The sequence below is a fragment of the Microcaecilia unicolor genome, chromosome 3 (genome assembly GCF_901765095.1).
Source record: "Microcaecilia unicolor chromosome 3, aMicUni1.1, whole genome shotgun sequence".
NCBI classification, from domain to species: Eukaryota; Metazoa; Chordata; class Amphibia; order Gymnophiona; family Siphonopidae; genus Microcaecilia; species Microcaecilia unicolor.
Genome location: NC_044033.1, coordinates 71,823,347 through 72,111,704, shown reverse-complemented (window position 1 = coordinate 72,111,704; position 288,358 = coordinate 71,823,347). Strand labels below are relative to the sequence as shown.

General features: G+C 46.2%; 1 protein-coding gene across 1 annotated transcript; it reads left to right on the top strand.

Annotated features, from left to right (window-relative positions):
• Positions 1 to 53,549: 53,549 nt before the first annotated feature.
• On the top strand, positions 53,550 to 287,204 carry CENPF (centromere protein F). The gene is made up of 17 exons (XM_030196036.1): positions 53,550 to 53,711; positions 56,331 to 56,527; positions 57,040 to 57,149; positions 71,606 to 71,697; positions 81,014 to 81,287; positions 108,674 to 108,876; positions 120,136 to 120,261; positions 131,299 to 131,427; positions 144,753 to 144,875; positions 171,511 to 171,646; positions 202,180 to 205,331; positions 209,623 to 209,631; positions 227,202 to 229,433; positions 252,720 to 252,897; positions 275,325 to 275,804; positions 275,977 to 276,161; positions 286,925 to 287,204. The coding sequence occupies exons 1-17, from the start codon at positions 53,550 to 53,552 to the stop codon at positions 287,129 to 287,131; spliced, it is 7,995 nt and encodes a 2,664-aa protein (XP_030051896.1). The 3' UTR covers positions 287,132 to 287,204.
• The last annotated feature ends 1,154 nt before the right edge of the window (positions 287,205 to 288,358 follow it).

Genomic DNA, 288,358 nt, shown 5'->3' with positions numbered 1-288,358 from the left:
ATGCATAGGAAATGCCTTTGAAGGACCTCTGATCCAAACCGTAATTGAGGGACCCTGGGCAGTGTAAGGGGGGGGGGGGGGACAGAAAGATCCTCAAAAGTGATTTTCCAGAGCTCTAGAATTCAGGGTTGAAAGTGCCTCCTTATGGAATAATCTGAGCATTTTAGGGTCATCACCCTTCTCCAGTGGGACTTCACTCTCTTCAAGGGGCTCCTGCAAAGAAGCAGCCCCCGGAAACAACTGAAGCCTGATCTGTGGGAACTACAGAGTGAAAAGACCTGTTTAGGTACTGGAGTTTCAGGAGGAAGAGATACTGGAACAGAAGACACTGTGTCAGGAAGCCCCTGCTTCAACAAATATGCTAGATGTATGAGCAATACAAATTCCAGTGAGAACATTGACTGGCAGCCTGCTGCTAGCTCAGACCGAGTGAGAGCACCTAAAATGGTGCCTGCAGAAAGGGCAGGGACAGAAGGAATCACCACCAAGGAGTCAGCCTGAATCCCCATCATTGCTGCCCTTCCCATGTTTTCCTGAGGAGAACCAAGGGCAGTGGGTAAGAGTCTGTTTCCAAGTATTGGAGGCTGCAGAAAGGACCCCAAGATTCCCTCTCCAGCAGTGGCGTAGCCAAGGGTGGGCCCAGGACAACCCACTTTGGGCTCAGGCCCACCCAGTAGGATTCCCAAGCCCCACCAGTTGAAAACTCCCAACAACTGTTCCTCCTGCATACCTTGTAAATAGCAGACCTTCACCTGCAGCAAGCAGTGACTGATATATACTGCTCGCACCAACCCCACAGCCTTCCCTCTGACGTATTCCTGTGTATGTGGAAACAGGAAGTTGCATCAGTGGAAAGGCTGTGGGGCCCACATGAGCGGTGTGTATTAGTTGCTGTTCGCTGCCAGTGAAATTCTGCTATTTAAAAGGTATGTGGGAGAGGGGGGATGTTTGAGAGACCATATGGCATGCAGGTGATCGAAGAAGAGACCAAATCACCTGTGGGACGGGGACGGGCTCTTCTGCCCACCCATCTTGGACCCAGGCCCACCCAAAATTGGGTGTCTGGCTACGCCCCTGCTCTCCAGGACTACTCACGATCTCCAACTGCCTTTGTGAGGGTTTGCATGTGTTGCACAGCCCCAAAGAAGCGCAGCAGGAACACTACTTCACTGTTTTGGTGGGAGCTGCCATGAAGAGGGAGTCCAATACACTAAATGCCACAGCCATAAACAAACACCAGCACTGAAGTAGATGAACCCAGCAGCAGCTTCAGGAACAATGCAGAAAGAACTCCTGAAGTGAGGAGCACGTAGCATTGAAAAGAGAATATTGCCTTCCACAGAAACAGTAAGAAATAGAAATATCAGTGTCCGACTTATCACTGACTTCAACCCCCCAGCTCAGCCCACTCAGCGGTATCCACAGGCACCAGGATGTCATGCTGGGAAAAGCAGCAGGATTCCTTCAAACTTTTTTTTTTCTAGAAGAATGAGAGCTGCTGATGCACAACAGAGAGTGTGTTTGTGGGGGAGGGGGTGAGGTGGAGGGCAGTGACCTAGAGACCTCTCAGTATGACCCTAGCACCCTCTTTCTCAACTGGGAACCAGCTGACCAAGCGGCCCAGGAGCCACCCTCAGAGACTAAACTTGGAGCACATCCATGCCCACCTGCTGGAAATAGAAAAATACTGAATTGTAGGAGCTATAAACAGAACTTGGGAGCCCTGATACGTCGATATCTGAGCACGACTTCTACCATGGCATACCAAAATCTGATTGCATGCAAATTTTATGTGCCGAAAACTTGCAGGTAATGGGGGGATGGGAGGAGAGCGCATGCAAGACACACACAAAGGTTTTATGCTAAATGCAGCTTTTGTGTTCATGTCCTAACAAAAACTGAAAATGCCACGCAAATTAGTGCCTGTTCTTCTGTCCCTAAATACAAGCCTAGCAAAAATTGTTCACGTATAACATTTTTTCACAGCTAATATTTAGGCACAGAAGAACAGGAACCGGTGTGTGCTTTCACTTTTGGTTTTGTTCAGACATGCGCACATGTCTGTTACCTCCCCCGTCTGCCTTTGAACCTTGCAGGGGCTTCCATCTGGTTGCAAAAGGAGACCAAACTGGCATGAAATCCTCTCCATGAACCCTTGTACGCTGCCCCAGAAGTGCTATTCTCGTGGCAACCATGTGTCAAAACTCCCTGTTTACCTCTCTGCATTGCCGTGGAATACTCAATGGCCTCCTTAGCATTCATTTTAATGCAATGTGAAGTCATGTATTCCTTGCTCAATCCCTCTCTGCAATGTTCAGCGCGCATAACCTGTGTTCAACCCACAGTAACTGCACAGTTAGGCCCGTGGTAGCTTTCTGCATTGGTCCTAGGAATTAGAGAATGCAGAATTGTGTTGCGCTCTATCCACCTGCTGGTCAATGGTCATAATCCACACTCGTCCTTCCCTACACCCCTTCCCGTGCACTCCGCTCCATGGATAAATCCTTCTTATCTGTTCCCTTCTCCACTACTGCCAACTCCAGACTTCGCGCCTTCTGTCTCACTGCACCCTACGCCCGGAATAAACCTCCTGAGCCCCTACGTCTTGCCCCATCCCTGGCCACCTTTAAATCTAGACTGAAAGCCCACCTCTTTAACATTGCTTTTGACTCGTAACCACTTGTAACCACTCGCCTCCACCTACCCTCCTCTCTTCCTTCCCGTTCACATTAATTGATTTGATTTGCTTACTTTATTTATTTTTTGTCTATTAGATTGTAAGCTCTTTGAGCAGGGACTGTCTTTCTTCTATGTTTGTGCAGCGCTGCGTACGCCTTGTAGCGCTATAGAAATGCTAAATAGTAGTAGTAGTAGTAGTAGTCTGAAGCATGATAAATAATGTTACTTATCTTGGTGAATGTCAAAAAACACATGTAAATTTATGTCATCATCAGGAATATATCAGTCCACTTAATAAGATCTTCTGTCCCCAGCTTTTGGTTTCACCCAAATTAGGCTTCCTCAGGGAAAATAATGCAGTAGTCAAAAAATGCACACTGAAAAAATATATAGAGTGATAAATGTGTGACATATTTCAAAAATTACAAGCACAGAATTCACAGCTGCAGTCAACATACATGATTCCCAGCACGATGCTCACTCTCCAAGATTTCCATGCGTGCACTCTCACACTATCAGTACTTCTTATAACAGTCAGCACATAAAAATATGAAACATTTCAAGGGCAAGCTACTCAAAACATATGTCATTCAATAGAGGAATTCAAGTCCACTGGAGCCAAAGTCTCCGGACACTTCCCTCAAAAAATAAACATGTTCTCAACAAAGTGAATCCTGCAATAGATCCCGATTTTGGAACATCCGCCTTTGTTCAACAAACAAATACTTCATGTTTTTAATATCATGTGTCATCTGTTGCCAGAGATCCACTAGGGAAGCTTTTTCCTTAACGGCATAAATTGCAGAATAATTTTAAATAATCCAATGTTTCACTGGTTACATAGTTTTACCGATATAAAACACCTTGCATGGAAGAATAGCTTATTCCATTCCTTCAGAACCACAGGCGATAACTTAGAACCTAATTATGGATGTATAAAAGTTGTCAACTCCATTGCATAGAGGCAGAGTATGCAATCTCCATATTTATGTCCCCCACCTTGATCTATTTTTACATTTTTCACATCAGGCTTCATTTTAAAAGCATGGTCATATAGGTATCCTTCTTCAAATCACATTTGTTCTTTCTTTATAAAATTTATTTTTACAGTCATTCATTTTTTACTTTGTGATGTGCGGTGCTAGCCATGTTTTTTCTTTCATGTACAGTGTAAGCCTTGTTTTCAACACAGTGACTGCCCTACCCTAAGGAGGCCGCCAGAGGGCGCTCTCCTACCAAAAGTCTGGAAAATGCCCTGATCTGGTCACTAGAGGGAGCCAAAAGGGGTACACCAGTGTAATGACTGGAAGGGACAGCTAGGGGGTGCTCATGGTATAGGACCTGCCCTTCCCTGAAGAGGCCACCAGGAGGAACTCTCAGAATAGGAGATGGAAAGTTGGAGAGAGTTCTGGGCCTGGACCTTTCCGAAACCAGGAGGCAGGGCATCCTCCAAGAGACAGGAGAGGTGGAGGAGATGGGGGTCTTGAAGCCAGTTGGGGAGAGAGAGAGAAAAAAAACCTGGAATAAATGGAGCTTGAGGTCAGAATGAGAAAGTGAAGGAAGAGACCTGCTAGAGGAGAACACCTGGAAGCAGAGCGCGAGAAGGTTCCCTCAAAAACCCAGGCAGTACTTACCTGACTGGAGAACATGATATTAATGACACTGTATATTATGTGACGTTGACTAACAGCCATGGGGTGGAGGATAGGACTGTAGAGTTAGAGTGGAGAAAGTCCTAGCCAGGGGTGGTGGCTGTTTTATACTGAGACCCAGGTCTCCCAAATAGGTGGGCTCAGTGGAGCAGGAACAAGTTGAAGGATAAGCTTGAAAGAACTTGTTCCCCACAAGACTGGAACTAATAAAGTGGATTTGCATTCAATGTAGAGTGAACCAGGGCTATATTCCCCAAAGGAGTCCAGGGGCCCTGCCGGAGTACCAGAAGTGTGACCGGTTACCAGAGCATATAGCAGGGAAGGATTCACAGAGGCAGTGATAACTGGGGGAGGGGAGGGGGGAAGTCACCCTGAGTGAAGGAGGAGCTCCAGTCCTTGAGGCTAGGTGTACAAGCAGCCATAGAGGAGACCTGTTGGAGTTCTTCTCTGAAAGCCAAGTACTGGTAAGCTCTAGTGGAGAGCATGCGTGTCTGGACTGGCACCACAAAAGGGTCTCAGTACACATGAGAGATCCCTAGGAGTTTACTATATATATATACAGTGGTGGAAATAAGTATTTGATCCCTTGCTGATTTTGTAAGTTTGCCCACTGACAAAGACATGAGCAGCCCATAATTGAAGGGTAGGTTATTGGTAACAGTGAGAGATAGCACATCACAAATTAAATCCGGAAAATCACATTGTGGAAAGTATATGAATTTATTTGCATTCTGCAGAGGGAAATAAGTATTTAATCCCTCTGGCAAACAAGACCTAATACTTGGTGGCAAAACCCTTGTTGGCAAGCACAGCGGTCAGACGTCTTCTGTAGTTGATGATGAGGTTTGCACACATGTCAGGAGGAATTTTGGTCCACTCCTCTTTGCAGATCATCTCTAAATCATTAAGAGTTCTGGGCTGTCGCTTGGCAACTCGCAGCTTCAGCTCCCTCCATAAGTTTTCAATGGGATTAAGGTCTGGTGACTGGCTAGGCCACTCCATGACCCTAATGTGCTTCTTCCTGAGCCACTCCTTTGTTGCCTTGGCTGTATGTTTTGGGTCATTGTCGTGCTGGAAGACCCAGCCACGACCCATTTTTAAGGCCCTGGCGGAGGGAAGGAGGTTGTCACTCAGAATTGTACGGTACATGGCCCCATCCATTCTCCCATTGATGCGGTGAAGTAGTCCTGTGCCCTTAGCAGAGAAACACCCCCAAAACATAACATTTCCACCTCCATGCTTGACAGTGGGGACGGTGTTCTTTGGGTCATAGGCAGCATTTCTCTTCCTCCAAACACGGCGAGTTGAGTTCATGCCAAAGAGCTCAATTTTTGTCTCATCTGACCACAGCACCTTCTCCCAATCACTCTCGGCATCATCCATGTGTTCACTGGCAAACTTCAGACGGGCCGTCACATGTGCCTTCCGGAGCAGGGGGACCTTGCGGGCACTGCAGGATTGCAATCCGTTATGTCGTAATGTGTTACCAATGGTTTTCGTGGTGACAGTGGTCCCAGCTGCCTTGAGATCATTGACAAGTTCCCCCCTTGTAGTTGTAGGCTGATTTCTAACCTTCCTCATGATCAAGGATACCCCACGAGGTGAGATTTTGCGTGGAGCCCCAGATCTTTGTCGATTGACAGTCATTTTGTACTTCTTCCATTTTCTTACTATGGCACCAACAGTTGTCTCCTTCTCGCCCAGCGTCTTACTGATGGTTTTGTAGCCCATTCCAGCCTTGTGCAGGTGTATGATCTTGTCCCTGACATCCTTAGACAGCTCCTTGCTCTTGGCCATTTTGTAGAGGTTAGAGTCTGACTGATTCACTGAGTCTGTGGACAGGTGTCTTTCATACAGGTGACCATTGCCGACAGCTGTCTGTCATGCAGGTAACGAGTTGATTTGGAGCATCTACCTGGTCTGTAGGGGCCAGATCTCTTACTGGTTGGTGGGGGATCAAATACTTATTTCCCTCTGCAGAATGCAAATAAATTCATATACTTTCCACAATGTGATTTTCCGGATTTAATTTGTGATGTGCTATCTCTCACTGTTACCAATAACCTACCCTTCAATTATGGGCTGCTCATGTCTTTGTCAGTGGGCAAACTTACAAAATCAGCAAGGGATCAAATACTTATTTCCACCACTGTATATATTTTTTTTATGCTACCTGATTGTACTTTCGTTACTTATTTTTGCCTTTTGTTGTCATTTTTGTCCCCAAATGTTCAGAAGAACATTTCATTTTTAACTTTTTTTTTCATTTATCTATTTATTTATTAGGACTGGTGTAATTTTGCTTCTTTTCACAATTACATTTTTGGTTATTTTTTTCTGGCATGTACCAATATTATTATTCTGTATCTTATCACATTTTGTATTTTGTCATATTGCCCCACTACTTTGCTGGGAGGTCTGTGTGGCCAGTCTACTAAGAATGATGCCTGCACTCCCACCCCATATATCCCAAGGGCTTATTTTTGTGTGTTGTTCCCTTGGACTTTTTTTCCCCCAAAATACTCCTAAGAGATAGTTGCACTGAGCAATAAAACATCTAGCAGATGGCACTGTCGAAACAAAAAATTGGACTTTTTCTGGTTTGAAAATGGCCATGTTTGCTACAGGATTTTTGGACATTTTTTGCAAAACATTCAAAATCGGATATAGACATCATGTTGAAAATGCCCCTCGTAATATTACAGCAAAACTATCCTTATCTTTTAAGGTCTGTAGAATATAATTTTTTCATAATTAGATTTAGTTGTATCTTCTGCTACCCTTCCTGTAGTTTCTATCATCAGCAACATCAGATCATAAGAACATTAAGTATAGAGTTCCAATAGGAACATGTAATGATGGATATATGAGAAATGAACAGAGAAGATACAATTTTTATTATCTAATTTATCAATATTTAGATAACATTCTTGACTAGCATCCATTACATGATTTTTAGTTTCTTTGGATTTACAAACAGAGTGGAAGGTAGATTTATTTTTGTGTTTTTGAATTTCTCAGACCTTCCAGCCAAGGAATTTGAAGCCCTCATGAGACTCCTCAGTGAGCCATAGACCCAGTTTCAGGTGCCTTCACTAAATCAGGGGAAAGAGAACTCCTTTTTTTGGCCACCATCAAATCTGGCATGGTCCTTTTAAGAGCAATTTCCTTTTAAACACAAGCAAGCACTGAGATTCAACAGCAACTACTACTGCCTTAGGAAGCCTTGGCCCTTTTCAGCTGCACAGTCCACCTTCCTGAGCTCCTAATGCATCAGAAACCCTGTCACTGCAGTCTGCAGTTCTGGCTGCTTCTCATTGCTGTGGCTCTCACTGTGTCCCAATCACTTCTGCTACACCAGCCATGCTCCTCCCCTGTGATTCTAGTTTCATTTTTTTTTCTCATGCTCATGTCCAGCTGGCCTTCTTTTCTTCCTTATCTTTCCTCCCCATTTAGTAATAAAAGTACTTGTGCTGATCAGACAATTCAACAGCAGCTGTTCCCAGAAGAGGGGGCTTTCTTTGACAGGGATCAAGGGGAAACAGGGCTTCCTTACTTCACCACCTGCTTCTGGGACATGCCAGTATTCCAGGTCCCCCTTACCTCCAGCTTTTGCAGGGCCATGCTGACTAGAAAACATGATGTATAACCTTACTCATTGACTTGACAAACTATAAGATAGCCAGAAGCCATTCTGGTCTAGCCTTAGAGAGCAGTAGGTCAGCAGCTATCTTCAGAAACCCATCTCACTGATGCATGTCCATCCAGCTCCAAACATTTCTCTCAAAGGCTCTCAGCCCCTGGGTTCTCCTTTGGTTCCACTATGAAAGGGTGGGAGAGCATAATAGAAGGGTATACGAAGGGGATCTTAACTGGTAATGGCCCCATACAGAAACTAGTACTTGAACTCTTCCTCTTTCCCCCTTCCCTGATGCAACCTGTCCTCTGTAGCCAGAGGCAGAGAGTCTCACTGGCACTTGCTTGCACTAGAAATTTACCACATCTGCAGGACTATGGACTCCAACAGCCAGACCAATACAGCTTCCCTCCAAGACCACCTCCTCACCTAACATTATGGGCTCCTCCCTCGGGTAAGCATTAGTACTGTCCCCTCTGAGCTAATACAAATCAGCAGTTAACATGACCCCCATTTTTATGTTTCTCATTCACCTAAATGAGATGGATGTACCTCCTTTCGTTGCATCATTACCTATGAACTCTTCCAAACCTGGAACATTCCTCATTTCAGTCAATATCAATTTCTTCAGTGGTAGAGTCACTGAAGTCTCAACTCTAATAAACAGACCCCCCCCCCCCCAACAAATTATACCGATAAAAAAAAAATCAAATGTGTGCATAGAAAATAAAGAATGATGTGATGTAGTAGTACGCAACAAGTACATCTGTAAAAAGAAATAGTCTACTTTCTACAATCCAATGAGTTGCAAGATCTGAGGCAAAACAGCTTTATCCAAGGCTATTCCATACCATATGAATTGGATTAATTTCTTTCACTGGGTGACAATAGAACTGGATTGAGGGCACGTGCTGGATGTGGTCTACTTCAGCAAAGCTTTTGATACTGCTCCTCATAGGAGAAACAAACTGAATGGCTTGGGGATGGTAAACTGGTTAACTGATAGGTGGCTGAGGGTAGTGGAATTCATTCAGAGGAAAGAAAGGTGAGTGGTAGAGAGCCTAAGGGATTGGTACTGGGGCCAGTTCTATTCAATATATTTATAAGCAAGATTGTTGAAGGATTAGAAGAAAAGGTAAACATTTGCCTAGTTGCAGATGACAGATCTGCAACAAAGTGGACACTCCAAAGTAGACAACATAAGAAATGATTACAAAAATTAGAAGAATGGTCTCATATTTGGCAGTTAAAAGTTAATGAAAAAAGTGCAGGGTGATGCACTTGGGGTATAAAAATCTAAAGGAGTTGTATGTGATGGGGGACAAAAAGCTGATGTGTATAGAGCAGGAGAGAGGCCTTGGAGTGATAGTGAAGGTGGCAAAACTATGTTAACAAGGCCTTGGCTAAAGGCAAAAGGATGCTAGTCTGCATAAACAGCAGAGCAGATGAAAGGATATGTGGCCGCCCCACTTGGAGTATTGTGTTTAGAGTTTGAGACTGTATCTCGCTAGGGACATAAAAAGATGAAGTTCAGAAGAAGGCGACAAAGTGGAATGGGCTTTGTATGAAAAGATGTATGAGACTTGAAGACCTGAATATGTGTACAGTAGAGGAAAGGAGAGATAGGGAAGATACGATACAGACATTTAAATACTTGAAATGTATTAATATACAAACAAATTGTTTTCAGGGAAGCAGTAGAACTAAATGATATGAACTGACTGAGGTTACAGGATGGTAGACTTCAGAGAGGGTGACGTTTGCCTCGAACACCCTCCTGGTGGAGATGGTGGGGACAAAAACAGCGAAAGAATTAAAAAAAAAACCTGTGGGATAAATACAGAGGATCCCTATACAGAAAGAGGATGGAATCTAAGTAAAAAAAGTTAAGACCGTCACACTTTAAACAGGGCATAGAGGACTGCAACTGCACAGAGTGTCAGATACAGCTCTGGCTGCCTTGTTGGACAGATGGGATGACCATACAGGTCTTTATCAGTTATCATTTTAGAACTGCAGTTACAACACACTGCAAACTGAAAACAAGACTGCAATGTAGTGGTTAGAACACAAAATGATTAGAAGGCTACATATGTTCACCACTGAGGATAAATTGAAGGAACTGGGATCAGTAAGTCTGGAAAAGTGACGATGGAGGGGTGACGAGAGCAATTTTCAGTGCCTGAAAGGCTGTTACAATTAATATGGTGAGATCTGTTATCCCTGTCCATTGAGGACAGGACAAGCAGTAATAGAATTAAACTGTTGGAAAGCAGGTTAGACATAAGGAAAAGGCTTTCTAATTTTCTTTGTATGTTTTCAGTGCAGTCAAAGTACTGTTGTATTTCAGGGGTTATTTTTTTGTAGCACTAAAAAGTTTCTTACATTGGAATGTATAGGGCGCCACTCAGTGGCAGAAAACCAGTTTTCCCTAGACTTGTCTAACCTTTTAGACATTGTTTTAATACCAATGAAAGAACAGCCAAAAAGTTTTTTCAGTCTTGCATTGAATCATTAATTTTATTTACACCTGCTTGCAGGGCTGCCGAGGGGGGGGGGGGGGGCGGGGGGAGATTCCCCAGGCCTGGTCTCCAAGGGGGCCCGGCAGTGGTAAGACTTCCGACTTCTGCTGGCAGGCAGAAGGCAGCTCGGGCTGCATTGGTCTCCTGTTCATCATGTGTGCTGGCTGAGACCTGGGTTATCGCATTAACACGTCTTCTCTGCCGCCATAGGTCCTTCTTCCTGCCTCATCCCGCCTTCTCCCTGTGTGACGTACTTCCTGTTTCCATGGCGGGAGGGGACAAGGCAGAGAACAGTTAACATGTTAATGCAATAACCAAGGTCCTGGCTGGCACACACAAGCACAGAAGACGGACGATCAAATGCTGAGGATTAAGGAGGAAGTGAGGTGTGGGGGCCAGGCTGACTGAACACAGCTAAGGAGCCAACTCCAAAGCTCACAGCACATTTCCCTTGAGCAACAACAGAGCAGAGGCAGCTGTCATCATTGAGTTTGCCCCCAGAGCTGTACCGAGGACTATGTGCCCTTAACATCTCAAGACAAAACTACAACAAGTTAACTTCATTCTTTCCATGCAGGCTAGTAATATATTAAATTATAAATGTTATCAAAGTTTTTACTTTTGACTGATAGTGTGAGGGGGATGTCGATGGTGTGTGAGGACTGAGAAGGGTGCCTAAGGAGGGGGGTGCAGGCAGGGGGATGGGGGGCCCTTAAGATTGTTTGACCTGGGTCCGGCTTTGTCTCTTGGCAGCCCTGCATGCTTCATATACTCCTATTGTACATAGCATTGCCTGGCTAACATAATAATACTAGTAAAAAAAGGCCCGTTTCTGACACAAATGAAAAGGGCGCTAGCAAGGTTTTCCTCGGAGTGTGTATGTTTGAGAGAGTGTGTGTGAGAGTGACTGTATGAGAGAGAGAGAGAGAGAGAGAGAGTGAATATGCGAGTGTATGTGTGTGACAGAGAGAGAGAGAGAGTGAGACTGGGTGCGAGTGTGTCTGTGAGAGAGTGTGTGTAAGAATGAGAGTGTGTGCCATGGGCCCCTCCTCTCTCCCAGTTCCAGTGTCCCCCCTCCCTCCCTCCGAGTTCCAGGGTCACCTCCCTCCCTCCGAGTTCCAGGGTCGTCTGTCCCCTCCCTCCGAGATCCAGGGTCATCCCCTCCCTCCCTCTATCCGAGTTCCAGAGTCGTCCCCCCTCCCTCTCTCCGAGTTCCAGGGTCATCCCCCCTCCCTCCCTCCGAGTTCCAGGTTTGTCCCCTCCCTCCCTCTCTCCCAGTTCCAGGGTCGTCCCCTCCCTCCCTCTGAGTTCCAGGTTTGTCCCCTCCCTCCCTCTGAGTTCCAAAGTCGTCCCCTCCCTCCGAGTTCCAGAGTCGTCCCCTTAATCCCTCCCTCCCTCCCTCCGAGTTCCAGGGTCGTCCCCTCCCTCCCTTCCTCCGAGTTCCAGGTTTGTCCCCTCCCTCCCTCCGAGTTCCAGGGTCCCTCCCTCCGAGTTTCAGGGTTCCCCCTCCCAGTTCCAGGATCCCCCCTCGGAACGCGACGTCACAAGCATGAGGGTGTCGTCGTCCCTCCCTTCCAGTTCCAGGCCCCCTACCTCCAAATTTTAAAAGTCATCTTCACTTACGAAGTCGGGTTTACGGCAGCCGGCAGCAGCGGTAAAAGGCGAGCAGGCTCGGCCCTTCTCTCTCTCTCAGCTCTGGTCCCGCCCTCATTTCCTGTTTCCGGAAGGGCGGGACCAGAGCTGAGAGAGAGAGAGAAGGGTCGAGCCTGCATGCCTGTTACCGCTGCTGCTGTTGGCTGCCGTAAACCCGACTTCGTAAGTGAAGTTGACTTTTAAAATTTGGAGGTAGGGGGCCTGGAACTGGAAGGGAGGGAGGGAGGAAGGGAAGGACGACGACACCCTCATGCATGTGACGTCGCGTTCCGTTGCCTGGCAACTCTGCAGCGTTCCCTTCCAGTGATTGGTCTTTACAAACACGGAAGTACGTGACGTCATTTCAGGAAATGGATACAGCAGGAGCACGAATGCTTCAAGGCTTCACTTTCTTGGAGTCAGCTTCAGAATGTTGGAGGTGCTTTTTATTATATAGGATGTTTATAGTCAGAATAAAATCATAGATAAAAAAGAAAAGGAAATACAGTTACTATCGTGTAATTTCACAGTAAGAAAAATCATGTTTCATTTTAAAGTCTGTTAGAGTATGAGTGAAGCAGGAATTTATTAGATTAGTTTCAATCTTATATGGAATATGACCCCTAGCGGTAGTAGTGCGAGACTACCATTAGAGGTGCCATTTTGAAAGCTCTGAAGGACGAGGCAGGAGCGACTGGCCACCGCTCCTGCCCAAAGAGTTCCCCAACCCCCTCACCCTGGACCACCAATGCAACCTTTCAGGTGGAGGAGGGCTGGAAGTCTGAGCGGGGGACCCTGAGCTAGAGGTCCAGGGGCATCGGGCCGCTGTTTTGCAAGGTGGTTTGCAAGCATCCTTATTCCTCTAAGGCAGGATTCAGCAACCTGTGATAATGTGATCCCACAGATTGCTGAATCCCACGGAAAATCAAAGGTGCGATATGAGGCAAACTTTTACTGCACCATGATGAATCTTCCACTTAATGTTCAGTAAATCAAAACCTTAAATATCTTAAAGTTCTCAAAATACATTTATTTATTTTATTTTTTTACATTTGTACCCCGCGCTTTCCCACTCATGGCAGGCTCAATGCGGCTTACATGGGGCAATGGAGGGTTACGTGACTTGCCCAGAGTCACAAGGAGCTGCCTGTGCCTGAAGTGGGAATTGAACTCATGATATAATAAAATATGTGGATAATGTGTTCAGTGAAAATCAAGCCTCCTAACAAAACAGCATGAAAAGGCGATTTCAGAACCATCATAGCACATTATTGAAACCACACTGGAACCACAAAAAAGAAAAAGGTAGCATTACATAGGTCTTCTATTAATAGTCACCCAAGAAAAATTATAGAAATATCTTATCACTGCTTTTGAGGTTCCATAGTAATGGTGGATGGGATAATATTACCATGATTTAAGCTGCTTCATGAGCTGTATTGAAATGTATTAATTGTCCCTCAACACAGATCTGAGTTTCATCCATGGGCTTCTTCATGGGAAAACACATTTCCTGAAACATAAAACCCATAATAAAGTTAAACACTACAAAGGAAAAGATAAAGTGGATTAATTCATAATGTTTTCTACATATAAAGTTTCTTATCAAAAAGTAAGATGTAATAAATGTTAAGAATTATAAATGTCTGAACAATGTATCTGAAGTATTTTTTGAGGCTATATATTGGAAGAGCACTCCTCTGGAACTCTACCTTAGGAAGCCCTGGTGGTCTAATGGCCTCTTCAGGGGCTGGAATGAACCTCACTTGTTCCTGCCCTGTACCACTGTTCCCATTGCAATAGCTGCCGAGACTGCTGTAGGAAGTCCAAGCAGCCACTGTGTTGGGAACAGCGGAATGGGGCAAGAATGAGTGGGGTTTGTTCCTGCCCCCAAAGTGGCCACTACACCACCAGGGCTTCCTAAGGTAGGCCCAGGCAGGGTCTATGAGTAGTTGGGTGGGATGGGGTGGGGAGGAGAACAGAAGAGGGGCCACCACCGGGGGGGGGAGGGGGTTGGCTCAGGAGGGGGGGCTTTTTATTCGGACCTCCCTATTGCGGCAGCAGTTAAATGATGCCTCAGCCAACCTGGAGCTTATTTTCTGCCATGTTTGTTGCAACTTCCTGTTTACATGTGAGCAGGACCTGCCCAAGAAAAAGCTCTGGGTTAGCCCAGACAGCGTGTAACAGCTACCGCTGCTGTAAGAGTAGTAAAGTTTGAAGAACGAGATGGGGTTGGGATACTGGATTTGTGAGGTGGTGGGAAGCTGAGAGTGCTAGGCTCACCATGGGAGGAGGGAGAGAGATGAGGATGCTGCTGCTAACTTTAGCAAAAAAAAAAAAAACAAGTAGTGACTACATGTCACTAGAGCCGGTGCTTTGCCTGTGTGCAAGCCCTGTGTGATACTTCCTGAAAACTGCTGATATAGATTGATGTTGAACTCATACCATCATTCTCCTGACAGGTACCACAAAATAGCAGTTCAGCTCTTTCATACAAAATTTCACTTACGTAAGTGAATCAGAAAACACTTTTCCAGTTTTTCAGATTAATTCAAATCACTTTGAGCTTATCTTCCCATTCTCTCAAACTGAGCTCTGTCACAGATATTTGCTTTCCTCCACTCACAGCTTTCTCTCCAACTGGCCATGATGATATCATCTTTCCTGCCAGAGACCACTAGAGCCAAAAGCGAAGATACTTACCTGAGGCAGGTATTCTCCTGGGGCAGCAGGCCATTCATTCTCACATGAGGTTGATGTCATCCATGTCACCCGGTGCGGAGCTTAAACAAGCTAATACAACTTTTAGAGCACGCGCAGCCTTCCCACCCGCCATGAGAGTGTGGGACCATCAGTACAATACTACAGCATACAAAAAATCTTACCAAGGGAAGATGGGAGAGTATGTGAGAATGAATGGCCTGCTGTCCTTTGAGAATACCTGCTACAGGTAAGTATCTTCACTTTCTCCGAGGACAAGCAGGCCATATTCTCACACGTGGAAATCCTTAGTTACTAGGTTCACCGAAAGCAATAACCATAGGTCAACTGGACTTCGCAATGGCAAGGACAAAATAGTAATTAACCTGAAACTATATACAACTGTGTGAAAGTGCAGCCTGGAACAGAACAAAATGGGCCTAGGTGGGTGAAGTTGGATTCTAGACCCCAAATAAATTCTGTAGAACTGTCTTTCCAAACTGACTATCACATTGGGTATCCTGCTCAAGGCAGTAGTGAGATATGAATGCATGGACTGAAGACCACATTGCACCCTTGCAAATTTCTGTTATGGAGGCTGACCTCAAGTGGGCTACTGATGCAGCCATGGCTCTGACATTATGAGCCTTGACATGACCCTCATGACGCGAACAACTAGAGGCTGACCAGAGATGGACCTATCCTCTACAGAGCGAAGCTAAGCCCTAATTGCACTAAGGTGAACCCTTACAGAGTTGGTCTTGAGCCTAGACTCAGAAAGGTGTAAAAGGTATTCAAGCAGAGTCTGTGTAGGGCAAGAAATGGGATCTAGGGCCTTGCCCTCACGCCAGACGGCAAACCTCCTCCATTTGAAAGAGTAATATCTCTTAGTGGAATCTTTCTGGCAAGACCTTGCAGACACCCTCAGGAAGATGCAAGAAAGCAAATTTTAAGCTCTCAACATTCAGGCTGTGAGGGCCAGAGACTGGAGGTTGGGATGTAGAAGAGATCCCTCATTCTGCGTGATGAAGGTCACAAAACACTCCAAGCTCCAAGGTTCTTCGGAGAAAAACTCAGAAGAAGAGGGAAACAGATTTGCCTGGGCCAGTATGGGGTGATCAGGATCATGGTCCCTTGGTCTTACTTGAGTTTCAGCAAATTCTTCCCTACAAGCGGTATGGGAGGATGCGCATAAAGACCTGTCCCCCAATGAAGGAAGAAGGCATCTCACTCTAGTCTGTCGTGGGCCTGAAGCCTGTAACAGAACTGAGGGACTTTTTGATTGAGTTGAGTGGCAAAGAGATCCACCGAGCGGGTGCCATACACTCGGAAGATCTCACGGGCAATGCCCATGTTGAGTGACCACTTTTGCAGTTGCATGACTCTGCTCAGTCTATTGGCCAGGCTGTTGGATTTGTCCACCAGGTAAGTGGCCTTCAGGAGCATCCCATGCTGGTCTACCCAATGCCACATCCGGATGGCCTTCTCACACAATGGGCGTGATCTGGTACCCCATGATTGTTGGTGTACATTGCAACCTGTGAATGAGTATAATTTGGTTGGTTGAAGCTGCAGTGTGGACATTTAAAATGAATCGGAGGAAAATTTTCTTCGCTCAACGCGTAGTTAAACTCTGGAATTCGCTGCTGGAAAAGGTGTTTAAGGCGGTTAACTTAGCGAACTTCAAAAAAGGGTTGGACGGCTTCCTGGAGGAAAAAGCCATAGAATGTTATTGAATGGACAAGGGAATAATATAGTATTTTTAGGATGGGTGGGACAAATTGCTTATTCTTTTGGCCGCTGTCGGTGGCAGGGTGCTGGGCTCGCCTCGATGGACCCTTGGTCTGTCCCAGCATGGCGATGCTTATGTACTTATGACAGCCGATCTCTGAAAGCCTTTAGAGCATTCTAGATTGCCCATAGCTCTAATAGGTTGATCTGAAGATCTGTTTCTTGAGCTGACCAAGCACTATAGATGTGAAGCCTATACACATAAGCTCCCCACCCCAGGTGGGATGTATCGGAATTTAAACATCTCTATCATATCCCCTCTCTCTCTCGCCTCTCTTCCAGTGTATATATGTTAAAGTTCCTAAGCCTGTCCCTATATGATTTAGGACAGAGACTGCTTACTAATTTTGTAGCCGTCCTCTGGACCGACTCTATCCTGTTTATATTTTATTTATTTATTTATGCATTCTTGTATCTCACTATTTTTCAAAAACAGGTTTTGGTTCAAAGTGGCTTACAATTTACATATTGGTTGAAAGTTACAGTGACGGTTTGACAGTTACATTCTGGTTGGACTTACAAAGATGGTTTACATTTAGGAAGTGGAAGTGGAAGGACATTTTAAGTTCTGGCTGAATTTACTAAGATGGTTTTCAAGTAGGAAGTGGGGGACATCAATAGCTAAGTTACTGAATTGTAGAATTTTCTGAAAAGATATGTCTTCAGTTCTTTTCTGAACTGTAGATAGCTGGTGATATCTTTCTGTAGGTGCGGTCTCCAGAATTGCACGCAGTACTCTAAATGGGGCCTTACCAGAGACTTATACAAAGGCACTATCAAATCTTTTTGCCTGCTGGTCATCCCTCTCTTTATGCACTCAAACATCTTTCTGGCTTTGGCTGTCGCCTTTTCTACCTGTTTGGCCACCTTAAGGTCATCAGACACAATCACCCCCAAGTCACGCTCTTCTTTCATACACAGAATCACTTCACCCCCTATAATGTACCGTTCCCTTGGATTCTTGTACCCCACGTGCATGATCCTATCTATGTTTTGCACCTATTTGTTTTTTTTTCCTTCCGAAAATGGACCGAAAAAACAAAACTTCTAAAGCACAAAACCTTGTTCGAAACAGTATTTTTGAAAAAAAGATAGATGTTTTTATATTTCGAAATTCTCCTCCTTTCCTATTCGGATTTTGGACGTTTTGTGCAAAAATTCCAAAGTCGGACTTAAACGTCATATTGAAAATGCCCCTCCATGTCATACTTTGTATTGTTATTTGTACTGCTGTAATTGTCTAGTGCTTATGTTTGACTTATTCTTGCTGTACACCACCTTGAATGAATTCCTTTAAAAAGGTGGTAAATAAAGCCTAATAAATAGAACATTGTGTAGAGAAAAATCTTTAAAAACCAACAAATGCAATCAGATAATCTAGAAAATGTAGTGTAAAGATACAGAAATTGATCAAATTGTATTAAGTGCCACCAGCTAGACTTAAAAATAATTTTCAAGCACATCTTGAAATTATACTTCATGAATGCCAAAAGGAAGCTCTTTGGCACAGTGCAAATGTTGAGATGGGCATTAACAATACATTTAAGAGACTGAGATCTCTTCCAAAGTGCCTTGCAAAACTATTTGGAGATATCACCTCAAGTGAAACCTTTAATACAGTGCTCATTAATCTTTTTTTGTGTCAATGACCCCAGATGGTAGCCAAATAAAATTGTGACCCCCCCCCCCCCAAAGTTACAGAATGATGCACCTATGGAGAACCTACCAGATCTTGATCCCATTTAGGATCTCAGCTACAGTTTGAGAAGCTCTGCTTTAATGTATAGGTCTTTTTAGAACTATCTAAATATGGTACTTATCAGAAAGATACTGTGAAAAAACCCCAGTTTGTGTTCCAGGAGATATTTCAATCTGCTAACAGTTCAGATTGAAACTCCAGCTGTTCCTATTACTAACTTAGGTGCACATAATCAAAAGCCCAACACTGTTCCAAACAGTGCTCTAAAAATAGCGTTGGAACAGCACAGGGCTTTATCGTCCCTAAGATAAGAGATAATAGCATGCAAATTTAAGCACTACTACTACTACATGACATTTCTATAGCGCTACTAGGGTTACGCAGCGCTGTACAATTTAATAAAAGAGGGCAGTCCCTGCTCAAAGGAGCTTACAATCTAAAGCACGCTATTATCTCTGATAATAGGGTAAAAGTACGGGAGTAGACCTGTCAAACAAAGGGGCTGGAGGTCTGTGGGACCCCCAGAACCCCCTGCAATGCAAGGCCATGGTGGCCTAGTGTCCCCCCCTGAACCCCCACCCCAAGCCAGCGACATAGGGGCTGGAGGTCTGGTGGACCTCCAGTCCCCCTGACCCAAGTTCATGGGGGGATCTCTAGCCCCCCTAACCCCCCTCACACCCCAATAAAAAAAACCCTGGTGGCCCCATGGGCTACGAACACAAGACCCTCCCAACCTGGTAGTCTAGTGGCCCCCTTCCCCGCCCCCTCTGTACCTGAGTGGCTGAGGAGGACCTGGACATTGTATAGCCTATTCAAGACCTAGAAACTTAGCTGATTATTTAGTACATAATTCTAACAGAATGGATTTTGCTTCCCATTAAATCGGACATCATAGTCCCTCTGGGAATTGCAACATGTGTCAACTTACTTTAGACTGTGTACAATGGATGAATCCTATAACTAGAAAAACATATAGTTTGAAGAGCATAACTACTTGCATTTGTCCTTGTGAGAACATTTATGTGGGTTGCACCATACGTAACATTAAAATGAGACTGCAAGAACATTGCAGCCATTTGAAGAACAGAACCACCAATGCTCCTATGGTTTCCCATTGTCTGAGCACCGCAAAAGTGGAGGACTGTATTCCACTATGTCAACAAAAGTAAAAAAAAAAAGGTAATAGTGGGCCCAGCAGGGCTCTTCTGTAAAGAAACAGCAGAACAAGGAATATAATGAATAAAACCTTTAGGACCTGACACAACACTGGGTTTCAGCATAACGCCTACATCAGGGGTCAGTACACAAAATCACTGAAGAGTATAGACAAATGTAATCACTGGAAAACGGTCTTAATAAAGATGTGATCCAAGTATAGTAGGGTCTATATGCACAAAGACAGTATACGACAAAAAGACGCCGTTGCTTAGGAAAAACTACCAAAGAGACAGTGTCTTTTTGTGAAATTGGTGTTCCATATTGTTTGCATATTAGCAGTCATCTGGAGAATTCTTCTTCAGTTTTGGATAGTTATAGAGTATCTTGGAATTGGGAGCATTTCTTAAAGACCTGTCTGCAATATTCAAACAGAGGTTTGGGACTTTTCATTGACGCCTGATACAGGAGAGTACCGCCGAAACACGGACCGTGTTGGGTCCTTTATGAATAAAGTATTTGTCCCAGTCTTGAAGGCTCTTGTGTGCTGTTGCTAATAATTGGGCTAAAAAATGTCACCATCTGCCATCTCTACCCTTCTCCCACCCTCACTTCTCCATCTCAATATTTCCCGTGACGTTGCTTTCAGGTATATTGGTCCCTAAACAATTGGAATGACTTACTCCTCAACCTCAGGAATCAACCATCACTTGCTAATTTTAAAAGAGCTGTAAAAACTCATCTGTTCTCTTCTGCTTTTCCTAAGTTCCACTAACCCCTCTACTAAAGTCTGCTGCTCCCTATTCTTTTTCCCTGCTCTTAGTTTATTCGATGTTATAAATTGCCTAGACGCCTATGTGCAGGCCTTAAGTGGAATATCAAATGTACCAAAATAAATAAAAGGTTCCACTGGGAAATAGCTGCAATAATCGTCACCAGCCACCTCAGAGACCACGCTCTTAAATATTATAACCACACAAACTTTTCTTTAATCCAGCTTTTAAACATTTTCTTGTATAACTAAGAGCCAAAGATCTTTCAAAAAAAAAATTAAGTTTGCACTTTAAAAAACACAACTTCCACTGCTTCTAAGCAGGACTCTTCTCAACAAGGAGGTTGAAGAAAACAGGAGATGGGGTATTCGTATCTAGTTCATTATAAGAGTTTGTTGGCAGTAAGCGGAGCTTGCCACTGTTTTAGTTCACCCAAAACAATAGCAAATGCTATTGAAAATAATAGCAAAAGATTATTAGAAATAACAGAATGCTTATGCGTGGTCCATCTGTAAAAAGTCTAAACCTGAACCAGTTGGATAGGTAGTGCCTTAGAAGGTGGAGGACAAAAGATTTTTTTAAACTTGACAGCTTTTTAATTTATTTGAAAGCTTCCTACATGTAGGTATAAATATTGTGAAATAAAAATTGAAAATCACTAAAACAGCTTAAAAACTTATTGTAGCTGGTAGAAACAGCAGTTATAAACTCTGTATTTTGTGCTCATTTTCCTACACTGTTCTATACAAATACAGATGGCCAAATTTCCGTGAGAATATCCTGTTTCCTGACTTGTTCATCTTAATTATTGTTGTAATCTGCAATGGAAAACCTTGTGGTATAAAGATGGAATAGACTGCAATTAAATGGAAGTAAAATTAAACTCTCCTTTCATTGGGACACATGGAATCACATCTTCACCTCATCTGTTATGTAGAAGTTCACCTTTTAGATACACAAATAGATTATTCTGTTTTAGGCATTTTTCAAGGACAAGTGGTTTTATAAGCCAAAATAAAAACAAATATTTTGTTTCATGCAGATCCCTTTTGTTTATATATAACTAAATGGGCTATTAGCCCCTAATGCAGTCCATTGGTTTTCTTATATTTTGTTCTTGTGATGACTTATACTGTGCCAAAACTGAAAACTCTCATCTCTTCTACATGAAGAGATTCACCCAAGGTGGTGTACAGCAGGTACAGTTTAACACAAAACTTTTGTTAACAGCATAACAACAGTAAAAAGGTAAAATTATGTATAATCATACCTGATAATTTTCTTTCCATTAATCATAGCTGATCAATCCATAGACTGGTGGGTTGTGTCCATCTACCAGCAGGTGGAGATAGAGAGCAAACTTTTGCCTCCCTATATGTGGTCATGTGCTGCCGGAAACTCCTCAGTATGTCGATATCAAAGCTCCATCCGCAGGACTCAGCACTTAGAGAATTACACCCACGAAGGGACACTCTGCCCAGCTCACCACCGCCGAAACGGGGGAGGGGAATTAACCCAGCTCATCCCCACACAAGTGGGGGAGGGGAATCCGTCCAGCTCATCCCCGCGGAGCGGGGGAGGGACACCACACCCGCCGATGCGGGGGGATCTGGCTTATCCTGCAACCGCAACCGCGGGAGGAGCTGACTGACCCGAACACCGCCGAAGCGGGAGGGGTACAAAACTGCCCTACAGCCGCACGAAGCGGGAGGGAGTGCCGGCAGAATTATAAGTCTCAATCCAGCCCCGTAAAACGGAGGGGAGAGGAATGCAGCAGCTCACTGTAACACAAACTCGTCTTAACTCTTGAAGAATCCAAGTGAAAAAACTTGAACACGAAGTCTTTCTGAAGTAACTGAAGACTAAACTTGAACCTGAAATGCAACCAGAGTAAAACAATACAGATATCTGGGAGGGGCTATGGATTGATCAGCTATGATTAATGGAAAGAAAATTATCAGGTATGATTATACATAATTTTACCTTCCATATCATCAAGCTGATCAATCCATAGACTGGTGGGATGTACCGAAGCAGTACTCACCCAGGGCGGGACATAGAAATCCCTGACCGCAACACTGAAGCTCCAAACCGGGCCTCCGCCCGAGCAGCCACAGTCAAGCGGTAATGCTTGGAGAATGTATGGGCCGAAGCCCAAGTTGCCGCCTTGCATATCTCTTCCAAGGAGACGGAACCGGCCTCTGCCATCGAGGCCGCCTGAGCTCTTGTGGAGTGAGCCTTCAGCTGGATAGGCGGCACCTTCCCCGCGGCCACATAAGCCGCTGCAATGGCTTCCTTGACCCATCTTGCCACTGTAGGCTTAGCAGCCTGCAGACCCCTACGAGGACCTGCAAACAGGACAAACAGATGATCCGATTTCCGGAAATCATTGGTCACTTCCAAGTATCTGATGATGACTCGTCTCACATCCAGATATTTAAGAGCAGAGTACTCCTCTGGGTAGTCCTCCCTACGAAAGGAAGGGAGACAGAGCTGCTGATTCACATGGAAGCGAGAAACAATCTTGGGCAGAAAGGAAGGCACTGTGCGAATAGTCACTCCTGCCTCAGTGAACTGCAGAAAAGGCTCTCGACATGAGAGCGCCTGGAGCTCGGAAACTCTTCTGGCTGAAGTGATAGCCACCAAAAAGACTGCTTTCAACGTCAGGTCTTTCAGAGATGCCCTCGACAAGGGTTCAAACGGCGGCTTCTGCAATGCTCTTAGCACCAGGTTGAGATTCCACGCAGGCACCACTGAGTGCAGAGGAGGGCGCAGGTGATTAACTCCCTTGAGAAAGCGCACCACATCTGGCTGCGAAGCCAGGGAAGCACCCTTCAGGCGGCCCCTGAAGCAAGCCAGAGCCGCTACCTGGACCTTAAGGGAACTGAGCGACAGGCCTTTGTCCAGACCTTCTTGCAGGAACGCCAACACTGAAGAAATTGGAGCAGTGAAGGGAGAAAGTGAGCCTGCTTCACACCACGCTGCAAAGATACGCCAAACCCTGGCGTAAGCAGTAGAAGTAGAGCGTTTCCTCGCTCTCAGCATAGTGGCGATGACCTTGTCTGAGAAGCCCTTCTTCCTCAGACGCTGCCGCTCAATAGCCAGGCCGTAAGACCAAAGGGGGAGGGATCCTCCATCACCACGGGACCCTGATGTAACAGGCCCTGCTCCACTGGCAGCCGCAGAGGATCGTCGACTGAGAGCCTGATCAAGTCCGCATACCAGGGACGTCTGGGCCAATCCGGACCCACCAGGATTATCCTGCCGGGATGCTTTGCCACCCGGTCTAGGACCCTGCCCAACATGGGCCAGGGTGGGAACACATAGAGAAGCTCTTGTGTCGGCCATTGTTGGAGAAGAGCATCTACTCCCAGGGATCGAGGGTCCCGTCCTCTGCTGAAGAAGCGCGGCACTTGGCAATTGGCCGATGACGCCATCAAATCCAGGCTCGGCTGGCCCCAGCGCTTTGTGATGTCCAAGAACGCCTAAGCAGATAGCTGCCACTCTCCGGGCTCCAAGGTATGGCGACTGAGAAAGTCCGCCTTGACATTCATGACTCCGGCAATGTGGGCCGCTGACAGCTGTTCCAGGTTCGCTTCCGCCCACTGGCATAGACTCATAGCCTCCTTGGCTAGAGGGGCGCTCTTGGTACCTCCCTGGCGGTTGACATAGGCCACAGCCGTGGCATTGTCCGACAGTACCCGTACAGGCTTCAGCACCAGTACCGGGATGAACTCCAAAAGCGCCAACCGAATGGCTCTGAGTTCCAGGAGGTTGATAGACCACTTCGCCTCTGCAGGAGACCAGAGCCCCTGCGCTGTCCTTCCCAAGCAGTGGGCTCCCCAGCCCGACAATGAGGCGTCCGTCGTGACGACAATCCACTCTGGGGCCACCAGAGGCATTCCCGCAGACAACTTGTCTGTCTGCATCCACCAGCTCAGCGCCTTGCGCACTGCTGGATCCAAGGGAAGACGCACCGCATAATCCTCCGACATCGGAGTCCAGCGCTGCAGCAGAGAGTGTTGTAGTGGTCTCATATGAGCCCTGGCCCAGGGCACTACTTCCATCGTGGCCGTCATAGAGCCCAACAGCTGCACATAGTCCCAAGCCCGAAGAGGAGAGGCTACCAGGAACTGGTCCACCTGAGCCTGAAGCTTGACAATCCGATTGTCTGGCAGGAACACTCTGCCCACTTGGGTGTCGAATCGAACTCCCAGATACTCCAGGGACTGAGTCGGGCGCAGCTGGCTCTTCTCCCAGTTGATGATCCATCCCAGGGAGCTCAAAAGAGCAACTACCCGGTCCACAGCTTTGCCGCACTCTGCATAAGAGGGGGCTCGGATCAACCAGTCGTCCAGATAAGGATGGACTTGTACTCCTTCCTTTCGCAGGAAGGCCGCTATGACCACCATTACTTTGTAAAAGGTCCGCGGAGCAGTAGCCAACCCGAACGGGAGGGCTCTGAACTGGAAGTGTCGTCCCAGGACTGCAAAACGCAGAAAGCGTTGATGAGGAGGCCAGATGGGAATATGCAGGTACGCTTCCTTGATGTCCAAGGATGCCAGGTACTCCCCTGCCTTCACTGCCGCTATAACAGAGCGGAGAGTCTCCATGCGAAAGTGCCGCACTTTCAAGGCCCGATTGACCCCTTTGAGGTCGAGGATAGGCCGGACAGAACCTCCTTTCTTTGGTACCACAAAGTAAATGGAGTAACGCCCCTTGCCAAGCTGACTTTCTGGCACCGGAACGACCGCACCCAGGCGGATCAGATTGTCCAAAGTCTGTTGCACTGCCACAACTTTGACCGGAGACTTGCAGGGAGAGAGTACAAACCCGTCTCTTAAGGGTCGGCAGAACTCTAGCTTGTAGCCGTCTCTGATGACTTCCAGCACCCAAGCGTCTGAAGTGATTGTGGTCCACTCTCCCAGAAACGAGGACAGCCGTCCTCCAATCTGTACTGGGGCGTGGACCAAGACCCCGTCATTGGGTACGAGACCCTGGGGGAGGACCGGAGGGAGCACCTCCGGGACGGCGGTCTCTGCGAAAGGAATGCTGCTTGGGGGAGAAATTCCTCTTAAAGGAAGAGGGGGCAGAAACACCCGACCTGCCCGGGCGGTACCGACGGGCTTCCTGAAACCGTCCTCTGGAGGTACCGGGACGAGCACTAGCCCGAGCCCTGACCTCCGGTAACTTCTTGCCCTTAGACGTGCCGAGATCGGTCACGATTTTGTCCAGCTCGACCCCAAAGAGCAGCTTGCCTTTAAAAGGCAATTTAGCCAGGCGGGATTTAGAGGCATGGTCAGCAGACCAATGTTTCAGCCAAAGCCACCGCCGCGCAGAGACTGTCTGAGCCATGCCTTTAGCTGAGGCTCTCAAGACATCATACAGCAAGTCTGCCAAATAGGCTAAGCCCGATTCCAGGGCTGGCCAATCAGCCCTCAAGGAATGGTCCGAGGGGGAAGCCCGCTGCACCATAGTCAGGCACGCCCTGGCCACGTAGGAGCCGGAAACTGAGGCCTGCAAACTTAAAGCAGCCGCCTCAAAGGACGACCTTAAGGCCGCCTCCAATCTCCTGTCTTGGGCGTCCTTCAAGGCCGTGCCACCTTCCACCGGCAAAGCCGTTTTCTTAGTCACCGCAGTGATTAAAGAATCCACGGTAGGCCACAGATAGGCCTCACGTTCACTCACAGCCAAAGGATAGAGGCGGGACATAGCCCTAGCCACTTTAAGGCTCGCTTCTGGGACATCCCATTGAGCCGAAATTAAGGTGTGCATGGCATCATGCACGTGGAAGGTTCTAGGCGGGCGCTTAGTCCCCAGCATAATGGCAGAGCCAACAGGGGCTGAGGGAGAGACGTCCTCCGGAGAGGATATCTTCAAAGTGTCCATGGCCTGTAACAACAGGTTGGGCAAATCCTCTGGGCGAAAAAGCCGCGCTGCAGAGGGGTCATCCGCTCCATCCGAGCGGGGATCCGTCTCCTCCAAGGAATCCGCAAAGGACCGTTGGGAGACCTCAGACACGCTGCCCTCATCTACATCGGAGGAGACAAATTCCTCCAAGGCCTGAGAATCAACCCGAGGGCGTTTACCTCTGGGAACCTCAACCTCTTTACCAGACGAGGGAGCGGGGGCAGCGTTGTGCATGAGGAAGGCCTGATGCAACAGCAAAACAAACTCGGGGGAGAAACCCCCCAGACCGTGCACTTCCGCAGCCTGGGCAACAGCCCTAGGCGCGCTCTCAACCGGCGCTCGCAACAGCGGGGGAGAGACATGCTGCGCATCCAAAATGGCGTCCGGCGCGAAACTCCGCGAAGGAGCCGCGCGGGAAGAACGGCTCTTATTTTTTTTAGCCGCTTCTGTGCCGTCGCCCAAATTAAGGGCGTTCATGGCATTAATGTCTCCAACCTCAAGGGCGGCCCAAGAAGAAGCCGGCCGAGCCGCGTGGCCGGCCAAGATGGCGGAGGCGAGGAGCGGGGGATGGGCGTTTATGGCGGGAAAAACCGCCACGCCGGAGGAAGGACCGGAACATTCATCGGTCACGAAACTGTCACCCAAGAAGGGCGAATCAGGCTTTAAGACCCCCGCATCCCCTCTAGAAGTGCTCAAGCGACCCGGGGAGCGACCCTTTGCGCCCTCGCCCTCCGCCGCCATGTGCCACGAGGAGAAGAATCGGGGAACCCCCGCCCGCTATAAAAAGGTAAAATTACCTGCTGTCCGCTCCGAGTTGTAACGACCTGGTGTCTCAGTGAGTAGCTGCAATAGACGCTTAAATAAACGTCGAAATAAACGCCTTTAAGGCCGTTCAAAATTTTTTTTTTTTTTTTTTTTTTTTTTAACGGAGCCAGCGGGAGGGGGGAGAAAAGGAGGGACCTGGCACCACCAGGTTTGCACTTGCTCAAAAGAGCCCTCAACCCCAGGCACTCAACAAAACCTAAAAATTAGGCTTGGAGGCCTAGCCAGAGCTGCTGCTGCTGTGTGTGACCACCACCTGCTGAGATAGAGAACATACTGGGGAGTTTCCGGCAGCACATGACCACATATAGGGAGGCAAAAGTTTGCTCTCTATCTCCACCTGCTGGTAGATGGACACAACCCACCAGTCTATGGATTGATCAGCTTGATGATATGGAATGGCCAAATATAAACATGAACACAATAAATGAGGTAAACTTGAGAGCATCAAATTAAAATCTAATAAAAGGACTATCAAGAAACAGTACCAAAAATATACATATTGAACAGCACTAAAATTCAAATAACAGAGATACAATAGTGTTTAGCCCCTCCCAGTACATTTCAGGATGAACTGGGAAGGAGCTGGGTGGCACCATTTTGTGAAGGGCAGACTCAGAGGCAGGAGGAAGATGTTGTTTATGTCTTCCTGCCTCCAACAACCTGAACACATATAAATAAGTATTTGCAGTTTGTTTTTTCTAGGAAAAAATATGCCGGTACTCAAGTGCCAGGCCACCTTTCAGGGTTGGGGTGATCACTGAGGGACCCACCCCACAATAGCCAAGCCCCCTGCCACCAGTCACAGAATCTATGACAAGGCAGAATTTGTGTGTAGAGCTTAAGCTCTTTCATTTAAAACTTGGGGACCATGGGTCAATTTTAGCAGACAAAGGAAAAGGTGCCGGTACTCAGTACCCCCTCAAAAAAAGCCCTGAGTACATGTTTGTGTCCCTAATCATGCATCCAAAGGTTATATAATTCTTTCATAGTAACATATAACATAGTAACATGATAGCAGAAAAAGACCTGCACGGTCCATCCAGTCATATGTGCTACTTTTTGTGTATACCTTACCTTGATTTGTATCTGCCATTTTCAGGGCACAGACCGTAGAAGTCTTGTCCAGCACTAGCCCCGCCTCCCACCACTGGCTCTGCCACCCAATCTCGGCTAAGCTTCTGAGGATCCATTCCTTCTGAACAGGATTCCTTTATGTTTGTAACCCTAGGGGTTAAAATAATCTTGACTGGGCTCCTCCAGGGAAAAAATACAGGTTATAAAGTGACATCACTCTGGGACAGCAGCTGAGCAACTGGTTGCCTTGGCAATGGCTTGCTGGTCAGTTGGGAGGTAAGATTAATGCTGAGCAGACCTGCAGTTTGAGTCTGTGATCAGCGGTGGCAGTAAATTCGTTGTAAAAGCGAATTTAGAGTTCTATAAGGGATTGTATGAGTGAGAACAGTGTGATTGGGTAAAGTTAATTGTCCCTAATCAGCCTGACGCGGTTTAGAAGGCTTTAAGAGTGTGGTCTGAGCACTGCTTGTCATTTGGTAGATTAGTTTATTACTTTAGCCTGGAATAGTATATTAAGCTGTCTGTATGTGCAGCTGGGGGAATAATTACTTCAAAAATTGTGACTGTGAGGCACATTCTATGTATTGAAAGTAGACCTGCTTCCTGAAAGGCAGTGGAGAGAAGAAAACTATCTTCTGAGGTGCCTATTGAAGTGGTGCACATGTGCACAGTGTCAGATTCAAATATATTTATAATCAATATATAAGTATTTTTTTTTTTACATACACTGAAGTTGGAGTTGCCATATATGTGAGGTACTGAGGGACTTTTAAAGTACTTCATACTCACTGTAATTTGGAATATGGGGACATTTGCGCACACAGTTTCTCTGTATTGTTAAATATGGGAGGGAAAGCATAGGGATTCAAATTATACATTTTTTTTGGGAAGTTAGATAGGAAGTATTGCAGCAGGCATATTTGAGCTGAGATTTTAGATATAATTTAGGGTTTATTGATTTATTAAAGCATAGTGTAGTAGGTACTTATGTTCCTGGTTCCTGCTCCCTGGCCAGAGGTCATCGCATCATCACATCTACTCATGGTACCCATCGTTTGAAGAAGGAAGAAAGAAAAGGGGAAAAAACTAACATAGCAAAGCCTTCCGAAGTATCCTTTCATACTGTTCTATAGTTAAAAGGAAGGGTAATAAAGACTATTACAGAAATATAAATTTCATACTTACCTTGCATTCATCCGAAGAAGATCCTGCAAAAAGAAAAGAACACAAAGAATCAATTCTTGAAGGGGGGCATGTTGCAGGCAGTAATTTTGTGGGTACATGCATGTTTATATGAGGGATTGATGATATACTTATCTGAGCTGTTAATGTACTGAGGAGGAGGGTGGTTGGCTGAAAGTAAAACAAAACATTGTCAGATGTGAAGTAAGGGGATTTTTTTGTCTACTGGTGTTAAACAAATTAACTTATTGCAATTGCAGAATGAAGATGTGGAACTGCTGTTAGTTGCACACTTTATCTGATAAAGGGATCCGGTGCAGAATTAAAGAAACTGTTGTTAAAGATTACATTTGTTAATTTTGAAAAAGTTAAGGGTTATTGGTTGAAGGGAGATGGAAACACAGTATTTTAACTGATTAAGGGTAACATCATTCAGTGAGCCTGTGATAATTTTTCCAATTGTTGGGTTTAAAAATTGTGTTAAATAAAAAAACTTTTAATATAGTCCATCTTCACAGTTTTATTTGTATCCCCTCTCCGCTTCTGGGTGGTGTGTTCGTGCCACCCGGACATGATTACATTTGAAAACTGAACCAGAACACATTGTGCATACAATCTTGACCCAGGAGTGGGGGAGGGGCTTACATGTTTATCCCACGCATGTTTGAATTCCGTTACCGTTTTCATCTCCACCACCTCCCGCGGGAGGGCATTCCAAGTATCCACCACTCTCTCCATGAAAAAATACTTCCTGACATTTTTCTTGCCTTCCTACATGCCGCCCAGAATTTTAAAACTCATCTATCCGTTTTCGCATCCTGTTCAAACTTCTTCTACTAACCTATAAATGTACTCACTCTGCTGCTCCCCAGTATCTCTCCACACTCATCCTTCCCTACACCCCTTCCCGTGCACTCCGCTCCATGGATAAAACCTTCTTATCTGTTCCCTTCTCCACTACTGCCAACTCCAGACTTCGCGCCTTCTGTCTCGCTGCACCCTACGCCTGGAATAAACTTCCTGAGCCCCTACGTCTTGCCCCTTCCTTGGCCACCTTTAAATCTAGACTGAAAGCCCACCTCTTTAACATTGCTTTTGACTCGTAACCACTTGCCTCCACCTACCCTCCTCCTTCCTGTACACAATAATTGATTTGATTACTTTATTTTTTGTCTATTAGATTGTAAGCTCTTTGAGCAGGGACTGTCTTTCTTCTATGTTTGTGCAGTGCTGCGTATGCCTTGTAGCGCTATAGAAATGCTAAATAGTAGTAGTAGTAAATCTTACCTCAGAGTCCCGGCAGCAGCAGTGAAAGGCAGCAGGCTCAGCGCTACAGCTTTCCCTTCTCTCTCAGCTCTGGTCCTGCCCTCGTTTCCTGTTTCCACAAGGATGGGACCAGAGCTGACAGAGAAGGGAAGGCTGAAGCGCCGAGCCTCCTCACCTTTCACCACTGCCGCTGGGAAGGCGAGGGCCGACCGGCGGAGGACTGTTGAGGGAGAAGAGGGCGGGCACTAGGCAGCTCGGGCTGGCTGGGAAGGGAACTTCCAGTAGGTGAAAATATTGGGGATGCTCGAGCACCCACACCACCCACGGAGTCGGTGTCTATTAGTAATACTGGCCCTTGCGGAAAAAGGAAATGAGGGCGGGACCACAGCTGAGAGAGAGAGAGAAGGGCTGAGCCTGCACCCGTTTTACTGCTGCTGCCGGCCGCCGTAACCCTGACTTGGTAAGTGAAGATGACTTTTAAAAATCGGAGGGAGCGGGCCTGGAACTGGAACGGAGGGAGGGACGACGCCACCCTCATGTGTGTGATGTCACGTTCCTTTGCCTGGAGGAGGGGGCCTGGAACTGGATGGGAGGGAGGGATGATGCCACCCTCATGCGTGTGACGTCGCGTTCCTTTGCCTGGCAACTCTGCAGCGTGCCCTTCCCTCTCACTGTTCCGCCCTCGACGTCATCACATTTTGACGCGAGGGCGGGACAGAGAGAAATGGTGACAGACCGAACCTTATGAACGCTTCACTTCAAGTGTGCCACGGTCAGCTTCAGAACATTGGAGGTGCAAATTATTATAGTAGATTATCACATGCATGCACCACAACAGGCATCAATACATAAATTGCAAAAGTAACCAACAACTACAGAGTACATCCAAAATTTTAATTTTATTTTCTCATTTCCATCTTCCAAAATTCCAGACAGCAGATGTAGAGATCAGGAGGAACAAAAGCAGTCCAAAACAAGTAAAAGAAACAAATATCACAGTTTATACTTAATTGTTCAACCATCCTTAGAATTCACCTTTGTGTTTAAAAAGCAAAATGATGTGCAAGTAAGGACTGAATAAACAAATTAAAAGTTTACAGCAAATGCCCTTAATACGTAATACTTGGTATCAATAATGAAATAATGATGGAATATTCACATAGCAAGCAGACTGACTCAACATATTTATGCCTGTGTTTACAAAGGTGCGCTATAGGCGCATTAGAGTTTTTAACGCACATTAAACTCTAACGCATGTCAAACACTAATGCGCCTATAGGAATGTATTGGCCTTAATTCGCCTTAATTTTATAGGCACGTTAAAAACGCTAACGCACCTTAGTAAACATACCCGTTATTTTGCATTGAACATAATTAACCTTGCATGAACTTGGCTGCTAATAGTGTGCTGCCTCTGGACAGAACTTCTGCATAGAGAATGACACGGGGACAGGGACCCGCAGTAATGGCGGGGATGGGGTGGGGATGGCGACAGAGCCCATAGGGACAGGGCAAACTTTGTCCCCGTGTCATTTTCTACTTTGAAGCCTGTTAATGAACTGGACTGTTATTTATGTTTGAGTGATGCAGGTGATATTTTGATTTCTGGAAAAACAAGCAAACATGCTGGCCACAACTTGCAAAATTTGCATGGGGGATCCTGTACATCCTGCTACCAGCACATCTTCTAAGAAGATATCTTCTATTGCAGGAAGGACTGTGGAAGACAGGAGAGCTAGACTGAATCTTGAGATTGTTGATGACTTCTTAGTCATTCACAGAATAAAAAATCGTAACGGTGTACCATAGAGCATATTTCTCCCCTCTAGGGCATACAGAATGGGCTTATTTTGTACCCTTGGACATTTTAACAGGGTGGATTAGGATTCCTTGGGGTAGTAGATATCAGCTATTGTTGGGGTAGGAAGGATAGAGGGTGGTGGTGAGGAGGGTTATTATAGCTGCCCACTGTTATTATTGTTTTCTATTTGTAATTTATACACAATAGTTGCATAGCATATTGTTCCTTTTTATACTTTAATAAAGGTTCGAAGGTTACACCATACTTGCCAATATGCGGGAACCCTGCCTTTGCACCTGGAAGGCTATATTCGGTGTTCCGCAGATGGAAAAGGAAAGGGATAGTATACTTGTTACAAGTACTTACCCGTGAAGGACAGATAAAGCCGTTTTAGGAGCTCTGTGCTGAATACGCCCTGCCGCCCTCCGATGAGTTCTATTATGCACAGCTAAAGCATTATATACGTTCCTTGTCCTGGGAGGCGCTGGCGGAGGATGTCCAGGAAGAGTTGGCAACAGCATTCTCTTTAGAGGCACAGCAAAAAGTGCCCCTCACGTTCCATCACAGGCACATCAGGGACACAGTTACTAAACTGGACTATGCCAAGTTACTGGCTGCCTGGAAATGAGATATCCCCATGGCCCTTACATTGCCTCAGTTCAAGTCCCATGTGCTTACAATGCGCAAAACAATGAACATGACACAGCACTGGGAGCTACATTACAAATTTGCTCTTCGACTCTACATTTCTCCCAGAAGAGCCTTTCACATGGGACTCTCGCCTTGGGGAGAGTGCCTCAAATGCAGGGATCCGGGGGCCACCCTCGGGCACATGTTTTGGTCCTGCAAGGGCATAGTCCGATTTTGGAAGGAGCTAGTACAGTATGTTTCTGAGATGTGGAAGGCGGGCTGGAAGTATGACTCGGCGCTGCTCCTGGGCCATCCTGTTCTCATACACCCTGTCCCATCAGGATTTACCGCTTTTGTATGCAAAGCTATTGTAGTGGCTAAACAAGCAATACTCTCAGAATGGCTTACATACAACTACCCTACAGTATCGCAGTGGCGTGTGCGTATGATAACGTTACTGCGGGTAGAGAGGGTGGGAATTACAGACTTTAAAACGAAGACTGGAGTGCGCCAACTCACTTGGACTCCCTTTTGGAATACTCTGACTCCAACTGCCAGGAGTAGACTGTTAAACTTCTAGATATTGCCCTGTACCCTGCGTTAGTATGTTAATTTGATGCCATAGCAAGGGGAAAAAAAAGGGGTGGGGGTGGGAGGGGAAGGGAATGGGAGGGCAGGTTAAGTCCTATTTGTCGGGGTAGAAGTACTATGTGTTAGTTTAGCCACATGGGGGGAAAATATCAGCCGTTCATACATGATGATGTTAACTTTTCTTCTTAAGTTTTGAATAAAAATGATTGAAACATAAATCATAATTGTTTGAGGCTTCTGCAGATGAGGACAGAACCCATGGGGCCGGGGCTGGGACTAGGACAGAACCTGCACAGACGGTGCAGGGATGGAGGGGCGGGGACGGAAGCAGAACCCATAGTGATGGGGCGGGGATGGGGACAAACTTTGTCCCTGTGTGTCATCATTCTCTACTTCTGCATGAAGTCCTTACCTCATTATTCAATACATGTCTGTGTAACAGCAGTAATTATAATATACCACTGCATTCCGGAAAACAAAAAGAAGCAAGTAGGGGTAGTGCCAGCTTGACGTGCGGAGATTTGGTCCTACCGCTGGGCTCCTGCTGTGCGCCAATTCCAGCGCTAGGAAATATTTTAAAATTTTCTAGCGCCGGGGGTGTGCCCGGTTACTATTGGGCTACTGTCGGAGCCCCTACCCTCCTAATGAGGTGGTAAGGGCTCCCCCAGGAAATTTTTCAAAGGAAAAAAAAGCCTTTTACCGGCAAAAGTCCCATTTCCCTTCCGCCAGCCCCTTAACAAATTAGTAGGTACTCTAACCGGTGAAACCACTTCCTCGTGTGCATCCGTGTACTGCACAAGTCAGTAAGTAAGTTTGAAAAATAAGTGAGGTTAAATAAAAACGCTACCAGCAACAATAAAGAACGACAACGAGCAAGCAAGCAACAGCTCATAGGTTTGCTTGCTTTGTTTTGAGTGTACTAGATGACGACTGCGCGGGGAATGGGAAACAGAGATTAACCAATCTGGCTTCAACTTTTTGACGTCATCCTGTCTCCTGCGTTCTTCAACGTGCTTGCTCCTCAACAGTCGCCTAAAACCCCGCAAACTTCACTTTTTTTCAATCTTTCTACTTTCAATCGTTCAGAATCCCTTGCCCGAAAGGAGGGGGGGGACCTGCACGTGCCATCGTTAACCAATCACAAAGTACTTTGCATTCTCTTTCCCAATATAAAGGTAACTTTACACCCATCTTATAGGCTACTCCAGTACGGTTTGGTCAACACTGTCTTTCTCTGCCCACCCACCTCGCTCTTTCATCTGCTGACCAATGGAAACTTACGTTTTTTTAATTCCCGCCTTCTCCCTGCCTCCAGTCCGTTGTTGTAGGAGGAGCGCCGCGCTGGGTCGGGTTGTTTTTCTTCTGGCGGTGGCGGCAGATTTTGAATTTTGTAATTGAAGCCGTAGTCTGGTGGTGATTTGAGAGTGGGGTTGGAGGTGAGTTTTGCATGGACTGTGTCTTGCTGCTGTTAGGCATGCTGGAGACGCTGTCAGACCTTTGAGACTGGTTTTGTAGAGGGAGAGAAGCTTTCAGTTATAAGGACTGAAGAGAAGAATTTCTCTCTGTCCAAGATACGTTGTTAGGCCAATAAAAAGGTATTGGTTACAACTGGGTTGTTAATCCTCATTTTCCAAATAAACACAGTTGGTCACTCTGCGAGGCGGGTTTCTTTTTTGGTCCCTGGGATAATAAATAGCTAGTGAGAACCCAAATCTCATGTCTCATCAACACACACCCTTTCTGTAGAGGTGGCGACCACGACGAAATAAACGTAAGAAACGATATAAAAATCAGAAGTAAAACAAAAGAAAATTAATAAGGTAAAAGCAAAATAAAACGTGCCTAGAAACTGCTTTGGACTAGCAAGTGAAATGAAGAAACGCCTACATCTTATCAGTTCCGCAGGAGCAAAGTAACAACACCGGGAACTAAAAGCTAGTGATAAAAATGGGCCTGTACATTTTTTCCTAAAATAGAACAGGCTGCACTCTAAGGGTGAGCTATGGGGCACTTTTACAAAAGGGTGGTAGGGGTAGTGCCAGTTTGACGTCCGGAGATTTGGTCCTACCGCTGGGCTCCTGCTGTGCGCCAATTCCAGTGCTAGGAAATATTTTAACATTTTCTAGCGCCGGGGGTGTGCCTAGGGATTAAAGTCACTCAGACTAGAGAATTTATTCCAGGCTAATTACCCCCTTCAATTCAGGTTGACCTCAGGGAATGGAACAGACGTATGTTTGTGCAGCGCTGCGTATGCCTTGTAGTGCTATAGAAATGCTAAATAGTAGTGGTAATATTCATGGCTGGGAAGAATTTCTATTTTGAAAATGAATATACTCCTTACTACATGAGGTGTTGGAAACAGGTTATGAGAGAGTCCCTCAATTAAAAAGGACTTATAAAATATTAACTCGGAAATGGGGGCAGAGGATGTCCCGAGCTAAAATTAAGAAAAGGAAAATTATAAGAGGGTACAGGGAAATCCCCACAATAAAGGAAAAGACTGAAATACATAAGGGGATCCGAGATGTACAGGAAACCAGAGAACAAGTAAGCCTTACCCGAGGGGAGAAGGTCCAGGGGAAGACAACCAAGAGTTTTCAAAGGATAAAATTTAAGGAAGAAATTAAGATAAGGGGAGTAGGGAGGTTTACAAAGCAATCCCTAGATGGGGTGGGATTCCCACCGTGGGATCAAGCCACACCACACGTCAGCACTTGTGCTCCAAAATGCGCGTCTCTCCTGGCAGCCACATCCAGCCTGTAATGTCAGGCAAAAGAGAGCTTCAAAGCCCAAGTAGCTGCACTACATATCTCTTGAAGAGAGAGTGCTCCAGTTTCAGCCCAAGAAGAGGAAATCGCTCTTGTGGAATGTGCCTTAAAGGCTTCAGGCGGAGGCCAGCCAGATAGCAGATATGCTGAAAAGATAGCTTCTTTGAGCCAATGGGCTACTACTATTGGGCTACTGTCGGAGCCCCTACCCTCCTAATGAGGTGGTAAGGGCTCCCCCAGGAAATTTTTCAAAGGAAAAAAGCCTTTTACCGGCAAAGGTAAAAGTGTTCCTATATGCATTCATGGGCAGATGATTGAACGACCCGCGCTGTGCCAAATAGTGCTGGAACAGAGTGGGTTTTACCGCCCTTATGATTAAGAGATAATAGCATGCAAATTTATGTGCGCTATTAGCTCTGATCATTGGGGTACGTCTGCGGGAGCATTTGCCCAAGTCACAATCGTCCTGCTGAAGTTGTTTGACAGGTCCGGGCTGCAAACAGCAGAAGAGGTTTGACAGGTCCGGGATTTTCTCCCAGACCTATCAAACCTAAGCCCCCCTCCACCAACAATATTTGGAGGTCTGGTGGACCTCCAGGCCCCCCACCACCAAAGCACAAAAACCCTGGTCATCCAGTGGGACCACTAGCTTCCACCCACCATCACTGAACAAAAACGTGCTGGTGGTCCAGTGGGACTGCTAGCTTCCTCCCTCATGAACAAAAATGGCCTGATGGTCTAGTGGGACCGCTATCTGCCCCCTGGCAGCCTACCTCGTGGTAGTGGGAGGGACTAGCACTCCCTCCTTCCTCTTTGGGCGTTCTTCCCAAAATGGCGGTGTCCTGCCCGGTGCATCCTGGGATTTGCTGGGTGGGGTTTAACTCCTGCTGAATAACCTCTCTTATTTAGTCTCGCCCGCTCAAGAGCCGTAAGACAAAATCGACCTGGATCCAGATGACATACCGACCCCTGAATTAGCATCCTGGGACGCTCCGACAACCTGAGAGGAGATTCGATGAGAAGATTCTGAAGATCGGCGTACCAGGGTCTGCGACGCCAATCACGATCACCAGGCCCTTGTGCTCCTCTATCGTTTGAATCAGCTGACCTAAGAGAGACCATGGAGGAAAGGCATACAGCAGATCCCCCGGCCATGGCTGGAGAAGCGCATCGATCTCCTGAGCCTTCGCGTCTCTCCGGCACCTGAAGTACCTTGGTACTTTCGCATTGGACACTGAGGTGAACAGATCTATGGTCCGAAGTCCGCAGCGACGCACCACCTGACGAAATGTCTCGTCGCTGAGGGACCACTCCCCTGGATTCAGAGTGGTGCGACTTAGATAATCCGCCTGAACATTTTCCACTCCAGCCACATGAGCCGCTGAAAGAGCTGGAAGATGACCCTCTGCCCAGGACAAAAGCTGGACTGCTTCTCGTTCTAACTGAAGACTTCTTGTTCCTCCTTGGCGATTGACATGTGCTACCGCTGTGGCATTGTCTGACAGGATGCGTACTGAGTGACCCTCCAGCAGAGGGCTGAAAGCTTGAAGTGCCAGACAAATTGCTCTTGTCTCTAAAAGATTGATGGAGCTGGTTGCTTCCTCCTGCGACCATAGACCTTGGGCATACTGACCCAGGCAATGGGCACCCCAGCCCTTCAGACTGGCATCCGTGGTTACCACGATCCATTGGGGAGTATCCAGGGGCATTCCCCTGGTGAGGGCGGATGTCCGAAGCCACCACAGGCGCTGCTTCTCTCCCGCACCGAGAGCGGGAGTCTCTTCCAAAGTGCATCCCTCTGAGAGAACCATCTGGACAACAGGGATCTTTGAAGCAGACTCATATGAGCCCTGGCCCAGGGCACTGTCTCTATCGTCGCCGCCATGGAACCCAGAACCTGCAGGTAGTCCTTTGCTGACTGTGAGGCCGACTGGAGGAACTGACATAAAAGCAACCGGAATTTGAGGATTTGGGCCTCCGTCAAGAACACTCGGCCCTTCCGAGTGTCGAAACGAACCGCCAGGTAATCCAAGACTTGAGAGGGCTGTAGGCGGCTCTTTTGAAAATTGACTTCCCAGCCAAGAGACTGCAGAAAGTGAACTACTCTCTCTGTGACTCTCCGATTCTCAGAGTAGGACTTGGCCCTGATGAGTCAGTCGTCCAAGTAAGGATGAACCAGTATCCCTTCTCTTCTGAGAGCCGCTGCTACCCACCACCATTACCTTGGTAAACGTTTGAGGAGCCGTTGCAAAACCGAAAGGCAACGCTTGAAATTGAAAATGCTGACCTAGAATGGCTAAGCGTAAGAAACGCTGATGGGAAGGACGGATCGGGATATGCAGATAGGCTTATGTTAGATCCAGTACTGTCAAAAACTCTTGGGGTCTGACTGCAACAATGACTGCCTGGAGTTTCTCCATCTGAAAGGAGAGATCCTTGAGAGACCGATTGACCGCCTTGAGATCCAGAATCAGCTGGAACAAGCCTGCCTTCTTGGGAACGACAAAAGAAATTGAGTAGCGTCCCTGATGGAGGTCTGCCGACTGAACAGGACAAATGGCTTGAAGATCCAGAAGCCTTTCCTAAGTACCTCTGACGACGGCCGCTTTGGAGCGAGATCGACAGGGGGACTCCAGAAATGTGTCGGACATGGGACGTGCAAATTCGAAGGCATACCCTTCTTGAATAATATGCTGGTAATCTGGGCCCACTTCTGGTAGACCTGCGCCAACCGTGCTCCCACGGGAACCAGAGGCTGCCCAGTCAAGGTTGACGGAAATCGTGTCCCCGACCATGACCTGAAAAAGGACCCCGACCTGAGGACCTAGGCCGGTCTTCTGGGAGGCACGGGACTTTAGTGTCCCCTAGACTGTGAACCAGCTTGTCCAAATCTTCCCCAAATAACAAGGAGCCTCTAAAAGGAAACTTGCCAAGCTTAGACTTTGACGCAGAATCTGCTGACCAACCTTTCAGCCAAACAGACCTTCTGGCCGCTACACTCAACGCCATAGACTTAGCTGACGCTTGCAACAGATCATACAAGGTGTCCACCAAGAAGGCTGACGCCATTTCCAGCATAGACACCTCCGCATCCAGGGAGGACAAATCGTCAGAGGACCTGTTAAGCACCTTCTCGGACCACCAGAAGCATGCTGTAGCCACCAAAGAGCCACAGATAGCTACCTGCACTGCTAAGGCGGAGACATCAAAACTATTTTTTAGTAATGTGTCCAGGCGACGATCCTGTGCATCCTTGAGCGCCGATTCCCCCATCTACGGGCACTATGTCGCGTCGTGACCGCTGAGACTACAGTTGGTTTTAGCAGTACCTTGTCTGCTTCTGGCACCGGATAGAGATGGACCATGGACTTGGCCGGTCTAAAGGCTGCATCTGGGATATCTCACTGAGTCTGAATTACATCCCTGATATCCTGATGCATAGGGAGGTCTTACCTGGCTTGTGAACACCTTTTAACAAGAGATCCACCTTCCAAGGCTCAGAAGCTGGCAGCTTGTCCTCCTCAAAATGCAGAGTGGAAGATACCAGGGATATTAACTCCTGCAAGTCATCCTTATGAAAAATGCGCAGCACAGAGGGATCTTCCCCAGGGATAGCAACATTCATATCAGCTTCCAAGTGTTCAGAGACCTTCTCCAAAGGATCCCCCTGAGAAAGGTCTTGGTGTGCAAGGCAGAGCATATCTAAATCTGGGTCAGATTCACTGTTTTCTTCCAGATGCCAGGACCTCCTTGGTCGTTTAGCCACAACTGCCTGATTAACCCCCAGTGGAGCAGCAGAAGAGGAAGAAAGGGGAGCTGACTTCTGCATTAAAAACGCCTTATACATTTGTAAGACAAACTCTGGAGGGAACCCCCTTCCCCGAGTTGTCAGATAAGGGAGCTGCACTGTTAGGCTGAGGCTGGACAGCAGGAGCCGGCTGCTCCACAGAGGGAGACAAAATGGCAGCATGTCCCGCCGGAGCATCAGTGTGGACCACAGAGACTGGACCCTCCGAGGTAGTTGAAGGAGCGGCAGAAAGCACTGGTTCTGGAGACTCCAGAACCGTGCAAAACTTGCAGCGACCACTGGCTCTGACGCTGCAACGCTGACAGACTGCGCAGCATTTCAGTTTCTCTGCCATGCTGGCAGTCCAACAGACGCGCGCCCGAGCTCCGTGCTTCCCCTGACGCGCCTTTTTTTTTTGAGCTTCCTAACAGATCAGCCAACAGCCTAAAGGCACCACAAAGGGGAAAAAGAAACGAGTGCTTATACTGAAAACAGCGCAAAAAAGGCGTTTTTTTTTTTAATCAGAAAGGTAATGGCTGCCTCTCCCAGACCCAGAAACTCTTCCCCGAAGAGACTGGGTTGTACAGCCCCAGACCCAGGGCATACACCAAATAAAGGGAGGAATTGGGGGGAGGGACCTGGCCTTCCAGGTGTAACACCCCCGAGGCCCCAAAGAAGCCTCCACGGACCTCTACCTCTCACCAAGGTTCCCAAAATTAGATACACAGACTGGACCCTTAAAAAAAAATGATATTTTAACCAAAAATAGGACAGAAAGCAGAGACTGCTAGGGCTCACCACCTTCCACCTGCTGGAGACTGAGAATTCTGGGTTCTTCTCTCTCTGGCAAGGGCTCTTATTGGCTCACTGGGATGAGTCAGAATTCTCAGTCTCCACCTGCTGGAAGGCGTACACAACCCATCAGTCAAGCTCTGCTTTCCCTCTGACCCATCCCACCCCCTTCTGATGCAACTTCCTGTTTTCAGAAGGGGATGGGGTAGGTCAGAAGGAAAGGCCCTGTGCATGTTGAGACAGCGATTCAATACAACTGCTGCTTCAGGGTGAAGACTTGTTGAAAGAAAAAGGGGAGGGGAGAGAGCCGCTGGCGGTTTGGGAGGGAGAGATGCCGGACCTACCGTGCGGGCGGATGAGGGAATTGAGAGAGAACTGTGGGTGGCGGCGGGGAGGAAGAGTTGCTAGACTGTGCATGGGGGGAGGGGGATATAGGGAGAGATGCCAGTTGAGAGAGAGAGAAGGTTTATTATGATTTTGCTGGCCTAGTGAGGGCCTGAGTAGTTTTTACTTCACTCGGACACTGCCATTACAGCCCTTTCCCTGCCTTTTGGGAATAGACACATTATACAGTTTGATGCGCTTATTTGAGGATATTTTGAGTGGCTGATGTAGTTTCACTGCAGCTGTTACTGGTGATAGCTGCTGTTTATGCTGTAAGAGCAGCTTTTTAAAATTAGTTATATACATCTGTTTGGTTTTACTGTTAAGATTGGAGATAAAAGCTAGTATGTTTTATTCTAACACTCTCCTATTTGAATTTTTTTAGTGCTACCCAGCATCAACTTAGTTAACAGTTTTTTTTTTACAGTCCAGTTTGTGGTATATAAAAGTTTTTGAATCAGTTTTATATTTTTTTGTGCCTCATGTCCATCGACATTTTGATTTTTATGATTTTATTTGCATGATAACTTTTGTATTTTGTTCAATATGGTGTACTTATCTTTCTCCGAGGACAAGCAGGCTGCTTGTTCTCACGACTGGGTGATGTCCGCGGCAGCCCCCACCAACCGGAAAAGGCTTCGCGGGACGGTCGGCACGCAGGGCACGCCCACCGCACATGCGCGGCCGTCTTCCCGCCCGTGCGCGACCGCTCCCGCCAGTTCCTTTTTTTCCGCGTCTGGAGAGAGTCGTGCCTCGCCGCTCTCTCTGTTTCAGCCGCCGGATTTCGATCGCGTTTACGCGGATCGTGCTTTTTCTTTGTTCACTTTGATTAGTTACCGTCCAGTTTCTTTTAAAAAAAAAAAAAAAAGAAGAAACCCTGCGCGTGTGGAGCACGCGCTCCCTTTTTCCCTCGCTTCCAGCGGGGACGCCGCGTTGCGGCCTAGTGGCCGCACGGTCGTTTTCCTTTTCGTGGTGTGATTTCAGCCACCATTGACGACTTTGACTTCGCCGACGCGATTTTTCTGTCGATGTCCTCAAGGGTCCCGAGTGGATTTAAAAAGTGTGGTCGCTGCGGCCGGCCGATCTCGCAGACCGACACCCACGCTTGGTGCCTCCAGTGCCTCGGGCCGGAGCACAATATCAAGTCGTGTTCCCTGTGTCTCGGTCTCCGGAAACGGACTCGGGTTGCGAGGCAAGTTCTGCGGGACCGTCTTTTTGGAACTTGCGCCGGCCCCTCGACGTCGACCTCGACGGCATCGGTATCGACGCCCGGCCCTTCGGTACCGGTATCGATGCCCGAGACATCGGCACCGATGGCATCGACCCCAGGAGAACAGGTCCCGTCGGCCCGCCGGTCCGCTGGCGAGGGTAGAGGTGAGCGGCCGCGTGGGCAGTCGAGCCCGGTCACTCCCTCAGCCCGTGGCCCTCGGGACCGAACCCTGTCTGACCCGGCTCCCCGGGACCGAGGGGGATCGTCCTCCTCCTCCTCCATACCTCCCGGCACCGGTGACGCGCATCGGAAGAAAGACAAGAAGCGTCGTCACCGGTCGCCCTCGGTGCATCCGGACATCGGAGAGGAGGCGGCGCCGAAGCGTCATCGTCGAGAGGAGAGGTCCCCGTCGGTCGTGGAGGTACCGACGCGTCAGGGTTCCGGCACCTCGGTGCCGTCTCCTGGCCCCCATCAGCTTCTGGCACCGACACCCCTACCGGCCCCACCGCCTTTCCCGGCAGCGGGCCTGGACGAGTGCCTCAGAGCCATCCTTCCGGGGATCCTGGAAGGGCTGATGCGCCAGGCTGTGCCGGCGCCGGGGGTGCTTGCGCCCTCGGCGCCGATGTCTGTGGCGCCGGTGAGCTCTAGCCCGGCGCCGGGGCCGTCGACACCGCCGCCGCTTGCGGCGCCGGTCTCGACCGCCACGCAGGTGGAGTCCCCGTCGACGTCGATGGAGGGAGCTCCGTCCCCGCCGGCGCGGGAGTCCACCGCTCGACGACACCGAGACCTCGGTGCCTCGACGTCGAGCCGGGCCCGGTTCAGGACTCAGCTACATGAGCTTATGTCCGATACCGAGGATGAGGACTCGTGGGGGGAAGAGGAGGACCCTAGATATTTCTCCTCAGAGGAGTCTACGGGCCTTCCCTCGGACCCCACGCCTTCACCGGAGAGGAAGCTCTCACCCCCCGAGAGCCTCTCCTTTGCCTCCTTTGTGCGGGATATGTCTATCAGCATTCTCTTCCCCGTGGTCTCTGTGGAAGAGCCGAGGGCCGAGATGCTCGAGGTCCTCGACTATCCATCGCCACCTAGAGAGTCCTCCACGGTGCCGCTGCACAATGTCCTCAAGGAGACACTGCTTCGGAACTGGGTGCGACCGTTAACTAACCCCACCATTCCCAAGAAAGCAGAGTCCCAATACAGGATCCACTCCGACCCAGAGTTAATGCGGCCCCAATTGCCCCATGACTCGGCGGTCGTGGATTCTGCTCTCAAGAGGGCAAGGAGTTCGAGGGATACCGCCTCGGCGCCCCCGGGGCGGGAGTCTCGCACTCTGGACTCGTTTGGGAGGAAGGCCTACCAATCCTCCATGCTCGTGACCCGCATCCAGTCATACCTGCTCTATATGAGCATCCACATGCGGACCTATGTGCAACAACTGGCGGACCTGGTCGAGAAGCTCCCGCCGGAGCAGTCCAGGCCTTATCAGGAGGTGGTCAGGCAGCTGAAGGCGTGCAGAAAGTTCCTGTCCGGGGGTATCTATGACACCTGTGACGTGGCATCTCGTGCTGCGGCCCAAGGTATAGTGATGCGCAGGCTCTCATGGCTGCGTGCCTCTGACCTGGACAACCGCACCCAGCAGAGACTGGCCGACGTCCCTTGCCGGGGGGATAACATTTTTGGTGAGAAGGTCGAGCAGATGGTGGACCAACTGCATCAGCGGGAAACCGCTCTCGACAAGCTCTCCCACCGGGCGCCTTCAGCATCCACCTCAGCAGGTGGACGTTTTTCCCGGGCCCGGCAGGCTGCACCCTATTCTTTTGCAAAGCGTAGGTACAACCAGCCGGCCCGAAGGCCTCGTCAGGCACAGGGACAGCCCCAGCGCGCTCGTTCCCGTCAACAGCGTGCGCCTAAGCAGCCCCCTGCGCCTCCACAGCAAAAGCCGGGGACGGGCTTTTGACTGGATCCACGGGAACATAGCCGCCCTCAAAGTGTCCGTACCGGACGATCTGCCGGTCGGGGGGAGGTTGAAATATTTTCACCAAAGGTGGCCTCTCATAACCTCCGACCAGTGGGTTCTCCAAATAGTGCGGTGCGGATACGCCCTGAATTTGACCTCCCTGCCTCCAAATTGTCCTCCGGGAGCTCAATCCTTCAGCTCCCATCACAAGCAGGTACTTGCAGAGGAACTCTCCGCCCTTCTCAGCGCCAATGCGGTCGAGCCCGTACCACCCGGGCAGGAAGGGCAGGGATTCTATTCCAGGTACTTCCTTGTGGAAAAGAAAACAGGGGGGATGCGTCCCATCCTAGACCTGAGAGGCCTGAACAAATTCCTGGTCAAAGAAAAGTTCAGGATGCTTTCCTTGGGCACCCTTCTGCCAATGATTCAGAAAAACGATTGGCTATGTTCCCTGGATTTAAAGGATGCATATACTCACATCCCGATACTGCCAGCTCACAGACAGTATCTCAGATTCCGCCTGGGCGCACGACACTTTCAGTACTGTGTGCTGCCCTTTGGGCTCGCCTCCGCTCCACGAGTGTTTACAAAGTGCCTCGTGGTGGTGGCGGCGTACCTACGCAGGCTGGGAGTGCACGTGTTCCCATATCTCGACGATTGGCTGGTCAAGAACACCTCGGAGGCAGGAGCCCTCCGGTCCATGCAGTGCACTATTCAACTCCTGGAGCTGCTGGGGTTTGTGATAAATTACCCAAAGTCCCATCTCCAGCCCACCCAGTCTCTGGAATTCATAGGAGCTCTGCTGAATACCCAGACGGCTCAGGCCTTCCTTCCCGAAGCGAGGGCCAACAACCTCCTGTCCCTCGCTTCGCAGACCAGAGCGTCTCAGCAGGTCACAGCTCGGCAGATGTTGAGACTTCTGGGTCATATGGCCTCCACAGTTCATGTGACTCCCATGGCTCGTCTTCACATGAGATCTGCTCAATGGACCCTAGCTTCCCAGTGGTTCCAAGCCACCGGGAATCTAGAAGATGTCATCCGCCTCTCCCCCAGTTGCCGCACTTCACTGCTCTGGTGGACCATCCGGACCAATTTGACCCTGGGACGTCCAATCCAAATTCCGCAGCCCACGAAAGTGCTGACGACGGATGCATCTCGCCTGGGGTGGGGAGCTCATGTCGATGGGCTTCACACCCAGGGCCTGTGGTCCCTCCAGGAAAAGGATCTGCAGATCAACCTCCTGGAGCTCCGAGCGATCTGGAACGCACTGAAGGCTTTCAGAGATCGGCTGTCCTACCAAATTATCCAAATTCGGACAGACAATCAGGTTGCAATGTATTACGTCAACAAGCAGGGGGGCACCGGATCTTGCCCCCTGTGTCAGGAAGCCGTCGGGATGTGGCGTTGGGCGTGCCGGTTTGGCATGCTCCTCCAAGCCACGTACCTGGCAGGCGTAAACAACAGTCTGGCCGACAGACTGAGCAGAGTCATGCAACCGCACGAGTGGTCGCTCCATTCCAGAGTGGTACGCAAGATCTTCCGAGAGTGGGGCACCCCCTCGGTGGATCTTTTCGCCTCTCAGACCAACCACAAGCTGCCTGTGTTCTGTTCCAGACTTCAGACACACGGCAGGCTAGCGTCAGATGCCTTTCTCCTTCATTGGGGGACCGGCCTCCTGTATGCTTATCCTCCCATACCTTTTGGTGGGGAAGACCTTACTGAAGCTCAAGCAAGACCGCGGCACCATGATTCTGATAGCGCCCTTTTGGCCCCGTCAGATCTGGTTCCCTCTTCTTCTGGAGTTGTCCTCAGAAGAACCGTGGAGATTGGAGTGTTTTCCGACTCTCATTTCGCAGAACGACGGAGCGTTGCTGCACCCCAACCTTCAATCCCTGGCTCTCACGGCCTGGATGTTGAGGGCGTAGACTTCGCTGCGTTGGGTCTGTCTGAGGGTGTCTCCCGGGTCTTGCTTGCCTCTAGGAAGAATTCCACTAAAAAGAGTTACTTTTTCAAGTGGAGGAGGTTTGTCGTTTGGTGTGAGAGCAAGGCCCTAGAACCTCGTTCTTGCCCTGCACAGAACCTGCTTGAATACCTTCTGCACTTATCAGAGTCTGGCCTCAAGACCAACTCAGTAAGGAATCACCTTAGTGCGATTAGTGCTTACCATTATCGTGTGGAAGGTAAAGCCATCTCTGGAGAGCCTTTAGTCGTTCGATTCATGAGAGGCTTGCTTTTGTCAAAGCCCCCTATCAAGCCTCCTACAGTGTCATGGGATCTCAACGTTGTCCTCACCCAGCTGATGAAACCTCCTTTTGAGCCACTGAATTCCTGCCATCTGAAGTACTTGACCTGGAAGGTCATTTTCTTGGTGGCAGTTACTTCAGCTCGTAGCGTCAGTGACTTCAAGCCCTGGTAGCTCATGCTCCGTATACCAAATTTCATCACAACAGAGTAGTGCTCCGCACCCACCCAAAGTTCCTGCCGAAGGTGGTGTCGGAGTTCCATCTTAACCAGTCAATTGTCTTGCCAACATTCTTCCCCAGGCCGCATACCCGCCCTGCTGAACGTCAGTTGCACACATTGGACTGCAAGAGAGCATTGGCCTTCTACTTGGAGCGGACACAGCCCCACAGACAGTCCGCCCAATTGTTTGTTTCTTTCGACCCTAACAGGCTAGGGGTCGCTGTCGGGAAACGCACCATCTCCAATTGGCTAGCAGATTGCATTTCCTTCACTTACGCCCAGGCTGGGCTGGCTCTTGAGGGTCATGTCACGGCTCATAGTGTCAGAGCCATGGCAGCGTCAGTGGCCCATTTGAAGTCAGCCACTATTGAAGAGATTTGCAAGGCTGCGACGTGGTCATCTGTCCACACATTCACATCACATTACTGCCTCCAGCAGGATACCCGACGCGACAGTCGGTTCGGGCAGTCGGTGCTGCAGAATCTGTTTGGGGTGTAAATCCAACTCCACCCTCCAGGACCCGAATTTATTCTGGTCAGGCTGCACTCTCAGTTAGTTGTTCTTCGTAGGTCAATTTCTGTTGTACCCTCGCTGTTGCGAGGTTCAATTGACCTGGGTTCTTGTTTTGAGTGAGCCTGAGAGCTAAGGATACCCCAGTCGTGAGAACAAGCAGCCTGCTTGTCCTCGGAGAAAGTGAATGATACATACCTGTAGCAGGTGTTCTCCGAGGACAGCAGGCTGATTGTTCTCACCTACCCTCCCTCCTCCCCTTTGGAGTTGTGTTTCATATTTTATTGCTTGTCATTCAACTGGCGGGAGCGGTCGCGCACGGGCGGGAAGACGGCCGCGCATGCGCGGTGGGCGTGCCCTGCGTGCCGACCGTCCCACGAAGCCTTTTCCGGTTGGTGGGGGCTGCCGCGGACGTCACCCAGTCGTGAGAACAATCAGCCTGCTGTCCTCGGAGAACACCTGCTACAGGTATGTATCATTCACTTTGTTTTGAGTGTACACTAGAGAATGACACAGGGATGGGGACCTGTGATAACAAGAAAGAATTTACTGCGGGTGCTGAAGCAACTTTTACCGCCCTGCAGGAGCGGTAAAAAGCCTTGCTCCAGCGATTACAAACAAACAAACCCACCCACGATTACCCGGGGTACGGCTTCTGCCTGTCTTCCTTCCTTCCTCCCTCCCCTTCCCCTTTGCGTCTCTACCTGATGCAGCTGCAAGGAGTATCCCCACAGGCCTACTCCGGGGCCTTCCCTCTGCCGGCTTCTGCTTTCTGATGTAACTTTCTGTTTTACGAAATGGGGAGGGGGAAATAGTAGTCCTTTTACATATTTTTAAAAAGTAGCTTCTGTAGACGTGGTCTTATGAGCCTGTTGTGATTCCCAGGTGTTGCTTTTGCACAATGATTCAGAGGAAAGTTTTTAATAGATGTCAATGTTTCTCAACCAGTTTGCCAATAGACCTGATCAAATGTGCCACAAAAAAGTCATAACTGCCTATTCCTTGTCATCAATACCAGTCCAGACCAATGGGTTATGTCCATCCACCAGCAGAAGGAGACAGAGAAAATAGTCCTACGTACTTGGCCTCTTAAGGGTATCGTACAGCCTGGAATCAAGTAAATACTGAGCATTCCAGGCTGCATGATACTCTTAAGAGGCAAAGTCTAGCAAATGGTGGACGGATGTTCAGCTCTTCTTCATGATGGTTGACTAGCTCCTGCCTCAGCTTGGCTGGGGACGGTTGGTCAAGAGGTGTGCTAGTAACCTAGATTTGGGTTCCTTTAAGATGATACCCATTGTTGCTGGGTCCCTCATCTTCTGGCTGGGGGATATTTAATGCTGCTGGGTCCCTCCCCTCCCCTTTCTTGCCTGAGGTCTTTGAGACTCGGCAGACTTGAATGTGGCAAAGTGCAAGCTTCTATTTGCTCCTTCTGGACATTTATGGCATTTTCCTTTGGCTTACAATATCAGCTGTGGCATGCTGTTTGTCTTCTGCACTGGTCAGGTAAGCTGCTCTTTTTATTTCTCCCGTTTGAAAAAGAGAGAGAAATATAGCTGTTTCAGTGCCTCAGCTCAGCAGGTTTTTCGTGGTAAATTGCTGGCTTCAGGGGATTCTTTGTTGCTTAAGATGATGTATTTTTTGTTTTCTATTTTGGAGGGCTTTTGCTCTCTCCGGTGGGCCTGCGTTTCACTGTATACTGGTCAGCGGTGCCATTTCGGGCAGCATTTGTTTTTTGGTTTGTGGTACACTTTGTTTATTTCCGTGCCTGCCTGGGGGTGTCTACAGGGTCTGTTTCCCTTTCGCAGGCTGTGTTCTCCTTGGGAATGTTTCTGGCACAGTCTCGGTTAGTCAGGTCTCTGATGGTGCGCCGTTGTTTTCAGCAGTTGTGTGCTGGACGCTGTCTGAATCTCCCACTTGGCTTTGACTTCTCGTAAAGTTAGATGGCTTTTGGCACCATGGGGGATTTTTCTTTATTTATTTTGCCTTCCTGCGATGGACTGTTTAGTCAGCTATTTCTGTTGAGCAGGCAATCTCTTTGGTGTGAATTACATTAGTGTCGGCTCAGCTTTCTAGCTCTTCGCGCTGTAAAAAAACAATACAGTGAACCTCTTTGCTAGAATGTTTGCTACCGGCCTTTGGTTCTTTCTTGGCTGTGTGTAAAGTGTTGCCGGCTTTGTCGAACAGCTGAGGCTTGTTAGCCTAGCAGTATTTCAGTCTTTTTTTCCTTGGACTTAGTGCCTCTTGGGAGTTTCAGTATGATGCCGTTGGTCTTGAGTGCGGGTTGCTGTTTCCTGCATGTTCCTGGCTCATCCTTACAGGGTAGGAGTCCTGCCCTGGTTAGTGTCAATGGTGGCTTTTTTTTGTTCCTCTTTGGCTCATGCAGGACTGGCTTGCTTACTCTCAGTTGGCAATTCTTGTCAGCTGTCAGGGTGTGTATTGCAACTCTTTTGGTCCTTTGCATTTTGCTTAGATGGAACTTGTTCTTACACGTCTCCTTTAACCCTTGCTGGTTCCTGGCTTCCTCTTTCCTCTGTATCCTTTCATAGTCCTCGGAGCTCTTCGCACTTTTCCTCCATAGATCCTTTTTGCAGGTTCATGCATGTGAATTTTCTTAGCTGGTATGGGTCTCACTTCATGGCTAGATTGCCTTGTTGATCACTACAGCATAACGCTTTCTTAGATTCTGCTTCTGATGCTTTACTTCAGGGAGTTGCTTCTGTCTGTCCTGCAAACTGGATTTCCGTTGCTTTGATTCATGCTGAGTGTTCTGAAGCAATGACAGTCTTCTTTTGCTGTGTTCCTCTCCCTTTGTTTTTCATCAGGAACCACTATGTCTTTGTGCAGGGAATTGGCAGGGCATAGATAATGGGAGTCCGTTAGCTTCCAGGACTCGTCCCTGGTTTCTTTGCTTGGCAGCTTTTTTTCTATCCTGGCTAGCATTCTGACTATCTAAGGGACTGTTACTCTGTCTCTTCTCAGGTCGGGTATGTCTCTTAAGGGTTGTCAGCTTTCCCATCCTAGCTTCATCAGGATGCGCTGCCTTCCCGTCACTGAGTTCATGTCCTATTCTTCAGCATGGACATCTTGGGCAGTTCTGCCTTGTCTCCCATAGGGTGGTCATTCTGGCTTTTTCCGGGATTGTCATGTTGCCGCTTACAGTGCTGACATTCTATTTCTTCCAGGATGGCCATTCTATTTTCTGGCATGCTTGCCTTCTTTTGGCTTTGTCCCTGTTGGTCAGAGCTTGTTATGTTGACCTTTACTCCTTTGGAGGTTGAGCCGCCTTCCATCTCTAGCTGTTGAGACTGGCTCCATTCTATTTATTGATTCTTGCTTCATCTTGTCATGTTGAGTCTGGCTCTCTCTGGATATTGAGCTGTGCTCAATCTGGGTATCCAGTCATGCCCCATTTCTTGATGTCTAATCTGGCTTCATCTCTAGCTGTCCCTTTCGCGAGGGATGTTGGGGATGTTGAGCTTTGATCCTTTTCCGGAGGTCTAGCCTTGCTCCAGCTCTGGATGGTGAGTCTGCTTGTTCTGGCTCTGAATGGCGAGCCCTGCTCCATTCCTGACTCTGGAGTTTTACTCCAATTTTGGTTGCTGAGTCTGGATCCAGTTCATGATGTTGAGTCTGGCTCTGTCTCTGGCCACCGGGCCTTGCCGTAGTTCTAGCCGCTGGGCTTTGCTCCATCTCTGGATGTTGAGTTTAGTTCCATCACTACTGGTCAAACCGAGTGCTTTATCAGGACGGTAGCTACTGGGCTTGCTTCGTTCTTTGTGGCGGGTGAGATTAGTACCATTTGCGGTGTGGTGACTGGTACTGTGCTGGAGTTTGTCTAACCACCTCTTTCCTTGTTTGCCAGGCCCTTTCTCTGCGGTCCATGCGTGATTTTCTTGCGGAAAGCTGTCTGGGACCTGCTCATGGCTTCTGCTGAGAGCCCTAGCAGGACTTCATACCTGGACGCATGGCATCTCTTTCTTTTCATTCTCCTTGGGGAGTGTTTTTTCTTGGTTTTCTCCTCTGGTGATAAGGAGTATATTTGTTCCTGGATGTAGTGGCATTGCTGTCAATCTCTCTGGTCAGGGAGCGTGGTTCTGGCTGTCTTTAGGCTGTGAATCCATCTTAGGCTGTGGGGCTGGGCCTGTCTGGCTCTCGAGCATATCTCTATTCTTTTTTATTTGCCTCCTGGAGGGCTTTGCCTCTGTGTTCTCCTGAGACTTCGGAGTATGTATGCCACAGGGTTGCTGTTCAGTTTCCTTTCTTTAGGGGACCTTTGGCTAGTGTGGGGCTTTCCTATGTCTTTGTTGGTGGGACATAGTTCTTTTGGTCCTCTGGTCAGTTCTTGCAGTTCCACTTCGGTGTTCTGGGCCTTTAGTACTTTTTAGGCTACTTCTCGAGCTCTCCTGGCTCTCTGGGTACTAGCTTCCTTCCAGTTGCTTCTACCTCTCTATTATTTCTTGGACTCTGTTTTCTCCTTGTGATCTGGGGAGCCTCTCACTGTTTATACCTGAGGCAGGTCCTTTTGAGGTATTGTTGTTCGGTTCGTAATGTTCTTTTCTGCCCTAATGCTAGGACTGCTTCAGTACATCCCATTGATCTGTACTGGTCTGGTATTGATGACAAGGAAGGAAAAATTATGTTCCTACCTGATAATTTTCTTTCCTTTAATCATAGACCGGCCCAGATGCTCACCCTTGCTATTTTCTTGGTTTGCTTCCTTGTGGTTCCTTCTAGGCATGACTCCCCCTCTATGTCAGTGAGTGGGTCATTTTCGACTTGTGGAAACAGAGGCCATTTAAGGAGGGAAGAATTCATCCTTATTCTCTAAGCCACTTTGTGATGCCAGCTCTTGACAGCTCTCGATTATCCTTCAATGATGAGCCGCTTTTCCTGCAACAGGAGTGCATCTGCATGACAGACCGAATGATTGAGTGGTGCCCCTCCTTCCCTTTCGATGGGTGGTTTGGGCTGCCCTTGGTCGTGCAAGAGCCCAGAAGGTCTGTCACCTGGGCGTTCTTGGATTTCTGGTAAGCTCTGTTTGTTTTTCCTGTTTTCTTGTTTGTAGCAGTTGAAAGCACCATTGCTTGGCTATTTGAAATACTGAGCATTATAGGCTGCATGATATCCTTAAGAGACAAGTACTTGAGACTGTTTTTTCTGTCTCCTTCGCTGGTGGATGGACATAACTCATTGGTCTGGACTGGTCCGGTATGATTAAAGGTAAGAACACTTAATTTTTCCATGCTCAGATCCAGATCAGTACCTGTGCACCTTCCAACTAGAGAATGACATAGGGACAAAGTGTGCCCCATCCCCGCAAAAGTACAAAATCTCATTCCCACAAAAAGCAAGCAATTTGTCTTTTTGAAATTTAAAAAAGTATTTATTAAATATTCAGAGATAACACAAAGACAGATGTCCAATGAAATACATCATCTTGTACACGCATTACAGAACATAATTAAAAATCTCTGAGAAATATCCAAGTACACCTTAAGAACAACTTCTATACTTTGTAATTTAGTTTTATTAAAATACTCCCTAACCCATTCCCCCCCCCCCCTAAAAAAAAACACTGCGGTGGAATTTGAGTCGATGGGGATGGGGTCAAAGCCTGTGGGGATGGGGATAGGGACAAAATTTATCCCTGTGTCATTCTTTACCTCTAACCTCTGTCTTATCCCAGGCTGAGTGAGATGGGAATAAAATTTACTGAGCTATGGTTGTGACACTTTTTGTGTTGAAAGCAGTGACAGGAGATGAGCTCTGTCTGACGAGTGTGACAGACATTGTAAGCAACTGAGCTAGCAGCTTGCAGCACTCTATGACTGCTTCCTTTTTCTGTACTTTAGTATAGAGGGAAGTGGCCTATTGGAAAGGGTTCATGTTTGTCTTTACCCCTTTTCCTTTTTCAATTGAATAAAAGACTGGTGCTTCCCTAGCTCTTCTTTTGGTCATACAAGTTCTTTCCACCTCTGCATTATCTTTTCCATAGAGCTTGGTGTGCCTTGAGTTTGAAAAGTGCATGAAGCTAGGGATGGCAAAATCCTACAACTAAAATCTAATCTTTTTGTGCAAAGAAAACCACTGGTGGTTTTGTAATGTGTTTTTATTTGGTTTCCAGGCCTTGGCATGTTTGTTGACTGAGTCAATAAGATGAGTTGGGCTGCAGAAGCATGGAAACAGGGGCTCCCTACAAAAGCCCTTCAGAAAATTGAAGAGCTCGAGAGCCAACTGGACAAACTGAAAAAAGAAAGACAGCAAAAACAGTTCCAGTTGGAATCTCTAGAGGCGGCTTTTCAAAAGCAAAAACAGAAGGTAATATGTTGAAGTGATACTGGATAGTATTTAGAGTGGTGGTGGTATAGGGTTTATATTCATAACACCTTGTATAATCCATGAAGCAATACCTACACAGCAGGGCACCAAAATGTGCTTTTTGATGCCCACCAGAGGTCTCTTTATCAAAGGAATTTCCACAATATAAAAGGAACAACTTCAATAAAGTGTCAGATTACATACTAACATAATATAATCATTATTATCTGACCAATAGAGCAACTCTCACTATCATAACAATTAAAACTAGAATTAACAAGTTCTACAATTGGATTCTCACAATTCCTTATTCCAAAAGCAGCTGTTATTTCTCAGGCCTCAGGGCAGCTGAGGAGCATCAAGAGGAGCTTAGCTGTCTGTCTTCAATGCCTTGAGAGAGGAGGTCCCCCTGGCCGGCTTGGCCTAATGTGAAAGGGAGTGGCTGAGAGAACAGACTTTGGAGATATGGGGAAGAGAGTTGTGGATGATCAGCTTGATTGAAACAGCATTCTTTCAGCAGGAGGTGTGGACTAACCCAGCCAGGGTTTCAGTATATTTTTTAGGAAGTCCAATAAGCTTCCTCCTGTGTAAGAAGATGTAACACAGGAAACACCCTTAGAAGTTCAACCTAATCTGAGGGTCCAATACCCATCTGAACCTGATCTGTGAGGGACCAGAACCCATGCATCCTGATCAGATAGCAAGGGGATTTTGGGAAATTTTCTGATAAGTTGTTTTGGGAAATTTGGTGTATTCCTTATACCTTTTTAATTTTGGGGGCATTTTGTCTAGAGCATCAGCACAGAAAAGTACTTGCCACATATACTCGACTATAAGCTTATCTGAGTATAAGTTGAGTTAATTATTTTCCCCCCCAAAGGGGGGGGGGGGGAACTTAACTGAAGTATATGCTGGGGGAAGGGGGGTTATATTCAAGTAATAATCTTTCTTCCCTTGTGGTGGCCTGTATCCCTTTTCTCCCTTGGTGCGCAGCATTACTACTACTACTAATCATTTCTATAGCGCTACTAGTCTGAGGACAAGCAGGCTGCTTGTTCTCACGACTGGGTTGACGTCCACGGCGGCCCAGGAACGGAGATTTTCCAAGTAAAATCCAACAAAGCTTTGTGGGAGCTTCTGGTGCATGGGGCATGCCCACCGCGCATGCGTGACCTTCTTTCCGCGCGTGTCCGTTCCCGCTCAGTTTCTTCTTTTCCGCGGAGGAGAGTGGCTGCGTGTCGGTCTCTTTCCCTCAGGCCCAGAGAAACTCTTTGTTGAGTTTGCGCTGTTTCGCGCTTTATTTTTGTTTTCAGTCCCCGCTTTTTCTTTTCTTTTATTTTCCAAGTTAAAAAAAAAATCCTTATTCTTTTAGTTTTGCCCTATTAAGTTTCTTTTTGTCTCAGTTGTGGCCTTCTTAGGACGCGCGTACGCGATTCTCATTTTTTTGCCCTCCTTTTGGCACAATCGAGCCTTTTGATTTCGCCGATGCGATTTTTCCGCCCATGTCATCGAAGACTCCCAGCGGCTTCAAAAAGTGTGCTCGGTGCCAGCGGTTGATCTCGGGTACTGACCCGCACGCGTGGTGCATCCAGTGCCTTGGGCCCAACCATCGCCCAGACGCTTGTAAGTTGTGTCTGAGCTTGAAAAAGTGGACACAGGCATCGAGAAGAGCTCTTTGGGACCGTCTTTTCAGAGCTCTGACTGATTCCTTGGCGTCGATGTTGACATCGGTACCAAGGTCGGCGTTGTTGATATCGGCACCGGGGATGACATCGGGAGCGCAGGTAATGGCTGTCCGGACATCACCATACGCTGGGAGCAGTGAGCCGTCGAGTGGATCTCCACCTGTCTCGAAGGCTCCTGCTGTGCAGGCCCACTGGGACCGGCCACTGTCGGACCCGACCCGACCCCGAGGAAGCATCTGGATTCCACGTCCTCCTCGTCGGTACCGAGGAGTACCGGTGATGTGCTTCAAGCGAAGGCGAAGAAGCATCATCATCAGTCTCCTTCGAGGCACGTTACTGGGAGCTCCGGGGCGTCGAAGGATTTGGCACTCACGAAGCGTCAACGCCGGGAGGAACGCTCACCCTCCATCCAAGAGGTGTCGGTTCGTCGATCTTCGGACAGCCCGGTACCGCCTCCCAGGCCTCCACAGATTCTGATACCGGCTTCTGTATCGACCTCACAGCCTTCCTCGACAGCGACTCTAGAAGAGCGCATCTGAGCCATCCTTCCAGGCCTTCTGGAGGGGCTGCTGCAGCAGTCTGCCCCGGTACCGGGGGTGCTTGTGTCCTCGGTCCTGTCGTTGGAAGCGGCAGTTGCTCTGTGCCTGTGCAGTTGAAATGAGACAAACTTGCAGGGCGTTCGACCCCCCCCCCCCCCCCCCCCCAAAAAAAAAAAAAATTTTCTGTAGCCCCCTTCAGGGTCTGTAAACTCTAACTCCTTGGCAGGTGTATTTTCACAGTTTGCAGGATTCAGAGTGGGTATTTTAGCAATGGCCTTGAAAAGCACTTTGCCTTCTCCAGACCATGGTTGTAAAGGTTGAACTGTCTCCCCAAGGCTCTCTTTACTTGCTCTGTCTTGCTAAACTTCTACAATGAATGTTGTCGTCTTGATCAGGTTGAAAATGAAAAATCTGAGGTGACTGCACTGAAGAGAGAGAACCAGAGCTTGATGGAAATATGTGATAATCTTGAAAAGAATAAACAGAAGATTTCCCATGATCATCAGACGAAGGAATCACAGGTTAATTATCTGGAGGGGCAACTCAGCTCAAGCAAGAAGCTCATTGAAAAACTGGAACTGGAACTGAAAAGGTGAAGTGAGATTATTATTCTATTGTGTAACTTGGGCTGAATGAGGTTATAGAAGACCATAGTATTGTGCTTCTGGATAGGCTATGAGAAATTGAAAGAGCTTCTGAGTGGCAAAATTAAACAGTTGGGGATAGTCAGCTACAGTTAACTAGCTAAATAAAACTGCGACTGAATTTCTGGTTTAGTCTAACTCATACAAAACTTTTGAAGCTAGATTTTAAGTAGTCATTTTTGCAGCTGCACTTACAAATGTAATTGGTTAGCACTTGGTATGGTACAGACCGTCTAAATTTGAAAGCCTTGTATATCATACTGGCCTCTATTTTACACCAGCTAAATCTGTGTACACAATGACTGTGTGAATAGATTTTTAGATGAAGGGTAACTTTTTAACCAGTTAGATTTGTGTTTAAAGCCAGTTTTAAAAAGTATAAATCTTATGAATATGCACCATTAATAAAAAATGAAGATATCTTTAAACTTTTCACTCTTTTTTTCTTTTGGGGAAACAGGTACAACTCTGATCTTGAGAAGAGCCAACAAACGTCAGGGGACCTGTCATCCTGTTGTACACCACAGAAGAGCTTCGTTGTTACTATTTCACCTGCTCAGGCTCTCAATGGTAAATGTTCTATTTTGTAACACCATGACATAATTTTCAGTAAAGTTACCATATTTATTAGGGAAATGGAGTTAACCTACTTGTGCTCTTGGACTTTTATTATTTCAGGAGCTTAATGGAATTAGTGTATGGTTACCCATTTTAGTAAATGTGTGTTATTAGTAAAAGTCCCATTGCATAAAATGGGACATGAGGTAATGCATGTTAGTGCACGGTAACACGGTAGCACCTTTTAGTAAAACTACAATGTACAGATCTTAAATCTATCACGTACTTTCCTTTTAAAGAACAAAAAAAAAACCCATGGGGCAACACAGAAGGAATGGAACTACAGGGATAAGAGCATGCAAGTAGGATTGGTAAAGGGGGGGGGGGGGTGGGGATATTAAGGGAAGGTGGGAGGTTGCTAGGGGCATATATTAAGATTTGCATAGTTCCACTGGATAAAGAGGATAGGTGGTAGCAATGAGAAGTGGGAAAGGGGGGGTGAAAATATAAAAGTTTTGTTGGGGTACTGAGAGTTTTATCTTGGTTAAGTGGTTTGATTATGCATATGTTATGTATGGAATTGATGAAATGTCAGTTGGTTGGTACCTTTAATAAAAATTGTTGAAACATAAAGAACAAAAAAACTTCTGTACCTATCTAGCTCTCTCTGGGTATCACCAAGTTTAGGATTCCACTGCTCCTTTACTGTATGAGGTGAAGGGTTCCAAGTGTGGTTGGCAAAAACTCCAACTAAACCAGATTTCTTTTTATTTTTTATTTATGAGTTTATATTCTTTACAAGCTTACAACTTGAACAGGAAAAAACACAAGCATAATTTTAAGAAATCGTCTAAATAAAAATAATAATTTTACATCTTGTATTAGACCACAAATAATAGGGGGGGAGACCTGTTATAAACTCAGGAGATGAGATGTAAATGGAAATATTTATAAACATAAAGAAAAGGCCTAACACATATATCCACCATAATATACATAGTATTCCTTTACCATAGTTCATGATTGTGCGAGTCCCACAAGACTCATAATTTGTTTTGATCGATAAACTGTCTTAAGTGCTCTGGAAGGAAGAAAACGTATTTTGTTCCCAGAAATTTAATATAAAGCCCAAAAAAAAGGCACAAAACTGCTTGCACAAAAGCATAAACAAACAGAAAAGCAGAATAAGGTCAAAAAGGTTTATTGGAACAATACCCGACGTGGCCACGTTTCGCCCTCAGGCTGCGTCAGGGGTAAAACTATCAAAGGTGTATATAAATATATTATACACACTTATGGTAAAACCAAAAATTGTTCAATAACCAAGTTCCAATCAATACCACCTTCTTACAATGAACTAAAGAAAAGAATTACAATGACAGTTGAAGGCAGAAGGGAATATAAATGCAAAAAGTTAAGCAAATGAGCAGCAAGCAGGTAGGGAAAAGAACACAAAAAGAAAGGAAAGGAAGGAAAAATAGGACAGAATCAGATCTTGACTCGCCGAGACAAAGAAGATCAGATCTTGCGGGAGGCCAAACGATGAAGATTGTCCCGTCATGGCTAGGAACCGTTCTCCAGACGAAGCAGTGAAGGTGGTAGGAAGGAGCTCATCAGCTGTTAGACCGTTGTAGAGGAGGCGGTGGTGGATGAAGGACGAAATGAAGAAGGCTCAACCAATTCGGGACACCAGTCACCAGAGGTGATCGAAAGCCAGGCGGCCCCCTTTAGCTGGGCGACGTCCATACCAGAAGGCAACGCCGATAGTCGGCGGTTGGGCTGCAGGAACGTCGATGAGGTGCAGGGCAGACCAGGCCAGTCAGTGGCTCTGTGATCACTCAGTCCTCCTTCCACACCACCACCCCATGCTCCACTCCCGCTGACAGGATCGCGACTCCGCAGCCACCGGCCTTCCTGCGACGGGACCGTGGCTGACAACCGCACACTAAGCCCCACCGATGAGTTCCACCACGGCGCTTCAGGCCTGGACTCTCCCGGCATCGGCCTCCCCCAGTGCCACCAACGGTTTCAGAAAACAAGCAGGAACCAGCCCAAAGATAATCAGAGCTCCGCGGCGGCCGGCACGGGGCAGTGGTTGAAAAGATCTGGCCAGATCATGGCCATGCAACGGTCAATTGCGGCGATGGCATCAAGAGCCAACGGCTCCTGCGTCTGCTATGTGGCGGACATCTTGTATTCTCCCGGCTTCTCGATCTTATTAAAAAATAAATGAAACAAGTAAAGTTTGTCTCTCGGTTACTGATGTTAAAGATGTTTCCAAAATATCTGAAATATTCAATTCTCCTTGAGCTTGTAAACTCTGTAAATCCTCTTTATTTCTCTTGTTAGGCAAATAGTATATCTTATTTAAAGGTGGAATAGTTTCTGGGGAAAATTTTAAATTCTCAATCAGATATCGTTTAAGTATCTCCAGAGGAGTATATACAGACGTTCGAGGAAAATTCAATAAACGGAGATTTAACCTTCGGTTGTGATTCTCAAGTTGTTCCATTTTACGATGTAACAAAGCATTATCCTTTATCAGCTGTACTGAAGTTTTTTTGATTGTATTCACTTCTATATTCATAAAGCCTATTTTTTCATTACCCTCAGTTTTCGTCGTTGCAAATGCTGTGGACAAGTTTTGAACAGTACTCAAGCGTCTCTATTTGGACTACGGAGTTCATCATGGTCTGATCCAGGTGCTGGAGTTTATCCCAAATGGACTCCAGCGTTATTGCCGCAATTGCGGCCTTAGGTGTTTCTGGTCCCGTCGAGAGAATCAAAGTTCTCTGAACCTCAGCCGAATCGTCGACCTCGGGCCCCCGACGCGGTATACCTCCGTCCTCTTCATGTGCGGAAGTTCCGCCCTGCTGGTCGAGTTCGGCTGGATGCAGCGGTGGGAAAAGAGTCGGGGGAGACAATGTTGTGTCCAGTCCCAGGGACTCAGCTTCTCCTTGAGCCAGGGACACAGCGGGAATCTCTCCAACTTCAGGTACGGTGGATTGCCTTGTGGTGAATCTTTCTATGCTTTGCTGCGTGGGCGATGAAGTTCTGGTTGACGGGGTACCGACCTTCACGGAGCCTTTCCTTTTCGTATGAGGCATAATTATTTGAAGAAAAAAAAGGAGAATATTCACTCAAAACGCAACAAGCTCACAGAGATCATTCACGAGGAACTTAGAGTGCCACCATCTTGCTCGGCCCCCCCCCCCCCCCCCCCCCCCCTAAACCAGATTTCTAAAGTGCAAAAAATGGTGCAGTGAGGCCCAGAATTAAAAAAAAAAAAAAAAAAATTCTCAGGCATTGAAAACAGTATGGAGCCACTCTTGTTTTTTTGTTTTGTGAGCAGTCCAAAATATAGTGCCGTGAAGGCGTATTTTCAAAGCACTTGGAAATAGTTACATAATAACCTATGGAGCTTTATAAGTCTTAAGTGCCTTGAAAATACACCTCAAAGTGAGTTAACTTGTAGTAAGCCATGTAATAAACCTTCTCCCCCTATTAATTGCACTGCACTGGCTTTGTCTCACTGTCAAGGTTGGCAGTTGGTAATGCAAGCAGAACAGCTGCCCTGTGCACTCCTGTCACAGGGAGCCCCAGCTTTCCTGAAACTAAGAGAGAAGCATGCCTGCTGATGGCTTTTGGGCTACCTCCCAGATTTCTCCCCTGGGCTTCAGCATGTATAACGGGCCCCGCTCAGAGTGGGTAAATTTATGTAGCTTCCCACTATTCCAGAACCTGTGGGACAGTTGTCCATCAGTCATCAGGTGGAGACAGAGAACTGAAAACTGAGCTGAGACATATCTCTCTTGGCATCCAGTCCAGCTTCTCAGTATTTTCTATCTCCAGCAGGTGGATGGACATACTTTCCAGCCTTGGTCAGCTGGTCCTCAGTTGAGCTTGTGGGTGGCTTGAGTTTGCAGAGTCATATCTGGAGGGTCTTCAGATCCTGTCTCTTGTGCCTTGTGCTTCTGAAATGCTACCCGTTCCATGGGCAGGGCCCTAGAGACAGGCAGAACTCTGGAGTCTCAATGCGTGGATGAGATGATGGTGCAGGGAGGAGGGTTTTAGATTTGTTAGGAACTGGCAATATTCTGGGGAAGGGGGAGCCTAGTCTGAAAGGATGGGCTTCACCTTAACCAGGGTGGGACCAGGCTGCTGGCATCGGCATTTAAAAAGGAGATAGAGCAGCTTTTAAACTAGAAATGGGGGGGGGGGGGGGGGGGGGGGGGGAAGGCTGACAGTCGCTCAAAAGCGCATGGTTCTGGATAAAGCTATCTTTCAAAGATATCACCAAAACAGGGAAGATAGAGTATCCTGATAGTAGATCAGGTGTCCTTAAATAAAAATAAAAATCAGACAAAAGATTGCAAATTAATACTGAAGTACTAAGCATGATGTAAATAGGAGCAACAAACACAGTTTGAAATGTCTATATGCGAATGTCAGGAGCCTAAGAAATAAGATGGGAGAGTTAGAATATATTGCACTAAATAAAAAATTAGATTTAATAGGCACCTCTGAGACGTGGTGGAAGGAGGCTAACCAGTGGGACAGTGTCATACCAGGGTACAAATTATATCGTAGTGATAGGGTGGATTGAATTGGTGGAGGGGTAACATTGTATGTTAATGAGAGCCTTGAATCAAATAGATTGAAAATTCTGCAGGAAACAAAACACTTCTTGGAATCAATGTGGATTGAAATTCCATGTGTAAAGGGGAAAAGGATAGTGATAGGAGTGTACTACCGTCCGCCTGGCTAGGATGAACAGATGGATATAGAAATGTTAAAGGAAATTAGGGACGCAAACAAACTGGGCAACACAATAATAATGGGTGATTTCAATTACCAATAATGCATGAACAATTCTACCTCATACACAATAGGTTTGAGGGCACTCTGACAGGCACACCATAAAAAAGTGGAGAAAAAAAGACTTCAGAACCTTCGGTTCCACCTCGTTTTTAAAGGACACACCTTAGATATAATGAGGGAACCATATAATGAGGGAACCGTTTACAATCATATGTCTTCACAAAAAAAAACTCCACATAATCTTTCAAAGGAGCACTGTCATGTGCCACCACAAACCTTGTAGGAGAGTTAAATCACTTGTCCAAACTTGGAAATTGTACTTAGCTTAATATGCTGATGTCTTCGCCATTCGATCCAGACCTCAATGCTGTATGTTCTCAAAATTCCTCAAATCCTGACAGGGAAGCCCTGTTTCGCTATTTCCTAGCTGCTTCAGGGGAATATTTTCTTTTTCTCCTCCAAGCATTTTTAATTTCCATCCGTCTCCAAGACGCCCTGGAACAGAAAATGGTCAGCCCACTCATGGCAGGCTCGATGCGGCTTACATATTGTATACAGGTACTTATTTGTACCTGGGGCAATGGAGGGTTAAGTGACTTGCCCAGAGTCACAAGGAGCTGCTTGTGCCTGAAGTGGGAATCGAACTCAGTTCCTCAGGACCAAAGTCCACCACCCTAACCACTAGGCCACTCCTCCACTCCTTCTTCCATTCTCTGAAGGATTTTCTTTGAGCTCTAATAGCTTCCTTCACCTCACTTTTTAACCACGCCGGCTGTCGTTTGGCCTTCCGTCATCCTTTTTTAATATGCGGAATATATTTGGTCTGTGCTGGGCAAAATGGTAGAGACTATTATTAAGAACAAAATTACAGAGCATATTCAAAAGTATGGATTAATGAGACAAAGTCAACATGGATTTAGTGAAGGGGAATCTTGCCTCACCGATCTACTACATTTCTTTGAAGGGGTGAACAAACGTGGATAAAGGTGAGCCGGTTGATATTGTGTATCTGGATTTTCAGAAAGACTCCAGAGGAAATTGGAGAGTCATGGGATAGGAGGTAGTGTTCTATTGTTGATTAAAAATTGGTTAAAAGATAGAAAACAGAGAATAGGGTTAAATGGTCAGTATTCTCAATGGAGAAGGGTAGTTAGTGGGGTTCCCCAGGGGTCTGTGCTGGGACGGCTGCTTTTTAACATATTTATAAATGACCTAGAGATGGGAGTAACTAGTGAGGTAATTAAATTTGCTGATGACACAAAGTTATTCAAAGTCTTTAAATCGCAGGAGGATTGTGAAAAATTACAAGAGGACCTTACGAGACTGGGAGACTGGGCGTCTAAATGGCAGATGACGTTTAATGTGAGCAAGTGTAAAGTGATGCATGTGGGAAAGAGGAACCCGAATTATAGCTACGTCGTGCAAGGTTCCACGTTAGGAGTCACGGACCAAGAAAGGGATCTAGGTGTCGTCATTGATGGTACATTGAAAGCTGCTCATTGTGCTGTTGTGGCTAAGAAAGCAAATAGGTATTATTAGGAAATGAATGGAAAACAAAAATGAGGATGTTATAATTCCTTTGTATCGCTCCATGGTGAGACCGCACCTCGAATATTGTGTTCAATTCTGGTCACTGCATCTCAAAAAAGATATAGTGGAATTAGAAAAGGTGCAGAGAAGGACGACGAAAATGATAAAGGGGATGGGACAACTTACCTATGAAGAAAGGCAAAAGCAGCTAGGGCTCTTCAGCTTGGAGAAAAGGCAGCTGAGGGGAGATATGATAGAGGTCTATAAAATGATGAGTGGAGTTGAACAGGTAGATGTGAAGCGTCTATTTACGCGTTCCAAAAATACTAGGACTAGGGGGCATGCGATGAAGCTACAATGTAGTAAATTTAAAACGAATTGGAGAAAATCTTTCTTCACTCAACGTGTAATTAAACTCTGGAATTTGTTGCCAGAGAATGTGATAAAGGCGGTTAGCTTAGCGGAGTTTAAAAAAGGTTTGGATGGCTTCCTAAAGGAAAAGTCCATAGACCATTAAATGGACTTGGGGAAAATCCACTATTTCTGGGATAAGCAGTATAAAATGTTTTGTAGTTTTTTGGGATATTGCCAGGTATTTGTGACCTGGATTGGCCACTGTTGGAAACAGGATGCTGGTATTGATGGACCTTTGGTCTTTCCCTGTATGGCAATACTTGTGTACTGATGTGAATTTACATCTTCCCTCTCTTCACCTCTCCCCTGTTTGCTGTGGAGATCTCCTTTTCCAGCACCTTTAAAAAAAATATGAAAGGAGAGAGAGGTTTACTGGAGAGCATGGGACAGGACTGTCTGTTCATGTGCAGAGCACAGCTACCATTTTACAGCCTCGGGGCCCGATAGAGCATTCAGCTGCACCAAGATTTTTGTTTACCCCAGAGTTTATATTGCTCTTAGACCAGGCTTATTTACTGAAGCAGGAGCAAGGTGCTTTCCCTATCATCAAGCCGATCAATCCATAGACTGGTGGGTTGTGTCCATCTACCAGCAGGTGGAGATAGAGAGCAATCTTTTGCCTCCCTATATGTGGTCATGTGCTGCCAGAAATTCCCCAGTATGTTCTCTATCTAGCAGGTGTGTGGTCAAACAGCAGCAGCTCTGGCTAGGTCTCCAAGCCTAATTGTTTAGGTCTTGTTGAGTACCTGGGGTTGAGGCCTCTTCGTGAGCAAGTGCAAACCTGGTGGTGCCAGGTCCCTCCTTTTCTCCCCCCTCCTGCTGACTCCGTTTAAAAAAAAACCCCAGAAAAATAGACGTCCTTGAGAGAAAGACGTCCTTGGTTGCAGCTACTCACTGGGACTCCAAATTGTTGCAGCTCGGAGCGAGAAGCAGGTAATTTTACCTTTTCCTAGCGGGCAGGGGGTTCCCCGAACGGTCTACACGTGGCTATGGCGTCGGATGGTAAGGGCGCGAAAAGATGCTCCCTGGACCGCGTGCGCGCGTCTAGCGGGGAAGCGGGGGGTTCAAAGGCAGAGACGCCTTTCTTGGGCGCCTTTTCGGAATCGGGAGAGTTCCCTGGGTTTTCCTCCAGTGCAGCGGTTTTTCCCGCCTTAGGCGCCCATCCCCCGCTGGCCACCTTCCTGGTTGTGGCCGGCCACGCTGCTCGGTCGGCTCCTTCTTGGGCCGCCCTTGAGGTGGGAGACGTTAATGGTATGGTCGCCCTTGACTCTGGTGACGGTATAAAGTCGACAAAATTAAAGCGCCATTCTTCCCGCGCGGCTCCTTCATGGAGTGTCGCGGCGGATACCATTTTAGATGCGCAGCGTGCCTCTCTCCCTGCTCTTGGGAGCGCAGGTTGAGAGTGCCTCTAGGGCCGTGGCCCAGGCTGCAAAAGTGCACAGACTGGGGGGTTTCTTCCCTGAATTTATTTTACTGCTGCATCAGGCTTTCCTTATGCAAAACGCTGCCCCTGCTCCTCTGTCTGATAAGGGTGATGAGGCTTCCATGATCAAGCGCCCTCGGGTGGATCTCCAGGCCCTAGGGGACTCGGTCTCCTCTGATGTGGATGAGGGCAGTGTATCTGAGTTCTCCCAAAGGTCCTTAGGGGATTCTGTGGAGGAGACTGATCCCTGCTTGGATGGAGCGGATGACCCCTCTGCAGCGCGGCTTTTTCGCTCAGAGGATTTGCCCAACCTGTTAGTGCAGGCCATGAGCATTCTGAAAATTTCCTCTCTGGAGGAAGGCCCTCTTTCAGCCTCAGCTGGCTCTGCCATTATGCTGGGAACTAAGCGCCCGCCCAGAACCTTCCACGTTCATGAAGCCATGCAGACTTTAACTTCAGCTCAATGGGATGCCCCTGAAGCGAGCCTTAAGGTAGCCAGAGCCATGTCCTGTCTGTACCCTCTGCCTGAGGGTTAACGGGAGGCCTTTCTCAGGCCTATAGTAGACTCTTTAATCACTGCGGTGACTAAGAAGACGGCTCTGCCGGTGGAAGGTGGCACTGCCCTGAAGGACGCTCAGGACAGAAGATTGGAGGCGTCCTTAAGGTCGGCCTTTGAGGCAGCCGCCCTGAATTTGCAAGCCTCGGTTTGTGGCTCCTATGTGGCCAGGGCATGCCTGACCGTTTTGCAGCGGGCTTCCCCCTCGGACTCTTCCTTGAGGGCGGACTGGCCTGGAGTCGGGCCTGGCCTACTTGGCGGACTTGCTGTATGATGTCTTGAGAGCCTCGGGTAAAGGTATGGCTCAGACAGTTTCTGCCCGGCGGTAGCTGTGGCTCAAGCACTGGTCGGCTGACCATGCCTCAAAATCTCGCCTAGCCAAGTTGCCTTTTAAAGGCAAGCTGCTCTTTGGGGACGAGCTGGACAAGATCGTGACCAAGCTCGGCACATCTAAGGGCAAGAGGTTGCCGGAGGTCAGGACTCGGGCCGGCAGTGCACGCCCTGGTTCTTCCAAGGGCCGATTTCAGGAAGCCCGTCGGTATCGCCCGGGCAAATCGGCCTCCTCTTCCTCCTCATCTTTCAAGCGGAACTTCTCCCCCAAGCAGCATTCCTTTTGCAGGGACCGCCGTCCCGCAGGTTCTTCCACCGGCCCTCCCCCAGGGCCTCGTACCCAATGACGGGGCCCTGGTCCATGCCCCAGAGCAGATCGGAGGACGGCTATCCTCGTTTCTGGGCGAGTGGACCAGGGTAACTTCAGACGCTTGGGTTCTGGAAGTCATCAGAGACGGCTACAAACTAGAGTTCTGCCAGCCCCTAAGAGATGGGTTTGTAAACTCTCCCTGCAAGTCTCCAGTCAAAGCGGCGGCAGTACAGCAGACTTTGGACAACCTGCCCCGCCTGGGCACGGTGGTCCCAGTGCCAGTAGATCAACTTGGCAAGGGACGTTACTCCATTTACTTCGTGGTGCCAAAGAAGGGAGGTGCTGTGCGGCCTATCCTCAACCTCAAAGGAGTCAATCGGGCCTTAAAGATACGGCACTTCCGGATGGAGACTCTCCGCTCCGTAATAGCTGCGGTGAAAAAGGGAGGATTCCTGGCATCCCTGGACATCAAGGAAGCTTACCTACATATTCCCATCTGGCTGCCTCATCAGCGCTTTCTGCGCTTTGCAGTACTGGGCCGACACTTCCAGTTCAGAGCCCTCCCGTTTGGGTTGGCTACGGCTCCGCGGACCTTCTCCAAAGTAATGGTGATCATCGCGACTTACCTCCGCAAAGAGGGAGTGCAAGTCCATCCCTATCTGGACAACTGGCTGATCCTAGCCCCTTCCTATGTGGAGTGCGGGAGAGCTACAGACAGGGTCATTGCTCTTCTGAGCTCCCTGGGATGGATCATCAACTGGGAGAAAAGCCAGCTGCGCCCGACGCAGTCCCTGGAGTATCTGGGAGTTCGATTCGACACCCAAGTGGGCAGAGTGTTCCTGCCGGACAACCGGAGCGTCAAGCTTCGGACCCAGGTGGACCAGTTCTTAGCCTCCTCTACTCTTCGGGCTTGGGACTATGTGCAGCTGTTGGGCTCCATGACGGCCATGATGGAGGTAGTGCCCTGGGCCAGGGCTCATAATAGACCACTACAGCACTCTCTTCTGTGGCGGTGGACTCCAGTCTCGGAGGATTACGCTGTACGCCTTCCTTTGGATCCTGCGGTGTGAAAGGCGCTGAGTTGGTGGCTGAGGCCAGGCAAGCTGTCCGCAGGAATGCCTCTTACGACCCCAGAGTGGGTTGTCGTCACGACGGACGCCTGCTTGACGGTCTGGGGAGCCCACTGCATGGGACGGACAGCGCAGGGGCTCTGGTCTGCTGCAGAGACGAAATGGTCCATCAACCTCCTGGAACTCCGAGCCATTCGGTTGGCGCTTCTAGAGTTTCTCCCGGTACTGCTGCTGAGGCCTGTGCGGGTCCTGTCGGACAATGCCACGGCTGTGGCCTATGTCAATCGCCAGGGAGGTACCAGGAGCGCTCCTCTAGCCAAGGAGGCCATGAAGCTATGCCTGTGGGCGGAAGCGAATCTGGAACAGCTGTTGGCGGCCCACATTGCGGGAGTCATGAATGTCAAGGCGGACTTTCTCAGTCGCCATACCTTGGATACCGGAGAGTGGCAACTGTCTGCTCGGGCGTTCTTGGACATCACGAAGCGCTGGGGCCGGCCGAGCCTGGATCTGATGGCGTCCTCGGCCAATTGCCAAGCACCGCGTTTTTTCAGCAGAGGACGGGACCCTCAATCTCTGGGAGTCGATGCTCTTCTCCAGCAGTGGCTGGCACAGGAGCTTCTACTACTACTACTATTTAGCATTTCTATAGCGCTACAAGGCATACGCAGCGCTGCACAAACATAGAAGAAAGACAGTCCCTGCTCAAAGAGCTTACAATCTAATAGACAAAAAATAAAAAATAAGCAAATCAAATCAATTAATGTGAATGGGAAGGAAGAGAGGAGGGTAGGTGGGGGCGAGTGGTTACAAGTGGTTACGAGTCAAAGGCAATGTTAAAGAGGTGGGCTTTCAGTCTAGATTTAAAGGTGGCCAAGGATGGGGCAAGACGTAGGGGCTCAGGAAGTTTATTCCAGGCGTAGGGTGCAGCGAGACAGAAGGCGCGAAGTCTGGAGTTGGCAGTAGTGGAGAAGGGAACAGATAAGAAGGATTTATCCATGGAGCGGAGTGCACGGGAAGGGGTGTAGGGGTGTAGCTTCTCTACGTGTTCCCGCCCTGGCCCATGATGGGCAGGGTGCTAGGCCGAGTGGCAAAGCATCCGGGCCGGGTGAACCTGGTGGGTCCGAATTGGCCCAGACGTCCCTGGTATGCGGACTTAATCAGACTCTCGGTGGACGGTCCTCTGCGGCTGCCAGCGGAGCGGGGCCTCTTGCATCAGGGTCCCGTGGTGATGGAGGATCCCTCCCCCTTTGGTCTTACGGCCTGGCTCTTGAGCGGAAGCGGCTGAGGAAGAAGGGCTTCTCAGACAAGGTCACTATGCTGAGAGCGAGGAAGCGCTCTACTTCTACCACTTACACCAGGGGTTGGCGTACCTTTGCGTCGTGGTGCGAGGTGGGCTTTGTATCGCCCTTCACTGCTCCAATATCTTCAGTGTTGGCGTTCCTGCAAGGGGGACTGGAGAAAGGCCTGTCGCTCAGTTCGCTGAAAGTCCAGGTGGCGGCTCTAGCTTGCTTCAGGAGTCGTCTGAAGGGGGCTTCCCTGGCTTCACAGCCAGATGTGGTGCGCTTTCTCAAAGGAGTTAATCACCTGCGCCCTCCTCTGCACTCGTTAGTGCCTACGTGGAATCTCAATCTGGTGCTACGGACCTTGCAGAAGCCGCCCTTCGAGCCCTTTCCAAGGGCATCGCTGAAGGACTTGACGTTGAAAGCGGTCTTCCTGGTGGCTATCACCTCAGCCAGAAGAGTTTCCGAGCTCCAGGCACTCTCGTGTAGAGAGCCGTTCCTGCGATTCACTGAGGCAGGAGTGTTGATTCACCCACTGCCTTCCTTCCTGCCCAAGATTGTTTCTCGATTCCATGTGAATCAGCAGCTTTGCCTACCCTCCTTTCATAGGGAGGATTACCCAGAGGAGTACCCTGCGCTCAAATACCTGGATGTTAGACAGGTCATCATCAGATACTTGGAAGTGATCAATGATTTCCGGAAGTCGGATCACCTGTTTGTGCTGTTCACAGGCCCTCGTAAGGGTCTGCAGGCATCTAAGCCTACGGTGGCACATTGGGTCAAGGAGATGATCGCGTCAGCTTATGTGGCGGCGGGGAAGATTCCGCCTATTCAGCTGAAGGCACACTCTACTAGAGCACAAGCAGCCTACTTGCAGCCTACTTGCAGAGCGGCTACTTGGTCGTCGGCTCATACCTTCTCACGACATTACCGCTTGGATGTGGCTGCTCGGGCCGAGGCCCAGTTTGGGGCTTCAGTGTTGCGTTCAGGGATTTCCATGTCCCGCCCTGGGTGAGTACTGCTTCAGTACATCCCACCAGTCTATGGATTGATCGGCTTGATGATAGAGAAGGTAAAATTATGTATCATACCTGATAATTTTCTTTCCCTTAATCATAGCCGATCAATCCATAGCCCCTCCCAGATATCTGTATTGTTTGTGTTCTGGTTATATTTCAGGTTCAAGTTCAGTCTTCAGTTCCTGTTCACGAGGACTTCGTGTTCAAGTTCTTTCAATTGAAGTTTCTTCGAGTTGAGACGATTTTGTGTTACATTGAGATGCTGCTTCCTCTCCCCCCGTTTCGGCGGTGGCTGGATTGATAACTAAATTATGCTGGCGCTCCCTCCCGCTTCGTGCAGCTGTAGGGTAGCTGTGTATCTCTCCCGCTTCGGTGGTGTTAGGGTAAGCCAGCTCCTCCCGTGGTTGCGGTAGCAGGATAAGCCAGTTCTCCCCGTGTTGGCGGGTGTGGTTTCCCACCCACCGCCCCGGCGGTGGTGCGCTGGAATATTTCCCCTCCCCCGCTTCAGCGGTGGTGAGCTGGGTAGAGTGTCCCTTTGTGGGTGTAATTCTCTAAGTGCTGAGTCCTGCGGATGGAGCTTTGATATCGACATACTGGAGAATTTCCGGCAGCACATGACCACATATAGGGAGGCAAAAGATTGCTCTCTATCTCTACCTGCTGGTAGATGGACACAACCCAGCAATCTATGGATTGATCAGCTATGATTAAGGGAAAGAAAATTATCAGGTATGATACATAATTTTACCTTGGTTTCTTGCCTCACCCTCCCTCTGGCTCCTAAGAGATCCCATTTAGACCTCCAGGAGTGGGCAGATGAGACTATCTCTGCTTCTTCCTCATTATCTGATGTGGTCTCGGTCTGGGATGGATCTCGTCCGTTCCCATGGCTTTGTCCACCTTCAGATTTTCTAGTTGTTCATAAACACTTTTTTCCGTAAATGGTGCTATATCCCCTCTGTTCTCGTATATACTTTTGCCAGTCAATCGTGGTCTTTTTCCAGGATTTTCTTCCATGAAAACAGAACAGAAATATTTGTTTAGCATATTTGCTTTTTTTTTCATTGTTCTCCACATAGCAGTCCGCAGCATTTTTTCATTGTCACAACTCCATTTTTAGTCTTTCTCCTTTCACTAATATACCTGAAAAAATTGTCACCCCTCCTTACATTTCTAGCCTTTTGTTCTTCTGCTTGCACTTTGCCAGATGTATATTTCTCTTGGCTTCTTTCAGTTTCATCTGATACTCTTCTCTGTGTGCCTCATTTGCACCTGCTATAGAGCTGGTGTAAATGTATGCATGTTCATTTCATCTGCTATTTATGCAGGATTATGCTAGTATTTTATAAAGACACATAAAAACCTATGTATCTTTATAAAATAGGCTTCAGATAGGCACCTTTTTGCGCTCTCAATTCAGCCGACCAGTTATAAATTTACCATGAGTGAGTCTGTGTACCTATTATTATAAGAGGCCCTCTGCAGCATTCTAGTCCACCACTGGTTGATAGCCGGCGGGTCTTCCAAAATCCAGTGTGCTAATACCGTTTTTCGTGCCAGCATCAGCGCTACACATACAAACCGGACCTGAGATATTAAAGATATTTTCAAAAAAAAAAAAAATTATAAGAGGCCCACTTGAGCTTGTAAAATACTGTTCCCTGCATGTTTAAAATTATCTTCCTAGTGTTTATCTAATTGCAATTTCATTTTAGATTCTAAATTTGAACAGCTACAAGAGAAGTATAACAAGGAAGTTGAAGAAAGAAAAAGACTGGAGGCAGAGATGAAGACCTTACAAGTTAAAGTAAGCTCTGCTCATTTACAGCTGTGGCTGGTGAATGAAGTATTACTTGTATAGTCCTGCCATGTTTGTTATCTAGTTTTTTTATACACTTACTAGTAAAAAAGGCCCATTTCTGACACAAATGAAACGGGCGCTAGCAAGGTTTTCCTCGGAGTGTGTATGTTTGAGAGTGTATGTGAGAGTGACTGTGAGAGAGAGTGAATGTGCGAGTGTTTGTGAGAGAGAGAGTGAGTGAGTCTGGGTGCGAGTGTTTGTGAGAGAGAGAGTGAGTGAGTCTGGGTGCGAGTGTGTCTGTGAGAGTATGTGTGTGAGAATGAAAGTGTGTGCAAGTGCGTATGTGAGACACAGTGTGTGAGAGAGAGAGTGTGTTTCACACAGTGTGTGCAAGAGAGAGAGTGTGTATGAGACACAGACTCTCTGTGAGACTGAGTGTATGAGACCAAGAGTGTGTGAGTGACTGTGTGACACATAGAGCGTGAATGTGATACAGTGTGAGACATAGAGTGTGTGAGAGAGAGAAAGACATTGACTATGAGAGAGTGTGTGTGTGACAGAGATGCCCCCCCCCCCCCTCTTTCTGGTGTCTGAGCGTTACTGTGCAGGACGCTGAGCTCTGGCTGTGCTTCAAGGACTTGACCAATCCTATTTATGAATTTACCTCCAACATTCTGAAGCCGAGAAACCTCGTGTGGTTGGTCACTTCTGCTTGTGACAAACCCGGAAGTACGTGATGTCAATTCAGGAGATGGATACAGAGAGCAGGAATGCCTCAGCCATGCAGTCTGCTTCAGAATGTTGGAGGTGCGTTTTATTATATAGGATTTATCTTGCTTTTTTTTGTGTGCATATGTGTGTAATATGAGGCCAGTTTGCAACTAAGCTGTTACTTATTGTTACTGGATGTGTTTGAGATCTCACCTGTGTGTGCCATGTGCTGTGGCACTGCTCTATGCTGAAGGACATCATGCTATAATAGGCTGCTGGCAGTACTATTAGAGATCACACTTGCATTGAGCTCCTATAGAAACAGTACACATTGAGGGGCATAATCGAACACGAACGCCCATCTCCATGGGCGTTTATCTCTGAGGACGGGTCCGCGAAGGGGCGGGCCAGACCGTATTTTCAAAAAAGATGGGCGTCCATATTTTGTTTCGATAATACGGTTTGTGCCGGGCAAATGCATCGCATTTGGGCGGATTTGAGCTGGGTGGTATCCGTTTTCAGCGATAATGGAAACCGAAGGCGCCCAGCTCAAAAACGAACAAATCCAAGGCATTTGGTCGTGGGAGGGGCCAGGATTCGTAGTGCACTCGTCCCCCTCACATGCCAGGACACCAACCGGGCACCCTAGGGGGCACTTGTAACAATTTAAAAAAAAAAATTTAAAATACCTCCCAAGTTCATAGCTCCCTTACCTTGGGTGCCGAGCCCCCAAATCCCCCCAAAACCCACTGCCCACAACTCTACACCATTACCATAGCACTTATGGTTGAAGGGGGGCACCTAGATGTGGGTACAGTGAGTTTTGGGGGCGGTCTGGAGGGCTCCCATTTACCAGCACAAGTGTAACAGGTAGGGGGGGGATGGGCCTGGGTCCACCTGGCTGAAGTCCACTGCACCAGGGACCTGCATACTGCTGTGATGGAAATGGGTATGATATTTGAGGCTGGCATACAGGCTGGCAAAAAAAGTTTTTAAAGTTCTATTTTTTTGGTGGGAGGGGGTTAGTGGCCACTGGGGGAGTCAGGGGAGGTCATCCCCGATTCCCTCCGGTGGTCATCTGGGCAGTTGGGGCACTTTTTGGGGACTTGTTTGTGAAAAAAAAGGGTCCAAAAAAGTGACCCAAATTCTCGCTTCTGGCACCCTTCTTTTTCCCATTATCGGCCGAGCGCACACATCTCTCCTCGGCCGATAAACACGCCCCAGTCCCGCCTTCACCACGCCTCCCGACACGCCCCCGTCAACTTTGTCCGTTCCCGCGACAGACTGCAGTTGGAGGCGCCTAAAATCGACTTTCGATTATACTGATTTGGGCGCCCATGAGAGAAAGGCGCCCATCTCCCGATTTGGGTCGAAATATGGGCATCTTTCTCTTTTCGAAAATAAGCCTGATTGTGACCGCAAAAGTTTATGGCATTTGCTGGAAGCCAGGTTGAAAGTATCAGTGTAATTTATAGATGATGAATTTGTATTTCTTTCATTGGATTTCCATCAACTAAATTAACATTTAGTTCTGAGGAAAACCTTGTCTCTGAATAATAAGGCTATTTTTTCTAGGCTAATAAAGGCCTGAAATGTGCATTAGCAGGATGATAGTTACGTATTGCGGATATCCTGTGAACTCCAGAAGTAAGTTTTCTTTGGCACAGTGCAAATATTATAGCAAGTGTTGGGAGAAAATTTGAGAGACTGAGATCATGTTTCTCGTACTTTGGCTTATGAGTGAGGTTCATAACTGTGATGGTATGTGCAATAATCTGGAGGTATGCATGGTAGTTGCCTTAGTGGATGTGGATATAATGGCAGAGGCGTTGCTGTGCGATTAGTGCAGAGGGAGTTTCCTGTCCGTTTTACAAACTTGGACTTGTGGAAGAAATTGATAAGAGATCAGCCGTCCCACATGTGGGAAGACCACTGGGAGGGGGAGTAGGTATCCTCTGCTGTTGATAAGGAAAATACACTGGCAGGATTGATGGCCATTTGAGGAGTGCCACATGGTCGTTCTGGCATATCCTATGTTGTCTGACTTTGCTCTTTGAAACTGTACTGTGAGCAGGAAGAGCTGTGGGAGCTGTCTTCCTCCTTTCCAGGAAGGTTTCCCAAACTTTGTTAATTATGCATCAGATTACTGTGCAACACAAAAGCCTCCATGAAAAAGTGGGGCTAAGATGTTTTAGTTTGGAGCTTTTCATAATGTCTCCCCGGTGACAACCTTAGCCCCCAAGGGCCTTATTCTATAACGTTTATGCACTTAAATTTATGCTCCTAAATTATGATTGTAATCTATGCTCCTAAATTCATGCTCCTAATTTAGGGCCTATTATGCTCATAGATTTAGCATACATTTAGGAGTATAAATTACACTCCTAAATTTAAATTACACTCCTAAATTTAGGAGCATAATCCTTGATAGTCTGAATCTGATGGCCCTTCAGGCCCATTTAGTTTCTGCGTTTAATTCCTGTTGCACTTAACCTTAGGTGACTTATTTTCTACTTCTGTATTATTAAAGTTCCTCTGTCTTTCCCCTATGCTGTCTCAAATTCTTTTATTGTTTTTGTATCCACTATGCCACTGGGAGGCTATTCAGTGTATCGACCCCCATTTCTGTGAAGAAATTCTTTCTGAAGTTATTCCTTATTCTACCCACTTTGAGCCTTGTTTTATGACATCTAGTTGTACAATTTCATTTCCACTGAAAAGATTTGTTCCTTGTGTAATATTAATGCCTTTTAGCTATTTGAATATCGCTCATATGCCCCCCCCCCCTCTCTCCTGCCCTGCATATTTAGCAGAATCTGTGCCATTTTGATAGCCTTTCTCACAACTCTTTCCACCAGGAGCAATAAATGTTTTTCTCCGAGGACAAGCAGGCTGCTTGTTCTCACATGTGGGTCGGCGTCCAAGGCGGCCCAGGAAATGGCAAATTTTTCTACAGCAAAATTTTAAGTTTTGCCAGAGCCCTCTAGCGCGCGAACCACACGCACCACGCATGCGCGGACGACTTCACGCTCAGTTTTTTTCTTGTCCTCGGTGAGGTGAAGAGGTTTTTCCCTGTTCGCTTTGCTGGCCCAGAAAAAAGATTCTTGACGATTCTTTTTATATTTTCTTCTTTTCTTATATCATTATTCGTTGTTCTTTAAAAAAAAAAAAAAAAACCCCGGTATTTTTTTCTTAGTTTTTGGCACTTTCTAAGCTTTCTTTTCGACGTGGCCAGGTTTTTCCCCTTTTGCGCCTTTTACTTTTTTGGCACGATCGCGTCATTTAATTTTGCCGTAGCCGTTTTTCCTTCCATGACATCGAAGACACCCAGCGGCTTCAAACGTTGTACTCGGTGCAACCGGACCATCTCGGGTACCGATACCCAAGTTTGGTATATCCAGTGCCTTGCAGACCGTAGCCCAGCTGCTTGCAGTCTGTTTCTTCGTATGAAGAAACGGATGCAAGCGTCTCGAAGCCCAACGAGAGAAGCTTTTTGGGGCTCAGTCCTGTCCTTTGACGTCGACATCGGTACCGAGGTCGGCGGCGTTGACATCGAGGGACGCATCGACGTCGGGAGCGAAGGTAATGGCTGCGGAAGGACCAACTCGTGCTGGGAGCAGTGAGGAATCGAGTGGGTCTCCACCTGTCTCGAGGCCTCCTGTTATGCAGGCCCCCCGGGACCGACCGTCGGACCCAGCCCCGAGGAGATGTGAGGATTCTACGTCTTCCTCATCAGTACCGAGGAGTCTCGATGACGGGCGTCGAGCGAAGACGAAGAAGCACAGTCATCGTTCTCCTTCGACACACGGTGCTGGGAGCTCCAGGGCATCGAGGTATTCGGCATCCGAGAAGCGTCGGCACCGAGAGGATCGCTCTCCCTCTATTCAGGAGGTGCCGATGCGTCGGTCTAGCAGCCCGGTACCTGCTCCCGAACCTCGACAGATTCTACCACCGGCTCCTTTACTGATCCTGCAGCCTTGTCCGACGGCGGCTCTCGACGAGCGCATCAGGACTCTGCATCCAGAGCTTCTGGAAGGGTTGCTGTGCCAGTCTGCTTCGGTGTCGGGGGTGCTTGCACCTTCTGTACCGTCTGCTGCAGCGGCATCTGGCCCTTCGCCTGTGGTGAGGTCCCCAACCTCGGTGCCACCCAGGTCGACTCCCCTTCAACGTCGGTGGAAGAAGCTTCACCGGAGTCCAGGCAGGCGTCGACTTCTCGGCACTGCCATCGAGGATGTCGTTCCTCAGCGTCGAGGCCGGACGACTTGCCGGTTGGAGGGAGGTTGATATTTTTTCACTAAAGGTGGCCTCTCATAACCTCCGACCGGTGGGTTCTTCAAATAGTCCGGTCAAGATACAGCCTCAATCTGGAATCCAAACCTCCAAATTGTCCACCGGGAGTTCATTCTTACAGTTCCCAGCACAAACAGGTACTTGTAGAGGAACTCTCCGCCCTTCTGAAGGCCCAAGCGGTCGAACCCGTTCCACCAGTGGAAGAAGGGCTGGGATTCTATTCCAGATACTTCCTTATGCAAAAGAAAACGGGGGATGCATCCCATCCTAGACCTAAGGGCCCTGAACAAATTTCTTGTCTGAGAAAAGTTCAGGATGGTTTCCCTAGGCACCCTTCTTCCCATGATTTAGGCAAACGATTGGCTATGTTCTCTGGACTTAAAGGATGCTTACACACACATCTCGATATTTCCATCTCACAGGAAGTATCTTCGATTTTGGCTGGGAACACAGCACTTTCAGTACCGTGTACTGCCTTTTGGCCTGGCGTCTGCGCCTTACCAAATGCCTAGCTGTAGTCGCAGCGTCTCTACGCAGACTGGGAGTGCATGTGTTTCCTTATCTCGACAATTGACTGGTGAAGAGCACCTCGAAGGATGGTGCTCTGGAGTCCATGCGAATGACTATTCAGGTGCTAGAGCTACTGGGGTTCGTCATAAATTATCCCAAGTCCCATCTCACCCCAGTCCAAACATTGGAATTCATTGGAGCCCTGTTGAACACTCAGACAGCTCGAGCTTATCTTCCCGAGACAAGGGCGGACAACCTTCTGTCCCTGGTGTCCATGGTTCGAGCGTCTCACCAGGTCATGGCTCGGCAGATGTTGAGACTTCTGGGGCATATGGCCTCCTCAGTTCATGTCACACCCATGGCATGTCTACATATGAGATCAGCTCAATGGACCCTAGCTTCCCAGTGGTTTCAAGCTGCAGGGGATCTAGAGGATGTAATCCAACTGCCCATCGGCTTTCGGAATTCTCTTCACTGGTGGACGATTCGATCCAATTTGTCCATGGGACGACTATTCCAAGTTTCTCAGCCATGAAAAGTGCTGACGACTGATGCATCTCTCCTGGGGTGGGGAACTCATGTAGATGGGCTCCTCACTCAGGGAGCCTGGTCCTTTCAGGAAAGAGGTCTGCAGATCAACCTCCTGGAATTAAGAGCGATCTGGAACGCTCTAAAGGCTTTCAGAGATCGGCTGTCCAACTAAGTAATCTTAATTCAGACAGACAATCAGGTTGCCATGTACTACATCAACAAGCAGGGGGGGGCACCGGATCTCGCCCTCTGTGTCAGGAACCAGATGTGGCTTTGGGCTCACCGTCACTGCATGTTTCTCCAAGCCACTTATCTGGCAGGTGTAAGCAACAGTCTGGCCGACAGGTTGAGCAGGATAATTCAACCTCATGAGTGGTTGCTGAACATGGGTGTAGTCTGCAAGATCTTCCGAGCATGGGGCACCCACTCGGTGGATCTTTTTGCCACTCAGATCAATCACAAGGTCCCTCAGTTCTGTTCCAGACTTCAGGCCCACGACAGACTAGTGTCAGATGACTTTCTCCTACATTGGGGGGCAGCCCTTCTGTAAGCATATCCTCCCATACCTCTAGTAAGGAAGACTATGTAAGCCACTTTGAGCCTGCAAATAGGTGGGATAAGGTGGGATAGAAATGCAATAAATAAATAAAATAAATAGTAAGGAAGACTTTGCTGAAACTCAAGCAAGACTGCGGATCCGTGATCCTGATTGCTCCCTTCTGACCGCGTCAGATCTGGTTCCCTCTTCTTCTGGAGTTGTCCTCCGAAGAACCGTGGAGATTGGACTGTTTTCCAACCCTCATGATTCAGAATGAGGGGTTGCTTCTACATCCCAGCCTCCAGTCTCTGGCTCTCACAGCCTGGATGTTGAGAGCTTAGAATTCTCCTTTGATCTTTCAGAGGGTGTCTCCTGAGTCTTGCTTCCAGAAAAGATTCCACGAAGAAGTGTTACTTTTTCAAATGGAGGAGGTTTGCCGTCTCGTGTGACAGCAAGGCCCTAGATCCTCTTTCTTGTCCTACACAGACCCTGCTTGAATACCTTCTACATTTGTCAGAGTCCGTAAGAGTTCACCTTAGTGCAATTATTATTATTAACATTTGTATAGCGCTACCAGACGCACGCAGCACTGATTATTGCTTATCATTGCCATGTAGAGGGTAAGCCTATTTCTGGACAGCCTTTAGTTATTTGCTTCATGAGAGGTTTGCTTATTTCAAAGCCCCCTGTCAAACCTCCACCAGTGTCATGGGATCTCAACGACATTTTCACCCAGCTGATGAAAGCTCCTTTTGAGCCACTGAATTCCTGCCATCTGAAGTACTTGACTTGGAAGGTCGTTTTCTTGGTGGCTGTTACTTCAGCTCGTAGAGTCAGTGAGCTTCAGGCCTTGGTAGTGCATGCACCTTATATCAAGTTTCATCACAACAGAGTAGTCCTCCGCACTCATCCTAAGTTCCTGCCAAAGGTGGTGTCGGAGTTCCATCTGAACCAGTCAGTTGTCTTGCCAACATTCTTTCCCCGTCCTCATACCCGCCCTGGCGAAAGCAGTTTGCACACTTTGAACTGCAAGAGAGCATTGGCCTTTTACGTGGAGCGGACAAAGCCCTTTAGACAGTCTGCCCAGTTGTTTGTTTCTTTTGATCCCAACAGGAGGGGAGTCACCATCACGCACAATCTCCAATTGGCTAGCAGATTGCATATCCTTCACTTATGCCCAAACTGGGTTGGCTCTAGAGGGCCATGTCACGGCTCACAATGTCAGAGCCATGGCTGCGTCAGTGGCTGACTTAAAGTCAGGCTCCATTGAAGAGATTTGCAAGGCTGCAACGTGGTCATCAGTCCACACATTCACATCTCACTACTGCCTTCAGCAGGACACCCAACACGACAGTCAGTTTGGGCAGTCAGTGCTGCAGAATCTGTTCAGGGTTTAGAATCCAACTCCACCCCCCTAGACCCATTTTTGTTCTGTTCCAGGCTGCACTCTCAGTTTATGGTTTCAGGTCAATCTATGTTATGTCCTCGCTGTTGCGAGGCCCAATTGACCAATGTTCATTGTTTTGAGTGAGCCTGGTTGCTAGGCATACCCCACATGTGAGAACAAGCAGCCTGCTTGTCCTCAGAGAATGCGAAGATACATACCTGTAGCAGGTATTCTCCAAGGACAGCAGGCTGATTGTTCTCACAAACCCGCCCACCTCCCCTTTGGAGTTGTTGGTTGTTATTTGCCTTTTGATTGAACTGAGCGGGAACGCTCACGCGATGGGCGGGAAGTTGTCCGCACATGCGCGGTGCGCACGGTTCGCGTGCTAGAAAGCTCTGGCAATACTTTTAAAATTTTGCTGTAAAAAATTTGCTGTTTCCTGGGCTGCCGTGGACGCCGACCCACATGTGAGAACAATCAGCCTGCTGACCTCGGAGAATGCCTGCTACAGGTATGTATCTTCGCTTTATGCAGGGAAATGCATGTTTACCCCTTGTAACTATGGGGGTCACTTATGCATACTTCTAGATGTGATGGAATTGAGTGGCACTGATGGCAGTGCTGGGGCAGGCATTGGCCTGAAATTTTAAAGGGAAACCCCACAACAAGTTTCAAAATTGTCCTTGCTGTGTCTATATTGTTTTAGAGCTGGAAAAATACATCCTGTACATATATTTATTATCCTTTCCCTTTGCGCCCCATCGTTCTTCAAGCTCTGGCTTGGCACATTGTTTCACTACTTTAAGGTAAATGAAAATGATCATCATCCCTAGTTATCTCCTGCTTACTGCGTATCAGTACCTTGTTTTCTTATCATATGCTACACCCCACATTCATGACTCAGTACTTTTAAATGTAGTAAAACTTAAGCTGTTCTGTTTTTCTTTCACGACAGACCATTGATTTGATATGGGCACATAAACAAGTTGAGTTATTGTCCAGCCCAATAGATGCTGACTTGTCTGTTTGGGCTGTTAAATGGAATATATGATTTCTTCTGAGGTGTAAAACTGATTCAGCATTTGTGAATAATTAGAATTTAGTTTATAGCCTCACTCATTATACTTAACAGTATGTGCCTTTCCTGGTAAAGGAGCTCAGTACTTACCTAATTCTGGATCCTTGGAAGGATGAATGACAGGAGATAGCTATTTCAGCTTGCAGTTGCACTTGTCTTTCAGGTAATTCGCCTTGCATATTCTCTTATAACATACAAGAGTGGTGACACCGTGACAAACAGAGAAGGGATTTGTGCAGAGAGATGTTATCTGGACCTTTTTTTTTTTTTTTTGCAGAAGATGGATACACAGCTTCCTCAGAGTGTGAAGAGTCACCGAGACATTGCCCGGCACCAGGCGTCTTCCTCTGTGTTTTTGTGGCAGTCTGAGCTCACACCAAGGCAGCCATTAGCTGGCAGCCAGGCTACACCTAGCAGGAGAGGCATTGCTGCATCTCATTTTCCTTGGGAGCTTGAAAAGACCCCAAGCAAGCAGGGACTGAAAGATGACAGCTTCCATGAGAATTCCATCAATTCTCAACTGTGTGATCAGCTAAGAACACAAAACCAAGGTAATGAGAGATTTCCATTTTTTATATCCATTTTTAGAGACTTGATTTTTAATAAATATTTTCAAAAATGTTTTGATGTTGAAGTAGCTTTCACATTGGATTTGTTTTGTGTTTTGCTGTAAATGTATGAGTGAAAACTGATCCGATACTAATGTGAAAATATGACTGCATATTAGTGTGCTGTAGGGAGTATTTTAAGGCTTCTATATAATAGTTGTTTGTGCCATTCCAGATTTTGCTCAGTGATTTAAGTAGGCAAACCTGAACAGGTAAAAAATTCAGTTGAATGTGATTAATCTGAGTCACTTCATCTTTTTCCTCTCGCTTCTGTGTAATTGGAACCTCCCTGTACCTCCTTTACCAGAATAATGCAAATGTGTGAGTTAGATCCCCCTGCCAGCAGATGGAGACAGGAAAAAGCAGCCAAACAAATTCTCCTCTACCTGTAATGGTGGTATCTGAGAGCTCTAAGTTAGTATTCTTTGACATTGAGCTGAGGGAGCAGAGAACATGTCTCTACTGATCCCCTGGGAAATAGTCCAGTGAGGTAGATTTTTCCCTGTCCTTCTTCAAAGAAATCCCTTGAGAGTTAATCCCTTGCTTTCCTCAGCGCCGTTAAGAAACAAATACAAAGGTTGGCGCATTTAGCTGACTAGGGATATGTTTTCCAGAGACTTCACTTCTGCTACCTGCATACCAATAAAGTAAAAAACAAAATGCTTTTGTTGTAAGGGGAGTTTTTCTCATTAGCAGAACTCCAAATCGCTCATCTCAACTGGGATAAGTGTTCAGTTGCCCTCCCAGTACTGATTTCTCTAAGATTTGTTAGCATGGGAGAGTGGAGCTTAAACTTTGAGACATGCCAGCCGGGGGCTGGATCAGGCTACATATTTGGAGACTGACGGAGCATTTTGGACACAGAACAGCTACGGTGAATAATAATAATGGCCTAATAACAGGACCTGGTAGCATGAAGGCTGCTATGCATCCTTGACCCTCTTTGGTGGTGACAGGCCCTGGTACAACAACTCTGCCTGCAGACACCATGTTGTGGCCTGGCCACATGGCTGACAGGCCAAACCAATGGGAGCTTTGTGCCACGTGATAAGCCTGTCCACAGTCAGAAGAGGGTTTTGTTTTGTTGTTTTTATTTTTTTTCTTCAAGGGCCAGTGAGATGTTCAGTGCGCCCAGACAGTCAATTTTCTCTCCAGAGTTTTGTCTTGGTAACGTACAAAGCCTTTTGCTCCTTGTAAAAAGTTTGGGTTAGATGATAGGAGTGGAGAGCAAGGCACACTGAGACTGGGGGGGTTGTAGACCCAGTGGTCCAAATAAGCAGTGTACTAGTTGATAAGGGTCATGAGAAGCCCTTCGGTGCCGCTATCCCTAAGATGCCTAGGCCAGCCTCGGTGATCTCTGAAAAGTCTTTCGGCAGCACAGCAAATCTCTTGGGGGAGACCTGAAGGAGGAAGAACTAGAAGAACTTGCACCTGATTTGCAGGAGTCCTCCATCTTGCATCTGTTTTGCAAGGAGGACTTACAGTACCTCTTAATCTCCTAGTGTATTGTATTATATTTTCTTCTCTTTTCTTGACTCCCTATTCCCCAGGGTGGTGCACACAGCCTGGGCAATATAGAATACAATAATCAGAAGGAAACTGCGAGTATGAGAAATCAGCTCTCAAGTTTTATTAATATACTCACCAAAGCAGTTATTACAAGATCATTTGTAAGCACAATCAAAAGACATTCATTTCTCAAAGGGAGTTCAGTCAGTGAATCAAACACTTGTCACACAGTACTGAGATCTCCAAAGACTTTTCAAGCTGACAGTGTTTTTTTTTTTTTTTTGAGATGCTCCAGGAAAACTTTATTAGGACCCTACATGGTCCGTGTTTCGGCTTTTATATATTTAAATCTTTTTATTAATAGTAACAGCGCTAATACAGAGTATGCTATGGAAAGAGACCATTACAAATTATCAATGTCATAACTCCAGTCACTATACAAATTTTTCCATTTTTATCCCTCCCCTCCCCCCTCCTCCCTCCCTCCCCCCACCCACCACTCCCCCCCTAATTACTTTTCAACAAATGTTATCGATGATGTAACAAAGAATACTTCCCCCAAGTTCAATATACAATGGATCGAAAACCTTAAACCAAGCAGACTAAGCAAAAGCTGACATTAACCACATTGATAAACTTTGTGACGTGCAGGAACAGTCCCTCCCCCCTCCCCCTCCCAATACTTTAATAGCTCAAGGAGCACACAGATTATGATCTATAACCTAATTCTCCTGGCCTTATACACTATAAGACCGCATACCCCATATGAGGAATGTAGAACAAATGAGTGGATTTTGTCTTATCACCTCCCATTCTTCTTTGAGCCCCATTTCTAAGCCACGAACCCCCACAAAGATGGAGAGAGAGAAGGAAAAAAAAAAAAAAAAACTAGAAACCATTTAGTACTAAACTTCGTGCCCTTGGAGACAGGGACTGAACATAAGGCCCCCAGACCTCCAAAAAACGTGTTCTTTTCTTTTGCGAGGGTCCCACCGCCCGGCGTTCATGCAGCAGCAAGTCATGAAATCGGTTTCTCCAATGCCAAAAATCTGGTGGGTCTACAGTCATCCACCCATTCAGGATCACCTTCTTCCCTATCAGGCAGGCCTTACGAATCAATTGCCGTTGGCCCCCCGCTGTAAAACAAAGAGTTCATATTTGTCGAATAGAATCCCCAGAGGAGTGCAGCTTATTCTAGATTTTACCAAGCCTTCCAAATACTTTATAATCAATTGCCAATATCTTTGTGTACCCGGGCACTCCCAAAGGCAGTGATACAGTGTACCTTCCCGCTGTTGACACTTAGAACATAATGGATCCGATACCCCTCCCATCTTGAACACCTGTGGTTTAGTCATGTATGCTCTGTGCAGGATACGAAATTGGCATTCCCTAAGATTCGCATGTACAGAGATCCCTGGTATACGGGACACCAGCTTTATATAATCTAAATTCAAACTAGGTCTCTGCATGTCTCGTGCCCAACGGGCTGTGATTACTGCTGTATCTCTCTGGGGTCTCAACTCCCACAGTCGCTTATGCAAACTCGAGATCGAGAGCCATGACCCCGGGATTTCCTTAAAAAATTCCCTTACTTTCCTCCCATGCCCACTATTCAACTGTTCCATATTTAGGGTTCTGACATAGTGGGCTAATTGCTGATGCGCAAACTCATGACTAACATCTATGCCTACCCCCAACGCCCCCAAATTCAGCAGTCCCCCTCTAGTCCCCAATACATGTTCCAATCTTGTTATACCCAAAGATGCCCACCTTCTAAATACCTTATTCTCAGAACCAGGTGTGAACGCAGGGTTACCTTGCAGTGGCAACATATCAGATGTGTCCGCTGCCGATCCCCAGTACCCATTCAAATCCTTCCAAACCGCCCTCATGGGTCCTAATAATAAACTATCCTTAAATTTATGTGGCACCGAGCTCTGCGGGCCATGCAGTAGATAATGTATGTGAAATGGTGCGAAAAAAGCCTGTTCCAGCTCCCTTGAGGTGAAATCCTGCTTATCTAATAACCAGTCTCTCAGGTGTCGTAGCAAACATGCTTGATTGTATTTTTTAATATCTGGGATCCCCATACTCCCCACCCTCCAAGAACCCATTAAGAGTTCCAATGATAGTTTGGGCTTTCCCCCCCCCCCCCCCCCCCCCCAGATAAACTGTCGTAGATGCTTGTGAAATTGCCTAAGATCCTTGTTCCTCAAACGTAATGGTAAAACTTGCAAGACATACAGCCATCTGGGGAATTCCGCCATGCGAAACAGCTGAATTCTTCCATGTAACGAGAGCGGTAATACTGCCCATTTTTGCAACCTATGCCTCATATTGTCCAGCAACTTAGTAAGATTAAGGCTATAGAAGGCCGTAGTTTTCATGGCAACCTGCTTTAATGGGAACCCCTCTCCCCACTCCCCCCGCACTTTATCCGTTGTTGTTAATGCCAAAGATTTTGAGAAGTTGACCTGAAATCCAGCAAAATCCCCATATTCCCTGAATAATTCCAACAAAGTATCTAGAGATTTTCTGGGGTCTGTGATATGTACCAAAATATCGTCCGCAAATGCGGATATCTTAAATCCGACCGTCCCCCATTTTACCCCAGCGATTTCGGGATGGGACTCAATCTCTCTAATCAGGGGATCCAATGTCAATACAAAAAGTAATGGGGAGAGAGGGCATCCCTGTCTCACCCCTCTCCTGATTGAGAACGTCTGCGACCGTTCACCATTGATCCACAAAAACGCTTGAGGGTTCGAGTACAGAGCCTCTACCGCCTTCCTGAAAAAACCGTCTATGCCTACTTTCTGCAAAACTGCGAACATAAACTGCCAAACCACTCGATCAAAAGCCTTCTCTGCATCGAAACTTACTAGCAGAGAAGGCTGTCCTTGTTCCTCCACACGCTCTAACGAGGCTAACAGAGCCCTCACATTACTTACCACTGACCTACCCTTTACAAACCCCACCTGCGGGGATGCTACCAAACCCGGCAGCACCCGTGCCAACCGGTTTGCCAGAATTTTTGCGTAGAGTTTAACATCGCAATTTAATAGGGATATTGGCCTATATGAACCCATATCCTCCGGGTCTTTACCCGGTTTTAGCAACACAATCATTTTGGCCATACTTAAAGTCTCTGGGGTAGACCCGGAGGCCGCCATGGAATTAAAAAGATTTAATAAAGGCGGAGTCACCTGTTCTTGTAGCAATTTATAAAAAGCCATGCTATACCCATCGGGCCCTGGTGCCTTGTGAATATCGCTCTGTTGTAACGCTAAAATCAGCTCCCCTTCTCCAATGGGGGCATCAAGGCTTTGTTTCTGGGAATCTGTCAACAATGGGAGGTCAATATTATCCAAAAACAGTGCACTATCAGGTATTATGTCTGTATTCTCCATATACAGGTTTCCATAGTATTGCCTAAAACTATCTACTATGTCCTGTTCCAGTCTAAGCAGCCTGCCCTCTTGATTCTTCACTTGCAAAATCCTAGATGTACCTCTTTTCCCCTTAGCTAATCGGCCTAGCAAAATACCTGCCTTATTCCCGTACATGAACATCTGATGTTTATAATACAGAATGGATTTCTGTGCCCTCTCCTGTATGAGTTCATTCAATTCCCTCTGGGCCTCCAAATATATTAACTTCTGCTCTTCTGTCTGAGCTGCCCCATATTTCTTCCGGTGCACTCTCACCTCCCGTTCCAACCTCAGTATCTCTTTATCTCTCCGTTTCCTCTTCCATACCCTATATGCGATTATCTCACCTCTTAGGACCGCTTTTGCTGTTTCCCAATACAACCCAGGTTGTTCTATATGCCCTCCATTATGATACTCCTAGCCCCTCCACTTTTCTTGTAAAAGTTCTTGGAATTTTGTGTCCCGATAAAGCTCAAATGGAAATGTCCACCCCCCATGCCCTCTCCTATCTCCTGTGCCTTCTAAAGTCACCCATATGGGGGAGTGGTCCGATATTTCGCTGGGCCCAATCTCTGCCTCCACTGTTTTAGAAAAAAGGGGGTTTGAAACAAAGATGTAATCAATTCGGGATAGGGAAGAGTGAGCCCGAGATAAGTGTGTGTAATCTCTGCACCCTGGATGTAGCACTCTCCACACATCTATCAAATCTAATGTGGAACACAAAAACGGTAGTCCCCTAGAGTAGTGACTGTGGCCCAAGCCCCCCCGACCTGTCTTATCCATTAATGGGTCATACACCATATTAAAATCTCCCCCAAGCACCACATTCCCCCTCTGGTATGGCGTCAACAATGTTATGATTTCTTTGTGAAATTTCTTATCATATACATTTGGTGCATATATATTACAAAAAATGTAGGGCATCCCCCCCATCTCTACTTCTACCAATACGAACCTACCCACTGCACTCCTCTTAACTGACTTTATGACCAGCCGCAGCCCCTTTCGAAACAAAATCAACACACCTGCCTTCTTATTGTGAGCTGGGGCCCCGACTACAGTTTCTACCCACCCCTGCCGGAATTTATTGTGCTCTACTGAAGTCAGGTGTGTTTCTTGAAGAAACACAACGTCCGCTGCATGACGCTGCAAAGCCTGTAAAATTTTCTTCCGCTTTACGGGCGATGAGACCCCTCCCCCCACATTCCACGAAATCAACCTAACCTGCCCCAACACTCCAAAGTAGCATATAACTCAGTGTGATTTCCTTCCTATCGTATGGAGAACGCACCTCCCAGCCCTTAGGTGCCTCCCCTCTTAACCATTGTGTCCTCCATGGGTCCCCTCTAATGTATACAGTCAGCAAGCAAATAATATCAAACACAGCAGATGCATTCCCAAAGAAAAAACCCCAAAACTCCCCCCTCCCCTCCCCCTTCCCTTCCCCTCTCCCCAGACCACCAGATAATGTTCTCATCTGAGAACTGGTCACGTGTCTGCTCTACCCCGTCCCCTCTAACCTTAACTATAAATTATCACGTACAACCCTTTTCAACATGTCTTCGTAAATTGCTTAAACCCTCCTCCCATATTCAAACTAATGTTGTCCCTCTTAGCCTAAAATTCCCTTTCAAACCACAATTTCCTTTTAGATAATTGGTTTGTTAAACTATAAAAACACATTCCAAACTTTTAAATCCCCAAATATGGGACTCTATTGCTGTTGCATGTGAGGTCTTACTCGACCGCATTCTCCAGTTTCTGCTCCAGCTCTGTCAAAGTGGGTCCATTTCTCCTGCGTCTATTCCGACTGATCCCCACCATCCAAACTCCTGTACGGGTATCTCTACTTCTGTCAGCGCGCTGTCTCCTCCGCGTTCTGCTCCATGCCTCCTTTGATCTCCTTGACGAACTGCATCGCCTCCGCTGGGGCAGTAAAAAATCGTGTCTGACCATCATAGTGAACCCTCAGGCGCGCCGGGTACAACAAGGCAAAGCGAACTCGACGTTGATGAAGCTCCGTACAGGGGCCCACAAATTGCTTGCGTTGCGCCGCCACTGCAGCTGAGAAATCCTGGAAACACAACACCCTCTGCTCTTCATAGCATACTTTTCCCAGGGATCGCCAAGCTCTCAAGATCTCCTGTTTATGAGTGTAATTTAAGATTTTGCAAATTACAACTCGTGGACGCATCGCTCCCGATCTCAACTGTCCCAAGCGGTGTGCACGCTCTATCTTTAGGTTATTCTCCAGGGCTTTAACTTGCAAGACCTTTGGCAGCCAGGACTCTAAAACTTCGCGCAGATCCACTTCTCTTACAGCTTCCGGGATCCCCACTAGTCTGAGATTGTTTCTTCTTGCTCTGTTCTCCAAGTCTTCCAATTTCATTTCTAGTTGGGTAATCCTCTTCTGCCAGTCCTTATCACGGCCCTCCTGCTGTGCACTCCGATCTTCTAACTCTGATAGTCTTTGCTGGAATCCCGCCATATCATTCTTTAGTCCTTCTAGCTTGCCATCCATATTATCAAGCTTTTCGGAGATCCTCTGCAATTTAACATCTACTGATGACTCCAGCAGTTGCGAGACCTCCGCCGCAATTTCTGCCGCCCAGATAGAGCTCACAGTTTCTCCCGAGGGGCCCGCGTCCGCCATTTTGCCTTCTCCAGTCCGCCCTCGTGCTCCATCTTTCCGCAGCGATTTGGATGCCATACTATTGATGTTTTCGGCGGATCTTCTCAGCTTTCTCCCTGGTAATGTTCTGCTTCTATTTGTACTCCGTACGGGTTGTTATCTTGTCGATTTCAGCCGTTAGAGGGGTTGATGTTACACCGGGGTCTCGGAGCTCTCCCCTGCGGCGTCCTATCCCTCGCCTAGCATCACGTGACTCCAAGCTGACAGTGTTTTATACCCTTATATTCTAACATCTAAATTACTGGCAATTTCATCTCACAAATTGTAACTCTATTTTGCAATTATTAGTTTCGACCACCATGACATTCTTGTCCCTCAGGTTTCGGCCAGCCCTTTTTTCAGTTCTGTTTTTCTCACACCTGACTAACTGTAAATCTATCTGTTGCAAGATATCTCTGACCGCAGGTTCTCATAATGGCTCTGTCCAGCTGGCATTTCTGCATCAGCTCAGCTAATTTTGCATTCTTGCCAAGTTTCACTTGCCCCCTCAGGCTGTCATAATTCTGTGTTGCTGTAATACCGTGCAATCCTGTGTCAGACACAGTTTTTGCTTTTAGAGGCCTAGTTGACAGCTGCAAGCCTCTTGACCTGTATTTCTAAGAAGACAAGTGAAACCATTTTCTACAGCTCCCTCTTGAAGGGCCTAGGTAGGGCCTTCACATGTAGGACTTCTAGCATGTGGCCATCCATTCCAGAAGGCTCCTAGAGTCCAGTGAGGGGGCATGATACAAAGGGTGGTGTAGGTGGTCTGGCACAGTGAGTGACAAAGCCACAATGAGAATCAACATGCTGGTGCATGGATATATGCAAAACATGAATGTGAGTTGAGAAATCCCTTTACATTAACCAACCCAAGGACCCTAAATAATCTACATCCACCCATCTTGAGCAGAGCGAAACCTGAAGACACCAGAATCCAATTAGATCTATTTAACATCTAATATAATAAAACGCACCGTGAACGTTCTAATGAGGACAACGTTCTGTGAAGCCCTGAAGCCATCTGATGTCACTGAAGCTGTAGGGTTCGTGGATTCGTGGTGTGAAGCCTCCCTTCAAGCCAGCCAGCCAGCCGTCTCTGCCCCGCCCTCGCGACAAAACAAATCCGGAAGCGAAACGTCAGGGAAGGAGGCGGCGCTCCCGACGTCTAGCCTTCCCTTCGCTGTGTTCCGCCTTCAAAATAAGGCGGAACACAGCGAAGGGAAAGCTACACGTCGGGAGCGCCGCCTCCTTCCCTGACGCTTCGCTGCCGGAAACGCCACGGAGGTAAATTGAAAAAGAAGAAAAAAAAAACCAAAACGATGCATGGATGCGAAGGGGGGGAGGAGAAGAGGGCGGGCCAGGCTGGGACATGGGATAGAAAGGAGCATGGATGCGAGGGGGGGGGGTCATGGAAGGGAGAGAGGGGACTTGCTGGAAAAGGATGAATGGAGGCGGCAGGGGACAGAGGAGCATGGATGGGCATGGATTGCGAGGGCAGGGCTCAGGGAGAGAGGGGAATTGCTGGAAATGGATGAATGGAGGGGGCAGGGGACAGAGGAGCATGGATTGGGAGGGCAGGACTCAGGGAGAGAGGGAAATTGCTGGCTAGGGATGAATAGAGGAGACAGATGGGCATGGATGGATATGGATTGCAGGGCAGGCCTCAGGGAGAGAGGGCAATTGCTGGATAGGGATGAATGGAGGGGCCAGGTGACAAAGGAGCATGGATGGGCATGGATTGGAAGGGCAGGACTCAGGGAGAGGGGAAATGCTGGATAGGGATGAATGGAGGGAACAGATGGGCATGGATGGATATGGATTGCAGGGCAGGCCTCAGGCAGAGAGGGAAAATGCTGGATAGGGATGAATGGAGGGGGCAGGTGACAGAGAAACATGGATGGCCATGGATTGGGAGGGCAGGGCTCAGGGAGAGAGGGGAATTGCTGGAAAGGGATGAATGGAGGGGGCAGGGGACAGAGGAGCATGGATGGGCATTGATTGGGAGGGCAGGGCTCAGGGAGAGAGGGGAATTGCTGGAAAAGGATGAATGGAGGGGCCAGGGGACAGATGGCCATGGATTGGGAGGGCACGGCTCACACTCTCTCTCTGATATACAATGTCTTTCTGACTCTCACTCTCACACACTCTGTCTCACACTGTATCACATTCACTCTCTACGTGCCACACAGTCACTCACACACTCGCTTGGTCTCATACACTCACTCAAACAGAGAATCTGTGTCTCACACACACTCTCTCTCTCGCCCACACACACACACTCTCTCTCACACTGTGTCTCACATACACACTTGCACACACTCTCATTCTCACACACACACTCTCTCACAAACACACTCACACCCAGACTCACTCTCTCTCACACACACTCACACTTTCACTCTGACTCTCAAACAGTCACTCTCACATACACTCTCCCAAACATACACACTCCGAGGAAAACCTTGCTAGCGCCCGTTTCATTTGTGTCAGAAACGGGCCTTTTTTACTAGTATACAATAAAATCTACTAGCTAGAGTAAATATAGTTAAAAGCAAATATAAATCAAATAACATAGCTTAATTATAATTAAAAGCTAATATAGGATAAATGATTTGTCTTAACATCAATGAACAAATCAATAACAAGATTCTGGATAACTTGTACAATTCTTAAACCATTGTAGCAGGTCCTTCTATTATGGGGACCGCAGAGCGCATCGAGGGGTGCATAGGAATATAATCTGCATCCTCTATAAGCTTTGTATTAGCCATAAGGTACGCTGAAGAGCCCTGAAAACCGGGGACCACAGAGAGGATAGTGTAGGACATTCCAAGAACAAATAAAGAAAAGAACCTGGAACAGCATTACATTTCAAGCAAGTATTGTCATCCCACAGTCCCATTACCTTGCTCCTTTGTCTTGTGATGTAGTCTCTGTGCAATATTTTATATTTGATACCCTGCAAAGCTGTATTCCTGATAATCTTCAAACACACCCTGCAAGAGTTTCCCAGAGCCCTCCTCCTCCCAATCCCTACCCCAAACCTGAGCCAGGTGTTTCAAGTAAGATGCCTTCCTACTATACCTAGCCAACTGGTACCACTAGGATAATTTATTCAGGATAGATGAGAAATGCAAAAATAAGTGGTCCAACTTTGTGAAACTCAGAGGGAAGCCCAATGGCGCTCCACAGAAAGAAGATCTGGCGGCCAAAAGCACAAACTTGCCTCTGTCAGACCACCCTTACGCAAATGATCCCACTACCAAGGAGCAAAGCAGCATAAGACCAAATTGACATTGTAAGGTATGCTCGAGAGTCCTGAGAACTTGGGGCCACATTGTAGGACATTCCAAGAATGAATGGAGAAAAGATTAGCCCTTCATTATGTCCAGGCCTTCCCCAGAGCACCCAAAAATTAGGTTTTTTTTTTTTTTCTAGATCCTCTAACTTGTGACAAGTGCGAGAATCCAAAGCCAAAAATACATCATACGGAGTATGTCAGTGGGGGCAAAATTAGTTTGTGCCACTTTATAGAGCTGGATGTCCAGTAACCGAACTCCCCCCGGGCTCTGTTATGGGTTACTTTGTACGCAATACAAGGTCGCTTTTGAGTGCCAGATGAAGGAACTGTCAACACTGCGGTATAACCCCTCCTCCCTCTGGGCCATCCACAAGGGAAGCATCTGCAGTGTATAAGGATAAGCATCTTGGTAAGAGCCACCCTCCCTTGAAAATTCACAGGCAGATCATTCCACTGCACGCTTAACTTTTGCACCGCCTCCAGTTTCTCTATCATATCATTCCTATAAAGCCAATGAAAGTCCGCATTCAAATAGACTCCCAGATACTTCACAGTGGGTGAAGATGGCCGACAGGTAAGGAGCTCTGTGACCGAGCTCCCGAGGCGCCCTGACGAGCTGGCCACCTAGGCCACCTGGGCCGTCCTTGAGCAGTCCCTTGCCGGAGCGGAACGGACAGGAAGGGAACTGGACCATGGCCGAGTCCTGCCGATTTGATTGATCGGGTCAGGAGGGCAATCGGCGAGTTCCGGACGAGCTGACCGCGCCACGCGGTCCGTCTGCCCGCTGACAACCGAGGCCTGGAGCGAGCAAGCCTACCAGGTCATCCAGACACCAGCGGACACCCCTGACCGGACTGGAAGAGTCCAGACAGCACCTGAGCTGAGACCCTCGCTCCGAAGTGCCCAGATTCACCGATTCGGGGGGCCCGACCCGGAGGCGGATGCCGGACCTGATCTCCCTGATTTCCCGAGCCGCGACTCGGGAGGCGACCAACGTCGGAGAGACGGCGGGGTGGGTCGCGTCTGGTTTGGCGACCCCGAGCAGCTTCTGGAGAGCGAGGCTGCCGGGCGCAGGACCGCAAGCCCAGACCCACTGGGTCCCAACACGGGCGTAGGAGCCGATTGACCAGCAGCCTTGAGGCCGCGCGGCGCCGACGGCCAGCTGGAACGCAAGACGAGAGGGATCAGAGGATCACCGAGAGCACGCCGAACTCTCCTTCCGGCCAGACACCGAGCCGCGGCGGGGCCCACTAGCCGGCTGGTGAATTGGAGAACGCTGCAGCGGACGATCGCCCCGACCGAGGCACCCACAGATTTCCGAGGCGGCGTGAGGCGCGCTTACCCCCCCCTACACGCCGAGCGCCGCAGAATTAACCGGCTGGGGAACGCCACAACGGACGACTGCCGATTGGAGACACTCACGGAGACTAACTGCCTCTCACAGTAGACGAACCACATGGGAACCCAGGACCACGTGGTAAAGGCAAAAAAAACTACCTAAAAACTACTAAAACTAATTGCTTGCTTTGCCTCACTGCATGCAACGATGTCAGCTAGGATTTACAGCTTATACTCTGCTTGCTAGCACTAAATAGAAGGTAAAGAGCTGCTATGCCACAAAAGCACCACTTTCTGCTATGCCCTTCTTTGCTTGTTTTGTGCAGCGCTGCGAGACCCCGGTGGCGCTCTGGGAATGTTAAGTAGTAGTAGTATTTAATGCAGATGCTTTAATTATCTTAAATATTGTATATAGAAGGCAACTAAACTGCCTAGCCAAATAATACTACCTTCTATGGCGCTCTGGGAATGTTAAGTAATAGTAGTATCTAATGCAGATGCTTTAATTATCTTAAATATTGTATATAGAAGGCAACTAAACTGCCTAGCCAAATAATACTACCTGCTATGGCGCTCTGGGAATGTTAAGTAATAGTAGTATTTAATGCAGATGCTTTAACTATCTTAAATATTGTATATAGAAGGCAACTAAACTGCCTAGCCAAATAATACTACCTTCTATAATTTAATTGCTATTGCCTACCTCGATCTAAATACAAGGCAAGCGAACAGCCTTGTTCAACTGTAAAACAAAGAAAAAAAAAAAAAAATTGTAACTTGCACTGCTACAGCTTTAACCTAGATGTAATTATCTCACTCTGCTTGCTTAAGACCTCCAGACAAATGAGCCACCTTGCACAATGAGATAATTGGATCAACATATATAACGCTCACTGCTATGCTTTAACTGTAAATACAGGCGTGCTTGCTCTGATTAACCAAGCATGATTAGCATGAAATGTTGCCAAGCTTAAATGCAATTACAGGCCTGCTTTGCTTTGAATGTAAACTTGCAGATTGCTTGCTACAGCGCCTTAAACACTGATATGAATACCAGTAAAACACTCCTAACCATTTTCTGCATCACCCTACTTTCTCACGCAAACATTACCTATGACCCAGACAACAATAACACCATAACCCACAAATTGCACAGCACTCACACACACACAATGCCCACCCTGAAGAGCATCGATAACAAGCCAACCACAACACACCAATTCCATGCACAGCCTATGAACAACTTAACAAACCAAAACAACACAGACAACAACAACCCCATTACTCACAAATCATACAACACTCACACAGACACAATGTACGCCCCAAACAGCACCCATAATAACTCACCACCAACTCACCAATCATATGCACAACCTTGTGACAACCCACCAAACCAAAGACACAACAACCAATCAAGAGCAATAGCCTCCGGAAACGAACACAATCGACAAAATGAGGAAAACAATAACAGCAACAAATTCAACCACCGAAGGAACAGACAACTAATAAAAATAAACACGTCAAACCCTCCCTTGGAACCATATCGCTCAATTCATCTAGGATACATCAATGCAAGATCAGCAGTAAGGAACTCAGTAGACATACTAGACTGGATCATCGCAGATAAACTAGACCTCCTATTTATCACAGAAACCTGGCTCCATAGTCCTACAGATCCAGCCATCTTAGAAATATGCCCACCAGAATACAAAATCACCCACTGGACAAGGAACGGAATAAAAAGAGGAGGTGGAATAGCTATAATTTACAAACCCGAATTCACCATCACAATCACGGGTGAATCTACCTCCCCACAACTCGAAATTGCATCGACAAGAATAAACCATCCAAATCTAACAGGCCACCTCAACACAATCCTATTCTACAGACCCCCAGGGAAATGGCAAGACTCCCAAACACAACTCATGGATTTCATCTCAAATTCCTGCGTATCTTCCTCAAACATCCTCATACTAGGAGACATCAACTTACACCTAGAAGATGACACCTCATTAAGCACACGAGAGTTCAAAGAATTCCTAAAACTTTGGGATCTACAAGCACCTTACATGCAAACGACTCACAAAAAAGGACACACACTAGATATCATAACGAACAAATTCGAATCGGATTCAACCATCATGATCACGGACACAAGTTGGACACCTACACTATGGTCAGACCACCATAAAGCAAATGTCACTCTCTGCTGGCGAAAAACACACTTAAACACGACCAATAAACCCGAGCGAACAACATACACAACGAGAGGAAAAATAGACTCCGCGACATTCTGGCAACAGATCTATCAGTACGAGTGGACAACAAACGCTGACACCATCCAATTCCTCCAAGAATGGGATGAGCTATGTACAACAACATTAGACAAAATAGCCCCAACCCAAACTAGAACATCACACAGGAAAAAAACAAACCCATGGTTCACCGAAGAGCTGAAAAAACTTAAAACACAAGTCAGGAAACTAGAACGAGCTTGGAACAAAAAGAAAGACGAACAAACACTAAACGACTGGAAACTACTTCGGAGAAAATACAAATACGCCATAAAACAAACAAAAAGACAACACTACAAAACAATAATAGGACCAAATTACAAAGACACACATAAACTCTTCAGCCTTATGAACAAACTGCTAGATACCACACCAGTTACAAATAACGGTGAAAATATACCAGACGTCGACAACCTTGCGAAGTACTTCAAGGAGAAAATCATACTATTACGACACAAAATACCCGCCAGTCCCATAGAATACGCCACTCTTCTAGACTGTCTGGACCCAGAAGAAGGAGCACACCCAGCAGACAGAACCTGGACCGAGTTCGAACCACTACCAGAAGACCTCATCTCTAAAGCTCTCAAAAAATATGCCAAATCCAACTGCAAACTAGACGCATGCCCAAACAGCCTCATGAAATCAGCCCCTCAACAATTCACAATTGACCTAACGAATCATGTAAATTACATGCTACAAAATGGACTCTTCCCAAAAGAAAAAGGAAAAATCTTACTCACCCCAATTCCAAAAGATACAAAGAAAAACCTGAGCGAAATTACCAACTACAGACCAGTAGCATCCATACCACTAATAACCAAGTTAACCGAAGGGATGGTAACCAAACAACTCACAAACTATCTAAACAAACACTCAATACTACATGATGCCCAATCCGGATTCCGGTCGAACCATAGCACAGAAACAGTACTAGTCACCCTTATGAACAAATTTAAGCAAATAATAGCAACCGGGAACAATATACTCCTCCTACAATTTGACATGTCAAGCGCCTTTGACATGGTCGACCATGAAATCCTACTACACATACTTGAATACTTCGGCATTGGAGGAAATGTCCTAAGCTGGTTCAAGGGGTTCCTAACCCTGCGCTCGTATCAAGTTACATCACACTCAACCACGTCCAAGGCATGGATACCGGAATGTGGAGTTCCACAAGGATCACCCCTCTCACCAACTATTTTCAACCTAATGATGATCCCCCTAGCAAAACTCCTATCAAACCATAACCTCAATCCACATATATACGCTGATGATGTGACAATATATATCCCCTTCAAACATGACATCAAAGAAATCTCCAACGAAATCAATCAAAGCCTACACATCATGAACACATGGGCAGACACATTCCGTCTGAAATTAAATGCAGAAAAAACTCAATGCCTGGTACTCACCTCCCAACACAACACCAACGAATTCAACGCGATAAACACACCAAACCTAAACCTTCCAATCTCAGAAACGCTAAAAATCCTTGGAGTCACTATCGACCGCCACATAACACTGGAAACCCACGCAAACAACACAACTAAGAAGATGTTCTACTGCATGTGGAAACTGAAAAGGATAAGACCACTCTTCCCAAGATTCGTCTTTCGTAACCTAGTGCAATCCCTCGTCCTCAGCCATCTGGATTACTGCAACTCATTATACGCAGGCGGCAAAGAGCAAACACTGAGGAAACTTCAAACAGCCCAGAACACAGCAGCCAGACTCATCTTCGGAAAACCAAAATATGAAAGGGCAACACCACTACGAGAGGAACTACACTGGCTTCCACTGAAGGAACGCATCACCTTCAAGGTATGCACACTAGTCCACAAGATCATCTACGGCGAAGCCCCAGCCTACATGTCCGAGTTGATTGACCTACCACCCAGAAATGCTAGGAGATCTTCCCGAACATACCTCAACCTCCATTTCCCTACTTTCAAGGGCGTGAAATACAAGACGCTACACGCGTCAACCTTTTCTCACACGAGCACGCAGCTTTGGAACTCACTGCCATGCAACTTAAGAGCGATCCACGAACAAGCATCCTTCCGCAGATTACTGAAGACCCACTTGTTTGAGTCAATCTACGGAAAAAACCAAAACACATAGAGTCTACACTCACTTACATCAATGCATCACACATCCACTCAAGATCTCTCATTCCCCCCAATTCCACATTACTCATACATATACTTACAGGAATAGGTAAACCATGTGCCTAAATGTCTTAACACTACCCTTAAACTTCCTATTATCTCCTCCCAAAGTCTCCCTGTTGATGTCCCATTGTGATATTCCTAATGATAATTTGATTATCATAACTTGTACAATGTAACCCATAACCAATTTGTATCAACTGTATTCTCTGTATTCATATCTTATTGTAAGCCACACTGAGCCCGCAAAGAGGTGGGAAAATGTGGGATACAAATGCAAACAAACAATAAATCTCAGTTTTTGCCCAGGAAAGGGGAAAATCATGTATGGACATACATGCACAGGGTTTCGTGATGGGGAGGGCCTCAGATTTCCCAAAGCTTATCCGCAAACCTGCAAAGGCACCAAAATCCTGGATAATCTGCAAAAGAAGCAGAAGCATAGTTGATGCATTATTGATGAGCAATAACATATCAGCAGCAAAAAGAAGTATTTGATATTCCCGGGCACCCACCTGAATGGCCTCCAGGCTCGACTTCGGCCATATCTTTCCTGCCAAGGGTTTCAGTGATAGCACAAACAGGAGCGGGGAAAGGGACAACACTGCCGCTTGCCCCTCCCTAACAAGATAGTGTCTGTGAGGGCATCATTGATAATAAATTGGGCAGTGGGGCTGCTGTAAAGCACTGTTACCCAATCCAGGAAAGCATCTTTAACCCATTAGTGCCCAATGTTCCTATATTGTTCCCAAATTTGGGAACATTGAGCACTAATGGGTTAATACCGAATCATTGAAGGACCCAAAACAAGTACTGCCATACCACTTTATCAAATGCCTTCTCCGCGTCCAGGCTGGCCGGAATCACAGCTTCTGACCTCAATTCATCCTCCTGAAACCCACCTGATTTGGATGGATAAGCTGGGGAGGAATCTGCCCAGCCTGGATGCCAGCACATCCGCCATTATCTTAAGACCCTGGTTCAAAAGGGGAGATAGGTCTAAAAGACCCAACCAACTCCAGGTTCTTACTAGGCTTCAGGAGAACTGTAATATAAACATGTTTCAAAGTTGGATTCCTCAGCGACCCTCCAGACCAGTCAAGACGCTTGGGTTATGCACGCCTACCAGCAGAGGGAGACTGAGAACACAAAAACTTAACCAAGTATAAGCCAGCAGCCAACCCCCAAGCAGCCAGTAAATCTCAGTCTCCAGCAGAGGGTAGACGTGCAGCCTGAGCAGTCAGTCTGGTCTGGTAGGATTAGGATTTCTTTGCTTTTAGCACCCTGTACTTAGATTTTGGTGCTTCGGGGAAGCGGTTCCAGTGGGGCTCCCTTTTCCCTTGGGGGGGGGGGGGTGTTACGCCCGTGTTCGGGTCCCTCCCCCTGCTGTACTTTCTTGAGAAGTCAGCCTTGTGCCTCGGCTCCTGTGGTGGCAGGAACCTTGAGAGCCATAGCCCTTGTTAGCATATAGCAACTGGGCTGTTTGTTGTGTGTGTGTGAAAAAAAAAAAAAAAACAGCATTAGTCTGAATCGGAATGCTTTGCTTCTTTGATTTGGGGGCTGACAAGTAGGCCTGTTGAGTTTTGTGTGAAGGAAGGAGAGCTGGGGCGCTTTTGCCGGTTGGTGTGTGTACCGCTTTAATTTTAGCGATGTCGGCAGGAAAAGCGTCACGTTGCCGCTTCTGTGCATGCCGGGAGTAGACGCACCGGGAACTCCGTGCAGGCTTTGCGGGGAGCCAAAGCAGCCTCTCTTCGGTGTTGTCTGCGGAGGTTTCGGGCGTCGGTAAAGGGTTACCTGTGTCTGACTCTCCCTCCGGTGCTGTAGCGGCGGTCCCGATTTTGGCGGGAACCGCCGCCATCTTGGATTTGGACGGCCCGGCGGTTTCTTCACGGCCTGTGGTAGAGAGTCCGGGGCAGAATATTGGTGGGTCTACTGAAGGTTCGGGGGCCATGGGATTTCCTCCGGAGTTCATTTGGTCGATGTTTCAGGCCTGGCAGTCCGGTTCTGCTCAGACAGATCTGCAGAAGGGGGTAGATCCTTTGGTGGCCAAGTGCCCGCGGCTGGATTGGTCAGAGGACCCAGAATTGTTGTTTTTACCTCCCTCAGAAGATGAGGGTAGTCTGCTGGGGGAAGAGTTTCTGGTAGACAATGGTCCTGAGGAGGAGGGGTCCTTACCAGGTGAGGACCCCTCGGTTGTGCGGATCTTTCCTAAGGATGAGCTTCCGGAGCTGATTGATCAGGTAGTGGCTACGCTTAGATTTGATTCTCCTGAGCCTGTGGTAGTGGAGGTTAAGCAGGTAGATCCCTTAGTCAAGGGCATTTGCTGGGCTTCTTGTTCTTTTCCTATGAATAAGGATCTTAGAGATATGGTCTTGCAGGAGTGGTCCTCCCCAGATTTGGCTTGTAGGGTGGTCAGAGCTATGGTGAGACTTTATCCTATTCCCCAAGAGGATAGGGACTCTTTTAAATCCCCTACAGTGGATGTGGTGGTGACGGCGGTTACCAAGGCTACTGCTGTTCTGGCTGATGGGGGGGCTGCCCTTAGAGATCCGCAAGATAGGAAGCTAGAGTCTTTTATTCGGCGAAGTTTTGATCTCTCGGCCTTGTCGCTCCAAGCCGCGCTGTGTGGAGGTTTAGTAGCCCGGGCTTGTTTCCATTGGGCTGAAAAGCTTCTGGATGGCCCGGCTTTTGACAGATCTTCCTTGGTGCAGGAGTTTGCCAAGCTGGAGATGGGATCTTCTTTCCTGGCAGATGCTAGTTATGACTTGCTGAGGGCTTCAGCTCAGAATATGGCTTTGACTGTTGGAGCTCGTCGGGCTCTTTGGCTTCGTGGCTGGACTGCGGATGCGGCGTCTAAATCCAAGGTATGTTCTCTTCCCTTTAAGGGTGTCATGCTGTTTGGGGAAGAGTTGGATAAATTGGTACGTGGCCTTGGAGATGCTAAGATTCCACGGTTGCCAGAATTGCGGCCTAGAGCAGGGGGTCGAGGCATGTCAGGGCGTGCTCGTTTGAGAGATGCACGGCGTTATAGGCCAGGTAGGTTCAGTGTTGCGCCTAGAGGACGATATTTTCAGCGTACTCAGCCCTTTCGTGGAGGTCGTCGAGGAGGGCGAGAGGCATCTGGAGGGGCTCTTTCCTCCGTGCGTGCCTCACAATAAAGGTGTGCGGATCCAACCTCTGGTGCGGGTAGGTGTTCGACTGAGTCAGTTTTATCAGAGGTGGACCCATATCACGACAGATCAGAGGGTTCTCGAAGTAGTACGAGATGGGTACGCCTTAGAGTTCGAGGGCTTTCTGCCAGATTTCTTTCTAGCCTCCCCGTGTCGCTCTCGTCTCGAGGCCAGAGCAATTCGGCAGACTCTCCATCGTTTGATAGATCTGGGGGCCGTAGTTCCCGTTCCGCACTCAGAAAGGGGGACAGGTTGTTATTCGATTTATTTCATGGTCCCCAAAAAGGAGGGTTCTGTCCAGCCTATTTTAGATCTAAAAAGGGTCCATGGGGTGTTGAAGGTCCCCTACTTTCGCATGGAAACGTTGCGTTCGGTCATAGTGGCGGTGCAGTCGGGAGAGTTCCTCACGTCTCTGGATCTGACGGAAGCCTATCTACATATTCCCATCCGGGTGGTTTTCTCCATTTTGCGGTTCTAGGTTTCAGGTTCTCCGGTTCAGAGCCCGCGGGACTGGGCTCTGGAGCAATCGTGAGCCCTTGGGCTGCTGACGAGGAGCGACAGCAGCAGGCAAAACCCACCAACCAACACTGGGTAAGCACACCGGCAGGGACTGCAGGCACTGCCCAGCGAACCGGAACACCTGGACTGGAATCCCCCGGACTGGAGGACACAGGACTGGAACACTGGACTGCAATCCCCCGGACTGGAACACACACCGGACCGGAACACACTGGACTGGAGCACACCAGACTGGAACACACACCGGACTGGAGCACACTGGACTGGTCCCCCGGATTGGAGGACACAGGACTGGAACACGGGACTGGAGCACGCTGGACTGGTCCGCACAGCTTCACCTGTGCTTAGCTACTAAGCCCCCCAGGAGTTGAGCTTCTGGGTTCGAGTAGCCGACAGGACTTAACTGGATACCGGGTGACATAGGGACCAGGACTGGAAACAGAAGTGCTCCTAACCCTAAACTGATCTACGTGCTCCCAAGCCCTAAACCAGCAGGAGTGTTCCTAACAGTAAACTGACAAAAGGACTTCCTAAGCCCTATACTAAACAGGAGCTCCTAATCCCTGCTCAAGAATGGAACTTCCTAAGCCCTAAACTAACAGAGCAGGGAACTAAACACAAAGCTAACACAGGTGCTACTAAGCACCAAGCTACAAGCAGAGCTTTACACTAATAAGCTGAACACAGAACTAACCAGCTACCTAAGCACTGCTCTAGCAAGCTAGATACAACTAACAAGGTGCTTTCCAAGCACTACTCTGGCAAGCAACCAGAAGAGCTCCTAGCACTAAAAGGGAAGACAGGGGAGCCACAAGGAAAAAGAAGGGAAGCTAACACATAAGCCAAAAGTGATTCTAAATCACCAAACACCAACAGCAAAGACTGCAATGCTCCCAATAGCACAATCCCAGAAGTACTTCTAACAGCAAACTCTGCAGTGTTCCTAACAACACCAAACCCTGAAGTACTTCTATCAACAACAGAGCTTCCAAAGCCCTACACACAGCAATGCTTCCAAAACCAAGAGGGAAAAGCAGGAAAGCTAAACACACAAACACCAGAGCACACTGCACTAACACTAACCTGGCCCTTAGCAAAAGCAAGCAGGGAAACTAGACACAACGTCAGAAGTGCACACTGCACCACCCTACCTACAGCAAACACCACTGTTGCAAAGGCTCTGAAGGAAACAAGACCACTTCCTTATCAAGGCCCTCCCTGATGATGTCACACTCCCTAGACCTAGGCAAAAGCACACTGACCCAGAGAGGCCCAACCCACACCAATGCAAAACCGTGAAACACTTGAAGCCAGTATACCCAAATAGAGTTAGAGCAACTCAGACTACCCACACAGGTGCAGTATAGTGAAACAATTAGAGCCCTGCTGCTGGAAGCTGCCAGCACAGAGAGACAGAGCCAGCTCAGAAAGGACAGAGAAAGAAACAGAAGCCAGCTAAGAAGCTGACTCCCAGGAAAGAGGTAAGTTTGAGAGGGGTTCAGACCCCAATCATAACACTAGGACAGCATTTTCAATTTTGTGCTCTGCCGTTCGGTTTGGCTATGGCGCCTCGTACCTTTTCTAAGGTTATGGTGGTCGTGGCGGCGGCTTTGAGAAAGCAAGGAGTATTAGTTCATCCGTATCTCGACAATTGGCTAATTCGAGCGAAGTCCCAACAGGAGAGTGTGGAGGCAACCGCGAAGGTAGTTTCCTTCTTGGAGTCGCTCGGCTTGGTGGTGAACGTGGTCAAGAGTCATCTAGTTCCGTCTCAATCTCTGGAGTATTTGGGAGTTCGATTTGACACGTTGAAGAGCCGGGTGTTTTTATTGTCAGTTCGGATTGCCAAGATACAGGCGTTAATTCGTCAATTTTGTTCCAAGCGGTTTCCGTCAGCTCACTCTTATCTTCAGATATTGGTGCTCATAGCGGCATCGATAGAGGTGGTGCCTTGGGCCAGGGCTCACATGAGACAGTTACAGTCGGTGCTGTTGGATCGTTGGTCTCCTCAGACTCAGAGCTTGGAAGAAAGACTGTTCTTGCCGGGAGCGGTTCGTCTCAGCCTGTGGTGGTGGCTCCATACGCCGAATCTGGAGAGAGGCATGCCCTTGGATCCTCTGGACTGGATTGTTCTGACCACAGACGCCAGTCTGGCAGGTTGGGAGGCACATTGTCTCAGAAAGGTGGCCCAGGGCCGCTGGTCGTCGTCGGAGGCCTTATGGTCCATCAATCGGCTAGAAACTCGGGCGATCCGGTTAGCTCTACAGGCCCTTCAGTATCTCCTCAACGGCAAGGCAATTTGAGTTCTGTCCGACAACGCCACGGCGGTCGCTTACGTAAATCATCAGGAGGGCACAAAGAGTCGGGAGGTTGCCGAAGAGACGGCGGAGTTAATGCGTTGGGCAGAACTTCATCTGCAGGGTCTCGGCAGGTCATGTGGCCGGAGTGGACAACGTCAGTGCGGACTTTCTGAGCAGGCACACGTTAGATCCAGGAGAGTGGTCGCTACATCGTCCGCTGTTCCATCGCCTAGTGATGGAGTGAGGACTCCCGAAGATAGATCTCATGGCAATATCCACCAATGCTCAAGTGCCCAGGTTTATCAGCCGGCGGCGGGATCCGAGGTCCGAGGGGATCGACGCTCTGGTGCTTCCATGGCCTCCTCATCAACTGTTGTATATGTTTCCTCTTTGGCCCCTAGTAGGGCGGGTAGTTCAAAGAATAGAGCGGTACTTAGGTACGGTGATTCTCGTGGCTCAGAATTGGCCTTGTCATCTGTGGTGCGGCGATCTAGTGCATCTGGCGATAAGAGGTCCCCTGAGGTTGGAAAAGCCGGTGGTGTTAGTGCACGGTCCAATCGTAATGCCCGATCCGTCTCCATTCTCGCTTATGGCCTGGCTGTTGAAAGGGACAGGTTGAAGAAGAAAGGTTTTTCACCTAGAGTAATTGATACTATTTTCGTGTGATTGACAGATTAGTGGTATTAGTATTTCTGTGTTGCTATAGCTGATAGGACTCTGAATTTGGAACTTTGGTGTTTCTGAAGTTCTGTTGTATTTTCCTCTGGATTTCAGAGAAGGACCGCAGCGCTGTGGCGTTCGGTTAGTAGAAGCACGTTTCCATGGTTTGTTTCTGAGTGCAGGGTTTTTTGACCTTTTGGGGTTGTAGTTTATTTTTGGTTTGGTTGTGTTCTGCTTTAAGGATTTACTGGCTGCTTGGGGGCTGGCTGCTGGCTTATACTTGGTTAAGTTTTTGTGTTCTCAGTCTCCCTCTGCTGGTAGGCGTGCATAACCCAAGTGTCTTGACCGGTCTGGAGGGTCTAGAGGAAAGAAAATTAGCAGGTAAGACCTAATTTCACCTTCATGACCTGAGTTTCCCTAATGAGTTACACATATGAATGGAAGGTGGAATAAGAGTATCTTGGAGGATTTTATTTAATTCTGTGCCCTATTATTTGCATTCCGGTGCATTGTCTGTGTATAGATAGCAATGTGTGCTGGGGCTCCCCCCCAATAGTTTGCAGTATCCTGTGATTTATTCCTTGTGAGCTTTCCCTATTTGCTGTTGGCTCAGAGCTAAGGCTGACCCTCCTTCTCTGCCCCTGTGGGCAGTGTGAGAAATCCCAGTCTTGCTAGCATGCTTTTGTGATCAGCAGCTGTTCTATGGGTCGATCTCTCCTTTATCAACTGTAATTCCATCAAGATTTTGTCACCATTTCCCCAAGTCATTCCCCTTTTATTTACCCTGAGTTTCTCCGCCTTATTTCCTTTGAGTGTTACATCTTTTCCTCTCAGTTGGGCTGAGGTTCTGGCCATCTCCTTGCCTCTGGGGTGGCTAAATACAGACTCTATGTGCAGAAGACAACAATTCTCTTCTAAGCAACTGAACTGTAAGTTGGATTTTCTTTGTTCTACAATAAAGAAGATTTGATTAAGAATTGAGAGTCTACCAGTAAAGCTTCTACTTGGAGATGGCTGTTTAAGTTACACTATACATTTGCCTAGAACAGTACACAGGGCCCATCTCCCTGTCTTCCACTTGAATTTTCTTCTGGGATCTTCCTTTTTGCTTTTCTTCAGGGTTCTGGTCCGAGTACCCCAGACTCCTTAGAATGTGATGGTTTTCTTTTTAGATTGTTTGTGGCCTAGTAGTTCCCCCTTTTTCTGTTCCAGGTCAGTTTGAAACAATCATATTTTTCTCCTATTTTAATAGGCCATCTTTGACACTATTTTTAGTTTGGTCAGTGCAGCAACAGCCCTGAGGGCAGGGACCCTCCTTTATGGCAATATTTAGCACTAACATTGAACCACTGGGTTAGCTTGGTGGTTTTCTTTTGATTGAAATTAAATATAATCATCTGTAACTTGTCTACTGATCTTTGCCTCCCTGTATATAAACAGATTAACATGCAACACACTATTTATTTTAATTGTTCAATAAATATTCCTATTTTTTTTTTTTTGTGGTGGGGTGGTCCTAATGAGAGTGCTAACGACATTGCCATCCACGTGAAATCTGATTTTGGAAGCCATGGTTTATCTGTATTCATAGAGATCTCTTTTTTTCTTGGCCCTCTGATTTGGAGCCTCGAGTCAACTATAATGTATGAAAAATTAAAAATTTAATAAAAAAATATTAGATTGCAGTAGCTGCTACATAAGCTGTTAAAAGGCAGGGAAAGTCCCTTTTTTTTTAACCAGCAGTTAATATTGGCATTTAAGGTGCCCATTCTCAAATTGCTTGTATTTCTGTAAAGTTAAAAGGTACTTTTTACCTGTCTGTTTTTGCACAAGTTTTTAAAGGAAAGATTTGTTTGTTCACTTTGAAAATTGCTATGTGCGCAAAGTACTTTTATACATTATGGAGGTAGCTCTGTAAGGAGCCTAGTTTTAGGTAGCAAGGATGCGCATAAATGCTGGGAAAAAACGCGCTGAGTGCTATTCTATAAACTTCGCCTAAAGTTAGGAATGGGCTATAGAATACACATAGCGACCCATCCCTGTGACAAAAATTTAGGCGTGACCATTTACACCAGCTAAAACCTGGTGTAAACACCTGTGCCTAACTTAGGCACAAGTGGCCTAGTGGTTAGGGTGGTGGACTTTGGTCCTGGGGAACTGAGGAACTGAGTTCGATTCCCGGCACAGGCAGCTCCTTGTGACTCTGGGCAAGTCACTTAACCCTCCATTGCCTGCCGCATTGAGCCTGCCATGAGTGGGAAAAAGTGCGGGGTACAAATGTAACAAAAAAAAAAAAGTGCATGTAATTTTTTATTAGACATATTCTATAACAGTTTGTGTAATTTTTAGGAATGCCTGTGACCCTAGCATGACCATATCCCCTTTTGAGATCTGTGTATTAGAATTTACATTCACCACATTACAGAATATGCTTAGAAAGTTGCGCGTGTAAATTCTAATTAGTGCCAATAATTGCTTGTTAGTGGCCAATTATTCGCACTGATAGGCTTGTTAAACAATTGTTGCGTGTGCAAATTGGCTACACAGCCAATTTGCACGTGCAGCTTTAGTCACCATAGAATCTGGGGTTAAAAGTACACATGTTGTGGAATCCTCCCTGTTTAAAGTTTTAACAAGTTTAGTGGTAAGCAATTTTCAGACATATCTTTTACCCAGGTAAATCATTACTTACTTGAGGAAAACTACTTTTGAAAAATTGCCCTCTACAGTTTTCAGTTTGGAACTCAAAAAGCAGAGAGAAAAATACGTGGAGGGGCATAATTGAGTTTTCCTGAGGACGGCCTCGCAGGATGTCCCTGCGAAGGGGTGGGGAAACCCGTATTATCAAAACAAGATGGGCGTCCATCTTTCGTTTCGATAATATGGTCGGGGACGCCCAAATCTCAACATTTAGGTCGACCTTAGAGATGGTCGTCCCCGGTTTTCAGCGATAATGGAAACCGAGGATGCCTATCTCTTTAAGACCAAATGCAAGCCCTTTGGTCGTGGGAGGAGCCAGCATTCGTAGTGCACTGGTCTCCCTGACATGCCAGGACACCAACGGGGCACCCTAGGGGGCACTGCAGTGGACTTCAGAAATTGCTCCCAGGTGCATAGCTCCCTTACCTTGTGTGCTAAGCCCCCCCAACCCCCCCCCCCCCCCAAAAAAAAAAAAAACCTACCCCCCACAACTGTACACACTACCATAGCCCTAAGGGGTGAAGGGGGACACCTACATGTGGGTTTTGGAGGACTCGCTGTTTCCTCCACAAACGTAACAGGTAGGGGGGTATGGGCCTGGGTCGCCAGTCTGACGTTCATTGCAGTACCTACTAAAACTGCTCCAGGGGCCTGTATACTGCTGTCAGGGAGCTGGGTATGACACTTGAGGCTGGCATAGAGGCTGACAAAAAATATTTTTAAAGTTTTTTTTTTTTTTTAGGGTGGGAGGGGGTTAGTGACCACTGGTGGAGTAAGGGGAGGTCATCCCTGATTCCCTCTGGTGGTCATCTGGTCAGTTTGGGCACCTTTTTGAGGCTTGGTTGCAAGACGCCCTTCTTTTTTCCCATTATCGACCGAGGACGCCCATGTGTTAAGCATGCCCCAGTCCCGCCTTTGCTACGCCTCCGACACGCCCCCGTGAACTTTGGTCGTGCCCGTGACGGAAAGCAGTTGAGAACGCCCAAAATCGGCTTTCAATTATGCCGATTTGGGCGACCCTGGGAGAAGGACGCCCATCTCCCATTTGTGTCTAAAGATGGGTGCCCTTCTCTTTTGAAAATAAGCCTGCTAGTGTACCTGAATGTAACTTGCTTTGAGCTCCAACTGAAAAAAGGTATTAGCTAAATCCAAAAGCCCCCCTTTTCAGTTTTTAATTAAAATACTCCATAGGTTTTTTGAAACTAAAAAGTGAGAGCAAAAGTTGAAGACTATTGTGGTTTGTGTTGTTAAAGAATTAAAATCCAGAGTGAATGAGCTTGAACTTTGCCTGCAAGTTCAAGAGAAGGATCTTAAGAATCACTTGAAGAAGATGCAAGAACTACAGCACCTGCTGGAGAAAGCCCAGGTAGAACTGACAGAGAAAGAAAAGGCTCTAACCAAAAGCCGAGAAGAAGTGGTTAGGACAAGTGCACAGTTTGAACAAATTGCCTCCAAGGTAAGGTCTTATACTAGACAAGTTTTATAGGTCATATCTGCACTATTAAAATGGTAAATATTGCAGGAAAGATCACAAGATGTAAGAGATTGATTTAGTATTGTCCTGAATTTCCTAAGTGTATATCCCTATTGGAAAACACAAGCCCACTTTGCTAGAGGAATCCATAGATTGATTGGGTAATTTAAGCTACAAATGGTCTGTTTTGGCCATGTGGGATTGCCTTTTTTCCTGCTTTCTTTCATCATAAAATATCATGTGACCCTTTACATGCTCTATTATTAGCCTCATGTTCATTTTCCACTTATCAGTTCTTGTCGTAACAAGAAAAAGACTTAGAAGGTTAAAGATGAGTGCTAATAGAGTCGTAGATTGAAGAGAGATAGGATAAAAGAAATGGCAGGCTTGAATGACAATTTATCAGTTGAAACATATGATGACAATTCTACAACTTAGCGTCTTGATTTAGGCGTTAGTGTCAGTTCTATAATGGCACTTAGGGGTGCCTAAGTCATTATAGAATACTAGTGCAAACCCCCATTGGTGTGCCAAAACTTAGGCACAACTCCTTACACCATGTCAATGGCAGGTGTTAATGTATATGCCTAAGTGATACTGATGGTATTCTCTAAGTTACACACAACCAATCCAAGGGAGAAAATCCTTCCACAAGCGAATACCAGTCGGACAAAGTCCAAGATAAGCCAAAAGGCTCAGCTTATTCCTTGAGAGCAGTAGGTGTATACACAATGCCAGCTGTGCATGCAGTATACTGGATGCACATGACAACCGATTCACAATACAGGTCATGTTTCTACACTTATGCCTTCATTAGATAACATTGGAACCCCTTTGAGAGGAAAGATACCTTCCCATCCCCATAGGATACATCAATGCACGATCAGTACTAAACAAGCAGAAATCATTAAAGACTGGATTGTGGCTGAAAAACTAGGACTAATCTTTATTACGAAAACGTGGCTATGCTCAAAAGAGAACCCAATCCTAAACGAGTTATGTCCCCCTGGTTACAAAATAATACATCATACCAAAGATAAGAAAAAGGGTGGAAGAATAGCAGTAATATACAAATCCTTTTTCAAAACAGAAACAGTGTCAAAACTTGTAGCTCCACACCTAGAAATAACCACTCTGAAATAACAGATGAATCACTAACGGACGATCTATGCATTATATTATTCTACAGACCACCAGGAGTTCCAACAGGACTTCATAGACTTATCTCAAACACATGCCTGACATTTTCCAATACAGTACTCATAGGGGACACCAACCTACACTTGGACGATAGGGAAAATGAAAACACCAAAGAATGCAAAGAAATACTGAAACTATGGGATTTTACTATTCCTACAGTAACCAAAACTCATGAAAAGGACATGCGATTGACATATTAGCCTACAGATTTAATGCAAATCAAACCTTAAAAATGGAAGACCTCAGCTGGTAAGAAATACCATGGTCTGATCATCACAGATTGAACCTAATAAACTGGAAAGAAACCTTATCACAACCCAAGAAAACAACAACCTAATACGAAACCAGAGGCAAGATCAATGGTGTAGATTTGTGGGAGAAAATCCAATTCAGCACTAAAAACCTATTAAACCATAGTCTTCATCACAACCTGGGATGAACAATGCAAAATTGTGTTAGATTACATTGCCCCATTAAACAAAAAGAAATGCAGAACAAAATCATCTTCGTGGTTCAATGAGGATTTAAAAAAGTGAAAAGTCATTACAGAAAACTAGAACGAAGAAGGCTCAAACACAAAACTGAAGAAGCAAAACTGGAATGGAATAAAGCAAACATAAGACATGCCAAGTGGCACCACTACAGAGAACAATTAGGTACAGACTCCAAGTGGCACCACTACAGAGAACAATTAGGTACAGACTATAGAAACACAAAAACTTCTACAAAATAGCACATAACCTACTTGACACAACTCCTGTGGCATTGCAGATTGAAACAACCCCATCCACGCAAGACCTAGCTAAATACTTTGAGAACAAGATCGCAGACCTAAGGAAGGTGCAAACATGAGACAGAGGAAACCCAGACACATGCATAGAGGAAATGGAGTACAACACGAAGGTAAAGTAGTGTCCAGAATCTGGACATCATTCACTCCTCCCACATTCAACACCATTAATCCATAAAAAAATTCTCAACAGCAGCCTGTGTACTAGACAACTGCCCTACCTACCTGATGAAAGAAGCCCCTGCACATTTCATAGACCAAATCTGGACACACATCATACATGTTTTCCAATGGAGCATTCCCTACAGAAAAGAGCAGGATAGTCCTAACTGATCCCAAAGAACACGGAAAAAAGCAAAACTGAAAAATCAAACTGGAGACCGGCTGCATCCACACCCCTGACGACCAACATCATGGAAGGCATAGTAGCCAAGCAGCTCATGGAATACCTAAACCATTTCTCCATACTCCATGAATCTCAATTTGTTTTCCAGTCAAACCACAGCACAGAAGCAACACTAATAACACTACTAGCCAACTTTAAAAGAGAGATCAGCACAGGCAGGAAGATCTTACTGCTACAGTTTGACCTATCCATTGCTTTTGATATGGTTAATCACAAAATCCTGGTAAGACTTATGGACAAAATCAGTATTGGAGGAGAAGTACTAAAATGTTTCAAGGGATTCTTGACTTCCAGCTCCTACAAAGTAAAGATGGGTACCACATTATCCTTCCTATGGACGGCAGAATGCGGAGTCCCACAAGAATCACCGATATCCCCTATACTCTTCAACATGATAATGACCCCACTAGCCAGCAATCCATTCATCTAAGTGGACGATGTATCGATCTACTTCGCTTTTGACAATGACACAAAAGAAATTGAAACCAAAATAAACCAAGGAGTAAACATTCTAGAATCCTGGGCATCTGCATTCAAACTAAAATTAAGTAAAGAAAAACCCCCAATTCCTAATACTCACATCCACTTACTGCAAGGACACCTTCTCCAGCATCACTGTAAATGGGTTCACCTACCCAATATCTGACAACATGAATGTCCTAGGGATTACTCTTGATAGAAATATATTCTTCGAACAGCAAACAACGAATGTAGTCACGAAAATATTCCAAACAATGTGGAAACTCAAATGCATTAGAGGATATTTCCCAATGCTAGTGCAAACACTAACCTTAGCACACCTAGACTACTGCAACAGAATCTGTGCTGGATGCAAAGAAACGACTCTGTAAAAGCTACAAATGGTACAAAACACTGCCGCTCAGCTGATTTATGGCAAATCCTGCTTCGACAGAGCCACCCCACTAATCCTAGCATTACATTGGCTCCCAGTAAAAGCTCAAATAACATTCAAGCTATGCACACTAGCATACAGAATTATTTTTTGCCTATCCTCGGGTTTCATGACTGACCTACTAACTCTACCAACATGCAACATCAGCAAGGAATCAAGGAACTACCTAACACTCCACTTTCACAACTGCAAGGGTCTACGCTACCTATCAGTTCACTTGTCAAGCTTCACATATATATGCAAGCAGAGCTGGAACTTACTAACAGAGACCCTAAGAAATATAAACAACTACCTGACGTTCTGTGAACAGATCAAAGCCGCCTTCTTCAAAAAAATTCTTCTACGAAGATTCAGGAAATCACCAAAATAGACATATCAACCTTAATGTACCCTGTTAACTTGGTTTCTCACCACTAATTAGAACTCTATCTTCTCCTCTATTTATTTCCCTCCCCTAACTATCATCCCTCCAACTGTCAATCTCGCAAATAAATCAATTCATATCCCTACCTCATCAACAGACAACTTCATCAAATGTAACAACATTTTACTCTGTAAGCCACATTGAAACAATGCAAATTGGAAAATGTGGGATATAAATGCTTATATAACAAAAACAAATCAAGGGATCTCATTAAAAATATGAAAATACAAATTACAAAACGTGCCATAAAAATTAAACCAAATGTATGTAGCAATGAAAAAAGTATAAGAAACAGAGTGGGTGTGATATTGATTAGATGGGAAAGTGCATAAAACAAGAAGTGAAATACGATAAAGTTGAGAAATATGAAAAAATAAGATAAACAATAGAAAACCAAAGTCAGACAAGATCCCTAGCTGAGTGTTAAACAAAATTAAGCCCCTCAATATATATAGAGTGTGTAAAAGCAAATGGACGTGGGATTTATGCCCTGAAATTAACTACCACTCAAACTACATGGTGTGTTATTTAGTTCCTTATATTTCACTTCCTGACGACCGACTGAATTTGCCCCATTACTTCTTATATGCATTCTATGATGTATTCTTTAAATGTAACTCTATTTTATTTCTTTTCTTTTATGTTTATATTGTAAGCCACATTGAATCTGAGTTCCACTTGGGCTAATTTGGGATAGAAATGCTATAAATAAAGACATATCTATGTATATCTATGTGATGAACAAAACTGTGCTGAAAAAACACAACTACCTGTCAGTGCTGCAACCATTAGGACTCACTGCGAGCTGCAAGGACCTCAGGTGACTCAATACAAGGCATCAAAGAGCTTAGCTGTGGTGAGAAACAACAAGAAAAAATAGTGTGAATAGTGATCTAGTACAATCCTAACCAAATCATTGGGTTGCCAAAGTTTAAAGTGTGAAAGTACAGCTAAGCAAAGCGCTATCAAGAAAAGAGAAAATCGGAAACTTTCCCCGATATTAGTTGACTGTCTGTACGGTCAGAAAGTAACATTTCGGAGGCAGAATTTGTATTAAACCCTTGGAACTTAAAAACCATATTACACCTAAATGATGAGTGACGTAGTCAAATTAATGCAAATATTAAATGAGTTGTCCATGTGAGCAAAAGGAAAACATACCCATTCCTCAGCGACCCTCCAGACCGGTCAAGACGCGTGGGTTATGTACTCCTACCAGCAGAGGGAGACTGAGAAAACACTGAGCTTTTGGCTACTGTATATATAACCTGTGCTGTACACCCACTAGCCAGTATTTTCTCAGTCTCAGCAGAGGTAGAAGGACAGCCTGTGCAGCCTTCACTGGTCTGGTGAGGTAGTTTTGCTCATAGGATAGGATAATTGGGGTTTTTTCTTCCATATTTGTCCATTCTGTGTCTCCCTGTACGTGACTACAAAAAGAAAAAAAAAAGTGTGCTTCGGGGTCCTGGGTCCGGTGGGGCCCAGTATTTCCCCTGGGGTGTTACACCTGTGTTGCGGGTCCCTCCCCCTGTGCTGCTCTCCATTTCTGAGTAAGTGGCAGCTCTGTGCCTCGGCTGCTTTCTCTATACTGTAGCCTTGAATGCCTCACAATTTTCAGCTGCCAGAAGTGTTCTGTGTCTTTAAGGACCCTTTATTATTTATTTGGTGCGGAACGGACAGGGAGTTCGGTTCCTTGCACTAGTCAGGAGAGCAGTGAGTTTTTTTTCTTCAAACAGAGAAGTTGGCGCGGAGTCGGGTCAGTGTTTTATTTCATTATGACCGGCAAGCTTCTTCGATGTCGCGCCTGTTCGCGGCAGGGGTTAGAGACGGTGGGCGGTCAGTGTCGACTTTGCGGTGAGCCTAAACAGTCGACTTCAGCTCCCCCCGTGTTGGCTGCGGAAGTTCCGACGGGATCGATGGTCTCTGTGTCAGCAGGAGCGCAGGCAGGCTCGATGTCGGCGGTTTCAGTTTCGGCGGGAACGGCTGCCATTTTGAATCAAGCATGATCCGCAGATTCGCCGATTGTGGGGCCAGCCTCCTCCGTTTTAGTGCAGAAAGTTCCCTCTGAGGTCTCAGGAGGTGTTGGGTTTCCTCCGGAGTTTGTGTGGACCCTGTTCCAAGCCTGGAAGTCGGGCCCTCCCCAATTAGAGGAGGGTGCTGGATCTATACTGCCTAAGAGACCAAGGTTAGAATGGTCAGAAGAGATAGGGGGACGGTGACGTCACGCTGTAAGATGGCGGCGTGAGTGATCAGCTCTGCATGCCCAACGAAAGCGTTATATACAGCGATTTTGGTGATCGAATCTCCCCAAGTTTGATCGATTAAGATATCAGAAGCGCTGGTGAGGAATCATAATGGTGGGGAAAGAGCCTCGCAAATCATTGAAAGCATTCACTTATCAGACGCAGTCGGAGAGAAATAAGATGGCGGCCGGGCCTAGACCTGCACAGACTGAAAGCAGCAGGCGGGAGGCAGAGAGGAGCGAGATGGCGGGAGAAGGCGATCTCTCAGCGAAAGAGAAATGGGAGCAAGATTTAGATAAATCTTTTACAGAGGAGCAATGGGAAGGGTCATTTTAATGTTTGTTTAAAGTATCTGTTGCCAGCAATTTGGTTGAAAATGGCTTTAAGATCTTTTACCGATGGTACTATAAACCAGTGAACCTCCAGAAAATGTTTCTCCTGGATTTGTGCTGAAGACAATGTGGAGAGCGAGGGACATTCATGTATGGTGGACATGCCCAGTTGTACAGTTTTATTGGGCCCTGGTAATGGACAATCTCCAGGAAATCTTGAGGGTCACTTATCCACTCCTAGCAGAACATTGTTTATTGCACCATAAACCAATCACAGTCCCTCATCATAAACTGGCCATATTGTTGTTTACGGCTAGTAAACTGGTTATCGCACAGGCTTGGAAACAGGTTGACCTATCTCCTAGGCCTTGAGTCTTGCAGAAGCTGGACTGTATTTTTCAATTATCTAAGCTTACAGCCTTGTGCCATGGAAAATTGACCAAATTTTATGACATTTGGCAAATTTATGAACAGTGAAAGACAAAATCTCAGTTCCCCTCTTCATAAGAGATACCATTTTTGCTTTGTAAGGCTGGCTCTGGGACATGACATGTACACACCACTGTTGTCAGAGGTGGAAGGAGGCTTATTGGGGGGGGGGGGGGTGGATTCAAGTGAATACATTGTTCTTGTATACTGGCTTTATTTCAATAAAGGAACAATAATTGGAAAAAAAAAAGAATACATGCTGCATCAGGGGCATAAAATACCATTTGGTGCAAATCTAAATACCCCTGAGGCAGGCCTTTGGGCCGAAACACGGCCATGTCGGGTCATTTTTTTATGCGAATAAACAATTTTCTTGGTATCCTCATTCATTCTCCTCACTTTTTTGTCTTATATCGCAAATCTAAATACTCCACCAACATTGATCAGTGTGTATCCTCCTGGGTCTGTTACTATTATTATTATTATTATTATTATTTTTATAAATCATCTTTATTGGAGTTCTCAACAAAGCAATAAAGTTGTAAAAGCAAACACTCTGCCACAACTATGACAACACAGATAACACAAAATATGTAACAATCATAATTCCACCAGTGCGAGCTCTCCAGTAACAATTTTCTATTTTACTCCACCCTCCACCAACCCTCCCACCCACTAAAACCCCCCAACCCCCAGCGAACCCCCTGAGGTATGACAATCTCTAACAGTCCCTCCAGCTCATGCCGAATAAAGATAGCAAAGGAGAACAAAGAAAAAAGAAAGGAGAAGACAGGGCATGGCAATACAGCAGCACAACCCCCCCCCCCCCCCCCCCCAGTACACCATTAAGGCATCGCCATCCCAAAGTGATACCCCTATAAAATTCCTCATGTATTAAGAAGTATGCTACTCTCTTGATGCGAAAGTCGGGTCCAATAAGGTTCCCAGATATCCTAAAAAGATTTCCACTGTCGTTCAGAATCAGCAGACACCATTCTTCGTTCAAAAAGCACTAGATCAAACATCATCGTTTTCCACATAGTTAGTTGTGGTGCTTTCCGCATGCGCCAGTGCACTAAAATTGCCTTTTTCGCTGTCATCAAGGCTTGCCAAGAATATGCGTTGGGCCCCCGACTCTACCTGCAAATGCGCCCCCTCAAGAAACAGGAAATCCCCAGGGTGAGTCCGAATTGGCCTTCCAGTGCAAAGGGATAAGAACCTACCCGTGCCCGAACACATGCCCAAAACATATGCCCCAGAGTGGCTCTGTCTAAGCCACATTTAGGACATCTTCCTGAGTCTGCAAAGCCAGCCCTAAAGGCCCTCCATGGCGCAATATACATTCTCATCAGGAATTTATATTCCTGTTCTCGATGTAATTCGTTTATCGAGGTTTTCACTATGTTATCACGAAATGTTTGGAGCACCTCCTCTGTCACACTGCTTTGCAAATCCTCCATCCACGCCTCAGCCACTCCCTGCAACGATACCAATGACCGAATCTCATAAAGCATGTTAACATAGTGGCTCAATCTGGGATGCCCCTGTGCCTCCAATCGTAAGCTCTCTGTAACTTGCTGGGCAAATACTCCTCCAAGCGACCCCACTGGCAGAGAAGAGACATAATGCCGCATTTGCAAGTACAGAAAGATATCTGAATGCTCGAGGCCCCATCTCTCACACAAGCTCAGAAAAGAAGTCATTTTACCCTCCGCATCAAGCAAATCCCCCACCCTCTTTATAACCTTCCCTCTACCTGCACTCCAAAGCCCTCGTCTTCCCACTCCAGGTTGAAAGTCCAAGTTCCCCTCCAGGGGCAAAAAAGGTGTGACGTTGCTATTTCCCTGAAAGACCTTACATAAAGCTCTCCAAACAGTCCTTATATATCTCCAAACAACATGCTGCTTGTCATCTCCAGCCAGACACGCAGCCCTAGCATGTAACATGTATATTGGCAACACCGGCCACATGCAGCCAACCTCTACATTCAACGGCGTAAATCCTGACACTCCCAACATCCAGTCCCTGATATGCCGCATACCACAACTCAGGTTATATTGCCTCAGATCCATAAGGCCCATACCCCCCTTGGACCTAGGGAGCATGAGAGCAGACAAGGAGATCCTAGCCCTTTTACCTGTCCACAAAAAGAAGCTCAAAGCTTTGTAAAGTATTTTCAAATCGGCCTCTCTCAGCCGTACGGGAGAATTTGTAACATGTAGAGCCATCTTGGCAGTATAATCATATTATACAAGAAAATCCTACCAGTCAAAGCCAGCGGCAAACCTATCCACATGTGTAAACACTCCTCTGATTTCCGGAGTAACGGCCGCACATTTAGCTCATACAGCTGCTTTGTATCTGCCTAGATATGGGCCCTTAGATACTTAAGAGATTCCTCCGCCTCTTTCAAAGGGAACTCAGCCCCCAGATCTGCAATCTTCAGATTAATGGGCAATGCTTCAGACTTAGAGCTGCAACACCCTTGACCAGACTGTAACCGGCTCTGTCACCAATAACATGATGTAATCCGCAAAGGCCAAACATTTCAGTGTCTCACTACAGTGTGGAACTACTATCCCCGGTATGTTCAGCGCTCCTCTAAGCCTTATCAAAAGTGGTTCCAGGAACAAAATGTACAACAACGGCGATAACGGACACCCTTGCCTCGTACCTCTCCCCAACGGAAAATACTGCGATGCAATCCCAGCTATTCCACCACCACAGGCCGCAGCTTCACATCCTCCCATATCAGGGAGACTCCTAACTGTCAGTTTGGAAACCAGCTCTGCAATTGCTTTTTCGCTTCTGCACAAGTCTCAAAAACATACGTCTTCCCCTCCTTGAGCACATGGAGTCTCACTGGATATTGTAGGGTAAAACGCAGCTGCTTCTCCACCAACAGCTTACAGGTCTCAGAGTATCCTCTTCGTAGTTGAGCCACTGCCACTGAATAATCCTGGAACAGCATGGTTCTGGAGTTGCAGATTTTGCATGGCTCTGCATTTTCTCATGATCTGCTCTTTCTTTGCAAAGCTCAAGAATCTTACCACCACCACTCGAGGCCTGGTCGCTTCCTCTATCCAGCGCCCCATGCGGTGCGCCGTTTCGATATGTATTGGCCCCGTTCCAGACTCCGCTCCCACGATCTCTGCAAACCATTTTTCGAGCACATTTTTAAGGTCCCGTTCATTCGGCGATTCAGGCAAGCCCACCAGCCGGATGTTATTCCGCCGAGACCTATTCTCAAGGTCTTCAAGCTTGGCGTTACAGCCTGTGACTTCTTTTTTTTAAGCTTTGTTAGCTCATCAAGAACTTCTTGTAGGCTGTCCTCTGCGGCTCCCACTCTGGTTTCCAGCTCCGACACTCTAATATTGAAATCAGTAACGGCTTGGGTGAGTCCCTGCACACTAGCGTCAATTCCGTCCAGCCGCGTGCTCAAAGCCGTTGTCACTGCCGAAGATAGTTTCTCGATAAGCGCTTCTGAGAGCCCCGCGCTTTCTCTTAAGTCCTCCGCCTTCTTGGCTTCAGTCGCCACTCCCTGGCGCGTCTTTGTACTTTCTTTTTTTGCGCTTTTATTAGCCATGTCTGACCCCGATTTGAACATATATCTGTCCATGCGCTTCAGATCTCTTCGCTGCTACACCGCAGAGGCAAGAAAGAAGAACTGAATCCACTTCAAAGTCTCGTAACAGGGGAAAGGGCCGAGGAGCTCGAGGTAAACGCAACCTCCTAGCTCAAGCGCATCATGTGATCTCCGTTATTATTTTTAAAAGTCACATAGATTCCTTTGCATCTCCCTGTAATAAACTAGAAAGATGCAGCACCTTCTTGCTCTCACAACCTAGTTGATCTGTTATAAAATTACTTCCTTTAACCCTAATCTGACTGACTGGGGTCCCATGGGACCTCCAACATATTTTTATACTATAGCAAATATTCAGGTGGCATTTCAACAATTTGTTGCCTAGTTATCATTCAGTGCAGCAATGTTATTGGAACACATTTTGGTGGAGTATAATTTTATTTCTTTTAGGGTCCCTATATACCCCACATTACTATTTGAATTAAAGCATTTGTTATAACTGGGTTTTACCTATGCTGCTGGCCACTTATTGCACAGTCTTCTTAAGCAATATGGCAAGAAGAGTTAGGTTTAGTGGTGCAGATGCTTTACAATGCATTTTTGAGGAAAGCTTCAGACACTGTCTGTCATTCCTGGTGAATGTTGTGTGTCAAACTGCAGCCCCAACATATGCTTTTGATAGTTTCTGCAAGCACTAAATGTGGGATCCCCAGGTACCCTACCTGATTACTTCTGTATGCAAAGCATGTTGGTCAGATAAGGGCTAATTAGAAACCTGCTGTGCTTGAGCAAGTTTTGTGTGTATTTTCAGACATCTGGTTACTTGGTGTTTGATGGTTGTGGTTTCTAATATGTTTGAAATTGTAAAAAAAAAAAAAACAAACCAAAAACTTGTATTAATTTTATACATCCTATTAGAATGCAACACTGGAGCAAAAACTGAAGAAGGTATCAGAAGAACTGAGCTGTCAGAGACAAAATGCAGAAAGTGCTCGACACAGTGTGGAGCAGAAACTGAAGGAGAAAGAAAAAGAATATCAAGCGGTAAGGGGACAGAAGCGCAGGTTCATATTCAGAATTATAAAAAGAAAATGTACCTATCAAAAAATGTACTACTGTTGTTGAAAAGAAAATCGGAAAACTATAATTAATATTGAAGCAAATGTTCAGGGTTATAGAAATCCATAGCCTGGAAAAGGGATTCTTTAAAAGCTCAAGCTTCTTTACTCTTGGTGTCTTCTTCCTCCTTTCCTATTTTCTCGCCACCTCATTCATTGTGGTTTCCCAGACCTTCTACCAAAAATTTGAGGTTGCTTTCAACTCAATTTAGTAAAAGTAGTTTCCTATCTCCACATCACAGCTAATGTCTTCCATTTTGAAGTGCTACTAGCAATAGTTTTTAGCTGTTTTGTACACTCCAAAGAGAGAAAAGGCAGTATGTTATTTTAAAATAAATTATATTCTTCCTTAATATATTCTTCTTTTCTTCCTAACTCTTCCTTCACCTGTATAGATGATATTAGGACTTGTAAGACAGGCTTTCTTTTTGGACTAGGAGATGCCAAATCATCTTTATGTTTTGGGTTTTTTTTTGCTCTTTAGAGCCTGATTACTAAAGCTTCTCTTCCCTGAAGAGGACAAATTTCAAAGTGATTTATGTGGCTAAAAATTATTTTACCTGTGTTAATCAACTCTCTGTAAATTGCCCTTTCTTATCATCCTATTAGACCAGTTGAGACGAGTGGGTTGTGCTCCCCTGCTAGCAGATGTTGGAGAGACCATTCTGTCTCCAGCAGATGTGTGATTGCTCCAAGGACCACAGTCTGAGGGCTGTCCTCAGTTGAGCTGGATTCCAAAGGCACCAGCTGAGTGTTGCCTCTTCCCTGTTTGAACGAGATCCAAGCTGGTTCCCAGAGTGCAGCTGTCTTGGTTGAAGAATTCTCCTGTGATCTCCCAGAATAGCTGCAGCTCCTTGGTTGAGGGTATTTCAATGTCAGATCCACCTGGGTATTCCTGGGCAGGTCTGGTTCCTAGACTTGCCTCTGCCCCCTCCCCCCCCCCCCCCCCCCCAAGTGGGTTCCTGCATTAAGGGGGGTGTGGGATTTTTGTGTTCTCTTGGCTCCTAGTAAAGTTTAAAAAAAAAGAGTAAAGAGGAGGAATGAGAGAAATTGACTGAGTCTCTCCCATGGAGCAGCAACATGCAGTTGGTAAAGCTGTGGTTAGTGCCAGGGCTGCATTGGAGAGCTGTTCTTGTGACTGGGTATTAGATCAATATCAGAGTGCAGCTGGTGGCTAAGGCACACAACAGATTCTTTATGCCACATGATTGACAGACCAGGTGAGTCTTTGGGGGAAGGCCACAGGAAGCTGACTTCCGTCAGTTTTCCTGGGGCAGGCTATGGACCAAGCAGAATACGTGACTTTTCAAGATATGGCAGGGAGTGTGTCAGTGGGAAAAGCCGCCATATTGAGGGAATGGTCCATCTCCCCAGGACATTCCTGAGTTTTCCCTGCTTGTAATGTCAGGCCCATTGATTCTTCTGCCCGAGCAAGCTGTTCCCTGAGATCCTCCTTAGGAGTTCCAAAGGGTGGGTCCCTTCTGTTGTCAGCTTTCCCCAGAGTTTGTTCTAATTATGAATCAGGCTTTAGACTTCTGAAGCACCAAAGGGTGGAGGGGTGCAGGGTTGGAGTCTGCTGATGGTTCTGAACTTTTGGGGGCCCTGGGACCTCACCTGAACTGGCCCAGATTGATCAGGAGAGGGAAACGTTGGCTGGAGGACCCAGGGTTCCCAATTTCCTCCTCCGGTGAGCTTGAGGAAGACAAGAAAGATTGGCAGCTTGCTGAGTAGTTTCAGCACTAAGGAAGGGAGCGTTATTCTCCATAAAGGAGGAGAATTTGTCGGTCATTAGGCTGTTCCGGTGGGAAGATTTGGGTTTCTTTATTGTACTCATCATTAGTATTTCATGGGTGGCTTCAGAAGAAAAGCTGAATGGGATCTTATTTTGGAAGGGCTCTGACAGAGAGCATTTCCTCTTCACCAATTAGTCTGCCATATGAACTTTCAAGGGGAGAATTTTTTTTTCCAGGCTATACCCCTTTCTACTCAAGGATGTGAACTCCTTGTTTTATTTTTCTCAAGGTGGATGCTTTGTTATGGCTGAAACTTGCTGGAAGATGATCTTTGTGGAGGGACAGACAGCCCTCAGGAACCAGCAGGACTGTAAGATTGAGGTACTCTTAAAGCATGTATTTTTTGCCTGTACCCTGGGGCTTTGGGCCACAGTTTGCAGAGCTATATAGTTAGAGCTCTGTTGAACTGGGTACACCAGCTGGTAGAAAGATCAGAGGTGTCGCATATAGGGTTGGCTGTGGTCTTCCTGGTAGAGATGCGTTCTATGATAAGCTGATGGTGGCAAACTATGGCTCAAGTTGGTTGTGGTTTTCGTCTTGATTAGTGGTAGCAGGTTCAAAGGCATGCCACTCTTGCACTTTAGGGGTAAGCGTTTTTTTGGTGTGAGGATATGGAGATGTTGGTCAACGGTTGGAGGGATTCAAGGCTGCAGAGACTCCTGGAAAATGTGCCTCAAAAGGGACATTCATCATGCTTCTGCTTCAAAGAATCCAGGATGTACTGCTTGGGGAAACAGTCTTTGTCCCTAGCCCAACAAGTGTCAAAGTGAGTCTGAGTCCTTGCTTGGGGCTGGGACGCTCAGAAAGCCCTGGAGTGTGCATTTCCCATCCTTAACATCTTTTTGGTCTCCCTTTGTGCTTCAGTGAGTGGTATTCAGTGCTGTTTGAATCTGGTAGAAAGCTGGATTACTCAGCGACCCTCCAGACCGGTCAAGGCGCTTGGGTTATGCACTCCTACCAGCAGAGGGAGACTGAGAAACACTAATCTTTGAACACTGTATATCTAACCTGTGCAGAACCCTTCTCAGTCTCCAGCCCGGAACTGACCATGTTGTCTGTGGCACGGAGACCTGGTTCGCCTGGCAGAGGCGGATCCGATTCTGTTGAAGGAGGCAGTGCTATTGTGTCATTGCTACAATGTTATGGTCCCGCAAGCGGCCCACTTCTCTAGCGTATGTGCGGGTCTGGAGGATTTTTGATCATTGGTGCCAAGATTGGGCGTATCTCCCTTTTTGGTCTTCAATTGCAGAGGTTTTGGAATTTTTGCAGGATGGTTTGGACAGGGGTCTGGCCCTGTCTGCCTTGAAGGTGCAGGTAGCTGCTTTGTCCTGTTACCGGTGAATGATTCAAGGGAGGCCCTTGGCTTCTGCACCTGATGCGATCTGTTTTCTGCGGGGAGTCAAATTGATTCGTCTACCAAGCGTCGGTTGGTTCCTCCGTAGGACTTGAATCTCATTCTGGATGCACTGGTTTGAGCTCTGTTTGAAACTTTGGAGACGTGCACTTGCAAGGATCTTACCCTGAAGATGGTGTTTTTGGTAGCCATCACTTGGGCATGGAGGATTTTGGAGCTTCACGCTTTGTCTTGTAGGGCTCCTTTTTTGTCTTTTTCCAAAGAAAAGGCTTCGCTAAAGCTAGTACCATCTTTTTTGCCTAAGGTAGGTTACGATTTTCATGTAAATCAGGTGATTTCTCTGCCAGTTCTGGGGGATAAGGCAGGAAATTCAGAGCAGCGTCGTCTGGCTAAACTGGATGTTCGGCAGGTCTTACGTCTCTACCTGAAGAGAACTCAGGAGTTTTGTGCCTCGGATCGGTTGTTTGTTCTGTATGGCGGACCCAAGAAACGTACAGCTGCTTCCAAGGCAACTTTAGCCAGGTGGTTGAAGGAGGCGGTGGTGGGAGGCAGGGCTAGTGGTTGGGAGGCGGGGATAGTGCTGGGCAGACTTGTACGGTCTGTGCCAGAGCCGGTGGTTGGGAGGCGGGGCTGGTGGTTGGGAGGCGGGGATAGTGCTGGGCAGACTTATACGGTCTGTGCCCTGAAGAGCACAGGTACAAATCAAAGTAGGGTATACACAAAAAGTAGCACATATGAGTTGTCTTGTAGGGCAGACTGGATGGACCGTGCAGGTCTTTTTCTGCTGTCATCTACTATGTAATTGCCTCAGCCTGTTTGCTTAAAGGGCCGTGAGGTGCCACTTGCTCTTATGGCTCATTCCACTAGGGGGGTGGCTTCCTCCTGGACGGAGAGTAGTCTGGTCTCTCCGCAGGATATTTGTAGGGCAGCGGTCTGGTCTTCCTTACATTCTTTTGTGAAGCATTATAGGATTGATGTTCAAGCAAAGGAGGAGGCGAGCTTTGATGCAGCAGTTTTGACCTCTAGCTTTCGGCGGTCCTGCCCTTAGACGTTTTCTGCTTTGGAGGCTGATGATTGTTTGTTATGTTCAATCACCAGGTGAAGATTCTGGTACTAGTTTGACGCAGGCCTGGGTGCTGATTGTGTCCAGCCTGGGGAAGCACAGCCTTCTTGGTCTTCAGTTTCCACGTACAGGGTTCTGTGAGGTTGTTTGGTTTACTCTTCTGCTTTATCATCAAAATACTGGCTACTTGGGGTTCTGCACAGGTTAGATATACAGTGTTCAAAGCTCAGTGTTTCTCAGTCTCCCTCTGCTTGTAGGAATGCATAACCCAAGTGTCTTGACTGGTCTGGAGGGTCTAGAGGAAAGAAAATTAGCAAGTAAGGCCTAATTTCACTTTATATCTCACCAGTTTAAATTGAATAGAGTCAAAACTAAATTTTTATGGCTAGGCTTTAGTGACAATCTTCATAGTTGTCAAAGTCTTACTGTTGGTAAGGATAATTTTTCCTTTGGTACTACTTCAAGACTTTTAGAAGTTGAAGTGGATACTTCACTTGCTATGAAAGTCCATGTGAATTCTATAATAAAAAATATTTTTATGACACCTAGAGGCGGAATTAAGATGGCGGCGTAGCTGGTTGCGCTGATAGGCAGCTCTGGGGTCCGTTTGGAGATTTTTTATTTCCTAATTCAAATGCCTCATACTAAACGAAAGGGGGCTACGAGGTTAGTTCCCCCACCTACCTCGACACCCTCGCCGTTTCATTCGGGCCTTGAGCGCTTCTTCGCGCCAATTTCCCACACTAGTGGAGAAGCGGATCCCATTGCGGGGCAACCGAGAGAAGCGGAGACCCTGCCGGGAGAGGAAGTCTCTCTTTCACCTCCATCAACGCTGAACCCCCCATGCCCGGCGTCGGCGGCGTGCCTGGATGGATTGCACCAGTCTACCAGAAGCGTTTTGACTGTTGCTTCCAGTGAGGGTCAGGTAGCACCGCGGAAGACGCCTGGAGTAGAGACAGAGGTCTCTAAGAAAGAACCGGGGATTAACCTCGAGATGATTTGGAAGAAACTGAATGAAATGGATATTACCCTGCAGCAGACATCAGGAGAGGTCAGAGCCTTTAACACTAAATTTCAAGAATTAAATGCTAAAGTGGATGTAATCAATGAAGAAATTGCTGAAAAAATTCAAAATATTCAAACGAATGTTGACTCTTTTCAAGAATTTAAAATATCTGTTGTTAAAGACAATTTTGATATTCGGAAAAGGGTTGAGCAGATAGAAAATTTCAACCGAAGATTAAATTTACGATTGCTAAATTTCCCTAACCTTCCTGGGATTAATCCTTATGACATGTTCAAACGTTATTTACATGAAGTATTGAAGATACCACTTGATGCAATTCCGCCTATAAATAGGATATTTTATATTCCTAATCCCAAAGGTGAGGTGGGGGAAAGACAAGGCCCTCGAGATGCCAATTTGGATTTAAAAAATATCTCAGCAATTTTGGAACAAACGCTAGATGAAAACTCTGAAAGATCCACTTTGGTTGTATCATTTATTTTCGAACAAGACTTAAATAATATAATGAGATTGTACTTTAAAAATTTTAAAACTTGTTTTGGTGGAGTCAAGGTTCATATTTTCCCTGATGTAACGAAATCAACCCAACATAGAAGGAAAGCCTTCCTGGCATTGAAATCACAAACACTGGATATAGGAGGGACTTTCTTTCTAGCATTTCCATGCAAATGTATTGTTAAGTTGGGCCAGGTTAAATATACTTTTTATTTACCAGAACATTTAAAATCCTTTCTTGAGTTGAAGCAGCTGAAATGATATAAGATATTTGTGGAAATAATACGCCCTATGTTGTTTATTATTTGTATTATTTAAGTTTAACTTCTCTAATTCCTACCGCCTCCCTATTTAACGGGGTCTAAGGAAGCAATAATTTTATTTGTTGGACTAAAGTGATGTAACTTTATTTTTATTGTTGGATCAGTTTAAATTTCTAATGTGTTTTTGAATCATGCTGTATTTCAGTAACAAGTGAATTCTTGTTATAAAGTTAAAAATTAATAAATAAAAAAATTTTATTTAAAAACTCAGAATTATTAGAAAATACTTTGAATCAGCTTTCAGACTTATAGTGCAAATATTGATTTTTGTCAAGGGTAGATTGTAACATTGTGTTGATTGGTGCTCTAAAACTTTAAGCAGCTTTGAATAATTTAGAATACAGCAGACAAGTTGATATATTTCCTTCTTAGATTTGATTCCTTAATTCTTCTTTTTTAAAACTACACTGGCTTCTAATAGAAGCTAGAGTTGAAATTAAACTGTGCATGATGATTTAATTGAATAATGAGCCAATTAGTGCCAATTAGGTGCTAATTATTGGCACTAATTGGTCTTTATTGATATTTATGTGCTTGGCTCCGAAAAGGGGATGTGGTCATGGGCAGGTCATGGATGTTTCCAGAATTTATGTGCACTGTTATAGAATTGGGGGATCCACACCTAAGAGTGTGTTATAGAATACGCCTAGCGCCTCTGTAACTAAATTTAGTCACGGGCAGTTACGCCAAGTAAAATTTGGTGTATGTGCCGACACATAAATTAGGCGCAGACCGGGAGTATTCCATAACGTGCATAGATTTTAGAAATGCCCACAACCTGCCCATGGCTGCGCCCCCTTTTCAGCTATGCACCTTATTTTTTACGCACATCAGTTTATAGAATACACTTAGACAATTTGTGCGCATAAATTCTAATGCCAATTAATGTCAGTAATTGCTAATTAACAATTATTGGTGCTGATTGACATGGTAGCTAATTAACCCCGTGTTTACTAAACCGCTCGCTAATGCCAACACAGCAGCCGCTAGCACGGGTTGGTAAATGGGGTAAGTTACATGCGCAACTTAAGTCACACTATATAGAATCCGGGGGGGGGGGTAAGCGTATTCTATAAACAGCGCCTAACTTTTAGCGCTGTTTATAGAATAATGCTTAACTCATTATTTCAGCACTATTTATAGAATTTGGTCCAAAATATGTATAGTTTACGTGATTTGTTATTATGATTGCATTCCTGAAGTAGGCTGTGAAAACTATAAGACTAGCTTTACTGTATGCTTTTAGATTCTTTAATTTGTAATTTTTCAGTTCGTATTTTGTAGTTCTTATCTTTTCATTACTTTTTACTGTTTAATTTTTTTAGGGCTGCATTTTGGTTACGATATGTGATCATAATTAATTGCAGAATTAATGGTACGTTATTTATTTACTTTTGTTTCCACTGCAGCTGTTTGTGACTCTGGGCAATGGAGGGTTAAGCTTATTGCCCAGAGCCACAAGGTGGGAAAAAATCTAAATGAATAACATACCTTTAATAGCCTGATTAATCGCAATTCAAATTTTGATCGAATGAGCCCTAGTTGTTCTTCAGTAAGAACATTCACTTCTATGAGATTGTTGACATCATCACTATCTTATTAACTGTATCTGGTTGGAATTCTCTGCCATCTTCTATTAGAACAATTAGGTCTTATTCAAGTTTTAAAAGCATTCTAAAAACTTTTTTTATTTCATGAATTCTTACTGTGGGAAGATAGTAAGGTTGCCTTAATGAATTTAATCTTAAAGGGGTTTTAAAATTTTTAGTTTGTAAACAGTGGCTCTTTTGATGTTTCCTGAATTAAAGATGATTGTTGATCTTGTTTGTGTAATCCACAGTGAACTAAAGGGGTCTTTTACTAAGGTGCTGTTGCCTTGACTTTCTTTCATCTCAAGCTATTCTTGATCCACTTCAATCTGGCTTTCGCCCCCTTCATTCAACTGAAACAGCGCTTGCTAAAGTCTCCAATGATCTGTTCCTAGCCAGATCCAAAGGTCTCTCTTCTATCCTCATCCTTCTCGATCTATCTGCTGCTTTTGACACTGTTGATCACAGCCTACTCCTTGATACGCTGTCCTCACTTGGATTTCAGGTTTTCCTGGTTTTCTTCTTATCTCTCCCAGCGTACCTTTAGTGTATACTCTAGTGGATTCTCTTCTACTTCTATCCCACTGTCAGTTGGTGTACCTCAGGGATCTGTCCTGAGACCTCTTCTCTTCTCCATCTATACTTCTTCCTTTGGTACTCTGATCTCATCCCATGGTTTTCAGTATCATCTTTACGCTGATGACTCCCAGATCTACCTTTCCACACCAGAAATCTCAGCCGAAATCCAGGCCAAAGTATCAGCCTGCCTGTCTGACATTGCTGCATGGATGTCTCAGCGCCATCTAAAGCTAAACATGACTGAGCTTCTTATCTTTCCCCCTAAACCAACCTCTCCTCCTCCCCCATTATTTCTGTGGATAACACTCTCATCCTTCCTGTCTCATCAGCTCGTAACCTTGGGGTCATCTTCGACTCCTCCCTCTCCTTCTCTGCACATATTCAACAGACTGCTAAAACCTGTCGTTTCTTTCTCTATAATATCAGCAAAATTCGCCCTTTCCTTTCTGAGCACACTACCAGAACCCTCATCCACGCTCTTATTACCTCTCGCTTAGACTATTGCAACTTGCTTCTCACAGGTCTCCCACTTAGCCATCTCTCTCCTCTTCAGTCTGTTCAAAATTCTGCTGCACGACTAATATTCCGCCAGTGTCGTTATGCTCATATTAGCCCTCTCCTCAAGTCACTTCATTGGCTTCCTATCCGTTTCCACATACAGTTCAAACTCCTCTTATTGACCTATAAGTGCATTCACTCTGCAGCTCCGCAGTACCTCTCCACTCTCATCTCTCCCTACATTCCTCCCCAGGAACTCCGTTCACTGGGTAAATCTCTCTTATCTGCACCCTTCTCCTCCACTGCTAAATCCAGACTCCGTTCCTTTTATCTTGCTGCACCATATGCCTGGAATAGACTTCCTGAGCTGGTACATCAAGCTCCATCTCTGACCGTCTTCAAATCTAAGCTAAAAGCCCATCTTTTTGATGCTGCTTTTAACTCCTAACCCTTGTTCACTTGTTCAGAACCCTTATTGTATCATCCTCACTTTAATGTTCCCTTATCTCTTGTTTGTCTGTCCTAATTAGATTGTAAGCTCTGTCGAGCAGGGACTGTCTCTTCATGTTCAAGTGTACAGCGCTGCGTACGTCTAGTAGCGCTATAGAAATGATTAGTAGTAATAGTAAGGTGTGCTAGCATTTTTAGCTCGTGCTAAAAAAAATCAGCTGGTGTCCCTTAGTAAAAGACCCCCCTATAGGAAACTGCGGAATATAAGACTCATATAATGTAGTATAAAAAAGAGGCAATAGAGTCCACTCTTGCAAGATTTCTCCAATTGTAGACCATTATTCCAGTCCCCCTTCCCCCAATGAGCTGGCGATAGGTTGTTACTTCATCTACTTTGTGGTGTCCAGGAAGGGTGGTTCCTTTAGACCAGTTGTCAATCTCAGGGTGGTCAGCAGGTGTCTGCATCTCTCTGTTTCTCATGGAGACTTTGAGATCAGTGATTCTGACTGTTAGGAAGGGAGGGTTTCTCTCTTCACTGGACATTTCTGAAGCATACTTCCCATATTCCCATCAGAGAAGGGTCATCAAGTGTTTCTCTAGTTTGCTAAAGGGCATGCAGGTCCTGGATGGGTTTGCAAGTGCACTCTACTAAGGTGCAGACTTTTTCCTTAGTGGAGTACAGGTTGGTGTCTCTGGAGGATATCAGTAGGGCAGCCACCTGTCTGACAAATTTGTTTGTGAAGCATTACCAATCGGATACACAGACTAAGGTGGATTCGGCTTTTGGGGTGGGTGTCCTGAAGATAGCTGTAGCTTTTGACCACCCTGGGTTTGAGTAAAGCTTGTGTACTTCTGTTTGTCTTGCTGGTCTAGCAGGGTGATATGGAAGGAGAAATTATTTCTTCACCGGTAATTTCTTTTCCTGGAATCCTGCTAGATCAGTCCAAAATCTTCCAAAGGAAGACCACAGCTCTTACTAATGGCCTTTCTTCATGAGAATTGTGTAATGTTCTGGCTCTTCCAAATAAATTAATGGCTCCATCTGGAACAGTCAAGTTTCCCTAGAAAAAGGGGGTACTTCATCCTATGGGGTTATGATTTGGGGGAGAGCTGTAATTCTTATCTTATTTTTTTGGGGTATAAATTAGCAGTGTTCATTTTCGTACTATTTTATTCTTGTGTTGTTAAGTGTTTTAGCCATGGTATTGGAATATTGGCAAGAGGCTTAGCTGTACTACTTATACTAGTGATGATGTCACTACGAAAGTTCTTGTGTTTCCTGTGTCCATTATCTGCTGGTTTAATAGGATTACAAAAAGGAATTTACCAGGTAAGAGCTAATTTCTTCTTATTGTGCCAAAATTCCTCATGTTCTTCCATAACACTGTATTTATAGCTGCAATAAAAGGAAGCATTCCCATAACAGAAAGAAAAATATTCACAATGGTTGCATGTCCTCCTGTAAGGGTGTACTTCTATGGCAAAATGCTGCATACACAAAAAGCAGATATAAGTGACCATTCTCACTTTTTATGTATGAGAAGTGTTCAAAGCAAAAGTACATGCTTGCTTTCGCTTTTTAATTATTTAGTGCAAAGCGTTCGAATAAAAAGCCTGTCTTATCTTTGTTCCATTGTGGTCAGTTTGTTAGTCGCCCACCCTGTATACATGGGGGTGGGGGGTGGAGGGGAACCTAGTCAATCAGGCTTAGTGAGGAATGTATAGTTTAATTTGGGAAAAGCTTTAAGTTATAATAATTTAGCTTGAAAACTGTAAATGTATTATTTTTCAGGACATGTTGCTTCAACAACATTTGCTCCAGAATCTGAACCAACAGTTTAATCAGATGAAAGGCAAACTAAGCCAGGAGTTGCAGCAAGCTAAAAATGACTACAATATGCTTTATTCTGAGCGTGACAAGGTATGATTTCCATTGAAAGATCACAGGAACTTAAGCATACACATAGCATGTTTTTATAGTCCAACCAGGGTACAGTGAGAGAAACTAAAATCTTGTTCGTTTGGCTAAAATCCAAGTGTAGGGTCTGAGCTAAGCAGAGGATGGTCACTTTTTGACCTGTCCACTAAGATTGGAAAGCATGCTCGATATAACCACTTGAACCCCATTGAGTATGCAATGTTATTGCCAATCAGGATGATGACACTTCTTTAAATAATAAATAGATAGAAAAGAGCCCAAAAATCTAACAAATGCATCATGACAAGTTGCCTGTATAATGGAATAGGAATGCTTGATCTTGGACTAAAGCTACTCCACTTGCAGGTAGTTTTCCTCTGGAATAATTTTAATTTAGGATAGTACTTTTGTGATTGGATTGTTTAAACATGTCTCAGATATACACTAATCGGTCAACATTCAGCCAGTGGTGGGTTAGTTTTTTTTAAAACTCAGACTGTCACCTGCTGAATTAGCCCTGGATATTTAGTGCTGGTCATGTGCAATCCCCGGCGTTGAATGTCCAGGCCTAACCAGACTGAAGCTAGCCACCAGAGATTAGTCGTGGCTGAATATTGGCTGGGATCCGCATAAGCAGAGTCCACATATTCCCCTTCCCCCGTCCTGAGCACCCTCTGATTTCCCTCTCCCTCCAGGCTTACCTACGAGCCCTAGTGGGTTAGTGGTCCTTGGGGCAAGAGCTCACCCCTGGTCTTTGCGGTTCCTATGTGAAAATGACTTCTGTGACCTCTAGCAGTAGTCTCGCGGTATTAGACTATTGCTAAAGGCAGCCATTTTTGTTTAAGAATTGTAAGAGGCAGGAATGAGTGGGGTTCACTTTTTGCCCCAAGGACCACTACACCACAAGATGGGTGGGGTGGGGTGAGGTATGGAACTTGTTGGGTCAGGGAGGGGGGTGTTTGAGAATGAGAGGCAAACTTCATGCCACAACTGACAGCTATGTAGGTACTGGCCAATATTTAGTGCCTAAAACAATCACAATGGCTCCTTCTCCAATATATTCACCGTGGGGCTTCAGATATCATCCACTTATATATTGAATCAGCTCCCACTCATTTTTCTTCTATCAATTTACTTCAGACATTCATTTCATTTCTCTATACCTTAGTTACCTCAGTTGTGCACATTACCAAATTTACTGGATGGCAATGGATCCTGCACACCTTTCTTCATCGGTTCACTTTACCAGTATTTTTACTTTTTTATCACTATTCTTCACTTTTTAAAGTTTAGTTAACAAATACTCATCTTAAAGATACGTTGCACCCCAGGGGTTGATGTTACTGCCAGACATGCATGTTTCGCCCTTATCAGGGCTGTTTCAAGGACTGCCCCCTACAAAAAATATATACAGATTACCTTCAACGATACAGTGGCAGAAATATGAAATCAACTACTCCTACCACCCCACTGCTATATACCTCCTCTTACCCTTTGCCGTTTAGCGCCAGCTCTGCTTTAAAGTTAAAGGATCTTCTCCTTGCAAAGATGGCGACGGCGTCCTCCTGACCCCATTTTGTATTCTACTAAACCTGACGTCACCCCTCTTCATCCCAGCTCCTGATAGGACAGAGCTATAGAACTTTACCCAACGCTATATAAGAGATGCCCGTTTCAATTCTGCATTAAGACCCAAAGGCATAACAGACTGTAAGGTAAATATATACCACTGTTCCTTAAAATTTAAAACCTTACTTACTGATCCACCCTCCGCCCTTTCATCTACATGCTCCAGCACCCTCCACTTCATATCCTCCACCCGATGTCCCCTCAGCATCCAATGCTCCCATCAGGGGAGCCTGGACATTATTAGTAGCAATACGTGATTTATGTTCTGTTAGCCTAATTTTAATAGGACGTGAACTTCTACATACATATATCATTTTACAGGGACATTCAGTCACATATACAACATTCTTAGTTTCACAATCACTCATATCTCGGGCACGTATTATCCTGCCATTAGGGGCACACCACTCCGATCCCATCATTGCCAATCGACACAATTGGCATCTTCCACATACATTCTGTTGCCCTCTATCATCTCTTTTTCGTGGCTCACAAAATCTATTAGATGTCAACCACTCCCCTATAGTTTTCCCTGTGGTGTAAGATATCAAAGGGGGCTCCTGGAAACATGGATAAAGCTGCACCACATGCCAGTGCGTTTTTATCACTTGGATCACCTTTTGAGACATTTCTGTATACGGGAGTACACATGTCAAAATTTCTTGGTCATCTATGGTCTTATCCTTCAATAATAATGTTCTCTGAGCAAACCGTGCTCGCAAATATGCTTTTTTTTTACCGCAGACTTGGGGTAGCCTCTTTCTAAGAACCTATTCTTTAACTCTTGGGATTGCCTCTTAAATTCTTGCAAGTCTGAACACAGTCGACGCGCCCGCAAAAACTGACTTACGGGCAGACTGCATTTCAATTTATAAGGGTGACAGCTACCAAACTGTAGCAAAGTATTCCTACTTATAGGTTTTCTATACAAAGTAGTACTCAAATTACATCCATCCTTAACCACCCAAATGTCCAAAAAATCAAGACTTGTTTTGCTGGCTGATTTAGTAAATTTTAAGGAACAGTGGTATATATTTACCTTACAGTCTGTTATGCCTTTGGGTCTTAATGCAGAATTGGAATGGGCATCTCTTATATAGAGTTGGGTAAAGTTCTACAGCTCTGTCCTATCAGGAGCCAGGATGAAGAGGGGTGACGTCAGGTTTAGTAGAATACAAAATGGGGTCAGGAGGACGCCGTCACCATCTTTGCAAGGAGAAGATCCTTTAACTTTAAAGCAGAGCTGGTGCTAAATGGCAAAGGGTGAGTAAGAGGAGGTATATAGCGGTGGGGTGGTAGGAGTAGTTAATTTCATATTTCTGCCACTGTATCGTTGAAGGTAATCTGTATATATTTTTTGTAGGGGGCAGTCCTTGAAACAGCCCTGATGCATGTCGGGCAGTAACATCGACCCCTGGGTCCGATGTGTCTTTAAGATGAGTATTTGTTAACTAAACTTCAAAAAGTGAAGAATAGTGATAAAAAGTATAAATATTGGTAAAGTGAACCGATGAAGAAAGGTGTGCAGGATCCATTGCCATCCAGTAAATTTGGTAATTTGCACAACTGAGGTCACTAAGGTATAGAGAAATGAATGTCTGAAGCATATTGATAGAAGGAAAGTGAGTGGGAGCTGATTCAATATTTAGTGCCGGCATTTACGTAGCTAACTCGGCACAGTTACTTGCCCAGTTAGCTATGTAGGCATCAGCACTGAATATTACTAGCGGCACAGTTACTTGCCCAGTTAGCTATGTAGGCATCAGCACTGAATATTACTAGCAGCACATAACTCTTGGTTCTTACTTAAAAAAAAAAAAAAAAAAGGAAAACAAAAACACAATAGACTGGTTCTATGCTGGTGCCACTGTGAGCCTCAATTGGGAGGGAGACTTTCCAATGCTGGTAGGACCCCACTGGTATATCTAGGATGGGTAAACATGTTGCAAAGTGTGATAGACAAACTGGAGTCTGGGTTTGAATCTGAGCTTCATGCACCTAGAGAGGAGGGTCAAAATGAAACTGTGGCAGATGGAGGCAGTTTCTGTTTGTGGGAAAGTATAAGATGACATCAAATGACATAGTAGGCCTTGGTGTAGAGCAGGAGACAGTAGTGTAGAACATGACTGGAAGCAATGTAGGTGTGGGAAAAGTTGTCATTTTGGGTTCTGGCCACATGGCAACATTGCAAGGCTGTTTTGAAGGTTGCAGTCATGGCTGAGTGGTTAAGGCGATTAACTTGAATTCCATTGGGGTTTTCCTGTGCAGGTTCAAATTCTGCTGACTATGGGGCAGCAAATTTATCTTACTAGAGTTCTTTCCAGTCTTTTGCGTTGAGTGTCATATGTATGATTATCTCCCAGTTGGTGAGAGGGTTATATGTGTGTGCTCGATGCAGAGAGCTCATTGCTGTCAGAGAACGAATCTGTTCTCTTGAGGCTAGAGTTGCAGACTTTGAGGAGCTGAGGGAGATAGAGAGGTACATAGAGGAGGTGTACAGGGGTGTTATAGAGAAGTCCCATCTCCAGGCTGACAGCCCCTGTGCTGCTTTGGAGGAGGGAGGTCTTCTAAAAGGAGACCATCACCCTGGAGAAGTTGGAAGTAATCAGAACCAGTCCACTAGGGGAATGCAATATCCTCACATACCAAGGATATATCTCCAGTAGCGTCTGCTCAGGAGGAAGGGTTAGGATGGTTGTTGTAGCTGGTGGTTCGTTTATTAGGCATGTAAATAACTGGGTGGCTGGTGGACGTGAATATCGCCTTATTACTTGCCTGTCTGTTGCGAAGGTAGTGGACCTCGCACATCACCTAGATAGGATTTTAGATAATGCTGGGGAGGAGCCTGCTATCTTGGACCATGTGGGTACCAATGACATAGGAAAATATGGTGGGGGGGGGGGAGGTTCTGGAAGCCAAATTTAGGCTCCTAGGTAGAAAGCTGAAATCCAGATTCTCTAGGGTAACATGTTAAGAAATGCTCTCCCCGTTGCACGCGCAGGACCCAAGAGGCAGGAAGAGCTCTCACAGTCTCAATGTGTGGTTGAGACGATGGTGCAGGGATGAGGGATTTAGATTTGTTAGTAACTGGGCAACATTCCGGAGTAGGAGGAGTCTGTTCTGTAAGGATGGTCTCCACCTTAACTGGGATGGAACCAGGCTGCTGGCATCAACATTTAAAAGGAAATAGAGCAGCTTTTAAACTAGAAAATTGGGGGAAGGCCGACAGTCACTCAAAAGTGCATGGTTCGGAGCAAGGTATCTTTAAAAGATATCACCAAAACAGGGAAAGTAGGGCATCCTGATAGTGAAGTTGCAATTGAAACCATAGTTGACTAAGCGGGGCATTTTCGATATGTCGTCTAAGTCTGAATTTGGATGTTTTGCAAAAACGTCCAAAATCTGAACAGGAAAGGTTATTTTCAACAAACAAAAACGTCTATCTTTTCCTTTTGAAAATACTGTTTGGAAAAAACGTTTTGTGATTTGGACGTTTTATTTTTTGGTCCATTTTCAAACAAAAAAAACATCCAAAATAGAGGAGGAGGAGTGGAACAAAACAAAACCGTCCAGGACTAAAACTTAGATGTTTTTGAGCTAGACCTGTTTTATAACGAGTAGCTGCAGTGGGAATTGAACCCACTTCCCCAGGATCAAAGTCTGCTGCACCAACCAATAGGCTACTCCTCCACTCCACACAAAAAGGTGCCCCAAATGACCAGATGACCACTGGAGGGAATCAGGAATCATCAGGAATCACCTCCCCTTACTCCCCTAGTGGTCACTAACCCCCTCCCACCCCCCCCCCAAAAATGTGATTAAAAATATTACTTGCCAGCCTCAGATTTTATACACAGGTCCCATCTGAGGCTGGCAAGTAATATTTTTAAGCACATTTTTGGGGGGTGGGAGAGGGTTAGTGACCACTGGGGGAGTAAGAGGAGGTGATCCCTGATTCCCTCCAGTGGTCATTTGGGGCACCTTTTTGTGTGGAGTGGAGGAGTAGTCTAGTGGTTAGTGTAGTGGACCTTGATCCTGGGGTAGTGGGTTCAATTCCCACTGCAGCTATTCGTTATAAAAACAGGTCTAGCTCAAAACGTCTAAATTTTAGTCCTGGATGTTTTTGTTTTGTTCCATTATGGCTGAAAAACGTCTAAGTCTTAGGAACGCCCAAGTCCTGCCTTGAACACGCCCCTGGCACACCCCTTTGAGATTTAGACGCACTTCTGACGGATTGCAGAAAAAAATGTCTAAAAAGAGGTTTTGAAAATATTGCAGACTTATGTCAATTTTTGGATGTTTTTCTCTTTTGAAAATGATCCTGCAGGTGTCTTTAGGTAAAGAGAAGACAGATTTTCAAGATTGCAAATTAACACTGTCAACTGCTGAGCAAGTTGTGAATAGGAACAACAAGCATTGTTTGAAATGTTTATATGCAAATGCCAGAAATCTAAGAAATAAGATAGTTAGAATATACAGTGCAATTCGCTTAAGTGCAAGGATCTGGGACCAAAGAAATGCATGCAGTTAACCGGAGTGTGCACTTAACCATTGTGACCCAAAAAAGCTTGACATCCATGCCTGATGTAAATTTTTGATCTTTGCAGCTGCTCCTGTAAGTTTTTTTTTTTTTTTTTTTACTGTTCTTGTCATTTTATCAAAAAAGTCTGAACTGTTCCCAAATGGTGCAAGTAAACGAAAAGCTGCCTGATCAAATAACATGTACTTCACATCTACAGAAGGGAAAAACGGCCTCAAAGAGCTTGTGGATATAATATATCTAAAGAGCTGAATCGGATCTAAAAGGTCCTGTCTTCATCATTGGCCCGTGAAAAAACCTTCTGGAATGGAGTGCCGGCCACGGAACAAAAAACAATGTGGCACAATTGTATCACTTGATCATCTTTAAATAATCTCCATCTATAGTTAGACTTCAGACTAAGCAATCGTTGAATGTGCTTAAATACAAAAAAGAAAAGGCACTTATCTTATGGTTGGTGCCAACAGGCTTGACATTTGCCTGTGTCTGTTGAACGAATCTGTGTGCAACTGGTGCACTATCTGCTGCAGCGGCAGTTTAAATCTTCATGCCCCAAGCCGACGGTGGCCAGCGTTTCATAGTGCTGCATCAGGGTCTTGGAGGCTAGGATACTGCTCTGCGCTGTCAGACGGCGACCAAGGACAAGTGTTGTACGTTGTCATGGAGGTTATTTAAAGATGATCAATTGTTGCAATTGTGCCACGTTTTTTGTTCCATGGCCGACACTCCATTCCAAAAGGTTTTTTCACGGGCCAATGATGAGAGGATCTTTTAGATCCGATTCAGCTCTTTAGATATATTATATCCACGAGCTCTTTGAGGCCGTTTTTCCTTCTGTAGATGTGAAGTACATGTTATTTGATCAGGCAGCTTTTTGTTTACTTGCATCATTTGGGGACAGTTCAGACTTTTTTGATAAAATGACAAGAACAGTAAAAAAAAAAAACTTACAGGAGCAGCTGCAAAGATCAAAAATTTACATCAGGCATGGATGCTGTTCAAAAGTACCATCCTGGAAGCCCAGACATATTCCATGTATTAAAAAAAGAGGAAGGAAGGGCAAAATTGCAAAAGCTAATAATGTTTAAGCAAGTGTTAAACATCACGATTCTGACTGTTTTTGATGATGGGTTATAGTTTATTTTATTCTTAGCCCACATTTACATACAAGTGGAGTTTTTTATAACCGGTGATGATAACGGAGTCAATGAAATGCTGGCATTGAGTACATTCACTGTTCTATCGCCATGCTATGACTACTGAGGTCTTTTTCTCCACTATAAACATAAGAAAAAAGCCTTCAAACTGATACCACATATCTTCAACACTTAGGGTTGATTTAGCCCCATTCAGCTCTATATTAGTATATTTGCTACGTTTGTTTGCTGAATTTTTGTCTAGCATTATATGTAAAATGTTCAACAGAAGTGAAGGATTTGTCAGACTTTCTCACTTAAGGAGGGTCGTGATGATATGGTAGCACTGTTAGACAGCAGTAAGGAGTGAGGAACACACTTGAGGGTTAATTGTATAAAGTAAGTGCTAACATTGATGCACCACTTACGTATATAATGTAAGCTATCTCCACTTACAATGCCACTCTCTCCTCTGCTCTAGACACCCTTGCACCGTCCATCTCCCGTCCCACAAGGCGTACCAAACCCCAGCCCTGGCTGACCCCTTGCATCCGATACCTTCGCTCCTGCGCCCGTTCGGCTGAACGCCTCTGGAGGAAATCTCGCGCCCATACTTACTTCATTCACTTCAAATTCATGCTATCCTCCTTCCAATCCTCCGTATTCCTCACTAAACAGGACTATTACACCCAACTGACTAATTCCCTCAGCTCTAACCCTCGTCGTCTCTTCGCCACCCTCAACTCCCTCCTCAAAGTGCTCTCCGCTCCCACACCCCCTCACTCTCTCCTCAATCTCTGGCCGACTACTTCCGTGACAAAGTCCAGAAGATCAACCTCGAATTCACCACCAAACCTTCTCCTCCTCTTCATCCTATAACCCACTCTCTCAACCAACCTACCCAGGCCTCCTCCTCCTTTTGTCCTGCTATCACCGAAGAGGAAACCGCCCATCTCCTCTCCTCCTCGAAATCCACCACCTGTTCCTCAGACCCCATCCCCACCAACTTACTCAACACCATCACTCCTACTATCATCCCCACCATCCGTCATATCCTCAACCTCTCTCTCTCCACTGCAACTGTCCCGGACACCTTCAAGCATGCTGTGGTCACACCACTTCTCAAAAAACCATCACTTGACCCTACCTGTCCTTCCAACTACCGCCCCATTTCCCTCCTACCCTTCCTCTCCAAGATACTTGAACGCGCCATTCACAACCGCTGCATTGATTTTCTCTCCTCTCATGCCATCCTCGATCCGTTTCAATCTGACTTTCGCCCCCTACACTCAACAGAAACGGCACTATCTATGGTCTGCAATGACCTGTTCCTCGCCAAATCCAAAGGTCACTACTCCATCCTCATCCTCCTCGACCTATCCGCCGCTTTTGACACTGTCAATCACAACCTACTTCTTGACACACTGTCCTCCTTTGGGTTCCAGGGCTCTGTCCTCTCCTGGTTCTCCTCTTATCTCTCCCATCGTACCTTCAGAGTACACTCTAATGGTTCGTCCTCCTTCCCTATCCCGCTCTCTGTTGGTGTTCCTCAGGGATATGTCCTTGGGCCCCTTCTTTTTTCAATCTACACCTCTTCCTTAGGCTCCCTGATCTCTTCTCATGGTTTCCACTATCATCTTTATGCTGACGACACCCAGCTTTATATCTCCACACTAGAAATCACTGCGGAAACCCAGGCCAAAGTATCAGCCTGCTTATCCGACATTGCTGCCTGGATGTCCAACCGCCACCTGAAACTGAACATGGCCAAGACTGAACTTATTGTTTTCCCACCCAAACCCACTTCTCCTCTCCCTTCACTCTCTATCTCAGTTGATAACACCCTCATCGTCCCCGTCTCATCTGCCTGCAACCTCGGTGTCATCTTCGACTCCTCCCTCTCCTTCTCTGCGCATATCCAGCAGATAGCCAAGACCTGTCGCTTCTTCCTCTATAATATTAGCAAAATTCACCCCTTCCTCTCCGAGCACACCACCCGAACTCTCATCCACTCTCTCATTACCTCTCGCCTTGACTACTGCAACCTACTCCTCACTGGCCTCCCACATAGCCATCTATCCCCCCTTCAGTCCATCCAGAACTCTGCCGCACGTCTTATCTTCCGCCTTAACCGATATACTCATATCACCCCTCTCCTCAAGTCACTTCACTGGCTTCCGATCAGATACCGCATACAGTTCAAGCTTCTCTTACTCACCTACAAATGCACTCGATCTGCAGCCCCTCCTTACCTCTCTACCCTCATCTCCCCTTACCTCCCTACCCGTAACCTCCGCTCTCAAGACAAATCCCTCCTTTCAGTACCCTTCTCCACCACCGCCAACTCTAGGCTTCGCCCTTTCTGTCTCGCCTCACCCCATGCTTGGAACAAACTCCCTGAGCCCATACGCCGTGCCCCCTCCCTACCCATCTTCAAATCCTTGCTCAAAGCCCACCTCTTCAATGTCGCCTTCGGCACCTAATCACTATACCTCTTCTCAGGAAATCTCAACTACCCCAACTTGACATTTCGTCCTTTAGATTGTAAGCTCTTCTGAGCAGGGACCGTCCTTATTTGTTAATTTGTTAATTTGTACAGCGCTGCGTAACCCTAGTAGCGCTCTAGAAATGTTAAGTAGTAGTAGTGTCAGACTTTCTCACTTAAGGAGGGTCGTGATGATATGGTAGCACTGTTAAACAGCAGTAAGGAGTGAGGAACACACTTGAGGGTTAATTGTATAAAGTAAGTGCTAACATTGATGCACCACTTACGTATATAATGTTTAGAATATTAGCATATATGCCTATATTTGCCAATATTTCACCTAAATGTGATTCTGTAACTACATGCACTTTGATACCATATAGTTTATAGGTGGGCATACACATAGGCAGTATCTGGGCAGAGCATAGGCAGAGTACATAGTTACATGTTTAATTTATAGATTATTAGCATCATATCTCCAGCAGATAGGAACAAATGCTTACACTGGCTCTATGAATGGCACAAGTGCTTGCGCTTAAGTGCGCATATGCACATATCTACCCTGTTAAGCTAGTCTGTCTATATAAAATGCACCTCCAACATTCTAATGAAGCCTCACTTTCCCAACGTTCTAAAAGTGAAGTGGCTGAGATCGCTTTTCCTCCATGAGTGTCTGCCCCGCCCACGCGTCAAACGTGATGACGTTGAGGGCGGGTCATAATGACGACAACTACACTGTTAGATTGCAAGCTCTTTGAGCAGAGACTGTCTTTCTTCTATGTTTGTGCAGCACTGCGTACGCCTTGTAGCGCTATAGAAATGCTAAATAGTAGTAAGCAAGGAAGCCCATTGGTTAATCTCTGTTTCCACTCCCCAACGCAGTCATCATTCCCATACACTCAAAACCAAGCAAAATCGCCGCTGGACCCCAGCCCACAGTCCCCCTCACCCACCCTCCCGCAACCGCTCGCTCACAGTTCCGCCGCCCTCCCCGACTCCGGCCATGCTGCAGGACGATTACTACACATGAGTGGAAGTGACCCAATCAACTATACTGTAAGCAAGGAAACCCATTGGTTAATCTCTGTTTCCACTCACCAACACAGCCGTCATTCCCATACACTCAAAACCAAGCACACCTAGGAGCTGCTGATCCACATTGTCGTTTTTTTTTCCTTCTTCCATCTGAAACGCGTCTAAAGCTGTTTCTACTGGATAAACTGTACCTTAACAGGTAAAGCACAAAAGGTTTTTGTTTTTGGATTCTTACTGCACACCTTTTTAATTTATTTGAAAGCTTCCCATCTGTACATATGAATATCATGAAATCTAAATTAAATATCACTAAAACAACTTTAAAAATTATTCTACGTGATAGAAACAGCAATTTTAAACTCTGTATTTTCAGATCATTTGTCAACAATACAAAGTTTATCCAGGTAATTGCCCGTGCCTGCGTCAGCCTCGCCGTTGCCTGTCAATGTGTGCCACTGAAAGAGTATGAGGGAGCTCCAGCTGCCTCTGGGTCAGGACAGGACTTAGCTGGTGGACGCCAGAAGCAGTGTCTCCTTAGGTTGACAGTAAATAGCAACCCACCCACCCCCAAGCACCTTGGAGGGAGGGAGGAAGGGAGTGGACAGGACCGTGGAACTGGGAGGGAGGGTGAGGGACCCTTGAACTGGTAGGGGGACCCTGGAACTGGGAGGGTGGGAGGGGGACTATGGAACTGGGAGGGAGGGAAGGTGACCCTGGAACTGGGAGGGTGGGGACACTGAAACTCTGAGAAAGGGTGGGGGGCACTCTGAAACTGGAAGGGACCCTGGAACTCGGAGGGAGGGGGAGATGACCCTGGTACTCGGAGGGACGGAGGGAGGGGGGATGACCCTGGAACTCGGAGGGAGGGATGGAGGGGGGACTCTGGAACTGGGAGGGAGGAGGGAGGGGGCCCCTGGCACACACTGATTCTCACACACAGACTCTCTCACGGACACACTCGCACCCAGTCTCACGCTCTCTCTGTCACACACACACACTCGCACATTCACTCTCTCTTACACAGTCAATCTCAAACATACACACTCCGAGGAAAACCTACACACACACACACACTCTCTCTCTCTCTCACGGATACACTCGCACCCAGTCTCACGCTCTCTCTGTCACACACACACACTCGCACATTCACTCTCTCTCACACAGTCAATCTCAAACATACACACGCCAAGGAAAACCTTGCTAGCGCCCGTTTCATTTCTGTCAGAAACGGGCCTTTTTCACTAGTATTCTATAAAAGACAGAAAGTGCCTACCTTTTTTTTTTTTTATAGAGTAGGCTCTTTCCAGGTGCCCTCAGGGCTATGGGTGCACAGTTATAGAGTTACATTGTTGCTCTTTTTGATAATCTTTATTAACAGTGATTGGTACCTGTAGACATGAGGATCTCAGACCTTAGGTTAGGTGTGCAGGAAAGGCTTACTGATATGCCTTGAAAAGGAGGTAACCTCTTTTGTGATAAAGCCAAAGAAGTGAATGATAAAATAAAAGACCAGTGTTCTATGTTTCAGGCCCTTTCCCTAGCCACTTTTGACCCAGTCTCCACATCATCAAGGAGGCACTAATATCTTCTGCAGAAGTATTGTTCTTTGCCCCCTCATCCATGTCAAGAGTAGGGACATTGATCTTGCCCCAGACAGCGGAGGGCCCCAGAACCACAAATGACTTGAGGTTTTGACTAGATCTAGGAATGCTTAGCCAGTATTCCGGTGCCAGTTTGGAGAGCCATTCTGTATGGAGAACTGAGATTTTGCATAAACCATTGGTCAAGTGTTACCTCAGACAGTTTGGTCCTTGGTATAGCACAGAATGGGTACAGAATTTGTCTGGAAAACCTGCCATATTACCCATAGAAAGTTGCCTGGTCTCTTAACACATGGCACTCACTACTTAGATCTGTAATGTGGCAAGCAGCTACGTGGAGAAAGGATTCCAGCCATGATAAAGGCCAACTGCTCATTTTTCTTTGATTTTTGCTTGACTGAACTACCAACTGAAATTCATAAAACTTTTTTTTTATAGGATTGTTGATTCAAATATGAACTGTATTGTACACTTCGTACTTAAGACGATAAGATGTGCCAGGCAGGGTCAGACTAACGGTCTATCAAATCTAGTATCCTGTCTTTTGCACTGGCGAGATCCCAGTAAGAATACCCATTCTCCATTACTTGTTTGCAGAATTAAGAGAAGGAGACATCTAAATCTATCTGGTTATTGTTACTAGCTTTGATTACATTCTCTGGCACCAATTTCCATATTTTAATAGTGCATTGACTTAAAGATACTTTGTTAAATGTTGTTTTTAATCTGATTCTAGTTAATGTCTTAGAATTCATTAAGTCTTGTTACTTTGTATTGTGATTTCTAAATACATTCTTACCATTGACAAGGAAGCACTAATGCTTATTTATAATTCTGCCTTAGATGGAAAAGTTTTAGTTAAAAATGATTATAAAACATTTTCAGTTTTTTCCCCCATGTAGATCTCGGCATCAAAAATCATTTTGGAAAAAGAAGTTGATGAACTGAAACGGAGGCTTAGTGGAACAGAACAGGCTTTGCAGGCAAGCCAGACCAGGGAAAATGATTTGAAGAAAAATACTGAGGTAATAAAAATAAAGTGCTAAAAAAAAGCATTTTCTGCACTTAGGGAATTATTGATGTTATCTTCCAACCTGCCAGTTCTGTTATGCTGGAGCTTGCAGAACAAAAGAGTGTCTTCAAGGAACTGTTTGAGTTCATTGATTGTACATAGTAACTTAGTAGATGACGGCAGAGAAAGACCTGCACGGTCCATCCAGTCTGCCCAACAAGATAAACTCATATGTGCTACTTTATGTGTATACCCAGTGGTGTGCTGGAGCCGGCTCGCAAGAGCCAGTTGTTAAATTTATTGGCATCTTGCGAGCCGGTTGTTTACCGAGTGCAAGCCGGCTTCCCTCTCCTCCCCCCACCTCGCGAGCTGCAGGCTCCACAGGTCGTCCATCATCTCCTGTCTGCCCTCAGCTCCCCGATAGCCCTTGTTTCCTTCCTGCTGCCGCCCTGCCTTTAAATATTGTATTTTTCCTCGTGTTGCAGCGCTGGCATTGAAAGCAGCAGGGAAGGCTCGAGCCGAGCCTGCTGCTTTCAATGCTGGTGCTGCGACTCGAGGAAAAATACAATATTTAAAGGCAGGACGGCGGCAGGAAGGAAACAAAGGCTACGTGGGAGCTGAGGGCAGACAGGAGATGATGGACAACCTGGGGAGCGGGGGATTGGGAATGGGGGGGGGGGGGGCTGGAAGAAGGCAGTAAATGTCTGGCGTTGAGTAGGGGAGTGGCTAGAAGGGAGATGGTTGACCTGGGCTGCTGGGGGGGGGGGGCTGGAAGGAGATGGTTAACATGGGTGGATGGATGGGAGGGCAGGGGGAGAAGAGGGTTGCTGGACATGGGTGGATGGAGGGGAGGGTTTGGGAGAGGGGAGTTGCTGGACATGGGAGAGGAGGGCATGGGGGGAGAGGAGGGTGGATGGAGGGAAGGTGAGAGGAGGGTTGCTGGACATGGGTGGATGGAGGGGAGGGTAGGGGGAAGGGGAGGGTTGCTGGACATGGGTGGATGGAGGGGAGGGCAGGGGAGAGGAGGGTTGCTGGACATGGATGGAGGAGAGGGAAGGCAGAAAGAAGAAATGCTGGACATGGATGGAGGGAAGGGAAGAGAGAGGAATGAGATGAGGGAAAAGGAAGAGAGGAGAAAAACTGCACATGGATGAAGAAAATAGGCAGAAGCTGGATCCACTGGACAGTCAAGTCTGCGGAGGACCCAGCTTTTACTTACGGATGTAGGACACGAAATGAAGAAGAAAGGCGGAAAGTAAAGAAATAAATGGAAAGGAAGCCCTGGAAACGGAGTTAAGAGGACAGATAGCAGCAGAATCAGATACTGGGCCAGCATGATCAGAAAAACAAAGTCACCAGACAACAAAGGTAGAAAAAAATCATTTTATTTTCATTTTAGTGTTTGCAATATGTCCACTTTGAGAATCAGGTGCTCAACATTAAAAGTTTATATTTATTTACTTATTTATGGCATTTTATCCCACTTTAAACATGAACTAAATTGGAACCTGGGATCATTTACATTTTTTTTTCTGGAGAGAGTAATGCATTGCCCTCCCCCCCAAGGCTCACTCCCCGGCTATAGCCAGCTCTGCAATTTGGGGGGGGGGGGGGGGCGCAGAAGTGGACCGGGGAGAAAGCCTGTTGTTAAACATTTACCAGCACACCACTGTGTATACCTGACCTTCATTTGTATCTGCCATTTTCAGGGCACAGACCGTAGAAGTCTGCTCAGCACTAGCCCTGCCTCCACCACTGGCTCTGCCACCCAATCTCTGCTAAGCTTCTGAAGATTCATTCCTTCTGAACAGGATTCCTTTATGTTTATCCCACGCATTTTTGAATTCCATTACCGTTTTCATCTCCAATTCCAAGTATCCACCAGTCTCTCCGTGAAAAAATACTTCCTGACATTTTTCTTCAGTCTGCCCCCCTTCAATCTCATTTCATGTCCTCTAGTTCTACTGCCTTCCCATCTACAGAAAAGGTTCATTTGTGGATTAATATCTTTCAAATATTTGAACGTCTGTATCATATCACCCCTGTTTCTCCTTTCCTCCAGGGTATACATGTTCAGGTCAGCAAGTCTCTCCTCATACGTCTTGTAACGCAAATCCCATACCATTCTCGTAGCTTTTCTTTGCACCGCTTCAATTCTTTTTACATCCTTAGCAAGATACGGCCTCCAAAACTGAACACAATACTCCAGGTGGGGGCCTCACCAATGACTTATACAGGGGCATTAAAACCTCTTTTCTTCTGCTGGTCACACCTCTCTCTATACAGCCTAGCAACCTAGTTACGGCCACCGCCTTGTCACACTGTTTCATCGCCTTCAGATCCTCAGATACTATCACCCCAAGATTCCTCTCCTCGTCCGTACCTATCAGACTCTCGCCGCCTAACACAAACGTCTCCCGTGGATTTCTACTCCCCAAGTGCATCACTTTGCATTTCTTCGCATTGAATTTTAATTGCCAAACCTTAGACCATTCTGCTAGCTTCCTGAGATCCTTTTTCATGTTTTCCACTCCCTCCCGAGTGCCCACTCTGTTACAGATCCTAGTATCATCCGCAAATAGGCAAACTTTACCTTCTAACCCTTCGGCAATGTCACTCACAAATATATTGAACAGAATCGGCCCCAGCACCGATCCCTGAGGCACTCCACTACTCACCTTTCCCTCCGAGCGAATTCTATTTACCACCACCCTCTGGCGTCTGTCCGTCAACCAGTTCCTAATCCAGTTCACCACTTTGGGTCCTATCTTTAGCCCGTTCAGTTTATTTAAGAGCCTCCTGTGGAGAACCGTGTCAAAAGCTTTGCTGAAATCTAAGTAGATTACGTCTATTGCTCGTCCCTGATTCAGTTCTCCGGTCACCCAATCAAAGAACTCAATGAGATTCGTTTGACACGATTTCCCTTTAGTAAGCGGTCTTGAATGCAAAAATTATAGGGTCAGGCTTATGAACCTCAACATGTATACGCTGGAAGAGAGGAGGGCAAGAGGAGACATGATAGAAACGTTTAAATATCTCAAGGGCATTTATGTACAGAAAGAGAGCTTTTTCAAATGAAGGAGAGTTCTCGAATGAGGGGGCATATGACAAAGTTAAGAGGGAATAGGCTTAGGAGTAAACCTACAGGGAAAAATGGCTGCCACTGGTATCTTATTTTGCTTCGGTATAGAGATTAGTTCTGAGTTTGATGTATTTTGTGGCCGATGCTTGCTCTATGTCTGTATTTGTATCCTCCAGCCCTCCTCCTTCCTTTTTTTTTTTCCCTTTCTTCTTCTCCACCTCCTCTTTCTTCCCCTTTTTCTTAATGTGATTCTAATTGTGAATAGTTGCTTCTTGAATGTGAGCTCCAGTTTTGCCATGATTTGTAAATGTTGCTTGTTGTACTGTGGTGAGCTCCTGCTTCTATTGTATTGAAATCCAATAAAAGATATTAAACTAAAAAAAAAAAAAATTAAAGGGTGGTGGAGGCGTGGACTGTTCCAGAATTTAAAAAGGCATGGGATAAGCATGTGGGATCGCTTAGGAACAGGAAGAATTAGGGGTTACAGAGGATGGGCAGATTGGATAGGTCATGTGGCCTTTATCTGCCGTCATGTTTCTATGTTTTACCTTTCAGCTTATATTTTTTACTGCTGTTGAGTATTGATACTGTATTAACTGTTGATGATAATGAATAGTATGCACAATGATCACATACTGCATGTCCTTGCATTTATGACAATTGCAGGAGGAGATAATTTTAATAATTCACCCAAATCTTTGCTCCTCTTGTAAGCAAACCAAGGTCTCCTATCAAAGAGATAATATGCCCCCCCAATATTTGGCTATAATTTCAAAAAATATGGTTAAACACAGGTAATGCATTGCTCCTTCTTGTTCTCTCTATATGTAATAACCAGTGTCGGTCGGCATTGTAAGCCCTTTTGAACACTCTTTTCACCACTCTATTAGGGTAATCCCTCTGCTGAAACCTACCCAACATCTGTCTAGCAAGTGTTAGAAATGCCTGTTGATCAGAGCATAATGGTTTAATTCTTAAAAATTGACTACCGGGTATACTATCTCGTAATTTACGGGGATGGAAATTACTGTAATGGAGAATGGCATTTCTGTTTGCTTCTGATACAATTTAGTATCAAAGCCAGTCGGTACCAGTGTAATCAGTATATCCAAAAACTCTACACTGGGTGTCCCCATCTTCTACATGAATTGAATGTTAGGGTCACATTTATTTAAATATTGGCAACATTTATGAAGTATATTTTATTTATTTATTTATTCAGAATATTTATACCCTGCTTTATACCACTTAAAGCAGCCTCAAAGCGGCTTACAATGAACTGAGGAAACAATTACAATGACAGTAGAGAGGGTAGAAGGATCAGAGGAAGAAGGGAAGGGAAAATGCACTGAAAGGCATACAAGTACAATGAAATCAGAAATTGATTAGATAGAAACAAAGAAACAGAGAAAAATAGACAATAAGGAAAGGTGAAAAAAGTCCAAAATGGTCCATAAATATATTGGTAGGAAGGACTTCAGGTGATATATTGAGTCCGAGGTGTAGGCTGAACCTCTTTTTGCTGCCTGTGCCAGTCTCTGATGGTAGAGAAGGTTTTGATTCAGTTGGATTGAACAGTGGCAACCGGCCACACAACCGTGGCAGGATGAGATGAGAGCGACCGAACAGGCCAAGTTGAAAAAGCAGGCTGCAGAAGAAGTTGAAAGCTGCTCCTCAACCGTCCTCTCCAGCTCCTCAGATGATGGATGCAGCTACCAGGCGAAGCAGTTCCAAAAGGCCCAACGGCCCAGTTACAACGATCAACGGATGATGAACAGGCCCGAGGCGAACGGGCGGCAGGCTGAGTGCCTATGGGTGCAACCAAAATGCGACAGCAGTAGTTAGCGGCCTGAAGAGAAGAGGAGGGAACCAGAGGCAAACGGCAGCAGCTGGAGACTGTCATCACTCGGCCGAACAGCTGATTGCACGCAATGAAGGCGGGGCCCAGGATCCCAACGGGCCCGGCGACAACACCGCCAAGGAGTTAGGGACATTAGTACGCCTGGTTCAGAAGCTGCCGTCTTCCACAGTATGTGGAACCGACAAGGCAAGCTGAGACTTCCAGTCACTCACGGAACGAACGGCCCGAGCAGGCGGCCGCTATTGGCCGGCGGCAGGCACACAGAAACGGCGTGAAGTATATGTAATTGAAAGGGCTGTTGATGTGTAAGACTGTTGATGAACTAATTCGCCTTACGTTGGATTCTTAACTAGAATGTATAGCGTTTCATGCTTTAGTATTGTATAGTGTATTGTAAGATTAACTCCAGCTGTGATACATTTCAGGCTATATTTTAATGGAATATTCATTGTGTGTTTTTCAAATAATAAGAATTAAAATGATTGGCACAATAATTGTTAAGTGTAATGAATATGCATGAGATAAATTTGTGCGTACTACCTCCATTGTATGTAAATCTATCATTTATATTTATTGTGGGTATCCTGCAAACCTGACTAACTTGATGTGTACCAAGAACTGGGCTGAGAATAATTCTGTGTCACAATTTTTTTCTTCTACGACAATTGAGATCAGTTAGATTGTTTTTCGATCATGACACTTTTTGTTCTCGTATCTCTTTCTGTAACTTGTATAGATTATTGCAATATTATCTATTTAGGTATTTCAAAAGCGTTACTTTCAAGACTTTCAAACATTACAGAACACGACTATCCATTTACTCTGCCACCTAAGTAAATTTGATTATGTCACTCCTGCTTTGTGTGCTCATCATTGGCTACATATCTTTTACCGAATTAAATTCAAAGCATTGTTGTTAGGTTTCAAGGCCTTTTGTCAAGGCATACCACCCTATCTTCACTAACAATTCGTCATTCTTCTGTGTGGGTCTTGCGAGCATAAACGATCATCGTATGATTTTGACTGGACCGCGTCTTGCACGATTGGAAACAACTCAGGCCCTCCCCCCCTTTTTTTTTTTTCTTTTTTTTGCTGTTCCCCATCTTTGGAACTCCCTACTCGTCTGTGTGTGGTGAACTTAATGAAATTCAAATCTCTACTGAAGCATGGTTTTTTCAAGAAGCTTTTACTGATGAATGAGGGGGTACTTTGGGTTTCTGGTCCCTGAGAGAAACAGCAAATAGATGTTACTCGGGTTAATCGCCTTCGCAACATCCACAAGACCTGTAAGCTGAGACACCAACGCTGAATACTTTTTTACGTATTCAGCATTGGTGCCTCAGCTTACAGGTCTTTGTGGATTTTGCGAGGGCGATTAACCCGAGTCCCTGAGGAAAGTATTGAAACCCGCGGTGTCGGGCGCAACCAGGGGAAGCCCATGTGGACTGTAAACTTCAGAGAAATGGATTAAGATAAGTTATGTTTATTTTTATTGAGCACATTGAATTTGAGCACTCATGTATGTTTGCAATAGCACCTAAATTTCACATCTAAGAGATAGCCCTATGAAGAGATGCTTTGCCACTAGGCAAAATAATCAGTGATATTGCCTTTATTAGTGGGTCTCCTGAGGGTTTCTCTTTAATAGCAGAAAAAAGTTTTACAGACACAAAGAATAAAGAAAGTAAAAGGTACTGCTATTAGCAGGCAACTAGTTATGGTCTTTGGTTTTGTAGATTACCAAAGGGGCACATTAAAATTATAACATGAAATTAAAAAATATTAACAAAGTTTTTGCTTAGAATTTCCAGGGAAAAGTTGCATGCTTACTTGTAGTTTTATCTCAGTTTCTGTATGTAAGATAAAAGCCTTTTACTAAATTAGTAGAGTAAGCCAAGGCAGCAGTCTGTTCATAGTGCACTCCATCTCATTGGAACAGTCACAGCATGCCTGTGGGTTTTGGATTGAGAAATAATGTGACAGTTGGGTGGTGGAAGTTTTCTGTGATCATAATCAGCAATTAGTTTACCAACGATAGGTACTAGAAATGTGGTTTAATTAAGAAATTGGGGATAAAGTTGCCCTGAAGCATTTAATGAGAGTTCTCATTTGGACAAATATCCAAGTCAAGAAAGTTATTGAGCCAACTCTGTGGCTGCAAAGCAGTGAAGCAAGCAGTGAAGCATACTACTGTGCAGTAGGTCCAAATTTGGGTTCAAAAAAGGCAGCTGTGTCTGTTTAATTTTGCTTTCAAATTCATTGTTCTTTTGCAAATCCTGTACAGATAGTCTGTGGAGTTACTGTCTTTTTTTTTTTGTTTTTTTTGCCCTTGGGTTTTTAAGGAAAGAACCTGGCAGCTAATTCCAGATTCAGGCCTCTGTTTATCATACAGGAGACATTTTATAGAGGTATTATGATATTCTTTGATTTATTCTCTACTCCTTTCCTATTCATAATATTCTGTATGCTGTTTGACTGCTGCAACACGTTGATCAGATTTTGGTGTATTGTACACGATGGCACCTAAATCTTTTTTTTTTTTTAGTGGTGACGCTTAATGTGTAACCTAGCATTTAGATATAATTTGGGTTATTCTTCCCAATGTGCATCACTTTGCACATGTCCACGTTAAATTTCAGCTGCCATTTTGATGCCTGGTCTTCCAGCCTCCCAAGGTCCATATACTTTCACAGTTTTGAATAGTTTCAAGCTATTTGCAAATCTGATCACCTCACTCATAGTTCTCTTTTTCAGATCATTTATGAATATGTAATACAGGTCCTTGTGGCACTCCACTATTCACCTTCTTTCATTGAAAGAATTGTTTATTTAACCCTATTCTCTGTTTTATATCTTTAAACCAGTTCCCAGTCCACAAGATAGCATTGCATCCAATCTAGTGGCTTCTATTTTTTCTCAGGAGTCACTCATAAGGGACTTTGTCCAAAGCTTTCTGAAATTCTAGTTACACTACATCAACTGGCTCCCCTTTACCCACGTTGTTTCATGCCTTCAGAAAAATGTAGCAAATTGGTGAAGTAAGACATTCCATGGCGTAATCCATTTCAGTCTATCCTATTAAACCATGTTTGTCTATATGTTCAGTAATTTTCTTCTTTATAATAGTTTCTATCATTTTGCCTAGCACTAATGTCAGGTTTACTGGTCTGTAGTTTCCCAGATCACTGCTGGAACCTTTTTAAATAAATGGGTTGTGGGATAATTTTAATGACAGATTACCAATAAGAGACCAACAGTTTCATTTTTTAGCTTTTTCAGTACCCTCGGGTGTTTACCATCCGGATCAGGATATTTTCTGCTCTTTAACTTGTTGATTGGACAATGCATCTTCAGGTTCACTAAGATTTCTTTTAGTTTTTTCTGTATTGTCACCTTTAAATACCATTTCTGGCTCAGGTTGTTTCCTGAAATCCTCCTAAGTAAAGACAGAAGCAAATAATTCATTTAGCTTCTACTATAGTCTTTTCTTAACTGAGTGCTCTTTTTACACCTTGATGATCCAGTGATACAACTGATTTCTGAAGACGCTTTTTGTATCTAATGTACCTGAAAAAGTTTTTGCAATATATTCTTTTCCCGAAAGCAAGCTTCTTTTTATGTTCTTTTAGCATTTATCAATTCCTTGCATCTAACTTGCCAGTGCTTATGCTACTTCTTGTTTCCTTCATTCAGATCTTTTTTCCATTTTCTAAAAAATGTTCTTTGGTTCTAATAGCTTCCTTCACCTCACGTTTTAACCGTGCTGGCTATTGTTTGGCCTTCCTTCCCTCTTTTTTGATATTTGAATACATTTGGTCTGGGCTTCTAAGATGGTAGTTTTAAACAATGTACTCACAAAAATTTGAAGGAAGTGAGCTACTATACAACCACAAAACATTCATTCAATATCCTCACAAATTTTTACTGACATCAGAGCAACTATTGAAATTCACATGGAGGGAAAAGCCTGAGCAAATTCAGACCAAATGGAACACGGTCTTTAATGGTCTTAGTTGCAATCATGGGCATAAAAAAACCTGCCTTGGCCCTTCAATAGCAATTTACTTCATCTCCAATTACAATTAAAAAAATTTTTTTAAACTTATTTACAGTGAAAATAAACAGCTTCTACAGAAGTGTCCATCTTCACAGCAGCATTACTAGCACAGGCTCCACCACCGATAATGGCCAGCTTGTCAGAAAAACTGCATCAGGGGTTAGCTTAATTTTCTGTGGAGCACCTTTAAAAGACGAATCATATCTGAAATAGGAAACTGAAACTGATGTCAGTACATACATTCTTTGCTCACTCGACTTTACATCGCTGCTTCACAATGGCTGAGTTCTCAAACATGGCGTTCTAAAATTTCAAACAGATGCCAATCTTAAGTAGAGAGGTGTGGTAGCCGTGTTAGTCCACTCTTAAAGGTTATCAACAGAAATCAAACAAAACATGGAAATAAAATGATACCTTTTTTATTGGACATAACTTAATACATTTCTTGATTAGCTTTTGAAGGTTGCCCTTCTTCGTCAGATTGGAAATAAGCAAATGTGTTAGCTGATAGTATATATAAGTGAAACATCCAAGCATTTCAATGACAGTCTAGAAGGGTGGGGATGGGTAGGAGGTATGCATGGGGACATCAAAGCATTTCATTTCATTGATAGTCTAACAGGATGGGTATGGGTAGGTGACACCCAACAGACAGGATTTAACAAGGATCTGGGTTTTCTAGCCCATTATAAACCATAAAGTTGTATTTCTCTGTTTATCACCCTCTTCTCACCTACCCACACCCATCCTGTTAGACTATCAATGAAATGAAATGCTTTGATGTCCCCATGCATACCTCCTACCTACCCCCACCCTGCTAGACTGTCATTGAAATGCTTGGATGTTTCACTTATACTATCAGCTAACACATTTGCTTATTTCCGATCTGACGAAGAAGGGCAACCTTCGAAAGCTAATCAAGAAATGTATTAAGTAAGTTATGTCCAATAAAAAAGGTATCATCTTATTTTCTTTTCCATGTTTTATTTTGTTTGATTTCTATTGATAACCAAACAGACGCCAACTAAGCATCCACCAGTTACAGGCAAAGGCGGGGTTACTACATCAAATCAGAAGAAGTGATGCCGTTGAATTTTCCCATTCACTCCTGCCGGTTCAAGGGCATCTGGTTTAAAGATTCAACATTGTTCTAACTGCAAAAGGCGCTTCCATCTACCTCCTCCTCCCTTGTGTGGCGCTACCCAAGCTAGCAGCATACATTTCAAGGAAAAGAATTCATGATTAAACTGTCTACAATGATTAGTCAAACAGGTGTCTCTTTGAATCACTATTTTGCTCTTATGTTCCAACATCCTCGATTTAAAAGGAAGTGAAGTCTGTTGAATATATAGTTTATTTTAAAATTTGTAGCTGTTCCTTATAGCTTTTTTAAAAACATTTTTCTAATTTTATCATAGTTACCCTTTTGAAAGTTAAATGCTGTTCCCGTTGATTTCTTTAATGTCCTCTCTCCAGTTATAAGCACAAGCCAAAAAAGGGGGTGGAAGCCACCAAAACCACAAGTCCAAAGATAACAGATTCTGTGAATATTCAATTTAGTGTTTATTCATCAATGAAACATACAGGTAAAACCCAACATTGACCGTGTGTTAGTGACATAATCCTTTTACATTTAGAACAGAGACTTTTTTTAAAAATTGTTTTTATTGAAATGTTTTCAATGTAATAGTACAAACAAATGCTGTATAACAATTAATAGCAAACCTTTTATATATGAAATCAAGAACAACCTCCAGTAACCCCCTACCCTTGTACCCTCCCAAACCTCCCATCCCCCTCCATATTCACACCATAGCAAAAAGTTTGGGAACCTACCATATATTCTCATAGAAAAAGTGCGTATGGATTTGTCTCATTGGCCTTCCAAGTAATATACAAGTCCCACACTTTATGAAATCTCAATAATTATCCTGTGCATATTGCTGTTAATTGAGTCATCTGGTAGATATAGTCCAGTGTCAGGTTCTCAGGTTCAGAGCCCGCGGGGCCGGGCTCTGGAGCAAACGTGAGCCCTTGGGCTGCTGACGAGGAGCGACAGCAGCAGGCAAAACCCACCAACCAACACTGGGTAAGCACACCGGCAGGGACTGCAGGCACTGCCCAGCGAACCAGAACACCTGGACTGGAATCCCCCGGACTGGAGGACACAGGACTGGAACACTGGACTGCAATCCCTCGGACTGGAACACACACCGGACCGGAACACACTGGACTGGTCCCCCGGACTGGAGGACACAGGACTGGAACATGGGACTGGAGCACACTGGACTGGTCCACACAGCTTCACCTGCACTTAGCTACTAAGCCCCCCAGAAGTTGAGCTCCTGGGTTCGAGTAGCCGACAGGACTTACTGGATACCGGATGACATAGGGACCAGGACTGGAAACAGAAGTGCTCCTAAACCTAAACTGATCTACGTGCTCCCAAGCCCTAAACCAGCAGGAGTGTTCCTAACAGTAAACTGACAAAAGGACTTCCTAAGCCCTATACTAAACAGGAGCTCCTAAGCCCTGCTCAAGAAAGGGACTTCCTAAGCCCTAAACTAACAGAGCAGGGTACTAAACACAAAGCTAACACAGGTGCTACTAAGCACCAAGCTACAAGCAGAGCTTTACACTAATAAGCTAAACACAGAACTAACCAGCTACCTAAGCACTGCTCTAGCAAGCTAGATACAACTAACAAGGTGCATCCTAAGCACTACTCTGGCAAGCAACCAGAAGAGCTCCTAGCACTAAAAGGGAAGACAGGGGAGCCACAAGGAAAAAGAAGGGAAGCTAATACATAAGCCAAAAGTGATTCTAAATCACCAAACACCAACAGCAAAGACTGCAATGCTCCCAATAGCACAAACACCAGAAGTACTTCTAACAGCAAACTCTGCAGTGTTCCTAACAACACCAAACCCTGAAGTACTTCTATCAGCAACAGAGCTTCCAAAGCCCTACACATAGCAATGCTTCCAATAGCACAAACACCAGAAGTACTTCTAACAGCAAACTCTGCAGTGTTCCTAACAACACCAAACCCTGAAGTACTTCTATCAGCAACAGAGCTTCCAAAGCCCTACACATAGCAATGCTTCCAAAACCAAGAGGGAAAAGCAGGGGAACCATAAGGGAAAAACAGGAAAGCTACACACACAGTCACCAGTGCACACTGCACTAACACTAACCTGGACCTTAGCAAAAGCAAGCAGGGACCCTAGACACAATGTCAGAAGTGCACACTGCACCACCCTACCTAAAGCAAACACAACCGTTGCAAAGGCCCCGAAGGAAACAAGACCACTTCCTTATCAAGGCCCTCCCTGATGATGTCACACTCCCTAGACCTAGGCAAAAGCACACTGACCCAGAGAGGCCCAACCCACACCAATGCAAAACCGTGACACACTTGAAGCCAGTACACCCAAAGAGAGTTAGAGCAACTCAGACTACCCACACAGGTGCAGTATAATGAAACAATTAGAGCCATGCTGCTGGAAGCTGCCAGCACAGAGAGACAGAGCCAGCTCAGAAAAGACAGAGAAAAGAAACAGGAGCCAGCTAAGAAGCTGACTCCCAGGAAAGAGGTAAGTTTGAGAGGGGTTCAGACCCCAATCATAACATCCAGTTTCTGAAAAACTCTGGTCAGTGCTGGCTGCGCAAGTTGCTTCCAGGCTGCTGCAATTTCTGTCTTACTGGCCACAAATATACTGGTTATCAATTTATGTACCTCAAGCTTCACACCATAGGGCTTAAAGTGCAATAATCAGTATTCAGCTTGATATGGATATATACATTTAACTATTTGTTGAAGAATCTTCAGTATCTCTTGCCAGAATAGGCTTATCACTGGGCATGTCCACCATGCATGATACATATCACCCTGAGCTCCACAGTTACACCAGCATTTTGCTGTCCCTTTATGAAGTATCTGAATGAGTCTCTTGGAAGTATAGTACCATTGATAGAATATCTTTTATCCATTTTCCATCAGAGCAACATAAATGGAAACCTTGAAAAGATATTTAAAACATTTCTCCCACTTAGTGAATTTATATTTAGTACCTAGAAGCGCTTCCCATTTTTGTATATAACCCTGAGTGGAAGCCTCCGGGATAAATAATGCATTATAGAGTTTAGAAATACATCCCCACCCACTTCCCCCTTGCATGGTCCGCTCTAGGCCTGTTTCTGCAAGCCTTAGCTCATTCAAGGCCCATCTATATATATAGTCTCTGAGTCGTCGGTATTGAAATATATGATGGGATGGTACCCGATAGTCTTCCTGCAGCTTCTCAAATGAGACAAATTCCCCTTCGTCCCATGATTGATTCAAGAACAGTATTCCCTGCTGTTCCCATAAGTGGTAAAGCAAGTCCATTCTGGGGCGAACCAAATCACTGTTTGCAAAAATAGAGCCGCCCCAGAAAAAATGTTCCTGCCACCCGACTCCAGAGTGCTAATGAGCAATTCAAAATAATGGAACCGTACCCATTAAATTGGTCAAGGCAGGCCTAGGCAACCATAACATGACTCGCAAAGGCGTAGAGACCAGCCATGCCTGTTCCAGAGCCACCCATTGCTTCTGAGTGAGATTTGCCCCATTCTGTGAGGATTCTAAGGTTTGCTGCTTGATAATAGAGAAGAAAATCTGATACTCCCATCCCACCCTTTAGCCGAGTTTGATAAAGCATGGCCCTTTTAACCCTTGGTGGCCGTCGCCAGATAAACAAAAAAGCCTTATGCTGCAGCCTTACAAAAATATTTTTAAGTAGTGGGATTGTTAATTCTATAAATAAATATAACAGTTTTGGCAGTAGCATCATTTTCAGGGCCACTATTCTACCTAACCAAGAGAGCCCAAGGCCCTCCCAATGATCCAGCTCCATGAACAACTCTTGTATTTTAGAAGGATAATTTGCTGCATATAAATCATTAATTGTCTTAGTTATATTGATCCTCAAATAGTGTAATTTGGGTTTGCAGAACTTCCGATTGACCTGGATCTATTATTTTATTTAAGATTTCAGATTTTGCCATATTGACCCCAAATCCCAATAAAGGGCCATACTTATGGAGTTCTCGGGTAAGGCCATTAGTGATCTAGAGGGCTCTGTAAGAGTTAGTAGGATATCATCAGCAAACAACTGAATTTTAGAATGGATGCCCTGCCATTGACCACCTCCCACTGGGCTCAAACTGCACATGCCAGTGGTTCAATATTCAGGGCAAACAACAATGGAGAGAGCACGCAACCTTGGGGTTGTGCCATGTGGTAAATCAAATATCTCAAAGTGCCATTCACTCGCAGTCATGCTCGTGGATTACAGTAGATAAGACGCAGCCATGTGATAAAGCGACCTCGAAAGCCAAACTATCCCAACACTAAAAACATAAAGGAGCACTGGACATGGTCAGACGCCTTCTCTGCATTCAATGATAGAAGCAACATCGGTTGCTGCTCTACCTATGCACGATGAATAAATGTAACGTCTTCTTAATATTGTCAAATGTTTGCCTGCCTCAAAATGAATCCAGCCTGATCTTCGTGGATCAACTACTACTACAAATCATTTCTATAGCTCTACCAGTCGTACGCAGCGCTTCACATGAAGAAAAGACAGTCCCTGCTCAAAAGAGCTTACAGTCTAAATCAGGACAGACAAACAGGACAGATAAGGGTAGGGAAAAGGGACTATTGAAGAGAGGAAGGCAAGATAAAGGTTATGAGCAGGTGACAGGTTAGGAATTAAAAGCAGCATTAAACAGGTAGGCCTTTAGCCCGGATTTGAAGGCGGCCAGGGATGGAGCTTGACGTAATGGCTCAGGAAGTCTATTCCAGGCATAAGGTGTGGCGAGATAAAAGGAACGGAGTCTGGAGTTAGCGATGGAGGAGAAGGGTGCAATTAGGAGAGATTTGCCTAGTGAATGGAGTTCCTGGGAAGGAGTGTAGGGAGAGATGAGGGTGGAGAGGTAGTGAGGGGCAGCAGGGTGAATGTACTTATAGGTTAATAAGAGGAGCTTGAACTGTATACGGAAATGGATAGGGAGCCAGTGAAGTGACTTCAGAAAAGGGCTGATATGGGCATAGCGACTTTGGCGAAATATTAATCGTGCAGCAGAATTTTGAACAGATTGAAGAGGAGCGAGATGGCTGAGTGGAAGACCTGTGAGAAGCAAGTTGCAGTAGTCCAAGCAAGAGGTGATGAGAGTGTGGATGAGGGTTCTGGTAGCGTGCTCAGAAAGGAGAGGGCAAATTTTAGCGATATTATAGAGGAAGAAACAACAGGTTTTAGCAATCTGTTGAATACAGTGGGGGAAATAAGTATTTGATCCCTTGCTGATTTTGTAAGTTTGCCCACTGACAAAGACATGAGCAGCCCATAATTGAAGGGTAGGTTATTGGTAACAGTGAGAGATAGCACATCACAAATTAAATCCGGAAAATCACATTGTGGAAAGTATATGAATTTATTTGCATTCTGCAGAGGGAAATAAGTATTTGATCCCCCACCAACCAGTAAGAGATCTGGCCCCTACAGACCAGGTAGATGCTCCAAATCAACTCGTTACCTGCATGACAGACAGCTGTCGGCAATGGTCACCTGTATGAAAGACACCTGTCCACAGACTCAGTGAATCAGTCAGACTCTAACCTCTACAAAATGGCCAAGAGCAAGGAGCTGTCTAAGGATGTCAGGGACAAGATCATACACCTGCACAAGGCTGGAATGAGCTACAAAACCATCAGTAAGACGCTGGGCGAGAAGGAGACAACTGTTGGTGCCATAGTAAGAAAATGGAAGAAGTACAAAATGACTGTCAATCGACAAAGATCTGGGGCTCCACGCAAAATCTCACCTCGTGGGGTATCCTTGATCATGAGGAAGGTTAGAAATCAGCCTACAACTACAAGGGGGGAACTTGTCAATGATCTCAAGGCAGCTGGGACCACTGTCACCACGAAAACCATTGGTAACACATTACGACATAACGGATTGCAATCCTGCAGTGCCCGCAAGGTCCCCCTGCTCCGGAAGGCACATGTGACGGCCCGTCTGAAGTTTGCCAGTGAACACCTGGATGATGCCGAGAGTGATTGGGAGAAGGTGCTGTGGTCAGATGAGACAAAAATTGAGCTCTTTGGCATGAACTCAACTCGCCGTGTTTGGAGGAAGAGAAATGCTGCCTATGACCCAAAGAACACCGTCCCCACTGTCAAGCATGGAGGTGGAAATGTTATGTTTTGGGGGTGTTTCTCTGCTAAGGGCACAGGACTACTTCACCGCATCAATGGGAGAATGGATGGGGCCATGTACCGTACAATTCTGAGTGACAACCTCCTTCCCTCCACCAGGGCCTTAAAAATGGGTCGTGGCTGGGTCTTCCAGCACGACAATGACCCAAAACATACAGCCAAGGCAACAAAGGAGTGGCTCAGGAAGAAGCACATTAGGGTCATGGAGTGGCCTAGCCAGTCACCAGACCTTAATCCCATTGAAAACTTATGGAGGGAGCTGAAGCTGCGAGTTGCCAAGCGACAGCCCAGAACTCTTAATGATTTAGAGATGATCTGCAAAGAGGAGTGGACCAATATTCCTCCTGACATGTGTGCAAACCTCATCATCAACTACAGAAGACGTCTGACCGCTGTGCTTGCCAACAAGGGTTTTGCCACCAAGTATTAGGTCTTGTTTGCCAGAGGGATTAAATACTTATTTCCCTCTGCAGAATGCAAATAAATTCATATACTTTCCACAATGTGATTTTCCGGATTTAATTTGTGATGTGCTATCTCTCACTGTTACCAATAACCTACCCTTCAATTATGGGCTGCTCATGTCTTTGTCAGTGGGCAAACTTACAAAATCAGCAAGGGATCAAATACTTATTTCCCCCACTGTATGTGCAGAGAAAGAGAGGGAGGAGTCGAAGATGACCCCAAGGTTATGAGCAGATGAGACAGGAAGAATGAGGGTGTTGTCGACAGAAATATCAAGGAAGGTAACACTCGCTGCATGCAAGCCACTAAAATTTTAGTAAACAATTTGTAATCTGTGTTAAGCAATGAAATGGGGCGGTATGAACTGCATAACTGAATATTTTCTCAACTTTAGCAAAAACGTAATTGTTACCAGCCGCCATGTGTTCTGCCACTTCATAGTTGTATCAAAGGAATAGAATAGCCTCACCAATAACGGGGCCAGGATTGCTCCAAAGCTCTTATAAAAAAACTTATTGGTGAAGTTGTCAGGTCCCGGGTACTTGCCATGTGGCAGGTCATCAATGGCCCCTTTAACTTCCTCTAACACTATGGGTTTCGATAAGGCGTCACTAGCCCCTGGCAAGAGCTGTGGTAAAGCCAGTTCAGATAACCCATGTTTCCAGCCACTCCATAGTTGTATCAAAGGAATTGAATAGCCTCACCCATAACGGGGCCAGGATTGCTCGGAAGCTCTTATAAAACTTATTGGTGAAGCCATCGGGTCCCAGGGACTTGCCATTTGGCAGGTCATCAATGGCCCGTTTATCCTCTAACTCTATGGGTTTCGATAAGGTGTTGCTAGCCCCCGGCGAGAGCTGTGGTAAAGCCAGTTCAGATAAGTCAGAATTTCTTCATCTGATGGAGATGAATCTGGTGTGTAAAGCTGACGATAGAATTCTACAAGGAACTGTTGTGTATCCAGTGTTGAACTATGGAACTTCCCCTGCTCATCTGTGACCCCAGCTATATAATTATAGGCCGTTTGCTTTTTTAATTTAAATGCCAGGAGATGACTCGATTTATCACCAAATTCAAAGTATGATTGACGGATCTGCAATAACTGATCAGCTATATTAGATAATTGCAGCTCCTGAAGCTGCATCCTAATTTGATGCCTTTGTTGTTCCCCTCTCACGTTTTGATTGCTAGTCTATTTGCGCCAATTGGGAGTGCAATAAGCATTCCTTTTGCCTTTGTGTTTTGGAAACATGAGCTTGTAGCACAATTAGTTTACCTCTAATCACTACCTTTAACCCCTCCCAGAATATCATTGGGGAAACATCCCCAGTATCATAGAGCTGAATATAGTCCCTTAGATCACGCTTTGAGTTCAGTGTTCAATAGGTATTAATAAAGCATCTGATAGCCTCCAGTAGCGAGTCCCCATCAATTTATTAACTGTACCTAAGCACAGGATAACTGGTGAGTGATCTGACCAATTTTGTGTAGCTATACAATGAGAAGACACCTGTCCTGTTATCGTTGGGGCTCACACCTATTAGTCAGTGTGTGAATAACTATGTTATGTGTTTGGGAATAGTATGTATAATCTCTTTCTATTGGATGTACTGCTCTCCAGAGATCCACTAAGTGTCATCTGGACATAAAGTGATCCAGTACATCCTGATCCCTCTGGGCATACCTAATCTCAGTGGTTGAATTATCTAGTGCTATATTTAAGGTAAGATTGAAATTACCCCCCCCCCCCTCCCCCCCAACAGTGTACCCTCTGCATATTTAAGTAAAACCTGATCTAATTCTTCTATATATGCCTTTTCTCCGAGGACAAGCAGGCTGCTTGTTCTCACGACTGGGTGACATCCACGGCAGCCCCCTCCAACCGGAAAAAACTTCTTGCGGGAAGTCCCGCGCGTGGGGCACGGCCACCGCGCATGCGCAGCCGTCTTCCCGCCCGTGCGCTCCCGCTCAGTTTTTTGTTTTCCGTGCTTGGAGAGAGACTGCTTTGCGTCCCTCTCCGTTGTCAGCCTCGGAAACCGGTTTGTGGCCTAGTCTGCTTTTTTCTTTATTTAGTGGTTGGAGCTTGCGCCGGGGCTTCGACGTCGACAGCATCGGCACCGGCGGCATCGACTTCGGCAGGATCGGCACCGGCGGTGTCGACTTCGGCTCCCGACATGGCATCGACCTCAGGAGCTCAGGTACCACTGGCCCGATGACCATCTTTCGCTGGGAGCAGCGAGCAGCCGAGTGGGCCTTCACCTGCCTCGGCAGTTTCTACTGCGCAGGGCCATCGGGACTGACCCATTTCGGACCCGACCCCGAGGAGGCATGTGGATTCCACGACCTCCTTGTTGGTACCGCGGAGCGCCGATGACGTGCATCGAAAGAAGTTGGCTAAGAAGCACCGTCATTGGTCGCCCCCTTCACACGGTACCGGGAGCTTCGGGGCGTCGAGAGAGTCGGCACCCGAGAAGCATCGACGCCAGGAGGACCGCTCCCCCTCCATCCAAGAGGTGTCAATGAATCAGTCGTGCAGTCCGGTACCGTCTCCTGGCCCCGTGCAGATTCAAGCACTGACTCCTGCACTGGCCCCTCAGCCTTTCCCGACAGAGACTTTGGACGAGCGCCTCCAAGCCATTCTTCCAGGTATCCTGGAAGGGCTGCTGCGCCAGTCTCTTCCGGTGCCGGGGGTGCTTGCGCCCTCGGCACTGTTGATGAAAGCGCCGGCTGGCTCTGGCCCTGTGATGCGGCCGTCGACACCGGTACCGCTTGCGGCACCGGTCTCGGCTGCCACTCAGGTGGAATCGACGTCGATGAGCGGGAGCTTCATCCCCGCCGGCGCGGGAGTCCACCTCTCGACGCTATCATAGAGGACGTGGCTCCTCTGAGTCGAGACGGGCCCGGTTTCAGATGGAAGTCAGAGAACTCATGTCCGACACCGAGGAGGAGGCCTCGTGGGGGGAGGAGGAGGACCCCAGGTATTTCTCCTCCGAGGAGTCCTGTGGTCTTCCCTCTGACCCCACTCCTTCACTGGAGAAGAAGCTCTCACCAACTGAGAGCCTCTCCTTTGCCTCTTTTGTTAAGGACATCTCTGTGAGCATTCCTTTTCCCGTGGTTATGGTGGATGAGCCGAGGGCTGAGATGCTTGAGGTCCTCGACTATCCATCTCCACCTAGAGATTCTTCCACGGTATCGTTGCACAATGTCCTGAAGGAGACGCTGTTTCGGAACTGGGTGAAGCCTTTATCTAATCCCACCATCCCAAAGAAGGCGGAGTCCCAGTATAGAGTCCACACTGACCCGGAGTTGATGAGGACTCAGTTGCCACATGACTCTGCGGTCGTGGATTCTGCTCTCAAGAGAGGCAAGAGTTTGAAGGATACCGTCTCGGCGCCCCCAGGGCGTGAATCTCGCACTCTGGACTCTTTTGGGAGGAAGGCCTATCATTCCTCCATGCTCGTGACCAAGATCCAGTCTTACCAGCTCTAAATGAGCATTCACATGCGGAATAATGTGCGGCAACTGGCGGACCTGGTTGACAAGCTCCTGCTGGAGCAGGCCAGGCCTTTTCAGGAGGTGGTCAGGCAGCTGGAGGCGTGTTACAAATTCCTGTCCAGGGGTATTTATGACACTTGTGATGTTGCATCCAGAGCCGCTGCCCAAGGTATAGTGATGCGCAGACTCTTATGGCTGCGCGCCTCTGACCTGGACAACCGGATCCAGCAGCGGCTGGCGGATGACCCTTGCCGGGGAGGGATAATATTTTTGGTGAGAAGGTCGAGCAGTTGGTCGAACAGCTTCACCATCGGGAAACCGCCCTTGACAACCTCTCCCACCGGGCGCCTTCAGCACCTACCTCTTCAGGTAGGCGATTTTTCAGGAGAAAGAAGACTGCTTCTTACGCTTACACCCAAGCGTAGGTACAATCCTCCTTCCCGACAGCCTTCCCAGGCTCAGCCCCAGCGCACTCATTCGCGTCAACAGCGTGCAACCAAGCAGGCCCCTGCGGCTCCCCAGCAAAAGCAAGGGACGGGCTTTTGACTGGATCCAAGGGAGCATAGCCGCCATACAAGTGCCCGTGCTGGGTGATCTACCGGTCGGGGGGAGGTTAAAATTTTTTCACCAAAGGTGGCCTCTCATAACCTCCAACCAGTGGGTTCTCCAAATAGTGCGGTGCGGGTATGCCCTCAATTTGACCTCCATTCCACCAAATTGCCCGCCGGGAGCTCAGTCCTTCAGCTCCCACCACAGGCAGGTACTTGCAGAGGAACTCTCCGCCCTTCTCAGCGCCAATGCGGTCGAGCCCGTACCACCAGGGCAAGAAGGGCTGGGATTCTATTCCAGGTACTTCCTTGTGGAAAAGAAAACAGGGGGGATTCGTCCCATCCTAGACCTGAGAGGCCTGAACAAATATCTGGTTTGAGAAAAGTTCAGGATGCTTTCCTTGGGCACCCTTCTCCCCATGATTCAGAAAGACGATTGGGTATGCTCCCTGGATTTAAGGGATGCTTATAACCACATCCCGATACTGCCAGCTCACAGGCAGTATCTGCGATTCCGTCTGGGGACACAGCATTTCCAGTATTATGTGCTGCCCTTTGGGCTCGCCTCCGCGCCACGGGTGTTCACAAAGTGCTTACTGGTGGTGGCGGCGGCGCTACGCAAGCTGGGGGTGCATGTGTTTGGCTGGTGAAGAGCACCTTGGAGGCAGGAGCTCTACGGTCCATGCAGAGGACTATCCGACTTCTGGAGCTACTGGGTTTTGTGATAAATTACCCAAAGTCCCATCTACCCCCAGTCCAGTCACTCGAATTCATTGGAGCCCTGCTGAATTCACAGACGGCTCAGGCCTATCTTCCTGAGGCGAGGGCACAGACACTTCTATCCCTCGCCTCCCGGGCCAGAACGTCCCAGCAGATCACAGCTCGGCAGATGTTGAGACTCCTGGGCCATATGGCCTCTACAGTCCATGTGACTCCCATGGCACGTCTTCACATGAGACCAGCTCAATGGACCCTAGCTTCCCAGTGGTACCAGGCTACGGGGAATCTAGAAGATGCAATCCGCCTGCCCGCCAGCTTTCGCACTTCATTCCGCTGGTGGATGATTCGCTCCAATTTGATCTTGGGACGCCCATTCCAAATTCCTCAGCTGCAAAAGGTGCTGACAACGGATGCATCTCTCCTAGGGTGGGGAGCCCATGTTGATGGGCTTCACACTCAAGGACGGTGGTCCCTCCAGGAATCTGGTCTGCAGATCAACCTCCTGGAGTTGAGAGCGCTCTGGAACGCACTCAAGGCTTTCAGAGATCAGTTGTCCTTCCAAGTTATCCAAATTCGGACAGACAACCAGGTTGCAATGTACTATATCAACAAGCAGGGGAGCACCGGATCTTGCCCCCTGTGTCAGGAAACAGTCGGGTTGTGGCGCTGGGCTCGCCAGCATGGCATGCTTTTCCAAGCCATGTACCTGGCAGGTTTCGGGGCTTGCTGTATTAGTTTCCCTGTCTTGCGCTAGTCCCCTGAGAGGGCGTGGCTCCTGGTTCTTTTGTTACTTCCTCTGCCCTATCGCTGGTGTTTAGCACGTGACTGGTATCTTGGGGTCCCGGGGGAGCCCTCTGGGTTCTTTCACCCCTCCCTGTGTGTGTTTGGGTTCCAGTTCGGCCATGAGGCCCGCATGAGTGGCTCTGTGCGCGTGGGTTCTGGTTTGGCTGCGAGGCCCGCCTGTATGCCTATTTCCCTTTCTTCCTGAGGTACTGCGGGGGAGAGTAGCTTAGGGTGTTGTGTAGCTGGAGTGTGTGGTGGTGGGTCGGTCTCCCCTTGCCCTGGGTCGGCACTCTGCTGGCCTCGGCCAGGGCCCAAGGGCTCACGATCAACCCAACGGATTACACTTGGTGGCAGTCACTTCAGCTCGGAGGGTCAGTGAGCTTCAAGCCTTGGTAGCCCATGCTCCCTTTACCAAATTTCATCATAACAGAGTAGACCTCCGCACTCACCCTAAGTTCCTGCCAAAGGTGGTGTCGGAGTTCCATCTGAACCAGTCAGTTGTCTTGCCAACATTTTTTCCCCGTCCACATACCTGCCCTGCTGAATGTCAGTTGCACACATTGGACTGCAAGAGAGCATTGGTCTTCTACCTGGAGCGGACAAGCCCACACAGACAGTCCGCCCAATTGTTTGTTTCTTTTGACCCCAATAGGAAGGGGAATGGCTGTCGGGAAACGCACCATTTCTAATTGGCTAGCAGATTGCATATCCTTCACTTACGCCCAAGCTGGGCTGACTCTTGAGGGTCATGTCACGGCTCATAGTGTTCGAGCCATGGGAGCATCAGTGGCCCACTTGAAGTCAGCCACTATTGAAGAGATTTGCAAGGCTGTGACGTGGTCATCTGTCCACACATTCACCTCTCATTACTGCCTTCAGCAGGATACCCGATGCGAAAGTCGGTTTGGGCAGTCAGTGCTGCAGTCTGTTTGGGGTTTAGAATCCACCCCCCCCCCCCCCCCCCCCCCCGAGGCCCATTTTTTATTCTGTTCCAGGCTGCACTCTCAGTTAATTGTTACTTTTCAGGTCAATCTATGTTATGTCCTCGCCGTTGCGAGGCCCAATTGACCCTGTTTGTTGTTTTGAGTGAGCCTGGGGCTAGGGATACCCACATGTGAGAACAAGCAGCCTGCTTGTCCTCGGAGAAAGCAAGGTTACTTACCTGTAGCAGGTATTCTCCGAGGACAGCAGGCTGATTGTTCTCACCAACCCGCCCATCTCCCCTTTGGAGTTGTGTCTTCCTTGTCTTTGTTATCTGACTGAGGCACGTTTGCGCAACGGGTGGGAAGACGGTCGTGCATGTGTGGTGCATGCGCGAAGGCTCTAGCAAGCTTTGTTGCTAGGAAGATTCCGTTCCTGGGGCTGCCGTCGGACGTCACCCACATGTGAGAACAATCAGCCTGCTGTCCTCGGAGAATACCTGCTACAGGTAAGTAACCTCGCTTTTTCAGAAGCTTATTTAAGCCCCCCAATGTCTAATTCTTTATTGGAAACTCAGCAGTGTCGTCTTGTACCATAATATGTAGTTGTCGCTAAAACTTGATAACAATTCTATCTTCTTCAGTAAGCACCATTTTCATAGTTAGTGTAAACTATGACATCACAGTGACATTTTTGTATGGTAGAAAAAGTAAGCAGCGAGTTCTGGTGGTCAATTATGCAAACTGTTGGTTGATGTTCATTATGGTACAAATTACCCAAATTTGCTTAAATTACGCTGTTAAACAACAAAATCTAAGGGTTGCTTTTTTTTTCCATTCACAATGTTTGATAGAAGGTGTGTCTTTGCCTAATCAGACAGCTGGCTTTCTGCTGCTATCTGTGTTTTATAAAACTATACGAATAAATTGTTGGCTAAACAAGTGACTTTACAGGGTCTGGTGATTTCTGTGCATAAGTTTTCATGCATAAGCAGATGAAAAATCATTGAGACTACTGATCAGATGCATAAGGGAGTGCTACTATATACTATACCATAAAAATTTCCTAAAAGAGAATTTGAAAAATGTTCATAAGAATTATTGTGTCAAAGCTAGCAGTTCAAAATTTATTTGCACCTTATTCTGGTTCTTTTTATTATTGTCATACTGAGAATATAATTTACAGTTTTCTACTTGTTCCCAGGTATTTGCCTGCAAATTTGTTGTCTTTCATCCATTTTCTCTTTTTTACTCATATTTGGCTTTACCCTCCTGGTACCCATCTGCTTGAAACACTAGACTGATAATTGAAGGCTTGGTTCCAACAGAGCCCTTCTAGTGCCATCTGTCATCCAGTAGTGGATAAAGGGGTGTGAAGGGGAGCTTGTTTCTATAACTAACCTACAGTTAACCTTCTGGGCTGTAGATTTTATCCAGCCTTTAAAGGAAGTGAAGTATTTGCTCTTATTTACTGATTGGAAATTATTAACTGCTTTTATGAAAGCGCGGGGTAACATATAGCTTAACATAAAACTTTTGTAGACAATCTAATAATAATGGGATGACTAAATATAATCATAAATACAATCAATGAGGTAAATTTGGAGATAGGCAAGTTGAATCTCATTGGGTGAGACAGCCCTAAACAGGCACAGATAATTTCTGCTTGATAATATTGCACTACAGTATTTTGTAATGTCTGCATGGATTTCTCCAGTAAATACATATTTACCTGTATAGACTGCCCTGGGGATTCCCTCAGCTAAAAGAATGTGGTGGCTTTCATAGCCTGTATACTTTGGTTGGATTACAAAGAGGAGTTACTGGTGAAGAAAACTGTGTGCATATATCTTTATTTTTCAGTGTTCATATGTTAATTTTCTCCAGGTTGCTGCTTGCAGAAATTGCAGGTGTTAAGTACATTGGTATAGATTCTTCTTTGAAAATCAGATACAGCCCAGTTTTCTTTCAAATCTAACCACAGATAGATGCATACTAATGCAGTGCTTCCCAGTTAGTATGCCAGGAAATCTTTTCACTGGCCAGCTGGAGTTACAGGTAAGTACTGGTCAAGTCAGAGCTGCTAAAGGTGCAAAGTTTTCTGTTTTTATCCTCCCCCATGCTCCCTAGGCTGCAGGATTTCCTTCCACTGACAGTGAATCCTTGAGCAGTGCTCTCTTATTTATTTATTTATTTAAGGCATTTATACCCCGCTCTTTCCCACTCGATAGCAGGCTCAGGGCGGCTTACAGGATGTGGTACAGAGTATCATAGAGTTAACACAAAGTAAGGTACAAGGTGTGGTACAAAGTACCACAGAGATAACACAGAGTATGGTATGAAGTATCACAGAGATGATCCAGTTGGAAAGAGTAGGACAATAGGGAGGGATGTGTGGGAGAGGATTGGAGTATGGGTAGTGTGGTTTATTGCTGCTGCCAGAAACATACAAAGCTAACAAGTCTTGCAAGACTACAAGGCCATTTCTGGTTTTGACTGCAGAGGAATGCCAACAGAGGAAGCAGCAGCAGAAAGTATGTGTTGCTCACCAACACTTGCCAGTTGGAGAAAATCACTGGAAGGGGTAGAAGGGCCAAATGAATGTCCCAGAGCAGTGCTTCCCAATCTTTTTGTGCCTGTAACACCATGATTGTGGCCAAATAAAATTGTGTGACCCCCCCCCCCCCCCTGGAATTATAGAATAATGATTCACCTTTTAGAGAAGAATCCACCTAGGTCATGACCCCAAAGGCAGGTTTTACAACCCACATTTTGCAAAGCTCTGCCCTAGAGGCATTTGGTGGAGGTGGGCAGATGATTGTCCCAGAGGGGTGATGATGGGGGGAGGTTAGATGAGATTGTGCTGTGGATAGGAAATGAGTTGATTGTACCAGGCAGGTGGGAAAAGAGGGAAAGGAAGGTGATGGTGTGCTGCAATAGAGTGAACCTGATGTAGGGTTGCCAACTAGATCCAGATTCACCTGACAGGGTTGATCCAGTCCTGGGCCTACCCCAATGCATATAGGGACTTGTAGCCTTGCTTTACTTAGGGAATCCAATGGGGAAATCAGAACCACAAGTCCCTACATGCAGTAGGGTAAGGCCAAGACTGGATCAACCCTGTTGGCTGAATCTGGATCTAGTCGGCAATCCTAACCTGGTGCCAAGTATGCTGTGACATGGGAAAGGTTGGGAAACTAAGAACTTCTGTACTGAATTGTTCATGTACACCTTGCTTGTCCAACAGTGCAGGCTAACTTGCCTCTTGGAAAAAAAAAAAGCTGCTTTAGAACATTGTGGAAGATAGCCTTTTGTTAAAAAGAAAAAAGAAGCCTGTGTTGAAAGTTTTGTGTAGCCGCATGTCCATTTTATTTTTGCTTGATCTACCTCAGTATTTGTTGTGGAAAATGTATTAGTACAGGTTTATGACCGAGGAAATGTTTCTTTTAGGAAATAAAGACTGAAAGAAATTCCCTTAACTGCCAGCATGACCAAAAGTTGAGGGAGATGAATCGACTGGAAGAAGAGCTTAAAAAGACCATCCACATTTTAAAGGAGAACCAGAAGTTTTCAGAAGAAGTGAAAAGTAAATTTGTATTTACATATATTTGTCTTATGATTTTGCTGTTCATCTTTTTCTTCAAAATTGAGCAAGTATAATTTATCTTGAGTAAATCTAAGGCAGAGACCAACATTTATGGTGGTTTCAGACTTATAACCACTTAATTAATTTCTCAAGTTCAATTTGGTACTTTTTGGTTGTGATTTTTAATAATCATGGCTGCTGATGAAAAGCAGAACATTCAGCCAGGGGAAGGGTCTGAAATGGCTAAATAAGCCATTTACAGCTACTTTATGCTTTAATTTTTATCCAGGATTTTCTTATTTTCCTTGTTTTGCCATTTTTTGCTCTTCCTTTTCATCCTTCCTAGTCTTTCTCCCTCTGTTTTTGTACCCTTGGCAACTCAGGTTTGCCTCCAGGCCCTAGTGATGGCTCCTCTATCTGGCGGAGGTCTGACTTCTTAGCTGCTTTGCCCAGGCCTTGTGACAAAAAGCAAAATTGATCTTCTCCCTAAAAATCACACTTAAAAATAGACACACAGTAATAATAAAATGATTAGAAAAGTCATTGGTGTCCAGACTATTGTTATACTAGAAAATATATTCACAGTCTTTAAAATATGTATCACCAATCACATGGTTGAATTAATAACTATGATGTGATGCACCAATATTAATATCAGGCAATCTAGTTAACAAAAGCACGTGTCTGTAATGCAAAATAAACACCTTAGGTGAACATAAATTAAAATACACCATTGAAGTGTGTATCTTAGCCCTAAAGTAAACTCAAAGCACAGAACAATATTTGCAAGGTCAATAAGGTATAATCACAGTTTTGTAGCAAAAACACTATCACTTTTCTCTCAAAATAAGCTGCAGTAACAGATCTGGAAAAGTCTGGCGAGTTGCCCTGTTTTGTGGTGTCTGCATCAAGGACCTCCACCGATTAATGCTGCTTCAAATCTCTACATGGGCATAGTGTGTTCCTGACTCTTTCTTATGGAAGATGGTCTTATTCAGGTGTTCTTGGGGCACCGTCTCCATAGGTTATTGTTTTGCATACTTTGGATAGCATTAGAAGTAAATTTGAGAGACTGAGATCATACGCCACATACCCTGGCTTAGGACTAAAACTCACTGTCAAAGTACTTGTATTGTGCCAAAAAGACTTTCTTCTGAAGTTCATATGATGATACATATGTAGGCAATTTATCCAACTGTGCTTGAACATTCTTTTTAATGAGGCATGTTGCACCCAAAACAAAGGGAAATATTTTGTATCCTTCGTGCCACATTTTCTTGGTCTCACACTGCATTTCCTGATTTTTAAAGATTTTTTTTCTGTCTATGCGATTCACCGAATAATCACTTGGGACTGACACCTCTATAATCAAGGCTATTCTGGTGTTTTTCTCTTTCGCCACAATGTCCAGTTTCCTGGCACTCAATTGTTTTTTCTATCTTTTGGAGTGGGAACATCCCAGATTATCACAACCTCTTCCAAAACTGCTTACCTTTCTCAATTGAGAATATTAACCATTTGACCCTACTTTGTTTTATGTCTTTTAACCAGTTTTTAATTCACAATTGGACACTGCCTCCTATCCCATGACTTTCTAATTTCCTCAGGAGTAATTCATAAGTTACTTTGTCTTTGTCAATTCTGTCTCGCTGCACCCTACGCCTGGAATAAACTTCCTGAGCCCCTACGTCTTGCCCCATCCTTGGCCACCTTTAAATCTAGACTGAAAGCCCACCTCTTCAACATTGCTTTTGACTCGTGACCACTTGTAACCATTCGACTCCACCTACCCTCCTCTCTTCCTTCCCGTCCACATTAATTGATTTGATTTGCTTACTTTATTTTTTGTCTATTAGATTGTAAGCTCTTTGAGCAGGGACTGTCTTTCTTCTATGCTTGTGCAGCGCTGCGTATGCCTTGTAGCGCTATAGAAATGCTAAATAGTAGTAGTAGTAGTAGTGTTCTGAAAATCCTGATACACAGTATAAACCAGCTCATCTTTAGCCATGTGTTTATTCACCCCTTCAAAGAAATGTAGCAGATTGGTGAGACTTTCCTTGACTAAATCCATATTGGCTTTGCCCTATTAATCCATGCCTATGTATATGCTTAGTAAGTTTGTTCTTTATAATAGTGTTTACTAGGGGTGGGCATTTAGTGCAGTATTAATGCGATGACATTTTTTACATTTTAACTAAGATTGAATGTTTTAATCACGTTCAAAATTATTAACGCCTGTGTTTTCCAGTATTGCTTTCTCTCCCCTGCCTATCCTATTTCACTTTGCCATTACATAGCAGAGATACAGCATCGGCATCAGTTGCAAGTAGCATGTGGGAATCGCTGCCAGAGACCCTATGAAGAGCCTGATCAATGTTAAGTGCATGGGGGAGGGGGTGCTGGACCAGTATGCTGGAGGGTCAGCAACATGAGAAGAGAGAAATAGGTGTCTGTGTGTCAGAGATAACAGTTTTAATTGCAGAAGGGGAGACACATGGATGTATGTACAAGGGAAGGATGCTGCAGGAGAGAAGAAAGGTAGATGCCTGTATGGAGGGGAGGGGGAGCAATGTGTTGTGGGAAGGAAATGTAGTTATGCAACTTTTTATTATATTCAGCAGGTTTATTTATCAGCATAGCAGTGGAATTCTATCCCTTATCAAATTTGTATACTAAGGAATTATATACTGTTTTGAAGGTTTTTAAAGTATTTTCTTTTTAAAAAGTTTTTAATAAGTTGAATTGTAGATTGATATTGTAATTCCCAGGTTATGTCTGGCTTCTTATATGAGATCCGCATGGAATGGAGAGGTGGTTGCGGAATACAAGAATGTTTTGTAGTTGTATATTTCCATGGTCTTGCTGGCTTCTAGGAAGGATTCCACTAAGAGATGTGTTAATTTCAAAATACAGGAGGTTTGCTGTATGGTGTGAGGACAAGTCCCTAGACCCTCTATCTTGTCCTACACAAAAACTGCTTGAGTACCTTCTATGCCTCTCTGACTCTGGTTTGAAGACCAACTCTGTTAGGGTTCACCTTTGTGCAATTAGTGCTTACCATCAGTGTGCAGAGGGTGTGCCTTTCTCTGTACAGCCTCTAGTTTGTTTTATGAGGGGTTTGCTTCTGAACCCCCCCCCCCCCCAATCAAACCTCCAACTGTGTCATGGGACCTAAATGTCATCCTAACCTAGCTGATGAAAGCTCCTTTTGAGCCACTTGATTCTTACCATCTGAAGTACCTGACCTGGAAGATCTTATTTTTGATGATGGTCACTTCAGCTTGCAGGGTCAGTGAGCTTCAGGCCCTAGCGGCGGATCTGCCTTACATGAAGTTTCATCATAACAGAGGTGCTGTCTGTACACATCCTAAGTTTCCTGCTAAGGTAGTGTTGGACTTCCATCTTAATCAGTCAGCTGTCCTTCTAATGACTTTCCCCAAAGCTCATGCCCATCCTGGTTAAAGCCCACTGCACACTTTGAACTGCAAGTGAACCTTGGCCTTCTATCTGGAACAAACTAAAGCCCATAGACAATCCACCCAACTTTTTGTTTCTTTTGACCCAAACAGGATGGAGGCAACTATCGGTAAGTGCACCTTATCCAACTGGCAATCAGACTACATCTCCTTCTCTTATGCCCAGGCTGGACTGAATCTTAGAGGGTTATGACATGACTTACATTATCAGAGCCATGGTGGCATCAGTAGCCCAATTGAGATTTGCAGAGCTGCAACATGGTCTTCAGGTCACACATTCATATCCCACTACTACCTTGAGCAGAATTGCCAATGCAACAGCTGGTTTGGTCTGATAGTTTTGCAGAATTTGTTTGTAGTCTTGAATCCAACCCCATCCTCCTAGGCCCATTTGCTTCTGTTACAGGCTGCACCTTCATAACAGGAAGTTTGTAGTTGCTTAGAGTTATTGGTTCTGGTTTTCCTTGCCATTTCAAGTCCCTGTTGATGATTTGTTGTTTTCATTGAGCCTGGTAGCTAGGGATTCCCATTTATGGTAATCAGTTGTCCAGCTTGTTCTTGGAGAAAGTGAAATTGCTCACTTGTAGCAGGTGTTCTCCGAGGACAAGCAGGCTGCTTGTTCTCACGACTGGGTGACGTCCGCGGCAGCCCCCACCAACCGGAAATAAGCTTCGCGGGACGGTCAGCACGCAGGGCACGCCCACCGCGCATGCGCGGCCGTCTTCCCGCCCGTGCGCGACCGCTCCCGCCAGTTACTTTTTTTCCGCGACTGAGAGAGTTGTGTTTTCCCCTCTCTCTCGTTTCAGCCGCCGGATTTTTTCGACCGCGTTTACGCGGATCGTCGCTTTTGGCCTGTTCGGCCTCTTCTTTTTCTTCTTTCTCTTTTATTAAAAAAAAAAAAAAAAAAAAAAAGAATTTTGCGCGTGTGGAGCACGCGCTCCTTCTTTTCCCTCGCTTTCTAGCGGGGACGCCTCGTTGCGGCCTAGTGGCCGCTCGGTCGGTTACAATTTTCGTGGTGTGATTTTAGCCACCATTGCCGACTTTGACTTCGCCGACGCGATTTTTCCGTCGATGTCCTCGAAGGTCCCGAGTGGATTTAAAAAGTGTGGTCGCTGCGGCCGGCCGATCTCGCAGACCGACACCCACGCTTGGTGCCTCCAGTGCCTCGGGCCGGAGCACAATCTCAAGTCGTGCGTTTTGTGTCTCGGTCTCCGGAAACGGACTCAGGTTGCGAGGCAAGTTCTGCGGGACCGTCTTTTTGGAACTTGCGCCGGCCCCTCGACGTCGACCTCGACGGCATCGGTATCGAAGACCGGTTCTTCGGTACCGGTATCGATGCCCGAGACATCGGCACCGATGGCAGCGACCCCAGGAGAACAGGTCCCGTCGGCCCGCCGGTCCGCCGGCGAGAGTGGGGTAGAGAGACCGCGTGGGCAGTCGGCCCCGGTCACTCCCTCAACTCGTGAGCCACGGGACCGAACCCTGTCGGACCCGGTACCCCGAGACCGAGGGGGATCGACCTCCTCCTCCTCCATGCCCTCCGGCACCGGTGACGTGCACCGGAAAAAAAGACAAGAAGCGCCGTCACCGGGAGCCCTCGGTGCACCCTGAAGAGGAGTCGACGCCGAAGCGTCATCGCAGAGAGGAGAGATCTCCGTCGGTGGTGGAGGTACCGACGCGTCGGGGTTCCGGCACCTCGGTGCCATCTCCTGGCCCCCAGCAGCTTCCGGCACCGACACCCTTACCGGCCCCACCGCTTTTCCCGGCAGCGGGCCTGGACGAGTGCCTCAGAGCCATCCTTCCGGGGATCCTGGAAGGGCTGATGCGCCAGGCCAAGCACCCCCGGCGCCGATGACTGTGGCGCCGGCGAGCTCTAGCCCGGCGCCGGGGCAGTCGACACCGCCGCCGCTTGCGGTGCCGGTCTCGACAGCCACGCAGGTGGAGTCCCCGTCGACGTCGATGGAGGGAGCTCCGTCCCCGCCGGCGCGGGAGTCCACCGCTCGATGACACCGAGACCTTGGTGCCTCGACGTCGAGCCGGGCCCGGTACCGGACTCAGCTACATGAGCTAATGTCCGATACCGAGGACGAGGACTCGTGGGGGGAAGAGGAGGACCCGAGATATTTCTCCTCCGAGGAGTCTACAGGCCTTCCCTCGGACCCCACGCCGTCACCGGAGAGGAAGCTCTCACCTCCTGAGAGTCTCTCCTTTGCCTCCTTTGTGCGGGATATGTCTATAAGCATTCCCTTTCCCGTGGTCTCTGTGGAAGAGCCGAGGGCCGAGATGCTCGAGGTCCTCGACTATCCATCACCACCTAGAGAGTCCTCCACGGTACCGCTGCACAATGTCCTGAAGGAGACGCTGCTCCGGAACTGGGTGCGACCACTAACTAATCCCACCATTCCCAAGAAAGCAGAGTCCCAGTACAGGATCCACTCTGACCCAGAGCTCATGCGGCCCCAGTTGCCCCATGACTCAGCGGTCGTGGATTCTGCTCTCAAGAGGGCACGGAGTTCGAGGGATACCGCCTCGGCGCCCCCGGGGCGGGAGTCTCGCACTCTGGACTCATTTGGGAGGAAGGCCTACCAATCCTCCATGCTCGTGACCCGCATCCAATCTTACCTGCTCTATATGAGCATCCACATGCGGACCAATGTGCAACAGCTGGCGGACCTGGTCGATAAGCTCCCGCCGGAGCAGTCCAGGCCTTATCAGGAGGTGGTCAGGCAGCTGAAGGCGTGCAGAAAGTTCCTGTCCAGGGGGATTTTTGACACCTGTGACGTGGCATCTCGTGCTGCGGCCCAAGGTATAGTGATGCGCAGGCTCTCATGGCTGCGTGCCTCTGACCTGGACAACCGCACCCAGCAGAGACTGGCTGACGTCCCTTGCCGGGGGGATAACATTTTCGGTGAGAAGGTCGAGCAGATGGTGGACCAACTGCATCAGCGGGAAACCGCTCTCGACAAGCTCTCCCACCGGGCGCCTTCAGCACCCGCCCCCACGGGTGGGCGTTTTTTCCCGGGCACGGCAGGCTGCACCCTATTCTTTTGCAAAGCGTAGGTACAACCAGCCGGCCCGAAGGCCTCGTCAGGCACAGGGACAGCCCCAGCGCGCTCGTTCTCGTCAACAGCGTGCGCCTAAGCAGCCCCCTGCGCCTCCACAGCAAAAGCCGGGGACGGGCTTTTGACTGGATCCACGGGAACATAGCCGCCCTGCAAGTGTCCGTACCGGACGATCTGCCGGTCGGAGGGAGGTTAAAATTTTTTCACCAAAGGTGGCCTCTCATAACCTCCGACCAGTGGGTTCTCCAAATAGTGCGGTGCGGATACGCCCTGAATTTGGCCTCCCTGCCTCCAAATTGTCCTCCGGGAGCTCAGTCTTTCAGCTCCCATCACAAGCAGGTACTTGCAGAGGAACTCTCCGCCCTTCTCAGCGCCAATGCGGTCGAGCCCGTACCACCCGGGCAGGAAGGGCAGGGATTCTATTCCAGGTACTTCCTTGTGGAAAAGAAAACAGGGGGGATGCGTCCCATCCTAGACCTGAGAGGCCTGAACAAATTCCTGGTCAAAGAAAAGTTCAGGATGCTTTCCTTGGGCACCCTTCTGCCAATGATTCAGAAAAACGATTGGCTATGTTCCCTGGATTTAAAGGACGCATACACTCACATCCCGATACTGCCAGCTCACAGGCAGTATCTCAGATTCCGACTGGGCGCACGGCACTTTCAGTATTGTGTGCTGCCCTTTGGGCTCGCCTCTGCCCCACGAGTGTTTACCAAGTGCCTCGTGGTGGTAGCGGCCTATCTACGCAAGCTGGGAGTGCACGTGTTCCCATATCTCGACGATTGGCTGGTCAAGAACACCTCGGAGGCAGGAGCCCTCCGGTCCATGCAGTGCACTATCCAACTTCTGGAGCTGCTGGGGTTTGTGATAAATTACCCAAAGTCCCATCTCCAGCCAACTCAGTCTCTGGAATTCATAGGAGCGCTGCTGAATTCCCAGACAGCTCAGGCCTACCTTCCCGAAGCGAGGGCCACCAATCTCTTGACCCTGGCTTCGCAGACCAGAGCGTCTCAGCAGATCACAGCTCGGCAGATGTTGAGACTTCTAGGTCATATGGCCTCCACAGTTCATGTGACTCCCATGGCTCGTCTTCACATGAGATCTGCTCAATGGACTCTAGCTTCCCAGTGGTTCCAGGCCACCGGGAATCTAGAAGATGTCATCCGCCTCTCCACCAGTTGCCGCACTTCACTGCTCTGGTGGACCATCCGGACCAATTTGACCCTGGGACGCCCATTCCAAATTCCGCAGCCCACGAAAGTGCTGACGACGGATGCATCTCGCCTGGGGTGGGGAGCCCATGTCGATGGGCTCCACACTCAGGGTCTGTGGTCCCTCCAGGAAAAGGATCTGCAGATCAACCTCCTGGAGCTCCGAGCGATCTGGAACGCACTGAAGGCTTTCAGAGATCGGCTGTCCTGTCAAATTATCCAAATTCGGACAGACAATCAGGTTGCAATGTATTACGTCAACAAGCAGGGGGGCACCGGATCTCGCCCCCTGTGCCAGGAGGCCGTCGGGATGTGGCGTTGGGCGTGTCGGTTCGGCATGCTCCTCCAAGCCACGTACCTGGCAGGCGTAAACAACAGTCTGGCCGACAGACTGAGCAGAGTCATGCAACCGCACGAGTGGTCGCTCCATGCCAGAGTGGTACGCAAGATCTTCCGAGCGTGGGGCACCCCCTCGGTGGACCTTTTCCGCCTCTCAGACCAACCACAAGCTGCCTCTGTTCTGTTCCAGACTTCAGGCACACGGCAGGCTAGCGTCGGATGCCTTTCTCCTCCATTGGGGGACCGGCCTCCTGTATGCTTATCCTCCCATACCTTTGGTGGGGAAGACCTTACTGAAGCTCAAGCAAGACCGCGGCACCATGATTCTGATCGCGCCCCTTTGGCCCCGTCAGATCTGGTTCCCTCTTCTTCTGGAGTTGTCCTCCGAAGAACCGTGGAGATTGGAGTGTTTTCCGACTCTCATTTCGCAGAACGACGGAGCGTTGCTGCACCCCAACCTTCAGTCTCTGGCTCTCACGGCCTGGATGTTGAGGGCGTAGACTTCACTGCGCTGGGTCTGTCTGAGGGTGTCTCCCGGGTCTTGCTTGCCTCTAGAAAGGATTCCACTAAAAAGAGTTACTTTTTCAAGTGGAGGAGGTTTGTCGTGTGGTGTGAGAGCATGGCCCTAGAACCTCGTTCTTGCCCTGCACAGAACCTGCTTGAATACCTTCTGCACTTATCAGAGTCTGGCCTCAAGACCAACTCAGTAAGGAATCACCTTAGTGCGATTAGTGCTTACCATTATCGTGTGGAAGGAAAAGCCATCTCTGGAGAGCCTTTAGTCGTTCGATTCATGAGAGGCTTGCTTTTGTCAAAGCCCCCTATCAAGCCTCCTGCTGTGTCATGGGATCTCAACGTCGTCCTCACCCAGCTGATGAAACCTCCTTTTGAGCCACTGAATACCTGCCATCTGAAGTACTTGACCTGGAAGGTCATTTTCTTGGTGGCAGTTACTTCAGCTCGTAGGGTCAGTGAGCTTCAAGCCCTAGTAGCTCATGCTCCATATACCAAATTTCATCACAACAGAGTAGTGCTCCGCACCCACCCAAAGTTCCTGCCGAAGGTGGTGTCGGAGTTCCATCTTAACCAGTCAATTGTCTTGCCAACATTCTTCCCCAGGCCGCATACCCGCCCTGCTGAACGTCAGTTGCACACATTGGACTGCAAGAGAGCATTGGCCTTCTACTTGGAGCGGACACAGCCCAACAGACAGTCCGCCCAATTGTTTGTTTCTTTCGACCCTAACAGGCTAGGGGTCGCTGTCGGGAAACGCACCATCTCTAATTGGCTAGCAGATTGCATTTCCTTCACTTACGCCCAGGCTGGGCTGACTCTTGAGGGTCATGTCACGGCTCATAGTGTCAGAGCCATGGCAGCGTCAGTGGCCCACTTGAAGTCAGCCACTATTGAAGAGATCTGCAAGGCTGCGACGTGGTCATCTGTCCACACATTCACATCTCATTACTGCCTCCAGCAGGATACCCGACGCGACAGTCGGTTCGGGCAGTCGGTGCTGCAGAATCTGTTTGGGGTGTAAATCCAACTCCACCCTCCAGGACCCGAATTTATTCTGGTCAGGCTGCACTCTCAGTTAGTTGTTCTTTGTAGGTCAATTTCTGTTATACCCTCGCCGTTGCGAGGTTCAATTGACCTGGGTTCTTGTTTTGAGTGAGCCTGAGAGCTAGGGATACCCCAGTCGTGAGAACAAGCAGCCTGCTTGTCCTCGGAGAAAGGGTATGATACATACCTGTAGCAGTTGTTCTCCGAGGACAGCAGGCTGATTGTTCTCACCTTCCCTCCCTCCTCCCCTTTGGAGTTGTGTGTTTCATATTTTTTGCTAGTCATTCAACTGGCGGGAGCGGTCGCGCACGGGCGGGAAGACGGCCGCGCATGCGCGGTGGGCGTGCCCTGCGTGCTGACCGTCCCGCGAAGCTTATTTCCGGTTGGTGGGGGCTGCCGCGGACGTCACCCAGTCGTGAGAACAATCAGCCTGCTGTCCTCGGAGAACAACTGCTACAGGTATGTATCATACCCTTTCTCTGAGGATAGCAGGACACAGATTACCACATCCCACCCATCTTCCCTAGGAGTTGAATTTTCTATGTTTTTTAATACAACTGCTCATGCTGTGCAAGTTGGGCAGACGGTCAGGCCTGTCAAAAGTTTCAGAAATCTTCTGAAAGCTGGGCAGTAGCCATGTCGGGGCTCTATTGGTGACAACTTGCATTCGTGGTAATCTGTGTCCTGCTGTCCTTGGAAAACATCTTCTACAGGAGAATAACTTTACTTTATGGGAATGATTAAAAGAACATGGGTATTATACAGGTGAATAAGAGTTTAAAGATTAAAAGCAGCCTAAAAAGGTGGGCTTTTAGCCTGGATTTGAATAGGGCTAGAGATTGAACATGATGTACCAATTCAGGAAACCTATTTATTTATTTATTAGGATTTATTTACTGCTTTTTTGAAGGAATTCACTCAAGGCGGTGTACAGTAAGAATAGATCAAACATGAGCAATAGGCAATTAGAGCAGTAAAAATATTCAAACAACAATACAAAGTATGGCATGGTATACTACTTACAATGACAACATAACATGTACTAGAACATTATAATTGGTAGTGAAGGGTAAGGCAAAGTTGTAACGTATAGATGACTAAGAAAGTAGGAAGAATTAGAAAGTAAAGTGATTGATTTGAAGAAAGTTGCACGTGAGGTCAGAGAGATGGCTAAATATGATCTCAGCTAGGGTAGGGCTGGATAAACATGTCCTGCTGCAGTATGTGCAGCCCGAGTCAATCTTTGTGTGTGTGAGTGAGACTAATAAGTTAGTTACTTCTTCCATTAAAGGCTTGGTTGAAGAGCCAAGCTTTCACCTGCTTCCTGAAGTAGAGGTAGTCTTGTGTTAAGCAGAGCCTTTCAGGCAATGCATTCCAGAGTGTGGGGGCTACTCCGGAGAAGGCTCGCTTGCGGGTATCACTTTGTGTAATGTCTTTTGGAGAGGGTGTAGTTAGTGAAAGTCCTTGGGGAGGACCTTAGTGTCCTTGGTGGTGTGTGGAGGATCATCCTATTCTTCAGATACTCGGGGCCATTTCCTTTCAGGGCCTTGAAGATCAGACATAGAGTTTTAAATTTAGCCCTGTATTGTACTGGTAGCCAATGAAGTGTTTGCAAAAATGGTGTAATGTGGTCACGTCGCTTGCAACCTTCTATGAGTCTTGCTGCTGCATTCTGAATCAACTGGAGCTGGTGCAGGTCCTTTGTAGTCAGACCATTGTATAGTGCATTGCAGTAATCCAGTCTTGATGTTACCATGGCATGCACAACTGGGATAAGATTTACCTTCTCGATGTAAGGAGAGAGGCAGCTTAGCTGTCGCAAATAGTAGAAGCAGCTCTTGAAGGTTGCTTGGATTTGGGGAATCAGAGTAAATGTTGAATCTAACTGTATTCCAATGTTCCTGACTTGTGATTTGAGGGGGAGTTCATACTTCCCAAAAGGGATTTCCTCAGCAACCCTCCAGACCGGTCAAGACGCTTGGGTTATGTACTCCTACCAGCAGAGGGAGACTGAGAAAACACTGAACTTTGAACACTGCCTATATAACCTGTGCAGTCCTTTTACTAGCCAGTATTTTCTCAGTCTCAGCAGAGGTAGCAGTACATCCTGTGCAGTCTGCAATGGTCTGGTGAGGTAGTGTGATTGATAGAGAAGGGATTTGCTCCGTTTGGGGGCTGATCTTCTTTTATTTTTCAGTTCCCTGTATGTGTGTTTAAAAAAAAAAAAAGAGAACTTTGTGCTTCGGGGCTCTGGGTCCGGTGGGGCTCACTATTCCCCTTGGGGTGTCACACCTGCTAGTCGGGTCCCTCTCCCGGTGCTGCTCTCTTCCTCTCTGAGGCTGGCAGCTTTGTGCCTCGGCTGCTTTCTTAGTACTGCAGCCTTGAGTGCCCTACAATCAGCAGCTGCCATATTGTACTCTGTTTCTATCAGGGTAGTGTTATTTCAGGTCCATGTGCCCGTGGTGAGAGGGAGAGCAGCGCAACCATTGTGTTAATTGTTTGGCTGAAGCAGGTTGTCGTTGGTGCGGCGCTGCGATCTTCGTGTCTCTGTCGAGTGCGCTATGGCGGGCAAGCTCCTCCGTTGCCGTGTGTGTTCCCGACGTGGGATAGAGACACCGGGCGGTCCGTGCCGTCTCTGCGGCGAGCCGAAACAGCTGTCCGCGGAGAGACCAGTGAGCGCCGCTTCTCCTTTGCCTGTGGTTTCGCACAAGGGAGTGTCGGCGGGAACGAGTGCCATGTTGGCTCCGGCGCGGTCAGCAGAAGCGGAGGTTTCGGCGGGAACAGCCGCCATTTTGACTCCGGCGCGATCAGCGGAGGCGGCGGTTTTTGGGCCTGTTTCCCTTTCGTTGGTTCAAAAGGGGACTTCTGAGGGCACAGGAGGAGTTGGTTTTCCCCCTGATTTTGTTTGGACGCTGTATCAAGCTTGGAAATCGGGGCCCCCCCAATTGGAGGACGGGGGTAGCTCCTTGCCCGCTAAAAAACCCCGTGTAGAGTGGGTTGATGAGGGAGATTGTTTTTCTCTTAGGGAGTCTGAAGGGCACCTCAGTGATTTTGGAGAATCTGAGGGTTTTGAGGGCTCTCAGGAGCCGGAATGTTCTGTTCCTGGTGAGGACCCCTCGGTGGTCAGAATTTTTCATAGAGATGAGCTTACGGAGCTCATTGATCAGGTGATTTCCACCCTGAGGTTTGAGCAGTCAGAAGCCCCCTTGGGAGAGGCAGGTCAGGTGGACCCTTTAGTGAAAGGCATTCAGCGCAAAGCGCGGTCCTTCCCTATGAATAAGGATCTGAGGGACATGATTTCTCAGGAGTGAAGTGCCCCAGAAGCTCCTTGTAGGGTGTCTAAGGCAATGGCGAGGCTCTATCCTCTGCCGCAGGAGGATAGAGACTCCTTTAAGGCTCCCACGGTAGATGCAGTGGTTACGGCGGTCACCAAGGCTACGGCTATCCCGGTGGATGGCGGGACCGCGCTTCGGGACCCCCAGGACAGGAGGTTGGAATCTTTCCTTAAGCGTAGCTTTGATTTGTCGGCCCTAGCTCTCCAGGCCTCGGTCTGTGGGGGTTTAGTGGCTCGAGCCTGGTTTCGCTGGGCCGAGAAGCTCCTTGACGATTCAGTAGGTTCTTCGGGGGTTCAGGAATTGGCCAAGTTAGAAATGGGCTCGTCCTTCCTGTCTAATGCCCTGTACGATTTGTTGAGGGCGTCAGCCAAGAATATGGCCCTGGTGGTTGGAGCGCGTAGGGCCCTCTGGTTGCGAGGATGGGTCGCAGATGCAGCTTCTAAGGCCAGATTGTATTCTCTTCTTTTTAAGGGGTCTATGCTCTTTGGCGAAGACTTGGATAAGTTGGTTCGGGGCCTTACTGATGCTAAGGTTCCTCGTCTTCCGGAGTTTCATCACAAAGCCAGTTCCAGAGGTATGTCCGCACGCGGTCGGCTTAAAGAAGCTCAACGGTATAGGCCAGGTAGGATTAGTGGAACTTCTAGAGGTCATTTTTTCCAGCGCACCCAGTCCTTTTGAGGAGGTCGCCGTGGGGGCCGTGACTTTTCGTGCCGTGGCTTCTCCTCGGGGGGGATCGGGTGTGGCCCGTAATTCCCAATGAGGGTGTGCGGGTTCAGCCTCTGGTACGTATAGGGGCTCGGCTGAGCCAGTTTTACCAGAGCTGGACCAAGATCACGTCAGACCAGTGGGTGCTCGAAGTGGTGAGAGACGCTTATGCGCTAGAGTTCGAAAGTGCAGTACCCGAAGTTTTTCTAGAGTCCCCTTGTCGTTCGCGGCCCAAGAAGGCGGCCGTGCGGGAGACTTTGCGGCGTCTCCTCAGTCTGGGAGCAGTTGTTTCGGTTCCTCCAAGTCAGCAACGCTCGGGCTGTTATTCGATCTATTTTGTAGTAAAGAAAAAGGAAGGTTCCTTTTGGCCTATTTTAGATCTCAAGAGGGTCAATGCGGCACTAAAGGTCCCGTCCTTTCGCATGGAGACACTGCGGTCAGTCATTGTTGCGGTTCGGCAGGGAGAGTTCCTGACTTCCTTGGATTTGACAGAGGCTTACCTCCACATTCCCATTCTTCCATCGCATCAGCGTTTTCTTCGATTTGCTGTGTTAGGGAAGCATTTTCAGTTTTGTGCCCTGCCCTTCGGTCTCGCGACAGCCCCTCGCACCTTTTCCAAAGTCATGGTGGTGGTAGCGGCGGCGCTGCGTCGGCAAGGGGTTCTGGTGCATCCGTATTTAGACGACTGGCTGATTCGGGCCAAGTCGAGAGCGGAGAGCGAAGCGGCTACCGCTCGAGTGATGGAGTTGCTGGAATCTCTTGGTTGGGTAGTGAACCTTAGCAAGAGTCATCTAGTTCCGGCTCAGTCTCTGGAATATCTGGGGGTGCGTTTCGAGACAGGCGACGGCCGAGTGTTTTTACCATCTCTTCGGATTCGCAAGCTACAGGATCTGATTCATCATTTTCTTGCGAAATCTCTCCCAACGGCGCGGGACTATCTGCAGGTGCTGGGAATGATGGCGGCGACTATAGAGGTGGTGCCCTGGGCCAGGGCTCACATGCGGCCGTTGCAGACAGCTCTGCTCAGTCGGTGGTCTCCGCAGTCGCAGGAGTTAGAGGTGCGCTTGCCCCTGAGTGCAACCCCCCGTCTCAGCCTCCGCTGGTGGCTGAACACGCGCAACCTGGAGAAAGGAATGCCTTTGGAACCCCCAGAGTGGGTGGTTCTCACCACAGACGCCAGCCTCTCAGGATGGGGGGCTCATTGTCTCGGACAAGTAGCGCAAGGGCGCTGGTCCTCGGAGGAAGCTCAGTGGTCCATCAACCGGTTGGAGACTCGGGCCATTCGCTTGGCTCTTCAGTCCTTCCAGTCTCTGCTCCTAGCCAAAGCGGTCAGGGTGCTATGCGACAATGCCACAGCCGTAGTGTACGTCAACCGGCAGGGAGGCACAAAGAGTCGTGCGGTCGCGGAGGAAGCGACCCAGTTGTGCCAATGGCCAGAAGTCCATCTTCAGGCTCTGTCGGCGGCCCACGTAGCAGGGGTGGACAACGTGGACGCGGACTTTCTGAGCAGAAATACTCTAGATCCTGGCGAATGGTCTCTACATCGATCGGTTTTCAATCGCATTGTGGCGGTATGGGGTCTGCCAGTGATGGATTTCATGGCAACAGCGAGAAATACACAAGTACAGCAGTTCTACAGTCGCAGACGAGATCCTCGGTCGGAAGGAATAGACGCCCTTCTACTACCATGGCCGCAGGGGCTACTGTATGTCTTTCCTCCGTGGCCGTTAGTCGGAAGGATAGTTCAGCGCATCGAACGTCACTCGGGACGGGTAATTCTGATAGCTCCAAATGGACCCGTCGTCCGTGGTTCGGAGATCTGGTGCGTCTGGCAGTAGCAGATCCTCTTCCGCTGACAGAGACCGTATTGTTGTGTCAAGGCCCGATTGTTCTGCCGGACCCGTCTCCATTCTCTCTTATGGCCTGGCTCTTGAAAGGCACAGGTTGAAAAGAAGGGTTTTTCTTCTAGGGTTATTGCTACGATGCTAAGTTCCCGCAAGCAGTCCACTTCCCTGACGTACGTTCGAGTCTGGAGACTTTTTGAGCACTGGTGTCGTGATCAGGGTGTGAGGCCTCTGCGTTCCGGAGGTGTTGGAGTTTTTGCAAGATGGTTTGGACAAGGGTTTGGCTTTGTCTACTCTGAAGGTGCAGGTAGCGGCTTTGTCTTCCTTTCGTGGAAAGGTCCAGGGGAGATCTTTAGCTTCTGCACCGGATGTAGTACGTTTTCTGAAGGGTGTTAAGTTGCTTCGGCCCCCCCGTCGTCGGTTGGTTCCTCCGTGGGATTTGAATCTTGTTTTAGAGGCTTTGGTCAGGCCTAGGTTTGAGCCTCTGGTCTCGGCTACGGTCAAAGATTTGTCCTTCAAAACAGTGTTCTTGGTAGCTATTACGTCAGCGCATAGGGTTTCGGAACTTCATGCTTTGTCTTGTAGGGCTCCTTTCTTATCTTTTTCCAAGGAAAGGGTCTCCTTGAGGCCAGTGCCCTCCTTTTTGCCCAAGGTAGTTTCGGAATTTCATGTGAATCAGACCATTTCTTTGCCAGTTTTAGGGAGTTTGACAGGGGATTCGGAGCAGCGGCGGCTTGCTAAGTTAGATGTGAGGCGAGCTTTGCGTTGTTATCTGTCTAGAACTCGGGAGTTCAGAGCCTCGGATCGGCTGTTCGTGCTTCATGGCGGTCCAAAGAAGGGGGCTGCGGCTTCCAAGGCCACTATAGCTCGGTGGTTGAAGGAGGCGATTGCGTCTGCTTACGTCTTGAGGGGCCGGGCAGTACCTAAAGTCTTTCCACAAGGGGAGTAGCTCATTCCACAAGGGGAGTAGCGGCCTCTTGGGTGGAAAGTAGTATGATTCCCCCGCTAGATATTTGTCAGGCGGCAGTTTGGTCCTCTTTGCATTCGTTTGTCAAGCATTATAGGATTGATGTTCATGCGAAGGAAGAAGCGAGTTTTGGGGCAGCTGTTTTGTCCTCTGGCCTTAGAGGGTCCCGCCCGTAGATCGTTACTGCTTTGGTACATCCCAAGCGTCTTGACCGGTCTGGAGGGTTGCTGAGGAAGGTGAAATTAGATCTTACCTGCTAATTTTCTTTCCTCTAGACCCTCCAGACCGGTCAAGGGCCCGCCCAGTATGTTTTTTCGGCCAGAAGGGGTTCTTTTAGTATAGTGTTGCGTTTGGCAGCTGATGACTGTTGTTCAAGTAATTTCAGACGCCTTGATCCAGCTTCTGTTCTGGTGTGGCTGTGTTCCAGGTGTGGCTTGGTCTGTGGCTGGCCTGTGGAAGCACATGGAAGATATTGGAATTATGTTATGCCCACGTACAGGGTTCTGGTTAGTTTTATTTGTTCTCTGCTTTGTTAGAGTTATACTGGCTAGTGGAAGGACTGCACAGGTTATATAGGCAGTGTTCAAAGTTCAGTGTTTTCTCAGACTCCCTCTGCTGGTAGGAGTACATAACCCAAGCATCTTGACCGGTCTGGAGGGTCTAGAGGAAAGAAAATTAGCAGGTAAGATCTAATTTCACCTTTGATGTCAGATATGTATCCACTTGTGTTAGGGACCCAGAGAAGCTTGGTTTTACATGGGTTCAGGCAAAGTTTGTTGTGTTTAGCCCATTCTTGAATTGATGTTAGACAAGTGATCAGTTTATTCAAGGCTGTAGGTAAGTCAGGTTCAATGGGTATGGATAGCTGCACATCATCCGCATAGATGTAGAACTGAGTGTCCATTGACCAAATCAGCTCAGCTAGTGGCTTGAGGTAGATATTGAACAGAATAGGTGACAGTATTGATCCTTGTGGTTCGCCGCAGGTTAGTGTCCATGGTGGTGATGAGTTGCTGCCAATCATTATGGATTGTTGCCTGTCTGATAGGATCTGAACCAGTCAAGTACTATTCCAGGTGTACAGCATTGCAATATGGAAGGAATGGAGTCTGGAGTTGGCAGTGGAGGAGAAGTGTACAAGTAAGAGTGACTTACCTGATAAATGGTATTCTTGGGGAGGGGTGTAGGGAGAGATTAGAGAGGAGTGTTACTGAGGATGCTCTGATTCCCAGAAAGAAAGGAGAATTGTGCCCTATCCTAGAACTTGGAAACTTCATCCTCCTTTCTCTGCATAGAGAAATTTAGGATGAATTCTCTTCCCTCTATTTTGCCATCCCTAAAGAGGGGAGAAGCTGTGTACACTGGATTTCAATTATTCCTACACAATCTATAATCCATTCTCATTGCAGAAAATATCTCCACTTTCTCCTTCAATTGGACCATTATCAATACAAGGCCGTTCCTTGCAGCCCTTCTTCAACTCGACATAGACCTTGGGCAAGTCACTTAACTCTCTATTGCCCCAGGTACAAAAATCTTAGATTGTGAGATCTCTAGGGACAGAGAAAGTACCTGCATATAAGGTGTACAGCGCTGCGTACGTCTAGTAGCACTATAGAAACGATTAGTAGTAGCAGTAGTAGTCTTTACCAAATGCTTCATGCTCACTGCTCATTTACACAAGTGAGGTCTTCTAGTTTTTCTCTAGCTCAACAACTAGGTCCTGGCAGCTTCCTTGGAAAAATGATTCACTCAAGATCATTTATTGTTAATCAGAAAATCAGGAAAAACACAGCTTCACACTCACTGTGTTATATATTAGGGCCCTCATGATCAAAAGCAAACTCTGGCGCTAGAGGCTGTTAACGCCATACTAGCGCCAGAGTTTGCAGCCGACCCATGATCAGAGCCCTCGAGCGCCTGAAACAGCGCACTCGAGGGCTCTCAGCGCAAGTAGCATGCAAATGCATGCTAAACAGGGCTTCTAGCGCAATTAGCTTGCAAATACATGCTAATTGGCGCTTAACGCATTCATCCATAATGATCAGCGACCAGCGCGCCAAAGATTGGGTCGCTGGCCGCAGCAAAATCAACGCCAGCTCCGAGCTGGCGTTAGATTTTGTGGATCATTGGGGAGGAATGGTGAGCCCTGTCCAGCATGCAGTTGCATGCTGACAGGCCCCCCTTCCCCCCCCCCCCCCCAAGGCAAACGCGAACGGGGGCTGGAGATCCGGTGGGTCTCCAGCCCCCGAAACCCCCAGAAATCGTTGCTCCATCGACGGGGGGGGGGGGGGGGGGCTAGAGGTCCGGTGGACCTCCAGCCCACCCCAAATCCTCCCCCCAGCGTTCTCCTTAAATTCCCTGGTGGTCCGTGGTGTCGTGATTTCTGGGGGTTTCGGGGGCTGGAGACCCACCGGACCTCCAGCCCAACCCCCCCCCCCCCGTAGCTGGGTGGGAGAGGGTTTGACCGGCGGCGGCCACGACATTTTTTTTGGGGGGGGGGGGGGCTTCGTTGTTCGGGCCTCGGGGCAGGCTGTTTGACAGGTTTGGGCTTTTGCAGCCCAGACCTGTCAAACAAGTGCGGGAGGATTGTGCTGAGCGCATGCTCAGGCGCAATTCTCCCGCACTTCAACATGATAATCAAAGATAATAGCGCTGCTTAGATTTGCATGCATTATCTTTGATCATCGATGCAGAAAAGCCCTGCGCTGTCCTGGCGCTATTTTTGGGGCGCTGTTTGGAACAGTGCAGGGCTTTTGATCATGAGGGCCTAAGTGCACGACACGCTTCAACTCTGCAATAGCAGTGTCTAAATTACTTTCTTAAAAGTGAAGAAAAAAAGGCTTCAGTAATCGCCACCCATCCAGCCAGAATAAACTGACTAAAAGGCATAGGTACTGCGCACCATCATATCGCCAAAAACAAGTGGAGTTGTTTTTGGCGATATGATGGTGCGCAGTACCTATGCCTTATAGTCAGTTTATTCTGGCTGGCTGGGTGGCGATTACTGAAGCCTTTTTTGTCCACTTTTAAGAAAATAATTTAGACACTGCTATTGCAGAGTTGAAACGTGTCGTGCACCTAATATATAACACAGTGAGTGTGATCCTGAGCTTCCTTGGAAAGCCTAACTCTGGCTCTAGAGTTTAGTTTGCTTTACCAACTTCCAGAAATCAGTCTTAGATCCTATAAATAGGGTTTTTTTTTTATAGGGGCAGTTTTGAACAGAGTACAAGCTTGAAGTTTTTCTGCCCGCACATTGCAGTGTCTGATGCCTCATGTCCACAACATTCAAACTTTCACAATGGTCATATCTGGGTCTACTTATTAGGCCATATGGCCACTGCCATCCATGTAGGATGGTGTTTTTATTTCTTTTTTGCTCAACTGAAAGTAAGAAGACCTTAATAGGATTTTGAGTTCCATTGGAACAAGCGTACCCAACCTCTTTCCACCATTCTTCATCCCTCAATTCAACTCTGAATCATTCTGCTAAGGTAAACATCTGTGGTCATTTTGTTTGCTGGTATTCCTTTTGCTCTGCTGAAATATATATCTGTCCTAACAAACAGGAGGCACAATATCTTTTCTGCCTCTGTTGTGAGGCAGCAAAGATTTGGTACATTGTCATTGCCAGTCATACCCAAATACTGCCTGTGTACCTCCCCAATATTCAAAGCCAGATAGCCAATAGGCTCAGCATCCTTCTTCAGCCACATGAATGAACCCTAGATTGAAGAACTGTGCTCACAATTCAGTTTTGAGGGACCCCTCAAACTGATCTCTCTCTAACAATAAAAATACAAAGTTGCCACTCCATTGTTTAATACTCCCAACATCTGATCAGTTGGTGAGGGATACCTTAGCAATACCCTGGACTTGGGCTCTACTTTAGTCTTATCCTCTTATCCCACTTATAGCAAAATCCCTGCACAATTTTCAGCAGAGATCTGGCATCATAATTCTCATAGCACTATACTGTTTATTTGTTGACATTTGATATACTGCCTTTCTGTAGTAAAGCAAAGCAGTTATTTTATCTCAATATAGACTTATTTCCATTGTTAATCACTCAAAATTAGGGCTGCTTTCGCCATTCCAATCTCAAATCTGTAGACCTCACAGTATGGAAATTGAGTAGCACTTAATCACCATGCTAGGACTACTAGACATATTCAGAATACATTAGTTGTGGCATCAGAACAGTCTGCTAGATAAGCTTTATAGATCAAGATAAGGCCGTACTTTTCCTATCGCTTAATCTCTCTGCAGCCTTTGACTTAGTGAACCATTGCATTATACCGAACAGGCTTCATAAGAACATAAGAATATCCAAACTGGGTCAGACCAATGGTCCATCTAGCCTAGTATCCTGTTTCCAACAGTGGCTAAGCCAGGCCACAAGTGCCTGGCAGAAACCCAAATAGTGGCAACATTCCATGCTACCAATCCCAGGGCAAGCTGCTGCTTCGCCATGTCTGTCTCAAGGCATAGGGATCACCGATACAGCATGGCATTGGTTCCGCTCTTATCTTTCTGATAGAACATATCATGGCAAGATGTAATTTCAGTACCTTTCTCTTTCTTGCGGAGTACCATAAGGCTCAGTCTTGGTCCCCATTTTGTTTATTTTTCTGGCTCAAATCGCAACATTAATATAGACTTTATAGTTGACTCCATACATCTATGCAGATGACACAAATTTTGGCTTCTCTATATCCTACAGACTCACAAGATCTGGCATCACTCGATACTAAACAGTCTGCTGTAGCAAACTGGCTGAAGGACAATCAGATACAGATTAATAAAATGAAAACCTTGCTATATACTAAAGGACTGTGTAAACCCTCACTGGGCTCGGTTACACTTGTAGACACACCTATTCAATCTGTAGGACTACTAAAATCATAGGTGTCATCGTAGACTGTGACCTGAAATTGTGTCCCCATGTTTACTCTGTAGTGAGGAAATGCCTCTTTAAATTGTGTCAAATCCGTTCCATTACTTGAAACAGAGACCTTAAGAATCCTCACATATTCACTAGTATGTACCCACTTGAACTATTGCAATGAATTGTTTAAGGGACTTGGCACTAGAGAGATTAGGTGACTCAAGTTGATGCAAAATACCATTGTCAAGATGATAACAGGTGCAAAGTAATTTGACCATGTCACCCCACTCCTGAAGGCAGAACACTAGTTGCCCATTGACTACCCTATAATGTATAAGATATTTATATTGGTACATATCATTCATTGCACAGAACTACCTTTCTTCCTATCATCTAATTCTATATTCCACTTTGCATACTGTTGAATCATCACAGCAAAACCTCTTTGCCGTTTCATCTTAGTTTTTCTAGACATTCTAGTATTTTCTGTTCCCCTGAACCCGTTGTGTGGCTCTGCTTTGTCCGGGCTCTGTGCCTGCCCTTGCCTGTGTTACAGTTCCTTAAATCTCACAGTGGTTTTAAGGAGCAGTCAGTGCTCAAGGTAATCTCAGCCACTGACCCTCACAATTGGTGCTTGCTGTGCCTAGGACCTGACCACAACTGTATACTGTGTTCTAAAATGCAGGAAAAAAAAACCCTCAAAAAGTTGCAAGAAACTTTTAGGCGCTTTATAAATTCATTCCATTGGCATTGGTCCCTATGGCTGGCAGTGCTGCATTGGACACTGGGGGTGCACAGACATCGAGGAGATCTCTAGCTGCCTTGATATAGGACACTGGTAGGGCCCTGTTGGGCTGGGTATCAAACTTTTAGGCGCTTATAAATTCATTCCATTGGCATTGGTCCCTAAGGCTGGCAGAGCTGCATTGGACACTGGGGGTGCACAGACATCAAGGAGATCTCTAGCTGTCTTGATATAGGACACTGGTAGGGCCCTGTTGGGGTGGGTATCATTGGACCCAATGTCATTCGGGTTGGCACCAAGGGATAAACAAGGTCATGCTTCAAAGATGGAAGAGCACTGATATCAGACCTCTCAAAGCAAAGTGCCAGAAGCTCCAGGTCATCACTACTGGTACCTGAGAAGCGTCGGCGCCAAGACTGCCCCTCGTCTATGGAGTTGGTGCCCATGTGACAGTCTCCTTGACGCCAGGACCAGCCTTCTGATTTGCTCCATCAGCCCCACCTTTGCTGATGCCTGCCTCTGAGGAGCAGCTCCGGGCCCTCTTGCAGGAAGAGTCGGAGCAGATGTTGGCTTGGCGCGATGCCAAAACCTGAGTGTGTTGATGCTGACTATATCTTTGCCTCAGCCAATCCTGGAGGACCGTGCTCTGTCCGTCAAATCTGGTGCTTTGGAAGCGGCTGTACTCCTCCCCAGCCCATCGGAAGAGGAAGCTCCCATGGTTGCCAGGAAAGGACCTTCTTTTGATGCTGTTGCTCAGAGTCTGGACGTGAGTCCAATAAACTCAGCCTTCTCATGTGGAGTGAGTCCAATAAACTCAGCCTTCTCATGAGGAGTATTTCACCGAGTCTGACTTGGACCATTCTTGGGTGTCTGAGGTTGAACTACAGAGAAGGGGCTCCCTTGATCTTCATTCAGACCCTTCCCCACCTCAAGAAAGGAAACAGTCTCCCCTGGAGGTGCTCTCCTTTGTCAGTTTTGTCAGGGAGATGGTTAGTCATCCCATTTCATTTGGCGGTTGAGAGAGAGCCCAGAGCCGAGGTGTTGGATGTCATTGACAATGAGGACCCCCCCCCCTCCCCACTACAGCTGTGACAGTGTCCATGCATATAATTTTTCGAGCAGAACAGATGAGGAATTAGATGATACCTCTCTTTGTGCTATCTATTTCTAGGAAGGTGGACTCTATGAACAGAATTAAGAAGGCTCCCAGATTCGAGAAGCAGCAGCTCCCTCACCGTTCTATGGTGGTCGAATCCGCTGTCAAGCAGACCAAGAGTTCAAGAACCTACACTTTGGCACCCTGGGGTGAGATGCTAGAACTCTGGAATCTTCTGGGAGGAAAGTTTTTCAGGGCTCTGTTTGTGTCCCGCATTCAGTCCTTCATGAGCATATAAATGCGTAACTTGGTTCGCAGTATAGCAGAGTTTGCAGACACTCTGCTTCTAGAGATGGCCACAGAACTTCTGAGCTAGTAGCCAAGTAGGAGTGTTGAAAGCCATGGCCCCGGGCAGTCTATGATGCTTTTGATATGGCATCCAGAGTCTTCACCTTAGATATTGACATGTGCAGTCTCACCTGGCTGCATGTTTCAGTTCTAGAACTGGCAGTTCAAGAGAAACTGGCAGACGTCCCTTACCGAAATGATAACCTTTTTGAGTATTAATATGAAAACAAATCTTTTCCAGAGAATGGGAAGTGATGGAACTATAGGACATGAATTGAGGTTGCAGGGGGATCTACTTAGGAATAAGAATATAAGCGTTGCCATACTGGGACAGACCAACGGTTGAAGAAGTCCAGTATCCTGTTTCCAACAGTGTCAATTCAGGTCACAAATACCTGGCAAGATCCCAAAACAGTAGAACAGACTGTATGCTGCTTACCATAGAAATTAACCATTGGATTTTCCCATGTCCAGCTTAATAATGGTTTATGGACTTTTCTTTTAGGAAATGATCCAAATCTTTTTTAAACCATGCTAAGATAACTGCTTTTACCACATTCTCTGGCAACGAATTCCAGAGTTTAATTACACATTGCTTGAAGAAATATTTTCTCTGGTTTGCTTTAAATTTACTACTTAGTAGCTTTATTGCATGCTTCCCCTAGTCCTAGTATTTTTTGAAAGAGTAAACAGGAGATTCACGTCTACCCGTTCCACACCGTTTGGTATTTTAGACCTCTGTCATATCTCCCCTCAGCTGTCTTCTCCAAACTGAAGAGCCGTAGCTGCGTTAACTTTTCTTCATAGGGAAGTCATCCCATCCCCTTTATCATTTTCGTCGCCCTTCTCTGTACCTTTTATAATTCCGCTATATCTTTTTTGAGATGGGGTGACCAGAGTGGCACACAATATTCGAGGTGCTGTCACACCATGGAGCAATACAAAGGAACTATAATATTTTCATTTTTGTTTTCCATTTTTTTTCCTAATAATTTGTAATATTATATTTGCTTTTGTAGCCGCTGCTGCACACTGAGCAGAGGGTTTCAACGTATCATCAACGATGACACCTAGATCCTTTTCCTGGGTAGTGACTCCTAATGTGGAAAGTAGCTATTATTTGGGTTCCTCTTTCCCACATGCATCACTTTTTCATTTGCTCACTTGAAACATCATCTGCCGTTAAATCGTGGGAGGATTGTGAAAAATTACAAGCGGACCTTATGAGACTGGGAGACTGGGCATCCTAATGGCAGATGACGTTTAATGTGAGCAAGCGCAAAGTGATGCATGTGGGAAAGAGGAACCCGAATTATAGCTATGTCATGCAAGGTTCCACGTTAGGAATCACCAACCAAGAAAGGGATCTAGGTGTCGTCGTTGATGATACATTGAAACCTTCTGCTCAGTGTGCTGCTGCGGCTAAGAAAGCAAATAGAATGTTAGGTATTATTAGGAAAGGAATGGAAAACAAAAATGAGGATGTTATAATGTCTTTGTATCACTCCATGGTGCGACCACACCTCGAATATTGTGTTCAATTCTGGTCACTGCATCTCAAAAAAGATATAGTGGAATTAGAAAAGGTGCAGAGAAGGGCGACGAAAATGATAAAGGGGATGGGACGACTTCCTTATAAGGAAAGGCTAAAGCGGCTATGGCTCTTCAGCTTGGAGACAAGGCGGCTGAGGGTAGATATGATAGAGGTCTATAAAATAATGAGTGGGGTTGAATGGGTAGATATGAAGCGTCTGTTCACACTTTCCAAAAATACTAGGACTAGGGGGCATACAATGAAGCTACAATGTAGTAAATTTAAAACGAATCAGAGAATTTTTCTTCACTCAACGTGTAATTAAACTCTGGAATTCGTTGCCAGACAATGTAGTAAAGGCGGTTAGCTTAGCAGAGTTTTAAAAAGATTTGGAGGCTTCCTAAATGAAAAATCCATAGACCATTATTAAATGGGCTTGGGGAAAATCCACTATTTCTGGGATAAGCAGTATAAAATGTTTTGTACATTTTGGGGATCTTGCCAGGTATTTATGACCTGGATTGGCCACTGTTGGAAACAGGATGCTGGGCTCGATGGACTGTTGGTCTTTCCCAGTATGGCAATACTTATGTACTTATGATGCCCAGTCTCCCAGTCGCATAATGTCGTCTTGTAATTTTTCACAATCCTCTTGCTATTTAGCTACTTTGAATAACTTTGTGTCAACTGTCATCAGCAAATTTAATTACCGCACTAGTTAATCCCATCTGTAGATCATTTATAAATATGTTAAAAAGCAGCGGTTCCAGCACAGACCCCTGTGGAACCCCATTATCTACTCTTCTCTATTGAGAATACAGACCTTTTAACCCTACTCTTGCTATCTTTTAACCAGTTTTTAATGCACAATTGGATATTATCTTCTATTCCATGACTTTCTAATTTCCTCAGGAGTCTTTCATCATGAGGTACTTTGTCAAATGCCTTTTGAAAATCCACATAACAATATCGATCAGCTCACCTTTATCCATATCCACATGTGTATTCACCCCTTGAAAGAAATGTAGTAAGCTATGTTTATTGGCTCTTTATATACTGCCTTTCAGGGTCTACCAATCAAAGCAGTTTACATAAAATGAAAGGGGAAAGGAATGCCAAATTATTGACAGGAAAGAGAAGAGAGAGGAAAAGTAGATCAAGGCCAAACGAAAGGAAAGTCATAGTTCAAAATGACAAGCAAGAGCTCTGCCCCACTATGTGTCCACAGCACCAAGTCCAATGCCAAAGGCCTGTATAAAAACTTTGATCTTCAGGCCAGAATAGAATTTTTTGTAGGCTGGTGAGAGAAGATTACTATTGACTTAAATCCATGTTGGTTTTGTCTCATTAATCCATTGGTGTTTGTATGCTCTGTCATTTTGTTATTTATAGTAGTCTCTACCATTTGGCCTGGCACTGACGTCTGGGTCACCATTTATAATTTCCCCTATTACCTCCGGAGCCCTTTTTAAAAATTAGCATTTCATTGGCCACCCTCCAATCTTCCGATACCATGCTTGATTTTAAAGATAAGTTGCCTATTACTAACAGTAGCTCAACAAGTTCATTGTTCAGTTCTGTCAGTACTCTGGGATTATACTCTTCAATTTGTCAAATTACTCCATTACATCTTCCAAGTTTACAGACATTTGTTTCAGTTTCTCTGACTCATCAGCATTGAATACCATTTTTGGCACTGGTATCTCTCCCACATCTTCCTCGGTGAAGATTGAAGCAAAGAATTAATTTAATCTCTCCACTGTGTCCTTGTCTTCCCTGACTGCCCCCTTTACCCCTTGGTCATCTATTGGTCCAACTAATTCTTTTACCTATCTCTTGCTTCTAATATACCTAAAGTTTTTAATATGTGTTTTTGCAATCAACACAATCTTCTTTTCAAATTACCTCCCTTATTAGCGCTTTGTATTTGACTGCCATTCCTTTTGCTGTTTCCTATTATTTTCAGTTGGATCCTTCCATTTTCTGAAGGTCTTTGTTTTAGCTCTAAAAGCTTCCTTCACCTCACTTTTTAAACATGCCACAGGAAGTATTTTTTAATAGAGAGGGTGGTGGATGTCTGGAATTCCATCTTGCGGGATGTTATGGAGGCTAAAACAGTAACAGAATTTAAAAATACCTGGTATAAACACACAGGATTCTTATATAGAAAGATTTAAAGCAAAACATAGCGGTGCTTAGACAATAACTCCAGTAATCATGAAATAAAGCCAGTGCTGGCCAGACTTCTACGGTCTGTGCCCCATTTATGGCTAGACACATCTGGATGGGCTGGAGTGGGCTTTGACGGCAAGTCCAGTAGTTTTGGAGTATCTCTAGTGCTGGGCAGATTTCTACTGTCTACTCTGAATATGGCAAGGGCAGATCAAGTTCAAGAATATATATTAGACTGCATCCAATACTTTGAATTTATCTTATTGGGCAGACTGTATGGACCATGCGAGTCTTTATGTATCTTTATCTACTATGTTTCCTCATGAAGAAAAGAACTGATACCATGAAATCCCTCTCAAGGCCCTTTCCTGCATCCTCCACGTCTCTGAGGTTCTCTAGCAGTGATCCTACTTCTCTCAAATGCATAGATATACTCCTCCAGCCCACCCTTCCCAGTAATCCCAGGACTCATGTTCCCATCTTTAGCAGCAGCAGACGCAGAAGGCCCGGGTAGCTCCCTAGTCTAGCATATTTCATCTCCTTTACTTATGCCCAGGCTGGGCTGACGCTGGAGGTTCATCATGGCTGTGTCGGTAGCGCACTTGCGATCAGCCTCCATCCAGGAGATATGCAAAGCTGCAATGTGGTTTTTAGTCCACTCGTTCACATTTTACTACTGTCTTAAGTAGGATTCCCAACACAACAGTTGGTTCTGCAGAGTGTGTTTGGAGCCTAGGCCCATTTTTATTCTGTTCCAGGCTACACCCTTACAACAGAAATGTATATGTGCTCTAGGTTATTTGGTTCCTGTTTGGCCTTGGCTGTTGCAGGTTCCTTTTCTTCGTTGTTTTTGGGGAGCCTGGTAGCTAGGGATATCCATATGTGGTAAGCAATGTCCTGCTTGTCCTCGGAGAAATCGAAGTTATTCACCTGTAGTAGGTGTTCTTCAAAGATAGCAGGATATACAGGGTGAATAAAAAAAAAAAGTATTTTCTAGAGGTTTTTTTTTTTTTTTTGCTATTTTCTCAGCAACTGCATGGAATTTCAAATTGAAAGTTTACAGGTTTATTTGTTGTTACGGTCTATGTTTATTTTCGATTAGAATGAGATTATCTTTAAACACAGAGAAGTTACAGACTTTTTTTATTAGACCACCCTAACTAAGTATGTAAAATTTCTTGTTCAAGTTCAAATCTGAGATAATGGCAAAAAATTCTAGTGGGTTCCTCTTCTTCTTTTTTTTTTTTTTTGCCTCACCCTGTACGTTACCACATACTCTCCCACTTCCCCTAGGAGTTGCATTTCTTAAGCTTTTTTACTAAACTGTTGGTGCTGAGCAATCAAGTTGGGTGGGAAGACACCATGTATCACAGTTTGGTGCCGCCAAAAGTTTCATTAATTTCTAGAATGCTGGGCAGCATTTTGCTGGGGTTCCGTTTGATAATCTCAGTGTCATCCCTATGTGGGAATGTGTGTCCTCTGTCCTCAGAGGACATCTGCTACAAGTGTGTAACTTCCCTTTATGGCTTCGGCATAGTCACTTTCATTATGAATACGCGATTAAATGAACAATCCAACAATATTGCTAATTATCATTTTACTCTCTAATTTTAACTTTAAGATGTTTTCCCCTCCCCCATTGAAATACACCACACACACTCATAGGATATGATATGAATGAGATATGATATACACATACTTGATTGTGATCTGCCTTTTGCTATTTTTGGAACGTACTCTTGCATTTTATAAATAAAAGTAAGTGCCTGCTTTTTCTTTATAAAAATAGGCATGTTTTGCTGCCTTAAACTAGTCACCAAATGATAAAATTACTCCCCACAGGTTTAAGCTATTATGGTGGTTATTTTAGAAGCATCCACGCAACTAAATGGCAGCTTTTAAACGTCTGGAGAGACTCAGACATTTAAATGCAATGTCAAAGCAGGGGCGATTCAGTTGTGTGGAAGCTCATTACATCTAAATGGCAATGGGTGTGGGAAGGGTGAGGAGAGGGAATTGTCTGGGTGGGGAGGGGCAGCAATATAGATATGCTTCCCCTATTTCACATAGCATATCTGCAGTGGGAACCTCAGACGTTTGGATTTAGACCTGCTTTGTAACATTACTAAATGTCTGCAATAGGGGCAGTGCTAAATCCCAGCATCACCAGTTCTGCAAAGATAGGCCACCCCCTCCCCCTTCACAACTCTACCCTGATGCCAGCCTCCACACCCTTTCCCTACACCATCTAACAGCTTTTCCTCCACCATCACATGACCCCCTGACAGGCATCAATCACTTGCTGACAGCTCTCATCACGGTCCAAGCCTCCCCTGGGCCATAGGCCCTCAAAAATAGATGTTGAGCTGTAAGGCCCTCAAGGTTCCCAGCACCCTACTCACCCCTGATGCAGTCCCCAGGCTTACTGGGGTCCTTGGTAGATAGTGGGATGGAAGTAATGCCTACTTGCTCCCACCTCATGGCCACTGAGACCTTTAGCGGTAATATTGCCCATATATTGAAGTCGGATCCCTAGTGGTAATTCTGCAGTATTACTGCTAGAGGTCTCGGCTGCTATATTTGACTTGGGCGACCATGAGAATGAGCAAAAGTGGGTATCCCTCCTGCTCCACTACCCAGGTTCCCTCGGTTAGCCTGGGGACTGCGTTGGATGGGGATGGGGGGGTTTGAAGTGTTGGGGGCCTTGTGGTCCAACATCTGTTTTTGAGAGCCTTAGCTGGGGGGAGGATCCTTGGAGGAGGCCTCTATGTGTAGGGCTCATGCCCACATGTTGGGGCCTCCTGGGTTTGACCGTGGTGATGGCTGTTCAGGGTTAGGTGATGGCAGGAAGAGTGATTGGTGCCTGTCTATGCTCAGGTGATGGCAGAGACATGTGTTGAATGGTGGAGAGAGTAGCATCAAAGTAGGGCTGTACTGGGGGGTGGTGAACCGATGCTGGGATCGAGGAGCGATGATTTTAGAAAGCTGCGCCCATATCTACGTGGAAGGGCTGGGACATGTAGCTCTGCTGTTTCCAAGAGGCTTTTCGTTTGCAGAGCCTCTTGTAAAATAGTATGTGATTTCCATATGGCCTGACTTGGATGTTGGAATCCTCCTCTGCATGTCCTTTTTAAAATAACCTTATATATCTTGATAGCATGGGAGTGGACAAAAGGGATTCATCATTAATAACTGCTACTTTTGTAATAGAATTTGATTTACTGAATATTTTTCTTTAACTTTTACAGATAAGAATATTGCTTTGGAAACAGACTTAAAGGTGGCCCAGGAGAAACTTCAGAAAGATGAAAATGCACGTCTGTTGCAGAATCTAAAATTAATTGTAGCTAATTTGGAAAAGCAAAGAGATTCTGCAGAAGATTTGCTGAAGAAAAGGGAATGTGACATTGAAGAAATATCAAATAAGTTATCCATGACGGAAAAGGAGTCAGAATCCTTAAAGAATATCATTGGATTAAAAGAGAAAGAATGTGAAGAAATTAAAAAAGAGATTGTTTCCTTTTCTCAGTGGCAGCAGGAAAGTGAATACCTTGCAAATCAACAGAGATTTGAAAAGGAAGAGATCTTAAGAAAAGTGAATACCTTGGAAGGATGTCTCAGGACAAATGAAGAGAAGATCAAACTGCAGAAAAATGAAAAGGATACATTGTGCCTACAAATTGAAAACCTCAAAAATTTAGTTGACAGCCAAACTTTAGAATTGGAAACTCAGAAGCAAACCTATGATAAACTGCAACAGAAAGCAGAATGCACCAACAAAAGCTATAAACAGGAAGATGAAAATATGCTATTGAAGATAACCCAACTTACTAAACAGGTTGAAGAGTTAGAGCCGTCCATCTTTAAGGATAAAATCTGTTTCCTTGAGCTTTCACTACAGCAACAAAAGCAAGTGAACTTTTTATTGCAGAATCAATGTGAAGAACTTCAGAAGGATAAGACTGAAATGGAACAACGTCTCACTGAAAAAGAGAAAATGCATGAGAGTTTTGTGACAAACACTAATAGACATGTAAAGACTTTACAAGAGGATGCCTCTTCTCATCTAAATTGTATTGAAACAGCAAAATTAACCCTTGAAGAAAAAGAACAGCAGCTTCAGACTTTGTCAAAAGAATTAGATAATCAACAAGCAGCTATGCAGGCTGTCATAAATAAAAACAAAATACTTGAAAATAAAGTAGAAGAGTTACATCATCTGTTGGAGATGTGGCGCTCTGAAAAAGAAAACATGTCTTTAGTTTTTAGTGTGAACAAACAAGAAGGGGAACAATTTAATACTTTACATTGTGAGAAAAATAATTTATTGGAAGTAGACTTACAGTTTTCCAACTGCATAAAAGAAAATGATAAAAATGACTCAGAACTGTTGGAAAAACATAGAGATGAAAGGAAAGCAATCCTAGATAGATGTGGTGTTTCAGAGAGAGAACTTGCTTCACTCCAGGAACAATACAGGGCTCTAGAGGAAAAGAAAGATAAGTTAGAAATGCTATTAAATGAGCAAACTAACCATTTATTAGAAAGTAAGGTAGAATTAGAACACAGTGAGAGAGAACACCATATTATGATTGAAGAATATAAATCAAAACTTGATATTTCTGAGAAAAATAATAAGGCTCTGAAAGAGAGCTCTGAAAATTTACAGAAGAATATGGAAAATTCACACCTCCAGAATGCAAAAGAACTAGACTACTTAAAACAGGAACTTGCTAATTTTGAGGAAGAACAGAAAAAGAAACAAAGTGAACACGATCAACTGCTTCAAGTTGTTGAACACCTGACCAAGGATATATTGGCAAAGAATGAAAAGCTTAAGGCCTGTGAATTGGCTCTTGAAAATATTCATAATACTGAAGAGTCTTTAAAGGAAAATGAATTGAAAAAAGTTCAAGTTAAAATTGAACTGCTACAGATGGATCTTGAAGACAAACAATCCTCTATCGATTATTATACCGAAAGAGTGTCAAAACAGGAAGATGCACTGAGACAGTTGAAAACAGAACTTGAGGAAAGTGAGAGAGAAAAAAATGTAGCACTTCAAGAATTATATGCTGTTAAAAAAGCATTAATGGAAACTCAAAGCTTTAAAACTGAAGAGGTTTCATCAATTGAACAATTCATTAAATTTAGTGACCATGATGATATTCATGCAAACTATAAAAAAGAAATGGATAAAGAGTGCAATTCATATTTTCATAAACTAACATTGGCCCAAAATAAAAGTGTTTTGTCATCATCTATACACGTGTCCATAAAAACACTAGAAAAGTTGGAAAAAATATGTGATGTGCTTCAGCTAAAAATGTTACAGTTGGCTTCTGTGTCTAAAGAGTCAAAAAGTGAATGCACAGTGATACCTGATAAAATAACAGAAGAGGCAGAGATATTTGTAAAAGAAATTAAACTATTAAAAGATGAAATCCATTCTCTGCATACTGACTTAATCAATTTGAGAGAGGAAAACAATAGAAGGGTTTCTTTTGAAACTGCATCTTGCTGTGAGGGAGATAATCTTGGTAATGATTTAAACGTACCCAGCAAAGAGAAAAAAATACACCTTGCTGAAGTAGAAGAGAAATTTTCATCTTTACAAACTGAGCATAAAATATTACTTGAACAGTGTAATACAATGAAATCAGAAATATTAGAGTTACAGTATTCTACAGAAACACTTAGAACAGAAAAGTTGACCTTGTTGAGCATGCTAAAGGAAATTCATCCCGATTCAATAGAAACACAAGTATCATCTTGCCCGAGAGGTGACAAGTTGAAAACAGGTAAAACTGATACTTGTTCTGCATTAAGAGAAGGAGATGGTTCTTTTTTTATAGAGGCATATAAAATGGAATCCACTTTTGGAAAAAAAGTCTCTGAACTGACAGAATGTAATAGAGCAGTGCAGGATTTTGAGGAAACTGATTTAACAATCAAAATGCACAGTAATTTAGGTGATGATGATGTCAACACTTCTACCACAGACAGCTCTATTAACCATGAATTCTTTCTACCAAGAGTTGCTGACACAAAGACTAAAATTGAAGAACTTGAGGCACTATGTTATACTTATGAACAGTCCATTAAGGAACTTCAAGAACAATGTGAAACGCATGAGAACACTAAGAATGACGAGATACAGACATTGCAACAAATGATAGTATCCAACCAAACAGAACTAGACTGTCTAAAAAAGAAGTATTCATCTGAGAATGAGCAGTGGCAACAAAAGCTAAAAGAGCTTACTGCAGAGATGGAGGCTAAACTAGCAATAGAGAAGCAACAAACAGAATACTTGTCACAAGAATTGGAAACAGCAAGACTTGAATTGCAGTGTCTTGATTTGAGTTCCCGTTCCTTACTATGTGCTGACAACAGAGATGTGAGTATATAGCAATGATAAATGAAAGTGCATTTGTGATTTATGGTCTCTTTTTGTGCCTTTGTTGGTTTGGGCTATAGCATGGCAGTTTTCTTCCTGCTCTTTTTGGGCATCTAGCTCATTCTAAACCACTTTCTACTGGGCAATGGCGCCATACGTGTTAATTTACAACTACCCAGGCTTATTTCCCCCTCTGTTTTATATCTCTTCCCAACTCAGCATATCCATAATAGTGATAGTTCTTGGCCAGGTGTCATCAAGCATTTCTCATTCTAGAAGCTGGCTAATATGGACCTTGAGTTTAGCCACCAAGTATTGCTGTTGAAGTATGACTGAGACTCTCCCTCTGTTCTCAGGGTGATGAATATTGTTTCTATGGCATCTCCAGCTGGCTAAGGAATTGATCCCAGACTGGCCTTTGTACTTGATTATTGCTTAACTTGTGGGAACATACTCCAACAACTTTTGGTTCACTGTACCTGAATGTAACTCACCTTGAGCTGTCGCCAAAAATGTGTGAGCTAAATCCAGATACATACTTATTTTCTACTGACAACTTTTCCTTCTGCTTTGGGTTTACTGTTTTCATCTGATGTTGGATACTCTCTCTTCTTTGCACCTATGTCTTCGTCTTGCATAGCCTACTAAGATGGTGATTATATCTGTTTATTGATTTATTTACTGCCTTTTTGAAGAAATTCACCTAAGGCGGTATACTGCAAGATAAGCCAAACATAGGCAATTACAGTAGGAAACATTAAAATAATACACATTATGGCATAGTATTCTGCTTACAATGTCTACACAGTACACATTAAAATAATCTTAATTGACAGCATAGACTGGAAGCGGAGATGGAACATACAGAGAGATATGATTTGAGTAACAGGAGTTAAATAGAATTAAGGGTGATTTAACAAGGAAAATTGCCTATGAAGTCAGAAAAGATGCAGGAAAATGATTTCAGCTAGAACAGGGGGTGGATAAGCAAGTCCTGCTACAGTATGTGCAACTGGTGTTAGGCCTTGTGTGTGTAACTAGCTAGTTAGTTGCTTCTTCCATTAAAAGCTTGGAAGAACAGCCAAGGTTTTAGCTAGTTTCTGAAGTACAGATAGTATTTGTTAAGCAAAGCCTAACTCTTTGTAGTCACATCAATATAGAATGCATTACAGTAAATCAGCCTTGATATTGTCATGTAATGAATCACTGTGACAAGACCCCGCTTCACGATGTATTCAGAGAGACAGCATAGTTGTCACAAATGATAGAGGTAGCTCCTGAAAGTTGCTTAGATTTGGGGGATATTATAGCTATTTCACTCACCTGCTTGTTAGCTGAGCTTCCAACAACAGAATAACAGCTCCAACAACCCTCATCTCTCTCTTATTGAGCTAGCTTCATCATTTTCCCCATAAAATATCAACTATATTCTCCGAGGACAAGCAGGCTGCTTGTTCTCACTGATGGGTGACGTCCACGGCAGCCCCTCCAATCGGAACACTTTCTAGCAAAGTCCTTTGCTAGTCCTCGCGCGCCGATGCGCACCTCGCATGCGCGGCCGTCTTCCCGCCCGAACCGGCTCGTGCCGGCCAGTCTTCTTTTGTCCGCGCTCGGTACGGTCGTGTTTAGCCGTTCGCGCCCCAAAGTTGACCTCGCGCGTCGTTTATCGACTTCGTTCTAAAAAAAAAAAAGGTGTCGGAAGGAGACCTTTATGGTTTTCTCCCTTCCCGTACTTCTAGTTTTGCCCCGGTAAGTTTTCTTTCATCGTCGGGGTAGGCCCTATTTAGGCCTCGGTCGAAGTTTTTTCTTCCCTTATTTTTGTGGTGCCATTTTCGCCATTTCGAGTTTTGATCTCGCCGGCGCGATTTTTCCGCCCATGACATCGAAGTCTTCCAGCGGCTTCAAGAAGTGCACCCAGTGCGCCCAGGTAATATCGCTCACTGACAGGCACGCGTCGTGTCTTCAGTGTCTGGGGGCTGGGCACCGCCCGCAGGCCTGTAGTCTGTGTTCTCTTTTGCAAAAGCGGACTCAGGTAGCGAGATTAGCCCAGTGGAACATTTTGTTCTCGGGCTCTTCGTCGGCATCGGCACCAGGAGTATCGACTGCTTCGACGTCGTCGGCGCCTGGACCTTCATCTTTGCCCCCGATTGCATCGAGGCATCGGCCCTCTGCATCGGGGCGACATCGGAAGGCTGCGTCGGCGGTATCGAGACCTCCTCGTCTGCTGATGTCGTCGGACGGTGGTGCTTCGTGAGGGCTGTCCATTCCCCTGCTGGTGGCGGTGAGCCTTCGGGTGGGTCTCCCCCCGTCCTGAGGGCTCCTGCGGTACAGCCCCCCCGAGACCGACCTCCTTCGGCCTCGGCCCCGAGGAAGAGACGGCTGGATTCTACGTCCTCCTCGTCGGTGCCGGGAAGCTCCGGTGACATGCTTCGTCCCAAGAAGTCGAAGAAGTGTCGGCACCGAGAGCTCTGGGTCGCCGAGGGAGTCGGCACCCAGTAGGCATCGGCACCGAGAGGACCGCTCGCCCTCTGTTCAAGAGGGGTCGATGCGCTCCCCTTTGGACAGCCCGGAACAGCCTCCACGCCCGGAACAGACTCTGACATCAACGCCTGCATCGGCTTCCATGCCTTTTTCCACAGCCGCTCTGAACGAGAGTCTCCGGGCCGTTCTCCCAGAGATCCTGGGAGAGCTGTTGCGCCCTACCCCTCCGGTACCGGGGGTGCTTGCGCCTCCGGTACCGTCGAGCGAGGCGCCAGCTGGCCCATTGCCCGGGGTGAGATCTCCGACATCGGTGCCGTGTGCGGTACCGACTGCGGTAGCCTCCCAGGAAGGCTCCCCGACTACGTCGGCGGAGGGAGCTTCGCCGGTGCGGGCGAGGGAGTCTACCTCTCGACGCCCCCACCGTGGCCGTGGTTCCACGGAGTCCAGCCGGGCACGGTTGCAGACACAGGTCCGTGAACTTGTGTCTGACACCGATGGTGAGGCCTCGTGGGAAGAGGAAGAAGACATCAGATATTTCTCTGACGAGGAGTCTGAGGGTCTTCCTTCTGATCCCACTCCCTCTCCTGAAAGGCAGCTTTCTCCTCCCAAGAGCCTGTCTTTTGCTTCCTTTGTCCGGGAGATGTCTACGGCCATCCCCTTCCCGGTGGTTGTGGAGGACGAGCCCAGGGCTGAAATGTTTGAGCTCCTGGACTATCCTTCTCCACCTAAGGAAGCGTCCACAGTACCCATGCATCATGTCCTCAAAAAGACTGCTGGCGAACTGGACCAAGCCATTAAGTAATCCCCACATCCCCAAGAAGATTGAGTCCCAGTACCAAATCCATGGGGATCCAGAGCTGATGCGCACTCAGTTGCCTCACGACTCTGGAGTTGTGGATTTGGCCCTAAAGAAGGCCAAGAGTTCTAGGGAGCATGCTTCGGCGCCCCCGGGCAAGGATTCTAGAACCTTGGACTCCTTTGGGAGGAAGGCCTACCATTCTTCTATGCTCGTGGCCAAAATTCAGTCGTACCAGCTCTACACGAGCATACATATGCGGAACAATGTGCGGCAGTTGGCGGGCTTGGTGGACAAGCTCCCCCCTGAGCAAGCCAAGCCATTTCAGGAGGTGGTCAGGCAGCTGAAGGCGTGCAGAAAATTCCTGGCCAGAGGGGTGTATGACACCTTTGATGTTGCGTCCAGGGCCGCTGCTCAAGGTGTGGTGATGCGCAGACTCTCATGGCTGCGTGCCTCCGACCTGGAGAATAGAATCCAGCAGCGGATTGCGGACTCGCCTTGCCGTGCGGATAATATTTTTGGAGAAAAAGTTGAGCAGGTGGTAGAGCAGCTCCACCAGCGGGACACCGCATTCGACAAGTTCTCCGGCCGGCAGCCTTCAACCTCTACCTCTACAGGTAGAAGATTTTTGGGGGGAAGGAAGACTGTTCCCTACTCTTCTGGCAAGCGTAGGTACAATCCTCCTTCTCGACAGCCTGCGGCCCAGGCTAAGCCCCAGCGCGCTCGCTCTCGTCAGCAGCGTGCGACTCAGCAAGGCCCCGTGGCTCCCCAGCAAAAGCAAGGGACGAGCTTTTGACTGGCTCCAGCAGAGCATAGCCGACATCCAAGTGTCAGTGCCGGGCGACCTGCCAGTCAGAGGGAGGTTGACAGCTTTTCACCAAAGGTGGCCTCTCATAACCTCCGATCAGTGGGTTCTCCAAATAGTCTGGCAGGGATACGCCCTCAATTTAGCCTCAAAACCTCCAAATTGTCCACCGGGAGCTCAGTCTTACAGCTTCCAGCACAAGCTTCCAGCACAAGCAGGTACTTGCAGAGGAACTCTCCGCCCTTCTCAGCGCCAATGCTTTCTCTGGGTACTGTTCTCCCCATGATTCAGGAAAACGACTGGCTATGCTTTCTGGACTTGAAGGACGCCTACACGCACATCCCGATACTGCCAGCTCACAGACAGTATCTATGATTTCAGCTGGGCACACGTCACTTCAGTACTGTGTGCTACCCTTTGGGCTCGCCTCTGCGCCCAGAGTGTTCACCAAGTGCTTGGCTGTAGTAGCAGCGGCACTTCGCAGACTGGGGGTACACGTGTTCCCATATCTCGACGATTGGCTGGTGAAGAACACATCCGAGGCAGGAGCCCTGCAGTCCATGCAGATGACTATTCGCCTCCTGGAGCTACTGGGGTTTGTGATAAATTATCCAAAGTCCCACCTTCTCCCAGTGCAGAAACTCGAATTCATAGGAGCTCTGCTGGATTCTCGGTCGGCTCGCGCCGACCTCACAGAGACGAGAGCCAACAACTTGTTGTTCCTCGTCTCGCAGGTGCGGACGTCCCAGCAGATCACAGCTCGGCAGATGTTGAGATTGCTGGGCCACATGGCCTCCACAGTTCATGTGACTCCCATGGCTCGCCTTCACATGAGATCTGCTCAATGGACCCTAGCTTCCCAGTGGTTTCAGGCTGCTGGGGATCTAGAAGACGTGATCCACCTGTCCACGAGTTTTCTCAAATCCCTGTATTGGTGGACGATTTGGTCCAATTTGACTCTGGGACGTCCTTTCCAAATTCCTCAGCCACAAAAAGTGCTGACTACGGATGCGTCTCTCCTGGGGTGGGGAGCGCATGTCGATGGGCTTCACACCCAAGGAAGCTGGTCCCTCCAGGAACGTGATCTGTAGATCAATCTTCTGGAGTTGCGAGCGGTCTGGAACGCTCTGAAGGCTTTCAGAGATCGGCTGTCCCACCAAATTATCCAAATTCAGACAGACAACCAGGTTGCCATGTATTACATCAACAAGCAGGGGGGCACCGGATCTCGCCCCCTGTGTCAGGAAGCCGTCAGCATGTGGCTCTGGGCTCGCCGTCACGGCATGGTGCTCCAAGCCACATATCTGGCAGGCGTAAACAACAGTCTGGCCGACAGGTTGAGCAGGATTATGCAACCTCACGAGTGGTCGCTCAGTTCTCGTGTAGTGCGACAGATCTTCCAGGTGTGGGGCACCCCCTTGGTAGATCTCTTCGCATCTCGAGCCAACCACAAAGTCCCTCAGTTCTGTTCCAGGCTTCAGGCCCACGGCAGACTGGCATCGGATGCCTTCCTCCTGGACTGGGGGGAGGGTCTGCTGTATGCTTATCCTCCCATACCTCTGGTGGGGAAGACTTTGTTGAAACTCAAGCAAGACCGAGGCACCATGATTCTGATTGCTCCTTTTTGGCCGCGTCAGATCTGGTTCCCTCTTCTTCTGGAGTTGTCCTCCAAAGAACCGTGGAGATTGGAGTGTTTTCCGACCCTCATCACACAGGACGAAGGGGCGCTTCTGCATCCCAACCTCCGGTCCCTGGCTCTCACGGCCTGGATGTTGAGAGCGTAGACTTTGCCTCTTTGGGTCTGTCGGAGGGTGTCTCCCGCGTCTTGCTTGCTTCCAGGAAAGATTCCACTAAGAGGAGTTACTTCTTTCTATGGAGGAGGTTTGCCGTCTGGTGTGACAGCAAGGCCCTAGATCCTCGCTCTTGTCCTACACAGACCCTGCTTGAATACCTTCTGCACTTGTCTGAGTCTGGTCTCAAGACCAACTCTGTAAGGGTTCACCTTAGTGCAATCAGTGCATACCATTACCGTGTGGAAGGTAAGCCGATCTCAGGACAGCCTTTAGTTGTTCGCTTCATGAGAGGTTTGCTTTTGTCAAAGCCCCCTGTCAAGCCTCCTACTGTGTCATGGGATCTCAATGTCGTTCTCACCCAGCTGATGAAACCTCCTTTTGAGCCACTGAATTCCTGCCATCTGAAGTACTTGACCTGGAAGGTCATTTTCTTGGTGGCAGTTACTTCAGCTCGTAGAGTCAGTGAGCTTCAGGCCCTGGTAGCCCAGGCCCCTTACACCAAATTTCATCATAACAGAGTAGTCCTCCGCACTCACCCTAAGTTCTTGCCAAAGGTCGTGTCGGAGTTCCATCTGAACCAGTCAATTGTCTTGCCAACATTCTTTCCCCGTCCTCATTCCTGCCCTGCTGAACGTCAGCTGCACACATTGGACTGCAAGAGAGCATTGGCCTTCTATCTGGAGCGGACACAGCCCAACAGACAGTCCGCCCAATTGTTTGTTTCTTTTGATCCCAACAGGAGGGGAGTGGCTGTGGGAAAACGCACCATATCCAATTGGCTAGCAGATTGCATTTCCTTCACTTACGCCCAGGCTGGGCTGGCTCTTGAGGGTCATGTCACGGCTCATAATGTTAGAGCCATGGTAGCGTCGGTAGCCCACTTGAAGTCAGCCACTATTGAAGAGATTTGCAAAGCTGCGACGTGGTCATCTGTCCACACATTCACATCTCATTACTGCCTGCAGCAGGATACCCGACGCGACAGTCGGTTCGGGCAGTCGGTGCTTCAGAATCTGTTCGGGGTTTAGAATCCAACTCCACCCCCCTAGGCCCATGTTTGTTCTGTTCCAGGCTGCACTCTCAGTTAGTTGGTAAATTTTTTAGGTCAATCTCAGTTATGTCCTCGCCGTTGTGAGGCCCAGTTGACCATGGTTGTTGTTTTGAGTGAGCCTGGGGGCTAGGGATACCCTATCAGTGAGAACAAGCGAATGCTACATACCTGTAGAAGGTATTCTCCGAGGACAGCAGGCTGATTGTTCTCACAAACCCGCCCGCCTCCCCTTTGGAGTTGTGTCTTCCCTTCTCTTTGTCTTGCTACATATGGGACTGGCCGGCACGAGCCGGTTCGGGCGGGAAGACGGCCGCGCATGCGCGGTGCGCATCGGCACGCGAGGACTAGCAAAGGACTTTGCTAGAAAGTGTTCCGATTGGAGGGGCTGCCGTGGACGTCACCCATCAGTGAGAACAATCAGCCTGCTGTCCTCGGAGAATACCTTCTACAGGTATGTAGCATTTGCTTTGTAAAGAAATTGGTATTTCTGGTGACTGTTAAGTAACAGGAAAATGCACATTCCTTGTCGTAGCAGACCAGTCCAGACGAATGGGTTCTGTCCATCTACCAGTGAATGGAGACAGAAATAAATAGTTCTTGTGATTCATCCCTTAAGGGTACCATGCAGTCTGGAATGTTCAGTATTTTCTCTGTCTGCAAGCAGATGGTAGATGGCCTGTGTAGATCCTCTGTGGTGCTTTCAGCCAGCTCCTGCCCCAGTTTAAACCAACTGGGTGTCAGTTGCGCAGGGGGTTTCCTCTTCGAGGATTTTAACTGGGAGCTGAGTGACATCCAGTGGTGCCGTTCCCCCCCCCCCCCCCCCCCCCTTTCAAACCTGCTATTCAGTGGTTTCTGTGGAGTTTACTGAGGCAATAAACAACTTGCTCTACTTCTGGAGTGACCTGACTAGCTTTCTGGCAACAGGTATTTGGTTTAGTGACCCTTTCTCAACTGCAAGTGCTGCTTCTAGTGCTCAAGCTAGGTCTGTCTGATTTTTACTTACTCTCCTTTTTCAGTGACTGGATTTCAGCTACTTCCACAGCATGCCATAAGTACATAAGTAATGCCACACTGGGAAAAGACCAAGGGTCCATTGAGCCTAGCATCCTGTCTACGACAGCGGCCAATCCAGGCCAAGGGCACCTGGCGAGCTTCCCAAACGTACAAACATTCTGTACATGTTATTCCCGGAATTGTGGATTTTTCCCAAGTCCATTTAGTAGCGGCTTATGGACTTCTCCTTCTTACCTACAAATGCACTCAGTCTGCAGCCCCTCACTACCTGTCTACCCTCATCGCCCCTTACGTTCCCGCCCGAAACCTCCGCTCACAAGACAAATCCCTTCTCTCAGTACCCTTCTCCACGACCGCCAAATCCAGGCTCCGCCCATTCTGCCTCGCCGCACCCTATGCTTGGAATAAACTTCCTGAGCCCTTACGCCAAGCCCCCTCCCTACCCATCTTCAAATCTTTGCTGAAAGCCCACCTCTTCAATGTCGCCTTTGGCACCTAACCTTTATACCTCTATTCAGGAAATCTAGACTGCCCCATTTTGACTGCCCCTACTTGACTGACTGTACATTTATCCTTTAGATTGTATGCTCTTTGAGCAGGGACTGTCCTTCTATGTTAAATTGTACAGCGCTGCTTAACCCTAGTAGCGCTTTAGAAATGTTAAGTAGTAGTAATAGTAGAAACCGTCTAACCCCCTTTTAAACTCTGCCAACCTAACCGCCTTCACTACATTCTGACTCAATTTCTATCTTCCTCCCGTTCCCCTTGATCGCTCTTCACCTCCTTTGGTCTTATTTTGGGAAGCTTTTTAAGCTCTGGGGGTGTTTTTCTATGGGTCTTTCTGGGCTAGGTCTCCTTCCTTGGGCACTTGTTCTCTTTGGCCCTGCTGGGGTGGCTTCTGACTTCATTCTTGGCTTTGTTTAATTTCAGCATTATTGGGCCTCATTCCCTGTGCAGTTCTCAACTCGTGCTGGCTTTGGCCTGCAGCGCCAGACTTTTCTCCAGGGTGACTACTTTCAGGCTTTTTTATCTGACATTGCTCTGCCTCAGCCATCAAGATTTGTTTTGGATGATGCCCGGAGCAATTTCTAGCTATAACCAGGCTTGGTGTGACCAGCTTATTTCTCCAGCAGGCTGTTGCAATGTTCAGCTAAAGGTATTTCCACAGTAGGTGGTTTCAGATCTATTCTCCATGTCTCTTTGCTGTGACCCCTTTACCCACAAGTTATGGAGGAGAATCTGTTTCTTTCCTGGCTCCTTCGTTATTCTGACTCCAAGCGTCACACTGAATTCCGCTGTCTTGGATGAGCCCTTTGGCCTGCCTTCTGCTGAAGAGATTTTTCCTCAGTGGATTGGCTCTCCTATTTACTTTAAGCTGTTGGCGATTCTTTTTTGCAGACAGCGATTGCAGGTATATCAGCTGCCACCTTTTTTGCTGGGAATATATATATATATATATATATATATATATCTTTGGGCTGTGCCCTTGTTTCTCAGCCTGTTTCTGTGGCACAGTTCATTGATGTCTTGGTCGTGGGAGGCTATGGGAATTACCTGCGTCTTCTTCTGAGTGGCAGTTCTAACATAGTACATGAAGGCAGATAAAGACCAATAAGTCTATCTAAGTCTGCCCAACAAGATAAACTCATTACATATGGTATGTGACTCTTCATATTTATTCCTGGTCTTGATTTATCCTTGCCATTTTCAGGGCATAGACTGTAGAAGTCTGCCCAGCACTGTCCTTGTTCTAGAATTTCTGCAGTTAACGTTGAAGCCCATGAAAAGCTCCACTCCATCCCATCCAAATCTATTCAGTCACGATCAGACCTTAGAAATCTGCCCAGTGCTGGCCTTGTTCTCCAACTTCTGAAGCTGAATCTGTCTAACCACAATCAGAGCACAGTCTGTAGAAGTCTGCCCAGTACTGGCTTTCATTCCCAATTACTGGTTTTGCTTCCTGATCTCTGCTACGCTGCTTTGGATCCATTCTTTCTAAACATGATTCCTTTATGTTTATCCCACGCTTTTTTGAATTCCGTTACTGTTTTCATCTCCACCACCTCCCTATGGGAGGGCATTCCAGATATCTGCTACCTTCTCCGTGAAAAAATACTTCCTGACTTTATTCCTGAGTCTGTCCCCTTTCAGCCTCAATTTATGTCCTCTCGTACTGGCGCCTTCCCGTCGCTGGAAAAGGTTTGTTTACAGATTAATACCTTTCAAATATTTGACCACCTGTATCATATCATCCCTGTTTCCTTTCTTCCAGGTTATACATATTCAGGTCAGTAAGCTCCTGGTCGGTTGGTGTAGTTCGATGCTACCTCAGTCTACAGAGGCAGCTCTGGTTGGCTTTGAGTCGCAGCTCCCTTTTTGCAAATAGGGCACTGCTATAACTCATCTCCCTTTTAAATTTAAAGGCCTACTCCAATTTTGACTGCAGGAGAACTCCATCTCTAGTCAAGCACACACTTCTGTTTCTGAAGTTGCTGTGTGTATTTATTTATGCATGTGCCTCATGGTGACATTGCTGGTTCTGTTGGCGTATGGCTCCATGTTTGTATATTGAGCTCAGTCCAATTTCAGTATGTTCAACTCTACTACTTCTCCGAGTGGGGGCATGGGTCTGTTCAATCTGTGGACCACAGCTCCGTCTCTGAACTTGGACTTTGCTCTTGTTGCTGTTTGTGGAGCATGGCTGTGTCTCTGGCCCACTGTTTATTGGGGCCATGGCACTATCTCTGTCTGTGGAACAAGTCTTCTTCCCTGCGGAGATCAACTCTCTCTTTGCTGCAGGGTACAGCTTCCTTCGCACAGCTGTGTGTTTCTCTATTTCACTCTTTGGATATAGGATATATTCCAGCTTTGGGTGATTCGGTGTCTCTGCTAACCTGTCTCTGTGGACATTATGTGTTCCCAAACCTTGTACAGGTTGGACGCTGGGTATTCCTTCGGGAGCGACAGTACCTGGTACCTGGGTAGCGACAACACATGATGACAGTTGACCATCGTTGGTTCTAGTAGTTACTAGTTTTTCCTGTCATGAAGTGGTAGTATCTCCGTTGTGATGCCTTCATCCTTTTTCCCTGTTGTTCAACCCCAGAGTTGGTATGCTTCTCCAGAGTACTATCCAGCTTATAATCGAAAGAGAAAAACGCCTATATTGCGACCCAAATCGGGAGATGGGCGTCTTTCTCCCGTGGGCGCCCAAATCGGTATAATCGAAAGCCGATTTTGGGCGTTTCCAACTGCAATCCGTTGCGGAAACGGGTAAAGTTGATGGAGGCGTGGTGAAGGCGGAACTGGGGCGTGGTTATCGGCCGAGGAGAGATGGGCGTCTTTAGCTGATCGGAAAAAAAAAAAAGGCGTTTTTACTGTGATTTTGGGTCACTTTTTTTGGACCCTTTTTTTTCACAAACAGGTTCCAAAAAAGTGCCCCAGCTGACCAGATGACCACTGGAGGGAATCGGGGATGACCTCCCCGGACTCCCCCAGTGGTCACTAACCCCCTCCCACCAAAAAAAACCCACTTTACAAACTTTTTTGCCAGCCTCTATGCCAGCCTCAAATGCCGTACCAACCTCCATGACAGCAAAATGTGTTCTATCCTGTGACAGCCTTTCCCTGGTTCTGATGTGGCTCTTGGGTGAGTGTGACACCTTTTCTGTTATGCGCACTGCAGAGTCACATCAGCAATGCATTGTGGTGGGTGTAGGGTATTGGGCTCCGTGATTCCAGTAGCTTGTGGCAAATGCTCACGATGTTGGTAGTTGGTAGGCTCTACTCCCATGGTGCTTTTCCCCCTGCTTACTGGGTCAGAGTGTGCCCTGTTTTGTTTCCGGTAGTTCATGAGGTAGTGGCCTTTTTTGTAAGCCAGTTTTAGATCCCTTTCATGTGTTAGCCACGTTACAGAACTTAGTTCTTCCCTTGAATGTGGCTGAAAGAGGGCATTGTACAGCATTCTGCCAGCTCTGACCTACTGCTCATCTCAGTACCAGGGAGACTCGTTGCCAGTGGGGCACAACCTCTGATCTGCAGTTAACTGTGAGTAAGCGTGCTTATTCCAATAAAGGACGTTTTCGGAGAGATTAGTCTTCAGGTGTCAACTGGTGTGCCAATGTTATATAGCAGCAACAAGTCCTAGAGGCCTGCGTGTATGCAGGTCCCTGGAGCACTTTTAGTGGGTACCACAGTGCACTTCAGCCAGGCGGACCCAGGCCCATCCCCCCCCCCCCCCCACCTGTAACACTTGTGCTGGTAAATGGGAGGTCTGCAAAACCCACTGTACCCACATGTAGGTGCCCCCTTCACCCCTAAGAGCTATGGTAGTGTTGTACATTTGTGTGTAGTGGGTTTTGGAGGAGGGGGGTTTGGGGCTCAGCACCCGTGGTAAGGGAGCTATGCATGTGGGAGCGTTGTCTGAAGTCCACCGCACTGACCTCTAGGGTGCCCAGTTGGTGTCCTGGCATGTCAGGGGGGCGAGTGTACTACGAATCGTGGCCCCTCCCACGACCATATGGCTCTGATTAGGACGTTTTGAGCTGGGCGTTTTTAGTTTCCATTATCGCTAAAAAAAAACAAACGGCCAGCTGAAAAACGTCCCGCCTCTTCACGTACCCGTTTTCGGACATAGACGCCCATGGAGATAGGCGTTCGCGTTCTATTATGCCCCTCCACATCTCCCTGAACCTTAGTACACAGATGATGGCATCTTATTTGTAGTGCCTCCATTCCTAGTGCAGCTTGGAAGTCAATCATTTCTAATTCCAATTCCTGGGCCTCGGGATTGGCACCACCATGGATTGTTATATCTTCCAACCATTGAAGTTACTTATTCTTGTTTTTACCACAGGTGGATCTGTGAGCCCTAAAGTTCTATGTGGTATTTTGATGAAATTCAGCTTCCATTCTCTTGTGGTTCCTCATTCGTACAAAAAAAAAAAAAATTCCCGGGCTTCTGGGATATCTCTTTTCCCTTTTTAGGAACCTGCGTGCATTGCTTTTCCTGTTCTCCTGGATGTTGATTTCCTTTCGACAAATGACTGTTCTCAGGAGGGGATCCCTTACGTTTGTACGATGAGGTTAAGCACACTGTTCTTAATAGTTCTCTTAGGTATGGTAGTATGCCCACACTACAACATCCAGCTCTTTCATTGGTTGTTTGTCCTACACCTCAGAGAGTAGCTAGAGCTGGCTGACATATTTTGGTTTGGGGTTACTTCCAATTGCTCATCTCTCCACTCAAAATTTTCATATGACTGGTTTTGATTCAGGTTGGAGTTTCTTCTTCCGCCTGGGATGTTGGATGCCAGAACATGGGAACAATTCCTGTTTGACCTTTCTAGTTCAGCTTTATTTTTAGCTTACCCAGTTGACTTCAATATTCATTGGATCAGAGTGCTACAGCTTCTCCTTTTCATCCTTCGGTTTCCATTTTGACCACCTTTTTAAATCTCTCTCTGTGGTCCCACTGCTTTGCTACATCCCATTCATCTGGACTGGTCTGGTGTGATGTCAAGGAAGGAAAAATTATGTCTTACCTGATTATTTTCTTTCCTTTAGTCCTACCAAACTCCCACCCTATTTCTTCCATTGGGTTTCTTATGTTAGGTGGTGTTCCTTTCTTGCTGTCTCTTGTTTACACTTGTATTTTATATTTGCAGATTTTTTTTTCAATGCTTACTCCCATGCATTTTCTGGATCAGGGACATGCCTGTATGCCAGTAAAGTATATGCCTCCTTGTCTATTGGACTTGGCTGAATGAGACGAATGGTCTCGAGTTTTCAACAATTACTGACCATATGGTCTGGAGCACCACTGCTTTGCTAATCAAAATACTGAACATTCCAGGCTGCACAATACCCTTAAGGGGAAAATCACAAGAACAATTTTTTCTCTGTCTCCATCTGCTGGTAGATGGACTGGTCTGTTAGAACTAAAAGAGAGAAAATTATCAGGCAAGACATAATTTTTCCATCTAAAGCCTAGATCACTTTTGAAAACTTTTAGGGCTTAAGATGAAGATGGCATGGTGATGAGAAAGATGGTTCTGAATGGAGACATTAATTTTGTTTTAAATTTTTGACCTTTATTGAACACTAGAGAAAAAGGCCCGTTTCTGTTAGCAATGAAACGGGCACTAGCAAGGTTCCATGTCCCCCTACCTGCCTCCCTCCCTGTGCTCAGAGTTCCAGGGCAACCATCCCCCCCTCCTCTTCCTCCCCCCTCCCCTTCGAGTTCCAGGACCCCTCCCCTAGACTTTGTTCTGTTCTCCTAAATCTCTCAAAACAACTTTAAACAGTTACAACAGAATGTCTTACCTAAGTGGGGCACAGACTCATCACTAACCTCTGCTCCTCAGATCTCCCAAGTTATGAAAATTGTATTTATTTTCTGTGCAGATTAAGTTCAATCTGCAGTTTGCTTGATTTTGACTCGCTGTGCTCCTTGTTCTCCGAGGACAAGCAGGCTGCTTGTTCTCACGACTGGGTGACGTCCGCGGCAGCCCCCACCAACCGGAACAAAACTTCGCGGGCGGTCCCGCACGCAGGGCACGCCCACCGCGCATGCGCGGCCGTCTTCCCGCCCGTGCGTGACCGTTCCCGCTCAGTCTTTTTCTTTCCACGCCTGGAGAGAGACATGTAACGGCTCTCTCGTTGTCAGCCCCGGAAACCGGATCGCGTTGTTCGCGAATCATCCTTTTAATTTCATTTATTTTCATTGCCGCGTTTTCTCTTTAGTTTTTCTAAAAAAAAAAAAAAATGCGCTGTACTTGTTTTCCCTCGTCTTTTAGTGGGGGCGTCGCGTTGCGGCTTTGTGGCCGCGCGGCCGATTTCTTTTTGAGGTGTGATTTTATCGCCACCATCGACGACTTTGATTTCGCCAACGCGATTTTTCCGTCGATGTCCTCGAAGGTCCCGAGTGGATTTAAGAAGTGTGGTCGGTGCGGCCGGCCTATCTCGCAGACCGACACTCACGCTTGGTGCCTCCAGTGCCTCGGGCCGGAGCACGATACCAAGTCATGTACTTTGTGTCTTGGTCTCCGGAAACGGACTCAAGTAGCGAGGCAAGTTCTTCGGGACCGTCTTTTTGGAACTTGCGCCGGCCCCTCGACGTCGACCTCGACGGCATCAGTATCAACGGCCGGTTCTTCGGTACCGGTATCGATGTCCGCGAAATCGGCACCGATGGCATCGACCCCAGGAGCACAGGTCCCGTCGGCCCGCTGGTCCTCCGGTGACGGCAGGGGTGAGAGGCCGCGTGGGCAATCGGCCCCGGTCACTCCCTCTACCCAGGGCCCTCGGGACCAAACCCTGTCGGACCCGGTCCCTCGACGCCGGAGAGGAGTTGACGCCGAGAAAGCGTCAGCGTCGAGAGGAGAGGTCCCCCTCTGTAGTAGAGGTACCGCCGCGTCAGGGTCCCAGCACTTTGGTGCAGTCTCCTAGACCCGAGCAGCTTCCGGCACCGACGCCTCTACTGGCCCCCCCCCCCCCCCCCCCCCCCCGTCTTTCCCGGCAGCGGGCCTGGACGAGTGCCTCCGAGCCATCCTTCCTGGGATCCTGGAAGGGCTGATGCGCCAGACTGTGCCGGCGCTGGGGGTGCTTGCGCCCTCGGCGCCGTTGACTGTGGCGCCGGCGAGCTCTAGCCCGGTGCTGAGGCCTTCGACGCCAACGCCGCTTGCGGCGCCGGTCTCGACCGCCACGCAGGTGGAGTCCCCGTCGACGTCGATGGAGGGAGCTTCATCCCCGCCGGCGCGGGAGTCCACCGCTCGACGACACCGAGGCCTCGGTGCCTCGACGTCGAGCCGGGCCCGGTTGAGGACTCAGCTCCACGAGCTTATGTCCGACACCGAGGAAGAGGCCTCGTGGGGGGAAGAGGAGGACCCCAGATATTTCTCCTCAGAGGAGTCTGTGGGCCTTCCCTCCGACCCCACGCCTTCACCAGAGAGAAAGCTCTCGCCTCCTGAGAGCCTCTCCTTTGCCTCCTTTGTCAGGGACATGTCTATATGCATTCCCTTCCCCGTGGTCTCTGTGGATGAGCCGAGGGCTGAGATGCTCGAGGTCCTCGATTATCCATCACCACCTAGAGAGTCCTCCACGGTACCCTTGCACAATGTCCTCAAAGAGACACTGCTTCGGAACTGGGTGAGACCACTATCTAATCCCACCATCCCCAAGAAAGCAGAGTCCCAATACAGAATCCACTCGGACCCAGAGTTAATGCGGCCCCAATTGCCTCATGACTCGGCGGTCGTGGACTCTGCTCTCAAGAGGGCACGGAGTTCGAGGGATACCGCCTCGGCGCACCCGGGGGCGGGAGTCTCGCACTCTGGACTCGTTTGGGAGGAAGGCATACCAATCTTCCATGCTCGTGACCCGCATCCAGTCTTACCAGCTCTACACGAGCATCCACATGCGGAATAATGTGAAGCAACTGGCGGACCTGGTTGACAAGCTCCCGCCGGAGCAGTCCAGGCCTTTTCAGGAGGTGGTCAGGCAGCTGAAGGCGTGCAGAAAGTTCCTGTCCAGGGGTATATATGACACCTGTGACGTGGCATCTCGTGCTGCGGCCCAAGGTATAGTGATGCGCAGGCTCTCATGGCTGCGTGCCTCTGACCTGGACAACCGCACCCAGCAGAGACTGGCCGACGTCCCTTGCCGGGGGGATAATATTTTTGGTGAGAAGGTCGAGCAGCTGGTGGACCAACTGCATCAGCAGGAAACCGCCCTCAACAAGCTATCCCACCGGGCGCCTTCAGCATCCACCTCAACAGGTGGACGTTTTTCCCGGGCCCGGCAGGCTGCGCCCTATGCTTTTCCCAAGCGTAGGTACACCCAGCCGGCCCGAAGGCCTCGTCAGGCACAGGGACAGTCCCAGCGCGCTCGTTCTCGTCAACAGCGTGCGCCTAAGCAGCCCCCTGCGCCTCCACAGCAAAAGCCGGGGACGAGCTTTTGACTGGATCCATGGGAACATAGCCGCCCTCAAAGTGTCCGTACCGGACGATCTGCCGGTCGGAGGGAGGTTAAAATTTTTTCACCAAAGGTGGCCTCTCATAACCTCCGACCAGTGGGTTCTCAAAATAGTGCGGTGCGGATACGCCCTGAATTTGGCCTCCCTGCCACCAAATTGTCCTCCGGGAGCTCAATCCTTCAGCTCCCATCACAAGCAGGTACTTGCAGAGGAACTCTCCGCCCTTCTCAGCGCCAATGCGGTCGAGCCCGTACCACCCGGCAGGAAGGGCAGGGATTCTATTCCAGGTACTTCCTTGTGGAAAAGAAAACAGGGGGGATGCGTCCCATCCTAGACCTAAGAGGCCTGAACAAATTCCTGTCAAAGAAAAGTTCAGGATGCTTTCCTTGGGCACCCTTCTGCCAATGATTCAGAAAAACGATTGGCAATGTTCCCTGGATTTAAAGGACGCATACACTCACATCCCGATACTGCCAGCTCACAGACAGTATCTCAGATTCCGCCTGGGCGCACGGCACTTTCAGTATTGTGTGCTGCCCTTTGGGCTCGCCTCTGCCCCACGGGTGTTTACAAAGTGCCTCGTGGTGGTAGCGGCGTATCTACGCAAGCTGGGAGTGCACGTGTTCCCATATCTCGACGATTGGCTGGTCAAGAACACCTCGGAGGCAGGAGCTCTCCGGTCCATGCAGTGCACTGTTCAACTCCTGGAGCTGCTGGGGTTTGTGATAAATTACCCAAAGTCCCATCTCCAGCCAGCCCAGTCTCTGGAATTCATAGGAGCTCTGCTGAATACCCAGACGGCTCAGGCCTTCCTTCCCGAAGCGAGGGCCAACAACCTCCTGTCCCTGGCTTCACGGACCAGAGCGTCTCAGCAGATCACAGCTCGGCAGATGTTGAGACTTCTGGGTCATATGGCCTCCACAGTTCATGTGACTCCCATGGCTCGTCTTCACATGAGATTTGCTCAATGGACCCTAGCTTCCCAGTGGTTTCAAGCCACCGGGAATCTAGAAGATGTCATCCGCCTCTCCCCCAGTTGCCGCACTTCACTGCACTGGTGGACCATTCGGACCAATTTGACCCTGGGACGTCCATTCCAAATTCCACAGCCCACGAAGGTGCTGACGACGGATGCATCTCGCCTGGGGTGGGGAGCTCATGTCGATGGGCTTCACACCCAGGGTCTGTGGTCCCTCCAGGAAAAGGATCTTCAGATCAACCTCCTGGAGCTCCGAGCGATCTGGAACGCACTGAAGGTTTTCAGAGATCGGCTGTCCTGTCAAATGATCCAAATTCGGACAGACAATCAGGTTGCAATGTATTACGTCAACAAGCAGGGGGGCACCGGATCTCGCCCCCTGTGTCAGGAAGCCGTCGGGATGTGGCGTTGGGCTTGCCAGTTCGGCATGCTCCTCCAAGCCACATACCTGGCAGGCGTAAACAACAGTCTGGCCGACAGACTGAGCAGAGTCATGCAACCGCACGAGTGGTCGCTCCATTCCAGAGTGGTACGCAAGATCTTCCGAGAGTGGGGCACTCCCTCGGTGGACCTTTTCGCCTCTCAGACCAACCACAAGCTGCCTCTGTTCTGTTCCAGACTTCAGACACACGGCAGGCTAGCGTCGGATGCCTTTCTCCTTCATTGGGGGACCGGCCTCCTGTATGCTTATCCTCCCATACCTTTGGTGGGGAAGACTTTGCTGAAGCTCAAGCAAGACCGCGGCACCATGATTCTGATCGCGCCCTTTTGGCCCCATCAGATCTGGTTCCCTCTTCTTCTGGAGTTGTCCTCCGAAGAACCGTGGAGATTGGAGTGTTTTCCGACTCTCATTTCGCAGAACGACGGGGCGTTGCTGCACCCCAACTTTCAGTCCCTGGCTCTCACGGCCTGGATGTTGAGGGCGTAGACTTCGCTGCGTTGGGTCTGTCTGAGGGTGTCTCCTGTGTCTTGCTTGCCTATAGGAAGGATTCCACTAAAAAGAGTTACTTTTTCAAGTGGAGGAGGTTTGTCGTTTGGTGTGAGAGCAAGGCCCTAGAACCTCGTTCTTGCCCTGCACAGAACCTGCTTGAATACCTTCTGCACTTATCAGAGTCTGGCCTCAAGACCAACTCAGTAAGGAATCACCTTAGTGCGATTAGTGCTTACCATTATCGTGTGGAAGGTAAAGCCATCTCTGGAGATCCTTTAGTTGTTCGATTCATGAGAGGCCTGCTTTTGTCAAAGCCCCCTATCAAGCCTCCTACAGTGTCATGGGATCTCAACGTCGTCCTCACCCAGCTGATGAAACCTCCTTTTGAGCCACTGAATACCTGCCATCTGAAGTACTTGACCTGGAAGGTCATTTTCTTGGTGGCAGTTACTTCAGCTCGTAGGGTCAGTGAGCTTCAAGCCCTGGTAGCTCATGCTCCGTATACCAAATTTCATCACAACAGAGTAGTGCTCCGCACTCACCCAAAGTTCCTGCCGAAGGTGGTGTCGGAGTTCCATCTTAACCAGTCAATTGTCTTGCCAACATTCTTTCCCAGACCGCATACCCGCCCTGCTGAACGTCAGTTGCACACATTGGACTGCAAGAGAGCATTGGCCTTCTACTTGGAGCGGACACAGCCCCACAGACAGTCCGCCCAATTGTTTGTTTCTTTCGACCCTAACAGGATAGGGGTCGCTGTCGGGAAACGCACCATCTCCAATTGGCTAGCAGATTGCATTTCCTTCACTTATGCCCAGGCTGGGCTAGCTCTTGAGGGTCATGTCACGGCTCATAGTGTCAGAGCCATGGCAGCATCGGTGGCCCACTTGAAGTCAGCCACTATTGAAGAGATTTGCAAGGCTGCGACGTGGTCATCTGTCCACACATTCACTTCACATTACTACCTCCAGCAGGATACCCGACGCGACAGTCGGTTCGGGCAGTCGGTGCTGCAGAATCTGTTTGGGGTGTAAATCCAACTCCACCCTCCAGGACCCGAATTATTCTGGTCAGGCTGCACTCTGTTAGTTGTTCTTCGTAGGTCAATTTCTGTTATGCCTCGCCGTTGCGAGGTTCAATTGACCTGGGTTCTTGTTTTGAGTGAGCCTGAGAGCTAGGGATACCCCAGTCGTGAGAACAAGCAGCCTGCTTGTCCTCGGAGAAAGTGAATGATACATACCTGTAGCAGGTGTTCTCCGAGGACAGCAGGCTGATTGTTCTCACCTACCCTCCCTCCTCCCCTTTGGAGTTGCGTTTCATCATTTTTGCTTGTCATTCAACTGAGTGGGAATGGTCACGCACGGGCGGGAAGACGGCCGCGCATGCGCAGTGGGCGTGCCCTGCGTGCGGGACCGCCCGCGAAGTTTTGTTCCGGTTGGTGGGGGCTGCCGCGGACGTCACCCAGTCGTGAGAACAATCAGCCTGCTGTCCTCGGAGAACACCTGCTACAGGTATGTATCATTCACTTTCTATGACCCCCTCCCCTTAGAGTTCCAGGACCCCCTCCCCCTGTCGACGACCCTCCTGCCACCAACCCGCCATCGCCTACCTTTGCTGGCGGGGGACCCCAACCTCCGCCAGCCGAAGTCATCTTCCTCATGCAAAAGGCTTCCACCTTCTGTCTCTGATGTCCTACACGTTGTACGTGCAGGAAGTCAGACTCACAGAATGAAGATCAGCTTAGCAAGCCTTCGTTCTTTGAGTCTGACGTCCTGCACGTACAATGTGCAGGACGTCAGAAACAGGAGGAAACCTTTTGAAGGAAGAAGACGACCTTGGCTGGTGGGGGTTGGGGTCCCCCGCCAGCAAAGGTAGGCGACGACGGGTTGGCGTCGGGAGGGTCGTCAGCAGGAGGTGATGCAAAGTTGGCGGTGGCGGGGGAGGGTATCGTGCGAGGGGTGGGGCTGTGGGCGGCTGTATGAGTGGTGCTGAGTGAGGTTACGGACACTACAGGGCTTCAGTGGAACGGAGTGAGCTTCAGAACGTTGGAGTTGCAAATTATGTGAGGGGTGGGCGGGGCTATGATTGGTGCTGAGACCCTACGAACACTTCAGGGGCAGGCTTCAGGGCTTCAGAACATTGGAGGTGGGATTTATTTATATAGATTTTCACTTAGCTTAATCTGGCTAATTCTATCTCTGTCTTTTCATTTATTTCAATTAACCCTTTCTTATGTACATGTTATTTGTCTATTATTGTGGGGACCTTTTACTAAGGTACGCTAAGTCCTAATATGGGCTTAAGCTGCAGAAAAGCTTAATACAGGGCATGCTAAAGAGTCCAGTGTTTCCCTATTCGTGTGAGGTAATCGCACAATATTAATTTTTTTTCTATTTATTTTTAGGCGGGGGGTGTAGCATGGGCAGGGAATGAGTGGAGTGTGGGCATGGTTAATATTTTTGCTGATCCAGTGTGCTAATGGAAAAATTAGTACCAGAATAAAAAAGAGAGGAGTGGCATAGTGGTTAGGGTAGTGGACTGTGGTCCTGAGGAACTGAGTTCGATTCCCACTTCAGGCACAAGCAGATCCTTGTGACTCTGGGCAAGTCACTTAACCCTCCATTGCCCCATGTAAGCTGCATTGAGCCTGCCATGAGTGGGAAAGTGCGGGGTACAAATGTAACAAAAAAAAAAAAGCCCTATTTTACATCCGCAGTAAAAATGGGCTCAGCACACAAGAATGTCCTGCGTTAGGACACACTAAGCCCGTTTCTTACCTCAGCTTAGTAAAAGGGCCTCAACAATAGGGGTAGATAGATCAAAAGGTCTTCTGCTGACCTCGTCTGTATTTTTAATTGATTGGTAGAAATGTTCCATGTTTATTTGTTTCCAGCTGGATATCCCCCTTATGTGACTTTTTGACTATTTGATACCTTTCTTCTGAGTACTCCAGTCAACTTTTATTTTGGAAAATTTGAGTACTGTTATTTTGTAATACACATTCCCTTTTTTCTCTCTCTTTTTTTTTTTGTTGCGTTATCTGCAGACTCCATTTAAACTAGAAAATCATAGCCAACAAGAAGTGCATACTTTGCCTACAGAAAAATCATCCTACAAAACTGATAGTGCCCCAGCAAGTGAATGTATTCTAAATATGATGCACAACAAAGATTCTTCACATGAAGGCATAGATAAGATTGCAAGAGAGAGTTCTACATTAGTGAATCTTGGGAAAATAAATGAAGCAAAAGAAACTATCAATTCAGTGAGCAAACACACATGTTCTGTGCCTCCTGTGGACTTCGAGAAGAACCAATTAACCATAGAAAATATCCAGATGGTGCTTCCGCAGATACCAAGTGAAAATGCACAGTTGCTTAAGTGTGTGGAGGAAAGTAAGAAAAAAATTGGTACTTTGTTGTTGGAAGTTAATCAACTAAGTTTAAATCTAGATGCAACGCAAATAGAGTTAAATGCAAAGACAAGCACAAATAGAGAACTGGAGAGGCATGTGCTGGAACTTGAAACAGAAAATTTAAACTTAGTTAAGGAAATTAAATCAATTTCTTCTGATAAACAGCAGTTAACTTGCAAGTTAAAGGATGTAGAAAAGAATCTTGAGAGCATGACTACAGAGGTAGAAATATACAAGGTCAAATTGTCTAGTGTCACTGAGATGTTTAGTTCTTTAGAAGTAGCTAAGGAAGAATGGACTGAAAAATACCTAGAAGCCGAAAATGAATTGAAGAGAATAAAATCAGAGAAGGCAAACATTGAGAACCATGCCTTGTCAATAGAAACTGATATTGAAGCGCTCCAAACAAAAAGTCAACTTTTAGAAAATGAAAATGAAAATAAACAGAAGTTGATTTACAATCTACAGGAACAGCTTTCTATAATTACAGTTGAAAAAAACCAACTTAATCAGGAATTAAACAGTTTGTCAGAAGACCAGGAGGCATTGCATCAAATTTATGAAAAGTTAAAGGAGAAGGCTGAGGACCTCCAATCAAGTAAAGCTGATTCCATGGAATTCATCAAGACACTAGAGGAAGAAATCAAAATACAAAAAAGCATGCTTCAGACTGCAAAGTCTGACACAGACCAATTCTTCAAGGAAAAAGGCAAACTTCAACAACATCTGCAGGACCTTGAAAAGGATTTAGAGTTGCAGTGTCTACAAAATGATGAGTTGAAAAATCAAGTAAGACAACTAATTCAGGAAAAAGAGCTGCTAGCAAAGGAATCTGAAACTTTACAAACCAAATTAAATGGGTATGAAACCGAAAATTTGAAACTCTCCAAGGCTTTGGAAAGCTCACTCTTTGAAAAGGGTGAAATATCTGCAAGATTGAATTCTGCTCAGGAAGAGATGGCTCAGCTACGAAATGGCATTGAAAAACTGAAAATACGCATAGAATCAGATGAAAAAAAAAAGCATCACATAATTGAAAAGCTAAAAGAGAGTGATCGGAAAAGAGATTCTCTTCTAGATAAAATTGAGAATCTAGAAAGAGATTTACAAATGTCAGAGGAAAATTTAGAAGATATGATTCTTCAAGCTGAGACCACAAAAGAAGAGGCAGAAAAACTAAAAGACTTGATTGAAGAGTTGATGAAGAAACTAGAAACTTTGAAACTGGAGCAAGAGAGTCTGAAATCAAAAAAGGAAGAGTTAGATGAAGACTTAAAACTAAACCAGGAGAAGATTTCCACATTAGAAACTTCCATCTCTACCATTACAAAGTTGCTGGAGAAAAGTGAACACGAAAAGATTCAAATGGAAAAGGAGTCAAAAAATGTTGTCCTTTTGCTGCAAACACAGATAAAAGACTTGAATGAGAAAATAGTATTTTACTGTAGTAAACAGGAAACGTGGGAAGTTAAAGAACAAGGCTTGATTAGTCAAGTTGCTTGCCTGGAATGTGACAAAACACAACTGTTGCAACAAATTCAGGAAGCCCAGATTAAATTTGCAAATCTAGAATCATTGAAAGAACAACTAAGTGAGGAGCTTGAGGAATGTAAACAGAAAGTGGATGAAAAGATGCAAGAAAATGATACCTTGCAGCATCAAGTTAAAGCTGAGAATGAAAGCTGGAAGCAGGAAAAGGAGAGATTGCAAAATGAAAAGGATAAACTGCAAAAGGAGGTACAAGAAATATCCACTAAGAATGGTTCATTCCAAATTACTGTTGATTCTTTGGACATTCTTCAGAAGAAACTTGAAAGAGAGTTGGAGTTTGCGAGATCTGAAAGAACTTCCCTTGTTGAAAAGGTACTACTATTTTGATAAGATCAATTTATATTAACTTTCAATGTAAAATATTGAGAGCATGTGTGTAAGTTTTAAGAAGCGAGGGGCCAATTCAGATTTTAGATAAATGACAGAGGGGACGATATGCAAATGTCACAGTTAATATCCATGTACGTAAATAGTCACTGCTGAACTTAACGAATGTGGAACAGTGATCAATGCTCAAGGAAATCGCATGCAAATGAAATACGCGGAAAGTTTATGTAAAGCCCGGTAGAGACAGCACCTAGCATATACACAGAACGGTCTTGTGATAAGCGTTGATGTTCTGCATATGCCTAAGAAAGAAAACAGAATGGTAGCAAATGCGTCATAGACATGCATTGATGGCACATGTCATAAGTGTGTTTTGTAAAATTATGCCGTAAGGAAGGCACAGAAGTGTATTAATGTTTTGCAGATCCGCTTTAAAAGCTGGTACTTTTAGTAGCATGCCTCTTTGCGGTTCACAATGCCTGTGTAAGCTTTTGTGATGGTGCATGCTTGCAGTTTGTAGAGTAGTTTTTTTTTTTTGGGGGGGGGTGTTACCCTTTTTTCTGTTACTTTCTATTATTTTTGATAAGTATCTAAATATTTAGAGGGTAGGTGAAGTGTTTTTGTTTTGTTTTTCTTTCCTTTGTGTGCAGCATTTGCATCTAACATTTGGTTTTCTTTTCTAACCTGTTAAGAGGCATTAAGGAGGATATACAGTAGAGTCCAGCTCCACATGGAGGAGGACATGCAACCTCAAAGTGCTGAAGCTAAGCAGAAGGGTGCACCAAAATTCAGCAATGATGAGCTGGAGGTCCTGGTGCATCATGCCTCTGCAGAGTTTCTGCGAATTTTAAAAAAGTCTCGGCTATTTTTCGGTCAGAAACTACTAATTTGGAAGGAGATAACAGCGGACATCAGTGCACTGGGTGTTAAAAAGTGCACTGTGGACAATTTCTCTGGGCTTGTAAAATCAAAGGCCTCCAAGATGGCCAAGCACCGCAAGAGTACCTGGGGGGGGGGGGGGGGGGGCTCAGTATAGCTTGACCCTTATTCCCCTGGAGGAGTGTGTAATGGCCACCATACAGCGCAAGACAATGTCAGGGTTGTGCGGTGGGACACATCAGTGGTGCCCACCAACGGAGAGAACGGTGAGTTGCGTGTACCTTGAGGGGGAGACAATCTGGTACTGATAAAACAGCGTTATTACAAACTGTCTTGTGGTTTGTTTGTTGTACTAGATCCGGAGTTGAGCATTTCTGGAGGGGTGTCAGGAGTGGAGGCTTCATATGGCACAGGGGAAGATGAAGAGGATGGTGAGTTTGGGGAGGAGGGGTGCAGTATGTTTTGAAATGGGGTGTGTTAAATAGGGTAGTTGTGGGGTATAATTGCTATTATGTCTTTTCCTTTTCTATTTGAATGGATTTGTAGCGGGGCCAATAACACCCACTGTCCAGAATGCTGCTGAAGCTACTGTGACCCTTACCCTCACCCTGTGGTCCCCTGTATGGGGCCCTGTGGATGAAGGGCACCACAAAATGCCCCAGGGGAATGACCAGCATTGCCCAGAGTGCCACAGCCCGAGCTACGCCAGAATTGGGAACAGCAGAACAAGTGGAATGCTGGCATCCACAGGCTTACTGGCACAGGGTATTGAGGTGGGGTGCAGCTTGCAAGTGAGACGATGTTCTGGCAGTCGCGGCTTGTATCTGGTGGCTTGTGGGTGAGGCAATGCTCCAGGAGACGAGGGAGGCAACATTGCAGAAGCTGCAGGAGTCGAGGAACAAAGCCCAGATGCAGTTACTGGACTTGTGCCAGGAGCTGAGAGAGCTGCAGCATGAACTGTGCGGCTTTTTGACAGATCATACAGGCATCCCTCTTGGTGCAGCAGGTAGGTCACTGCACACATCCTCCTCCATCTACCTGTTCTATGCTGTTTGTCACATGCTATATCCCCCCCCATCCCCTGGTTTTTGTTTTCTCTCCACAGCCAGCCATATTGGTCATCCTCCTGTCTCCCCTGCATCCCCCAAACCCTGTACACCATGGTAAGTATGTTCCACGTCCAATATTTATCCCCCCCCCCCCCTCCTTCCTGCTGATTTAGATGCACCTCTTATTGTTTACTTTCTATGTGCACAGGTCTCTGGGATGGTTTGCCGAGCTGCTTCTTGCCTCGACTGGCAACATACGTTAAGTTTTTCACCCCCCCCCCCCCCATACTTACTTAACACTTGTTGTCTATTACATGTCTCTCTCTCCCCATCCGCCAAATTCTATTTCTGTTTTCCTCCTTACAGGCATCTCCATGACCATTGTACCCGCTTCCACCTGTCCCCGCTCCCCCTCCCTGATACAGGCAGTGTTATGTTCCTCTGTATTGCTCCACCAGCTGTTTGTTACATGCCCCTATAATGGCTTTTATTAACTCACAGTGAACTTTGTGCCAGTCCTACAGTTCCCCCAGCAGGACCACTCACCATGGCCGGAATTGCTTTTCAGCAAGGTAAGTTATAAACCCCCTTCTTCCTTGCCTTTTTTTTTTTTTTACCTCTTTCATTTCCATGTGCCATTATTCGGAATTGTTTATTTTCTTTTTCAGCACTAGCAAACAGACAGCAAGGAAGGCGCTGAAAAGTTCACCAGCTTAAGACTTATCTGCTTTCAGGGCAGTCTCCGCCTGAAGTGTTTAAAGCACCCTCTATGAGGGCAATGTCTTCTTCATGGGCTGAAACGGGTGTCTTTTCAAGAAATCTGTCGTACGGCTACCTGGACTTCTCAGCTCTCTTTTGTGCAGCATTACAGGCTGGATGTGGCAGCGCGGCAGGATGCGCATTTTGGAGCGCAAGTGCTTGCTCGCGGAGTTGCCTGTTCCAACCCTACTTAGAGAGTGCTTTGGTACATCTCATCAGTTAATGGATTTATCTTGTAAACGGGCCCGCTGCTCCAGTATGGGGGAGGAAGCTGCCTCCCATGAATAGCCAGAACTTCACAAAACTGCCACCCGGGAATACTTCAAAACATTCCTTTATTTTTCAGATTAATAAACAAAACTTCACTCCAGAGTAGAGACTTGCTTTTCAGGCAGGGCTGTTCTGCCTTGCCTAGTACATCAGCCAATTACACCAAGAATTTGCCCCCTTCCCTGAGGGGAATGCAATAGTCCTTTGGAAATCCCTGCTTTTTTGGTCCCAGTGAGTAGCAAACAAATAGTACTTGTCCCACAAGCAGGATTTCCCCTCAAGACAAACAGTTAATCACCAAGCAGCCTTTACTTTCAGGAGGTGCAATACTTTTGGGACTTCCTCAAACCCAAGGTATTTCAACCTGCACTGCTCCTCTCCTCCTGAACTGAACAGTACTTTAGGGTCCTCTCTTGCCCAAGGATTTTCAGCCTGCAACTGCTTCTCTCCTCCTGAACTGAACCCCTCTTCCCACCAGGCAGCCCTCCTTCATAAACAAGTCTTCCAACTTCAGAGGTTCTCAAAATAATCAGGTTTCAAAACAGGTTAGTAATTCCCCCAGCAAATTTTCCACCATTCATGGTTTCCCCAAAGCAAACAGGTCTCATAAAAGAAAAACAGGCTTCTCTACTTAAGTAGGGTTGAAACCAAAATAAATTCCAAAACCATGTAGGTTTCCAAACCTTCAGGGGCTGCCTTCCTCAGCTCTCAAGCTCCCATTCCATTCTCCTTTCTTCCCCTGCTCAGGCTGATTAATTCCCTCTTCCATCCAATCCTCCTCCTGCTTCTCAGCCCACCCTATTACAGGTGGGCAGCATGATATACTGATTGCGGGTCCAGGTGAACTGGCTCCTTCATTCACCCTCCCTCTTGTGGTCAGAGACGGTATACGGCCAGCTTGCCTATCCCCTGGGCTCACTGCTAGGACTGGAAATGCCTTCTGGGATATGTAGTTCATGGTTTTGCTGCTTCACTCTATACACAGGGATGTAGCCTTGTCACAATCTGCTGTTGATGACAAGGAAGGGAAAATTAGGTTCTTACCTTGATAATTTTCTTTCCTTTAGTCACAGCAGATGAATCCATGATCCCTCCCTGTCTGACTTTAGTTTTTGTACAGATGTTGCATACAGACATTGTGCCTCATCAGGAGTATTTGAAGACAAGCTATCAGAGTTACTACATGCTGTTTTTATTGCAGGGAGTTGATAACATTCCTCCTTTGTTTGGTTATTGCTCTGGTTCAGGGGCGTTTGTTCTCTGTGAGGAAAGTTTGTTATTTTGCCTTTCTTATTCACTCTGCTTAGGAAATTTCATATACTGAAGGCAGAGGGAGCTGGGCGTCCAGGAATACCATGTGCTTTCTGTGTTTTCTATCGCCACCTGCTTGTAGTGAACTTCATTTCCACTTGGACCAGCCTAGAAAGATACTGGCAGTCTTGCTAGACCTTGCTGCCTCTTTTGATTTGGTTGACCATTACCTCTTACTCTCACATTTATCTTCCTTAGGCATCACTGGAACTGTTTTTTCTTGGTTCACTTTCTTTCTATCTCATTGCACATTTCAGGTCATTCTCTCTGACACATCTGAGAGGAGATAACTACATTGGGGTGTACCCCAAGGGTCTATACTCTCTCCTCCTCTCTTTAATCTCTTCTTGAGTCCCCTCTCTGCTCACATACAATCCTTCGGAATCTCCACTTATCTGTATGTTGATGACATTCTGCTGCTCTTTCCTATAATCTCTTCCTCCCCTTACTCCTTTACAGATCTGTCTTGACTCAGTTACTAGCTAGCTAAGTGATCATCAGTTAGTGCTAAATCCAGATAAAACAGTTGCCTGTTGGTTCTCTGGTTCAATTCTCCCTCCTCCATCCCCCATCACTCTGGCACATCTATTATGCCAGTACCTACCTTTTGTTATTTAGGTATTATTCTTGATTCCTCATTTTCTGTTTTGCAACATATCCCCCACTTGATTAAAACTAGTTTTCCACCAGCTTCGTGCACCATAAACACCCCAGACTATACCCTTCCGGTCTCAGTCTGAAAATTCTGGGAGTCACAATTGACCGAAATCTAACACTCGAAGACCATGCGAAAAATACTGCAAAGAAAATGTTCCACTCAATGTGGAAACTTAAAAGGATCAAACCTTTCTTCCCAAGGGAAATATTCTGTAGCCTGGTACAATCGATGGTGTTAAGCCATCTAGATTACTGCAATGCCATCTATGCCGGATGCAAAGAACAAGTTGTTAAAAAGCTTCAGACAGCTCAAAACACAGCAGCCAGACTCATATTTGGGAAAACGAAATACAAAAGTGCCAAACCCCTAAGAGAAAAACTACACTGGTTCCCTTTAAAAGAACGAATTGCGTTCAGAGTTTGCACCCTGGTCCACAAAATCATTCACGGGGAAGCTCCGACCTATATGTCTTTGAAAAGGCAAGTCTCAAGGTCAGTTTTGAATTGTTTTGGTATGGTTTTAAGTTTCTTTTGTTTTTCGACTCTAGAGGCCCTTTTGTGCCTGAGCTCAGGCCATGTTGCATCGAACCTTTTTCACTATTGAGCTGTTTAAATTTGTCGTTGGCTGTTCAACCCTTCATGTCCCAGAAGGTCCCCAGTGGCTTCAAACGCTGTTCCCAGTGTAACCAGGTTATCTCTCGGACTGATCCCTATTCCTGGTGTTGCTAGTGTTTGGGGCCAGACCATGACACTCATTCCTCAAGCATTGGCCCCCCCCTTGAAGCATGGTATGAAGAGCTCTGGGGCATTGGCAACGTTGGCGTGCTCCCCTTTGAGTGGAGTTGCTGGCGTTGCAGCTGCAATGCAGCCGTGCCCCGACCCTGCCTTTGACGATGCCGACCTCCGACTGGTTCCGGGCCATGCTTAGGGAGAAGCCTATTGGGCTTGCTGCAGTAGCAGAGTGCTTCTGCATCGAGAGCGCGCTTGCACTAGTCACAGTACAGCTTCAGAGCTCGGAGGCCTAGGCTTTGCCAGTGAAGCAGTCACTGAAACCTTTGACTCAACGGGCATTGGGATCAGGACCTATTCATGCGGTGACCGCTCTTCAAGAGAGGACGTTTCCTTAGGATCGGGTGATGGCTTCCTACCTCAGCACACTGAGGCCTGGACATTCTGCCAGTAGACCGAGACAGGTGAGGACTCTCTTCTCCAGAAGAGTATCTTGAGTCTGAGGGAGAGCCAGACTGCTTCTCAGAGGAGAGGTCTTATGGCATCCCTTCAGACACCTCTCCTCCACAGGAGAGAAGGAAGTCTCTACTTGAGGCTCGCACCTTCACTAGCTTTGTCAGGAAGATGGCAGCTGCCGTCCCATTTAAGTTGAGTCCAAGGATGAGCTTAAGGCAGAGTTGCTGATTGTCTTGGATTGTGACTGTTCTCTTAGAGAGGTGGTCACTGTACCCCTCCAATAGGGAGGCTGAACTTTTTTCCAAACAAGGTTGGCCCTCTAAATTGTCTGCCACAGTTACACGCTCCATTGGCCCAGATGAGATCTCAGTTGGATAAACCTTGAAGAAGATAGCGAAAAAAATTTGTATTTTAGATAACTTGCCCATCATATTTGCTGAATAGTATTCCTTCAAATTTAACTTGGTGGCTAGCCAAACCTGGGAATACAGCATCGGGTGAGGGAAATTACCCAAACGAGCTGGCACGAATAGTTTTGACTTTACTCCAAAATTGTTGGAGGCAGACTGAACCAGAAAATTAGACTAATTGCAAGTATCGCTCCATGGTGCGACTGCACCTCGAGTGCTGTGTGCAATTTTGGTCATCGCATATCACAGGGGGTATAGTGGAATTGGAGAGGGTGCAGAGAAGGGCAGCGAGAGTGATAGGAGGGGATGGGATGACTTTCCTGTGAGGAGAGACTAGGATGGTTGGGGCTGTTCAGCTTGGAGAGAGGACGGCTGAGGGGACATATGATAGAGGTCTTTAGAATAATGAGTGGAGTGGAACAGGATGTGAATCGCTTGCTTACTCTTTCCAAGGATGCTGGGACTGGGGGGCACGCAATGAAGCTACAAAGTAGTATAAAATGGAGAAAATACTTCTTCACTCAAACTCTGGAATTTGTTGCCAAAGAGTGTGGTAAAAGCAGCTAGCTTTAGGGTTTAAAAAACGTTTGGCTAGCTTCCTAAGGGAAGGTCCATGGGCCGTTGTTGAAATGGACTTGGGGAAAATCCACTGCTTATTTCTGGGACAAGCAGTGTAAAATGATCTTGCCAGCTACTTGTAATTGACAATTATTTGCGTTTTTGTAAGGCTCTTAAAACTTGTTTGGGCAAGAGAACTAATGTAAAGTTTAGCTTTTCTGTAATTTTCCTCAGTTGTTGAGTACATCTTAAACTGCAATCCACATTGAATCCAATTGGAAAGAAGCGGATTATAAGAACTTAGATAGAATAGAATTGCCTACCGAGAGTGTCTTATTTCAGCTCTCTGCACAAGGTGGTTGGGAGGTGGGGATAGTGCTGGGCAGACTTATACGGTCTGTGCCAGAGCCGGTGGTGGGGGTCGGGGCTGGTGGTTGGGAGGCGGGGATAGTGCTGGGCAGAGTTATACGGTTTGTGCCAGTGCCGGTGGTGGGAGGCGGAGTGGGTGGTTGGGGGGTGGGGATAGTGCTGGGCAGACTTATACGGTCTGTGCCCTGAAAGGGACAGGTACAAATCAAGGTAAGGTATACACAGGAGATGGCACATGTGAGTTTATCTTGTTGGGCAGACTGGATGGACCGTGCAGGTCTTTTTCTGCCGTCATCTACTATATCAGACTTCATAGACTTGCCTACTAGGAATGCAAAAAGATCATCACGAACATTCCTCAATCTCCACTACCCCAGTTGTAAAGGACTAAAATATAAATCCACATACACATCCAGCTTCTCCTACGTATGAACACAACTATGGAACGCATTACTGAAGGCCATAAAATCAACACAAGACCGAACAATCTTCCGTAGACTACTGAAAACGGACCTGTTCAAGAAGGCTTACCACAACGCTCCATCATATATACAAAATAATTAGACTTTATACGAACTAGACAAAACCGAACTCTTGCCGCTTGACTGTTTAACCTCATTGCTATTAAAGAAAGCTATACAATACGCACTACCAATCTATTTCCTAAGTTGAAAATGACATCTCTATAGTCGATGACCTAACTTATGTTAAAACCCACTTGATCACTTAGAAACCTCTATGCAATGCCATAATCATTCCTCTGTACTATGTATGTATGCACCTTAATGCAAAACCATTTGTATGCAATACCACAATGTACTCTTCTTTACCAAGTATGTATGCACCAAAATGTAATACCATTTGAAACCCTGTACCCAGAAATGGCGATCGCCGTCACGGCATAATGTAAGCCACATTGAGCCTGCAAATAGGTGGGAAAATGTGGGATACAAATGCTACAAATAAATTTGTCACTTCACAATTCCATGCACTAATCCTCTTTTGTTTACCACCCGTCTTGGTTATTGTAATGTTGTTTATGTAGGTCTACCTTGTCACACACTAAAGAAACTTCAGTTGCTCCAGAACACAGCCATCAGTGCCCATCGCTATGGTCATACCTCACCGCTGCTGAAACAATATCATTGGCTCCCTGATGAGCAAAGGATCACTTATAAAATTGCCACCCTCACTTTCAAGGCTTTTAGAGTTGTAATCCCTGACTATCTCTCGGAACGCACACATAAATCCCCTCCAGAACCCTCTGTTCATTAAATGATCACCGCTTAGTTCTGCCTTCTCCAAAATGTGCCCACTTGGAATCAGCCTGTCATAGTGCATTCTTCTTTCTGGCTCCTCATACCCGAAACAATCTTTCCCTTTCTCTCCTTAGCAATTCCTCTTTTAAGGATTTTAAAACTGAGCTGAAAACAACTTTTGGTGAAACAGTTTGCTGAAATTACCAGTGTTACCCTTTAACCCTGTCCTTTTGTGCGTTTGCTTTACCCTCTTTTTGCAATGTTTGTCTTTTAACACCCTGCTTTCCTATACAGTAAAGGAGTTGTTTCCTGTTTTTTTAGCCTGTACACTGCTCTGTTCTTCCCATCAGCTAGAGTGGTATAAACATGAATGTAGGGGTTCTAAATTTTATAGCATATCAGGTTGTTTCATGATGTGCACTGGTCTAGGAGGACTGACAAACAGAGCCAGTCCACGGTTTACTTCGGTTACAAAAAGCAGAACTGGCTGTTGTCTGTTTTTAACCTCTAGAGCTCCATGGTACCCGTGGTTGAGATGTGGGCATTGTTGTACTGCTTCTCTGCTTCCATACAGGGTGCTGGGAGCAGGGTCATCAACCATGGCTTGCATCTGTATCCACCATCCCCTATAAGAATACAGCTGTATGAATACAACATATCAATCACTCAAGTTCTTTAAAGGTTGGCACATCCTCCCCCCCCCCCCCCCCCCCCAACTTTCCAGTGGTACTTTTCAATAGAACAGCTGCACACTTGTACACTCCCCTCACCTCCCTGCTGTCTGCTCATCTACTCCCCCCCCCTAGTCTTCCAAACCTCTCCCTCAACATCTCTGAACCCCTTTCCTGCCCCCATATGGTATCTGACAATAACGTTCACCCAGTAGCCATCCATGACCAAATTTACCATCCACAAATTTGTGCCTGAGGGCAGAGTTTTAAGGATATATGAGTCATTTCAGCTCCCAGGGAACTTGGACACAACAACTAGGATCCTCAGCTTAGCATCACAGACCACCTGGATGTTCAAGGAGTACCCAAGCTTGCGGTATACCATTTCGTCATATGGGGGAGGTGAATAGCACATGGGTGTAGTTAATGGCACCCAAGACGTTAGGCATACCAGCAATTTGAAAAACAAAGTTCCTGTTTTAACTCTCACAGTTGAACTTCCTCCTTGGGGAATGCAATATACTGCCTGGCACATATTTCAGGGCTCACAATACCTGGGTTAAATGTCTAGAGACAGTAGACTGGTTCTCACCGCTGGAACTCCCTATCACAGATTGGATGGTTCCCGTGCAAAGCACTGCAGGAGAGTCAGCAGCTAATCCAGCCCAGGTACTGCATGGGACCTAGCTATCGGTGGATCAGTATCAGCTCTGATGTCCTCATATAGCTTAGTTCTGATTAAATGGTAGACATACTCCACTTTTGGTCCAACCTTTCTTCCAAGGACACCCGCGTGCAATACACATGCAGCCAGGGTTGGGCACACAAAAGCCTAACCAGCGTCTACTGTACCACCCTCCTTTCCTGGTTGTCCTTTCCCCTCAGCTCACCATCTTCGTACTCTTGTAGAAAGTGAGAAAGTGGAGGAAAAAACCTCCATCCGTGTCTGTTGCAAGTAAATACATGATGCAAGCACTTCTGAGAGTGCAAGTTACATGCACTTGTAAAGAACATGTGTCTCTTGCGGAAATGTTTTATAGAGAGAAAAAAACGATCTTGACAGCCTTTGTGGTAGTCTCCTTCTGTAAAGCAAATCTTTTTGCATGCACCATAGATGGACGTCACATGCATGCATTGACTGACGTCATATGCGTTCATGAGGATTGATTCGTTGTTTATTGTTCTACGACACTGCTACGTGCGGAACATACACACATAATACACATTCATGGTATATTATAAATGGACAGGACTCATTTCCCCCACACGTGTAGATACTGTACTATTGAAATATGCAAGCACACTGCTTTCCGAAGAGTGGAACACACACAAATACACGCAAATGGCATATTTCGCACACACATGCAGATCCTATTAAAAAATGCTAGCAGACTGCTCCATCGAGAAGTCGTTCTCATGCATCTCGGACAGCTCAGACCTACCAGAAAATTTTGAATCTTACAGGTAGGTGCTCCTTTCTGTCCATTGCTCAGAAACATCTGTACATTACACAGAACATTCATTTTAATACAAATGAGCTTGTTTTCTTAGATTTGTATAATGTTTTCATTCACTGCTTCTGTGAACAGTAAAAGCAGTCCTGAGACCCTTTATGCATTAGGTGCTCAATAACGTGTGTAGTAAACTGGCTAACACGGTCTAAATGAAGAGTTGCAAGCCTGGTTTGTTTTGAGCATCTCCCCCTCATTGATACAAGATGCACAGTGCAATTGTGCAAATTGTGATCAGGAGACTGGATTCAAAGTTTGTTTCCCAAAGTAATTTTCTTCTACACCAGGGCTTTCCAAACTTTAGGACAAGACCCCAGAAAGGGTCACAAGGTGCATATCTGGGGTCACGATCTGGGTGAGCTGTACATATACATCATTGTTCCGTCCCCAGGGAGGTTGCATATTTTATGTAGCCACAATAATGGGGTCACAGCCACTAAAAACGTGATGCACTGTTCTACCCAGTGCATGATGCAGTAAGGTTAGGTGCTACATTCATGAGAATGGGGAAAGCAGTTTCCATTGAAATAGAAATATTATTGGTGTGAGCTGCAGCAGCAACAAATTTTTGAATCACTGGGAAATAGATTTTTGAATCTAAAATCGCAATTAGCATGTAAATATGATTTACATGTTATTTCTTAGGATCAAAGTTATCCCACCATGAGAAGTCCAAAACAGATTGTTCTAGAAAATGCAATGTTTGTTTTTGAGTCTTTCCACCATTACAGTTTCCTGTCATCAATCCCTAGTTCACAGGGAAGTGTTCATGGGGTAGTGTCTCTAAATTGGTTAGTTTTACATATGTTTAATCAGAAAAGTCATCAGAATACAAATCATTCCAATAAAACCGATCATCATGCTTTAGACTCTGACCACAGGTAACATCTAAGCAATCATTTATGTATGCAACTCTTGTCAATGTAGCCAAATGCCAAAGTGATATATACTTTATTGGCAAGACTACTTTGACAATACATATCCTTTTAATCATAGCTATGAAGTCTCAAATATTTTCATTTTTTAAAATTTGACTGCAATTAAATAAAAAAAATCTCCTTGATCTGTGGGTATCTGAAAGAACTAAGAGGTCAACTCTATAAAGAACTATCTAACTTGGAGCCTGTTCATTAAAGGAACGTGTTAGTCTGGTTGTGAGCCCTTGGGCCCCAGCCGAGGCCTAGTATAGGGGTTAGGCCGAGGGTGGGCCGAGCAGGCACTACACACTACCCCAGCTACCAAGCCCTGTACACACATGCAGCAACCAACTTTCACCTTCAGAAAAGGGAAGGTATGGCAATCAGGCGGGCCTCATGGCCTATCGGGAACCGATTCACTCAGAATTCAAACATGCGGGCCTCATGGCCTAACTGGAACCAACTCATACTTAGGAAGGGGCGAAAGAGACTAAACGAGGGGTCCCCACAGGGACCGAAGCACCAGCAACTTCCTCGGTGCTGGTAATCAAGGAGAAAGGGAAGTATACACAGAAACACGTCAAGCCATAGCCCACCACACACAAGGTGAGGGACTGTAATATAAGATACTGTAGGCAGAGACCCTCAGCAGTCAGGGAAGGGAAAAGTCCGCAAAACGGAGTGCGGAGCCTAACACACACACCCAGCACAGAAAGGGACAGTGCTGTGTAATACAGGAGGTAGTACAGCAAAGAAAGGACTGAAACAGTCACAAAGGGAAGACTGCAGTAAACAGACAACTGCCAGAAGCAGAGAAGCTCTGCAGACAAAGGGTTAAACCAAGCTCAGCACACACACACAGCAACTAGAGGCAGGGAACACTGCAGACAATGGGTTAATCAGGAGTACAATGAAAGAGCAAACAAAACAACCCCACACAGAGAGAAACAAAAGGGTCCTGAGTCTGCTACAAGGGCAGGACCTGCCAAGTAGAAAACAACCACAGCACAAAAGGAACTCCGAAGGAAGGGGAAGCAAAACAAACTGGAACAGAACGAAGTAGGAACTCACCACACAGCACCACAGCCAAACAGAGAAACCCAAGTGTAGTGAGAGAGGTAATTAGACACATGCAGACAGCAGCTGGCAGACAGAGCAACAGAGCTAATAGCTCAGACAGAGCAAAGGTAAGGCTTCAGCAGAATTGAAGTAACGCCAAAGCAGGGGTTGTAGGGACAGGTGAGCTTAAGTAGATCAGACTGACATGACCAGACTGACATCAGCGCAGCCCCTGACAGACCAATCAGGAGCGGTTCCAAGCATTCCCCTGTCTGACTAGCAGAATTCTAACATAATCATAACAGAACATGGGTACCTACTTTCCTTTATAAAATACTAGTGTAGCAGCACAAATACACACACATAATTTAGCTGCAATCACTTATACCAGTCATAGAACTAGTGTAAATGCACCTAGATTAAAAAAAAAAATATGGCTGCACTTCAATTAAAATGTTTAATCGTGATTAATTGCACAATTACAGGTGATTTATTTATTATTTCCCACCACAGTTCCTTGTGACTTGGAAAAGTCAATTAACTCTCCATTGCCCCAGGAACATTGTAGAGAAGTCGCACTTCTAGTCTGGCAGCCCCTGTACTACCTTGGAAGAGGGAGGTCTCCTCGAAGGAGAGCATCACCCTGGTGAAGTATGAAGTAATCCTGTAGCCAGGACCTGCTCACCAGAGGTTGCAGTATCCTCTTGCACTGAGGATGTGTCTCCAGGACCTTCTTCCCAGGAGGGAAGTGCTAGGACAGCTGTTGTAGTTGGTGATTCGATCGTTAGGCATGTAGATAGCTGAGTGGCTGGTGGTCATGAGGATCGCCTGGTCACTTGCCTGCCTGATTCAAAAGTGGAAGACGTCACGCGTCACCTAGATAAGATTTTAGAATTTGCTGGGGAGGAGCCTGCTGTCTTGGTACATGTGGGTACCAATGACAGGAAAATGTGGGAGGGAGGTTCTAGAAGCCAAATTTAGGCTCTTAGACAGAAATCTGAAATCCAGATCCTCCAGGGTAGCATTTTCGGAAATGCTTCCCATTCCCTGCGCAGGATCCAAGAGGCAAGCAGAGCTCCGGAGTCTCAGTGCATGGTTGAGATGGTTCTGGGGAGGAGCCTGCTGTCTTAGTACATGTGGGTACCAGTGACATAGGAAAATGTGAGAGGGATGTTCTGGAAACCAAATTTAGTCTCTTAGAAATCTGAAATCTAGATCCTCTAGGGTATCATTTTTGGAAATGCTTCCCTTTCCATGTGCAGGACCCAAGAGGCAAGCAGAGCTCCACAGTCTCAATGTGTGGTTGAGAAGGTGCTGGGGAGGAGCCTGCTATCTTGGTACATGTGGGTACCAATGAGGGAGGAAGGTTCTGGAAGCCAAATTTAGACTCTTAGAAATTTGAAAGCCATATACTCCAGGGTAGCATTTTTTGAATTGCTTCCCATTCCATGAGCAGGACCCAAGAATCAAGCAGAGCTCCGCAGTCGCAGTGCGTGGTTGAGATGATGGTGCAATGATGAGGGATTTAGATTTGTTAGGAACTGGACAACATTCTGGGCAAGGGGGAGCTTGTTCTGAAAGGATGGACTTCACCTTAACCAGGATGCAGGGTGCTGGCGCTAACTTTCAAAAAGGAGAGAAGAGCAGCTTTTAAACTAAAATATGGGGAAAAGCTGACAGTCGCCCAGAAGCATATGGTTTGGTGTGGAGTATCCTTGAAGGATACTATTGAAACTGGACATTTAGGGAATCCCAATAGAGAGGTTTCAATAATAGTGAAAGAAAGCCAGGAGTGTTTAATAGGAGAACAAAGTAAAGGATGCAAATTATCCTGGTCAACTTCAAAACAGCTTGTAGATGCTAGGAAAAAACACAATTTGAAATGACTATATACAAATGCTAGAAGCCTGAAAAATAAGATGGGAGAGTTGGAGTATATAGCACTAAATGGAGAGGTAGATATAGTAGGCATCTCAGAGACTTGCTGGAAGGAGGATAATCAATGAGACAGGGTTTGTTATCAGGGTACAAATTATATTGCATTGATAGAATGGATCAAATGGGGGGGGGGGGGGTTGCACTATGTGTTAGAGGGAATTGAGTCAAACAAAATAGAAATTCTACAGGAAACAGCATTGAATCCTTGTGGATTGAAATGCCATGTGTGAAGGGAAACAGTATACTGGTAGGGCTGTACTACAGTCTGCCTGGACAGAACAAACAGACAGATGAACAAATGTTTACAGAAATTAGGAAAGCTAGCAAATTGGGCAACATAATAATGGGCAATTTTAATTACCACAAAATTGACTAGATAAGTACTACATCAGGGAGTACCAGGGAGATAACATTCTTAGATGTAATAAATGACTACTTGGTACCCCTGGTCCAAGAACCATCAAAAAGGTGGACTATTTTAGATCTAGTCCTTAGTGGAATGCAGGGCATAGTGTGAGAGGTAATGGTGGTGTATTCACTGGGAAACAGTGATCATAACATGATCAAATTTGAACTGATATCTGGAGTGAAATCACTAAAGAAGTCTATCATAGAATCATTAAATTTTTGAAAGGGTGACTGAGAAAATGAGGAAAGTGATTAAAAAGATGCTTAAAGGGTCAGCTGCAAAGGTTAGGACTTTAAATCAGGTGTGGACGTTGTTTAAAAATACCATCATGAAAGCCCAGACCAGATGCATTCCATGTATTAACAAAGGTGGAAAGAAGAGCAAATGACAGCCAGCATGGTTAAAAGGTGAAATGAAAGATGCTATTATAGCCTAAAGATCATCCTTTAAAGAATGGAAAAAGGATCCACATGAAAGAAAATAACAAGCAACATAAGCAGCGTCAAGCTAGATGCAAAGCACTGATAAAGAAGGCTAAAAGAGAATATGAAAAAATGCCATGGAGAGAAAAACTCATAGTAACAACTTTTTCAGGTACATCAAAAGCAGAAAGCATATGAGGGAATCCGTGGGACCGTTAGATCATGAAGCAACAAAAGGGGCACTCGGGAGGACAAGGCCATAGACAAGAGATTGAATGAATTCTTTGTTTCAGTCTTTACGGAAGAAGATGTGAGAGATCTACTTGTACTACAAATGATTTTCAAGGTTGATGATGTGGAGGAACTGAAAGAAATCTCAGTGAACCCAGAACACATACTGAGTCAAATTGACAAGTTAGAGTGATAAATCAACTGGAGTAGGTAGCATACACCCCATGGTACTGAAAGAACCCTAACATAAAGTTGCTGATCTTCTTTTAGTGATCTGTAGCTTGTTAAAATCATCCATAGTTCCTGAAAATTGGAGGGTGGGCAATGTAACACCAATTTTTAAAAAGGTTGTGATCTGGGAAATTACAGACCAGTAAATCCAACTTCAGTGCCGGGTGTCATGTCGGTGGCCGTGACCACCCTCATTCTTACCCTGTTTCTGGGAGTCAGTGGCTGTGCTGGCCTTCTTGTCTCTGTGTCTGTCTCTGTCTTAGTTTCTCTCTGGCTCTGTGTGCTGATTGCCTTACTGGACCTCACCTGTGTGGGCTATGCCTCTTCCAAGATGGCTGCTGATTCCTCTATGCCAGTATCCAAGATGGCTCCCGCTATTCCTTCCTGTGGGCTGACTTCTCTGTGTGTCAAGCCTCTGTTTGGAGGCAAGGAGATTGCTGCAGCTGTGCCTCTGATGTTGAAGGGCTTTATTAATCACTTAGAGACTGCAGCCCTTGCCTTTGCATTTCGTCTAAGGGCCCTGGTATGTAGAGTGCTCTGTACACTGCTACATTGTTTGCTCTGTGTGAGTTTCTAGTGTTTGACTAGCTAGCTTGGGCACAGCTTTGCTTGTTAGCCTGTGTACAGCTTTACTAGATCTCCTGTGTTTGCTCAGTGTATGTTTCTAGTGTATGACTTGTTAGCTTGGGCACAGCTTTGCTTGTTAGCCTGTGTACAGCTTTACTAGATCTCCTGTGTTTGCTTAGTGTATGTTTCTAGTGTATGACTGGTTAGCTTTCTTGTTAGCTTGTGTACAGTTTCCTAGTCTTCTTGTGTTTAGCCTTCTGGTTTTCCCGTGTGTGTTTTCTTTTGCTTCTGGAGCTTCTGCCCTTGTTCTGTCTGTTGCCAGTACTCCTTGATACTGGAGCTCCAGCCATAGTCTTGCTCCTTGACCTGACCATCGCTTTGAACCTGCCTACTGCCGGAACCCGGGCATTCCCTGCCTGTCTGCCTTGCTTTCGCCTAGGTGCCTGGGGGCACTTCTGTATCCTGATTCCTGCTGTTCCTGCTTGCAAGTTCCAGTTCCGGTTTTTCCTGTAAGCCCTGCTGGCTGCCCTAACCTGAGGGCTCAACCCTCGGGGAAAGGTGGCTAAGCATAGGTGAAGCCTAGGTCCAGTGTGTTCCTGTCCAGCGGGTTCCGGTCCCGTGGGTTCCAGTCCAGTGGGTTCCGCTCCAGTGTGTTCCAGTCCAGCGGGCTTCACTCCTGTATGTTCCAGTCTAGTGGGTCCACTCCAGTGTGTTCCAGTCCAGCGGGCTCCACTCCAGTGCGCACCCGTCCGGTGCGTTCCAGTCCTGTGTATTCCTGTGTAGAACTCCAGTCCGGGGTTCCGGTCCAGTCTTGTCTTGTCTCTACCTTGATCTTGCCTGCCACTGCCGCTTCACGGTAGTGGCCCAAGGACTCACGAACCCAGTGCTCCCGGGGAAGAAGCCTGACAGTATGCCAAGGTCCTCGGGAACGCGACACCGGGGAAATTTTGGAAAATATAAATAATAAAATTACAAAACACATAAACATGGTTTAATGGGATAGAGTCAGCATGGGTTCAGCCAAGGGAAGTCTTGCCTCACCAATTTGCTTTATTTCTTTGAAGGCGTAAATAAACGTGAATAAAGGTGAGCTGGTTGATGTAGTCTGTCTGGATTTTCAGAAAGCTTTTGACAAAGGTTCCCATGAGAGACTTCTGAGAAAATTAAAAAGTCATGGGATAGGAGGCAATGTCCTATGGATTAGGAATTGGTTATTGGACAGAAAACAGAGGGTAGGGCTAAATGGCCATTTTTCTCTATGTAGTATGGTGAATAGTGTAGTACCACAGGGATCTCTAGTTGGACTGGTTCTATTTAACGTATTTATAAATGATTTGGAAAACGGAATGACAAGTGAGGTAATTAAATTTGCAGATGACACAAAACTATTCAAAGTTGTCAAATCAAATACGGATTGTGAAAATTTGCAAGAAGACCTTAGGAAACTGGAAGACTGGGCATCCAAATGGCAGATGAAATTTAATGTGGACAAATGCAAAGTGATGCACATTGGGAAGAATAATCCAAATCATAGTTACCTGATGCTAGGGTCCACCTTAGATGTCCGTACTCAAGAAAAAGATATAGGTGTCGCTGTAGGCAACACGCTGAAATATTCTCCCCAGTGTGCAGTGGTGAAGACCAATCTAATATAATAAAACGCACCGTGAACGTTCTAAAGACAACGTTCTGAAGTCACTCAAACACTCCCTGTAGGGTTCGTGGATTCATGGTGTGAAGCCAGCCCAGCCGTCTCTGCCCCGCCCTCGCGTCAAACGTCATGACGTCGAGGGCAAACGTCATGACGTCGAGGGCGGAAAAAAAAAACAAAGCGCAGCGTCAGGGAAGGAGGCGGCGCTCCCGACGTCTCTAGCCTTCCCTTCGCTGTGTTCCGCCTTCTTCTGACGTCAAGGATGACGTCAGAAGAAGGAACACAGCGAAGGGAAGGCTAGACGTCGGGAGCGCCGCCTCCTTCCCTGACTCTGCGCTGCCAGAACCGCCACCGAGGTAAATTAAAAAAAAAAAAAAAGGGATGTTGGGGGGAGAGAAGAGGGTGGGCAGTAAAGTTGAACAATGGGAGCGGGAGGGCAGGGGAGAAACGACAGCATGGATGCGATGGGGGGGCATGGATGCGAAGGGGGGGGGGAGAAGAGGGCGGGCCAGGCTGGGACATGGGAGAGAGAGGAGCATGGATGCGAGGGGGGGTCATGGAAGGGAGAGAGGGGAATTGCTGGAAAAGGATGAATGGAGGGGCAGGGGACAGAGGAGCATGGATGGGCATGGATTGGGATGGCAGGGCTCAGGGAGAGAGGGGAATTGCTGGAAAGGGATGAAGGTGTTTTTACAAAACAAAGGATGCACAGCTGCTCTCTTCAACAAGACCAGCACCTGTCCTTCCTGGAAAATCTTATTGATATGTTGTAGAGGGGGCAAAATCAGCTTTCAAAACGGAAGTAAAAAAGAATTTAAAGAGCTACTCAAGTTATATAATGCCTGTATACTTTGAGACACCTGCTGAATATCTACTGGTACAAAATCAGTCCAAAGTTTTGTAGCTACAGCAGAATCCTGAGACTCGTCACTTTGGAATCCATCAACAATCTTTTTAGCTTTATTATGAAATTAAAGAGCAAGACTAGATGGAGAAGATGATTTAGGACACCTAGGAACAACCAATGATTCTACAATTACATACAGTTCTTTAGATTGTGATGGTGCTCTAGAAAGTTTCTCAGCCAAAATAAGTCATCTTTTATATGCCTCAAGAGCTGTCAAATATTCTTTTTGTGAGTAAATAAATATGTATAGTTTTACAAAATACGCAGCTATGTGCAGACATTTGCACCAAATTCAGAGTAGGTGTAAATATATGCATTGGCAATTCCGTACTATTGGAGCTGTCGCTGGGAGCCTGTTTCCTTTCTGGATTTTGATGTTAGGAATGAAAAATTGTCTATCTTAATACTTCAAGTGGAATGTGGTTTGCCACATTTTCTTTCTAAAAACAATGCACTCCATCAGTCTAGGGTTTATTTTGTAGATTTCAAAGCAATTTATTATCCAGATGTGTGGGATGCTGTCAAAGGCTTTCTTATTATCAATCCATGCTATATTGAGATTTCTGCTTTTCTTATTGGCCTTCTGGTCTTGTTGCCATAATATTGTTGGAATCTTATGTGTAGCAAAGAGAGGGAGCAAAGTACAAACAAAAGTCCAAAGAACAAAACAAAAAGTACTTCAAAAAATGGGGGATAAAACCTTTAATCATGTGTTTTGATGAAACAATCCTTGAATGGACCCGACACGCTCCGTGTTTCGGCGCATAGCGCCTGCGTCAGGGGTCTTGAAATGTAGCAGAGTACGTGCGGCTGTATTATAAAATTCAGTACGTTTGCTGGAAGCAATATGCTGCGCCGCCATGCTGTCCCTTCGCACAAGATCAAGCAGAGAGATACTCTCATAAACAAACTCCTTTAGTCACTTCACTGATTTTGTGACTAAAGGAGTTTGTTTATGAGAGTATCTCTCTGCTTGATCTTGTGCGAAGGGACAGCACGTCAGCGCAGCATATTGCTTCCAGCAAACGTACTGAATTTTATAATACAGCCGCACGTGCTCTGCTACACTTTGTGGCCTCTGGCGCAGGCGCTGTGAGCCGAAACACGGACCGTGTTGGGTCCATTCAAGGATTGTTTCATCAAAACACATGATTAAAGGTTTTATCCCCCTTTTTTTGAAGGCTCCTGGTACTTTTTGTTTTGTTCCTTGAAATCTTATATGATCATATATTTTATTGCAATGAACAATTTATAGAAAGTAGGTAGACAAATTGGCCTGTAAATTTTGGGAATATTACTTGGATCACTCTTTGAAAAGATGAGAGTTCCTCATGTTATTAGCCTCTGTCTGCCTGATGACTTGAGATATACGGTAGGATCTGCTATGCATACGCTGTAAAACTTAAGTTTTCTGAGCTCGGAGAACGCTACTTTGTGTTGATGCCATAAAATAATCTCACATACCTTTGGTATGATTTATTCTCATGACTATGGAAAAATCTTGTTACATGTAAGCAGGTGTGCTTTCTAGGAATTCTCCTGACTTGTACTTCAGTTGCTGTCAACCCACTAGACAGCACTTCCTTCCTTCTTTTTTTTTTTTTTAACGTTTATTAAGCCTGATGTTCAAAGGGATGCCTCTTCCAAGACACAAAATCTGTACCATTTGTTGGCCAGTGGGGTCGCAGCAGTGGCCTTATGGTTAAAGCAACCTCAGGTGGTGGGTTCAAGTCTCACTTTGGAATGGAGGAGTAGCCTAATGGTTAGCGCAGTGGGCTGACATCCTGGGGAACTGGGGTTGATTCCCACTGCATCTCCTTGTGACCCTGGGCAAATCACTTAACCCTCCATTGCTCCAGGTACAAAAAAACACCTTGGTTTGTTAGCCCACTAGCTACAGAGAAAGTACCTGAATATAATGTGTGCAGTGCTGCATACGTCTAGTAGCACTATAAAAATGATTAATAGTAGAAGTTGTAGGTTAAATAAGGACTGTCACCATGCATGTTGGTCTTTCATACCTTTTGTTCTCTACAAGTTATCCAGAGATGAAAGAGGTCCACACATGTTTGCTTGTTTGGTTAGTGCAGAGGTTTTCAACTAGAGAGCTGCACGGGAACGGGGTTCGCGGGAATCCCGCGGGGACGGAGGCAGCTCCTGCGGGGTTCCCGCGGGGATGAAAGCAGCTCTGCGGGGTTCCTGTGGGGACGGAGGCAGTTCCTGCGGGGTTCCCGCGGGGATGGAAGCAGTTCTGCGGTCTTCTCATAGAAGTGTAAGCTGCACCTGGACCAGCCTCTCATCTACCAAATACCAATTTCTTTGAGTGCTGTCTTCTCTCCTCTTCTTCTTCCTTGCTTTAACAGCACAAATGTGGAAAGTTTTCCATTAAGGAGGTGGTAGAGTCACAAATGATGACGGAATTCAAAAAGGTGTGGGATAAACACAGAGGATCTCTAATTAGAAAATGGAAGTTATATAAAACCTAACCTTAAATGGCTGCATGTGTGTGGATGTGTCAAGTGACGCTTAGATGGCGACTCTGGCTGTGAAGAACTAGGGCTGATACTTGGCAGACTTGTATGGTCTGTGGCTCATACATGGTAATGTGGTTTAGGATGGGCTGGAAAGGGCTTAGACAGCAACTTCAGTGGCTGGAACATGAGGACAGTGCTGGACAGACTTTTACGGTCTGTGTCCCACAAATGAGAAGACGAATAGACTGGAGTGAGCTTCAACGGCAACTCCAGTAGTTGGAACATAAGGATAGGGCCAGATAGACTTCTGTGGTCTTTGTTCCAGAAACATGAAAGAAAGACCATAATCAAGTATATAATATCACACTCATTGATTTAATGATGAATTGATCATGAGTGTGACTATTGGCAGAGTGGATGGACCTTTCAGGTCTATTTGCTGTCACTTACTATGTTACTATTAATCCTCTTTGCTACCAGGCTGGTGCACAGACCTCAGCTCTGACACAGGCACGAGAATCAGATGTCACCTGACCTACTGGCGCGTGCATGTGGCGACCTCTCAGCACACAGTGCAAGTGAATCGGAGACAAGTCTTAAATGTGCGCACCAGTGTTCCAACTTCCGTTCCTTCCTTGCCTACTGTGCTGTGGCTCAAATCCAGAGAGAGACTGAGGGAGCTGACTGGAATTTTCTTTTATGTACCATTAAATTCTTGTGGGGATGGGTTAAATTCTTGAGGGGACGGGTTGGGATGGGTTAAAGTTTTGCGGGGATGGGTAAGATTCCAGCGGGGACGGGTAGGGATGGGTAAGATTCTAGCGGGGATAGGTAAGATTTCTGTCCCCGTGCAACTCTCTATTTTCAACCCAGTCCTTGGGGCACACCCAGCCAGTCAGGGTTTTCAGGATATCCCTATTGAATTCAGTGGGAATATCCTGAAAGTCCAACTGGCTGAGTGTGCCCCGAGGACTGGGTTGAAAACCTCTGGGTTAGTGTTAGGTTAGCAAGTTGTTTAAAATTGTTGTGTTTATTTTGAGTTTCTCTTTACTGCTTGTCTACGAAAGTATTGAGGAGCTGGACTGGATGCCAAGAGAGATATGTCTCAGCTCAGTTTTCAGTTCTTTATCGCCACTTGCTGGTTGATGGACACAGCTATCCCACAGGTTCTGGAATAGTGGGCAAGGGTAATGGAAAGAAAATTATCAGGTAAATAATTTCTCCTTGATGTGCCAGCCAAGAAATTTTGAATACATGTTGGTTTTGCAATTACTACTACTACTATTTAGCATTTCTATAGCGCTATAAGGCGTACGCAGCGCTGCACAAACATAGAAGAAAGACAGTCCATGCTCAAAGAGCTTACAATCTAATAGACAAAAAATAAAGTAAGCAAATCAAATCAATTAATGTGTACAGGAAGGAGGAGAGGAGGGTAGGTGGAGGCAAGTGGTTACGTGTCAAAAGCAATGTTAAAGAGGTGGGCTTTCAGTCTAGATTTAAAGGTGGCCAAGGATGGGGTAAGACGTAGGGGCTCAGGAAGTTTAATCCTGTAAAATGAACCTAATCTTTTGTAGGTCAACGATCTTAAAACTACAGTTCTACAGCTGACAAAAGAAAATGAAACTGGCCTTAGTAACCTGGAGTTGTGGATACAATCATGTAAACAACTAGAACAGGAGAAAGAAATACTACAGAAACGTACTGTGGAGCAAGCAGAATTATTGACAGATTTGCAGAAAAAGCATAATAAAGGTATGTAATAATTTTGGAAGGATCTGCAGTACCAGAACCTATCACAGTTGAATATGAATATGGTCTCATATATGTTCTGGGCCTGATAGTTGCTGATGTCAATATTCAAACTGATTATTTATTTATTGCATTTGTATCCCGCATTTTCCCACCTTTTTGCAGGCTCAGTGTGGCTTACATTATGCCATAATGGCGATCGCCATTTCCGGAATGAGAAATACAAAGTAGTATTACATTAAAGTTCATAAATGTTGAAATAAATTAAAAGTTAGATAAACAGTTCATTTCAGGCGTGAGAGATAAGGGGATAATGCTTTAACGTTCATTAGTGAAAAATTGATTGAAGCAAACAGGTATAGAGAGTTCGATTTTGTCTGGTTCTGGTAGAGTTTTGATGTCAAGTCATTTATGAAGGCTCATTATGGTATGTCTTTTTGAACAGGTTGGTCTTTAGTAATTTCCGGAAGGCTGCCAGGTCGTGCATTGTTTTTATGGCATTTGGTAGTGCATTCCATAGTTGCATGCACTTGATTTTGTTATTACTAGTATTTCAAAGACAAACTTCTACAAAAGAGATGGATATGTCTAAACATTTAACAAAGATGAGATTACCATATTTACCCAGCTGGGCATTTAAAAGCCTGTCCTTTAATGATGATGCATGTTCAGAAATCATAGCCATAAGTATAGACAGTTATTCAAACATTTCATGCACACACCAGAACAGGCATCCATACATACACTGCAAAAGTAATGCGGTTAACTTCAAAATACACCACATAAATTGTTCCTGTTTCAACCTTTTGAGCTGGAAAGCATATAACGTTTGCCTTGGATATCTTGGTGCTCACCCAAAAGATATCGTAAGGTGTTTGGGGAGAGAGGAGAAGGAGAGTAAATTTGTTCGTTTTAAGTTTAGCACCACATATTCAGTGGTCTGACTTAAAATGTAAGATGTACGAAAATACACTTCGATATCTGGACATCTTTAAGCAGAAGCAGCTTGGCTGAATGCTGACCTCTTTGTGAATGTGTCTGCTGTCATGTTACAAACAAACTCTAGTTGTGGAAAAATATGCACACTAACTTGGTTCAACTCCGATACACACAACTGTCCACATGTCAGGAGGAAAGGACCTCAGAAAACACAAAGATTTTTTGTGCCTTAAAATAAGTACTTTTCGTGACAAATCAATCACTGGTCCCGGAAAACCTCTTTCCAGCCTTTATAACTTTATTAAACTTCTTGCAGGTCTCATTAAAAAAACTTTTTCTACCCCAACTACCCCTACCCCAAGCAATGGGGGCTGGAAGTCCGGCAGACCTCCTGTCCCCCTGATGATCCCCCCCCCCCCCCCCCCCAGATTCATGGAGGGCTGGAGATCTGGTGGGTCTCCAGCCCCCCCTAGTCCCCCAGCAAGGGGTCCCTGGTGGTCCAGTCCCCCCCTACCTCCCTACCTTGTGTGTTGGAGGAGGGAGGGTAGCCTGCCTCCCTCCTCTTCCTGCGACGTTGCAAAATGGCGGCGCCCAGCCCTGCCCAGTGTATCCTGGGATGCGCTAGGCGGGTCTATACACCATAGGCAATAATACAGACCCAATCCATTTCCAGCCAACTGCGTCTGTATCAGATAAAAACTTGCATTTTGTGCACAATTTTCCTCTAGCTGCAGACAAAATAGGTGCAAATTCTATGGGCACTTTTGTCACTAGGTAGCCACATAAACAAGTTTACAAAAGAAAATACCATGTGTATAGTTTTCCTTGAGAAGTGCCTACTAGGTACTTGTTTTTAATGCAGCTAAATGTGTGCATTGTGAACTGTATGCATACTATCTAGCCATTCCAAGGGGGTAGTTTTCAGGCATTTCTCTTTATATGGGGTGAATGACTCTGAAAATTGTCCTCCATTTCATAGCTTCCAAAATCTCAAAGGTTCTTTTAGTTTTAATACTTAAGAGGGATTTTTTTTCTTTTGTAATAGCTTGACCAAATATTTTAGGCAATAATACAGACCCAATCCATTTCCAGCCAACTGCACCTGTATTACATAAAACAAGTATATAAGCTAATCAGAAGGACATACCGGGGACACACAGAAACATAGAAAACAATGGCAAGTCAAAACTGTATGGCCTATCCAGTCTGCCCATCACATCAGTCACTAAGCTCTATAATCCCTTCTCTCCCTCAGAATCTTCTGTTCTTGTCCCATGATTTCTTGAATTCAGAAACCATCCTCATCTCCTTAAGAATATAAGAGTAGCCATAATGGGTCAGGCCAATGATCCATCTAGCCCAGTATCCTGTTTCCAACAGTGGCCAAACCGGTTCACAAGTACCTGGAAGAAACCAACTAGTAGCAACATTCCATGCTACCAATCCCAGACTATCAGTGGCTTAACCATATCTATCTCAATAGGAGTCTTTGGACTTTGCCTCCAGGAACTTATCCAATCCTAAACCCAGATTGGGTTACCACTGTTGATTGGGTTAGCCACTGTAACAGTGGCTAACCACTGTTACCACATCAGCCAGTAATGAGTTCCAGAGCTTAACTATTCGTTGAGTGAAAAACATATTTCCTCCTATTTGTTTTAAAAGTATTTCCATATAACTTCACTGAGTGTTCCCTAGTCTTTATACTTTTAAAAATAATAAAAAATAGATTCACTTCTACTTGTTCTGCACCACTCAGGATTTTGTAGACCTTAATCATATCTCCCCTCGGCCATCTCTTTTCATAGCTGAAGAGCCCTAACCTCTTTAGCTTTTCCTCATATGAGAGGGATTCCATCCTCTTTATCATTTTGGTTGCTCTTCTTTGAACCTTTTCAAATTCTGTTATAACTTTTTTGAAATACAGTGACCAGAACTGAACGCAATATTCAAGGTGAGATTGCACAGTGGAGCAATACAGAGGCATCATAGTATTCTTGGTCTTATTTACCATCTTTCCCTAATAATTCCTAGCATCCTCTTTGCTTTTTTGTTCGCCGCCGTATACTGGGCAGAAGGGGCAGAAGGTTTCAGCGTATTGTCTACAGTGACACCTAAATCTTTTTCTTTGGTACTGACCTTAGGTTGACCCTAACATCAGGTAACTACGATTTGGATTATTTTTCCCAATGTGTATCACTTTACATTTGTTCACATTACATTTCACCTACTATTTGGATGCCCAGTCTTACAATTTCCTAAGGTCTTCCTGCAATTTTTTACACCTTCACTCTTAGGTACAAGAGAACAAGCAACATTGGGGATAAGTACCTCCCCCCCCCCCCCCCCCCCCAAGTGCTACAACCAGCTTCAAAGATGACAGGGTAATAGACCATAATAGAGTTCAGAAAACAAGGTAAATTTAGCAGCTATCCATTCTTTCCATTTGACATAAGGACCCCATATTCGGAAAGTTCAAGCGATTCTGGCAAAGTGCTGTAAGACGAGATATCTGCAAAAAAAGTTCACTTTAGCCAACACCTGCAAATGAGATGACAAGAAGGGTTTCTTCCATGACACAGCCAGCAACAGCAGAGCAGCAGTAATAACATGAAAGGTTTAATGTACACATTTATATCAGGTGTGGATGCTGTTCAAAAACACCATCCTGGAAGCCCAGGCCAAATATATTCCACATAATAAAAAAGGAGGACGGAAGACCAAACGACAGCCGGTGTGGTTAAAAAGTGAGGCGAAGGAAGCTATTAGAGCTAAAAGAAAATCCTTCAGAAAATGGAGGAAGGAACCAACTGAAAATAATAAGAAACAGCATAAGGAATGTCAAGTCAAATGCAAAGCGCTGATAAGAGGGACTTCGAAAAAAAGATAGCTTTGGAGGCAAAAACACATAATAAAAATTTTTTTTTAGGAATATTAAAAACAGGAAGCCGGCAAAAGAATTGGTTGGACCGCTAGATGATCGAAGAGTAAAAGGGGCGAACAGGGAAGACAAAGCTGTAGCGGAGAGATTAAATGAATTCTTTGCTTCGGCCTTCACCGAAGAAGATTTGGGTAGGATACCGGTGCCAGAAATGGTATTTGAAGCTGATGAGTTGGAGAAATTTAATGGGGCAGCTCTACAAATTGAAGAGTAGCAAATCTCCTGGACTGGATGGTATTCATCCCAGAGTACTGATAAAACTGAAAAATGAGCTTGCAGAGCTATTGTTAGTAATATGTAATTTATCCTTAAAATCGAGCGTGGTACCGGAAGATTGGAGGGTGGCCAATGTAACGCCGATTTTTAAAAAAGGTTCCAGAGGAGATCCGGGAAATTATAGACTGGTGAGTCTGACATCTGTGCCGGGCAAAATGGTAGAGACTATTATTAAGAACAAAATTACAGAGCATATTCAAAAGCATGGATTAAAGAGACAAAGTCAACATGGATTTGGTGAAGGGAAATCTTGCCTCACCAATCTACTACATTTCTTTGAAGGGGTGAACAAACGTGGTTAAAAGTGAGCCGGTTGATATTGTGTATCTGGATTTTCAGAAGGCATTTGACAAAGTACCTCATGAAAGACTGCAGATGAATTTGGAGAGTCATGGGATAAGAGGTAGTGTTCTATTGTGGATTAAAAACTGGTTAAAAGAAAACAGAGAGTAGGGTTAAATGGTCAGTATTCTCAATGGAGAAGGGTAGTTAGTGGGGTTCCCCAGGGCTCTGTACTGGGACCGCTGCTTTTTAACATATTTATAAATGACCTAAAGATGGGAGTAACTAGAGAGGTAATTAAATTTGCTGATGACACAAAGTTACTCAAAGTCGTTAAATCGCGAGAGGATTGTGAAAAATTACAAGAGGACCTTACAAGACTGGGAGACTGGGCGTCTAAATGGCAGATGATGTTTAATGTGAGCAAGTGCAAAGTGATGCATGTGGGAAAGATGAACCTGAATTATAGCTATGTCATGCAAGGTTCCACTTTAGGAATCACGGACCAAGAAAGGGATCTAGGTGTTGTCGTCGATCATACGTTGAAACCTTCTGCTCAGTGTGCTGCTGCGGCTAAGAAAGCAAATAGAATGTTAGGTATTATTAGGAAAGGAATGGAAAACAAAAATGAGGATGTTATAATGCCTTTGTATCGCTCCATGGTGCGACCGCACCTTGAATATTGTGTTCAATTCTGGTTGCCGCATCTGAAAAAGGATATAGTGGAATTAGAAAAGGTGCAGAGAAGGGCGATGAAATGATAAAGGGAATGGGAAGACTTCCCTATGAGGAAAGGCTAAAGCGGCTATGGCTCTTCAGCTTGGAGAAAAGGCGGCTGAATGGAGATAGGATAGAGGTCTATAAAATAATGAGTGGGGTTGAACAGGTAGATGTGAAGCGTCTGTTTACGCTTTCCAAAAATACTAGGACTAGGGGGCATGCGATGAAGGTACAATGTAGTAAATTTAAAACGAATCGGAGAAAATCTTTCTTCACTCAACTTGTAATTAAACTCTGGAATTCATTGCCAGAGAATGTGGTAAGGGCGGTTAGCTTAGCGGAGTTTAAAGAAGGTTTGGACGGCTTCCCAAAGGAAAAGTCCATAGACCATTATTAAATGGACTTGGGGAAAATATACTATTTCTGGGATAATTAGTATAAAATGTTTTGTAATTTTTTTAGATCTTGCCAGGTATTTGTGACCTGGATTGGCCACTGTTGGAAACAGGATGCTGGGCTTGATGGACCTTTGGTCTTTCCCAGTATGGCAATACTTATGTACTTATATTTTCCGTGGAGCTCTGCTGGCTTAACATGGAGGAGACCACATACTACTACTACTACTTAACATTTCTAGAGCGATACTAGGGTTACGCAGCGCTGTACAATTTAACAAAGAGAGACAGTCCCTGCTCAAAGAGCTTACAATCTAATAGACAAGTGAACGGTCGGTCCGATAGGGGCAGTCAAATTGGGGCAGTCTGGATTCACTGAACGGTAAGGGTTAGGTGCCGAACGCAGCATTGAAGAGGTGGGCTTTAAGCAAAGACTTGAAGACGGGCAGGGAGGGGGCTTGGCGTAAGGGTTCAGGAAGGTTGTTCCAAGCATAGGGTGAGGCGAGGCAGAATGAGCGGAGCCTGGAGTTGGCGGTGGTGGAGAAGGGTACTGAGAGGAGGGATTTATCCTGTGAACGGAGGTTACGGGCGGGAACGTAAAGGGAAATTAGGGTAGAGAGGTAGTGAGGGGCAGCAGACTGAGTGCATTTGTAGGTAAGAAGGAGAAGCTTGAATTGAATGCGGTATCCGATCGGAAGCCAGTGAAGTGACCTGAAGAGAGGGGTGATATGAGTATATCGGTTCTGGCGGAATATGAGACGTGCAGCAGAGTTCTGAACAGACTGAAGGGGGGATAGATGGCTAAGTGGGAGGCCGGTGAGGAGTAAGTTGCAGTAGTCCAGGCGAGAGGTAATGAGAGCGTGGACGAGAGTTCGGGTGGTGTGTTCAGAGAGGAAAGGGCGAATTTTGCTGATGTTAAAGAGGAAGAAGCGACAGGTCTTGGCTATCTGCTGGATATGCGCAGAGAAGGAGAGAGAGGAGTCAAAGATGACTCCGAGGTTGCGGGCAGATGAGACGGGGAGGATGAGGGTGTTATCAACTGAGATAGAAAGTGGAGGAAGAGGAGAAGTGGGTTTTGGTGGAAAGACGATAAGCTCGGTCTTGGACATGTTCAGTTTCAGGTGGCGGTTGGACATCCAGGCAGCAATGTCGGATAAGCAGGCCGATACCTTTGCCTGGGTCTCCGCGGTGATGTCTGGTGTGGAGAGATACAGTTGGGTGTCATCAGCATAGAGATGATACTGGAAACCATGAGATGAGATCAGGGAGCCCAGGGAAGAGGTGTAGATTGAGAAGAGAAGGGGTCCAAGGACCGATCCCTGGGGAACACCAACAGATAAGGGGATGGGGGTGGAGGAAGATCCATGAGAGTGAACTTTGAAGGTGCGGTGGGAGAGATAGGAGGAGAACCAGGAGAGGACAGAGCCCTGGAACCCAAATGAGGACAGTGTGGCAAGAAGTAAGTCATGATTGACAGTGTCAAAAGCGGCGGATAGATCCAGGAGGATGAGGATGGAGTAGTGGCCTCTGGATTTGGCAAGGAACAGGTCATTACAGACTTTAGAAAGTGCTGTTTCTGTCGAGTGAAGAGGGCGAAAACCGGATTGAAGCGGATCAAGGATGGCATGAGAGGAGAGAAAATCAAGGCAGCGGCTGTGGACTGCGCGCTCAAGTGTCTTGGAGAGGAAGGGTAGGAGGGAGATGGGGCGGTAGTTGGAGGGACAGGTAGGGTCTAGTGATGGTTTATTGAGGAGTGGCGTGACTACAGCATGCTTGAAGGTGTCGGGGACAGTTGCAGTGGAGAGAGAGAGGTTGAGGATATGACAGATGGAGGGGGTGATAGTAGGAGAGATGGTGTTAAGTAAGTTGGTGGGGATGGGATCAGAGGAACAAGTGGTGCATTTTGAGGAGGAAAGAAGGCAGGCGGTTTCCTCCTCGGAGATATCAGGAAAGGAGGAGAAGGAGGTCTGGGTTGGTTGGTTGAGGGAGAGGGTTGAAGGGTGAAGAGGAGGAGGTGGCTTGGTAGTGAACTCAAGGTTGATCTTTTGCACCTTGTCGCGGAAGTAGTCAGCCAGTGATTGAGGAGAGAGTGACGGGGGGGTGGGAGCGGAGGGCACTTTGAGGAGGGAGTTAAGGGTGGCGAAGAGACGACGAGGGTTATAGCTGAGAGAATTAGTCAATTGGGTGTAATAGTCCTGTTTGGCAAGGAATAGTGAGGACTGGAAGGAGGATAGCATGAATTTGTAGTGAAGGAAATCTGAATGGGTGCGAGATTTCCTCCAGAGGCGTTCAGCAGATCGGGCGCAGGAGCGAAGGTAACGGATGCAAGGGGTCAGCCAGGGCTGGGGATTAGTACGCCTTGTGGGACGGGAGGTGGATGGTGCAAGGGTGTCCAGAGCAGAGGAGAGAGTGGCATTGTAAGCGGAGACAGCCTCGTCAACAGACTCGGAGGACATGATGGAGGGGAGGAGATTAGAAATACTAGATGATAAGGTGGGAGGGTCAATAATCTGGAGATTCCTGGAAGTAGTGGTTAATGTTGGGCGGGGCTGAGGGGGAGGGTGAAGAAGTGTGAAGGTGATCAGGTGATGATCAGAGACAGGAAGAGCTGAGGTGTGGAAATTGGAGGGTGAGCCGGAAGAGGAGAGGACGAGGTCAAGGCAATGGCCATCACGGTGAGTAGGGGTGGTGGAACATAGCTGGAGGTTGAAGGAGGATGTTAGAGTGAGGAACTTAGAAGCGTGAGAGTTGGACAGGTCATCAACGTGTATGTTGAAGTCTCCGAGAATGAGGGATGGAGATGAGGGTTCAAGAAAAACAGAAAGCCAGGCATCGAAGTCGGTGAGGAAGGAAGGGAGGGATTTATCAGGGGGGCGGTAAATGACTGCCACTCTGAGTGGCAACGGGTAGAATAGACGGATGGAGTGGACTTCAAAGGATGAGAAGCAGTGAGACTGTGGTAGGAGGAGGGGTTGGAAGCTACAGGAGGGCGAGAGTAGTAACCCGACGCCTCCTCCGCGGCCAACTAGGCGGGGAGTATGGGAGAAGAGATAGCCTCCATGGCATAGAGCCGCAACTGAGGCAGAGTCGTCAGGGGAGAGCCAGGTTTCAGTTAGGGCAAGCAGGTGAAGGGAATGAGAGATGAAGAGATCGTGGGTGAAGGGAAGTTTGTTGCAGACCGAGTGGGCATTCCACAGTGCACATGAGAAGGGGAGGGAAGAGGGGGGGATTTCTGTAGGGGCATCCCAATGATGTCAGAAATTAGGTCAAAAATCATGTCCCAATAGGCCTCCGCTTGAGGATATGTCCACCATATATGGACAAATGTTCCCTTACTGCCACAGGCCCGCCAGAAGATAGCTGAGGCATGACCATACATATTCTTTAAGCGAGCAGGAGTGAGGTAAAACTGATTCAGCATTTTATAACCATTGTCTACCAGCTTAAAGATCTTTTCCCCATCCTTAGGGTCATATGAGCATCCTAAAAGGCCCTCCCAGATACATCTCTATGTATTTAATAGGTTAGAGAGCTGTTGCAGCAAGGCACGATAGAATTCAGATATACAACCCCGCCCACTTCTTCCATTCACAGCCCATTCCAAGAAAGTCTCATCCTGTTTCAACTCTGAGGGCCCTCCTGTGAATGAAATCTGATACTTGCCTATAGTGAATGAATTCGTAGGACCTAACCTGAATTTCTCCTTCCAGGCCACCAGTTTACCATCCTCCAACTGCCCTAATTGGGATAATCCATTCACCATTTAAACTCTGTATCTGGGATCCAGTTGACCCAGCGGAAAGCCAATCGCTACTGCATGGGGGTTTGCCCAAAATACTGCCAGCCTTTCAAAATAAATGCACGGGCCTAGATCTCTCTCATTGGATATCATTATTGAGCCTCCAAAAGCTCCAGCCATAAAATCGTGGGCCACAGCATATGGACATTCAAATGGGCGCATGATCAGACCACATCCTCCACCTGTGAAACAAGCTCACGACTCGCAACCTAAAAATCGATTAGAGAATAAAAGTCATGCACCCCTGAGTAACAAGTATAGTTCTTAGCATTAGGATGCCAGTATCACCAGGGGTTGACTACATCCCATATAGAGAAAAGAGCCCTCAGCCCTTTCCTGTCCACCTGCCCATAATGAACCCTAGCTGCAGAGTTATCTAGCTGAGTATCAAAAAGTCAAATTAAAATGCCGCGCCAAAATAAGATGGCACTCCACTTTATCTCTAAGCAAACAGTAAAGTTCATCAAAAAAGGGCCTTTGGTCCATGTTAGGCACATTCAAATTGACCAAAGTATGGAGGGAATGATTTTATTCAACCTTCAAGAGTAATGCCTCTGCTTATCATGGACTATATCTTTAATCTGTGGGCTGAGCGAGCATGCAAAAGCAATACCCACCCCATTGGTTTTAGTACCACGGTGATTGGAAGCTAAATATATGTGAGGATAGTGTTTGTGGGACAACAAATGCTCATGAGTGGGTTTAAGGGGTGTCTTCTGTTTTTGAAGGGAGTACTACAGATGAAGCCCCTCCCCTTTGTCCTTTTCTCTCTCCATTTCAGATGGGTTAATCTCTATCCTTATACTTCTGCCCTGTACGCCAAAGATGAGTTCCCCATTCCATGTTAATGAACTGGTTTGCCTTCCTGCGTTCAAGGGCTGGGGAACGAGTGCTCAGCCCAGAAAGCTTCATAAACAATGTGGAGAAATTATTGCTACACTACTTGAAGGAAAACAAATTATCTCTGTCTCTCGGACCATTTGTTTCTACTGTTCCATGGGCCTCGCAAGGGTCTAGCAGCTTCTAAGACACCAAATAGCATGCTGGATCAAAGCAGCTTATGTTGGAACAAACCAATTCAGAGGAGCCTCAAAGCTCATTTTGCCTGTCACGGGCAGCCTCATGAGTGAAGACCTGCACAGCTTTGCCCAAAGATATTTATAAGATGACCTCTTTGTTGTGTCTTCACCCCTTTGTGAAGCATTACTGACTTGATGTTCTAACCAGAGACTGCTCGACCTTTGGCAAGGTGGTGATTCAGGGGTCTTTGTCTTCCTCCTTCCAGGGAGATTTTGCTTAGGTACATCCCAATTGTCCAGACTGGTGTGGCTGCAACACTAAATAAGGTAAAAATAAGTCATACCTTTTAATTTTCTTTCATGTAGTACAGCCATAGGACCCACCCTTGAAAGACTGCGGCCTGAAGACTCCCCTGGTCTCTCTACTTTTCTCTCACTGTGTATAGTTTCGGTTAGAGGTTAGTTGTTTAATTCAGTTATGCTGCAGTGACAGATGAGGCTTTGGGGTGGCTTTCACACTGCCTTGACAATGGCATACTGGAAGATTTCAGCATAGCACCAGTTTATATCCTGGTGATGTCGCTAGACGTTTTAGCTCCATATTTCCATCTGCTGATAGGAAAGGGAACCCAATACCACTTGTTCATTACTGCATTTCTGGGATAATTCTGCACTACTACGCAGGTCAGAATTTCCAACCTCTGTAGACTGCACAGAATTCTGCATTTCCTATGCAGAATTCTGTGCAGTCTGTTTTCTGGGCTTTGTCGGATGATACCTCCCATCTGTGTGAATGTGTTCTACTGCCCTCGAATAACTTCAGCTACAGGTGAGTAACTTCGCTTTGCTCACGTTGCATGGTACACATAGATGCACCAATTTATACCAGTCATGTACAAGACATAGGTTGGCATGCCACAGCTGCTTTGTGCTAGTTGCTTGGTTGCTGTTGTAGTATGCTTAGCCATTCATAAATTGAAAGTTTTTAAACACTGATGTGTTTTGGATTCAGTGACACACTGTATCTTTTTTTTTTTTTTTTTGCCCTGAGATCAAGCTTGGGAAGGTGTTGTTTAATGTGAGTCCCAAAATGATAGTTTTAGGCTTTTAGCTGGATACGTTGCTTGATATGCACAAATATGTAGGTACTGTTGTGAGGTCATATTTCCTTCATTTATGGAGCATTTGTAATTTACAGCCATATTTGGAGACTATACCCCTCCAAAGGGACACCACCTTGTAGGGGTGGAGGGCCTTCCGTGTTTCAATGACTCAGAGGGCTATGCTGAAGGGTTACCCATATCAGACAGGCCTCTGAGGAGAAACCAGGCAAAGAGTGTCCCAAACTGGAGGATCCAAGATGGCGTCGAGAGAGGACGTACGTTAGTTGAGTTCCCGTTTTACACCAGAATACCTGAAGAAGTAGGCGCACTCCCCAGAGAATGGGGAAGAGAAAAGGCAAAGCCGTGGTGTTGTCCTCCTCGAACACGGCTGGGTTCCCACCACTTCTCAGCCTACTTTGGAGAGATTCGGGGTCATAACATCAGGGATATCGGTTCCTGCTTCGGGGAACAGCAAGGCTTTATTGCCGAATCTCAGTGGAGAGGGAGTGATTTTGAGTCCCCCTGCTGGCACGACCCCTCCAAGACCCGGAAACAGTAACGCTTTGCTGTGGAGGTCAACAGTGGAAACGCCTGAAGTGGGTTAGGATTTTCACGCGACCTGAGGAGGCCCCTGGCGCAGCATCGACTCCGGATAATAAACCAACTGGGGGATAGGAGCATGAGCTCTTACCCCCGAAGATATCTGGAGTGGTTTCTGTGGAGAAATTGGATCTGGTGAAGCCAATAATGTCACAATGGACGTACTATGGGAAGTGCTGCAGAAAGTGAATAACTCTCTACTTCAGATGTTTAAAATTTTTCAGGAATAAACATGTAAGTTAAAGAATTTATATTAATGCTTATCTAACAAAGTGGAAGTCCAAGATATAAAAATAGGGACTTTGACTACGGAAATGGTTTCTCTACGAAAATCAGTTAATTTGGTAATGAAGGACAGCCATGTTTCTTGTAAAAATTGGAATTTCTGGAGAACCAATTAAGGAAAAATAACTTGAGAATGATAAATTTTCCTATAACATAACATCCTATATATCAGCTATTGAACTGTTGAAGAAATATTTCTTTGATATTTTGCAAATACCTTTTGATAGCCACCCTCTGGTTTCTGAAGTGATTTATATTTCCCTTAAAATTTTCTTTATCAGAGAAAAGAGATGTGAACTTAACTGACATTTTGGAAATTACAGATAGTTATATTATTAGTGACTTTCGCCTTTGATTTAGATAGGAACAATGTTTTGAAATTGTATTTCCGACACATGGCTGATAGTTTTTTGGGTTCAAAGATGAATATATTTCCTGACATATCAAGGAAATCGCAGACTAGGAGGCGTGAATTCTTGGCTTTTAAGCCAGGAATCATTGCCCTAGGTGGGACCTTCCTAGTGCGATTCCCTTGTAAATGTTTTATTTCCTTATTACTTATTTGTTGAACCAAAGAAATTACAAGAGTTTGTGGAGTTGAAAGAACAGATGAAGAACCCTCTGCAGCAACTTCCTTTAGTTACCACTGTACCGGCTGCAATTACCGATTAACCTTCCTCCCTCAGAAAATGTGAATTGTAAGATTAACCATTTTGAGTTTTTCTTATTTTCTTTGAGATTGTTTTCCTGATCTTGGATCTCCCAATTGTGGACAATTATATAATATACTAGTAAAAAAGGCCCGTTTCTGACACAAATGAAACGGGCGCTAGCAAGGTTTTCCTCGGAGTGTGTATATTTGAGAGAGTGTATGTGAGAGTGACTGTGTGTGAGAGAGAGAGAGTGAATGTGCGAGTGTGTGTGTGAGAGAGAGAGAGTGGTCTGGGTGCGAGTGCGTCTGTGAGAGAGAGTGTGTGTGTGAGAATGAGAGTGTGTGCAAGTGCGTGTGTGAGAGAGAGTGTGTTTCACACACAGTTAGGCATATTTTCAAAGCACTTAGCCTTCCAAAGTGCCATAGGTTTCTATGGAACTTTGGAAGGCTAAGTGCTTTGAAAATATGCCTCAGTGTGTGCGTGACACAGACTCTCTGTGAGACTGAGTGTATTAGACCAAGAGAGTGTGTGAGTGACTGTGTGACACATAGAGAGTGAATGTAATACAGTGTGAGACATAGAGTGTGTGAAAGACATTGACTGTGAGAGAGAGAGAGAGTATGTGTGTGACAGAGATACCTCCCCCCTCTCTCTGGTGTCAGGCCCCCCTCCCCCCTCTCTCTCTCTCTGGTGTCTGAGCGTTACTGTGCAGGACGCTGAGCTCTGGCTGTGCTTCAAGGAACTGACCAATCCTATTTAATAGAATGCACCTCCAACATTCTGAAGCCAAGAAACCTCGTGTGGTTGGTCATAGTAACATAGTACATGAGGGCAGAAAAAGACCTGCACGATCCATCCAGTCTGCCCAACAAGATAACTCATATGTGCTAATTTTGTGTATACCCTACTTTGATTTGTACCTGTGTTCTTCAGGGCACAGACCGTATAAGTCTGCCCAGCACTATCTCCGCCTACTACTACTACTATTTAGCATTTCTATAGCGCTACAAGCCGTACGCAGCGCTGCACAAACATAGAAGAAAGACAGTCCCTGCTCAAAGAGCTTACAATCTAATAGACAAAAAATAAAGTGAGCAAATCAATTAATGTGTACAGGAAGGAGGAGGGTAGGTGGAGGCGAGTGGTTACGAGTCAAAAGCAATATTAAAGAGGTGGGCTTTCAGTCTAGATTTAAAGGTGACCAAGGATGGGGCAAGACGTAGGGGCTCAGGAAGTTTATTCCAGGCGTAGGGTGCAGCGAGACAGAAGGCGCGAAGTCTGGAGTTGGCATTAGTGGAGAAGGGAACAGATAAGAAGGATTTATCCATGGAGCGGAGTGCACGGGAAGGGGTGTAGGGAAGGACGAGTGTGGAGAGATACTGGGGAGCAGCAGAGTACATTTATAGGTTAGTAGAAGAAGTTTGAACAGGATACGAAAACGGATAGGGAGCCAGTGAAGCGACTTGAGGAGAGGGGTAGTATGAGTAAAGCGACCCTGGCAGAAGACGAGATGGGCAGCAGAGTTTTGAACCGATTGGAGAGGTGACTAAGTGGGAGGCCAGCAAGAAGCAGATTGCAGTAGCCTAAACGAGAGGTGACAAGGGTGTGGATGAGGGTTTTGGTAGAGTGCTCGGAAAGAAAGGGGCGGATTTTACAGATGTTGTAAAGAAAGTTCTCCTAGGACAAGCAGGCTGGAGCTCACCACACGTGGGTCGTCGTCCGCGACGGCCCAGGAGCTCCGGAAAAATCAAAAAGTTCTAGAAGATGCGCGACGGGCGCGGGGACAACGCACCGCGCATGCGAGAGTGACTTCCCGCCCGCGCGCTTCCCTCAGTTTCCTTTTCTCTGCGTTCGGGAAGAGAGGTGACTTTGAACTTCTCTGCGTGTTTTTTAACCTCGCGTTTACGCGCTCCGTTTTTCTTTTTGTGCTTTATTAAAAAAAAAAAAAAGAGAGAATTTTTCCTTTATTTTCTAGTTTATTTTCGCTTTTAAGTTTTCTTTCGTTTTCGTTCGCGACCGCTTAGGTCGCTCGGCGAATTCTTTTTTCGTGCCTTTCGGCCGCTATTTTTCCTCCGATGTCATCGAGGACTCCCAGCGGCTTCAAACGCTGTTCCCGCTGCAATCGGACCATCTCGTCGACCGATCCTCACGCTTGGTGTATTCAGTGCCTGGGTCCTGATCATTTACCAGCTGCTTGTAAGTTGTGTAAATTGATGAAAAAACGGACCCAGCTGTCTCGAGAAGCTCGGCGTGAGAGACTTTTTTCGGATCGGTCCGAACCTTCGACATCGGCATCAGTACCGAGGTCGACGGCATCGGCGTCGAGGGAAGCAGCATTGAGAGTCCAGGTAATGGCTGCTGAGAGGCCTGTTACCGCTGGGAGCAGCGATGTATCGAGTGGGTCTCCACCTGTCTCGAGGCCTACTGCTATGCAGGCCCCCCGGGACCGCTCTGAGTCGGACCCGGCCCCGAAGAGGCGCGAGGATTCCGCGTCCTCTTCATCGGTACCGAGGAGTGTCGATGACGGGCGTCGAGCAAAGGCTAAGAAGCGCCGTCATCGGTCTCTTTCCCGTTACGGTACCGGGAGCTCCGGGGAGCCGAGGGAGTCGGCACCTGAGAAGCGTCGGCACCAGGAGGATCGCTCATCCTCCATTCAGGAGGTGCCGATGCGTCGGCCGTCTGGCAGCCAGGTATCGGCTCTCGAACCCCTGCAGACTCTAGCACAGGCTCCGGCCCCTGCACCGGCCCCACCGCTTGTTCCGATGGCAGCCCTCGATGAGTGTCTCCGGGCCATACTTCCAAGCCTTCTGGAAGGGATGATGCGTCCATCGGCATCGGTACCGCAGGTGCTTGCGCCTTCGGTACCCACTGTTGAGACTGCGTCTGGTCCATCTCCTGTGTGGACGTCTCAGCCCTCGGTACCGCATGCGGTGCCTGAGTCGGCTGACACCCGGGTGGACTCTCCCTCGACGTCGGTGGAGGAAGCTTCACCGGAGTCCAGGCACCGGTCCACTTCTTGGCCCCCCCCACGAGGACATTGGGCCTCGAAGTCGAGACAGGATCAGGTTTGGGCTGCTCTTCGGGAGCTCTTGTCCGACACCGAGCAGGAGCACTCATGGAGTGAAGAGGAAGACCCCAGATATTTTTCGGAAGAAGATTCTCAGGGGCTTCCATCTGATCCCACTCCTCCTATTGAGGTTAGACAATCTCCACCGGAGAGTCTCTCCTTTTCATCTTTTGTGTGGGAAATGTCTCGGGACATTCCTTTTCCCGTGGAGGCTGTGGATGAGCCCAGGGCCGAGATGTTCGAGGTCCTGGACTATCCTTCTCCACCAAAAGAGGTTGCAACGGCCCCCCTGCACAATACACTCCAGGAAGTGATGTTGCGGAACTGGTCTTGTCCTCTCTCTAATCCAGTGGTCAGCAAGAAGTCCGAATCCCAGTATAGAGTTCATGGTGAACCTGTGATGGTGAAGGCCCAGCTTCCTCACGATTCCATGGTGGTGGACTCTGGTCTCAGAAGATCCAGGAGTACTAGAGACTATGCCTCGGTGCCCCCAGGCAGAAAGTCTAGAACCTTGGATTCTTTTGGTAGGCGTACGTATCAGGCCGGAATGCTCGCGGCCAAAATCCAGACATACCAGCTGTACACCAGCATCCACTTACGGAACTCGATAAAGCAACTGTCCAGCTTGGTTGAAGCTCTTCCCCCTGAGCTTGCTGAGCCTTTTCACCAGGTGGTCAGGCAGTAGAAGGCGTGCAGAAAATTCCTGGCCAGGGGAGCTTTTGATTCTTTTGATGCTGCATCCCGGGCGGCTGCTCAGGGTATCGTGATGCACAGACTCTCATGGCTGCGTGTTTCTGACCTGGATCAGAAGACCCAGCACCGTATGGCGGATGTTCCTTGCCGGGGGGACAATGTTTTTGGAGAGAAGGTTGAGGACATAGTTGATTCCCTCAAAAAGCATCATGATGCTATGGATTCTCTCGCCCGCTGGACGCCTTCTGCTACTACCTCCTCATCTAGGAGGTTTTTTGGAGGAAGACGGAGTGCTCCCTACTCCTCTAGTAGGCCTAGGTACACTCCTGCTTCTCGGCAGCTGGTTCAGACTCGGCCCCAGCATGCTCGCTCTCGTCAGCGGCTTGCGCCTCAGGCCCCTCCGGCTCCCCAGCAAAAGCAAGGGACGGGCTTTTGACTGGCTCCAGAGCAGCATAGCCGACATCAAAGTGTCTGTGCCGGACGATCTTCCAGTCGGGGGGAGGCTTACATTTTTTCACCAAAGGTGGCCTCTTGTAACCTCCGACAGGTGGGTTTTGCAAATAGTCCGGTCCGGATACGCCCTCAATCTGGAATCCTTGCCTCCAAATTGTCCACCGGGAGTTCAATCCTTCAGCTCCCATCACAAGCAAGTACTTGCAGAGGAACTCTCCGCCCTTCTCAGCGCCAATGTGGTGGAGCTCGTTCCACCAGGGCAGGAAGGGCTGGGATTCTATTCCAGGTACTTTCTTGTGGAAAAGAAAACAGGGGGATGCGTCCCATCCTAGACCTAAGGGGCCTGAACAAATATCTGGTTCGCGAAAAGTTCAGGATGCTTTCCCTGGGCACCCTTCTTCCCATGATTCAGGAAAACGATTGGCTATGCTCTCTGGACTTAAAGGATGCCTATACTCACATCTCGGTGCTCCCAAGTCACAGACAGTACCTTCGATTTCGTCTGGGAACTCACCACTTTCAGTATTGCGTACTGCCCTTTGGTCTAGCCTCTGCGCCCAGAGTGTTCACAAAATGTTTGGCAGTGGTCGCAGCGTCGCTATGCAAACTGGGAGTACATGTGTTCCCTTATCTCGACGATTGGCTGGTGAAGAACACCTCGGAGGCAGGAGCTCTGAAATCCATGCGGATTACTATCCAGCTGCTCGAGCTACTGGGGTTTGTAATCAATTATCCCAAGTCCCATCTAGTTCCTGTTCAAAAATTGGACTTCATAGGAGCTCTGTTGAACACACAGACGTCTCGAACCTACTTACCCCAGGCCAGGGCAGACAACCTTCTGTCCCTCGTCTCCTTGACTCGAGCGTCTCAACAGATCACAGCTCGGCAAATGTTGAGACTTCTCGGTCATATGGCCTCCACAGTCCAAGTGACTCCCATGGCACGTCTACACATGAGATCAGCTCAATGGACCCTAGCTTCCCAGTGGTGTCAGGCTATGGGGGATCTGGAGGATGTCATCAGTCTCCACCGAATTTCGCAATTCCCTTCATTGGTGGACCATTCGATCCAATCTGGTCTTGGGACGCCCATTTCAAATTCCTCAGCCACAAAAAGTGCTGACGACGGATGCATCCCTTCTGGGGTGGGGGGCTCATGTGGATGGACTCCACACAAGGAGTTTGGTCCGTCCAGGAGACACATCTTCAGATCAACCTCTTGGAATTACGAGCGATCTGGAATGCACTAAAGGCTTTCAGAGACCGGCTGTCCAATCACATTTTTCTAATTCAGACAGACAATCAGGTTGCCATGTATTACACGAACAAGCAGGGGGGCACCGGATCACGCCCTCTGTGTCAGGAAGCCATCAGGATGTGGCTTTGGGCTCATCAGCACGGAATGATTCTCCAAGCCACATATCTGGCAGGTGTAAACAACAGTCTGGCCGACAGATTGAGCAGGATAATGCAACTCACGAGTGGTCCCTGAACGTGGACATTGTCCGCAAGATCTTCCGAGCGTGGGGCACCCCTCGGTGGATCTTTTTGCCACTCAATACAATCACAAAGTTCCTCAGTTCTGTTCCAGACATCAGGCTCACAACAGACTAGCGTCAGATGCTTTTCTCCTACATTGGGGGACAGGCCTTCTGTATGCGTATCCTCCCATACCTCTAGTAGGGAAGAATTTGCTGAAACTCCAGCAAGACCGAGGAACCATGATCCTGATAGCACCCTACTGGCCTCGTCAGATTTGGTTCCCTCTTCTTCTGGACTTGTCTTCAGAAGAACCGTGGAGATTGGAGTGTTTTCCGACCCTCATCACTCAGAATCAGGGGTCACTTCTGCATCCCAACCTCCGATCTCTGGCTCTCACGGCCTGAATGTTGAGAGCTTAGAAGTTGCCTCCTTGGGTCTCTCCAAGGGTGTCTCCCGGGTCTTGCTTGCTTCCAGGAAAGATTCCACGAAAAGGATGGAGGAGGTTTGCCGTCTGGTGTGACAGCAGGGCCCTAAATCCTTTCTCTTGTCCTACACGGACCCTGCTTGAATACCTTCTACACTTGTCAGAGTCTGGTCTTAAGACCAACTCCGTAAGAGTTCACCTTAGTGCGATTAGTGCTTACCATCAACGTGTAGAAATTCAGCCTATCTCTGGACAGCCTTTAGTTGTTCGATTCATGAGAGGTTTGCTTTTGTCAAAGCCCCCTATCAAACCTCCTACAGTGTCATGGGATCTCAATGTCGTTCTCACCCAGCTGATGAAACCTCCTTTTGAGCCACTGAATTCCTGTCATCTGAAGTACTTGACCTGGAAGGTCATTTTCTTGGTGGCTGTTACTTCAGCTCATAGGGTCAGTGAACTCCAAGCCCTGGTGGTTCATGCTCCTTATCTCAAATTTCATCATAACAGGGTAGTCCTCCGCACTTATCCTAAGTTTTTGCCAAAGGTGGTGTCGGAGTTCCATCTGAACCAGTCAATTGTCTTGCCAACATTTTTTCCCCGACCACATTCCCGCCCTGGTGAGGACAAGTTGCATACCTTGGACTGTAAGAGAGCATTGGCCTTTTACGTGGAGCAGACAAAGCCCTATCGACAGTCCGCCCAGTTGTTTGTTTCTTTTGATCCCAACAGGATGGGGGTTGCCATCGGAAAACGCACCATATCAAATTGGCTAGCAGATTGCATTTCCTTCACTTATGCCCAAGCTGGGCTGACTTTGGAGGGTCATGTCACGGCTCATAATGTCAGGGCCATGGCTGCGTCAGTGGCCCACTTGAAGTCAGCCTCCATTGAAGAAATTTGCAAGGCTGCGATGTGGTCATCAGTCCACACATTCACATCTCACTACTGCCTTCAGCAGGATACCCGACGCGACAGTCGGTTTGGGCAGGCGGTGTTTCAGAATCTGTTTGGGGTTTAGAATCCAACTCCACCCGCCTAGGCCCATTTCTGTTCTGTTCCAGGCTGCACTCTCACTTAGAGTGTTTGTTTTTAGGTCAATCTCAGTTATGTCCTCGCCGTTGCGAGGCCCAATTGACCAAAGTTTGTTGTTTTGAGTGAGCCTGGGTGCTAGGGATACCCCACGTTGGTGAGCTCCAGCCTGCTTGTCCTCGGAGAAGGTGAAGATACATACCTGTAGCAGGTGTTCTCCGAGGACAGCAGGCTGGACATCACCACAACCCTCCCTCCTCCGCTTTGGAGTTGTAGTTTTTTCTTGTTTGCTTGTTATCTAATTGAGGGAAGCGTCGCGGGCGGGAAGTCACTCGCGCATGCACGGTGCATTGTCCCCGCGCCTGTCGCACACCTTCTAGAACTTTTTGATTTTTCAGGAGCTCCTGGGCCGTCGCGGACGACGACCCACGTGTGGTGATGCCAGCCTGCTGTCCTCGGAGAACACCTGCTACAGGTATGTATCTTCACTAATCGACAGGTCTTGGTGATCTGCTGGATATAAGCAGAGAAGGAGGGAGAAGAGTCAAAGATGACCCCAAGGCTTCGAGCTGAGGAGACAGGGAGAATGAGAGAGCCATCAACAGAAATAGAAAACGGGGGGAGTGGGGAGGTGGGTTTGGGAGGAAAAATGAGAAGCTCGGTTTTGGTCATGTTTAATTTCAGGTGGCGTTGAGACATCCAGACAGCAATGTCAGACAAGCACGCTGAAACTTTGGTTTGGATGCAAGGTGAGATATCAGGGGTAGAAAGGTAGATTTGGGAGTCATCAGCATAGAGATGGTAGGAAAAGCCATGGGATGAGATTAATGAACCAAGGGAAGAAGTGTAGATAGAAAAGAGGATGGGACCAAGAACAGAACCCTGAGGTACGCTGACAGGCAGAGGGATAGAAGTAGAAGAGGATCCACCAGAGTGAACACTGAAGGTGCGGAGGGAGAGGTAGGAAGAGAACCAGGAAAGGACAGAGCCCTGGAATCCAAGTGAGGACAGGGTATCGAACAGTATGCTGTGATCGACAGTGTCAAAGGCAGCGGAAAGATCAAGAAGAATGAGGATGGAATAGAGATCTGGATTTTGTCAGTAATAGGTCATTGGAGACTTTAGTAAGTGCAGTTTCGGTTGAGTGGAGAGGGCGAAAACCAGATTGTAGTGGGTCAAGAATAGCATGTGAGGACAGAAAATCAAGGCAGCGGCAGTGAACAGCACCGCCTCCCAACCACCGGCTCTGGCACAGACTGTATAAGTCTGCCCAGCACTATCCCCGCCTCCCAACCACCACTTCTGCTTGTGACGAACCCGGAAGTATGTGATGTCAATTCAGGAGATGGATACAGAGAGCAAGAATGCCTCAGCCATGCAGTCAGCTTCAGAATGTTGGAGGTGCGTTTTTTTTATATAGGATATTGATGAGAGAAAATGTTTTCTTTTTCCTTTATATTAATTTCTGTTTTTCCTTACATTTATGTGATAAATGTGAATGTAATTAAGTAAAATGGAGACTATAGATTGACTATTGTGGTCCATGCTTCTGTAAGCTACTGCAGTGTACTGTATATCGGTCTCCTTTCAGTTGGTATGATTAAAAAGATCATAAAATATAGCTGGATCATATGGCCAGTGTTAAAGGCTTAACAGATAATCGGTGTAGAGTAAAGAGTAGAATTTAAGATTTTGACCTGAACTTACTAAATTCTTCAAGGATTTAGTAAGTTCATTTTATATTGTGGATTTGGTATTGTAGTACGTTCTTGACAGAGACCTCTACTTTGCGTTGCAAGCTCATATGGCAGGGCCTTCTACAATGCAGCTGTCAGTAATCAGACAGCAAGCTTTCTCCTACACAGGTATTATTTTAGAATCCTCACCCTTTGGATATTAAAGGGGAATATTATCAATGTAGGCTACTGTTATTTTAACTCCTTTTATTAGGAACTTGGACTCATTGCATAAAGTGGGACCTGTGCTAAAATAGCATGAGTTATTGGTAAAATAACACATCTTAACCGTAGCCCACGTTGTTTACACCCTCTAAATAAAGAGAGGCGAGGCTTTGCTGTTTTTTGTAAACTTTGCAAATTGTGATTATTTACATTAGCCTATGGTTAATTTTCTCAGCTTGACTAATATTTTCTAAAATGTTTTATTGTGTTTTTATGTTTGCTATACTGTTGTAAACCTTCCTGGAACCTTTCTGGGAGGATTGGTTTATAAGACAAACAGAGACATTAACAGCTTATTTCCTTTTGACAGATGTGGGTTTGAATACAAGCATAGATACTTTAAAGTCAGAACTGGAAGAACTGAAAGAATTTGTTGAAGAGAAAACAAAAGAAGCAGATGAAAGTATGGAAAAGTATTGCAATCTAATAATCAGCTATCACAAGTTAGAGGAAGCAAATGATGTGTTAAAAAGGCAAGTTGATTTGCTTACTACCCAGCTGAGACAGCCTCTAATGACTCCACTACCTGAAAGTCCCTTGAGTTCTGCATTAAGGACTTCCAAGAAGGTGGTCAGGCCTAGTGATAAAAAGCCTACTAAAGAAAGAAGACTATCAAGGGAGCCCTCCAAACTTTCTTTAAAGAGACAAAGACCACAAGAAGGCAAAGCTGATAATTCTAAGCAGAAAGCAACCACTCCTCAGAGCTTAGCTAAAAGGGTTAAAGCCAGAGTGACTAGTGGTGAAGATATGGAATATGAACTAGAGGGACTTCCAGATGTAGTAAAGAAGGGTAAGTATTGTATCCAAATTATGATCTAGCAAGCTTCTTAAAGACTTTATTAGACTGAATTGTAAACGGGACAGAAATGGATTAATTATTAAGCGTTCACAAATCTAAATTTAAAAGTATCTGTGTTCTATGTTATCAGCTACATTATTAAAGATTGTTATTTCTGTTTCAGGATTCTCTGATATACCCACAGACAAACATAGCCCTTGTATTTTACGTAGAACAACACTAAGGACAAGTCCCCGTCTTGCTGCTCAGAGGATGTCCCCGTCCACCCAGCAGTGTTTGCAGAATGGCAGCTTAGAAAATATTGCAGATAGCTCTGAACCATCACATGGGGGCAGCAAATCACACAAGGTAACAAAACTGGAAAAATGTAGCTTCACAGTTTTATCCATTAATGCGTTTAAGCAAGCACTGTAAACCTCATTCATTTGGTGAAAAAAAAAAACAGATGGGCTTACACAAACTGTTCATTATGGCCTCTGTTTACTAACACTCAGTGTGTGATAAGTTAGTTATTGTGCATTATGGGGTCCTTTTACCAAATGGCGGAACAAGGCCCTGTGGTGGCGTCGGCGCATGCCGAAGTCTCTTTTTACCACTGACGGTAAAAGGCATCCTTTGTATTCTGGAAGGAAATGGCTGTATGCTAAGCCAAGGCATCGGTACACGGCCATTTTCTGGGGGAGCCCTTACTGCCTACTACTACTACTTACCATTTCTATGCCTCCTATTTAGGAGGTGGTAGGGGCTCCATCAATAACCAGGCATGCGCCAGAAGCCGGAACTACTGCCTGGCAGTAGGGCTGATTTGACATGCTGCGTTACGGCTACTGCCACTTCGTAAAAGGGCGCCTTAATGCCACAAAGTATACTTTATGCATTAGACTTTCTAGCAGGTAGTGTGCGATAATGATACCTTGCGTTGTTAGTAAATATGGTCTGTTTTTATTTATTTATATGGCTTTATCACGTTTTGAGAAAATTCACCCAAGTTGGTGTACAGGAAGAATAAGTCAAACATAGATATTTGAAAGGAGAAATTGGATAGGATTTGATATACCTCCTTTCTGTGGTTACAATCAGAATGGTTTATATATGGGTACTTAGTTGTACCTGGGGCGATAGAGGGCTAAGTGATTTGCCCAGAATCACAAGGACCTGCAGAGAGAATCCAATCCTGTTTTCCCTGGTTCTCCAGCCACTGCTTTAACCATTAGGGTACATTGTATTTAAAACTTTATTGTTTAAATATAAAAAAAGAATACTCAAGGCTAGCTCTGTATGTCATAAATAAATGTTGAAAACATAGAAAAATGTAGGCAGATAAAAATCATATGGCCTATCCATTCTGCCCATCCATGCCATCTACTTTCCCTATCACTTTCCTTAGAGGTCCTATGTTCTTGTCCCAACCTCTTTTGAATTCAGATACTGTTTTGTTTCCAACACTTCCACTGGGAGGTCTTTCCATGAAGAAGTATTTCCTCAGGTTATTTCTGAGTCTATCCCCTTTCACCTTCATCCTATGCCCCCTCTTTCCAGAGCTTCCTTTCAATTGAGAGACTCACCTCCTGTGCATTTATGCTGTGTAGGTATTTACATTTCTCTATCATATCTCCCTTCTCCTGCCTTTCTTCCAAAATATACATATTGAGATCTTTAAGTCTGTCCCCATACACTTTATAATGAAGACTACTGACCATTTTAGTAGCCACCCTCTCGACTAACTCATAAGTACATAAATATTGCCATACTGGGAAAGACCAAAGGTCCATCAAGTCCAGCATCCTGTCTCCAACAGTGGCCAATCCAGATCACAAATACCTGGCAAGATCCCAATATAGCACTTGAAATGCCCTTAATAGGGTTACAATCCCTTATTGCTATTAGGAGAGGTTCTAGTGCTATATTAAAGAGATAAGGAGAGAGGGTACAACCCTGCCTAGTACCACGTTTAAGTGAAATGGTATTAGACAATGAGTTGTTTACGATAATTCTAGCTATAGGATTAGTATATAAAGTTTTAACTTTATTCTGAAATCCTGGAGGACAGCCAAACCAGTCTAAAGTAGTGAACAAATAATCCCATTTCACTCTATCAAACACTTTCTCTGCATCCAAGGATAAGGCCACTAAAGGTTCTTTTAAGGTATTTGCTAAATGGGAAATGTGAAGAAACAAGCTCAAGTCATCACTGATAAGCCTGTTTGGCATAAAACCAACTTGGTTGGGGTGAATTATTTTTGAGATGATTTGTTTGATTCTATTAGCTAATATTTAGCATAAATTTTGTAGTCGACATTTAGCAAGGAAATAGGGCGATAATTTGAGACTAACATAGGGTCTTTATTAGGGTTGGGGATTACAGTAATAACCACTTCTGAAAATAAACTGTGGGATACATTTTCTGGAGTTAACAAGTTAAATAGTGAGAGAAGAATATGCACTAGATCAATTTTGAAAAGTTTATAAAACTCTATTGGGATTCCATCTGGTCCTGGTGTTTTCTTTGGGGGTGAGCCTTTGATTGCTTTGTACAACTCCATCCTGTCAAATATTGCAGGAAGACCTTAGGAAATTGGAAGACTGGGCATCCAAATGGCAGATGAAATTTAATGTGGACAAATGCAAGATGATGCACATCGGAAAGAACAATCTGAATCATAGTTACCTGATGCTAGGGTCCACTTTGGGGGACAGCACTCAAGAAAAAGATCTAGGTATCGTTTTAGATAATACGCTGAAATCTTCTGCTCAGTGTGTGGCCGCGACCAAAAAAGCAAACGATGCTAGAAATTATTAGGAAAGGGATGGTGAATAAGATCAAAAATACTATAAAGCCTCAGTATTGCTACATAGTGCGACCTTACCTTGAGTATTGCGTTCAATTCTGGTTGCCGTATCCCAAAAATGATATAGCAGAGAATTAGAAAAGGTTCAAAGTAGAGCGACCAAAATGATAAAGAGGATGGAACTCCTCTCGTATGAGGAAAGACTAAAGAGGTTAGGGCTCTTGAGCTTGGAAAAGAGACGGTTGAGGGGTGATATGATTTGACGTCTACAAAATCCTGAGTGGTTGTCACGTCTGTGTCACCTCGCCCTCTGGTGGCCAGAACCAGTGGCTGCTGTGGACCGTCACCCGTTCCAGATTTCAGCGCAATCCGGTCCGGATCTTCTGGGCTGCCAGACTTGCTTGCTTGGATTGAACCTACACAGCACCCGTAGTTTTCTGGTGATGGTTGCAGCTGAGCTCCAGGTGCTGCTGGGCTTATTAGCCATACTGAAACCTTGCTGCTTTGCCTTTGCATTGCGTCTAAGGCCCTGGTATGTTGGTGCTTGTTGCACTTCTGCTAGTCCAGTATTTGCCTGAGATTCTTGCCTGTTTCTAGTTAGTCTGTGTTTAGTTTAGGTTTTGCTTGCTTTCCTTGCCTGGTTTCTTGTTTGTATTCTGTGTTTAGTTTCTGTTTGTCTGTGTTCTGGCTTTGGGGCTGCTTGCAGCTCTTAGTTCTGTGTCTTGTTAGTCAGTGTTTGTTCCCTGTTTCAGTGGCTGTTCTGCAGCTTTCTGTTCTGCCCTTTAGCTTTCCCTTCCTTGCCCAGTCTCCTGCCTTGCTGCCCATGTTCCTCCCTTTCCCCTTTGACCCTCAGTCCCTGTGCTGCCTTGCTGTTATCTAGTGCTGCCTTGCTGTTATCTAGTCCTGCCCTGTCCAGCAAGTCCTGCTGGCCACCTGAAGCCCAGAGCTCAACTCTAGGTGAAAAGTGGCCAGGTGCAGGTGAAGCCTAACTGCTTGCCTGAGATTTGCCCTGTTTCTAGCTTGGGGGTTTTTGCCTGCCACTGCCGCTCCTCGGCAGTGGCCCAAGGGCTCACAACCTAGTTTCCAGTGTTGAGAACGTGACAGTGGTGTAGAACGAATAGAAGTAAATCGATTTTTTACTCGCTCCAAAAGTACAAAGACTAGGGGACACTCAAGGAAGTTACATGGAAATACTTTTAAAACAAATAGGAGGAAATAATTTTTCACTGAACAAATAGTTAAAGTTCTGGAACTCTCTCGGAGGATGTGGTAACAGCGGTTAGCGTTTCTTTGTTTAAAAAAGGTTTGGACATGTTCCTAGAGGAAAGGTCCATAGTTTGTTATTGAGACAGACATAGGGAAGCAACTGCTTTCCCTGGGATTTATAGCATGGAATGTTGCCTTGATTTGGGTTTCTGCCAGGTACTTGGCTTGGCCACTGTTGAAAACAGGCTACTGGGATAGATGGACCATTGGTCTGACCCAGTATGGCTACTCATGTCCTCCGAGTGTCCCTGGAGCGTGCTCTTTCTCTGTTGTGGTGGACCATTTGGTCCAAATTGACTCTGGAACTTCCATTCCAAATTCCTTAGCCGCAAAAAGTGATGACGACGGATGCATCTTTCTTGGGTTGGGGAGCTCATGTAGATCAACTTCACACTCAAGGAGCTTGGTCCGCCCAGGAAACGGATCTCCAGGTCAATCTCCTGGAGCTTCGTGTGATCTGGAATACCCTAAATGCTTTCAGAAATCGGCTGTCTTACCAAATTGTACTCATTCAAATGGGTAATCCGGTTTCCATGTATTACACCAATAAGCAGGGGGGGGGGGGTACCGGGTCTCACCTTCTGTGTTAGGAGGCTGTCCAGATGTGGCGATGGGCTCACTGGTATGGCATGTTCCTTCGAGCCACGTATCTGGCGTGCAAAAGCAACAGAGCAGTCAAAGAGAGGGTCCCAAAGTACACGTGGAGGGGCATAATCAAATGGCGCCAGCCAAATAGATGGCCGACCATCTTCGGGGCCAGCTCCGCAAGGGGGCGGAGCCAACCGTATTTTCGAAATACGGCTGGGGCCGGCTAAGTTGATTGCCGGGTGTAGAGGAGATGGCCAGCTTCGTTTTTCAGCCATAATGGAAACCGGGCCCGGCCATCTCAAACCCGGCAAAATGCAAGGCATTTGGTTGTGGGAGGAGCCAGCATTTGTAGTGCACTGGCCCCCCTCACATCCCAGGACACCAACCGGGCACCCTAGGGGGCACTTCTAGAAATTAAAAAAATAAATAAAAATATCTCCCAGGTACTGAGCCCCCCAAATCCCCCTCCCCCCCAAAAAAAAAAAAACCCACTCCCCACAACTCTATACCATTACCATAGCCCTAAGGGGTGAAGGGGGCACCTACATCCGGCTACAGTCGGTTTTGGGGGGTTTTGGAGGGCTCAACATTAACCACCACAAGTGGAAGAGGTGGGGGGGGGGGGGGGTGAGCCTGGGTCCACCTGCCTGAAGTGCACTGCACCCACTAAATACTGCTCCAGGGACCTGCATACTGCTGTCAGGGAGCTGGGTATGACATTTCAGGCTTGCATACAGACTGGCAAAAAACTTTTTTTTTTTTTGGGTGGGAGGGGGTTGGTGACCACTGGGGGAGTAAGGGGAGGTCATCCCCGTTTCCCTCCGGTGGTCATCTGGTCAATTGGGGCACTTTTTTGTGACTTGGACCTCAGAAAAAAGGACCAAGTGCAGCCGGCGAAATGCTCGTCTGAGCCGGCCATCTTTTTTCCATTCTGGAGTGAAGCCGGCTATCTCGTAACCACGCCCCCATCCCACCTTCTGTACCCTCCCTTGAAGGTTGTCCGGCTCCGCAACAAAAAGCAGTTGGGACCGGCTAAAATCGGCTTTCGATTATACCAATTTGGCCGGGATCAGGAGATCGCCGGCCATCTCCCGATTTGTGTCAGAAGATGGCCGGCGATCTCTTTCAAAAATAAGCTCAAAAGTCAAGTTGCACGAAAAAAGCACAAATGGGCCTCAAGAACTGGTGCAATGTTACAATCTTTAATGAAAAAGGACCCGACAAGGGCCGTGTTTTGGCGCCCAACTGCGCCTGCCTCAGGGGTCTAACAAATAAAAATACAAATACATAAACATAACATATATATATAAAATCATTATACATACAAATAAAATGTGTGTTCCCAAATCATGAAAAGTGTGTCAAAACATATCCCAATTCCAGACATATTTATTGTTGTAAAATCCTTGTGTGAGATATCTCTTAAATATAGTCATTGAATATGTGGAGCTATTGCAAACAACAGAGATTATGGGTAAAAAAGCAGATTTGTGCACACCACAGATAAGAAAATGAAAGTTTAAATCAGATGAAGTCTATGTGTGTATATCTCATCCCTATCTGCCACCATTTTCATTCATCCACACACGAAGAAGGTCTACCCTCTTCAGCATACATCAGATTGCAATACAGCAGGAGTAGTTTATATCATCCTGTGTCCATGCAACTTAATATACGTAGGGAAGACCCTCAGGAAAATAAAATTCAGAATGATTGAACACCGTAGCAACATATGGAGAGGTAATTCATCAGCACCACTAGTGCAGCATTGTATGGATCACTCACATAGTTTTTCAGATCTTAAATTCTTGGTCTTTAAGGTAGCAAATGGCGTGGAGGAAATCTTGACAGTTTATTACTAAAGCAAGAACAGAGATCAATTTTTGAATTAGATACAATCTCACCAGCAGGTCTCAACGCGGAAATAGACCTCTCAGTGTTTTTATAAAATGTTTCTGATTAAGAAAAGTATTTTCATTTACACTAACATGGTCTGTGGTTATGTTAAAATCAATACATTTGTAACTGATCCATGCTTATATATTGGAGACTACACAAAAAAAGACTATACATCCAGTTCTCTGTTCACATTGAAGCTGTGGTTTATAAGGGGTATTCAGTTGTGCTTGACAAGATGTCCTTGTATTACATCAGTAACTCGCTTTCTTCTCTCTTCTCTGCATGTGAAGGAAGGTTGATACAATTTAATTTTATAATTTTAGACTTTTTTATTTTCAATTGTGAACATTGTTGGGTTTAATTTGTTTGAGTTTATTTTACTCTGGTTGATGAACCAATGCTAAATATCCGTGTATATTCTACATATCTGTCCATGTTGAGATATTTTTTTCTAATAATTTCTAATAGTTTTCTCTTTGTAGGCACCTTTTTATGATATACTGTCTTACAAAGAGATCTGATAGACTAATATATGTTCTTACATAGGTCGATCTGAATTATATATTCCCCTATTCATAAACTACTTTTAACTTCTGGTTATTTTATTTTATAGTATTCAACATTTTTCACACACATTTGTAATGATACAATAATCCATGTTTTCCAAACTGTCAGATTACTATATTTTATTTATTTATTTTTTGGGTTTTGCCGGGTTCTTGAAACCTGGATTGGCCACTGTTGGAGACAGGATGCTGGGCTTGATGGACCCTTGGTCTTTTCCCGGTATGACGGTGCTTATGTACTTATCTACTTATATATAACGGACTGTTTTTCTAATTTTAAAAGGGAAAGCATGTGACTTTTACTCTTGTTTTATTTATATATTTATTTAATCTAATTGCACTATGTCATGATTCCGGTCCGTTTTTCAAGCACAGCAATGAGCATGCCATGTTTTTTTTTGGCGATTTTTCTTCAGAAGAACAGTGACAGCGATTGAAAGAATTCTGGTACATTCGGCTAGAAAAGTGAGTAATAGCGGCTTCAGTAGCGTATATTCAAACTACATCTATAGCTAACTGTGATCGCTCATATATCTGTACATTTCAAAGGCACCGTTTGTTTACTCGGTTAGAGAAGAGCATCGCTATGTAATCGAAAAGGTTTATGTGTCTGCGCGAGATTCACGCTCTCATTTGTAGTACACTGCTCCTTTGAAATGAAGAACAAGTAAGAAAGCTACAAGTGCATATATTATACACTAGTTAAAATATTAATATTAGTGGAAATGTTAGCTAACAGTAATTTATCTGGAATATTGACTATATTTACAGTATTTTCAACTTTGCTTTTAATTTTAATTTGTGTTATTAATGTTGGACCTTTAAACATTCTACTCCTAACTAAGTGATGACAACAGCTTAAAAAACATTTTTTTGAACTTCATCATAGTATATTCGGATATCCTAAACGCTGCGTTGAATTTAACATGGCTAAAAAATAGCAAGAAAGGAGAGACACATTTTGTTTTCTAAGTTCCGTTTTCTCTATATTTTTGTACCATTGCTTAAACAAGGGAATCATTACGTTTTTGCTTTGTTATCCAGCTGCAGCTTGATAAGACCTATTACAGTTCGGTAAGATGTTTGAATTTCTGCTTTTTTCATGAAAAGCAACAGCTTGGCCGACAGACTATGCAACCGCACGAGTGGTCTCTCAACATGGGCGTTGCCCGAGAGATCTTCCGAGCATGGGGCTCCCCCTCGATGAATCTCTTTGCCACTCACATGAATCACAAAATCCCTCGGTTCTGTTCCAGGCTTCAGGCCCACGACAGACTAGCATCAGATGCCTTCCTCCTTCATTGGTGGACTGGCCTTCTGTATGCATACCCTCCCATTTCCTCTCATGGGGAAGATTTTGCTGAAATTCATACAAGACCATGGGACTGTGATTCTGATCCCGCTTTACTGGACTTGGCAGATCTGGTTTCCTCTTCTTCTGGAGTTATCCTCCAAAGAACCATGGAGATTGGAGTGTTTTCCGACCCTCATCATGCGTAACGAGTGATCTCTTCTGCATCTCAACCTTCAGTCTCTGGCCCTCACAGCCTGAATGTTGGGAGCCTAGAATTTGCTTCCTTGGGTCTTTCAGAGGGTGTCTCCGGGGTCTTGCTGGCTTCCAGGAAAGATTCCACTAAGAGGTGTTACTCTTTTAAATGGAGAAGGTTTGCCATCTGGTGTGAGGGCAAGGCCATAGATCCCCTTTCTTGCCCTACTTGAATACCTTTACACCTTTCCGAGTCTGGTCTTAAGACCAACTCCGTAAAGGTTCACCTCAGTGCAATTAGTGCTTATCATCAACATGTTGGTAAGCCCATCTCTGGACAGCCTCTAGTTTGCTTCATGAGAGGTTTGCTTTTGTCAAAGCCCCCTGTCAAAGCTTCTTCTGCGTGATGGGACCTCAATGTTGTTCTCACCCACCTTCCCCAACTCCCACCCACTCCTGGCATATCTCCTAATTTATAGTCAGTTATACCAAGTAAGAGACCAAGTAAGGTGATTAAATTTGCAGGTGACACAAAACTATTCAAAGTTGTCAAAAACATGTACGGATTGTGAAAATTGCAGGGAGACCGTTGGAAACTGAGACTGGTCATCCAATAGCAGATGAAATTTAATGTGGACAAATGCAAAGTGATGCACATTGAGAAGAATAATCCAGATCACAGTTATCTGATGCTGGGGTCCACCTTAGAGGTCAGCACTCAAGAAAACGTTCTAGGTTTTTTTGTAGACAATATGCTGAAATCTTCAGCCCAGCGTGCAGCGGTGGCAAAAATGCAAACAGGATGCTAGGAATTATTAGGAAAGGGATGTAAAATAAACCAGGAATATTGTAATTTTTCTGTATTGCTCTATGGTGTGAGTATTGTGTTCAGTTCTGATCATTATATCTCAAAAAGATATAGCAGAATTAGAAAAGGTTCAAAGAAGAACGACCAAAATGATAAAGCGGATGGGTCTCCTCCCATATGAGGAAAGGCTATAGAGGTTAGGGCTCTTCAGCTTGGAAAAGAGACGGCTAAGGTCTATAAAATCCTGAGTGATGTGTAGAACAGGTAAAAGTGAATTGATTTCACTCCTTCAAAAAGCACAAAGACCAGGCAACACTCAATGGAATTACATGGAAATGCTTTTAAAACAAATAGGAGGAAATATTTTTTCACTCAACGAATAGTTGAGCTGTGGAACTCGTTGCTGGAGGATGTTGTAACAGCGGTTATCAAATCTGGGTTTTAAAAGGGTTGGACACGTTCCTGGAGGAAAGGTCCGTAGTCTGTTATTGAGATGGACATGAGGGAAGCCACTGCTTGTCCCAGGATTGGTAGCATGGAATGTTGCTAGTAATTGGGTTTCTGCCAGGTATTTGTGACCTGGATTGGCCACTGTTGGAACCAGGATACTGGGCTAGATGGAACATTGGTCTTTCCCAGTTTAGCTATTCTTAACACCAGTATCTTAGTAAATAATTGAGCCAAATCTTCACAGTCAGTATGTGGATTTATTGACCTTATTTAATCAAATGATGCATTTAATAGTCTCCTAGTGAGCCTAAAAATCTTCTGCAAATTGAAGAATCTGACAAAAGTTTAGAATGATGAAGCTTTTTCACAGCTGTCAGTTGGGTCTTTGGTGTCACACTCAGACTCTGCTCCTGATAAACCACAGAGCCTGGAAATCCTGCTTAAACATTACCAACTTTTGCTCAACAAACCTGGTATAAAAGATATAATGTCCTCATTCCAAGAACTAACTTGAACAAAAAGCTGACAGATGAGCTACCATATGTTCCCTGTATAATTTCTGATCATACTGGCAACATCTCTCCCTTCTCCCTTCCCCCCCTCCAGCACACAGACACCCAGCTGTCATTCCCATGACCCCCACTCACAGTCCCAGCCTAGCAAGAATCAGAAATGGAAGGAAAAAAAGAGCAGTTGTGCATCAGACTGCATCCTCCTTTGCTGCTTTGGCGCTAACTGCAAAATTTGAACCACATGGTTCAGATTTTCCATTCAGTACCAGTCGACAGAAGGAGGAGGCTGTGGTCTGATATGCAGCCGCTCTTCTTTCCACTCCTAATTAGCGCTGGGGTGGGAGGAGAGGGGGGGGAGTGTGCCGCTTTAGAGTGGGAGGGTTTAGGAGGGAAGAGAAGAGAACCTTCCACTAATGCTGGCTACTTTCCAGAGCCTTACCAAACTGCACATTTTTGGGCTGCAGAATTCTGTTTTAATATCTGCTGTTCCTTTCTTTGAGCTTTAGGGAAAAGTAAGATATGAATGTGTGAAAGTAAAAAAAAAAAAAAAAAAACAACCCCACAGAAACAACCAAGTTTAGTCCAATCAACCATTGGGCCACATACATTTAATCATCTTCTTATAGCTGATATTCCTGTCTGGATTTATTTAACATGTGTTGAAGAATAACTGTGTAGTGTACAATAATTTCTCTGTCTTAGTTTTAATAAAATTGCTAATTGGGGCTTTTTTTTTTCCTATTGTAGTTAAGTGATACAAAGCCTCTCCAAATAGGATCAAGTAGTGGAAGCATGGAATCCGCAGGGTCACCACTGTCCACAAGTAATAAGATCAAGAAACCAGCTTCTGAATGTCCTAGAAATGAACTTGTAAAACAGAAAAGTGGACGGTCCAAGAGTGTCAATAAATCACTTGAACAAGCGGAAGAGGAAGAGACCTGTACTGTCCAGTAACACATTTCAAAATGTTCTGTATCAAATTATTCTTAGATTTATGGAAAGACTGTATAAAACTATAAAAAGAAAATTTTACTACTTTTAAACTTTAACAGAAGTGTGCTCTGTTGAGGGCTTAATATCTAGCACAGGGGCTCATAGCCTTTTTTTGGTTCCCCTTTAACTGATTAATGAAACCGTCGCACCCCCTTCCTAAACCATATGCCTACTAGTGACAGCTGTTACTCTCTAATTGCTAACATGTCTCTAAAATTGCAGTAGTACATGGTTATACTACCAAAAACTGTCCTTTTCCTTGTCATCAAGCAGATGAAGCCATTACGTATGGGTTGTGTCCATCAACCAGCAGGGGGAGATAGCACTCAAATTTCACAGTGCCACATGGTCAGCTAGCTCCACTGCCTCTTCAGTATTCTCTATCTCCCCAAGCAGGGTGGTTGCAGCTTGATCAAGCTCCTTAAAAAATCTGCCTGGGGGTGGCTCCTGGCTTGCCAGTTGTTAGCCGGGGTGTTAGAGGCTATAGCAGCTTCACTTTAAAGGCACATAGGTTAGCCCTTTCCCTGCCTTACCCATCCCCCCAGTGGATGTGAGCACATTAGTTTCACTTTTCCCTGCTCTTTCCCACTCTATACTTGGTGGATGCAGGCACATTGATTCGCCTTTCCCTGCCTTTCCCACTGTTCTGTACCTCTGGAGTTGATTTGATTGCCTCTTTTGCTGTTTTCTCTACTTTCCTCACAGCGTTAAAAAAAAAAAAAAAAGCAAGAGGTTTTCTTCAGTTTCTACAGCGTGACCGGAGCTTGTATACTCGGTCCAGTGAAGTAAGAGTGTTTTCTGACTCCTCCGGGGAGGGCCCGCGATCGGGATGTTTTTGGCGTGAAGCCGCCATTTTGAATTTTCCGCCGTTTTTTCGGCGATGGCTGCAGAGAGCGCTGTTCCAAGTGGCAAGCGCAGATCAGCAGCGGGGCTCTGTAAAACGTGCTCTTCAGGCGTAAGAGCCGGCCCGAGCATGGCGAGCGATGATTCTTCCCGCTCGGTGGAGCTGGCAGCGGGCGCCATTTTGAAAGCACCACATGGCGCAACCCCGGTTGAGGCGGAGGGTCTGGAGACCGGAGGGGGCCCTCGAATTGAGGCTGGCCAAAGAGCTACTAGCCCCGGACTGAAACCGGGTGCCCAGGGCGAGTTTTTCTCCCCTGACTTTGTATTATTGCTTCATAATGCATA

Excerpts from the sequence above, each read along its gene's own strand:
- CENPF (XM_030196036.1), top strand. The coding sequence starts at position 53,550 with ATGAGTTGGGCTGCAGAAGCATGGAAACAGGGGCTCCCTACAAAAGCC. Across the intron at positions 57,150-71,605 it reads ACCTGCTCAGGCTCTCAATG|ATTCTAAATTTGAACAGCTA; the intron begins GTAAATGTTCTA and ends ATTTCATTTTAG. Across the intron at positions 252,898-275,324 it reads GCAGAAAAAGCATAATAAAG|ATGTGGGTTTGAATACAAGC; the intron begins GTATGTAATAAT and ends TCCTTTTGACAG.